Source organism: Rhinolophus sinicus, linkage group LG17 (assembly GCF_036562045.2).
Source record: "Rhinolophus sinicus isolate RSC01 linkage group LG17, ASM3656204v1, whole genome shotgun sequence".
Taxonomy (NCBI): domain Eukaryota; kingdom Metazoa; phylum Chordata; class Mammalia; order Chiroptera; family Rhinolophidae; genus Rhinolophus; species Rhinolophus sinicus.
Genome location: NC_133766.1, coordinates 9,691,218 through 9,911,168, shown reverse-complemented (window position 1 = coordinate 9,911,168; position 219,951 = coordinate 9,691,218). Strand labels below are relative to the sequence as shown.

The window sequence follows — 219,951 nt, the reverse complement described above, 5'->3', positions numbered from 1 at the left end:
TTCAAGTATTTGGAGATTTCCTGTTACATTATTGATTTTTACTTTGATTCCATTGTGGTCAGCTGCCTTCTCTCCACCTTTCCTGTTCTGACTAGAACCTCCAGTGAATTCTGAATAATGGGAAACAGGAGACATCTTTATCTTGTTCTTGATCTTAGGTGACAACATTCTCTTTCCCCACGAAGTGTGATGTTAGCTGTGGGTTTTCCATAAGATGTCCTTTTTCAGGTTGAGGAAGATCCCGTCACTCCTAGTTTATTCAGTGTTTTTATAATAAAAGGGTGCTGGATTCTGTCAAGTGCTTTCTGCATCTATTGATGTGATCAAGTGTTATAGCCTTTTTTTCTATTCAGATAATGTATTATATTCTTTGACTTTTGGATGCTAAAACCACCTTGCATTCATAGGCTAAATCTCACTTGGTCCTGGTATAGAATCGTTTTCATATGTTGCTGGGTTTAGTTTGCTAATACTTTGCGGATAAGTTTTGTGTTTATATTAGGGATATTTGTTTGTAGTTTTCTTTTCTTGCATGGCTTTGTCTGATTTTGGTATCAGGGTAATACTGACCTCATAGAATGAACTGGGAAATGTTCCCTCCTCTTCTGTTGTTTGAAAGAGCTTGTGAAGAATTGGTGTTAACTCGTCTTGAAACAGTGTAATTCATCAGCTATCTGGGGCTGGGCTGTTCTTGGTGAGTTTTTAAATTACCAAATCAATCTCTTTACTTGCTGTAGGTGTAGTCAGATTTTTCTATTTCTTCTTGAGTCAGTTTCAGTAGTTTGCGTCTTTCTACGAATTTGTCCATTTCATCTAGGTTATCTAATTTGTTGGTGTACAATTATTTACAATATTCCTTTATCGTGCATTTTATTTCTGTATAGTTGGTAGTGATTACCTCTCTTTCATTCTTGAGTTTAGTAATTTGTGTCTTCTTTTCTTGGTCAGTCTAGCTAAAGGTTTGACGATTCTGTTAATCTTTTTCAAGAGCAGTTTTGGTTTTATTGATTCTCTACTGGTTTTCTATTTTCTGTTGCACTTATTTCCACCCTAATCTTTATTATTTCCTTCCTTCTTCCTACTTTAGATTTAGTTTGTTCTTTTTTCTAGTTTTCTAAGGTGGAAGTTTAGGTAATTGATTTGAGATCTTTGTTCTTTTTTAACATAGATATTTACAGGTATAAATTTTTCCTTAAACACTGTTTTGGCTGCATTTTGTAAGTTTTGGTGTGTTGTGTCATTTTCATTCATCTCAAATTTTCTTATTTTCTGTGTGATTTCTTTCTTGACCCATTGGTTATTTGGGAGTGTGTGGTTTAGTATATTACTATTTGTGAATTTCTCAAATTTATTTCTGTCAAATTATTATCTAATTTTATTCCATTCTAGCAAGTGAACATGCTTTCTGTGATGTCAAACCTTTAGAATTCACTGAGGCTTATTTTATGACCTAACTTGTGGTCTATCCTAGAGAACGTTTCATGTGCTGTTGTTGGGTGGAGTGTTCTATATATCTATACATCATACATCATACATCTATAGATGCATGAGGTGTGATCAAACAATATAGTGAATATTTAAATAAAAAATTTTATTATAGTAAAAGACACATTGCTATTAATCCCCCTGAAAATACTCCCCTTCACTTCAAACACATTTATTCCATCATTCTTGCCACTTTCTGAAGCAGTTCTGGAAATCTTTCCTGAGTGTCTTTAGTTGTGATGTAGTGGCTGCCTCGATGCCCTGAATTGATTCAAAACATTTTCCTTTCATGGTCATTTTGACTTTGGGGAAGAGCCAGAAGTTGCATGGTGCCACATCCAATGAATAAGGTGGATGAGGACACACTGTGATGTTCTTATTTGACAGAAATTGCCATACCAGAAGTGATGTGTGACACGGAGCATTGTCATGATGGAGGATGATTTATGGCAAATGGTGACTGGACTTGGAGCGGAGCTGCACCCTCCACAACTACACTAAAGGACGACGACTTGGAGCTGATGGGCCCTGGAGAAACACACTGTTACCCAACATTCCCCAATAAAATTAAAATATGTATATATTTAAAAACAAAACAAAACTGGGCTATTTAAAACAAACAAACAAAAAACCACACACTTTCTCTCAATTGTAGTTCACACCCGACTGACTGCACGGAAAAACTTGAAACTTGTCACACACTGTTACTAAGGTTCGATGCACCGCTATCCGAGTTGAAGAGCCCTGCGTTTCTGTTGGAATGTCACACTCGGCAGCAGCATTCACCGTATTTTGTGATCACAATGGAAAGATTCCATGTCACACATCGTATATGGTAATTTCTGTCAAATAAAAACATTACGGTGTGTCCTCATCCACCTTAGTCACTGGATCTAGCACCCTGTGACCTCTTGCTCTTCCCCAGAGTAAAAAACGACCGTGAAAGGAAAACGTTTTGAATCAATTCAGGATATTTGTAGAAGGTTTTTGTAGATACGCTTTACCACAGAAGCGAACTTCCTCTCATTCTAGTATTCATAGCATTTTGCCCATGAAGAGGTGGGGTCTCTTCCTTCACCCCCTTGACTCTGGCTGTCCTTGGGACTTAGGAACGGAATATGGTGGAATATGGTGCAAGTAACATTGTATAAGTTCCAAAGCCTAAGCCTCAAGAGGCCTTGCAACATCTGCCCTTGTCTTTTTGGAGCCCTGAGGCCACCATGGTGTAAAGAAACCTAGGATGAAAGACCATGTGGAGTAGAGTATCACTATTGCCACACACACTGGTCATTAGAAGTAAGTCACTGAATCCAGCCCACACCCAAGTACAAGTGCTGCCCCACTTCCAGTCACCCTACCCCATAGCATATGATCCGAACCCAAAGCAGGGATGGTTTAGCAGCATCCATACCTTTGGTGAACCATGGACTCCAACTTTTGATCTCTAACCAGGATTACCAGAGGCCCCCCCACCCCCGAGTGGTCCCAAATGTAAGGCTCATATCTTCAGATTTCTATCCTCTCTTGGGGCTTCAAGCAAGAAATTCCTCATTAACTTGTGAGCTCTTTGATGTTTTAAAGAAGATTTTAAACATATTTTAGTTAAAAAACAAAACAAAACGAAAATCAAACAAATAAAAAAAATCTTTAACCAATGCTTTTAGTTATCTTCAGCTTATGCTTCAGGAGGATGGGTCTGAATTACTTAATCTGCCATTATCAGAAGCAGACGTTCCCCAGTTGCATGTGCTCAGGCATTGTTTTAATCTGGGAGGACTTACTTTGCATGACAACCGCCTTTTTGTTAAAAGTATATAGGACTGCATCAGGAAAAAAAACAATTACCCATATCCCTGCTTTCTCAGATACATCTAGTAAAGTAAGTTGTAAAGTCAATAATATTTGTCTATTGACTTTCGATTATAAAACCAAAACACCATTTAGACAGAGACCACATCACTTAACAGGAGATGATACTCACACCTCTATCTAGTCTCCTTGGCCAATGGAATCATCTCCTCCCTTATGTTCCTCATTCTTCCAAAGGAGTTTCGGTGTTGTCAGTATAATTGGGAAAAAAATTCTTTTTGTCTAAAGACAAGTCCTTCTGGTGGAAGCTTCCTGAGATATCAAAAAGGATGGTTTAATTTCTTCCATATGGCCAACTCTGTTATCTGACATTCATGTACTAACTAGAGCTAGGATTAAAGTTGTTCTTTTTAAAGATGTCAAGTGCTGTTTAATCAGTGATTAAGACCACAGATTTCTCTAGAGGGGGACCAGATTACAAAGCCTAGATCAGTGGTTTTCTCTTATACCAGTCTACAATCCTTTATCCACAATTTCAAATTCAAAATTCTCCAAAAGTCGGTTTCTTTCTGTGGCACTGGTTTCCACTTTGTATCAAATGCAAAGAAACGATGTTACCAGGGGGCCTTTTCCTTCCCAGAAACTCGCTGAGGCAAGATTCCAAGTGCTGCTTTGACCCACCAAAGCCACATCAGATACCAGACGTAAAAGCAGTCTGGTTGTGACATCTGTCAGCCCACGATCACCAGGATTGTCTGAGATGACTTTGCCTACTTCGGTTGGAGTTGGGGCTCTCCTCTAGTACGGTCCCATGTTCCCCAAAAGAGGAAATCTATTCCCTTTCCTAGGTATACAAGGGTTACAGAGGCTTAGCCTTGATTCTCTGCTACTGTTTTTTAATCATTGTATGGATGCCAGCACATGGCAATAATGGCTTCCCTAATGGCAGTCAGTGCCTGCAAGTGGGAAGAGAAATGGCCCTGTGTGATACGAAAGGAGACTGGGATGTAAGGATGGTGAAAAAGGGCTCTTTGCAATATCCCACCTATCTTCCTTCTTGGTTACCAATCTTAAGCACTGTCCTCATTTCAGCCAGGGCTGATGGGAGGCCAGGCCCCAAAGGTAGGAAGCTGATGCTCACATCTCCTAATGGAGCTTGACAGCAGCAGGATTGAAAGCACACATCCAGCACCCAGAGAGCAGTGCAGGAAACCCTATGCATCCTCTCTACGTCCGTTCTCCTGCTATCAGCTCTTTCTTTTAGACAGCTGAACCATGAGATACATCTTTTCATAGAAACAGGTTTAAAAAAAAAAAAGAACAGTGATGAAAGGGCTTTGGAGTGGGAAAAGAGGACAGAAAGTCAACTTTGCTGTGAGATTTTTAGGGGCCAAGAGCTGGGCTTATCTGTAGAACAAATTGTTTTGGGGAATTAGCGAGATCGGTGTGTTAAGGACAAAATGACAGTCACATTAATACTATTATGCTAGGGAGATTCACTTGTAAAACCAGGCCAACTCTCAAAGCAACTACTGATTTCCTGTCAGGGCACATGATAACTGTTACAGGCAAGTAAAGGCCTTCTCAGACTGGCCCAGCCTGTGACTCTGCTCCCCTGACAACCTCAGCACAGTACCTCCTGGGTCTATATTTTCGCTTTGGCACTGAGTCATTGCCTCACCCTGTTATTGAATGGTTTCATCTGGGTATCCCTTGCCTTCCCAGTGAAATTCAAGATCCTTGCGGGTAAAGCAATATTGAAACGAATTCAAAAATATTTACGGAATGTCTATACTCTATACTCAGCCGAAGGGAATTCAAAGAAGTTTAAGGGGCTCACAATTAAAGTTGGAAAAATAAGACACACACAAAACAACTGGATGTCAATGCAAGACAATGACTGATCGAAGCTACAAATACCTGGCATTATAGAATGAACACAAACAAAAATTGCTTTGGGAAGAGACTGTGCTAGAGAGACAACAATGCGAAGCTTTAAGAAGCAACAACTCCAAGAGACGAAGCTTCCGGATGCTGTCTTTCAGCTGGCAGGAGGAGAAACAGAAGGGTTCATTCTGACTCTGTCTCCTTAAAGGCGAGAAAGAATGTTGTTCTCTTCCCAGAACAACAATTACCCAGCTGGGTACAAACAGATGCATTTACTGAGAATCTGGGATTAACCGATTCTTCAACAAGACTTACACACTGCGCCCATACCCAGGTTTTGAAATAAATACGGATCTCCTGCCTGGGAAGTGAGCTGGTGCCTTGAGGAAGGGACCATGGTGACGCACAGAGGGGAGGGACGCCGTTAGCCCTCTTTCTCTTCCACTCAGATGGTTTGCCTTGGTGGAGGGTTATCTAAGTTGCTTTGTCATTTTATCCCTGTGGATAGTCTTTGGCCATTGAAGTGATCATAAATAGTGACAACTGGGGGAATGGGTCCATGTGGCAGACATTTAGCAAACAAAAGACCAAAAGCACACAAACCACACACCTGCCAACACCATCCCTACCCAACGGTCACAGGAAAATGTGGAAATGCCGGAAAACTTGTCTAGAAACAGCAAATTCCCTGGGGTTCTCACATCTGTTCTGGGATCGAGCTGAAGGTGAGACAGAGCAGCAGAGAGAAAAGAGAAAAGAGCACTTAACTGCCTGAAATCTGGCCCTTGCCAGCACCCTCCACAGCACTCTTTCAGGCAGAAAGGAGCTGTCCTCTAACCCCATCCAATCAACCCCAAATGCACTCTCACTGGCTACTTCAAACACAAAGCCCTTTCACTTACAATTCCTGGAAAAGTAACTTTGTCTACAGAGGCCAGCGACAGAATCATCCATAACAGTGGGCGACTCGCAGAGTCCCTGCACATTCCCAGGACGCAAATAAGACGATCACAGATTGAAAACATTTTTAGGAAAAAATGAACTTCAAATAGATATAGAAAGGACGAGGGATGGGAAATGTAATATGTAAAGTGCTGGGCTCAGCACGATTTCATTTAACCTGGGCTGCATTTCAGTGGCTGTCCCATTTCTCTGCCCACTCAGCAAACCTCTAGAGTGAGCTCACATTAACTCCACTATCTCACTTCCCATTCATTCTTCGGCCCATTGTACTGCAGCTCCTATCCCCACCCTCCACAGTCGAGGTCACCAATCACCTTCATGCTGGGAAATCCAGTGGACAGGTCACTATATCTTGCTCCATACTTAACCTTTCGGCAGCATCTGACAGAGCTGACCCTGGTCTCCTTGAGAGCCCCAAAGGCTGGTCCTTCTCGGACAGTTTTACTTTTTTATAGGATTTATCACCAGCCACCTCTATTGTGTATCTCTCCACACTAGAATGTAAGCTCATGGAGGACAGAGACTCTGTTTTGTTCACTGCTCCATCCCCAGGACCTACAACAGTGCCTGGCAGCACCACTGCCTCTGGGAATAGAAACTAGAAGATGAAAGGAAATGTGTGGGAGGGAGACTGTTTTCGGTGGAGGCTTTGGAAATTTTGCACAATGTGTATATTATTAGCTATAAAAATTCCCCAAACATTGGATTTTACAGTATGGGAAGTTAAAGAATCTTGAGAGATCATTCATCCCTCTCCCCTACCTCTTACAGGGCCAAACCAAACTGCCCAACATATTGTTTCAGAGAAAGAGGAATGGAGACAGATGGCAAGTGATTTTTGCAGGTCACCTTGATGGTTAATTGTGGTTTTCTTGTCATCTCACTCAAACCCAGCTCTGTTAGCATTTGTTTTATTAGACATTGTTAGTAGCCATTCATGAATCTGAGAAAACGTTATACTTGGGAAGACCGGCATATTCATCAACCCTGTAGTCCTGGGATAAATTACAGTGGGATTCCTTGATGTTGATTGTCCTTGGAAATTGGGAGCCCATTCAGGTTTTATTAAATCTGGCCCTGGTTTCTAGCCACAGATGCAAAGTTCATCCATAATTAAGCAGATGAGAACTTTGCAGGGAAGAAAGGTGATTCAGGAGCCCAAGATAGATTCAAGATGGTATATGTCCCTCTCTCTCTGCCAAAATGTCAGACATGGCCTCTGCAGGTCTGGACCAAATGGTGGGAGCCATCATTGAAGTAAGGGGATCATAAATCACAGAAACAGATTGAGGCACTCTGCAGGGTTCTTGTCATGAGTCATTCTTCTTTTTCTGGGACCCACTGTGTTTGGGACAACCCTAGAGAGTTCGTGTTCTAATACTTGCCAAGGCTGAGGCTATGAACAACAGATTTACATACAGAATGCCATTCAGTGATGAAGGAGAGTTCTAATTTTCACTAGAATTCATGTTAACTTTTGGATTAAATAATATCAATCCTTATCTAAATTCTTTTTATTCCAAACATACTCCAAGTATTATTACCAAAGCTACTACTGCAAATCCCAAAGCTACTATTAGGAAAAGCTATTCATTCCTAAAGATTTAAGGGGCTCAGACAGAAGTTGACATGAAGAAGGGAAAATAAATTACACTTATTGAGTACCTCCTCTACCACACCTGATGCAGTTGAGACTTTGGTATGAATTTGGGAAAAGAAGGATCAGTGACCAACATACTTTGTAAATATTCTTCATGAAACATGGACGGGGGTGGATAGCAATTGCTCGGAGAGTATAGAACAGAAATCTTGGTCTAGAACCCAAATGACTTACAATGAGAGGCATCTCGATTTCCTGATTTCTAATGTTGTCCTCTAATAACTGGGCAGGCCTCAGCATTCAAACTAGAAATAATCCTAGGTTCAGTCTTATCCACACTTTAGGGGCAGAGTGGGGATGGGGCATAGAAATTCTCATGATCCCATCACAGATGCACTAAACCAGAAAACTTAAAGGTGGGCCTGTTGTCTGTACCATCTAATAGCTCCACAAGTTGAGTCTGAGCCATGTCTCTGGTTAAGAGCCATCACTGTACAGCACTGTCTGTCCTAAGCCTCCTCTGAGACTGTGACATCAACCACTCCCTGCTGGACAGAAGCTTTGCTCCTATCAAAAGAATGTTTTTCATTAGTTTTTTTTTTTTACTGAGATATAACTCATGCCGTAAAATTTACCCTTTTAAAGTATACAATTCAGTAATTTGTAGCTTATTCATAAAGTTGTGAAACCATTGCCATTACCTAATTCCAGAATAGTTTCAGCAACCCACAAAGAAACTCCATACCCAATAGCAGCTACTCCCCGGTCTCCCCTCGCCACCAGGTGATGGCAATCACTAACTAACTTTCTGTCTCTATGGATGTGCCTATTCTAGAAATTTCATATAAAAGGACTCTTACAGTATGTGGCCTTTTGTGTCTGGCTTGTTTCACTTACCGTAATGTTTTCCAAGGTTCGTCTATGTCATAGCATGAATCAGTACTTCATTCCCTTTTATGGCTGAAAAATGTTCCACGGTATGGACGGATCACATTTTGTTTATCTGTTCACCAGTTGTCATGATCCATTTGGATTGTTTCCACTTTTTTTTTTTCCATTATGAATAATGTTTCTATGAACATTCATGTCCAACTTTTTGTAAGGACATAACTTTTCATTTCTCTTGGAGAAATAGCTAGGAATGGAATTGCTAGGTCATATGGTAATTTTGTGTTGAGCCTGACTGATTTCCAAAGCAGCTGCATCATTTTATATTCTTACCAGAAATGTATGGGCATTCCAATTTCTCCACATCCTCACCAACACTTGTTATTGTCTGTCATTTTTATTATAGCCATGGTAGTGTGAAGTATTACACTGTGATTTTTGCTTTGCATTTTCCTGATTGCTAATGATGTTCAGCTCCTTTTAATGTGCTTATTGACCATTTGTTTGTCTCCTTTGGAGAAACGTGCATTATTAAGATCCTCTGCCCATTTTAACTGGGCAATTTGTCTTTTTATTCAGTTGCAAGAGTTCTTTATATACTCGTATTCTAGATACAGTACCTTATTTGCAAAAATTCTCCCCAATTCATTGGGCTGTCTTCTCACTTTCCTGATACATCCTTTGAAGCACAGAAATTATTAATTTTGATGAAATCCGATGTATCTATCTTTTTCTTTTGCTGCCTCTGTTTTTGGTGTTATATCCAAGAAATCATGACTAAATCCAAGATCACCAAGATTTATGCCTATTTTCTTTTAAGATTTTTACAGTTACAGCTCTTAAATTAGGTCTTTGATCCATTTTCAGTTACTTTTGTATATGATGCAAGGAAGGGTCCAATTTCATTCTTTTCATGTGGCTATCCGCTTGTCCTGGCACCATTTGTTGAAAAAATGGTCCTTTCTCCATGAAACATCTCGGTACTCTTGTCAAAAATCAATTGACTAAAAATGTATGGGTTTATTACTTGACTGTCAAATTCTATCCCATTGATTTGTATGTCTATCCTTATGCAAGTACCACACCGTTTTGATTACTGTAGCTTTATAGTAAGTTTTGAAAACTGAAAGTGTGAATCCTCTAACCTTGTTCTCTTTTTTCCCCCCAAGGTTGTTTTGGCTTGGGAATTAACATGAATGTTAGGAGCAGCTTATCAATTTCTACAAAAAGCCAGCTGGATTTTGATAAGGGTTGTACCGATCACTTCAGGAGTATTGACATCTTAGTATAGTTAGGTCCTCCAATACATGAATATAGAATATCTTTTCATTTATTTAGGTCTTCTTTAATTTCTTTCAGCAGCATTTTGCAGTTTTTAGTATATGGGTCATGGACTTCTTCTGTTGTATTTACTCCTAAATGTTTTATTCTTTTTAATATCTTTGTAAATGGAATTGTTTTAATTTCATTTTTAGATTGTTCATCACTAGAATAAAGGAATACAACTGATTTTTGCCTATGGATCTTATATCTTGAAGCCTTGCTGAATTTCTTAGTTCTAATAGGTTTCTCGTGTGTGTGTGTGTGTGTGTGTGTGTGTGTGTGAGGATTTTTCATTTATACAAGATCATGTTGTCTACAAATACAGATTTTCTTTCTCTTTTCCAAGAGAAATACCTTTATTTATTCTAGTTGTCTGGCTGTCCTCATTTGAACCTGTGGTATAATACTGAATAGAAATGGCACAAGTGTACATCCTTGTCCTGTTCCTCGTCTTTTGGGGAAAAGCTTTCAATCTTTTACCACTAAGTACAATGTTAGCAGTGGGATTTTCATCAAGGCCCTTTATCAGTTGAGGAAGTCCCTTCTATTTCTAGTTTGTCGAATGTTTTCATAAGGAAAGGGTGTTGGATTTTGTCAAATGCTTTTCTGCATATCTATTGAGATGTTCATGTGGTTTCTTTATATATTTTTGAGTTATTGTCTTAGTGGTTGTCATAGGGATTACAATTAACCCCTTCAATTATCACAATATAGTTCAGATTAATACCACCTTTCAATTCAATTTCAATAATGTGATGTTTAATTTTATGTATCAACTTGACTTGGCCATGTGATGCCCTGATATTTGGTCAAACATTATTCTGGGGTCTCTTTAAAGGCATGTGATGAAATTAACATTTAAATGGGTAGACTGAGTAAAGCAGATTGCCCTCCCAGATGTAGGTGGGCCTCATTCAATCAGTTGATGGCCTGAATAGAACAACATGAGTGCCCCTCTCTCTGGTAATAGAGAATTCCTCCAGCCTGACTGCCTTCAAACTGGGACATCAACTTTTTCTCACTTTCAGACTTGAGCTGAAACATTGGCTCTTTCTGGGTTTTGAGCCTGCTAGCCTCCAGACATGAACTATACCATTGGCTCTCCTGGGTCTTCATCTTGCTGACTCACTCTGCAGACCTTGAGATCTGTCAGACTCCATAATCAGATAAACCAACTCCACATAATAAACAAACAAGCAAACAAATATCCTATTGGCTCTGTTTCTCTAGAGAAACCTAATATGAATAGTGTAGAAAAACTGCACCTATACAGCACCATTCCCCCCTCTGTGTCTGTTTTCATATAAATTACATCTTGATACATTACATATTCATCAATACAAATTTGTAATTATTGCTTTATACATCTGTCTTTTAAATCAGAAGAAAAACAGTTATAAACAAAAAATATATTTTTAGCATCTTATATATTTATCTATGTAGTTACCATACTAGTGCTCTTTATTTCTTCATTTGGATTTGACTTACTATCTAATGTCCTTTCATTTCAGCCTGAAGGACTCACTATATTATTTCTTACAGAGGAAGTCTGATATAACAAATTCTCTTAGTTTTTTATTTATTTTGGCATGTCTTAATTTCTCATTCATTGAAGGATATTTTTGCTGGTACAGAATCCTTGGTTGACAGTCTTTTTCTTTCAGTACTTTGAACATGTCATCTCACTGCCTCTCGCCTTGATAGTTTCTGATGAGAAACAAAACATATTTTTTACCATCATATATCTTTACCTGTGTAATTACCATTACTGGTGCTCTTTATTTCTTCATTTGGATTTGAGTTACTATCTAATGTCCTTTCATTTCAGCCTGAAGGACTCACTATATTATTTCTTACAGAGGAAGTCTGATACAACAAATTCTTTTAGGTTTTTATTTATTTTGAAATGTCGTAATTTCTCATTCATTGAAGGATATTTTTGCTGGTACAGAATTCTTGGTTGACAGTCTTTTTCTTTCAGTACTTTGAATATGGCATCTCACTGCCTTCTGGACTTGATAGTTTCTGATGAGAAATCAGCTGTTACTTTTTTTAAGGACTCGTTGTATGCAATGAATTAATTCTCTCTTGTTACTTTCAATATTCTTTGTCTTTGGATAGTGTGATTATGATGTGTCTAGGTGTGGATGTATTTGATCTTATTCTATGAGAGTCTAATTGGTTTTGTTTTGTTTCCAATTTGGGATATTTTTGACCATTATTTCTTCAAATATTCCTCGTAGAGCCTATTCCTCAGGTTAAAATGGGTCCTTTCACATAAGTGTTAGAGGTGTTTTTGTGCCTTTGGTTCCAAAGGCAAGTGAAAGAAAAACAAAAATAAATAAATGGGACTACATCAAACTAAAAAAGCTTTTGCACAGCAAAGGAAACCATCAACAAAACAAAAAGGCAACTGAATGGGAGAATGTATTTGCAAATGGTATTTCTGATAAGGGGCTAATAACCAAAATATATCAAGAACTCATGCAACTCAACAACAAAAAAACAAACAACCCAATTATAAAATTGTCAGTGGATCTGAGTGGATATTTTTCCAAGGAAGATATATAGATGGCCAACAGGCACATGAAAAGATGTTCAACATCACTAATTATTAGGGAAATGCAAATGAAAACCACAATGAGATATCACCTCACACTTGCCAGAATGGCTATTATAAAAAAAATAAGACATAACAAATTTGGAGACGATGTAGAGAAGAGGGAACCCTCATAATACTGTTGATGGGATTGTAAATTGGTGCAGCCACTATTGAAAACAGTATGGAGGTTCCTCAAAAAATTAAAACTAGTGCTATCATATGATCCAGCAATTCCTCTTCTGGGTATATACCTAAAGAATATAACACTAATTCGAAAAGATTTATGTACCCTTATGTTCATTGCAGCATTATTTACAATAGCCAAAATATAGCCCAATTGTCTGGATATATGAATGGATAAAGGACACACACACACACACACACACACACACACACACACCACCCTTGGAAAACTACTCAGCCATAAAAAAATGAAATATTGCCACGTGAGACAACATGGATGAATCTTGAGGGTATTATACTAAGTGAACCTTGGGACATGATCTACCAAACCAATCAAAAATAGTGCTTTTGCTTTGGTACTCAAAGTGTAACTTTTTTCCAGTAAAATTATTTTTTAAAAATTTTATAATGTGAATCTTACTTATTCCCAGAGTCTCACTTCATCAAGGTAATAGGAAAGGATAAATAAACCTTGCCAAAATAAGTTTAAAATACTTCCTCATAGGACATTATTACCAAGAAACAGAAAAGCATTATATTAAGCCACAGATAAAGGACTGATGGGAAAATCTTCTAGTTGTTGAAGCAAGTACATAGAGATGAGAGATTCTCTCCCCTTTTTAAAATACATTTTTTTAAAAGGAAGATTTAGTTGGGGGAATAGATTTCACTATAAGATAACAATAGTTTCTAAGAGCAATAGGTTAAGTTTAAACTGGGTACTTAAATCCTGACTCTCAAATGTGGAACAAGGGTCAGTGCCACTTAGCCAAGGGCCTGGATGTGTTGTGATGGGGGAGGGGAACTTTGAGGCCAGCCATGGGGTACAGTGAACAAAGGTCAGAGAGAGAAGAGCTGAAAATGAAAATCAGAGAATGACGAGGATCAGTATGGCTTACTCCCAATTTTGTTGCGCCAATCCTGCCTTACAAAATCTGCCAGGTCTAGGATTTCCCTCTAGAACCCTGGACTGTCATCTAAGGCATCCAGAGACATCTGGTCATGGAAGGAAGGGAGGGAGGGAGGGAGGGAGGGAGGGAGGGAGGATGAGTTCTTGTACTGGTATTTAGTTGATCCCAAGGCCTACTTCTTTTGACCCCATCTATGCCTGGACAGTTGTACCAGGGACTGTCTTCTTTCAGTAAAGGATGAACTGTTTTAGTAAATTTAATACCATGGAAACAGGAAGTTACACAGCCTGTGTCAAACAGGCCGATTACAAATGCTCATTGAATTAGAAAATGACAGCCCTCTCATTTAGTGACTAGTACATGCTGAAGGTTCATCTAGAATGAAGGGGGAAAGGGAGGAAAAAACCTTCTGCCACCAAAAATACTTCTTTCTCCATCTTTTAGTTTCTGCCCTTAGCCATGTTACAACTATACCTCTGTAAACCGCCCTTGATTTTTCTAGTTAGCTATTGTATATTAAGATTGTAATTTCTCAAATCAGTAATTCAGGGACATAATAGTGCAGAAATAAGGGGGGTCAAAAATCTATGCAAAGCTATTGAGTAAACATTATTCCGATTTTTTGTTTTTTCTTCTGGAACCTCGTAGGGGAAAATGATTTCCAGCAGCAAACCTGCCTCTCGGCGCCCTGTATGCATTCACACATCCTCCCACTCCCACTCCACCTTCCTGTTGGCGTCATTTGAGACTGACGCCAACAGGCTTCCTGCACTTGCTTTAATTTATCTCTGCTGAGCTACTGCATTGGGGTCACGGGGAGGTTACAGCAGATGTTCTTCTCACTGCTCCTGCTTAATATTCACTTTGATTTTTCTCTTGGGGGTTACCACAGTAGGAACAAAACCGGAGGGGGCAGGGGAGATGATAAGATATAAAGGGGACTTGGAAGCTGTAGAGTTTTCTTTGGAAAGGGGCAAATGTGGCCAGTCGGGTCCAATTCTCTTTCATTTTATCAGACAGGCAGGAAGGAACCTGAACCTCACTATAAGGTCTTTCTAGGTAGGAATTACCTTGTTTATTCTCATATCCTTGGGATTTTGTATAGGGCTTGGCACAGAGAAAATACAGTTTTTTTGTTAGAGAGCAACACTGAGAGTGGAGATGTGGTAACTGCCCGGGCAGAGAGGCATGGACAATCTCCCAGGACAGAAGGACGTAAGTGCACTCCTCACCTCGGCCAACAATCTCCTCTCTGGACTGTACACTCTAAGTTCCTTCAAATATGTGTCACAAGTTGAAATGGAGGGGACAGAGTGCAATGGAAAGGAACAGTCTTTTGAAATCTGTCCTTCATTCAACACATTTTTATCAGGTTCCTATGTGCTATTGTTTTAGCCTGTCAGGATACAGTAAAGGACAAAACAGATTAAAAGACCTGCCTTGTGGAGTTGGTATTCTGGTTGTTGGAGACATATGAAAAACAGTGAAAAGTTACCGCACAGCTTAGAAGTTAGGTGCTATGGAAAAAAGTAGAGGGGGGGGGGTAAGGGGGATCAAGGTCACTAGTCATTTTCAAAATGGCCATGGGGGAAGATGTGCATCCTGGAGGGAGGACAGCCGAGCCAAAGCCCAAAGGTGGGAGCTACCTGGTTATGCCGAAGGAAAGCAAGGTCAGTGTGGGGAGGTGGAGTGAGCAAAGGGGGAGACTGTGGGAGCTGAGGTCAGAGAGATAACGGGCACACCCTGTGTGAGGCCTTGTGGGTAGGTGGCAGATTTAGCAAACAACAATATGGATTTCCAGTTATTAATCAATGTGAATTTCAGATAAACAATGTTTTTAAAGTATAACTGTGTCCCAGGTATTGCGTGAGGCATACTTATCCTAAAGAATGACTTGCTGTTTATCTGAAATCCAAACTGAACTGGGCATCTTGCATTTTATCTAGCAACACCACTTAAGGGCCATTATATGGACTCTGAGGAAAACTGGGAGCCTTTGGAGGGTCCTGAACAGAGGAGGGATTCCCTGTGACTCGGCTTAAACGGTTCTCTCTGGCTGCTTTGTGGAGAAGGCTGTGAAGGAGCAATGCAGGGAGCAGGGAAACCAGACGAGCTTGTTGAAGAAACCCAAGCTAAACACCAGGATTCAGGCCAGGCGGCAGGAGAGAGGTGATGAGAAGGGACCAGATTCCAGATACATTTTGAAGGGATAGCCAATAGGGTGCGCTGGCTGAGTGTCAGGTAGGAGACAGAGAGCCAAGTCCGCGATAACTCCAAGGATTTGGGCCTGCGTCGTGACATGCAGGGAGTTGTAATCAAATGGGTTACCGATGACTCTATAGGTGGTGTGGTTTGAGGTGCAGATGGGGCAAAGGTCATGAATTCCATTTTGGACCTGCTTAGTGTGAAATGTCATTCGGATAGGCGTGCAGAGGTCAAGTAGGCATTTGAGTATGGAGTTCAGGAGAGAGGCCTGGGCTGGACAAATAAATGTGGGACTCTTCAGCAGGCAGATGGCAATGAAAGCCAGGAGACTGGAGGAATGGATAAGATAATAACTGCTGCCCTCCAGAGGTCAGGAAAAAGAGAAGGAGCCAGAAAAGGAGATGCAAAGGACCGACCAACAAGTAGGAGGGAACTCTAGAGAATGTGATGTCCCTGAAGGCGGGAAAGAGTGTCGGATGCTACTGAAAGGTCCGACGAGATGAGAACTGAGGCCTATGGGATTCAGTCACTGGAGACCTCAACAGGAGCACTTCTGGTAGAATGGTGTGGGTGGAACTGGAGTGGGCTCAGGAGGGCAGAGAAGAAGTATAATGGGAGACAAAACAGACAGCCCTTTGGAGGAATCAGACATACTTAGCTCCTGCCACTTACTAGACGGGGCTTTGGGTAAATTCATTTTCTCAGCCTCAAGTGTCTCCTCTTGTAAAAAAGGACTAGTAATAGGGGTGCTGTAAGAATTAAATAAAACATGTAAAGGGTACAGCACATAATAAGTACTTAGTAAATTGATATGATTAACACTATTATAACACAATATTAATTTGTCACAGTGTTGGGGAGATACTTAACCTATCTGTGCCTCAATTTCCTTATCTGTGAAATGGGAGTAATAATAGTACCTACCCCATAGTGCTGTTGGAAGGGTTAAATGAGATAATCTACATAAAGCCCTTGGAACAAGCCGCTTGTGGTACATTATCTAAACTCAATAAAGCTCTTATTATCCAAACAATTTTGTAAATACAGGTCCACCTCTTTTGTAAATGCAGTGCTGCCCAGAAGTGCATAGTGCACCGACTTTATAAAATAACTTCCCATCTTAGCTACTATCCTTGTGTTAATGTGATTTAAACTCATTAACTTTTGACAGCAGCTGTCTCTGCTGCTTTGCGATGTGTAAAGCCCGATGCAAGTGATGGTTATTATAACTGACTCAAGATCTTGTCATGAGCTAAACCCACTCCCTGAACCACAGAAGTTGCCTGTCTTCACTTGAAAGTGAAGTCACAAGGGTTAACAGTTGTTTTCCGTCTCCCCAGAGAACCTGGAGAGCGTATAGTCTTATAACACAGATGCAGAACTGCAGGCATTCTTAATCATTTTGGGGAATCTCAGGTTGCCAAAGCCCTCCCCCCAGAAAATACACACACACACACACACACACACACACACACACACACAATTTAACACCGTGATAAGAAAATCCTTCTAAAGACTCAAAATGTGCTTAAATTGTAAGAATTTTGCATTTTTTCTAAGTCAGAAATTTGTAAAGGAAATAAAAGATATATCTGCTTGGAAAATTCCAAAATAAAGATGGAAAGGTTATTTTTTTCTTTTCCTTAGAACTTTTTCAGTGGAGCAAGATAGAAATAGTAGTTGTAGCTCCCAAACATGCTTCTTAGGGGAGTGTTGGTGTTTCCCCACCGCCTTCAGGTAATAAAGGCCGACATACAGTGTTCAAGTCTAAGTTCTGTAAAAAGGGAAACCTCTGTGGCAGTTTCCTGTGGGATCAAATTAGGAGAAACTTTGGACTGTGGTAAGATCATCTCCTACGAGAATTATTCTGAGACCCTTACTTCCCAAAGAGTTCACTTATGTCACTTGTCTTTTCAAGTAAAGAGAGGTTGGATGAAGTGAACTATAAGCCCCACTTCCAACTCTGAAACTCTACAGTGCTACGCAGCAAAGTGTTGCAAGGAAAGGATTTTTAGCACCAGGCTTGGCCCCTGAACTCCTGTCCTAGATCGCCACCTAGCAGTGAGGAGGAAGCAAAATCGAATCGCTGCAGAGTTAAAAAAAAAAAAAGAAAGAAATCCAGCTTTGGTGAAATATTCCCTCCACCCAATGTACTCTAGGCAGTAAGGCAGGTAGAGAAATCCTGGGTTCATAACCCCCAAGTTAAAATTCTCACGAGGTTTTCACACACCACTTTCACTCTTACTCTCCTGTTTCAGCCCCTGCTCCTGGAAGCTCAGCTCTCTAGCCTTCAAGGAAAACCTGGGCAGTGTGACCAACCAACCCTCAGCTGATGCCCTTTGTGACCCTAGAGCCCCCTCGCACTCCAAAGACTGCAGGGAGGCCCATTTTGTTAGGTTTCATAGCCGAGGTTCCAAACGCATCCTGCCAAATCAAGATAACCTGATTACTGTTTGAGTCCATAAACAGTTAAAGAAGTCACCACTGGCTCCGCTGTTGGGCATGTTGTTTCAACACTCCCCGTGTTGCCATAATATTTGGTCATTATTGGGAGAGGGGAAAAGCCACGATTTAGGCATATACTGTCCACATGACATCTTCACAATATTTAGTGGGAAAATGGCACCATGGGAGACGAATGAACATGGGATTTAGATATTAGATAATCAAATTGAGTTTGGGGAAAATGAGGAGATGCTAATCAGTGGGGTTAAAGGCTGAATAATGCAGGACGAGTAAGTCTTGAGATCTGTTGTACAACATTAAGCCTATAGCTAACAATGCTGTATTGTGTTCAGAAGGCAGATCTCACGTTCAGTGCTCATGCCACAATTAAATGAAAATGAAATTTAAAAACCAGTTGCAGGAGTCTATCACTACCCTGTTTCATTTATTTAAAATAAAAATGACTAACACAACAGTTCTCAACTTCTTATTCCCACGCCAGTGTTTCGAGGCATAAGATGCTCCAGTGTGTCAGAGGGGCCCACAGTGTCAGAGTTGCATGGAAGGACGAGTGGGGTGGAGTGGACTCTCTCAGAACGAGGCAAAGAACTAGGAAATGGCGGGCAGGAGGGGGCAGCATCAGTAGTTTGAAAAAGTTCTCCTGTCACCGGGTAGCATGCTCCTCTCACCCCTTCCTTACTATTCTAAAGTTCAAAATCTACAGTGAGAAAGGTCAGGACGTTTGTGTGTCGGGGTGGAGGGGGTTCTTGTGGTTGGGACCACCTTCCTGCACAGTAGCTCCCCGCCCTGGCTGCTCACTGAAACACGTGGGACAATGGGGTCAGCCCCCCTGGAGGATGATGTAGTCCCCATTTGGGAAAGCTCCTCCTGATGGTTAACCTACAAGGCCAAGCTTGCACACAGTTTGTGAATCTAAAAAGTTTAGCAAATACAAAACTTCCATCAATCGCAGCAAAAGTTGTTGAAATACACACTGTCTACCTGATCATAAGCAGTAGCCCCATTGCCTAGAACATAAGACGTACAGAGGATGCTATCACTTCATTATAACGAAGGGTTCCACCCCTTTACTCTCAACTTGCTTAACTGTCCTACTCCTGATCAGTACAGGAATGATGTGACTTTTAAAATTCATTAAACAAAGGACAAACCATTAGCTCTGGCCTGTATCATGTATGTTTGCTTAAGTTTCATCCTGCTAAGCCAAGGGGAAAACAGGTATCATCCAATAAGAGGAAAGTATCATGAAAAAGAAATATGGAACATTCTGTGGGGATATACTTTGCCTAACAATATCCTAAATGGCGCACACAGAGTCTTATTTAACTGACAGGTATTTTCATATACGTGGTATAAGAAGAGATTTTCCATCAGAACCTGGGTAACAACACTACAGTAAGAGGATGCTTTATCAAGAAGTTATTCTTCTAGTTAAGTCCAGTGGAATGACAGATTAAGGACAAGTTTGTAGCAAACACCTCCTAAATGGAGTTTGTGATCCATGTGGAAATAATCTGCTTTAGGCAGAAGAGCTACTGCAGCAAAGCTTTGAATGTGGCATCAGGAAATCAAGTAAGCATAACTGCTTACTTACAGAGCACTGAATTACAGCCACAGATGGGACTAGGTTTGGTATTCAGTGTGTGGAATGGTCTCAAGAGAATTTAAGAAACTGGGAGATGTTTTAAAAGTGTTTGACATGTTGCTATAAACAAGAGAAAGTAAACAAGTCTTTGCAATGTGGCTTTCAGGTACTTAAGAAGTGGCTCCAGTGTGAATGAATTTCCAATTTCATGGGATAAATGTATTTATCTACAATATGGCAAAGATTTACAAAGGCCAAAGTACTTTAAGAATACAGAAGTCGTGGACTAAAAACGAAGACAAATATTTTAGTCAAGAAGAATATCAAATCTCTATTTCCACAACTACACAAATTTTGTATTTTACTCAACTAAGTTCTTTGGGTCACATATTTAAGTGAAATTATCATTCCTGCAGAATCACCGCAACAAAAACTAATTATAAAAAAAACACCTAAACATTTTTAACAAAATAAATGCCAACTTCATAAATATTTAAACAAATCAAACAAAATGCTGTTACACACTCCAAAGAATAGGCTAATCATAATTCCTTGATTCCAGTAACTTTCCATTAGTTCTACAACAAAAGTTGAGAGAGCAGAGATTCATAAATTTGGTTTCCTCATCAAAACATCTGAATTGCACATCAAGAAGTAATAATCAAGTAAACACTGTTTCTTATAACCATTTTTCCATAAATTAAAAAACATTTTAAATAATTTTAAAAGAAATACGAAGTTTATACCAAACAGAAATAGCTAAAAACATTTCTTGAAAACTACGCTTATAATCAAGAAAATTTAGCTGTGAATAAATTCTCTACTCAGTTTTGGGGTAGATCAAACAATGTTATGTGAAAAGTGGAACAAAAGGGAATTATGATTCTAAATATCACAGCAGTCTTTGACTAAGAAATTAAAACAATTTGTCTACATGGTTAAACAGCAGAGTTTAAAATATTCTGGTTCCAATAGGCCAATGACACCAAAACTTACCAGGCTGACTGGGGACCGAGACAAAAGACACCTACACTGTTAGGAATAGGGCTAAGTTCAAAGAAAACACAGGTTTAGTTGATACACGCCTTGGTTGGCATGTTGGCAAACGTCAAGATCTGAATGGGCTTTTAGGAAATGAAATCTTGTAAATAAGTCTTAGGGATGGCTCCTGCAAAATTATGAATAATGCTGTCGTGGCACTGGATGTATAAATAAGATGAATTTAAGTCAGAGAAGACATTAAAAGTTTGTTAGAAAAGTCTGCTACACCGTATAAAAATTAATAGGACGCTTCAGAAAGACTGCTCTATAAGATGTTGGTTTCTCAGCCCTTATAATGCCTCCCTTTCAGATTTTTTTGGTAGAGCTGGCCCACTGTTATCTAAGCTATTATCCATGTTCAGGAATACGAGATCTTAGTAAATCTATCCCTCTCCTCTCCCAAACCAGGGGTTTGCTCAGCTACCAGAACCACCAGTCTTTTGGACATATTTACCAAACTATGTCTTCTGACATCAAATCATTTAAACTACACAAGAGAGTTGCAATATTTTCCTGTGGAAAGGGCACCGAGCTAGGAGTCAGCAGATAAGGGCATGTAAGCTGTGTGACTGTAGGCAAGTCAGTCCTTCTAGGCTTCAAATTTCCTCATCTAAGGTCCCTTCTAGATCAAATTTCTGTAATTCTAAGTCTTTAAGTTAAACATAGTCTGACTGAAGGCAGAAGCCTCTAGTTATACCCACGCTTGAAATAGACAACTGGCATCTCAAATGCGTGAGTTAGGGGGAAGAGGCATGGCTGACTGTAGTTGGAATGGCCCCTCATCCCCATGGTGTGTTTTTAGGAAGAGCGGTATTAGCTACAAGCCACTGGACTTAAAAACCTGAGGGCCTATTAGTAAAACCACTCCCTCTTCCATCCCTAAAGAGTTTATAACCAGGGTTTTCCTGTATGTCCTCACCCCCATTCCCTCTCACACACCTCAGGCTCCCACCTCCCAGTCAACATTTCTTGGGGACCTCCATTACTTCTAATAGATCCTTAGCACCAAATACGTGGGAACGGGGGCTGTTTCAAGTATAGATGTCAACCCATCTTTTAACAATAAAAAACAATTAATTTAACCCTAAACCACAGAGCATCTATGTATCTTTTGAACATTTCTTATTGCTGTTCCTGCCCATATACCGAAAACTATTTACTAATTTTCAAATGAACTACTAAATTTGTTTGATGCTTTGCACCATTTTAGTTAACTACCAAACAAAGCCCATCTAAAAGGTAGGTAAACAAATGGACAGATTGGTTGTCCTAGTCAAAGCCAAGTGGTCGAAATACACAAGCCTCTCAACAGTCCATTCTATACTCTGCTAACTCAAATAGGACGTTAACTATTAATTACTAAATAGGCTTATTTCTAAGTGTGTTGACACTTATCAGTGTGAGATGGCTCTGTCTAAATGATTCTCTATCTGGCCATTTGCAAATGGATAGGATTCTGAAAGGGCCTTCACAAAAATCTCCCCATGTAATTGCCAAAGTGTAAAATCAGTCGCTGTCAGGTTACCCAGCATTGGCAGAGTTCCTCCTGGTAGCTGAGTACTATTACAGAGAGGGTTACAGTCTGACCTACTAAATATGTAAATGTTGCTTCTACCTGATTCACCTTGTCCCAAACCCAATGACTGCCCAGCTGGAGAGGTGAAGTATATTACTCAAACGTGGTTTCTTCTTTAAAGGAAGAATTTTGAAAAGCATCATTCCAACAAATTATGGGTAATTACCTAAACATACATGATTTCCTCCACATCACAGGTGAGTATCACAAGTACTATTTAACTGTCATATTTAACTGTTTATTGACCCTCCACATAACTCTTCAACAGTTTTCCCCAATAAAAATACCTGATATAAAATCATAAAAATCCAAATGGGAGCTTGTTCTTTCTGTTGGGTCAACTATCAGTAATGTTTCTAGATTACCTGTTGTTTTTATTTTTTGTCAGTTGGTATACCATCATTATTCTAGGTATACTGGAATTAAAGGCGAATCTAGATTTTTAAATTTTATTTCATTACACGTTTTCTCTAAGGATTTTAAACCAAAAACTATCAGCATTTAGAGACTCTGGGTTTAACTTTGTTTTACGATTACTTACTTCTAAGAAAGAAGTTTCAGCCAGTAAGATTCTAAATTTAAATGTACTTTTATATTTACTCTCATCTCACTCCCTTCCTCAGTGTGCATTTTGCCGGTTAAGTAACTGAGAAGGAAAGAGGAGAGATTCCTTATTGTAGAAAGAGAGAAAGGGAGGAGAGGCTTAGCTCTGCCACTGGCTGCCAAAACAGGAGGTCTTAGAAGAGGGCCTGGAAAGGTGAGAACCTAGTTACACGCTGCCAGCCTGTAATTCACACCTCTTTCTCTGAATCTACTTCTAAGACACGCTTCTGTATTGGATTTTTTAATTTTGGGGAGAAGTCTGGTATTTTACCACAAATTAATATCACACATTCTTTAATTTCACCTTTTGTTCTTTTCTTTTCTCTCGATGGTTTATGCTATGAGTTTAATAGAATGTCATATAGTATTTCACACAATTGAATTTCAGAGAACATCATGTTATATAAAATGCTTAAACAATACTACCGTTGAGGAACTGCCACGTTAAGGTCCCTGCAAACTGTGATGACCACAGAGATGGCTCAGCTAAGTTTCAACAATCAGTCTGTATAATTTTGTTACTAGTCTCCAAGGAATTGGCTATACTGAAAAACAGCTTAATTTTTTAAAATGTAAATATATTTGTATTACCAAAGCTTCGGGTGTGGATTTTCTTATAGATCCTACTACTTCAAAGAAATAATGACGGTAAGGATCGAAGCCCTGAATTCTCTCTCTGATACAGAAGATTTAAAATGGATAGAAAAAGCAGTCTTAAAATTCAGACATGCTTTTTCTGGAGACAGGGATATGAGATGATTTTTTTCTTACTAAATATGGATCACAAAACATTAGTTTTTCAGTTTTCATTTATCAGTCATGATATATTCAAGAAAACCATTTATAGAAACATAAAAACAAAAAATAAAAACTCCATTAAACTACTATATTAAACAAAAGTAAACTACATAGAATAAGAAACATAAATAAAAATTAAAAATTAACAATAAATGCCAATACTTACACAACAAAGTAGACTGTTAGCACAATAAAAGTACCATACAGTCATACAGAAAGACAAAGGTTTCAGCTACCAAAATACTGTTTTGTCTCAATACCTCCTCCTTGTGTTGGCCTGGGAAATCAGCAGGCCCTAAGCAGTGGGTTTATTCTCTCCTCCCTTCCTCCCTCACGCTTCCATCCGTTTCACACTGGGGTACCAGTGCAGGAAGCTCCTGGATGTGGCTAACCGGGCAGCAGCTCCTAAGGCAGCAGTGGCTGTACTTCGAGGAATGTAGAATTTCTGAGAAATCTGGTGCTCAGGAGACAAAATCAAAGAGAGCTGGTCCATGGCTCCATGACTCTTATCTTTGAACACTGTAATAGCATGGCTACTAGAAAAATCTTCATTCTTTAGGCTCTTTGGAGAGCTTTCCACTGAAAAAGAAAGAAAGCACAGGTCTTTTCAAGGGGTTCTCACACTCACTGCCTTCTCTCTCCTATTCTAGAGCTTTACTAACATGTGTTGCAATCATCTTCTGTTAGGCGGTGACAATTACCAAGAGCAAATCAGAGAGGATGCGGCTTGGAAACCAATCAACAAATGGAAAGGAACCGAGGATGGGGAATCATGCCTTGAGATAAAATAAAATCTTGTCTAGATGGAGGCAAAAATGAGGGAAAAAATGCACTCTGAATAAGGAAGGGAAGCTTTCTTTCTAGGATATCACAAATTGGATATAATTCCAATTCCAGGGAAGAGTCCTTAATCTCCCCCATTTCCTTCCAGCAGTGAGCAAAACAGTGTCCCATGGACATATTCTATTGCCAAAGTGGTTCCAATTCCAAGTCTGTACCAGTGTAAAAACAAAACTGACCAAGACTGGTTGCTATGAAGTTCCAAAAGCCAGTTATCAGCCATAAAATGAATTCTTCAGGAATTCATTTCAACTTAGAAGAATGAGCCTTTCAAATGAAATAAATTGCTGGGAACTCACATGTCCCGGAGACCCGAACAGCCAAAGAAGAGAAAGCTAGACATGCTCACATGTGTATGCCAGACCAGTTCTACTAAAAGTAGCTGGTCTAGGAAGTGCTTATTACCTGCCTATAACGAAGGAAGGAGCTTTTGCCAGCATACCGCTTCCTTCAAGAAAGTCCTGCTTCAGGAAAAATAATCTCGGTGAGCTGAACAATGTGCTATTGTATTGTCCACCATCATAAACGCTTCACACACTGGCATTGGTCTTGCTGACTTCATTTTGAAAAGCACTGCTCTAGACCTTAAAAACACATTTATGACGAACTATGTTCAAGGAAGATTTGACAGAGTATTCTAAAGAGTAAAACTCTAACCATGTAACTAAAATGCCCACTAGAAAAGAAAAGATATGGTGAATTCTAATGCAATAATACGGTTTTACCTGATGTCTTTGGTGAACTCAGATTTTAAAAGATATAAAAATATGAAAGCAGGGATACATGATCAAAGAATTTAAAAGAGCAGCAAAGCTTCTGCTTCTAGACATGATATTAATTCAACAAGGATTGAAAAACAATCTTTCCTACTTTAAACAATTGGAGACCTGGGTGAAATATATGAAACAGCAGCTTTCAGACACTGAACCACAAGCGAGCAGGACTGAGATCCCTGAGAGAAGGGAAAAACCGAAGTGAGCCCTACAAGTACCTTAGCTCACTGTCAGGAGATAATTTCCAGGCTGCATGCAGCATAGGAGGAAGAATCCAAACTGAGCCTGGAGGTCTTGGTGGGTTGAGACAACAGAGTCTATAATTTTGGGGGGAAAAGTACCAGAGAAGAGAAGAGCTGCAGAGAGAGAAACAGCTGGAGATCTGCAGAGAGGTCCTTTAAGTCTTAGGCTGAGTAGTGATCCAACTCGTGCATGAGTCAGGAAACCACCAAGGCTAGGGGAAAACTATCAGACAGGAGCGGGCAGAACAATCACTGCAGCTTATACGGGGGCAAAACAGTTTGTGTTCCCACCAGCCATACTGTAGGGATATCCTAACACACAGGACATCCAGTCCCAACAATACCCTCAGAAAGGTACTGCCTAAATAGTCAGACCAACAGTGTAAAGCCTTCTCTAGACCAGCCTAATGAAGCCTAAAAGAAACACAGAAAGAATCCAACCAATTCCAGGTAATTTCACTGCATTCCCTCCACCTCAAATAAATAAATAAAAAGGTAGATATATAGATACAAAGGAAAGAAGACAGGGAGGGAGGGAGAAAGGGGAAAAAAAGACCCAAGTCAACAATCTAAAATTCATAGTGTCTTGCCATCCAATAAAAAATTTACCAGATATCAAAGCAGCAGAAAAATATGACCTGTTATCAGGAGAAAAATCAATCAATAGAAGCTGATTTCAAAATACTACAGCTGACAGAATGCAGAAATGATACACTGCTAGAATCACAAGACATTAAAATATCTCTTATCTGAATACTCCAGCCAGGTTCTCAAGAAGGCAGAAGAACAATATGACTATGATGGGGAGAAAAATGGAAGCTATAGAAAAGATCCAAACCAAACCTCTAGAGATGAAACATCGTTTCTGAGATGAAAAATACACTGGATGGGAAAAGAACATCTTACACACTGAACAAGAAAACGTTAGTACACTTGGAGACATAATAGTAGGAACAATCCAATAGCAAACAAAGAATGCGAAAAAGAACACTGTCAATGAGCTGTGGAACAACAGCAAATGGTCTAGCACATGTGTAATGTGCAGCTGGAGTCAAAACCCGGGAGAGAGGGACTGAGAAAACATTTAAAGAAATGATGATTGAATTCTTTTTGAGGGTTGGACATTTATTCCTAACACAGAGCCTATGCAAGACATCTCCAGAGCAGGGTCCGAGTGGGCCCTAGCACCTCAGCTGCTCTACCTTCCAGGCCCTGCCTGCTGCCTTCCCAGCCCCCGGTGTTTGCTTGGGCAGGCAGCAGGAAGCATCGCAGACAGGCCCAGGCACAGGGTTAGATGAAACTCTTCTACTGGAATGATGGCAAGTTGGCCAGCGGCTAGTCTGTTGCTTCCCCTCCTGGGAGGTTCTGCCTCCACTGCAGTTAAGGCCACCAGGATGAAAGCAGGGTCAGGGCTGGGACCCACTGGAGCCTTGGGAAGCACAAGGTGGGGTCAGTGGGATTGGGAGAGGAGAGATTGGGAAGGGCCTGATTAGAATAGAAACTGATGATTTTTCTAAAGTTAACGGAAACTACAAACTCACAGACCCGAGAAGCTCAATTAACCCCAGGCAGAAGAAATACGATGAGAACCACACCAAGGCACCTTCTAATCTGATTGCTGAAAACCAGTGAGTGATATGAGAGAAAATCTTAAAAGCAGCCGGAGAAAATAATACGTTCCAGTAGCCCCCTTATCCACAAGGGATATGTCCCAAGATCCCCAGTGGATGCCTGACACCCCAGATAGTGATGGATACTGTATGTACTATTTGTTCATACATACATAGTTTAATTTATAAATTAGGCATGGTAAGAGATTAACAACAATAACTAATAATAAAGTAGAACAATTATAACAATATACAGTAATAAAAGTTATGTGAATGTGGTCTCTCTCTCTCTCTCAACATAACTGATCTGATAACCCAGACGGCTACCAAGTGACTAACAGGTGGCTAATGTATAAAGCGTGGAGATGGGGGACAAAGGGATGATTCACGTTCTTGGCGGGATGGAGCAGATGGCAAGGGATTTCATCATGCTACTCAGAAGGGCCTGCAATTTAAAACTTATGAAATATTTCTGGAATTTTCCATTTAGTATCTTCAGGCATGGTTGACCACGGGTAACTGAAATCACAGAAAGTGAAACCATGAATAAGGAGGAACTGCTGTACAGAGGAACAAAAATAAGAACGGATTTCTTGTCAGAAACACTGACAGAGTGACATGTTTTAATGCACTGAAAAAATCTGTCAAGCTATAACTCTACGTCCATAAAAACAACCTTAAAGGAATAAAAAGACAATAATGGCTTTTTCTAATGTACAAAAGCTGAGAGAATACACCAGGAGCAAACCGGCAATACAAGAAATGTTAAAGTTCTGCAAGAAAAAAAGAAAATAGTACTACATGACAAGCTGGACTGACAATAGGCATTGGCAAACTACAGCCTACCACCTGTTTTGCAAGTGGAGTTTTATTGGAAAAGAGCTATGCTTATGCATTTGTGTACTGGCTATGGCTACTCTGGTGCTACATGGTGAGGATTTGCAACATAGTCTGTTTGGATTGCAAAGCTGAAAATATTTACTTTCTGGCTCTTTGCAGAAAAGCTCTTGCTGTAAAAGTCAGGCTTCCTGATTTCCACAATGAAATAAAGAACACTGAAAATGACAAACACATGAGGAAACAAAAAAGAATTGTCTCATTTTTACTTTCTTTAAAAGAAAACTGACTTTGTAGCAAAAACAATAAGAATGGATTTTGAGATTTACAACATATGAAGGAGTAAAAACTATAACAATAGCTCAAAGGCTGGGAAGGGGAAAATGGAAGTATGCTGTTTAAGGTTTTCGTACTATACATGTGATAATTTGAAGTTAGTAATTTAAATATATAGACTATAAATCCTAAAGCAAACATTCAAAGAACAAAAACAAAACAACAGAGTAAATAAAAAGTCCAGAAATAGACCGTCACATATACAGCCTACTGAGTTTTGAGAAAGATATCAGGCAGTTTAATGTAAAAAGAATATTCTTTCCAATAAATGGTGCTGGAACAACTGAATATTTATGTGCAATCAAAATAAACATTGACCTTTATATCACATCATATACAAAAATTAATGAATTGGATCACAGGCCTAAATGTAAGAATTAAAACTATAGAACTTTTATAAGACAAAATCTTACTTGGGTTAGGAAAGATTTCTACAGGGCACACACAAAGCTCAAACTATAAAGAAAATCAACAAATCTGACTTCATCACTCTTCCAAAGACGCTATTAAGGAAAAGGTAAACCATGAACTGGTCACACACACACACACACACACACACACACACCCCACCCCCCTGACAAAAGATTTGTGTCCACAACAAAAATGTTTTACAAGTCAATTAAAAGAAGATAGTCCAATAAAAATGAGCAAAACTTAAACAGGCAATTTGTTAATGAAGTTATACAGATGGCACATGAGCACATGAAAAGAAGGTCAACACCACTGGCACATTAGGAAACGTAAATTAAAACCACAATAAGATACCACTACACACCCAACTAAAATAGCAAGATCGAAAGAATTGACGATACGTGTTGGCAAGGATGTGGAGCAATCAGAACTTTCATTACACTGCTGGTGTAAATACAAAATGGTACAGTCAATTTTATTGTGTTGATTTTTAAGAAATACTAACACTGGAAAAAATAAAAGTTATACAGGAAAGGAAAAGTTGTCATAACACACTACATGGCTGTGAATGGCATTTACAGAGTCATAATATTGAATGGTGATCTAAAAGTTTGATATAACCGTGTTTTCCTGAAAATAAGACCTAGCCAGACAATCAGCTCTAATGCGTCTTTTGGAGGAAAAAAATTAATGCGTCTTTTGGAGCAAACTTATATAAGACCGGGTATCATATCATATATCATATCATACCCGGTCTTATAGTATAGTAAAATATTTTACTATACTATAAGACCGGGTCTAATATTAATTTTTGTTCCAAAAGACGCATTTGAGCTGATTGTCCAGCTAGGTATTATTTTTGGGGAAACACGAAACTATGCTAGTGAGATAGTGGAGGGGTACAAAAAGGATATGTTTGTATGTGGTGGGGTGAAGGGATGAAAGAGAACTAAACCATCATCTTTCATAGTGGGAAGTACATGCACACATACTTAAAATCGAAAAATCAGGAAATAACAATATAAGCATGTTGTTTAATGAATGAAATAGAGGTAAATTCCGAAAGAGCAGATAAAAGATGAAAATGGATGCTCTGTGAAATAAGAAATGCAGAGGAAAGGGTTAAGGGGAAATCTAAGCCATGTGTACATAAACATTTGATTAAAAAAATAAAATACATATGTTCTCCCAAAAAATTGTCAACATTTTCCTTATGGGTTCTCCTAATTTTGTTTCTCAATACTAGTTTCTAATCACTGCACAATTCTTGAAAGACTGTCCAAAGCTATGGGATAGTAACTAACACATCAACACCGGATAATGCCCTTTCTTGTGAGCAAGGCTATGCTGTTTCAACTTTGGTATTGGTGACTGTTAGAGGATTTGTAATTCATCTGTGGAAGATGCTCTGTTGGCAGTGAAAACAGTAGGGTTTAAAGAACTATTTTATTCCAGTCCCCTTCACTTATGGATTAATCATAATACATGAATCACATTTTCAAAAAACTATTTTCCTTCTCTTCCTACCTCATTTTCTTCCTTCAGATCCTTTAGCTTTGGGGTGAACCACTTTGAATCTTCTTTACAGCTCTTATCTTGGGTTTTCAAAGAATTGAATTCAGAATCCTTTAATGGCTCCTCTGACACAGATTTACGGTGAATGAAAGTCTTTTCATCATTAATATCTTGCTAGTAAATATGAGAGATAAATTATTTTATTTCTTACACTAATGCTGCTTCCAAAATCTACGTGCCTATAATATTCTGGGGGAATTTTTCACTATGGTTCACACAAATGCTACATTATTTTCTAACTATCCGTGACGCTAGGTCTTCCCAACCTGCTAAACTAGATCAGGCCAACATTCATCCAGCATATATTATGAAATGTGTACAGGGTAGTTTTAAATATGATTTAAATATGAGTACAACAGCTCTCAGCTCTAAAGGAACTCAAATATAGCAGGAAAATACACAATTGAATAATCACAGTACAACCTTCAGCATAGAGCCTTCAGAAAGATGGGACCAAAATATTATCGGGGAGGGAGAATGTCTGAGAAAATGTAATGAAAAAGATAACAAAAACTGTTAGAATGCTTGAAGGAAGAGTAGGAATTACAGGGACGAGGTGTACAGAGGTTGGTGTATGTGTGTGTGTCTCTGTGTGTAGCCTATGTAAGTCCAGGTATATTAAAATACCGGTTGGATGGAATAGGGGAGTTTTAAGCCTTATCTCTTTTGCAGAAAAGATAATCTTCTTTCATTTTCAGGACTGAACTATGATTATTTGAAAACATCAACAGAGTGATGATAGGACATTTAAAAAATTTTAAAGGTTGAATTTGATTTACTATGTAAGAATCAGGAAATACAATTGTTCTAATCAAGTAATAATGACTAAGAAAAAATTCAGGCTTCCAAAAGCATTATAGGCCAAACAAGTCCAATTAATTTTAAGGTAAACTAGAAATCTAAAATCCTTATATTTCTTAAACATGCAGCAGTAAACATTCATACATATTTTTCAGAACAGGTTAATTTCCCAGTAGTCAAAAACGGCCTTTTCTTTACATATTTTCAAGTAATTGGGAAATGCCTACTAAAAAAATAAGATCCATATAAACCAAAAACAACAAAAGAACAAGACAAACAAATGAGAAACAGAAACTCAGACACAGACAATAGTTTAGTGGTTATCAGAGGGTAAGGGGGGTGGTGGGTGGAAGATGAGGGTAAGGGGATCAAATATATGGTGATGGAAGGAGAACTGACTTTGGGTGGTGAACACACAATGGGATTTATAGATGATGTAATACAGAATTGTACACCTGAAATCTATGTAATTTTACTAACACCCCAATAAATTTAAATAAAAATAAAAAAAATAAGATCCTATCTACAATTTTAAAAGTCAGATATATAAACACACTTAAAATATTTTCACATTTTATTCAAAGAAAATAAAAAGCCTTATCATGTCCCAAAAAACCCACTATTTTGGCTCTCAGATTGCACACACCCTATATTCTTAGACCAGTACTTGACGTCATGAAGAATATAAGACTCACAGGGTATGTTTATTTGTTCATTTGTTGAAAAATCACTGAAGTTCTTATAGGTGCTTCATTTTCTTATATCTAAAGTGGGGGTATGAAAGTACCAACCTGGAAAAGTGGTTGTGAAGATAAATTAACTAGTATAAGTGAGTGCCTGCCATATAGTATGAGTTCAATAAACGTTGCTGCTCTTATTAGTTTTTATTCTTACTACTGAAACTATAATATTTTTATTGTGGGTGGAAGTTGCCAAAAGGTTTATAGAGAAAGAAAAAAATGAGAACATCTGAAGAAGAATCTGAGGAGTGTCAAGGGAAGAAGAAGAGCATTTGGATTAGTTAAGTGACATCACAACTGCACCAACGCAGCAGTGGAATTTAGTGTATAAGAATTTGTATTGGAGGAAGCATGACTAAAGCAAAGGTTTAAACCAGCAAATAATGAGACAAGGGAGAATTGTTAAGATCATTGTGCAAAGTTTCCAACCTTTCCTAGATTTGGAAAGCCTCAGTATCCTCACCATAAAATAAGGATAATTATAGTAATTATGTCACAGAAATTTTATGAAGATTAAACACTATATCATACTTAATGTGCTATTTATAGTGTTTGGCATATAGTAAGTACTAATTAAATGTTAACGATAATAAAAAGAATTATAATATTTGAAAAAAACCTCTTACCAGGGTATATAAATCACTCTCTTTTAATTGTGGTCTTATCTCTCGGTCTTCATTAAAATAGTGCTGGTGGGAAGGACAACCCAGTTCTGTCAAGACAACATCATCTGGCCCTGCACTGGATTTAGTGTATAAAGCTAAAGGGTTGAGTTCTTTGAAACCCTAGGATTCAAAAAAGAAAGAAGGGTTTAATTATTCAGAGAAAAAGTGAAAAAGTTAGCACTTCGTAATTTTCAAATGTTGTGGAAATGTATTATCTTCTAAATTTCATAGTTAAAAAAAAATTCCACGTTGAAAGTTTTTCCTAGTCACAAAAATTTTCAATATTAACATTAACCGTGATATAGACATCACTATCAATAATTGTAAAATAAGAGAGCGAGTGTGTTCTTCTTCTCTAAGAACACCTGAGAGAATTAAATACTTCGGGGTAAACCTTCAATCAATTATTTAAAATAAAAGTATTCACATTATAAAGGATAATAAGCCAAATGTAGTTTTTTGTGGTCATTTGTAAATTAAGAGAGTGCTCTGCATTAAGAAGGCAGGAATCTCACAGATGCCTCTAAGATTAAAGAATAAAACAAATAACCTTCTGTATTAAATTCTCTTATACCTGGAAGTGTTGTGGTTACATAAAATACATTACAAAATACATCCAGACTGCTCCACCTTAGAAGGGACATTTTCTCGGCATACAATAGCATGGCCTTCTGTTCTCAAGACATGATGGAAATAGATGTCTTCATTTGAGGATGTATCACACAGAAAAATGTTAAGGATTCCATCTATATATTCATCCACTACTCCCACTAATGGCTTCAAACCACACAACTTCTGAAACTGCAAAATAGCTCTGGATGTCCAATGTTCCTGAAATAAAATCCAGATAATAAATTCAAACATGAATGATAGTAACCAAATACCCAAATGAATTCCTGATGGACTAGAGATTTTAGTAGAAAAATAAAACCTTTAAAATACACATTGGAGGATATTTATAATTTGGGGATGAGAAAAGTCAGAATAAAGGGAAAATGATAAAAAATGTGATTATGGGGGGATATTACTACTTACATGGTGAAAAACTTTCATTTTCCAGAAATGGTTGAGTTAGATTACTGGACCAATCCTCTCACACAAATAATTAAAATTCTAGATAAAATACTTTCAAAATGTGTCCAAAATGCATCAAAGAACTGATAAGAGAGTAACAAATTATCAAGCCAAAATTAAAGGGAAAGTGGGGGTTATTTTTGCCTCGAGGGTATCTGCTAATCCAGGCAAATTTGAACTTTGGTCAAAGGGAACAGAAAACAAAACCAGTATCCACCAACGGCAGGGAGCGGGGAGGAGAACCCTCCTTCATTAACTTGAGTTGCTATAGGGGTACACACTCAGGATACAGGGGAATGAGGCGGGGGGAGAAACTAGCCTTCATATGGATGTGCTGCTCAAGTTTCACATCACCTGGGTGGTCCACAAATCCTCAAGGGGTTCATTTAAATGAACAAGGTTCCAGACTGGTAATATTCCTAGATACCTGGCAGAGTGAATGTAAATCTCTCTAGGGTAGGTAATCTCAGCCTGTATTATTCAACTATTCTTACAAATAATTTTTCAAAGACCATGGGCAGTAGATAGGCAAAGATAAAAAACACACAAAGACGCAACAAATCACAAAAAAGAACGAGGAGAAACAACCTAACTGAAACAAAGCCCTCAAAAACTTTAGCTATTTGAATTTCTAGACCAATTATAAAACAACTAAACTTATTTGCTTAAAGTAAAAACAAACAAAAAACAAATTTATTTGAAAGCCTCTACATAGATCAGCAATCTGTAACAATTGATCTAACAGAATTAAAAAACCAAGAAAACTTTTGGAATGTAAAACCACAATAATCAAAATTAAAAACCTAATAGGTTGATTCAATAGCAGATTAAGTAGAGTTGAAGAATAAATTTGTAAAGTGGAAGATGATTTGGAAAAAATTATCCACAATGCAGCATGGAAAGACAGAAATATGAAAAATACAGAAGAGGTGTTAAAAGATATGGAAGATAAATCAAGAAGGTTTAACATACTTTTAATTGAAAAGATAATGGCTGAGAATTTACCAGATTTAATGAAAAGTAACAAGGCACAAATAAAAGAAATCCCATGAACCGTAAAGTAGGATAAATAAGAATAAATCCACATATAAACATACTAAAACTGAAGAACACAAGCAACAAATAGGAAATCTTAAAAACAGCTACAAAAAGGACACTGCCTACAAAGGAACATCCATTAGACTGACAGCTGACTTCTCAAATGTTCTAGGGAAACTAGAAACCAGTGCAATGATATTTCAAGGGGCTAAAGGTACTAACTACCAACCTAGAATTCTGTACCTAGTGAATATATCTTTCAAGAATAAATGCAAAATGATATTTTCAGGTAAATATCAGCAAACTCTCATAAAATGCAATCCTAAACGATATAGTTCAAATAGAAGGAAAATATTCCCAAAGGGTTTGAGAGGTAAGAATGAAGAACTAAGAAACTGAGAAATACAGTAACAAAATCTAAATGGATATTATTATTTTATATGGTCAATTTCCTAAGGGGTCAAAAACTATAGCATCAATTACACAACCGAAGTAGATCAGAAGAGGAGGTTAAAGAAGTTAAAGTGTTCTAACGTCCTTGCATTGTTACACACATATATATTTCCTGATCACTAAAATAATATAATGTGTTAATTAGTGGAATGATTAAAAAGTCTCTTCAAAAGAGGGCATGCAAGGTGAGAAAAAGAAAGACTAGGTAAGCTAGTGATTTTTCACCAGGGCCACCGGGTTCTCCCCAGGGCTTGCAAAGTTTAGTAGTCATCTAATAACCTGGGCAGATTATACACACTGATTCTTGAATTCACGCATTCTGTGGCTCCCTCGCTTCAAGTATTTTCCCCTAACTTCTAGCAGTTCTGCCAGTCCCAAACAATTTCCTCTATCTCTTCAAACCAGCAGAACTGCAGATTGGGAGTGACGTCAGGAAAGAAGCTAAAAATCCCTCATTTTACCTATTGGAGTTTGACTTCCAAGGGTACATTTCTGCTTTTCTGCCTCCTATGGATTTTGTCTATGGGAGTTAGGTTAGTCCCACCGTACTATGCTATTGCTACTCTGCCACTACCAAATGCATTAGCTATTTTTAAAACCATAAAAAAGATAGAAATAAAGTGAAACAGATTCATTTAGTTCAAAATAAAAACATTTACTGAGCACCTACCAAAGCACCAAGCATTGATCTAGGCACTGGAGATACAGTGGTGAACGAGACAATGTCCCTGATCTCAGGAGCTTACATTTTTGTGTTATTATGTGAACAAATCATTAAGATAATACCAGATAGTGTTATGAATGATGGTATAATAAAGTGACAATGAATGACTGACTGAAGTGGAAGGGTGCACTTTAGTCACCTGGTCAAGGAAGTCTTTCTTGGGGAAATAACATTTGGGCTTAAAACTGAATGAAATACACGCACGCACAAACACACACATTCAAGGGCTGCAGAGCACAGCCCAGGGAATATTGTCAATAGTACTGTAACAGCTATATATGATGTCAGAGTGGCAGTAGACTTGGAGGTGGGTTATCACCTAGTGAGGGTATAAATGTCTAATCATTATGTTGGTTTGTAAACCTGAAACTAATATAAAAAATAAAAAATAAAAAAAACTGAATGACAACAATGAGCCAACGTGAGAATTCTTTGCATAAACTATTCCATTGATCAGAATGGGCAAATGCCCTAAGGCCAGAAGCAGTTTAAGAAGGAAATAAGAAAACAAAACAGAGAACCAATATTGGAAGCGACCTGGCTGATATGAGAGTAATAATGGCTACCAGTGAGTCACAACTTTAGCCCTGAGCTTCCTGTTGGAAGTAGTAAAAAGGAAACCTAGTCAGGGATAAAATGTACCCTAGAAAACAATCCTGAACACTGACTTGCACAAAAACCATACTCAGCAAGAATTCCTTATAATACTGAAAAATCAGAAGTAGGTTAAATAAATATAGGCATAAACAGGCTATGATGCACATTTAGCTAAGAGATTGCTATGAATCTATTAAAATTGAGAACTATGATAACACAAATATATTTATACTAGAATGATGAGTGAAAAAGCAAGATATGAAATAACAGGATTACTATTTCATGTAAACCTTCAAAATCCTACAAAAACCCTCACCCCTAACAACCAATAAGCTAAACTCAAAGAAACACACATGGAACTTCTAAATTTAATGTGTTTGAGTGGTAAAATTATAGGTAATGTTTTTTCTTTTTCTTTCCTCTTTACTGTGTTTTTCAGATTTAAAATTTTTTTAGGGAAAAAGAATCCATGTATATGTAAGCAACTGAGACGTTATGTAGGTTAAAGGGACAAATATGGTATAATAAAAGTGTATGGCATGTATAACTAAGGGTTCTGAGGGGAAAAAACGTGAAATTGGGTGCATACCTACATAAACAAATGTAATTAGATGGATGAAAACGCCGCCTGCTTCTTCCCTCTCCAATCATCTCCCACATGATGTTACTAGAGAATTCTTTAAAACACATATATTGACTGTGGTAGTACCCTATGTGCAACCTTTGTTCCCCAGCATCAAAAGGACAGTGTCTCGATTCCTGAACATGGATACAGAGCTCCGCCTCAGGTCTCTCTGACAACATTTGCTGGACACCAACTCCAGCTCATCCCATATGACATAGCCAAACAAAACCACTTCAAACTTCTCAAATTTGAGATGTTTTATGCTACTCTCACTTTGTCTGAAATGACTTCTCTTTTTTGTCCAGTTATAGTCCTAATCCTGTATTTCCCCGAAAATAAGACCTAGCTGGAACATCAGCTCTAATGTGTCTTTTGGAGGAAAAATTATATTATATTATATTATACTATACTATACTATACTATACTATACTATACTATACTATACTATACTATACTATACCATATAAGACCTGGTCTTATATTACATTATATTATATAAGACCTGGTCTTATATTAAAGTAAGAATGGGTCTGACATTAATTTTTGCTCCAAAAGACGCATTAGAGCTGATAGTCCAGCTAAATCTTATTTTAGGGAAAACACGGTCTTCCTTCAAAGTTCCACTCTAATGCCACCTCTGTTATGGGGCCTTCCCTGATTACCCTGAAAAGAGACGAGCATTATTTCTTTTGCACCTCTACCATTCACTGTAAAAATCTCTATAGCAAATATGACACAGTACAACTATTTTTGTCTCCATGTCTGCCTTCCATACTATCTACATTGATTTCTTTAAGGGCTCATCCATGCTTTTTTTTGTATCCTGAGAACCTCGTACTGTTCCTGGCATTAAATATTTGCTGATTAAGGGGAAAACAAGCAAATTTACCTCTACTGGTCTCACCCACGCCAAAGAACAAGGGATAGCCTGAGCTGGAAGCTTTGTGTAGCAGCACCTGCAACAGATCATCAAATAGATGAATATTTAATCATATTTTTAAACTGCATGTTATGGAATTTCTAATCCATTTCTTGATTTTAGCTATTCATACCATTTCAGAAGTTTTATTCATGCATTTTTAAATTAATGTCTTACACTTTAGAGCAATCTAAGAAATAAAATTGTAAAACATAGTAGTTTTTGAAAACCATGCAATTAAAATATCGGCAGGAGCTGTTTAAGCTTGCTATATAAATGCAGCTCTTAGCACGGCCCAAAGAAACCTTTTCTTAATAAGAGACTGAAATTTAGTTTCCTGGTCCATTCAGATTCATGGTCATGTGAAAGAGAAAAGAGATTATACTACAACTGTGAAACTAAATGACCGTTTGCCAAGTCCACACTAAGAAGAAAGAGGGACGGAAAGGAAGGAAGGACAGAGGGAGGACGGCGAGAGAAAAGGAAGAGAGATCCTAACTCCATAGTGTTTCAGCATTATAACTCAAAACTCATGTTTTTCTTATTAAATTTAACTCACTTGAGGAACCTGAGGGAGGACTTCTGAACAGTTCCTATATTTCCGAAGTCTGGGTAGAACACTTCAACTTCCTGTTTCCCAAGGACTCGATGAATAATGACCCGATACCACCACTTATCCTCCGAAATCCTTACACAACAGAGATGTCCGGGTTGGACAAAATAGTCTGGCATGGTGTATCGATCAGAAACCAGTTGATTAGAGTAACAGCGCCTGTGGAATTCCACAATATGGAAATGCATAGGGGAAGAAAAATTAAAGATCAGTTTTATTGATGTATCAAGAGCAGGAAAGTCTTGGCAAAAAGCAAAGAAAAATATCCTCACTTTTTCTGATTTGTTAATGCATATTAATACCAATCAGTTTTATTTTCCTTTTTCTTATCCAAACCTTCTCTCCAGCAACAAATGTCTTCAAATAGAAACGTATACACTCATTTTATCTCACATTCTCTGAACAGAATGTAATCCAACTTCATTCCCCAGCACTTCCTAAAATGGACGTTTTAAAGACATCAATGGCCTATTAATTCCCAAACCCAATAGCCTTTCTCCTCAGCTTTCAATATATTTTCTCTCTCTGCAGCATGATTAAATCACTACCTGTCAAGTTATGGTAGACGATCAAAGAATATTCACAATTTTCTGAAATGGCTATTAAAATACTCCTTTCCCAGCTATGTATCTGGGTGAGGCCAGATGTATCCCAAAACAATGTGTATCGTAAGAGACTAAAGACAGAAGCAGATATTAAAATCCAACTTTCTTCTATTAAGCCAGATATTAGAGATCTACAAAAATGTAAAAACAATGCCACTCTTCTAATACCCAGAAAATAGTTATTTTTCATAAAAATGTGTTATTTGTGTTCATACAGATAGACGTATCATTTTTTAACAAAAGACATTTTTAAAGTTTTGCATTTTTAATTTCTATATGACAAATACCAATAAACAATAGCTCTCTTGGGTCCTTAATTTTTAAGAGCCCTGAGGCCAAAATGTTTGCAAACTGCTCATTTAGAATGAGATACCTGAAAAATACATGGAAAACAACAGACTCCTACCGCATTTCAATCATCATGTCTTCAAGTAGCTCTGAGGAATCTCTGCTATAGGTTCGGATGTAGAACTGACTAGGAGAGATGACATACTCCACAAAGACCCCCACGAGGGTGCTGGTGTCTAACGGCGGCAGTCTGCGTAACTGCTTGTCCCGCACAGCATCTGGTGGCACATCATGACTTGCCATCGCCAGGCTCAGCTGTGACTTGTCAATTTCGACTTGCTACAAGTTAGAAAAGAAATCAAAGAAACCACTATAAGCCTTTGGGTGACACTTCAAACTCTATGACGACATTTCTCAAAGTATACTTCGTGAGTGGCCTTTATCAGAGTCACCTGGGAAACGATGAAAATGAAGATTCTTAGGCTTTAGCCCAGACTTACTAATTCAGAATACCTGGGAGTGGGGCTCACGATTATGCATTTAAAAAATTCCCTGGTGATCCTTACCTGCATTAAAATATGAAAACTACTGCTTTATGACATTAGGTAAAGCGTTAAAAGTGTTTTACACAACTGCCCTATACAAAATTAAAAACATGATACTTCGAACATTCAAGCTGAACTAAGATTCTCATCCTACACAACCCTACCAACAAAAGTAACTTGAAACAATGGATTTCATTTCAGACTAGTCTTCCAATCAAAAATAGGGTTTTTCAAACACTCATTCTAAAATATATTATTTTCCTCTAGGCCTGCCTATTGTCCTCTAGAAAACATAGCAGGCTCTCCTAACAAAACATTTTCCTTCCATGAAAAACATGAAAAGAAGCAGGTATAGAGAGTAGAAAGAAAGAAGGGTAAGCAATTAATTTATTAATCACAACAAAATAATAGGAGATGAGAACACAAAAATGAAGACTTGTGTGTGGAGATGGAATGAAGGAGAAAAATAAAAGCAACCTGTAATGTAGGACAGGGGTGGGGGCAATTTGCAGTAGCTGTTGAGGCATACAGCTAAAACAAAGCTCCAACATTCTTTCCTCTAAAGCCCTCTTGGGTTTTCAAGCCTACATTTTGAAAAACACGGGCAGAGAATCAGCGATGTCATCTTGAGAGAACTGTCAGATCTTTAAAGCCATCTAAAACTTTAAAATGAGACTTGAGGGAAAGCAAGCTATATAAAAGATTGAAAACCAGGATAAATGCTGTATAAGATGACTACAGACCAAAGCTCTGGTCTCTTCCAAGAAATCATACATCTAGAAATAAGACCTTTCTAAAACAGAGTTTTGGTTTAAGGAAACATTCATTCGGTTCCTTTCCCACGATGCCAAATCCCCAGTGCACAAGTCTTTAAACCTTACTCACCAGCTGCAAAGGCCTTACCACCAGATTAGGCTTCTTGCGAATCTTCTGTTCCGGCCCTTTATGGTTTTCAGAAGAGCAATTCCATGTGGTCTCTTTGATAGCAGCAGTAGACAGTGAATTTCTAGGGGGACTGGACACATAACTTTTGGCTTCTATTTTCTTCTCTGATTGAACTAAACATGAATTTCCGACTGATGAAACAGCTCCATCTGAAATGACCAACAGAGTAGCCTAAGTCTATCTATTAAAATAATTTGTATAACTTTGACTAAGCACACTCTATGTGCCAGGCACTGGGCAGACAATGATAAATCAGAGATAGGAACCTGTCTTTGCAGACCTTTCAGTATGGAGACACATAAGAGAAGTTCTAGATGGGAACAAATTTTAAATTAATTACGTTGCGGGAGAGGGTAAATCTGGTAAGGCTTCTAAAACTTTGGTGAAAGGTTTACTTTTCAACATTCTGTTTTCAATTTATTTCTTGTTCACTCTAGCAGTGAACATTCGTTGTTGCTAATGTACCATGTATGAAGTCCATAATCCGATGCCTTAATTTTTAGGGAATTCTCATATCAATCACGTTTTGTTCAACTTTACATGTGTATGATGTGAATCACAAGAATGTGGCACATGAAAACAGATCCCAGATACATCTAAAACCATAGTGGCTCCTAAAAAATAAATTAATAAGTGCACAAAGTGGTAGGTACAAGACTGTTTATCACAGTATTGTTTTCATATTGATAAAAAATGGATACAATCTACATGTCCATCAACAGAAGATGAAATGAATTACAACAGTCACATAAAAGAATTATATGTAGTTTAAAAAGATGAAATAAACCCATATATGCTGATACTGAAAAATATCTATAATACATAAAATACAAAAAGCAAAGACACATACAATACTATTTTGTGTAAGAAAATCTTACATATGATACATAACTATATTATACAGAAGAGGTCTACAAATGGGCCCACTAAAACTACTACCACCTCTGCATTGTTGGAATTGTTTAAACAAGCAAATATTACTTTTGTAATTTTTTTAAAAACTAGCTATGCTTATATATACATTGAAAAAAGAATGGAAGGCTGTATGAAAATTATAACAGCATTTTCGGCGGGACAAAATGATGGGAAATGTTCACTTTCAACTTTCTTTTCATCTGTGCTGTTTGAACTTTTTAGAGTGAATATGAGTTATTTTAATCAGAAAAATCAACAAAGATACATTTGTGCTTTGGAAAAAGTAGCTGTCTATCATAACCACTTGTAGAAAGTTATAAAAAAACAAGTACAATATTGTACTATACGTTGGCAAGACATTGCCACTGAGGGGACTGAGGAAACATTCCATGGGATGTCTCTGTATTAGTTCTTAACAACTGCACTGAATCTACAATAATCTCAATAAAAATTTCAAAAGAAACCAAAACAACAACAACAACAAAAAACTAAGCCACAAAAAAACAAAACAAACAAAAATCAAGTTCCCTAAGTGCAATGTGATATCCTGGAGTGGATCCAGAAACAGAAAATTTTGGGAAAACTGGTAAAATTGGAATAAAATCTGGAGTTTAGTTAACAGTAACGTATCAATGTTCATTTCTTAGTTTTGATAAATATGTCATGGTAATGTAAGATGTTAATATTAGAAGAAACTGGATGAAGAATATATGGAACTCTGTACTATCTTAGCAACTTTTCCATAAACCTAAAATTATCCCCAAATAAAAAGTTTATTTTAAAAAAATACAAGTGCTGGGTCCCAATGCATACCCATTTATTCTGAAGCTCTATTTCTAAACAGCTTTTGATATACAGCCACAGTTAAGAACCATCGAACTACCTAGTGCTTCCCCATCGTATCACCATTTCAGAAAACTGATTTCTTCAGAATCATCCCAAAATCTGGACAATGAAGAAAGTAAATTTTAAAAAGTCAGATGGTCTTTATTAATAATACAGGCTAGCCTTATTATAACAAATATCACCAGAAAGAAGGTCATAGTACCTGTATACTTCTTTGCACATTGCATAACATTTTCAAGGCTAATGTGTGATCTGTTTGGTTGATGTTGCTATCATAAAGAACCTTACATAACCAGTGCTTTCTTTTTCCCTGTCCTTACAGGGACAACTGAAAACCAGGTTTGCATCATATTGTATTAATAATCCAACTCACCAGTTGGTAGAGGCTTCATATCAGCATCAAACACCAGTAAGTCTTGTTCTCCTTCCCTGAACTCAACATAGAGAATGTCACTAAGAGCTCCAACAAGTTCAGTCACATTTAAGAAGCCCAATTTTTTTAGTGAAAGTTGCTCTTTAAAAATTACCTGTCACAAAAAACCCAACAGGAATAATATGAATCAACAATGTTAGGTAACAGGAATATAATATATACAGATACCATTGGACGGTGCTTTAGTTTGGACTTAGCCAAGATAAATTTGCAAGGATCAGTGAACTTGGGTATTACAGTAAAGGCTTGCTTCCAGGCAAGTATACTATTAGGTGTGTGCAAAAGTAATCGCGGTTTTTGCAATTGTTTTTAACCTTTTAAACTGCAATTACTTTTGCACCAACCTAATACAAACCAAGAGACCTATGATCCCACAAAACTTCTAGGACAACTTCAAGTTCCTTTCAGAGCATGTGGTAAATTGAAGTGAAAATTAGGAGACCTTTTACCTCTCATTTTTAACAATGTCTGTATCTTTCCTAAGTTTTCTTCTCTTTCTTCTACTATGAGTTAATATTTATTGAACAATTGCTATGTGGCAGGCACTGTTCTAAGTACTTCAAGTCATTTCAACTTCACAAAACTATGAAATTAGGTACTATTATTCTGACTTTACATATCTATAAAATAGCACAGAGGTGATGTATCTTAACCATTATGCTACAGTAGCTTACAAAATCCATGTTTATATCTACAAATGTATGATAGTTTTTATAGCATGGTAGTTGAGAGTTAGGATTCTGAAGCCAAGCTGCCCTGGGTTCAAATTTTGGCTCCACCCCATTACTAGCTATCTGACCCTTAGGCAAGTTACCTCTCTGTGCCTCAGTTTATTGTGAAAATCAATTTAATTACTATATGAAAGGCACTCAGAATAGAGTCTGGAACAGAGCTGGCGTATGTATAAGTCTTACCATTTTAAAAAATTAGATATATGGCAATATCTGAATTAACATTCTGCAACTTCAATTTTTTTCACTAAACATGATGGTTGCAAAAATGATCCATGTTTCAGAACAAATCTAGTTCATTTATTTTATCTACTACTTATTAATCCATTGTATAAACATCAATCCAAATTTATTTACCTATTCTCTTAGTGATGACCAGTTAATTTGTTTCCAGTTTTTTACTATGCTACCATGTGCACATGTCTCAGGTACGTCTCATGTGCACATGTGTACGAGTTTCTCTGAAGGGCACGTGTAGAAGTGGAACTGCTGGATCAGTGGGAGTACCTCTCTTCACATTCACTTGATACTGCCAAAACACTCCCCAAAGGGGTTTTGTCCCACAAGCAGTGTATGAGGTATTGTGCATCTCCACATGCCCACTGACAATTGGTAATGTCAGACATTAAAAATAAATTAACTTTTATTCTAATAATAATATAACAATAAGTGGTAAAAATATCCTTCCTATACATAAGGAAGTATTTATTAAGGACCATATTCTTAACTCTTTTAGTAAAGAAAAGGACACCAAAATGCAAAACAGTATGCTTAAGTTCTAGAGCACAAACTTGGAGGGTTCAAGGAGTAGCAACAAAATTTCTATCTATCACGAAAAATATAAGCCATATAAAAACATGGTCGATGAAAAAGAAAACACTCACCTCAAACTCTCCAAGCAGTTTAGAAATAAGCAAACCCTCTGGAAACTTGGACACAACCTAATAAACAGAAAATGAAATGCAATATAAATAGACACCATTGGAATGCTGGATGATAAAATAACAAAATCAGACAGCATATACTAAATAGTAACAAAGGTAAAAAAATATCATTATTATTGAGTGAATGAATTAAAGTCACAATATTTTTTAATCAGTTTCCAGTTTTAAAAAAGATTGCCACAATAAAAAAGCAGTGACTTCTAACATTTCCAGAGTTGAGAAATCATTCTTGCATAAAGAGAAAGTATCTATAGATAGTAGCCATTGTTGTCCATATGCACATAAAAATACCTATATTTAATATAAAATAGGTCATTATTTCTATAACCAGTTTTTAAAATTCATACCCTACCTTTCCATGTCCATAAATTTGGAGCAACATATTTACTGGCTAGAGTTTTCAAAATATTCAATATACTTAAATTTATTTACTCAATCCTCTATTTATTGCTGTCTCCTATTTTTCATCATCACAAATATTCCAGCAATTATCCTCATACTTGTATCTGCATACCTATCCAATTATTTTTTAGGGTAAATTCCTAGAAGTGGACTTATTCTATCCTAATAAAGTATAAAAACCTTTGTGTTTTCCTACATCTCTCCAGGTAGTGTATATTTTACTAAAAATTCTAATTCAAGCTTCAGAAAAACATAAAGTAAAAATTATCCAAAATTTTGTGACCAGAGATAGTTGTTGCTGCATTTTAGAAAACATTTTTTCAGAAACAAATTTATGCACACACATATTTACATTATTCATGATTTTACATTGAAGGACAATAGCAAATGTGCTATTCTATAAAATCTGTTTTTAAAGACCAATCAAGGAGCTACTTCCATGCAAATTAACTGAGATATACATAAACTTTCTTACAAGCCACATGATATTCCCTATTTTGGGTAGATAATTTAATTAACCAATCTTTTATCAATGAACGCTTAATTTTTCTCTAACATATTGCTACCATAAAAAAGTCATATTGAACAAATGTCCAAAAAGGAAGACAGGGCATGAATGCACCAAGGTTTTTGCATTTCTCCCAGTAAAACCACAACAGCTGAAATGGAATAATATAAGGCAGTAAGAGTCATAATGGCACTCTGATTATTCAAATCACAATTAACAGCTCCCACCAAAAATTTAAGTGTACATACCTTTTGGCTCAATACATAATAACCAGAGAGCTTTTACAAATTAATAAGGAGAACAATAAATTAAGCCAAGGACATAAACAGGCAATTCACATAAGAAATATAAATGGCTTATACTAAGCATATGAAAAGATGCTCAGTGTAAAAATCAAGAGGTATAAATTAAAACCTGGATGATTTTAATTTGGATAGTAACATTTCTCTGTCGGTGGGAATGTAAATTTGTTCAAACCTTTTAGAGGGCAATTTAGTAATATTTATCAAAACTTAAATATTTAATACCTTTGGCAATTTCACTTCTAGATAAATGTTCAAGGACATTAACTGCACCATTTTTTAAATAGCCATGGCTAGAAATAACCCAAATGTTAATCAATAATGAATCTCATAAGTGAAATATTGTACATCAACACAATGGGATACCATACACTATTTAGAATATTTGACATACATATCTAAGACTGGTATTAGAAAGATCTTGAACTGTTTGTAATAATTTATTGGGGTGGGGGGAAGAAAAAAGGGAAAAGAGAGCATTAATGGAGAACTTGCATTTTCTAAATAATTTTAAAAACATTAAAAAATTTTAGGAGTAATTTAGGGTTTTTTTCCTGATCTTAAAAGAATAACCACTTGATTTGCAGTATATTTGAAAAGAGCAGGTATAACTATAATTATAAAAGAAATACCTGTAGACAAATTAAACTGAATAACAAATGAAATCTAAATGTATAATCAATTATTCTTATCCATTTCCCCAAACAGAAAATACTTACAAATTTTATCTTATGTTTTAGTTCTGGATTGATAGTCCCTCCAGGTCCAATTTGTGCAATAACTGATTTGAAGGTGTTCTCCAACTATGAAAAAAGAAAGTTCAAGTTACAAAAAAAAAAAGATAAATCTGGAAAAAAAATAACCGCATGAAATAAATCAATACAACAATTTAAGAAAAATAAATCTGAACAATATCTAAAGAAAACATCTATCAAAAGAAATGTATTTCGATCAAATGGATAAAATACTGTTAAGAGGCACTGTAACATTTCTTACCATATAAAATACATTTAGAGTAGATGAAATCTTTCTAAAACAAAACACTGAAATTTTCCAGAATAATTAACATTCTCTATAACATTTATATTCTAGAGTCTTCAAATACTCAATTCTATACTCTTACCCAGAAAGGATTTTTGATACTAATTTTCTTCTGTTTATAAAAGTATTCGATGTTTATTAAACACATACTTAGTGACTGCCTAATGCAGGGAAGGAAGAGACAGGATGATGGAAGGTGGCTGGGAGGTGGGAATGAGTGTGAGCCTGGGCACTGGTGGAATGACTGTCTGGCCCTAAAGGGCGGGAAGGAGAAGCTCGTCAGTTGTAGTAAAAGGAAAGAACCAGTAAGGATCCAGAAAAGCTCTGATTGGGATGTCAGTAGGTAGAGAGAGTTACCATCTGATGGCTTCAGTATTCTGAATTCAGAAGCAAGGCCTATTCCTAAGAATAGAAGAAAAGGGGAGGGAGCTCACTCAGTTGAGAAAGTGGAAAAACAAAGTTGAGGAAATAATAGATGGTTATCTAAACTCAACAGGTAGGGAGTAAAGATAGGAGAGGCCTCAGTTAAGATAGTAGGGAGCTGAGGATTTTAGTAGAGAGAAGTCAATGGCACAGGGACGGCCCAGTAAGGTAGAAAGATGATGCACAGCATTCCTATTGAGAAAATAAGCTGGAAGCAAGAGGTTATGAGCAGAGAGTACATGGAGCACATCCAGATAGCCAAGCTCCAGTGAACAGCCACGGCAGTGGAGGCCTAAAGTGGAGACAGATCATGGAGTTATGTTTAAAGAAGTACATCTAAAAAGACATACATTAGAAAAGACACAAGGACATAAAGAAAAAACACAAATTACCTAAAATCCTATCACACAGCCACAATCATTATCAGTCTTTTTCCTTCTACACTCTTTATTTTGCAATCATTCTTCTTAATGTCACTCGGCCTGTCACTGCTTACAAACTGTGACCTTTTAGGTCCGTTTCTTCATCTGAAAAATGAAGATAATCTCAATATGTCACAAAGTTGACAGGAAAATGGGATAGGAGGAAGCTTAGAGTCCTGTGATTATATCACTAGCTTTCACAAAAGACCTCAGCCTTATGTGCTTTTTCTTTTCTATCCGCCATGAGATAATTCCCTAAAGCTCTTCCAGTGAACAATAAGAGAATCTAAAGATAACTGATTCTTCACATCCCAACAGACTCCTACCATTTTAAGACTCAGTACAACAATTTATTAAATTATCACTGTGCTAGGTGTTTCAGGGGACAAAAAAGGGTCACTGTTGACAGCATCATTCCTCTCAAGCCACTTACAATTAAGTAGGGAAATGAGATAAATGTACAGACAGCTATAACCTAAGGCTGACTCTAAGCACCATTAAAGAGGTACAAAAGTGCAGAAGGATAAATCACATTACGTTATAAACATACGGAAGGCTTCCTTTTAGAAGGACCGTGAAGGATGGGGAGAATACTGCAGAGAGGTGGTAGAGAGGGCAACGAAGAGCTCTTCATGAACAAAGGAAAAAGAATACCTGAACGCATCAGGGAAGACTAGTGGAAGAGGAAACTGGAAAAGGAAGACTGAAGTCATACTACAGAATACTTTAAACACCAAACTAAGGAGGTTTTTTTGGTTATGTAAACAAAAAACGATACCAGAGATTTTTAGCAAGGGAGAGACATTATCAGAATTTTAATCTGGCAGAAAATTAGATTGGAGAGATAGAAAACCAGTTAGTTAGGAGACCACTGCAACTCTCTGGGCAAGAGTTTTAACTAGGATGCTAAGAGAGTAAGAAAAGAAAGAGGGGCTAATACAATGGTGGACTCCACAGAAATTAAGAAATAATACAACGGAGAAAGAGGAATTGCTGATTCTACAGGGGTGAATAATAAGAGACCAAGGAAACAGCCTCACAAGTTTCATACAAAAAGCTAACGGACCTTGGAACATAGAGGTAGGTTTTTGCTGATTTTTAATCAATTCCAAGAGTTTGGGAAACTGGGAGGTAAAGGGCAGGACGGTGAATACAAACGTGATTTGTCTCTATGAAGTATGGCTTGTAACAGGTCAGCAAACTACTGCTATTGGTCAAATCTGGCCTATCATCTGTCTTCGTACAGCCCATGAGCTAAGAATGGTTTTGACATTTTTAAATGGTTGAGGGAAAAATAAACAATATTTTGTGACATGTGAAAATGATATGAAATTCAAATTTCAGTATCCACCAATAAAGTTTTATTGGAACATGGCCACATGCAGCCACACACACTCATTTACATATTTCCAAGGTTGCTTTAACACTACAAGGCCAGAGTTCAGTAATTACAATAGAGACCCTTAGGCCCTTGAAGCCTCAACTATGTACTATATGGCCTTTTAGAGAAAATATTTGCCAAGTCTGGGCTTATGATGTCAAAATGATGGGCTCTTAGCTAGGAACAGAATGCTTCTCAAGAAGATGACCAAAAAAAAAAAAAAAAAAAAAAGAATTTTTTTTTTGCCTCAAGCTAAACGACTAAATTAAGCTGACTTTAAACTGAATAGAGGGAGGGAGAATTCTTAAAGCCAGGTAATCATGGGGAAAGCTATAATTAGAGGGTAGAAATTATAAAATGTGTGTGTCGTGGGGGAGTAAGAGTAGGAGGTGATCAGTGATTCACATGAGGAAAGTAATCAGAGTCCCTGATTTCAAGAACACCAAACACAAAGAAAGGACAATAAATCAAGTGAACAAAAGATTATATTAGGTTGGTGCAAAAGTAACTGCAGCTTAAAAGGTTAAAAATAACTGCAAAAATGGCGATTACTTTTGCACCAACCTAGTAATACAGGGACATATATAAAGATGGAAAGTGCCCCCCTCAAAGAAGCCATATTCAGATGGGAGTCTATAGGGCCAGAGAAGAGGGAGAGAACAGCTATGAATCGGAGATGTACTCCTTAGAAAAATGGATAAAAACATGAATAGGCAATTGATAAAAATGACCACTAAACAGCCAATGAAAACAAAGTTTAACCTCTAATAACTAGACTAGACAGTAATAGTCAGACATAGTTATTTGTCTATCAAATTGGAAAATTATTATTACAATAATGCCCATTTATTCATTCAACAAATATGTATTGAACACATACTATGTGCTTCATACTGTAGAAAGAGCTGGATATACAGGGGTAAATAAACTGAATATGGTCACCGCCCCCATGGAACTGGCAGTCTAGTGTGGGGAGAGAAACAGGAAACAATCATGTAAATAAATATATAATTACAATTATGATAAATGTTATGAGAAAACCCACAGAGTGTCATGAAAGGATAACACGCCTGACGGTGTCTGGAAAGCAATGGGAGACCTAGCTTAGACTGGGATTGGTAAGGAAGAGAAGGTCAGGGGAGGGTTTTCTGAAGAAGTGTCCATTTATACTGAGTACTGGCAAAGGAACAGGAAGGAAACACTCACACACATCTTATGTGAGTGTTAACTGAAACAACTGTTAGGGAGGACAACCTAACTACATGTACGATAGCCATGAAAGCACACATTCTTTTTGATGCAGTGATTCCTGTTCTAGAAATTTAGCCTGTAGAGTAATGGAGATACATGCAAATTTGAGCAAGACTGTCATTATAAGGTTATTTTTATCAGCAAAAACTAGAAACAGCCTATATGCCTAACCATTAAAAATGCTACATTACAATATTTAACAACGTGGTATGTTCACAATGTAAAATGATGGGTTAAAAAAAAGCAGGTCACAAACCTGGACCAGAATTATTCTAATTTTTTTTCAAAAAAAGTCAAATTTTCTGGGCAACTAAAGTATAGGTGATTCTGATTTTCCTCTGTGCTTTTCTGTATTTCAAATCTTTGCAATCAATCTGTATTACTTTTGTAATAAAAAGATTTTAAAGACATATACACCTAGGTGATATTCAGAAACAAAAGGTAGAAGCATTTTGGAAAGAAGATGCATGAGGCTAAAAGCAGAAAGAAACAGAAGTTACATTGTAGAGGAATGTACTGCAGACCATTTGGCCATATGGTAAAACAATACATTTTTTATAAAGATCACAAAACTGGCACAGACACACATGCAGAAGCAATACTAGGTATCTCATTTGACTAAAAGCTAGGCAACATGGAATGACTTGCCATACTAAAGATTTCATCCAAATTCATGGGAAAAGAACAGCTAATCTAAGTTGGCCAGAGGACACAACTTCCAGAGAATTGCATTAATGAACGCACTGAACTGCTCCTTCCGACAGTAATTGTTTAACATGTCCAGTCACTTGTCCAGGACATTTTCTTAAAAAGATTGCTGAGCCAGATCATCAAGTAACATAAAATACTTTCTTTTTTTTACATGCAATACCAAAGCCTCTCATCCATGTAAAAACTATCAATTATTTGGGTGCAGATTAAAAGTTAGGTGGCAACTAAGACCCAGCCCCTGATTTTTCATTCACTTAAGAGTAGATCTTTTATAATTCCAGGTCTACCTACTTTAAGTCTCATGCTGAATATTACAGTAAAGTTTTCTAATGTATAAGACTGGGGGTAGGGTAGGATGGATTACTAGATGGTGCCAAGGCTAGAAAGCCTAGAAATGCCAGATTCTTGTTCCTTGACCAAACACTCTTATAGGCACTGCAGGAAAGTAATTCCATTGTTAGCTGTGATCTAAGACTACACACTAATGCAGAGAAGTCTGATGAGCTGGGCTGGGCAGAGCATCTGAGGCTTCATTCACTGAAAAATATAGCTAATCTATAATCACCCATTCACATTTTCATTCCTCATCTAAACTTCCTCTCAAGAGGTCAAGATAAATGCGTATGAGTAAAAAGATTATTCATATATTGCAAAACGGGCTTTAAATTGTTCTAAACCATTTGCTTTGTGAATCAAAGCATGGCAATTGGGCAATGGTAAGATACTAATAACCAAGCTTGATTGTTTCTCTTGCAGGTGAAAAATGAAGAAACACTAATCCTCATTTTACAAAGGAACACGACTTTTTTTTCTTTTTTTTTCTTTTTTTGACTTTTTTTTACTTTTTTCCCCCTTTTTAACAGCATGTTTTTCTAATGACAAAATAACATGTTCACTGTGGAAAAACATAAAGATGATCAAAAAGAAAATAAAAGTCCGTAAATTTACAATTTAAATATTTTTATATGTTTATTTATTCTTTTCCTATGCACATAAAGAAACATATAAACTTGCAGAGTTTTGAGGGAACACCTAGCAAATGGACAGATACATAATTCTGAAGAAATGGAAAAGTTGTACTTTTTATAAATAGGATTATGTAGGATCTGCTAATTATGTAGTCTGTCCTGGTAGGGAATTAAAATATGTAGTTTAGGAACTAGAGCCCACTCCTAGAACAAAATTTAAATAGTTCTGATGGCAAAAAAATTGAACTGGAAGTGAAATGCCAGGAGCAAAGGTCCTAAACTTTGCATTTGTTACTGGCTGGTTCAGATAGTTCAAAGCAGAGCCTTCCCACTCAATTTTATAGAGTTTTAAATCGCCGAAAAAGAAATACGCACTATCACTCTTTAATTTTTTTTTTGAATTTTCAGTCAGTACAATAAATTTAGGAAATGGAAATAAGAACATTACACACTGGAAAAAAACAAAGCAAAATTATTTACAAATATTATCGTGGTCTATCTGGAAAACTTATGAGAAAGCTATTAAAACAAACAAGTTCTATAAGGTAACCAGTTTCAAAACAATATTTTAAAAAATCAATTTCTTTCCTCATAAGCCATAAGCAGTTAGAATCCCATTCTCAATAACAAGAAAAGTGTCACACTACACAATCCCTAAGAGTACACTTATAAGAAATGTGCAAAACTCTAATGAAGAAAACTGTATCTGCATCGAAGGACATAATACTGAATAAATAGAAAGCTGCATACATTATTGAATGAATACATTTAATGTAACATGTGAAGTCTTCACATTTTCAAAAATGTAATTCTCAGAGCAATCTTACTGAAATTTCAGAGCTCACAAAAATAATTTTTCTAATTTAGAGTAGAAAAGTCTGGAAAGAGACTCATTACGGGAGACTTGCCTTAAAAAACATTAAGATGAATTTAAAAGTACCAAAATTAAAACAGCGTAGGACTGGCACAGAGACTCACACACCTCAAAATTATAATCCAACTAAAACTTGATCCATACCTGGTGCCTTATACAAAAATTAACTCAAATGAATAATAGACCTAAAAACAAAAATCTTAAAACTTCCAGAAGAAAACACAGAACATGTTGTGACTTTGGATTAAGCAAAGATCTATTATATAGGCAACACTCAAAAGAAAAATATAAATAAATTAGATTTCATCAAAATTAAAGACTTCTCCACAAAAAGACAGATTAAGGAAATGAAGGAAGAGACAAGCATAGACCAGGAGAATATATCTGCAAAACATGTTTCTGATAAAGGACTTCTGTCCAGAATATATAAATAATTCTTCCAACTCAATACAAAGACAACTCAAGTTTTAAGAATGAGCAAAAGATATGAATAGACACTTCAAAGAAGATCTACAAATGGAAACTATGCTCATGAAAAGATGCCCAACATAATTCATATCAGATAAATTTTAATTAAAACCATAATGAGATAACCACTACATACCCACTGAAATGGCTAATATTTTTAAAATTGACAATATCAAATGTTAACAAAGATGCAACTGGAACTCTCATCTGTAGCTCATGATAAAGTAAAATTCTACAGCCACTCTGGAAAAGTTTGGCAAGTTTTTACCAAGTGAAACATGCACTTAAGTGCATGACCTAGCAATCCTACTCCGAGGTATTTACCCAAGAGAAATGAAGTCCATCTTCATACAAGGTGTATGCAGATGTTCATAGCAGCTTTATTTATAACACCCCAAACAGGAAAATGACCCAAATAAGATCTAACGGGGAATGGATAACAAATTGAGGTATAGCGATATAGTGGAATGATATTCAATGATATTCAAGTGAAAAGAACAAATTACTGATACATGCAGGATAAATCTCAAAAGCATCATGCAAAGTTAAAGAAGATAGATACAAAAGGCTAGATGTTATTTAATTCCATTTATATGCGACTCCTCGAAAGTCAAAATTATAGTTCTAGGAAGCAGTGGTTGTCTGTGGCTGTAGTTAGGGAAAAAGATCGACTACAAAGTGGCATGAAGAAACTTTTGGGGGATGATAGAAATGTTCTGTTTCATGACTTTGATGGTGATTACATGACTAGATACATTTGTCAAAACTCAAACTGTTCACTTAAAATGGGTAATTTGTACTATATTATGTTACTAAAGCTAATTTTTTAAAGTTACAGCAATAAGGCCCTTTTATATTAGGAGTTTAATTTCCATGTGCTTATTCTGATCTCAATTTAGGTTGTTATCTTGCTGACTTAACCAGGCCTTTGTTGGTTACATTCTAGCAGTTTTTATTCAAAGTCCTTCAGCATTATAGTCACAGAAAAATACCAGGATTCTAGTGTTCAGGCCCAGCCATTCAGGTGAAGCTATTCATGAGTTAAGTTGTAAATATGCTTCAGTAACTTTGGTGAGAAAGCTAGGCCTACACATAAAGATTTGGGAGTCATCTGCAGAAAATAGTAGAAACCATGGAGTTGAGAAAATTGTACTCTTTTCTCACTGCCACCTGTTACTTCTTACTAATCCTCACGTCGATAGAAAATGCTTAAGTTAAATCTGAAATCAGAGAATGACTTGAATTTTAAAGGGTCAGCTCTTCCACCAGATCTAAGTAATAACCACTGAATTTAAACACCTTTTCATTGTATTTATATCTCCAAACTCCAGTATCTCACCTGGTTTAACTTTTCAGTGTGATTCAGCCTTGAAGTCTCCACTACATTTAACTTAGAAGTCTTTTCCATGTTTAATATTTGCTTCGGTGCTTCCATGTTTGTAGTGGGTTGTGAAAAGCGTGCCTTTGCTACCGGAGAGCCTGGGGGATATGACCCTTCTTGTTTCATTCTAAAACGCTGGGTAAAAAATTTTCCTTTTGTGAATAAAAGGAGAGAAAAATTGTCACTAGAAATTTCTAGTTTATTTCCTGGTGATTATACATAGAGGCTACTGTGACCTAACTGCCCTCAGCTTAGAACTAAAAATTAAGGAAAGTAACCTTACATTTTCAGTATTAAGCCAATAAAATTTACATATAATGGAAGTGATTAGTCATCTATAGAAGAAAACCAAGAAAGAGATCACAAGTGTGTTACTGAAAAAATTGGGACTATCTAAAACTCCACTTAAGGTCACCTGAATATAATTAGAGAAAGGCAGGATTCAACACACAAAAATCTAAAAAGCTGTATCCTGTTTAGGAGACCAAAAAGTCTCTAAGTAAGGAGTCTGTTTAGAATTACGCTTCTCAAACTGGATAACCGCCTAGCAGTATGTGTGTGTAAGGGGGTAGGACGGGGCGGGGGGATGAAAAGCTATAGAATAAAAGATATCATTCAAGAGTATAGTTTTTTTCCTCCAAGATTTGCAGGGAGGGAAATACCACTGGAAAGGTGTATTCTATTATACAACATGAAAGACGTATCACTTGACCTCACCCCTTTCTTTATCCTAAGATCAAGATCACCAAAAAAACCCAATTACTTCCAAGATATTCTGATGATAGGAAGAAGGGGCCATGGATTGGGAACATGAAACTCTTGTAAGTTTAATAGCATTAGTCTCCCTAAGTTTGAGCACCTGAAGAACACTGATCGCATTGAGGGTTAGAACCTAAACACTCAGTGGCCCCCCTGGCCTTCCCTGACCAGAGCATGTAACCCCCCTGGCACATCCTCTTACAATTACATTACCCACCACTGTTTAAATACTGGTTTGTAAACTCATGACATTTTCATGGTTCACCTACATTAATCTAAATACAGATTTTGGAGAAAAGGAAAATCACTGAAATAGGCACAGAATCCCCCAAATTGGCTCAGTGTATAGCTTCTATACTATTGAGGGTCTAGGGAAACACTATACATACAAATGATCACATTGGTCTTCTGAATCTCTGGGAAGGACAGTGATTGGGGAGGAAAAGCACTGGATGAGCAGTAATACCAGTAAGAGCTGGGTATCTAATCCTGGCTGTACCACTTTTCCAACCATGTGACTTTGGAAAAGTCATTCCGCTTCCTGAGCTTTTGTAGCCTTATCTATCAGACGAGAGTCACTCAGCCTTCTTGTCTATGGTATGACAATGAGAACCCAGGGTAAAATGCTATACAAATAAGGCGGTTATCATTACACTACATAAATAACGCAGTGCCTGCTGTGGTATCAAAGATCAGTGATGGCAAAAATCAGATGGTAAATGCTACTAACCAGTATTATTTTTAAAACTTTTCATTTTTCATGTTATATCTTCTTTACATAAACACATAGAACTAATGTTCATTTACAGGGCTCTAGAGAGAGCTGATCTTGTTTTTATAGCAGCTACTACTTACTGTGAGCTTACTAAATGCCAAGCACTTACAGACCTCATCTCATTTAATCCTCCAGCACAACTCCAAGAAGCAAGTATTATTATTTCCATTCTAGAGATGAGGAAACTAATGCTCATCAGACACTTTAAGTAATTTGCCTGGGATCACTCAGCTAGTGAGTTATAGAGCAAGGATTCAACTTCAACAAATTGGTGACGCGTAGCCTCTCCACGCCTCTGTATGAGTCACAACTGCTCCAAAATTTGCTCATCCACAATACAGTTACCAATGCTAACATGCTTACCTGCTGGCCATCCTCTCTGCTTTTCCTCTGATACGCTCTTCTTTAGCATCAACAAAGAACCTGCTCTGGTCTGCTCTACAGAAATGACATCTGAAGCAGCATTCAGCACTTCAAACATAGATAGGAACCCATACTGCATGTACTGGAATGAGCGTCCAAATCGCTTGGCAAATGCCTTTTCAAAATCAGAAAGGAGAACAGGAGATAACGCCAGGAGGTCCTTCAACTCACTCTTCACAACAGCTGGAAGAATAGGGGGCACCCTTCCTCGGTAAGGTACTCGCCGAAGAGAGCTTGGCCCAGAGCAAACAATGGCCCTGCCTTTCTGCACAGAGTTTTGAATCTTATGGCTGCTCCTCTGTCTTGCAACTAAACTTGCTATTCCTTTGGTGTATTCATCTGGAATGGCTAAAGGGATATAAAAAAAAGAAATCATATTTAGGTGAAAACTTACCCCCTTCTTCATCCTTTGCATCTGTGTTACATGGACTTTTTTTTTTTGTTTTTTTTGTAACTCTCCAAGGAGCTGTGTATCTAGACAACATGGTAAATATGAACGCTTGGTTCTTTCATTTTTTGCATTTTGGACAACAGCTTACTAGCTCCTCTACCAGAGGATGAAGATAGATAAAACCTAATATATTATCATTACTGCTAATGGACTCCTGAAAGGTTTGAGACTCTTGAGATAAACAACAAACTTCCCTGCAATTTTTTTTGTGCTTTATGAAATTTAAAAAATTATTTTATAATTAAAAAGTCCCACTGTTACACTTCTCCCAAGTGAAGGTGCAATAACCTGAAATCACAAGCAAAACGCAGTGTTTGTGAATGCACATTTTCTGGGGAAAGGTTTCTTAGTTTTGCTAAAGCTCTAACTTTGCCCACAACCTCAAAGGCGGCCTATGACTGCCCCCTCCCCTGCAAAAAATTAAAATGCCCTGCCTAACATGCAGGATGCTTGCTAAAACAACTCTTTGATAAGTGATTCTTTTTACAGACCTTCAAACCTTAACTTACCTTTTAGTATTACAGTGCCATCCCCACTGGGGCAGACGCTTACAACATCAGGCATGTCCAACATCAGCTCCATAGTGGAGCGATACCCAAGGATCCGGAGTGGTAAGTGGTTGCCAACCATCAAAAGGTACTCCTTTTCCAGCTGCTGTGGGGTCAAACCATCTTTGGCGGAAATGAGAAGTGACATTATTTCCTTCCTCAGGCATTCCTGTATGCGCTCTTGTTCAGACATTGCCCCTACAGGATTCAAGGCAGAAACACTGCTCATGAGGAAAAGCAAGCAAAACCAAGATGGGGGGGGAGAGGGGGGATTCTCAACGACCAATAGTGGAATATAAACAACTGAGATGGGAGTTGTCAAGGTGGTAAGGCACAGCAGTATTATAAGGGTCCTCTGAATCTTGGGTTTCGCAAAGCTGCCACACAATTCCAACTCTAAATCTCAACCTGTGTTGATTAACTTACGTGTGTCTGCAGAAATCACTGCCACTGGCTGTTGTGTGAGAAGTCCAAGTTCTAAAGCGTTAACTCGGGTTTACTTGGGGTCTTACTAATCTATCTACTCAGAATGGACTCTGGAAACCAGGACTGGGAATGAAGCAAACGCAAAATGGTCTTCCCCCATGCACGGAGGCCGCTCCAGGTAAAGACACTCGCCCCAGCATACTTTCTCCAGCCTCAACAGACGGGAGGCTCCCCACTTGCTCCTACCGAAGTCCTCTTAGCTCACCCCCTCTCCACCTGGCCGGGATGAGAAGTCCCTTTCCCCGCCCCCAACGTCGTACGGCCCCTGGCGGTGTGGGGAGCTGTCTTTCCACCTGCCCCGGGGACAGCCCACGACCTGGCGTGACAGAGGCCAGCGGGAGGAGTACAGGTGAAGCGCCCCTTTGTGGCCGGCCCTGTGTGGCCGCCCCTCACCCGTCTGGCCCCGGCGCCCGTGCTGCCGTTGCGACCCTGTTGTGTCAAAAGCGTTCTCCCTAAGGGTGCAGCTGAGGAAGAGCCAGTGGTGGAGGCAGCCCGCGCGCCTGCGCACCGGTGCCCGACGGCCGATGGCGTGCGCAACAGCGCCGCGTTCCAGCCAGAAGGCGCGCGGCCCTCGGGACCGTTGGGCAGGGCTGGCCGCTCGGGGGTCGTCTAGGGTCCTTGCAAGTTGCGGGGTCGCTTGGCCGGGCTCCCAGGCAGCATTGGCTGCCTTCTGGGATCGCCAGCGCATACCTCCTTCGACGTGGGTGGAACGCAGGAGGTGGGACTGCAGCGCGAGAACCTCTCCGACCACCTCCCAGGCAGGGGGCAGTCCCGCGCTAGGCGCTAGGGATGGGCAGCTGGAAGAAAGGTTCTTAACTTGGGTGTGCCCTGTGCCTATGAATCACCTGTGGAGCTTATTTAAGGGGGGGGGGGGAAGATGCCCACATCTGATCAGCAGAGATTCTGATTCAGTAGGTCTAGGTCTATTAGGGGAAATTACAGGCATTCTGATACTTGGTGGAGAATCACTGCAGAGCTAGAGGAATGGATAGGGCGAGGAGGGCTTCCTGAATGAGTAGAGAACATTGCAGGTGCCACTGGAGATAAAAGAGCGGGAAACTAAAGACATGGATATATTTGGGGAAATAAATTGGGGATGTATTTATTGGATGGGTGGGACCAGCAAGATTTAAGATTTATAAGGTCCTCAAAAAACAGAAAGCTGTAGTTTAGGAGGTATGGACTAGGAAGGCACAGCACACAAAGTGCTACCTTAATGTACAATCTAATTAAAGGGACAAGACAAACCAAAAGAAAACCAAGGAATTTTAACCAGAAGGAAACCTGGTCTGAAATCCCATGCCATAGTAAATCCAAAAAAAGCTCTAGGAAACAAAATGTTCCACCAATGAGCCAGGAATATTGACTAATCCCTGAAAGACAGAAAATAGAAAAGATTTATGAGCTGGTATACTTGCATATAGCAGAATGGACAGGGCTAAATAGCAAATGAACAAAAAGGGAAATGAGGGGACACAAAGAATGGATCCAGACATTCCAATATCTGAATGACAGGTGTTATAGAAATAACAGAAAGAATGGTGGTGAGGGTTTGGGGTTTAAAAAGAAGAAAATGTTCCCGATTTGAATAAAAACACAAATTTTCAGATTAAAAGGGCCCACTAAATTCTTAGACTAACTAATGAAAAAGATCCCATCCTAGATAAAACCTAAGAGAAAGGGAATCAAGAGATTTTATATAGAAATAGGTTACCTATAAAGCAATGGAAATTGGGTTGCTATTGGATTTCACAATGGGGCAATATCTTCAAAGCTGAAGCTGAAATACTTTACCATCCAATTCGACATTCAAATGGGAGAAAAGACATGTTCAGACATGCAAGGATTCGGAAAGTTTATCGTTCCACTAACTAGAGAATAACTCCTGCATGAACAGTGAACTGAAAAACCACATTATCCCAGATTCTCATCCCCAATTATCTGAGATAATAGGTAACACATATTTAGCTCTTACTACATGTTCTTTATATAATCTAATTTTCCTTCCCCGTTACTCTGATAAATGTCCAATTATGAACCCCGGTTAAGAGTGAAGAAACTGATAGAGACAAACAAGGATATGACCAAAAGTGATGGACGATAAAAACACCACTTATGACTGAAAAAGTTACTGGTGTGTAGTATGAAAAGATTTTTAGAAAGATATTCTGGAGCAAAATCCCAGATCAGTAACTGTAAATCGAGTGTCAGGGGTTGCTTCAGTAAGGTGACCCCATTTGGAAGTGTAGCTACAATTGGAATCCTCACTTACTTGGGTTTACAGTGATGCACTGTCATTCTCCAAGACTGGCAGTCTTTTGTGGTGACTACCCTGGGAAGTGAGTGGGAATGAGGTGGGAACCATCATACACATATCTTTCATATCTTTGATGGTGACACTCATCTCTGCAATTCTCTAGGTATATGTTGATGCTTTTAATGTACTATTTTAGCCCTCCACTTGGCATTTTCTACCAGAATAGCCCTTACTGAATGCGTGAACGAGCCAATGTAGGAATTCTGTCAGTTGCTAAGATGAATTATTGCAGCAATTCACTTGGCAAATAAGGTACATGACCAGGGGATTAATTTACGGTTCCACTAGCCCTGCCCAAAGGTGAACTTGGGCCAGAATTCATTTATCACCTAATGTCTATAAGCTCAGAATGTTGATGGCAAACCATATTTTGGGTCCCAGAAATTACTGACAGTCACTGAAAAGTTTGGGTACTTTTTTTTTTCCAGAGCAGTTATCCATAAAGAATCGCAGGCCTTTGGGGAAAGGCTAGGACAAAGGTTTGCAGTACTTAGTACAGTGGATCTCGCTCATGAGATGCCTCTGTTCCCCAGACCTAGAATTGTGTTTTGTTGTTTTTTTTTATTTTTGTTGTTACACAAATCAAAGACTTAGTGGGCTTGTTGAATTCATTCCTTGGGACCCTACAATTAATTAACTACAACCACAGAGCTCTGTGAGTCAAGACTAACGTGTTTTCCACCCTGCTGCTTATTATGGTAACCAGAGCCCACTTTTCTTCTGGTAATTAACTGTCTCCACCTGGTCTCCTCCCAGCCCCGTTTCCATCTGGGAGTGTATCTCAATTGCAGCTGCTTCTACCAGCATTCTTGCCTTACAAAACAGCCAGTAAGGAGCTAGTTATGTTTTGTTTTAAAAAAAAAAATAGAAAAAGAAAAAAGCTCCTGGAGCGTTAATATATGCCTCATGACAAAAATCAGAGACTCTTGAAAAACATAGCGAGGGAATAATGCGTGAGTTAGAAGCTCCTGACAGAACCAATACAGCATTCCTGCCTCCCAAAGTTTTTTAACATTATGTCCAATTGGAGACATTTGATGTCACTGTTCAATTCTGTTTCCCATAGCAATTACTCCAAGCTTTTGCCATTCCTCTTGCACTTCTTACCCACACCTGCCTTACCACTAGAAAATGACTCTGCTCTGACTCCCAGAGAAAATGGAGGTTCTCATAAATGAACCCCCTCAATTTCCAGCCCAGGCCTCTAAACTATCCTCCTTCACATCTATCCTCCTGGTCTCAAAGGATGAGGGGCCATTCATTCTACCCATCCATCCTCCTGAGTCTATTCCCCAACTCCTGTAGGACCATGACCTTGACCTTTGGTTATTATTACACAGTCCTGTATATTCAACATCTCTTTACAGACTCCTTTCCTATAAAATTATGCTCTAGTCCTTTTTATCTTACACACACAACACAGAGAGAAAGAGACACAGAGAAACAAACTATTTTGATCTACACCCCTCCCTAGCCATTCCTTCATGGCCAAATCCTTGAATAAACAATCCACATTCATTTTTCCCCCACTTTTTCATCTATCATTCAAAACTCAATCCAAAGCAACCAGCGTGCTACTCTGGACATCTTTCTTAAGTTACTTTTACCAAAAACATCAATGACAAAATCTTCTAATTGACAAATCTTAAGGACTTTTCAGTCTTTTCATCTTAGATCATCTCTGCTGTTTACTGTTTGTGTTCCCTCCCTTCCTGAAAATCTCTCCTCTGTGGATTACTATGATGCTGCAGTACTGGGCTTGGCTCCTAGCTTTCTGCTATTTCTTATTTCTGTTATTCCATTAAATGTTCATGTACCGCAGGGCCTGTTCTTGGCCCTTACTCCTTCTTACTCTTTTCCCCCCTCTTCCTGAGTGGCCTTTTGCACTCATGGTTTCAGCTTTGGCTTCCAAAAGGCATGTTCATTCATGCAACAAATACCGGTATCTTTGAACTCCTACTATGTGCCAGGCACTGTTCTAGAAGATGGGACTACATCAATGAGCAAAACAAAGTTCCTGTTCTCCTGGACCTTACCAAGGACAAGCAAAAAGCAGATAAACATGTAATACATAAAGTTAAGTAAGGATAAGTGCTCTTAAGGAAAATAAACCAGGGTAAGGGCGTGAGAAGGGGCTGCTTTAAATGGAATATGTAGAAAACACTTTTGTTTAACCTCTATGGCAGTGGTTCTCAACGTGTGGTGCCAGAGCAGCAGCATAACCTGGAAATTTATTAGAAATGCCAATTCCCAGGCCCTACCCCAGACCTGCTGAATTAGAAACTGGGGGGATGTGTGTTTTAATAAGCCCTCCAGATGATTCTGATACATGCTAAAGTGAAAACCACTGCTCTAGAGCAGTTTCCCACCACATGTGCCATGCATGAATAGATTTACGGTGTAGTATCTAATACCCATTTTCTCAGCTCACAGGGGCAACTGGAGCGTTGGGAAAAAGGGAGGTGCTTGGAGCCCGCCAGCCCAAAGTAGCCTCCACCCAGACTTTTCAGAAGGCAACCAAGTGGGTGGGGTTAGCTGGCCTGCCCACGGGCCTGCAGGTAGCAAGGTAAGAGCCATTCTACACTCACTGATGCGTTCAAGATGCCCGGTGCTGCCAAAGACTTATTTCCATCTCAGGACAGACCCTGTGGATCCACGGAGGAAGTTCTCAGTCCAGACGCACAGGTAGGCTGCACCGCGCAAAGTGAGGCCCACCGGAAGCTGGGCTGTGGGCGGGGCCGGCGAGATTGGCTGGGCGTGGCTCCTGGCCTTAATGGCAGCTTCCACTGCAACTGCACTGGTACTGCTCTTACTAATAACGCACATGCTGGACTTCCTAAAGTATCATCATTATTTTTTAAACACTTGTTATGAAAAAGTTTGGATTTAAAATCCATTGGCATCAGCACAAGTACCAAATTACATTTGTTGATGAAAGAAAAGATAGTCGATTCATTAAACCCAACTGTTGTAAATTTTTAAGTAATTGTAAAAATGGCTTTAAAAACTTTGTAGTCATTTCACAATGTATTTAAAATCATCATGTTGTATAGATGCAATTTTTATTTATCAAACTATACTTCAATAAAGCTAGAAAATAACTACATGAATAAAAACTTTTAAAACTGTGTGAACATGTTTCCCGTTGATAATAAAAAAAAGTTTGAAGAGCTTATCTTAAAAAGTCTTGATTATGTATTTCATATACACATTTCAAACAAAATTTATTTTTGTGAAAGCTCAGGATTTTTTTTCTCACTTAAAGTGTAATTTTTAAAAATTGAGTTATGCTTGACATGTAAAATTAGTTTCATACGTATATTATTCTATATTTGTATATATTACAAAATGATCACAATAAATCTAGTTAACATTCATCCCAATACATAATTACAAAAATGTTTTTTTCTTGTAATGAGGACTTTTAAAATCTACTCTCTTAGCAATTTTCGAATATGCTGTACAAATGTGTAAGGTCAATATAGTTAGGGGAAGTGGCTCTGCCAGAGATGCCTGCAGTTATAACCAAATGTTCAACCTATAAAGGTGGAAACCTCCATCTTTCTCAAGTTTTCTAGTCCCTCACTACCCCTCATCCAGAACCCTACGTGGTGAGCAAATTCTGTTGATTGTCTCTACCTCAGAAATTTCCTAAATCCAGGCCATGTCCACTGCCAAAGCCTCAAATCCACTTTCATCAGCATTACTTTCCTAGACCACTGCTGCATCCTCCTGGTTGGTCTCTCTGCCACCTACAAATTGAGAAAGTCAAATTTAATGAAGTCAAATTTAAAAAGTCAAATTAAGTTCCTGCAGTTTCTTCCAGCTCTAAAATGATAAGATTTGCAATTTGATCTAGTGACAATGAATTCCAGCTTTTCCAGTAAATAATTCACATAAATCAAATAGTCACTCCTTCATTTATCTGTATGGATATAAAATTCCCAAACACTAAATAAGTGTAATAATTTAGAAAGCCTTGAAATCTTTCATGACCTTTTGTCTTGGAAACAAATTCAAAAGTCAACAACTTTACTTGGTCCTCCCATTCTTCTGCCCTAACCCTGTTTGCACAGATGTTAGTCTTGTAACAAATCCAAACAAGGAGTAAAGTATTAAGATTTTTAAAATGTGTACATATAATATTTTCAACAAAGGGACGACCAACACTTTCAATTAAATAGGAATCTAAAAGAAAACAGCAACATCATGCTACGAGTAGCTGAGGCCAGCCAGTTAGAGACTCATACTGCTACCTCAGCACTCCCCACCTGCTCCACCTTTCAGAGATGCTATGTTGACCTTTTTACTATGGAATGTGATGCACTTTCTCAGATATTGTCATTGTCATTCATAATCCCAACAGACCTGTGTTATAAGCAGGCACTTGTATTGACTGCTGTTATATATGGATATAGAAATGAAGCAACAATTATGTAACTTGTCAGTGGTCCCACCGCATAAGGAAACTGGGAACGAGCACTCAACTGGGGCCCCAGCACCAAGCAGAGTCTTTCCTCATCAGTTTTTCTCCGACAAGAAATCCCTCTATCTTATTGGGAGACAGAGAATATATTTGAGAATATGATTTTTTCAGATATCCTGCCAATTCATGGAGTACAAATGGGAAATTTTAGTTTAAGAGTTTAGTTCAGGACTCTAGATCAAATTAATTCATAACAGAATCAAAGGCTGAGAACAAATAAGTGCCACAAATAGTTTCATGCTTTTCTAAACAGGAAAATCTTTGCAGGATGATAAACTGGCTATATTTAATAGCAACTATTAATTTGAGTGAATTCCAAATAATTATGACACTTTTCCCTCTAGGGGCCAAATACAGCTTCAGAATTTTTCTTATTGTATTGCCTTAGGCGGGAACTATTAATTTAGGCAGGTAACGTTTCCTTGAGAGGAAACATTTGTCCTCCCTTAGGTAACTCATGCAATAAGCAGGTTTAGAGAGTAAAAATCAACTCTATTTAAATTACTTTATTACTAATCTTTTAATTACTTTATTCTCAGTGGCCTGGCTTGGAATATATGGAAGAATGTAGTGGAACGGTTTTTCCAGACCCACTGGAGTTACTTTAGGTCCTCATTCTTTACTAAGATTTTTGAGAGGAAAAAAGCTATCGCTCTGTGAACTCAATAACTATTGAAAAATAAAAATAAGTGAACATTCTATCATGTGATCTGAGCTATTTGAATAGAATCATAAATCTTGAGTTTGAAGGTTTATCTAGCCCAATCTCCCATTCAGTGAGAAATAAATTATTAATAGATAGTAAGAGAGAAATCTATTCATTGTTTCAAGTTCCTCAGCATAGACTGGGATGGCACCCCCAGTTTGCTGCTGGATGGAGGAAGCACTGCAGCGAACCTTGAAAAAGCAAAACCCCGCCTTCATCAAGAAAGGATAGGAACAGGGCCTAATCAAAGACAAAAGTGTCCCTTCCCTAAAAACAGAAGTTAAATCAGATCCCTTCCCTTCTATGATCCTTCAAGAAGCATTACATTATCAACAGCCTTAAGCATTAGTAAACATAATAAATTCATAAAAACAAAGATAAATGAGAGAGAGAGAGAGAGAGAGAGAGGGGAAAGGTCTAAAAGAGTTTTCCTTTTCTCCTTTTAAAATGTAAATCCTCCTAGGAGTAGGCAGCCAACACCATCACTATGTAAAGCATTAACAGAAAGAGTAGAGCCAGGATATAAAACAAATTAGGGGGAGAGAAGAAAGGCACCCTTTTGAAGACTTCCAGGGCGGGGTGGGTGGGCTTAGGGAGAAGTTTCTAATTTCACCTTAAAGTTGCCCTAATGCGACCACCTCGGTTCCCTTAAGCTCTCTAGCACTAGGCGAGGACCACTAACCCTGTTTCCCTCTGCGTTTACACTTCATAAAGCAGAGTGCCACTAGAGCCATCTGTGGCGGTATTTCAGGTAATTGAATCTTCCTTACAGCTCAGATCTGTCTATAGAACACAATTTAAACGCTGTGACCTGGCACAGGGGGCACCCAGTGTTGGGGTTGGCGGGCCCTGTCTACAGCTCCTCTGAGAAGCAGCTGTCCCGCGTCCCCAGGAGCAGAGCCACCGCCCGGCGACCCGCCCCGGTCCCGCCCCCCGCTCCAGCCCACCGTCATTAGGGTCCCTTCCCGGACGCCCCCGACATTCCCGCCGGCGACTTTGCAGAGACCAGGCTCCCGGGCTCTGGCGTTCTGAGGATGGAGAAGCGGGCTCGGAGCTCCTCCAGAGAGTCCCACGGGAGAGGGGGCGGGTCCCCCCACAAGGAGAACAAGAGGGCCAAGGCCGAGAGAGGCGCGGGAGGACGCGGGCGGCGGACTGCGGGGCGCGAGCAGCCGGACCTCGGGCGGGCAGGGAGCCCCGGGGAGACCCGAGCGCCCGCCGCCACCGTAGTGGACGTGGATGAGGTCCGGGGCTCCGGCGAGGAGGGCACCGAGGTGGTGGCGCTGCTAGAGAGCGAGCGGCCCGAGGAAGGTACAGCTGGCAGGTTTGGGATTCGGGAGGGGGCGAAAGCTTTCCAAGTGATACCCAAGATGTCAGATGAAAGTGGAATGAGTCACAGCGCTGAGAGCCACCAGGGCCAGAGCTTCCTGCTGGACGAACCCCCCCCCCCGTGGTGGCTACCAAATTGCATCAGAAGAAAGACAAAACATTATCAACTAAATACCGTTGATCTCAGGGGCCAGCTGTGGGTGGAAGGTGGGAGGTAGTGTGGTCCAGGATGGGGACCAGGCCACATGGCAGAGGAACTATGCAGCCGGTGTTTGAAGCCATGGAAGAGTCTATGGCACCTAATTTAATAAAGACATGCATGAGCTGGGGGCTCTCAGGCAACTATGATGCTTACTCTTCTCTCCTCACCCCACCCCAGTCTTACCTGAGAGCATTTTAAACTTTCTTTGGGATGATCTTTGTTTCTTTCCTGTTTTGTTTTGTTTTGTTTGTTTCTTTGTTGTTGTTGTTGTTTTCTCTCTCTCTCTCTCCTAAAAGTAAAAGCAGCAGAGCCAAGTAGAGAGAGAGACCGGAGTCTAAATCTCAGCTCAGCTACTAGCTGGTCTTGTGGTCTCAGGCAGGGCTTTAACCCTCTATGTGCCGGAGGTAACACCAGTACCTAGCTCAGAGAATAGAAGTAGATAAGGCATCCAAAACATTGAGCACAGAGCCTGGAGCAAAGAACATACTCAACTATAATATAACAGGATCCTGGCAAAACCAAAGAAAGGAAAATTAGGCCAGAGGAGGGAATCACAGGGAAAGGTGTCTCTTTGGCTTCTGCAGGTGAAGCAACCGTTAGGAACAAATTTATCTGGTTCCAATCCTTCCTATAAGAATGGAAGAAAAAACTCATTACACCTTACGTGTAGGATGAAGGAGGTATAAAGGAAAGTAAATAAGGAATAGTTGCATTATATTAGTTTCAGCTGGCTATGAATTTTTAACATTTCCTGGTTACCAGCAATGCAGTATATGCTGGAGCACTGAACGCTATGATTTGAGAAAGATTCGTGCAGTCAGGGTATAGTTTGTATGGACCATGTTAATACTGTTTCTTTTTTTGGCCCACTGATGTCCTTTCATCAGTCAGAAACTTCCAGTCATTAAACGGTTGGTAGGTTCAATGCTATAGTAATGCTGAGATTAGAGGCTTGCAAGAGTGTGCTTCAGACCACATCGGTGGGGAGGCAAAGAAGGGAGCCCCCATTTATGGAGAATCTACAATGTGTCAATCACACATTAGGTGTTTTGCTGAGTATTATCATTCTCATATCACAGAGGAGGAAAAATGCTGAGCAATTAAGTAATTCCCCCAAGACCTGCAGCTAAGAAAGTGGAGAAGCCAGGATTCCAGAGAAAGACAGTCTGACTGAAAAGCTCATCTTTGCGTGGTGCTGCTCCCAGCACTGCCACCAACCAGCTGTGGCCTTGAGCAAGCAGCTTCCCCTGTGTGGGCTTCCCTCAGTCTCTCCAGCTATCAGGTGACTAGAGCCTGGGACCCCAAGCAATGGATGAGAAGTCCCACTGAGGAAGAGATGGCCTTGCTGGGCCCTTGTCTGGGAGGTTTCTGTGGCTCCCGGGGGGGAAGGTGAGCAAGAGGCAGTAATGGCCCTCCTCTTCCTCACTTAGCACCACCCTCCCCCGCCTTAAGACTTGGGAGAAACAAAAAGGAGCTTAACTTGACCAAAATGCTGGGATTCTTGGATTCTTGTCCTGTCTAAAGGCTCTTCTTGCTTTAACATTTAATGGTTCACTATTCACTTAAATCAAACAAGTCAGATATTCAAGGAACTCATTCCAAGAGAAGAATATTTTGTGAGCAAAGCTCCAAGTTAGGTTTTGGGTATAGATGTTAGTTTTCTGTTCACACTCCTAACTACTGGATGAAGGAATTTTGAGGCCTTTCTTCACTTTTAAAATGTAATTTTGTCTGTATGTGCATTTATTTGTTTTTACTTGCCATGGTTACCACTGCCAAGTGAAATATATTTATAAAATAATTAAACATAACAATAACACTGTGATTGCCCTTAAGGAAGAACATTGTAAAAACTAATGATGTTGATGGAGCAGCATTTCCCAAAGTACGTTACATGAGAAATAAATTCCATGGGATGTGAATTACCCTGGAGAAAACATTGCCTGGTCAAATGTCTGGGACATAGTATGCAAACTGACTTTCCAAGGAGCCTGCTCCAGCTTCCAGAGGTCTACAAGCCCTTCCCACAGACACTATCACAGCCCTGTGAACTGACTGCTCTGATATCCAGTTCACTCTAATATTTCCATCAAAGTCTACAAACAGCTCTCACCCGAATATGAAGGGCTGGACCAACAAGTGCTAGTCAGCGAGTACGGTGAAGTTCCAGCCTAATTTTTCTTTTTCTTTTTTCTTTTTTAAGGTGCCAAGTCTTCTGGTTTAGGAGCCTGTGAGTGGCTTCTTGTCCTCACATGCCTGCTCTTCATCATCGTGACCTTCCCTTTTTCTGTCTGGTTCTGCATAAAGGTGAGATTCCATGAGGACCCAGTAAGTCCTTTCCTGGGGCCGCTCATCGACCACAACATGTCCGCTTTTTCTCTGTGTTCTGGTACGTGCTGTCTGCTCTGCATGGAATGCCCTCCCCACTCACCGACCAGGACAGCCCTTCCTCCTTTAACCTTGTTCAGAGGTAACTGTGAAGACTCCCCTGACTCCCCCAGACTGTCATTCCCTACCTATACTCTCGTCACTGTACTTTCACATGTACGCTAGCACTGAGCACATGTGTAATATTGGCTGACATCCGAGCTCTCCCATTAGACTGAAAGCCCCTTCAGGACAGGGGCTACATCTAGGTCATCCATACTCTGTGACACAAAGACAGGCCCACAAGAGATCATGATGTCCACTTCTGACACTTGCAGGAAATTTCTCAGGCAGCCTCCACAGACCATGAATTACAGTTATCTTTGGCTCTCAGGTGGCTACACTTGCCTGTCCCTGAAGTAAATGAAGACCTGTGTTAATTTGGGAAGCATATGCCAAGACAGAATTAGAAGTGCAAGGGATTTGTTGGGAGGTGATGTCTGTGAAAGACTAAGGGGAGAGAGAACAGCAGCAGGTAGGGAAAGCCTTCAGAAAATGACGCAGGTCTGACAGCTGTGCTATAAGAAGAGGAAGGAAGGATTGGACAGAAACAGCCTCAGACTACGAAAGTCTTGGCTGGCCTAAAAGAGCACGCCAGAACAAAGCTTGCTTCATAGAGGAGTCTCACGATGGGCAGAAATGGCCAGGCCCTGGTACCCCTGCCATTTTTAGTCACTGGCTGGAGCTGCCAGGCAAGAGTATGCCCTTGGCTGGAACACTACAGAAACTGCTGGGGCCTTGCTGATTTTACTCCTTACACAAGCTCTTCCTCTCCTCGCCTCCTCCTTTTCCCCCTCCATCTCCTATACTCCCTCATTTTCCTCATCCTCTCCCTCGCCCTCCTCCTCTTCCTTCATGAAAGGGTGTTGGATTTTGTCAAATGCCTTTTTTGAATCTGTTGAGATGATCATGTGGTATTTGCCCTGTATTCTATCGATAGGTTGTCTTACATTCACTGAATTTTGGATATTAAACCAACTATGTGTTCCTAGCATAAGTCCCATTTGGTTACGGTGTATAATTTTTTTAACATGACTGGATTCAGGTTGCTGGTAGTTTGTTGAGGATTTCTGCCTCTATTCATAAGAGATTGATCTGTAGATTTCTTGCGATGTCTCTCGCTTATTTTGGTATGAGGGTAACACTGGCCGCAGAGAATGAGTTGGAAAGATTTCCCTCTTCTTCTATTTTTGGGGGGAGAATATGTGAGTAACTGGTTTTACTTTTTCTTTAAATGTTTGGTAGAATTCACCAGTGAAGCCATCTGGTCCTGTAGTTTTCTTAGTGTGAAAATTTTAAACTACTAGTTCAATCTTTTACTACTAGGTCTTTTTAGTTTTTCTTTTTCTTCTTGAGTCAGTTTTGGTAGTTCGTGTCTCTATAGGATTTTGTTCATTTCATCCAAGTTATCTAATTTGTTGGTGTTCTAGTTCATAGTTTTTTCTCTTATAGGATTTTTTTATTTCCATAAAGACAATAGTGATGTCCCTGTAATCATTCCTCTTTGATTTCTGGTTTTGGCAATTTGAGTCTTCTCTCTTTTTTTCTTGGTCGGTCTAGCAAAGTATTTGTCAATTTTGTTGCTCTTTTCAAAGAACCAACTTTTGGTTCCATTGGTTTTTCTCTATTAGTTTTCTATTTTATATTGTATTTAATTCCAATCTAATCTTTATTATCTTCCTTCTGCTTGCTTTAGGTTTACTTTGCTTTTCTATTTCCAGTGTCCTAAGGTAGGAAATTAGGATATTATTTTGAGATATTTCTTGCAGTTTGAAACAAAATATAAGTGGTATTAAAATATACTCCCTCTTTCTGTTAAATTGCTAAAAATTAATACACATAAAAGCTAATGATGCAGAAGTCACAGAAAAATATAAAATTGAACGTGACTTTTTAATCAAAATTCTGCCTATGGGCTCAAAAATTAACATGGCCAATATACTTTTTCATTGCTTTCTGAAATTCTACACTTACTAAATGTAGAGTTTGAAAACCTAAGTATTAAGTTTTTTCCTGGTTCTCAAAACAAAAGATTTCTGATACCTAGGATCACTCTCATGCAAAGGCCTTTGGAAAACTTTCTTTTTCTTTCTTGGAGTGATTCAAAAGTATTAAATTTCCTTTTAGGTTGTACAGGAATATGAGAGAGTAATTATATTCCGATTGGGACATCTGCTCCCTGGAAGAGCCAAAGGCCCTGGTAAGAATCACTTCTTTTAACCCCCTGTAGACTTGCCAATTTCTTTAATTTATGCATATTTTTAATTTGGATCTCAGATTACATGAAGTAACTTGATTCATGATATCTTCATTTTCCAATCTGTTACTTATAACACAGCTTATTAAGAAATTCTTCAGAAAGCGTTACTACCAAGTTACAGTGATCGAGAGAGGATGGGTGCAGAAAGCCAAATTCCAGGGCCAGGCTGGCTGGAATAGCAAAAGTAGGCTTAGACACTGGTTTTACCGTGTCTCCCCAAATATAAGACCTCGCCAGACCATCAGCTCTAATGCGTCTTTTGGAGCAAAAATTAGTATAAGACCCTGTCTTATTTTACTGTAATATAAGACCCGGTCTTATAACATAATATAATATAATGTAATATAATACCTGGTATGATATAATATAATATAAATATAATAATGGGTATAATATGATGTAATATAATACCAGGTCTTACATTAATTTTTGCTCCAAAAGACGCATTAGAGCTGATGGTCCAGCAAGGTCTTATTTTTGGGGAGACACGGTAGTAGGATGTGTATGGCCAGAGTCCTGTGAATTCTCAGAGACAAGCTGACCAACCTATGGGAGACAGGCAAAGTTCAGCATTAAAGTAACAAATTGCTCTTTAGTTGGTGGAATTTAAGAAATACAGATTGAGCACCTCCTGTGTTTCAGATTCTGTATATAACTACCAGGGAAATGAAGATGGATGAATGAGACATGTTTTCCAATATCCAGGAACTTCAAGTCTAGTGGAGTTGATGTCCAGAAGTCCAAGCTGACAATGGGCACAGAGAGAAGTACGGTTAGTTGGAAAAGTTGAGTAGTTGGGGTTTGGAGATCTAAGGTAGCCAGGTAGGCATAAGAAGGAACAAAGACCCACTGTGCATATACCGGAAAGGGCCTAAGTTCCAAGCCAGGTCTACAGAAGAGGGTATAGAACAGAGACCAGAGTAGAAGATACAAATCAGAATTTGAAGATTTTAACCAACAGACCCTATAGTTCCAGGACAGGGACTGTCTTGTTCTGGTTCTAGTTTTTGGCTAGAAAGGACTAGAAGCTGGGCTGCTCCTCAGAGAGATCCTGGGCTCTGTGAGGTGCTACTGCATCCAACAAAGCTTTGGCTCTTGCAGGAGTCCACAGTGTTCAATGCGATCTCAGAAAGATCTCAGTGTAAAATATTTATTGCACATTCACCCTGTACATTACATTGGGTGGGTAAGGAACAACTAATCAACCAGAAAAAGCTATGTGATATTGCTATTCTGAGTACCTCTGAGGCTCACCTTTTAAGAAATAACACATGGAGGTTGTTGGCTCTAAAGTTTGTCACCTTGGCACATGCATGGATTCAAAAATAACTTAACAGAGCACCTAAAAGGCACTAATGTGCTAAAGTTAACAATAGTGCATAAGACACTCTTGTTAGGGAGTTCAGATCTCATCAAGGAGACAGACATGTAACCCAAGATGCAGAGGTCAGCACCATGACCATTTATAGTAAAATAAGACGGGGTCTTATATTAATTTTTGCTCCAAAAGATGCATTAGGGCTGATGGTCCAGCTAGGTCTTATTTTCAGGGAAACACAGCACATTTTGCTGGAAATAATCTCTGCTTATGCCTGTTGTCCTGGAGTAAGTTATAACAGTGCTCTCCTTTCATCCTCAAAAGTGTCCCAGATTGAATAACAAATTATATGGTAACCTTAGCAACAACAAACACATTATAGGGGTGGTGGTGGGATTCCCCACTGGCCTGTGTGTAGTTGTAGGCTAAGAAAAGCAATGCAATGTGCAACCTGACCCCAAAAAGGTGATCCCCAAATAGTCTCCATGCTAGCCATTCACCTGTCACTTCCCCCTTCCCCTCTTCTAGGCCTTTTCTTCTTTTTGCCCTGCCTGGATACCTACCACAAGGTTGACCTTCGTCTCCAAACCTTGGAGATACCCTTTCATGAGGTAAGCCAAATGATGGATTTTGCTTTCTCTCTACATTTCACATGGCTGAGCTACAAATTCTGGTCCTGGGCAAAATGACTATTTAAGATCAAAAGTAGAAAAAGGGAAACAGAGATATGGACTACTTCAAAATAAAAAACTGTGTGTCAAAGGACACAACAGAATGAATAGGCAACCATGAAAAGGAAGAAAACATTTGCAAATCATATGTCTGATAAGGGGTTAATATCCAGAATATATAAAGAAATCTTACAGCTCAACAACAAGAAAGCAAAAAACCAATTAAAAATGGGAAAAGGAGTCTGTGATGGTTAATTTTATGTATCAACTTGGCTAAGTTATGGTACCCAGATATTTGGTCAAAAGCATCCAGATGTTGCTGTGAAAGTATTTGTTCGATAAGATTAATATTTAAATTAGTAGACTTTGAGTAAAGCAGATTATCCTCCATAATGTGGTTCAGCCTCATCTAATTCATTGAAGGTCTGAAGAAAAAGAATAACCTCACCTTTGAGGAGGAGGGAATTCTGTCAAGAGACTGCTCTCAGACTGGCTGCAACATCATCTCTTCCTTAGGTCTTCAGCTTGCTTACCAACCCTAAGATTTTGGACTTGTCAGCCTTTATAACTGTATAAACCAATTCCTTAAAATCTCAATCTCTCTCTCTCTCTCTCTCTCTCTATTTCTCTCTCTCTCTCTCTCTCTCTCTCTCTTTCCTCCCCCCACCCCTCCACACACACACATACTAAAGATTCTATTTCTCTAGAGAGACCTGACTCATACAGACTTGAATAATATTTCTCCAAGAAAGATATACAAATGGGCAACAAACACATGAAAAGATATTCAATATCACTAATCATTAGAGAAATGCAAATCAAAACCACAATAAGATACCATCTCACACCTATTACTATAGCTATCAAAAAGGAAAATAACAAGCGCTGACAAGGATGTGGAGAAATTGGAACCCTTGTATATCGTTAATGGGCATGTAAAATGGTGTAGCTGCTGTAGAAAACGTTCTAACGATTCCTCAAAAAGATTAAAAATGGAATTACCATTTGATCCAGCAATTCCATTTCTGGCTATGTGCCCCAAGGAAATGAGAGCAAAATTTTGAATGGATCTTTGTATACCGATGTTTATAGCAATATTATTCACAACCGCCAAAAGGTGAAAGCAACCCAAGTGTCCATCAATGGCTGAATAAACAAAATATGGTATATATAATTCAGCCTTGAAAAAAAAGGAAATTCAAATATATGCTACATCATGGATAAACCTTAAGAACATTAAGCTAAGTGAAATAAACCAGTCACAAAAAGACAAATAACGTATGAATCACTTATATGAAGCACCTAGAGTAGTCATATTCTAGGTACTTCAGAGACAGAAAGTAAAATGGTGGTTATAGGGGTTGAGGGGAGGAATGGGGAGTTGTTGTTTAATTGGTTTCACTTTTGCAAGATAAAAACAATGTGAATGTACTTAACACTACTGAACTATACACTTAAAAATGGTTAAGATAGTAGGCTTGATGATATGTGTATTTTACCACAAAAAATTGAAAGAAATAACACCTAGATTTTTTTTATTAGTAATTTAGATTTATAAGTTTTTCCTAAATTGTCCCCCACTTTCAGTTTGAAGTTCTTTCTCATTTTTTCTTTTGGTAAATAGAAATGTAAATTGAAATTATATGTATTTTAAAAGGCTTATTTTAGATAATAAAAAGGGAGAAATTAAACTTACCCCTAATCCTATTACATGTGGATAGGTGTCGATATTTTGTAGTGTATCCTTTCAGACTTTTCTATGTATGTGGTTCTATTTACAGACAGGAATATATATCAAACCACACATTCTATGTTGTAGCATGCCTTTTGTCATCTAATAATTTTTGTGATCATCTTTTCATATATTAGCTGTTTCTACCCCTTTGTTTTAAATGGACATAGAGCATCCATTGTATGGATGTACCACAATTTACAATTCCCTATTGTTGATATTATTTCCAATTTCTTATTACAATAAGCAATACTGTGAATAATATCCTTGCAGTTAAATCCTTAAAATATGTCTTTGTGATAAGTGTCTAAAAATGGAACAGTTGAGAACACCCATCTTTTAGGGCTTTTGCTGTGCATCACCAATCTGCCCCCTAGCGATCAATACATTCGAGTGCTGGTTTCCCAAACCAAACTTCTCTTTTAGCAGTTTTTTTTTTTTTTTTTGGGGGGGGGGGACAGAGGGAGAGCATCAGTTTAAAAAAGACCTGATAAACAATGAACTGAGTTGTTTCACATAAGAAAATTATTCCTGATTTTTTTTTTACAAAAGGATTTACAACAGGATTCCTTTAAATTGTGAGTTCTTTAGTATATTTAATAAAAACTCCATAATCTACAAAAACATGCCTATTTTGAATAAAGGGTAGGCCAACTGCTCTTTTTCCTTTTCTTGCTATAATCTTACTCCAATAAAATTCCCCTGGAACACATTGAGCTCTTCTGTCCCAGCAGGAGAAAGGAGCCAGAGAATCAGGCCTGTCACCCAGACTTTCTTTCCGCCCAGGTTGTGACCAAAGACCTGTTTGTAATGGAGGTGGATGCCATCTGCTACTACCGAATGGAGAACGCCTCTCTTCTCCTAAGCAATCTTGCCCACGTGTCCAAAGCTGTACAGTTCCTCGTACAAACCACCATGAAGCGTCTGCTAGCACACCGCTCCCTCACTGAAATTCTTCTAGAGAGGAAGAATATTGCCCAAGAAGTAAAGGTACTTCGAGTGTGTCGAGAGATCTCTTTATCTTTGATTCATTTCTTCACTGGCCATTTATTGCATCTTCCGTGTGCCAGACACTGGCTGTTGAAGGTGCCACCCCTTAAGGAGCTGGGAGCTAAGTAAAGAGTTGCCAATTGGCCCTGAGTCAATCATAGTCACCAGTCTGGTGCAGGTTAGTCAGTTATTGGCATAGTTTTTGCTCTCTACCCTACTCCAGCAGCTTTAGACTCATTGTCAAGTGTCCACATAGCACAAAGTGGTGGTGGGAGCTGGTGGGGGCGTGGGGACTGGACAGGAGGGGTTGGTGGCATGCAAAGATGATAAGGAATGGTTCCTGGGAGCTTACAGACTAGCTGGGGAAACGAACTTAAATAATGATAAGTTCAAGTAAGGCTTTCAGATAAAACGATGTCACATCTAGATTTGATTGATTTGGAATCAGGGGAGGGAGAGAATTGCCAGAACGGCCTCACGACCAGCCTCATCTAACCCACAGGCGGCAAGCTCAGCAATCTCGCCCGCGGCCAGGGTAGGAGTCTTGCATTCTTACCAAGACAAGTTGGCAAAGGTATTAGGAAGAGAGGCAAGAACAAAGCAGAATTGCACACAGCTGGCCAGTCCACTGGTAGTTACCACCAGTGACAGAGGCTGCCACTGGGGCTATGGGGCACCCACGCCCAGAACTGAGTTAGAAGGTCGTGAATCATGACTAGCTTATTGGGGGACCTCCAACAGGAGGGCCTAAGGATCAAAGGCACTGATAGCGATTGTGCTTGATGGGGCCTGAGCAGACACTAATGTGAGAAAATGAAGTAGCCAAATGTCTGTGAGTTGTCTGACTTGTTGCTGATAAAAGAGGGATGAGCATCCTGGTAGAAAAAGGAAGAATTCAGGAAATAAGAGAAGCTAAAAAGAGAAAAAGTCATAAGAGAGACACGGGACAATTGCTGCTCTGGAATTTAAGAACCACCCGTGTGTTTCCCCTCTGTCCCCCCTTCAGCCTTTCTACCTGTTCATCCCTCACCTCTAAAGGATGAAAGATAAGGTCCAGACTCTCGACATTCAAGTTTGCCTTGTTACGTTGGATTATAATTTATGAATTTATACCTTTGTCCTCCCAGATTATGAACTCATAATGGCAGGGGTCATATTTTGTTCATCTCTTTGTCCTCAGTGCCTGGCACAGGGTTTGTCACATAGCAACCAGATAATGTTTTTTGTGAGAGTGATGAAATGACCCAGCTGTTGCAGCCTCACCTCTCGCTGTCCTTCCCCGAGTAGCTAACACTGCAGCCTACTTAGCGTTCTTCCAGCTTCCATGACTCATCTTAGGTTGTATCCTTGCATGGACTACTTCCCTTTTCCCCACAGGCAAAATCCTAGTTTTTCTTTAAGATGCCACCTCCTCTGTGACATCTTTTGCAACATTCCTTCCTCTTACCAGCCCCCAAACCAGCTAGTCTTCTCAGGGTTCTCCATGAACTAGGTTACTACGCGTATTTATCTAGCCACTAAGAAACTATCAGAAATAATTAAAAAGGAAAAAAATATAGGCCCACAGGTGGAGCTCAATGCCTTGCCTCTTTTTTCTAGAACCCACAGTTAATTTTCTTCCACCTCCCAGACTGGGACGTAGAAATGGGTGCCACCAACAGGAAGGACGTGAAAGTACCTGTACATGAAAGCCATTTGGGAGACAGACTAGAGACTCTGGTTCTCTACCAGATGAATTTTAAAACAGATATACCATCTGTATTATACCAAATATACCATCTGTATTATTTCCTATTGCTTCTATAACAAATTACCACAAACTTGGTGGCCTAAAACAACACCAATTTAATCTCTTACAGTTTTGAAGGCCAGAAGTCCAAAATTTTCCATTTCTCTGGGCCAAAGGTGTCAGCAGTCTGGTTCCCTCCAGAGGTCCTGGAAGGAGAATCCATTTCCTTGCCTTTTTTTTTTTAGCTTCTAGCGGCCTCATGCATGCCTTAGCTCGCGGCCCCTTCCTCCATTTTCAAAGTAGCACATCACTCCAATCTCTGCTTCCATCATCCCATTACCTTCTCATCTGTAGTCAGGTCTCCCTCGGCTTTCCTCTTATAAGGACACTGATGAGAACCACTGGAGGTTGCCACTGACATCTCAATTCTTCCTCCATAGGTCGCCTTGGATTCAGTGACCTGTATTTGGGGAATCAAAGTGGAGAGAACAGAAATGTGGGTAGGAAATTAACTGGGAAGAATAATATGATGAATGGAAATATTTTGGTTTCATTTATGATTATTTTATCTGAGAAGTTATTTTTATTGCATGAGTATGAGTAAAGCCATATTAGCATAAATCTGGAAAAAAGAGAAAAACATACCTATTATCTCATAGCATTAACACAACTACTGCAACATTTGGGCAAATTATTTTCACATTTTCTATGGATTAAAAAAATGTTTTGAGATAAAATTCACATAACATAAAATTCACCATTTTAACCATTTTAAAGTTAAAATGGGTTTAACTTAAAATGGGTAAAACTCAATTTAGTGGGTTTTAGTATATTCACACAGTGGTGCAACCATCACTACCATCTAATTTTAGAGCATTTTCATCACTCTTAAAAGAAAAGAAAACCCACACCCATTAAGCAACAACACTTTACTTTCCCCCTGAACCCTGAGCCGCTGACAACCAATAATCTATTCTCTGAATCTCTGGATTTGCCCATTCTGGACATTTTATATAAATGCAATCATACAACATGTGGCCTTTGTGTCTGGCTTCTTTCACATTATATTTTCAAGGTTCAGCTGCACTGTAGCATGTCAGTACTTCCTTCCTTTTTTCTTTTTTGTATACATTTTTTCTTTTTTAAGGGGGGCACAGCTCACAGTGGCCCATGAGGGGATCGAACTGGCAACCTTAATGTTATCAGCACCATGCTCTAACCAACTGAGCTAACCAGCCACCCCAGTACTTCATTCCTTTTTATGGTCGACTATTATTCCATTGTATAGCCATACCGTTTTGTTTATCTACTCATCAATGGATGGAAATTAGGCTGTTTCCGCTTTGGGGCTATTATGAATGATGCTGCAATGAACATTCACGTGCAAGTTTTTGCGTGAATATATTTGCAATTCCCTTGGGTATACACCCAGTGAAATTACTGGGTTATGTGGTCACTCTAGATTTAACTTTCTGAGGAACCTCCAACTTGTTTTCTATCTATGTATTTTTCATACTTATATTCAGGGTAAAAGTACAATTTTGTATCTTTTATGCAATACATTAAGTATTGTTCTTATTTGGTCAATTCTACCCTTTTCAAAATCAACTCTCTTGTATACACTTAGATGATTTCCCTTATTTTTATTATTAATAGTGTGGCTCTTTAAGGTTTTTTTTCATTATTCAAATTTAATTGCTGGGATTTTGATTAAGCTTTAAGTGAGAAAAAAATGATCATAATCCATGGACACAAAATTTGTTTTACTTGGCAAGAGAAAACCATAGCTCTGCTGTAGCATCAGTGAGGAAAATCACGTGCATTAGAGGCACTGGCCCTTGAGACACTCTCCCTGCCCACTGTCTACCCTGAGGTCTAGGGATGGCACACTCTGTTAAGCAGAATTTGCTATGCATCGTGAAACCGCAGTAGGGAAGGTGGTAAGTCCGCATGAAAGCCCCTGACTGCTAAAAGCACTGTCGCACACCAGCCTGGCCATGTTCTTTCTTTTTCAGTAAGGATGTGAGGCTGCCGGCTGGGCTTCAGCACTCACTGGCTGTGGAAGCCGAAGCACAGAGACAGGCCAGAGTGCGGGTGAGCCAGCCCTGAGCAGGCCGTCCTCCCATCGGGGCTGTTCTTTGAGGAGCATCGGAGAATCCAAAAGGCCTGCTCCTACTTTCTCACTCTCTCAGAACCATTCATCCAGGCGCTGGGAGAACCTGGCTTGTGCCACCCCTACCCTTGTCAACCACCTCTGTTAAAATCACTCTCTTGAAGTGTGTTAGTAGCCTCTTGATGCCAACACCTCTTTCCCTATCACACCCTCTCTCTGAGGCTACTGGTAACGGTGACCATCTCCTCCCTCTTGAGTCTTGCCTTCACTCTCTCTCCCTAAAGGCATCTCCCCACACTTCATCTCTCTTCTCTTGTGCTGGCATCTTTCCTGGGAAATACCAGTCACCTGTCACCTCTAGGCTAATGACACCCAGACCTGTCTTCCTAGCTCTGCGCAAGCTCTGCAGCTACAACCATAATCAGGGCCCAGTTCCCTCACTCCCAGAGTCAAGAGAAGGCTGTGCCACCCAGAGCCCCTGCTCAGGCATGCCACTGAGAAGCAAACCTGTGGCTGCCAGCAGTTCCTGAGGATTGAGGTGTGGGTGGGGGTTGGGGGTTGGGAAGAGGAAAATGAGGACTGAAGGGGAGGCAGATTTCTTTTAAATAACAGAAAGTACATGAAGAAAAACCCTGAACCACATAAAGGGTCGCCAAGGGAGGGGAGGTGGGGGAGGAAAGGGAGGAAAGCAGTCCTCTGGGTAGAGTTGCGTCTCGTCCTTTTTGGCCACTTTACGGTGGCATTTAGGTGGTGAGATTGGTGCTTTTTCTTCTGAAATGTTTACCCATTCATTTTGCCTGAGTTGGGAGTCACCCTTTCAGGATTCCATGCCTTTGTCTGGAACGCGGGCCAACCTTTTCTCTAAATGGCAAAATCCTACTAATCTTGCAAGGCCCACTAGACCTAATTAATAACGCCCCTAACATTTCACTGTACTTGCCAGGGCCCTTCATAAAGTCTGCCCTGAATTACAACTAATAGTATAATCTCTGCCCTAGAGCGAGAGCCTTGAAAATGAAGACAGCCTGTTCTGTGCTGAGCAGCACCTGCACATAGGAGACGCTCAGTGCTTGTTGAGTCACCCTGAATAGTGATTCAAACCTTCATGGGACAATGAAGAAAAATCATGTTGCTTCTCTTCTCATCTGTTCGCTAGATGATCACGGCAGAAGGGGAGAAGGCCGCCTCCGAGTCCCTGAGGATGGCAGCTGAGATTCTATCGGGCACTCCAGCTGCAGTTCAGCTTCGATATCTCCACACTCTTCAATCCTTGTCCACTGAGAAAGCTTCCACGGTGGTTTTACCTTTGCCATTTGACCTGCTAAACTGCCTGTCTTCCCCAAGCAACAGAACTCAAGGAAGCATCCCTTTCCCAAATCCTGCCAAACCTGTTGAGCCACGGAATCCTAAAAAGAAAGACTCTCCCATGTTATAGGAGGAGCCAAGGGTAACGTGACTGTAAAGGGGCCCCACCATATAACAGCCACCTCCCTGAGCCAGGCACTCTGAGCTTACTCCTTCCCTTCCTTTGGTTGCCGTACAGAATGCCCTTGGAATGTATGAAGACACAGTGCAGCCATCGACACGAGAAGACAGTGAAACCATACAATGACAGAAAAGCCATGTAACAAGTTGAAGTAGATCATCTAATCAGAGTAATTACGGGAAAGAGCTTTGGCCAATATTCTACTTCTGAAGATGTAGTTCAAATGTCCTTTTGGCCGTATGCCCTCTGGCCCCTTTGCGGCTACATGTCTCACCATTGTGCTCATCACTTCTCAAAGGCACCTCTTAGTTATTCCCCAACCCCCACCACATTTGACCTTGTACACTTCACCCCATATTCCATATTCCTCACACCTAATCCTGATATTTGTACCACAAGTGACACTCAAACGTTCCTGAGTGAATGCAAGTAAAAGGATGTACTTGGGCTGGATATAAAATTTACACGTAATTAAATAATTTTAAAGGACCCCCTTTTTATGGAGACTCCTTTTTAAAATACAGAAATAAAAGGACAAAAACATTTATCTAATACACGTTGCTTAACATTTGAGGAAGCATCACTCTAAATATGCAGCTGATGTGTTTTCAGTATAGAATTGACCAGCTTGCTTATTTTTCAAATAGTAATAGCATTATGTGACCCATACATGCCCTGAAGTATTCTCTTGTACAGATATTCCTTAATGTGAATTCATTTCTATACTTTGTCTTATTTTCCATTAAGTTGCCTTATACCATTAGAAATATATATAAATATATAAAAATATACATAAAATATATATATATATATATACATAAAAATTAGCTAAGTAAATAAGAAAGCAGACTGAGACATACAGTGAATTCTCTACAAATTTTTTTAAAAATCACTAACATTATTAACATTACAAAAATATGACTAATACCATCATGTTAGTAAAATTCTACTTACAATAGGAATTTCCATGTTGCTGAAACAAAAAGAAAAATGATGGTAATTTCCCCTAGTGCTATTTGGTGATTTCTTTCTCCTTCAAACTACCTCTTTACTCTTCATGTTATCTGAAAATAACCCTGCTGAACATTATTTCAGAGAGAAAATGTATTCTGAGCTCCTAACAATGGACCAAGGAACCTTTGTAGCATTTTGTCTGTCGGAGACAGGCTGTTTTCTCATTTTTTTTAAGTAAAAGTAACAAGGCCCAAGACGAAGGGTGCTTTGCCTCCCCTGTTATCTCTCAATCACTTCAATAGTCCTTCCCTCTGCCATCCCTCCTGCCCTCTAAAAACGGAACAAAAACTCCCTAGCAGTATAATACAGCCGTACGTAAGATGCCAGTCTTAGGGTCATCTCTATCATGTCTCCAGGCCACCTCCCCACCTATATCCACAGCTGGGAAAACCACACATTCTAGCCCAACTTTGCTATGTCCTACAACTTGAACCAAGCAATGCATCTTCCCAAGATTATACAGGGCTATTAGATGGTTTCAAAACCTACATATCCATACAACTATGCCAAACGGATTTACTGACATAACAATCTGCTTATAAGATCACTATATATTGAGATAACTTTTGATTTGGCTTCAAAGGGCTATTTCATCCAGTTCTGGAAAACATTTCCGTATCTTGTTACAGGGACGTCTCCCCAGTCCTTACTCCCAAGGACCACACTTGGTTGTGTGTGTGTGTGTGTGTGTGTGTGTGTGTGTGTGTGTGCGGCACTGGAGGAGGGGGCAGGGCAGTGCTAAAAACCAAGGATTGAGTAGCAGTCTCTCCTGGAGGCAATGGGAGATTCTGCAGCCAAAGGAGCAGGCAAAGCTCTCACCAATGCAGTAGTGCCAACACACAAAGTGTGGAATCCAAAAGTCAGTCAAATACACAAATAAGCCAAAGGCAGGTAATGGAATCTGCCAGAGCCAGGAGCATGGTGCCAGAGAGAGGAAAGCAAGCACTTACGAGGCAGCAACAGACAGCACGAGAGTTGGGGGGAACTCCTGGGTGATTTCCTAGAATGTCTATTAGGTTTTACAGTTTGCTTTTGTGGACCAGCCAGGGCATGGTCATAGATGGTCCAGCCCATTTATAGGATCAGTGGCAATTAGGGCATCCCTGAAGTGGCAAGACTTCTGCATCACCACTGTGTTGGCCCACATCTATCCCAGTGTACTGAGTATTGGAGTTAAGAAGTCATCAAGGGTTGTTGGCCACTTTTCACCCCATATAAATGGCTCCTGATCTCAGGCTGGCAGGTGTTGGCATGAGTAATGGAGGAGGAGGTAGGGTCATGCTGGTTCAGGCATCATCAGAACCAGAAACAGAACAATGAGAAGTGAATCTCAAGATAATAATGTAATATTGGCTTTTATGACCTTTACTAATAATTGTGTATAGCATGGTTCTTTTGGTCAAAGGCAGATTTTGCCTCTGTACCTGGGGAGCACCGATGGTTTCTCCCACCAGTTGGTCTGCTCTGATGCCCAGCTCTAGTCAACATTTAAATTTCTCATTAGCTTGCCAGAGGGCACTTCTGGGTCTGTTTGAATGGTCTGTGGCATCTTAGGTGTTAAACAGTTGTTGGGGTGGGAGGACTTGATGGGAGGGAAATAATGGGGATAAGTTGCCAGGAAACTGTGTTCTAGATGAAAGGGTACAGTGAATAGTCAAAGGCAAATTCCTCAGAGACAAGCTAGGTGAGCTGATGGCGGTGTTGTCTGCAAGGTCCCGGCAGCACAAGTCTTCTCTCAAGACCCAGCTGCTGCATTCTGGTGGTTTTTGACCTTGAAATGATGGGTGATGGAGCTCGGCCATTCGGACTCCCCTACATCTGAGAGGCTCAGCAGACCATACTGCCAGTGCCAGTGCCTCTGCATTCCACGTCCTTGGGGACTATGTCTGGATGGCTACGGACGCTCCTCCTCATTAGATTGCTCCTGGCTGCACAATGTTCTTTGGGAGAGTCTATTGGTACCAGGAGGTTTCCAATGCCCTCTAGAGCTGTGGCTTGTGTGTCAATGTGTTTGCTCCTCTGCTTCTGTGAGAAAAACCTTGTTGGTAGGTAGCACATTTACTCGGAATTCCAGAAGTGGGAAAATGGCATTCTAGAGCCTTGGGACCTGCAAGTAGAATTCCCAGCAGTCTTTGAAAGTGAAATGCAAACTGTAGGCTACCCAGGTCATGGCTGAGTCATTGATCTCCAGCCAAGAAAGGCCAAGAGTAAGAAGAAAGCCCAGGGCCGGCCCGGTGGCTCAGGCGGTTAGAGCTCCATGCTCCTAACTCTGAAGGCTGCCAGTTCGATTCCCACATGGGCCAGTGGGCTCTCAACCACAAGGTTGCCAGTTCAATCCCTCGAGTCCCGCAAGGGGTGGTGGGCTCTGCCCCCTGCAACTAAGATTGAACACAGCACCTTGAGCTGAGCTGCCGCTGAGCTCCCGGATGGCTCAGTTGGTTGGAGCGCATCCTCTCAACCACAAGGTTGCCGGTTCGACTCCCGCAAGGAATAGTGGGCTGCGCCCCGTGCAACTAGCAACGGCAACTGGACCTAGAGCTGAGCTGCGCTCTCCACAACTAAGACTGAAAGGACAACAACTTGAAGCTGAACAGCACCCTCCACAACTAAGATTGAAAGGACAACAACTTGATTTGGAAAAAGTCCTGGAAGTACACACTGTTCCCCAATAAAGTCCTGTTCCCCTTCCCCAATAAAATCTTTAAAAAAAAGAAAAAAAAAGAAGAAGAAGAAAGCCCAGTTGATTTGTGCCAGAAAGTACCTGTGTCAAGTCAGTGTAGGACCAGATCTCTTGGGAAAGAATCACATGGTGCCCACATGCGTGGCGTAGGTGTGGGTGTGGGCTGAAGAGCCAGGCCTGGTGGATGACAGCTTGCTCATCGAACTTCCTAAGGTCCCTGAAGTGAGAAATTAACAAAAAATTATTCTGAAAAACTAATAAAAAAGTATTCTGAAGCCCCACCAAAAAGCCCCCACATTTGCTAGAATCATCCAAGAATCTATTTTGGGAAAGCAAAAGGGTAGGGCTGGCTATGCCCCAGCAGGTGTTAACCGTAAGCGTGAGCCACTAGCCTCAGCTTTGGCTTTCAGTTGGGCCATGAGCATAGCTAACTGTCTAAAGAATTTCATGTTTTCTTTCCCCAGAGTTAAAGAGTCATCTAGTAGACTTAGCATTTTTGAAACCCATCTCACACTCACTTTGATGCTGGCCAGGGATTTGGCTTAAATAAGGCTGGGGCTGTGGAGTCAGGGGTTGGGGGAGTGTCTGAGGCTGAAGAAACAGCCAAAGGTCTAAAATTTTAGGAGATCACTCCAAAGGAAATCAAACATGTGGAGCCAAAGAGGGTGCAGAAATCTCACCACATGTGTTTGGAGCCAGACAGATAAGAGCAGATGCAAGTGACCCAGGAGAAGTGAGGCAGGAAGGGACTCTTGCTAAGTGACTGCCCAGAACTTGCATTTATCATTTGCAACTTACTTTTGCAGGTTAATCCATCTTTAGTGCCTGGAAAGAACCAAGGTCATGAAGAGAGCAGACAAAGGAGGCAATAAAAGCAGAAAATTAGAATTCTGGATGGCTCTTCAGCAACACTGGTCGCTGTGCAGGAAACCATTTGAGCAATGACCTGGTAGTACACGGCCATTGTCGGACAATCTAGGCATGGGTCCAGCAAGCTGGAGGCTCTGACACTAATCAGCTTTGTGATCGTGGGGAGTTTTATAACCATTTAGGGCCTCAGTTTCATCTTCTGAGAAATGGGCATAACAGTGCCCCCCCACTCCCACCCAACCACCTACTTTGTAGGGTTATTGTAAAGAACAGGTAAAACATAAGAATGCCTGAAATCATAACAAATCTGAAAATGCTGCAGAAACCTAAGAGCATTATCAGGATCCTCTCAAAATGAAAAAATAATGTTTTTTATTTGCTATTCTTCTCTGCAGAGATCAAAGTCTTCAAAAAGCATTATTTTCTTGACAGAAACAGACACTTTTCACCAATCTGTTAGGAAATCAACTGAAGAGGCTAGCAAAGTTTTGCACATGCTATTTTTAATCTGGGAAATAAACTAATGCATTGATTCCCTACAGCCAGCACTGTGACTTTTAAAGAAAGTGTTCTTAGGTTGTATGCCATGGCATTTCTAATAGCTGTTACAAAGGGAGTCTCTCCAGTTGAGCCACGTCAGCTCAATAGCACAGAGATAGCTGGGGTGAGTTCAGGTAGGAGAGCCACATTGATCCCCAGCGTCCTATGGATGCTGCTTGTGTTTGATTTTACTGTTGGATTTAGTCCCGGCTCTGGATTTGGTGGTGCGTTGTACCTCTGAAAAGACAAAAATAATTAGAGTGTTGTAGTAACACTATCTCATATGTACTAAAGACTTTTTACTTTACAAAGCATTTTCAAAATTCTGTTCTTCTTGAGTAAGTGCTAAGCTACAAACAGATTCTGTGCCAAAAATTTGACTCTAAATTGGTTACTGGGATTCAAAATGCATTTTTCCAACGTTCAAGTATAGTCTGTTAATTGTCTGAGTTCTGGGTCCTGGAAAAGGGGGATATGTGGTCAAGGAGCAAAAAGCAAGAGGAAGAACATTTCCTCCTTCCATCTTGTACATACTCCACACTTGGTGAAAAAAAATTCAAAGAGAGCCAGCATCCAGAAGCCTCCCAGATCCACCCCTGCACTCTGGCTCTGTCTTCTGGTCCGTCTCTCCAGTCTCCTGTACAAGGAGACTACACAAGCTCCACCCTTGGGATGGACCCAGGAGGCCTTCCGCATCAAGCCTGCTCTCCCTGGCTGCTCCAGGACATCAAACTTCTCAATTTGCATCCTCTGACTGGCTGCTGCTGCTTCCATCCCACATTTGGTCACCCTGTTCACACCCTGGGCTTGCTTTTAAGTTATCTCCCCACTCCTAATCGTGGGCCTCCCTGAGATCACATTCACCGTTGAAAAACAACCCTCTCGATTCCTTTCTTCATTCACAGCTCAGAGCACAATGACTGGCTAATTATGAAAAACAGTGATCTAAAACAAAAAATAAATATCTCTCCCTACTCTGTCCAGATCTTCGTTTTACTCAGCATCCACAAGACTCCTTTTACCGTACATAATTTTCCATTCCTTCACTGCACAACTCTGAGGAGAAAAGGGATCTCACTGCACACTCGTACAAATATGGCACTGTGTATCGCTCCAGTGGTGTCTACATTCTCTCAAAGGAGCTGCCTGCTAACCCTAAGGAATGTCTAACTTATGGATTTTCCAGAGAAAATGTTGCGGTCACCTGCATGGCATGGGGACTGCCTTGCTTAGGAGCCAATCCCCCTGAGTTCTGCAAAGCTTCTCTTCCTCTACTTTTGAGACCCCTGGCAATGACTTTGATGGGTGTCTGAAAGGCAGGGAAAGGTGATGTTTGTGCAGGTTATTTTTTGCAGGTTGAGGATTAACTGTACGTAGTTATCCTCTACCTGTACCTATTAAAATTTTTTGTTCTGGATTTAACCTAATCTCCAATACTTTTATGGAAAGGGACAAAACTAAAGTCACTCATTCTATATTGAGGTAAATAACCTCTCCAGATTAACACGTAGGCCCTTTGTATGATTTGTATATGATTTTTCTGTAGTCAGGAAAAAGTCTAGTTTTCAAATTATCAGGATAAAATTTTATATGAGAAGACAAAATGTTTTTAATTCATGACAATTATTGCACATATAGTCAGACCTAAAGCTAAAGGACTGTCACACTAGGAATAATTAACATTTTACCAGTTCAGAGTTAACAGGAGAGCAAACGGGCCCAGACTTTTCCCCAAAACTGTTGACACACCATTCCTGGGGCCAGAGACTACGAGAGACTGGCTAACTTACTGCTTTGTTGGGGGTATAGGTGGAAAGAGGGGTGACAGCGAAAAATAGAAAGTAGGTATCTTCCCAGTACTACCCTTTGTACCAGGAGTTGTCCTAGGAACAGACCACAGGTTGAAGGTAAAAGCAAAAATCAAAAAATAGCCTCCAATGTTGGGGATATTGAGAACTGCTTGAGGGCAAATTATAGCACTAATTAGAGATAAGAAAAATGAAGATTTAAATGCTTTTTCCTGTAGGATAAAGGAGATTATTTTCATCATAGAAAATCCAACAAGTGTCAAGAAAATAGACAAAATTCCATGATTGGAGAGATTATTTCTATTTTGTCCTATTATATACAATGACACACTGAACATCTTTGTGCATTAATTTTTTTTCTGTATTTAGGATTATTTCCTCAGATGAGATTCTCAAGAGTAGAATTATTAGATCAAAGTATATGCCTGTTTTTAAGGCATATCCATACATACCCTTGAGTTATTTTCTGAAAGTGTTTTTATCTGTCTGTCTACCCACAAGTAGTATCTGTAAAACTAACTACTTTGCCCCTTCTGATCAGCACTGTACTGTTTTAAAAAATCTGTGCTATTTTTATAAGTAAAAATTGTATTTCATGTTAGTATGCTAGTCTATAATTGTTAACCATTTGGTTTTCTTTTTTGTGAGTTGTCTGAATAAGATAGATACATAGTTAAATGTATGTGCTCCTATGAGAAGTACAAACTAGTAGATCCACACTAAATTTATTGATACTTTTCTAAAATATTTGTGACCCAAACAAGCTTTTTTTTTTTTTTCCACAAATACAACCTAAATAAAGGAAAATGAGAAAGCAATTCTCACCTTTATTTAGAGATTTTGAGGAACCTTTTACTGGCTTGATTTCTTCTTCTTCTCCTTTTTCTTCATCATCTTCTTTTTCTTCTTCTTTTTCTCTTTCTCCTTCATTTTCTTCTCTTCCTCCTCCTTCAGGAGTCTTTGCTCTAGATTTCATCGTTTCCTCCAGTTCTTTCTCCAGTTCTTTATTTCTTATAAGAGTATAATGAAATTTCTCATTGACGTCATCAAACTTCTCCTCTGCTATTCTGGCTCTACTTTCAACCTCTCTGATGTGGACAAAGTACAGGGAAACACAACAAAATGGAAAGGTTTGAAAAAGTGTCTTTCATACATAAAAACTCACCTAAAAAGGCAGTGGTATTCAATGAATTTATCTAATGGTGAAGGGTATGGATAAGGGAGGTAGCAACATCAATAATTAACCAAGAACTGGGGGCGCTGGGAGCTACTCTGGATGGTAATATCAGAGAACAAATCACATGCTATGATTTGAGAATACAACATATTTATCATTTCTTAGTGAAATCTGACTTTTGGGTATTTGAAATTCTCCATCAATATCCAAGAAACTCCTTTTCAGTAGTTAATGTTGGCTTCTCTTCATTGATGTGATCCAACAAAGTAAATCCAATCGTGTCCTTCCTTTTTTTTTTTTTTAATCCTGAGCACAAGATTTTTTTTAAAATCCTGAGCACAAGATTTTTTTTAAATCATGAGCACAAGATTTTTTTAAATCCAGAAACACACAGTCTTTCTTTTTTCATTCCCTTCTTTTCCAGTACCTGTTTAAACCAGATTTTACAATCGAGAAACCCAGTTTGCAGAAACTCATAGACACAGACAATAGTTTAGTGGTTACCAGAGGGTAACGGGGGTGGGGAGGTGGGAAATGAGGGTAAGGGGGTTCAAATATATGGTGATGGAAGGAGAATTGACTCTGGGTGGTGAACACACAATGGGATTTATAGATGATGTAATACAGAATTGTATACCTGAAATCTATGTAATTTTACTAACAATTGTCACCCCAATAAATTTAAAAAATAAATTTAAAAAAAGAAAAGAAAGAAATCCAGTTTGAGATGCACTTCTTAATTACTACAGCACATTATATATCTATATGGCTATGGTTCTCTCTCGACATTCTCGGCCATCTTAACTATATTGCCCCTCCTACTTTTGGGGTTAGGTAACATTCTTCCTTGCACACAGTAGTTTCTCCCTGTTCCATTTATTTCTATAGTTCATCCCTTAGAAACATACTGAACTGGATCACTCTTAACACTGCACTCCACCCCACATATTATACATATATACTTTGACTTCCTCCATCTCCACTGTGGGTAAGGACAAACATTCCTACTAGAGCAGAGTAGTTCTCTGACTGTAGCAGAAAATTTGGAGATACCTATCTCACTAGTGAGAATAAAGGAAGCAAGAGAACCAAAGGTCAGCCAAGAAGTGTGAATGTCTCAGCCAAACCTCCTGGCCACAACCTTTGTCTTCTTGCTGTCATGGTGGTGCCTCATACTTACATTAACTTCTCCTGCATGTGTTCGATGACAGCCATTGCTTCCAGATACTTTGGGGCCAATTCACCCTGATTAGCTGATTCTCTCTAACAAAGGAAATACAAGCTATGAGTGAACCGGAAGTCCCCACAGTGAATACTCAACTTCAGGATGTTCTGGACCAAGGCTTCCAGAATATTTATTTCTACTATCCATTGGTATATAGTAGGTGACTAAGGCCACTCTTGACACCAAAACAGAATAGGGATTGCCTATAGCCAAGTAACATACCAGCTTCCAAATTATTCATGCTATAGTTGGACATGAGTAGATTTGATTAGAGTTACTGTAAAGAAGAAGCAGGGGAAGCAGTAGCAACAAAAAGAAATAGGGAAAGAAGGTTGAAAAAAATAAAGAGAAGGGTAAACATGTTTCCCTAATAAAATTAAAGATCAAGGAAATTATCTATATTGATCTTATTAATAATTTACTTCACTAAGCATATAACGTTGCAAAATCCAGTAAGATTTTTCAGTTCCGTAGGGAATTTCATAAATATCAAGGCAGTGAAAATATGAAAGAAAAAAAAAAAGACCTCTATCATGGTCCTAGAACTTTCTCTGGAGGAATTTTAAATGTTTTCCTGCTGAGTTTCCATAGCCACTGTCTAAAGTTTTCCAATTGCCCAATAATTCTTGTAGTTGGAGATTATGTGCTCAATAGAATCTGTTGAATTCATATATTTAAAAATTGGTCAAATATTGACCAAGGTATTGTTAAATTAAGTAAAGAGATAAGATGCTGATTTTAAAATGAGGTTTACAGAAGAGAATGAGAAGTGTTTGTTGTTGTGCTGTTGGAATGAGAGTTTTCCAGGGATGATACTGGGAGAAAAAAAAAAATTAGGAAAATATATTACTTAGAAGCCCCTGGTCCTCTTGAAGGGGATCAAAGTTATGTTATTTCCATATCATTTTTACATAATGTTAAATTTCCTAGATTTTTCTCTAGTTTTGAAGTTCCTATTTGAGTTTCAGATACATACCCAGGAAGAAAATATATCTGTTCCAAACAGAGGTTTAGAATGAATATTTTCATCTTCTCCAATGAATCGAACGAGTTTTTCCTTCTCTGTAGATGTTGAAGGTTTCTAGGGCACAGAAATACCAAGGACCTGTTAGCGGGCTGGTGTATGGTACAGCGGCATGACAAGTTGCCTGGTGCCATGTCTGAAGCTTTCATTTTCCATTTGCTTTAATCATTGAAGACTTACAGCAAATACTGTGTGACAAATTAGTGTGGATGGGGAAGTAGGGACAAGGGGAGATAACTTTGAGAAAAACAAGAGGATTTCTTCTAGACCTCAGGAACTCACACTACAGTAGGAGAGATAGGCAATAAAGTAATGATGGTATACATGACCACCGTTAGCATAGAGGTGTGTTTCAAGAGCTGTGTGCACCCAGAAAAGGGCCCTCCCTTCTGCCTAGACACTCAGGGAAATTTCTACAGAGAATATGATATTTGAAGGGTAACTAGGAGCTTGTAAAATAGAGAGGAAAGGGCCTGATCCAAGTCCCAGGAGGAGGAAAGGAGGCAATGCATTACAGATTTAAAAGGTATGACAGAATTTAGTGACCAAATAATGTTTTCCACTTATTTTGTGCCTTCTGTATGCCAAGCACTGTACCAGAAATAAAACAGAAAATGCTGGTCAAAGAGGCTTAGGTGTTGTATACTATTCTTATTCAGTTGCCTTGCATATACAGTGAGTAGAGGACCTAGGTCAGAGCGTGGGGCCATGCCAACATTTAAACTATTCTCAGAAAAGAAACATCAGGGATGTAAATTAAGACAGTATGGAGCGTGTTAGGTGATCGCAATGAGTTCTGAAAGCCAAAGGCAGTAGAAGAGCATGGGCTCTTCTGCCAGATCTATCTGGCAGAACGTTAATTCTGCTACTTATAGTTATACGATATTGGGTAAGGCAGGCAACTTTTCTGATCTTCAGTTTTCTTATCTCTAAATCTTGAAGTTGTGTTGTGTAGACAAGAGATAGCATGCAAAGCATAGAGCTCACGGTAGCACTCATTTATTGGTAGGTTTCACTGTATTTTTGTTATTATTATAAGGGCTCCAGGAAGGGATTTTATTACTACTAATGCCCCAGCAGGTGTGAACACAAGGTAAGGGAAACAGAGATGTGGAAATGGGCCTGGGAGCAGGGGAAAGGCAGCTTAGAACAGGCGTGGAAGACATGGGAACGTAGAGTTTACACTACTATAATATTTGAAAAATCTGGCAATGAAGGGATATAGAAACAGCACCAGGGTGAGAGGTTGTTTACAGTTAATAGGAGTACAGTTATGAATGAATTTAATGAAAAAATGGCTGGATTTAGAAAGGAAAAAGGACACCCTTTCCTTGGAAAATTAAGAGATAAGTGTGTCTTCAGATGTGGTTACATGTGTATGAAGAAAGGCATTTTGTTGAAGTTGAAGAATTTATTCTATTTTCAATAGCCTATATATAAATTCTTTAAAAATATAAAGGGAAAGAAAAAATAATACTAAATAATCTTACTTCTGCTTTCTCTTCTTCCTGTTTCTTCTCAAGTTTCTCATTCTCCTTACTTTCTTCTTCATCTTCTTTAACAGGTGTATCTATTTCAGGGTCAACTAATTCTTTCACAACGTCCTGTGACATAAAACAATATTATAATTACAGTTTAGTGTATGTAAATATTTTAGTACTATATTAGCAAATATTTGAAAATATTTAATGGGCATAATCCTGCAACTCAGCCCTGTGCTAATGATAAGGATACAAAGGTTAGTAAGACTGGGCCCTGCCCTTAAAAAGCTTACAATTTAATGATTTAATGGACAAGATAATGCTATGGATACATATAGTCACAGAATAGAAATACCTATTCTAGATCTGGTAGTGGATGGGGTGAAAAGGAAGGAGGGGCAGGAAGGTTTCCTGAAGGAGGTAATGAGTTTTTTCTTGAAGGGAGAGTAAGAGAAAAAAGATAACACAAGGGAGAGGATACTGTACTCACATGATTGGCTCTGAGAACAGAATTACTATACTTCAACAGGACAGAAACTTTATCCTGAAAGCAATGAGATAGCAATACCGTGTTTCCCCGAAAATAAAACCTAGCTGGACAATCGGCTCTAATGCGTCTTTTGGAGCAAAAATTAATATAAGAACCGGTCTTACTTTATTATAATACAAGACTAGGTCTTTATAATATAATGTGATGTGATGTGATGTGATGTGATGTGATGTGATGTGATGTGATGTGATGTGATGTGATATAATAATATAATATAATACCGGGTCTTATATTAATTTTTGCTCCAAAAGACGCATTAGAGCTGATTGTCCATCTAGGTCTTATTTTCTGGGAAACAGGGTAAATTGATAGATCTGTTTTACATTTTAAACAATCACTCTAGCAACAGAAGAGTAGATTTAAAGAGGAGGAAGGAAGGGAGAGTGGAAGGGAAGGAGAGAGAGAGAGAGAGGAAAAGGGGAAGAAGAAAAACAAGAGGAGAAAATAAACAACATAGGGTTGCAGGAATGAAGAGGATGCGGATTCAAGAGCTATTTAGGCGATAACTCTCAGTGATTGATTGGATGGATATGGGTGGCTAGGGAAAGAGAGCATCTGGAATGACACTTGGTTTATGGTTTAGGGTATTACATACATGATAATGCCGTTCACAGATGATAAACCAAGTTGAACAAGGAGGTTGGGGAAGACAGATGAGTTCAGATTAGGCTGTATGAATTTGAGGTGCCACTAAGATATCCAAGGGGAAATATCCTGTAAGTAGCAGGATATATGGATCTAAAGTTTAGATGGAGGGATTTGGGCTAAAGATAGAGATTTAATAGTTACATGTATTTAGTTAAAGGAAAGAAAATGAATTACATCACCAAATAAGAACTTGTTAACTAGAGGATAAGACCATAGAACAGGAACCTAGTCACATAAGGTGCTAGACAAGAAAAAGAAACCTGCAAAGGAGGCCTCAGAAGCATGAAAAGGCCTCAGGAAAGTTAAAAGAGAAGACACAAGGAGGCAACAGTGTTGAATACCTCAAAGAAGTATACACAAATACTGCCTAAAGACTATCCTTCAGATGTTTACTATGGCAATGTTTATAAAACAAAAGCTAGAAATAAGCTCAATGCCCACAGTAGGAAAATGTGTAGATAAATTATGGTATAATACATACAACAAAATACTTAAAGCAATTTTAAATTATGCTGTAGAAATATGCACATGGTGTGGAAAAATATTCACAATATATTAGGATTTTTTCCAAAATGAAAATACTTTTTTTTCTGATAACACATTATTGCTGTAAATAGTTGAACAATACAGAGAAATTAAGCATCTCAACTCTCAGAGGTAACAACATCTATCAGTGTGCTGAATATTTTTCTAGATTGCTTTATACATAAACATTTTAATATAAATGAGATTATTGTTACATTCTATAATCTGCTATTCTCAATTATATATCATAGATGATTTTTATTCCACTACATAAACATCTACTTTATCTGCACAGAATTCCATTATATACATGTACCATAATTTGTTAAACTAATTCTCTATTGATCAACATTTATATTGTTTCGAAGATTTTGCTATTATAAATAATGCTATAATTAATATCCTTATACAGATATAGCATATATTAGAATCATCAGATAGACTACAAAGTTATAGTGAACCTGTTTAAAGAAATAAGAGATTGAAAATATGAGCAAAGAGGGAAAAATTACAAAAATGATCAGACTTGAAAAATAACTAAACAGAACTTCAACAACTAAATTTTAAAACTAAACAGAAAGGTATACTAGCAGGTTAAACTTAGCTGTACAGCAAATTAGTGAACTGGAAGGTATTAGTGAACCACCAGAAGAAATTATCAAGGATGATAGAGAGGCAAAGAGACAGAAAACATGAAAAGATAAGAGACATGGGGGACAGATTCTAATATACATTCATTCAGAGTTCCAGAATGAAAAAACAGAGTGAATATAATAGAGACAATATTTGAAGTGATGATGACAGAATTTTCTAGGTCTAATTAAACATACCAAGCCAAAGATTCAGGAAACCAAGAGAATCTCAAGCAAAATTTAAAAAGAAAAAAAAATCCACATCTACATGCATCAGAGTGAAACTGCAAAATGCTGAAGACAAAGAAAAAGATATTAAAAGTAGCCAGAGAGAAGAGATGGATTAACTTCAAAAGAACTGATAGCTAAATTCTCAATTGTCATTTTGGTAACGATGAAATTCAGAAAACAGTGGAAACAGTGTCATCAATACGCTGAGAGAAAATATCATCCTAGGATTATATACCCAGTAAAAAATTTTTAAAAAGAAGGGTAAAATAAAGACATTTTCAGACAAACAAAAATTGAGTTTGCCTCCACAAAGTAGATCCTCATTAAAGAAAATTCTAAAGGTTAAGGCAGAAGGAAAGTGACCCCAGGTGGAAGCTCTGAGATATCTAGAGGAACAATAAAGAAACAATAAATCAACTCCAATGCCAACACATTTCGTACTAAGGGCATTCCTGCTAAAGTCAGAAACAAGAAAAGAATGCTTGCTACCTCCACTACTATTTACCATTGAACTGAAAGAATTATTCAATGCAATTAGATTTAAAAAAATCAATTAGAGGCATCATAATTGGAAAAAAAAAGGTAAAACTACCTCTATTTGTAGATGACTTGATTAAATATCTAGAGACCCCAAAAGAATCAACTGATAGTATAGTAAAAACAATAACATAGCATATAAAATTATACCAAAATCAATAAAATATATACAAATAGTTACCAGTTAGAAGATATAATGGAAAAGAAGAACCCATTTAAAATAGCAAAAAATAAAATACTCAGACCTTACAAAATACCTTACAAAAATATGCAAAATGAGCAAACTATAAAACATTATTGAAAAGCATAAAAGTAGACATCCTATATCCTATATTCTTGGGTAGGACAACTCAACATCAAAAACATGTCTATGCTCTCTAAGTTAATATATAAATTTAATATTATCCCTGTTTTTAACAAAAATCATAGTTTTAGAGCTAGATTACAAAGTTATATAGAAGAATAAATAAGCAAGAACAAGATGAAACACCTGAAAAAGATGAGTGAGAACAGGCCCTACCAGATGAAAATGGATAAAGCCTCAATAATTAAAACATTGTGGTAATCACCCATGAAGAGGCAATGTATCAATATAAAATATTAGAAAATCCAGAAGTAGACTTAGTTGAATATGGCTATTTTCAAGTGTTGGAAATATTATAATGTGCAGACAAATATAAACAAAGCCTGTTCGTATCAACCCAAAAGACTGAGCTAGGACCAGTAGGTAGAGGAGCTACAAGTAGACATATTTCACTTATTCCAATAGTTCTTCTAATAGTCACTGCTCACCAAAAATAAATGGGCTATCTCTGAAAGGAGTTGTCACTTGATATTCACAGTCATAATGACCAAGTATGGGGGTTTATACTAAGATTCATGCACCAGATGGTTGGTTGAATTCAATCACCTTTAAAATCCTTTCTGTCTTTAAGTCTTTATGATTCTGTATAGTTCCTGAATTTTTTCCTAGATCTGATGTGTAGCCAAGATCATGTCTGTGGAACTTCATTAAGTTTCTAAAACTATACAGTAACTTAAAGATTTATAAGGGGGATCAAATATATGGTGATGGAAGGAGAACTGACTCTGGGTGGTGAACACACAATGGGATTTATAGATGATGTAATACAGAATTGTACACCTGAAATCTATGTAATTTACTAACAATTGTCACCCCAATATATTTAAAAAATAAATTAAAAATAAATAAAAAATAAATAAAAATACAAAAAAAAAAAAGATTTATAATGCTTATGAATTTGTTTAGTGGTTAATTCAAAATAATTCTGACCAAGATCTGGGCAGCAAAGAAAAATAATTAGCATCTGTTAAAGGTGTGTGACTTAGAAAGGTGGTGTTTCTTCAGTGTTTAAATGTAAAATAAAAGTCCCACAAATGTGTAGACAGAACCTTGCCCCTCAGATCCAGGAGCAGTGACATATATGCCATCAGATCATACCTGTATAGTTACTTTATAGCTCTGATAGCAATGCTGACTTCTTCAGAATTTACTGGAGGTGAAGTCCCTCAGAAACTAAATAAAAGTAAACATTTGTGACTGCCATTAAGTACATAATATTAATTGATTTGGGATCCTGGGTAAACAGGTGGTAGTTAAAACCACCACAGGATTAACACAGTAACATGTAGGGTGTAGAATGAGAAGTGAAAACAAGCCAGGGACAGAACAGTAACATTTAAGAGGCAGGAAGGTGGAAGACTAAAAGGAGAGTGACAAAGGAGTAAAGAAGTGGGAGTAAAGCCACGAAGTTTTGTCTCCTGAGGAGAAATTTTAAAAGGAGTGAATGGTTAACAGCATCAAATGCTACAGAGAAGTCAAGTTAAACTTGGAATTGGGGTTTCTTGGATCGGGCAATAAGGACTCACTGGTGACCTGATAGGAGTTTCAGAAGTCTAAGAAAAGTGATTATGATAGGAAAGAGAGAAAGTAGTAAAGGGACAATATCAAGGGACATATTTTTTAGGATGAGAGAAATGACCATGTTTATAGATGGTTTCTATGTTGATAAAATGGACCACTTGAGAGGAAGACATTAAAGGTACAAAAGGGAGAGGACAACGAGCTGGGATTAAGTGCTCAAAGGAAGAAAGGTTGGATGGAAAGACCGAGACTGCAGGGGAGGCGGAAGGGTGCGTGCAGAAGCAGGCAAGTCTGAGCGCATGCCTCAGAAGTGACAGAACGCTCCCCTCTGAAAGCCATCCTTTCCTTTGTGAAGGAGGAGGCACAATCATCTACCAAGAAAGTGAGGAGAGATGTTTGAGTGGATGATTCTCTCCCTTAGAAAGGAGAAGAGCTGCCAATGCTCTTGGTCTGAGCCAGAACTCTCTTCGGTAGAGCAACTGGATCAGGATTCAGAACATGGATTGGGAAAAGCCGCTGAACGCTTATCTACTGAAATACAGGAAGAACCTAAACAATGAGCAGTGCTAACACATGGCAAATACCTCTTCTTCTAATAGCTGCTCTTTTTCTTCATGTGTCAATAACTTTATTTTCCTGCCTTTGATCCCAGAAAGGAGGTGAGAGCATGTGGTGATCCACTCATAACATTCTCTCTGAGAAGAAATAAAAGATTACTAAGCAGAAAAAATCAGATTACACCAACACATTTATTCACGCATTCTTATTGGGGAGCAGCTAAATACAATTCCTCTAAATATAATCCCATTCACTTAACCTTGTATCACTTTACTTCAAAGATTTGCGCAGAAGTGATGTTGTATGACTATAAACCTAAAATGCTACCGTTGCTCACCGACATGGTTGCTATGGGACAAGGAGTGGTGAAATGCTATAAAATCAGACATGGAAAGTTTCTTGGGTTTACTATGGACAAATGGTCTCCCCCAACAAATGTTATGCAACTGACTAGGCCAACTGTGATTGCTTAACAACAATAAACATAGCAAACACTAACACGGCATTTAATTATATGCCAGACTGTTCTAAGTACTGTGCATATATTATTAACGCACTTGATCCTCAATATGAGATATGTACTATTAATTTTAAGGCATAATTAAAATAACATTATATTAATTTCTGGTATACAACATAATTATTTGATATTTATGTGATGAAATCTAAAAAGTCTGCTCATAACAAACCAAAAGTAAAGGGAAGACAGAGTTATTACCTTCATCTTATCCAGATCATAAAGTTCCTTAGCAGGATTTTTTCCTAAGTTACTGGCTATACTCAGAGCCATAGCTGTTACCATCCCTTTGCAACAACTGGAAAAAAAGAAGCACACACACACACACACACACACACACACACACACACACACACCATATAGCATGACCTATTATTGTTGTTTCCTCTAAGTATTTTAAATCCAGATATAATTGAAGTTTCCCATAATTGAGCTACTGACTCACCAAAGAATATCATTTGTCACTTTCTGAGTTTCTGACCCTTGCCCTCCATTCCTCTCACTTTTGACCACTGGTAACATTGAATGGAAATGTTACCACTGGTAACATTGAATGGAAATGAGGGGGGAAATTGGCTCGATTATAAAAGCTACTTCCCAGATTTGAAGTAATCAGTGAGAGTATGCTTACTAGTAAATATATCACACTTTTCCAGACTTCATCTTTATTTGGTGGGCATCCTCTAGCTTTACAGATACAAGGGTTTTTTTCAGTTTTTGTTTTTTAAAGAGATGTTCTGGTTGGTGTTTACTGAGACATATAAAAGCATATATCCAGCTTTGCATGGAATTACACAGGATAGTACAAGTTTCTTCGTAACTGTCCCCAGTATGTGCAAAAGTGCAAGATATATCTTACTTATACAAGCAAGTGGGTCTTTGCTTTTTTTTCTCTAATTCTTACTCCCACATGTGTACATACTTTCCACCTTGCCTGTGCTAACATTGTTCTCAAAAAAATTCTAAAGCCATTGGGAAAACACCAAATCTCATATTCCAACTGGGCAGTGCTGAAACTAGTTTAAAAACTGAACTAGTCATATTCCTCTCAAGGTTTTAAAACAACCCCTTATTGCGGCTATTTAAGTGCCCTTCTCTACTCTACTTGATGTCCCATTTAATCTTCAAAAGAGCAGTAATAAAATGATCAGATGGTTTTACCTGCTCAAATACCTGGAGTATTGGGACAACTTTTTTGCCAGTACAATTGCATCTAGCTCTAACTTTGCAACTCCTGTATCATGTTCCTCAGCACTTTCTTCCTCCTCCAACTTTGGGAGTGTGTCTTGGTCAGTAAAATCAGGTATCATTAAAATCAGCAAATTTACCATCCACCTGATCATAGATATATGTAATTCATCCACCTGTTGAAAAAATGATTATAATACACATTCCCCATGTTAAATAAATCAAACAGTAAAAACGACACCAAATTTAAAAATAGAAATGATCATTCATACCTGTGTCCAATTTTCAACAATACGATCTTTCCTAATGAAATCAAATCACTACTCAGCTAGTACAACTGTATTTTCTTTTGCTCATTATACTACATTAAACTACCTTCTTCCTCTTATTTAGTTTGGTCAAGGGAATTAAAGCCGCAGTTCCCAAATTGTACACCAAGGAATTTCAGGGCACCACAGGGAACTCTCAAGAATGCCATGGGATTTTTAAATTCTTGAGAAATATAACAATGATATGCAACACCAGCATGAACTTGGCATAGTTCACAGTTTCAACATTAGATGCACTATATCACTTTCAATGACATCAGACCTTTGCAAAGCTGGTTTTATTGGTGGTTGATAAAAACAAGTACTGTGTGAAAATCAAAGCGGAACAGGAAATGAGGGTGGCAACCTGCAATCTGATTTCAAAATTAGAGAAGTTGTACAATGTCCAAGTACATACATCCCATTAGTAAGTAATTTTGATTAAATGAGAATAAAAGGTTTTTTTCTTTCACTGTGTGTATGTAAAAATTTAAATTGATACATTAAATTTTACAAAGTTTTTTTTGAGCAAACAACAGTTCTAACTGGGTACTACCAAAACTGAAAACGGTTAGGGGTGCAGGCTAAGTCAGAGATTTTTATAGATAAGATGCTTGAAGCAAAGAAATTATTTAATTGCCTGTAACTTAAATGTTTGCCTTATTTAGAAAAATGCAGTTATTTGACTGTTATGATCGTTGTGCTTGGGTTTTGTTTTCTTAGGTTCAAGTACATTGACTTTGGCTTTGGTTTGTTTATATAGACTACCAAAGGCAGTGGAGGTACTTAGTGCAACGGCCTCCTTGTTTTAACTATTTTAACATGTATTCCATTCCCAAACAGTTACTAAGTTGTCAGGACATAAACATTTAGTAAATTGTTTGAACCTACCTACTTAAATAAACTGAACTGGGTGGTATTTCTTTTGGATGAGGAGCATGAAAACACTGGGACCCAAAGGGCACTGCAAACTGAGAAAGTCTGGGAACCTCAATATTAGGGCATTGAGGCTGGGTCCCAGAAATAAAATGCGATGTTTACGAAATGTAAACATCAAGCACACCATTCTCTTCAAATGCCCTACCCCCTTTAGCTGTGTGGTGAATTCTTAAATATTCTTCGAGGCTTAAATATGATCTACTCAGAAAACTTTTAAACTTCCACTGGCTTTAATTTGCTCCTTTTCCTGTCTCTTTGTACATTTCTCTGTTATAATTTTTTGCACACCTGTCTCCTCAATTAGCCTGCGAGTCTCTTTAAGGCATGGCCCATCATTTTATCCCTCAGTTCCACACATGGCATTTAGCAGGGAGTAAGTGCTTAATAAATGTTTGTTGAATGAATTAAAAAACTTGATAGTCTATCCAGTACTAAAACCTACACTTCCTGCCTCTAAAGGAAAAGTTAATGACCTAAAGCAATGTTGAAAAGTGCAACTTTTCCTGAGAAAGAGTTAAAAAGACTGCTATTCTCTTTCACAAGTCAAAGATATGTGTGCCCCTCCCCCATTGTACTATCTAAACTCATGCTGCTTCTTTAAATAAATTCCTAGGTGTTCTTTCATATACCAATAGCCTGGATTACATTGTCACTGAAAGAACTCATTTTTGATTACATAAAATATTAATCAATCATTGTACCATCCTTATACAATAAACAGAAATGTATGTTATCTTCATTTTGAAGTCATATTAAAGAGATTAAACAGTAGAATTATAATCCTGCAAGTTTCCTACACAGTTTAATTATATTATAATGTAGTGTTAAAATAGAGATATGTAAGAATTAGATAAAGGCTCTTTCTAAATAATCTTATGTTATAAAAATTGAATTTCATAATATAAAAAATTGAGTACATGATTCCATGGAGATAAATCCCCAATGGTAAACAGAGTATTTTGCCGAAGAAGGGGTTAACATAGCAGAACTATGAGATACCAGCAGTGCTGGAATGTTCCTCCTTCCTTCATTCAACAAATATTTATTAAGTCCCACTATGTGACAGGCACTCTGCTCTTCTTTTTAAAATTAATTTTGATTGTCTTCCAAATCATAGAAATTTCTCCCAACCCTGGATCCGTACTTTCAGTCTTAATATACTTGCTCCTCAATTCTTGGGGTCTATGTGTTTGCAACATGCTCGTAGACTGTGATATAATGCAATGCTTCCTAAGTCGTATTGCCATAAAACTGATGATCTCTGCCTTTCAAATTCCTAATTTAAGCAATATTAAAATGAATTAATTCATTTTACTAAACTTATAAGATCAAATATTTGTTATTAAGTTTACTTGTAATAAGATTTTTTCCTGTGTAAATTTAGATTATTATTAAGACCAGGAGGTGGGAGTAAATGTAGTAAACTAAGAAAGACATCCTTTGGAAATTATTTCATATTGTGCTGGTTAAGAAGTCCACAGGTTCAGTTCTTCAGAATTGCGGACCAATTCTATTTGTTCTAATTAATAATTACAGACCAATAGTATTGGGGCATCTTGTCTTTCTCCCCAGTAACATGTTTCTGTCGTCTCTGCAGCCAGTCAGAGGCACCAACATAAATCCTTAAAGTGGTCACATCCCAGGTTAATGTCAGTAAGGGAAAAAAATTCACTATACCGAGTAAAGACTAAAGATAACAATTAGAACTTTAAAAACTTTTGATCATCTCTGAAACTTCATTCCAGAGGCAAAGAAAACATGTTGCATTTAAAAATCCACTGATGTGCAGGAGACTTGGGAGGTCTGTCTGTGGCTTTTCCCTGAAATGCAGTGTGTGTGTGTGAGAGGCGCCCTGTAAATGATGGCTGGTAGACTCTGATTATGAATTTGGGCCCAATTAACCCCAAAGAGCCCTTTTTCGCAGGTATATTCCTTCTTGGGGTTACCAAGACCTAAACAGGATTCTCTTGGGCATTTTACTCATAGTATGGAAAGTCAAACCCTTCAGAAGATTTCTGTGATGCCTGAGGGTTCTGTCTTCAAAGAATAAAGCGCTGTGTACTTTCTAAAGTGCGTTCAGTTTATAGGTGACATCGCTATCCCACACACGTGGTCCCTGTTCTGCATCACATTGATTCAGATGTGAAATGTACTCCCTTCCTCAAAAGCAAGAAGATTCCCCCCACTTTCAGAAGGCGTGTACAGTAGCAGACTGCATGCAAATTTTGGAGGGGACAAACAGAGGGGGCAAAAGGAGGACCATACATCGTGCAGTTCATGTAACTTCATACGGAGCACTACGTTTCCTTGGTCTTAAATGTCCTTTAGCTACTGCATATGGGACTCTTCCCTGCCTGCTGTGCTCTATGTGGTCCCCAGCCTCACGGCATCTCACTGGCTCCACACTTGCCCCTTCCACCCTTTCAAAAAAGAAACAGAAAAAGGAAAAAAAAACTTTTTAAAAAAATTCATTGAAAACCACTTGAGTAATTATATTAAGTCCCCCTTTTGTCCTCCCAACCTTCTGCTTTAATTGCATAGGTAGAACCTGGTTTTTCCTGAAACAAAACTCCCAGCCAAGGCACAATTGACCTCACAAATCGCTACAAGTACATACATGGTGCTGAAGTTCAGAGTTACCATTGTTAATCTCATTGCCTATCTTCAAAAGCCATTGCTGAATCATGTTAAATATCTGTGCTTGGAGTACCCTGAAGGAAAAATTGAATAAAATAAAAATAAGTGACTTACTTAGAATATAAAAGTAACTACCAGCTAAATCGCGCGGACAACTGTTTGAGAACTCAGGGAAGGGTGGATGAAAGCCCTGAATTGTGTGGTATAATTGCTAACTCACTGACCTGGCCTTCCTACCGCCAAGAGCAAACGATGCACTTGGGACATGTAGCTCTTACCTGCAGTGTCAGTTCTCTATTGTAGTAACTCACATTCATACCCTTTGTATTCACTTCTAGACCAACGCGATAACAAAGTGAGAAGAATTAATTCTAAAGCTCTCAAGAGATCCACTTCCAGCATGACTGTGTGAGGAGCAAAGCTGACCTATTCCCCAGTGAAACTGGTGAGAATTATTTCTTAAAAAAACAAACAAACAAATAAACAACAAAAAACACACTGAAAGCCTACAGAAATAGTCCTAAGAACAAACAGTAACTTAAGCAACAGCTATTCAAGACAATCTATGCTGGTTCAATAAGCAAAGCAAGAGTCTATGGTATTTGAACCAACACTGCCCCACTCTTCCCTTCCCAGCTCAGTGAGACAGAAACTGCACTGGAGACCGCTGCAGTGAGGAACACAGGGCTCCCTCACCCTCCAGCTCCCAGGCAGATGGCCTTCTTCCTGGGAGGAGCAGGGCTTCAAGGTTTCTTAGCTAACCCCAGCTACCTGTTGTGGAGGCTAGGTACTGGGAAAACACAGTTGAGAAGTGGGGATTCTCTTCTTTGCCCACCAGAGAGCTACGGGAACTTACGAGCCAGAATCCTTGTCTATGTACTGTGGAACAGTACCGATAATGTTTAACAACACATCCAACTGAGATGCCATTTCATTAATTTTTTCATCAAGTCCTTCCCATTCTTCCAGAAGCATTTCAGGAGACTCCAAGACACTTTCCAACTTGAAAGAACAGAAGTCAAGAGAACTAGTCAAAATTGAAAGAATTTTAGCAGTACCTAGAAAAGTAAGAAAAGCATTGATTTTTGGAAGTATCTGTAAGTCTGTTATTTTAATAACAAATTATAAAATACTAACGGGCAGGCGCATATCTCTTTTCATCTTTTTATTATCCTACAACTTCTGCCTAGCAGAGAATCTTGTAAAGAGTAATTCCTAAATAAATGTTAAATGAATAAACACCGTGTAATTGTGGTTTTCTTTGATTGATGACTATTTCTTTGATGACAGCTTATACTTTTAAGTTTCTTGTCTACTCAGCTGAGAACCTAATGCATTAAACCCAGAAACTATGAACTACAGTTTTCTGTAAAAGGCATTAATTCACTCATTAATTCATTGAGTCATTCCATTAAGAAGAGATAATGACGATAAACAGCTTCGTCGTGATTATAGGATAGCTAATAACAGAAATGAGAATATAGTTCTTGAGTCGTTTTTTTAAGTCACTGTTCAGGAGTTAACGAAATTTATAGTAGTAATCTGAGCAAGGAAAGAGTCTGGATCCCAATCTTTGAATGATTCACTGTGAGATCATGACAAAATACCCTCTCTACACCTTTATCTTATCTCATTTGCAAAATAACAAAAATGCTCCCATCTCAGAGATATATAAAGAGAAACAATTAAAAAGCAAACTTTTTCTTATCCTTGATGAAAATATTTTCACTGCCTTCATCAGTAAACTTTGATCTCTTAGGCGTACTCAAAATTATCTGTTAATTTCATGATCATTTGTAGCCACGCAACAGCTTAACCTTTTGTTTCCTTCCAGCTGCCCCCATAGAAAGGAGAGTCTGTAAGACATCCTTTCAGGGACTTTGCTAAACCTTTGTGTTTGCACCCTATGCCTCCCTGTTTGGTCCCAGAAAGATGACTGGACAGTCAATGACGAGTAAGATTCCTCATGGAAGGAACAACTCAAGCCAGACGCAGTCGTGGGGACCAACAGGAGAACACACGGGGTTCACAGAGGTGGGCCCAGCCCCCACCTTCCTCAGGCTAAGGAAAGCCTCAGCCTCTGTGGCTGCATTCCTTCCCAAAACCTGCAAGGGAAGTGATTCAATGAGGTGCTCTCCATCTTTTCATATGAATATAGGTTTTGTCCCTTGGGGAAGTTGAGACTTACTGTCCAGCTGTCTGCAGGCAAGGGTGATTGACCTGAATGGTTTTCTATTAAGATATATGAGATTCATAGACCGTGGAATAAATAATGTTAATGCCTTATGTGAATATCAATAAAAGCCACCAGTCGGCTTGATTCTGGACTGCAGTCTTCCATGACTTCAAGGTCCCCTGGCCTTCTGAGATTTAACTGCATCAAGTCTCTGCTTCTTTCTTTTTTAAAATCTTAACCTAAAGCCACCCCTTTTTGTTCCCTCACTGCCCGTGTTGCGCCTGGACGCGACAATCATTCATCATTTTGACTCCTCATTATTGAAACCATTTACTAACTCATTTTTTCTCTGCCCACTATATATGTTCTCATGGGTAAGTATTGCCATTTTATCTGTAACTATATGACTGCTGTTACAGGTAACTAAGATTGTGTGTTCCCATCTAGAGTAGTTTTATGTTGAACAACAATACGAGTGGGTGCATCGGGGTTGCCTGGAACACTTTACTGGGAAGGATTCTTAAGTAACATGACACAGTGACTGAAAGCGCTTTTATGGACTTTTAATGTCTCTCATGGTTTTTGGGAGGGTGGATTTTCAATCTCTCTCACGGTAAACTGGGATATTTGGTCACCCTACTGGGAAAATAAAATTGAAGTTCAAAATCTGCTAAGGAGTAGAGTACCTGGCAAATGCACCAGGCTTTCATTTGGGACCCCTGAACCCCTGAAGGGCTACACCTTAGAAATAAGCATGGAGCAAAAATGGACCAGCCCTCACAAAACCTGAAGCCACATTTTATTTCAGCTCAGTCCCTGTTTGGATTAAAATTATCTGCTCCTGACCTAATAACCTGCCAGAAGAAAAAGTAAAATCATTTTTGTGAAATAAAGCATCATTCAGAGTCTTAAATTATCTCTAGAATTTTTCACACACAATGTCCAACATTAATCAGAAACAGTAGGGAATAGGAATTGACTCAAAACCAAGACAAAATACAGATAATAAAAAAAGACCTAGTACACCTGAAACTAAGATAATATTGTATGTCAACTGTAATTGGAAAAAAAAAGACCTATAGAAGAACTAGATATCCAATTATCAGACATGGACTTTAAAATTAACTGTAATTAAAATTTTAAAGTTATTAAATAACAAGATGGAGAATTTCAGCAGGGAATTAGAAACTCTAAAAGTTATTAAATTCCAGGACTGAAAAATACAATAATTGAAATTAAGAATTCAGTGGATGTTTAACAGCAGACTGAATATGTAAAGTACTGAAAGAAAATTGTTGCCAAATTAGAATTGTATACAACATAGATTTATCATTTAACAAAAAAAGGAAAATAAAAACTAAGAGAAATCATCTGTAGACCCAAACTATAGGAAACGCTAAAGAGAGCTATTCGGGGAAAAAGACAATTATGTCAGACAGACAAATGCAAATATAGGAGGGTAGTAATATAAGAACAAAAAGGTCCTATTTTCCAAATTCATACAAGGGAAAGACTGATTATTCTTTGACCATAGGTTCAAACCATGGACAAGCAATCACAAAAACAGTTTAAAACCCCTTCCAATCAATTAGGGACAGTTTTTCATGAATACCCATGCCTCTGACAATCAACTCATCCAAGTCATCTTCAAATCTCATTTATTTTCTTTTGACTGTCCTTCAGGCCCCAATTTTGTCATTTAAGCTGAAGACACATTTCCTTGCTGTTCAGTCATAATTTCATTTACTTTTCTATGCATAAATACATCTAATTTTACACAAATGCATGAATGTCATTGGATGATACACATTTATATTTCCTTTTTGGTCTAGTTTCCTCTCCAATCTTATCCTCCTTACCTCTCCCTGGCCCTGAGCCCAGACTAACTTTTACCAAGTCACCCATGTAGTAACTTGGTGTACCCTTTCTCCATTTTTTAATTCACGTCTGTGAGGTCGTTTTATATACATGTAATACATATAGACGTATATGCATGTATAACGTGGATAAACGTGGTTTCTTTAAAAATAACACAGATCATCTCAACATCACTGATTATTAGAGAAATGTAAATCAAAACCACAAATCAAAACCACACCTCACACCCATTAGTACGGCCACTATCAAAGATAGAAAATGGCAGATGTCGGCAAGGATGTGGAAAGATCAGAACCCTCATACACTGCTGGTGGGTATATAAAATGATACAGCCTCTTTGAAAATAGTGTGGCAGTCCTCAAAAACTGAAAGACAGAGTTACCACATGACGAGCAATACTATTTCTGAGTATATACCTAAAAGAAATGAAAACTTATGTCCACAGAGAAATACGTAAACAAATGTTTATATCAGCATTATTCATAACAGCCAAAAAGTGGAAACAACTCAAATGTCCATCAACATGTAAAATGATAAACAAAATGTGATACATACACACAATGGAATATTATTTGGCCATAAAAATGAATAAAGCACTGACTGATACGTGCTAAAACATAGATGAACCTTTAAAACATTATGTTAAGTGAAAGAAGTTAGTCACAAAAGATCACACATTATATGATTCTATTCATATTAAAGTCCAGAATAGGGAAATCTATAGAGACAGAAAGTAGATTTAAGACTTGGTCGGGAACAGAGGGGAAAAGGGTGATAGCTAAAAAGTACGGGGCTTTTTTTGATTAAAATATTCTAAAATTGAGTGTGGTGATGGTTGCACACATCTGTGAATATACTAAAAATCATCGAATTGTATATTCTAAGTAGGTGAATTGTATTGTATATGAATTATATCTCAATAAAGTGATGCTCAATGATTTACTTTGCTTGATTTCTAAAACTATATGCATGTATTATTGTGATTTTAAATATTAATTGTATTGATAATAATTACTATTAAAATCCTGTATGTCAAGCAACCTAGTTATCATTGTTTTTTCTTACCATTATCCCCAGTTATTCTTATTTCAAATTGTTCGTAGAGTCTTCGTATGATTTTCACAATTTCCTCCATGTGTTGTTGCTCTGGTGGCATCTCCCCCTCCATACTTTTATGGCGACAAAATATCCCAAACCCAGTATCTGTCCAGTTTTCCTGTAAGTGTTTAATAATCTTGAGAGAATCATATTTTGACAGCAGAAAATCCCCAGTACACTTGTCTTTGTCTTCACTGATTATCTAGAGAGTGAAAGGAAGGTAAGGAAATTAGTACATTATCCACTAATGATTTCATCAAAGTTGACCCAGATCTTTATTTCCCAGTGACTCTCAATTATTTTGGAGTTACATATCCTATTATTACCGTGTTTTCCCCAAAATAAGACCTAGCTGGACCATCAGCTCTAATGCATCTTTTGGAGCAAAAATTAATATAAGACCCGGTCTTATTTTAATATAATATAAGACCGGGTCTTATATAACAGAATACAATAGAATCGAATCAAATTGAATAAATATATAATATAATACCCAGTCGTATTTTAATATAAGGTCTTACATTAATAAGGCCAGGTCTTATATTAACTTTTGCTCCAAAAGACGCATTAAAGCTGATGGTCCAGGTAGGTCTTATTTTCGGGGAAACACGGTATTTGTTCATACCATTTCTTCATATGACATCATTTTATTTTCAAAATTAAAGTGAATTTAAATTAATTTGATACCCTATAATATAATCCATAGTTTACTAGGATTAAAATAATAATATTAAATCCTCTATGGGTAAAAAATTAGTGATAGGCAATTAAGTCCCAGAGAGCTGAGCACATTTAATTCTTACATGCTTTGATAAGGTTATAATACACCAGTTTACATGATCCCCACTAGAATGGGAAAGTCCCTAGAATGTAATGGTTGTTTTTTTATTCTTGTTTTATTTGTCTGTCGGACCTCAAGTCCAAGTCCTATACATATCAACAAACATTTGTGGAAAAAAATAAAGTACAACTTATATATAAAGTTTGCCATTATTTGTGACTCAGATTATGGAAACAAATAAGAGTGACCACTACAGAGAAGCAATGTAGCAGAGCAATTAAGGGTAGGGATTTTGGAGTTGGAGAGACCTGGACTCAAATCCTGACTCGGTCAGTTACCATTTATAGATAACTTAGGTAAGTTACTTAACATTTCTAAGCTCAATTTCCATATCTGTGAGACAGGGATTATAAAACCTGCATCATGTGGCTGCCAGGAAGAGTACGTAAGCTAACATATGGAAAGCACCTTCAGCCTGACAGAGTAAGTGCTTAATGAATGAATTATTATTATTCCTACTAAAGAAAGAAGCATGTTGTTTTTTTTTTTTTTAAGTTTATCTATGCAATGACAAAATTGCCAGATAAACAATAAAAAAAGTCACTAAATTAGCTATATTGTGTATAGGACAACAAGCATCTTCGATTCTGAGAATATTCAGCTCACGTCATTCCAAAAGAAAAGAAAATGGTTTCCTGGGATCTGGGTGAGATTTCATCAGGTCATGAGTTTGATATTCACTTTGGAGGAATTTCAGTATTTTATATATTTTTCCCTTGTCAAACTACTATAGCGTGATAGTAATTTGATTAATGAAGCCTATTTTCATAGCTTGAACACTTTTTAAAAGATGTTACTAATGAACAAAATGCGGTACATACATACAACGGAATATTATTCAGCCTTGAAAAGGAAGGAAATTCTGATACATGCTACAGCGTGGATGAGCCTTAAGGACATTACGCTGAAGGAAATAAGTCAGTCACAAAAGGACAAATTCTAAAAGATTCCACTTACATGAGGTATCTAGAGTAGTCAAATTTATGGAGACAGAAAGTAGAATGGTGTTTGCCAGGGATTGGGGAAAGAGGAAATGGGGAATTACTGTTTAATCGGTACAGAGTTTCAATTGGGGAAGATGAGAAAATTTGGAACATGGATGGTGGTGATGGCTGCACAATAGTGTGAATGTACTTAACGCCCAATGAACTGTATACTTAAAAATGATTAAAATGGTAAATTTTATGTTATGTATATTTTACAACAATTTTTAAAAAGATGTTAATAATTTTAAAAGTCCAATTTGTCCTTAAGAAAAGAGCCAGGTACAGGAGAGGCACAAATGTTACTTATGTCTGACAATTAGAGGAGAGAATCAGAACTACCCTCCTTACCACCCAAGTATCTTCTTCCAATTTTTTTTTCTGGCAGTCTAACTTTGACCCAAAAATCTAAAGTAGAACTGAAAATAAAATATTTAAGCATATTTTTAAAAGCCACTGTAGTCTTGCTGTTTTCCTCGTCTTTCATAAAACTTAGTATGGCATTTTGAAAAGATGAGATATAACTCTAGGTGAGAAGTGGAAAGTATTTTGATTTCCAAGTTGCTTATTAGAAAGTCTTACCTTTTGCCATTGCTTGAAGCCTGAAAGAACTGATTTGACTACATTTCCTTTATTAGGGGATAAAATGTCTTTTCTACTGAAAGAAAGGAAAAGAGCAAGAGCAGGGTATCAGAACAGGATATAAACAAAGAAAATCATGAATCCATACACTATGTAGCAATAGTATGTTTCCTTAACGATTTTTAATCATCTTTAATGATTTTCAAGCATGCCTTCCAGGTTCAGCCCCTCTCCCATAGGCATTCATCTTTAAAGTTATAAATATAAATTCATACTCTAATCAGGCCTGAGTAACCAAGTTACAGGGTCAGAGGCCATGACAGTATTAAAAGGGTGGTCTCTGGGTCTTTGGCATCCAAAATTAGACCATTATAATAATAATCCCTGTTGAATACAGCTGCCAAAACAACATATAAATAGAAAGGAAGCCTAATGAATAATTAAGGCTCAACATTTAGGTCAGAAGCCCCAACTTCTAGTAAGAAAGAGTTTCCTTTAATAACTCTGAAGTCTCAAGAAGAAAGATCTTGATAAAGAAGTTCCTGAAGAAAAAGGGAGAAGAGAACCACTGCCACCTGTGCTCCCCTCCCAGCTAAGAGTCAATAACCAGTAGAAACGGGAATGGCAGCAGCAACCAGCTTAGATGTATACCAACTTCAGCTTCCAGGACTTCCAAATCTATGAAATGGAAATCCCCTTACAGTATATGAAAAACTGAAACCATTTTCAATTTGACATGGAATGGTACCCAAATGTGTTGAGTCCAGCCTTCATTCAAAGTATAGATTCCCACTAACCGTGGATGTGATTTAGTCATCCATCCTAGACTTAACTACTTTATAGACAGCCTCTTCCATTGTCACACTTCCTAACACAGTATGAGAGCCACTCAAAACCAATCTCCTTAGAACTGCCACCCATTGGTTCCACTTCTCTGCACCTGCATACGCTACAGAATTTGGTATTCTGTATCCAGCTATTCAAGTTTGCCAAGAGTAAAGACATAATTTTGGCTTGATTTTAAAAAGAAAGAAAAGAAGAAAAAAAAAAGAAAGAATCGGACTGTAGATGGAAGTAGCAGCAGATGGGTAGAGGGATCAGGAGGGACTACGAAGACGATCAGCATGAGAAACAGCAAGACCATTCAAGCTCCTCGCAGGACTGCGCCCTTCTAAGGGCTGCTAGTTACCTCACCAAAATCAATGTTAGAGTAATTACAAGGTAAAAGAGAGAAGAAAACAGAGAGAGGAAGGATTGGACTGAGTCATCAGACATGACAGCAATCAGGAAAACAAGATTCTTGGAGACTCACTTGTTACTTTTGAAGAACTGCTGCCATTTGATAAGACCATCCTTAACAATTTGCAATTTCTCCCTTGTAGACTCTTCACTTTCTTCCACTTCCTCTTTAAATTTGTTCAATAAGTTTCTCCATTTGTGTGTCAACTTCTGCAACAATGTAAGGTCTGAAGTGTCCTGAATAAAATGCATGGAATCAAACCATTTTTTCAATTACTCAATATATAACAAATACTTATTAGCACACACTGGGCCATTATTAATATCGTAATACTGGAGACATCCATAGATGATGGATCAAAAAATGAAAGAGATATTCCTCTTTCAAAATATCATCAGTGACACTACTACACAGTCCCTTTGGTGGTGGATTTTCCATGGCACATGAACTATTAGAGACAAGATTTTTTTCCTTTGCAACATGAGCCCAATTTCCCCATAGCACTTTCATGGGAGGTAGTGTGGTACATTGGAAAGAACAGAAATTTCAAAGACAAACATTATCAAATGCTAATCCTAGCCATTTACTGGCTGTGTAACCTTGGGGAATGTTATTTAATCTATTCGAGATTACTTTTTCTTATCTATAAAATAAAGACCCTAATATATATCCCACAGATTTGTTACAAGAATTAAATGAAATGACTAGTCAAACCACTCTTAAACGGTTTGAGTCTAGAAATACTAAATGCTACTTCCCTCCTTTTCCACCTAGTGTGCCTACTGAATTTTCCCATAAAATTGCATAGAATGCATTAGTAACTCAGCTATGTCAATAAACACAGCTACTTAAAATATTTTTTAGTTTAAACACTAATAGAATGATAACTCTACAAATAATATTTGCAGTGTTGTTAACTTAGACAAATTGCTTTATTTAGGGTAGAAGACAGATATAACGAAGAGATGTTATTAGCCTTTCCTTAGATTTTTTTTCATCCCACCCACAATAAAGCACACATATAAAACTATATTTAAAATTTAATCTATAAATTTAGCAAAGACTTCTTATAGTCTCAGCCCTCAACAGTTGAGTCGCTTGTTCCATAACATAAGTGAACTGAGGTTTACCTTGCTTGACAGCAGTATGATGAAATGCTTAGCATATTTACACCAGCCTTTTTCATTGAGGTAAAGTCTTTTAGCCAATATGACTCTATTTCTTTCAATCACCTATTTGTTTAAAAAAAGTACTAAAATTAAGAACCTAAATCATTAACCAACCACTGTAATTTATTAAACCAAACAAATTTCACATCAATTTTTCATTGAATCATTAACTCAATCACAATTTGTTGTTTAAATCATGAGCTAGTCTGAATCACAAATTCTTATTTTCTACAACTACTGGACTGGAACCAAATTGAAGTATAATATATACCAATGGTAACCCCTTTACATTCTTAAAATTTATTGAGAACTTCAAAGGGCTTTTGTTTATACAATTATTTCTATTGATATTTATATTGAAAAATTAAAACTGAGGTTAATATATTAAATAACTTAATAATTTATTAATATATTCGATAATGTATTAATTCACTTAAACACAACATTCAAAATAAATCCACTGTATGTTAACACAAAGAGTACTTTTATAAAAAAATAACTATTTTCCAAAACAAAAAAGAATCAGTGAAAAGAGCACCACTGTCTTACAATTTTACAAATCTCTTTAATATCTGCCTTAATAGACTAGAGGTAGATCATATTTGCTTCTGCATTTAATTTGTTGCACTATCCCATATCACGTAGCTTCCAGAAAAATCCACTGTACACTCACATAAGAATGAGAGTGAAAAAGGCGAATAACATCTTAGTATTACACTGAAACTAATTCTGACCTCATGAAAAGGTCTCATGGACCCCCTGGAGGTCCATGGGCCAACTTTGAGAACCACTGATATACTGGATTAATTATATAGTCATTCAGTGAATGACTGTTGTTCTAGACTGTTTAAATACTTCTAGAAAGAGGAAACTCACTTGAACATGCCTAACTCCCAGATTTGTTCCTTATATATTTACTGTCATGATTATTTCCTCTGGACGTATCGATGCCCCTTTTAAAATTCTACATCAGGATGGAACATTGTGTCCTAGATGAGGTCTGACCATTCCAAAGGAAAGGGGGACAAAAATTTCAATCTGTTCAACATCATGTTTTGCTATTAATACTGTAAGTCCCAGATATGAGAATAGGAAACCAAACAGCAAACATTTTAGAAAAACAGAATATTGTGGGACTTTGCTATTTCCCTAAAGCATTACTATAATGGTGTACCAATTCATTTGTCATCTTGGGTACCAAGGTAATAGAACCAAAGTGAGGTATGCAGTGATCAAAAAGTAAGAACCACATTTCCTAGTTTACTATTAATATAAATTAAAGCTGAAATTTTTAACATGTTCACAAATAAAAGAAAAAGAATCTTGCTCACACTTCATAGGTTCTGGTGAGAAAAAGAGCCAGGTACCCAATAGTGTCGAAACAAAGAAATGTAACTTTCCCTTTCTAAGGCCCATAATATCTACATTATTCATCAGTTAAATATGCATTTTCATTTTTTAAATTTTTGTCTAGATTATTGAAATTTGTAAAATGAAACTTTATCCAGGCAAAAAAAGAAGTTTGAGTTATGTTTCCAGATGAACCAACCTTTAGGGCCAATTCGTATGCGGCTGAGCTCCAGACATCTCTTTCTGTCATTAACTGTTTAATATCATTCTCCATCCTTCCTCTTTGTAATGTATATAAGTCATGGTATTCTTCTACAATTCTAATAGAAAAATTAAGAAAAAAACTATATAGGACATTTTTTTAAAAAAAGAAGTTTGTTCTAAAAAACACAAGTTGTTACTTTATAATTCATTATAAGGTGATTCTGGCAAAATTGGTGGATATATTAGCAATACTACCATACAGTAGAAATAGAAAAAAATTCGTATTTCATTTATTAATCTTAGAAAAGTCTTAACGTAAAAAGTTTAACATATGGTTCCCTGCTCTAAATACATTTTTGTCATATTCTTCCACTAGAATTTTCACAACATAGTATTCCAGTGGTATGACAACATTGTATCTAATGAAAAATTCAGAGTACAATACAAGTAGTAGTAATATAGTAGTTTTATTCTTAAATATTTTTCCCTCACAGAATTAGGATTCTTTACTAAAGGCACAAAGTTCAATAATTGTGAACCACTATTATTTTTAAATTATAAATAATTAGTATAAGATTTAAAGAAATTCCCTACCAACAAACCAAAAGCTTAAGTATAATTAAGTACCTTTTTCTTAACTATTTTTTCTTCATGTTTACCAGAGCACACCTTTTCCTCCTAATTTACACTGAAGCTTCTCTCAGACTTAAAAGTCTTTCAGGGATTAAATACAAACACAGAAGTTGTTAAGTGACTGGAAGCGTTTGACAGACCTTTGGAAACACTTCTTCCTAAGGAATATTAACTTTGCTGAAAGAAATGAAGGCCAGTGATGCAGAATTCTTTAAATTTTGCTGAAAGCCAGGAATCACCAGCACCAGTTCCTGAAGCCGCCTCCTATTTGGAGGCCTCCACTGGTTTAAAGTGACTGAGAAGAAAGTCATCCCCCTAAGTGTCACAAAGGTGAATACAAATATAAAAATTCCATAAGCTGCAGCCTTAAGATTTGTGCTGTCTGAACTGTGTACTGTCTGAATTTGTGCTGTGTACTGTCTGAACATTAAACCTCGATTTTAAAAAGATTAATGACCCTTCTTTATAATAGCAAAATAAAGAATTCAGAAACAACCTCAATGTCCAACAACAAGAGATTAGCCAAATAAAATATATGCTGCAGTTCTCTGATGAAAATACCTTGCAGCTAATTAAAGAGCATGTTCTTAATATTTTGGTACATGGAAAAATTTTTCATGTTATAACATAACATGAGAAAACCCAAATGATAAAATTATATATTCAGTTTGATCTCATTTTTATAAAAAGTACATAGAAAAAGAAAAATATACCAAAGTATTAATAGTAATTAACTCTAAGAGAAAGAATTATGAATGGTCTTTATTTCCTTATATATGAGTTTCTGTATCTTCCAAATTATCAATGAAATTATCAACTATCACAAAAAAGTATTATTAAAAATTTCTAATCACAGAAAAGAACCACCCCGCTTCAGAACCATCATTTTTTACAGAAAAAGAGATTTCTTTCTCCCTTTCCTTCTCCTTCTCTCTGGTTTTAGATATTTTGTTCTTACAATAAACGTTGGCACAAAAGAAGTTCTAGTTTATTATTTAATTCATTCAGGCAGTATCCGTTTAGTGCCTACTATATACCAGGTCGTATTCAAAACTAAACAAAACACGAAACCCTTTGCCCTTATAAAGTTTATTCGGAAGAGATAATAAACAAATAAAAAAGTAAAAAAATATATTAAGTAGTGATAGTGCAATGGATAAAAATAAGCCACGGAAAGGCGATTGAGAGTATGCAGTGTGTTGCAACTCTAAATAGGGGGATCGGGAAAGACTTCACTGATAAGACATTTGAGCAAAGGTCTGAAGGAAGGAGGAAGGAGGCTACACAGCTATCTGGGAGAAGAGGATTCCAGGTCATCCGCAGTAAGAGGAGGGAAGACAGAATGAATGTATAAGCACAGATGTAGGTGGATGAGTAGATGTAGGGATACGAGCTTGAGTTCTCTTCTGTTTGTTTCTACTTTCTAGAAAGCAACATCATCAGCTCAGGAGGATGGAGAGGTAGTATCAGAGGTATGAGGAAAGAAGACAAAGTATTGAGCAGTTATTTACTAAGACAAGAAAACAGTAGTATATTCAATAGGCAAAATGATCAAGGTACTGCCTCTAATTCTAGTAAGAAATAAAATAGAATAAAAGTAAAAATCTATTTTTGAGTTTAGATTTTGTATACATTTGTGTTTTTCTTGACATTTAAAAATATAGTCACTCCAACAAGTTAAAAAAAAAAAGCAGAGGACTATGCTGGATTAAAAGGGACATAAAACAAGATGCAATGTGTGGTCCTAGATAGGATACTGGTTTGGACAACTAAATGCAAAATACATTTTGGGAATAACTAGGAAAATTTGAATATGACCTGGATAATTTATGAAGTGAAAATTTATTGAAATAGGTAGAGATTGCTGACTAAAAAAACTGGCTATGTAATAGTATATACAATACCATTTTGGTTTAAAAAATGCATGTGTTCAAATGTACATAGAAAAAAGATCCACAAGAATATACCCTAACATCTTTACAGCAGTAATCTATAGCTGGTGAGATTGTGATATTTTTTATTCATTTTTGCTTGTTTGCATTTTCTAATTTTCTTATAAGGTACATGTACTGCTTCTATGATAAAATTTTTTTAATTGACTAAATAAAAAAAAACACAAATGCAATTAGGTATATATTTTGACATTTACCCAAGAGCTTCTAGTAATCAGAATTCTAACAGAAAATGAAATAAAATAGAATTCAGCAAACTACAGCCTGCAGGTCAATTCTGGCCCACCACTTGTTTCTTATATAGCACAGGACCTAAAAATTTTACATTTTTAATTTTTTACAAAATTAATTTTACTTTTTCTAAAAATAGTTGCAAAAACAATAGAAGAATACTATTTCATTGACACATAAAAATGTTATAAATTCAAATAAAGTTTTATTGGAACAAAGACATGTTCTGGTATTGTCCTTCGCTGCTTTTGCACTACCATGGCACATGTTACAAAGGCAGAATTGACCAAGTAGTTGCATCAGAAACCGTATCTCACCATCTGACCCTTTACAGAAAAAGTTTGCTAATTCCTGAAAGAGAGTAAAAATTAAGACCATGGTAGTCACTAAAATCTAAAAAAGCAATTAGATCACACTACTAATTAGGAAAATGCAAACAAAAACCAGATACCTTTCCATACCCATCCAATTGATAAAAGACATGGGCAAAAGAGAATTCTCATACACTGATGAGAAAATATACTGGTACAACTACTTTGTGGAATATTTGGCAACATCTAGCAAGACAAGGCTATGCATATCCTATGACCCAGTAATTCCACTTTTAGGTACACCCCCAGAAATCTCTCACACAGAAGACATTTACAAGATGTGTATTACAACAGTGGCTGGACGAGTTAATATATGTAATGAACTTTATACTACTGTAATTAAAAAAAACCTTCAAATGCTTCTATAAAATGTTGTAATAAAGTGTGAAGCAAGTATGACATAATGGCTAATATTGGTAACTCACTTGGCATTCTTTTCAGCATCTAACAGAGCTTGTGCCAAATCCCTGTGGGCCTTCTCTGCTTCCTTGGTTAATTTATTATCATGTGCCCGAACCAAACACAGCTCCCTGAAATAAAGCAAAGGTATTTTATAGTCCTAGTTGAAGATTTCCAAAAAGTTTCTACCCAGGAAATCAGATTGGCACATAGGAATATTCTGTTATCATGTGTACATCTCTTCCTAGTTTTTTCACCTTACAAACCAAATCAATAAATCTAGTATACATTTGGATGGAATCTTGCCAACTTTGGCAGTGGAATCAGGCTGGCTAGAAAAGGCAGAAAGAAGAGGTGGGGGATCCTTTAGAATGAATGAAAGCAGAGGCTGACAGCTAAGGCCTCAGGCTGCTCTAGCTTTCCCTCTGACATGCCTACCCTGTCCTCTTCATTCTGGCTAGAATCACCTTGCTACAAGTTTAGATGATCACTAATCTTGATTACTATATAATGCTTATTATTTGAACATTAACATTTATAATTATGGCACTGCTTTGTAAACCTGATTAAGATAAACATATCCGTCTTGGAAGGAAGAGCAAGAGTGTTTCCCCCTTGAGTATACACAGAGCCCTAGTTTTGTATTAACCTGTGTAACCCACGTCTCTATATCTATATCTGCATCTATATCCAATCCTTTCTGCTCTCTTGCTAAACACGAAGAGAACAAAAGAGCCCTCACCTTTAACCATTCTACTTTCCCTGAATATTTTTTACTCTTTAGAGACATGACTTTTGTTTTGTCTTTAAGATAATCAGTTTTTACCTTTAAGATAATCAGTTTTACCTGGTCAGTTCCTCAATAACATTCTTAAAATTGTACAATTCTTCTAAAATGCGCTGGTCCATCACTCGCTGAGTTACCAAGTCTTTGTAGAAGTCAATCATCTGCCGGGCAATTTGGTCAAGCATTTGTACATACCGCTCTCTGCACAAGAAAGAAGGAAAATAAGACATCATGCAGAAGAAAAGGAAAAAGGAGCAAAAACACAGGAGAAAAAATAATGTTAAAGGAATAGTGAGCAGACACTCACAGCGATATATGGGGAAGAACAAGGTTGGAAAAGAAAGGGATCTAAGCTGTGTGTTCTTGCCATGCTGATACAAGTGAATGAATTGTGAAGAATTTTAATCAGAGTCATAATTATTTGGAATATAATATCTGAGATGTAAAACAAAATAAGGACTTTTTTTTCTTTTTCTAAATTACAAACCATATGAGGATAGGAACCATGATTCACATATTTACATATTTTAACCTCTAATGGAGTACCTTGAATACAATGGGATTTTTATAAATAGTTGAATTCATGAATAAAATCACTTTTCTCAAATTGACCAAAATGTAAAAAGACACCAACTGTTTAAAAATAAACAAAGACCTTAAATACAAAGAAGTCATTTCTTTTGCTTCTGAATAAAACCAAACAAACTCTTTGGAAATAATCAAAGATGATAAATTACAGATGCAATAACTGAGCAGTCTTCATTTATATTAAAAATGATCTAAGTATTATATCCTATCCCTGAGACCCTAGAATTAATAACATCTTTGAGTTGAAATGGTCATTTAGCTTAATCTCTCACACATGGACAGAAAGAATTATTCTGCCCTTATTTAAACACTTAAAGTAAAAAGGAGTTTATCAGCTCAATATGCAGCTCATACATCAGGAAATAACAATTTTTAAAACATCTTTACGACTGCCCCTCCTAACAATATGGAGGTAAAATACTCTCAAGAGCCTTCCTATTACAACTATATCCATGATAGAGCATACTTTTTGAAGCATTAATGGGCTCACAGGAAGAAATAGAAATCTCTAGGGATGAAAAACAAAAACAACAAACAAAATACAATAAGCTAAGAATGGAGTAGGAGGTGCAAACAGTATCCATTAGCCAAACCCAAGATCAGGGTTGCCCCAGTAAAAATACCAACAGTGGGTCCCAGAGATCGTAAGTCTCGGGCCACCTTTAAAGTGGGAGACCTGAGTGTAGAACTACTACTGCATCAAGCCAGGATTCCAGAAGGGAGAAAAAGCAAATCCTCTTTTCAGAAAGCATCTATGATTTATATCCTGAGGATTTAATGATTAAGATTAGACAAACATTAGCCACACAAGCAAAGACTGCAAATACTTATATAAATAAACCACCATGAATGAGACTCAGAAGAAACAAAAGTAGATTTAGATACTAATGGTCTTCATCTACTAGAATTATCAAATTTAGAATATAAAATTATACATGGAATGTTTGAGAAATAAAAGATAGAATCTAAAAAATAAGCAACAAAAAACTTATTAAATATGATGACACATATGGAAACAAACCAATAGAATTCTTAGGGAAAAAATGTAATTACTGAATTGTAAAACTCAACAGATGGGGTATAGCAGAATATATACAGCTAAAGAGGGTATTCGTGTCCTAAAAAAAATTATCCAGAATGCAGCACAGAGATAAGGAAATGGGAATTATGAAAAAGAGATTAAGAGGCAGAGCATTCCAGAAAGAGAAAACAGAGAGAATGGAGAACAGACATTCATCAAAGAGATCATCACTGATAATTTCCCAAAACTTATGAAGGACATTAATGTATAAATAGAATTCTGATATAGGTATAGGAACAGGAATTATAAAAAGAAATCCAGGGGAACTAAATTTATTCTCCTGCCTGAAATAACAACAATAATAACACTAAAAAGACATGGTATGTGAAACAACAATTTTCAAGATCCTGGATATTGGGCAATGAAAGAAAGTGACCCTTGAGAGACCAGAAATAAGGTAAGCCCTATGATTGCTCCAACTTGTTCACTTGAGAGAGTTTCCAGGCTATAGTACAAAGAGAGGTAAACCCAGAAGGACCCCAGTGGGTTCTCTAAGTTGAGGAGCTAGAACTAAGAGTTTAGAGAGAGATGAAAATGATTAGAGTTCAGAGGACAGGTACCAGAGAGAAAAATGCTGCACAGAGAGAGATCTCTGGAAGTCTGCAAAGGGTTCCCCTTAAGTATTCAACTAAATAATGATCAGGGCATAAATGTGAAGAAACTACCTGAGATCATGGAAAGAACCATCCAAAAGGATCAGAAGTAAGAGTGCCCAGCACTCACACATGACTTGAAATAGTTCCTGTTTCCACCCAGCCAGCCTGTAAAAGCTCATGATTCATGGGGAATTGGATATAGTTCAAAGAAAAGTCTTGCCTCAATAATATTCAGAATTAATTAGCCCTAAATTAAGCTCTGTTCTGGTCCTACCTAAAGGATCAAATCATTTTCAAGTAACTTAATTGTGTCCCAGGACAAAGCTCAAGAATCTTTTTAGGAACACGAAAACGTATAGCATTCAATTAGGTAAAATTCAGTGTCTGCCACCCAATCAAAATTACCAAGTACGTAAAGAAGAAAACACACATATGAGGAGAACAATCAATTAATCGAAACTGACCCAGAACTGGAATAAATGTTAGAATTAACGAACAAGGACATTACAAGTTTTCATTGACAGTTAAGTAGCGACATGGAAGGTATTTTTTAAAAGACCCAAATTGAGCTTCTAGTGATGAAAACTACAATGTCTGAGATGAAAACATCACTGGATAAGATTAAAGGCAGATTAGATACTGCAGAAGAAAAGATTAGTGAACTTGAACATATAGCAATAGAAACTATCCAAAATGAACAAGAAAAAACAAAAAACACAAGTAAAAATGTTCAAAGCATCAGGGATCTGTGGGACAATTTCAATATTAGTAGCCTGATATATGTGTAAATGGACTTCCCCAAAAAGGGAGCAGAGCAGAAAAATACTTGAAGGAAAAACTAGCCAAAAAACTTCCATATTTTATTTAAAATATATATAAACTCACAGATTCAAAAAGCTCAAGAAACATGATGGAAACTACACCAAAGCACATCACAATCTAATTGCTCAATAACAATGGTACAGTGCCCAGAACTTAATGAATTCCACAAAATAACGGTCAGGAAACATTTCAGCTATTTAAAATTCAAGTGAAAGTAACCAGTCTGAAAAGACTATATACTGTATGATCCCAACTGAATGACATTCTGGAAAAGAAAAAAGCATAGAGACAGTAAAAAAAAATTTTTTAAATTAAAATAAATCAGGGGTTACCGAGGAGGGTTATGGGAATGGAAATGGAGGAGGGAAGAATAAATAGGTAATGCATTCGAGGTTTTTAGGGCCATGAAATTATTCTGTATGATATTGTAATGGTGTAATACTGCATGACACCATATTTTGAAATCAACATTGATGAATTAGTGTGTTTTCCATCTGTAGTATACTTCACTAAGAAAACTTGAAAGAACTGGGGATGTTTAGCCTGGATAAGAGAACACATAAGAGGGAAGACAAAAACGGTCATTTTCACATATTTGAAGAGCTGTAAGGTGAAAGAAAGAATAGACTTACTTTGAGTATTTCCAGAGTACAATATTAGGATTAGTGGGTAGAAGTTATAGGAAGGTAGATTATATACACATTATCTCAATATATTACACAAAAGAGTAGATAGAATATGATCCCATTTACTAAATAGGCAAAACTAATCTAAGATGGAAAGAAGTCAGAATTTCTGGAGAAGTGGGGGAGGGCATTTACTGGGAGAGAGCATTAGGGAACTGTGTGGGGTGATGGTAATACTTTATTCTTTCTAAGGGGTTGGGTTATATAAGTGTATGGATTTGTCAAAAATCAACAAATGCAGGCGAGATTTTTGCATTTCAGTATAAGTAAATTTTACTCAAAAAGGAATATCTGGTTAATGATATACATGCTGAAATATTTAGAGGGAAATACACTGATGTCTGCAATTTACTTTGAAGAGCGTGAAATTAGTGGATGGATGGAAGAATGGCTAGATGGATAGACAAGCGATAAAGTAGAGCACATTCAGAGAGATCTAATAATTTGCCTGTGCTTCTATGGCAAGTAAGCTGCAAATACGTAATTTGAACCCAGTATTCTACTTCTATTATTCCTTTCAGCTTTTGGAAAGAACCAGTGTCATAAGAAGAATTATAGTAATAATAGTATTTATCATCATCATCTATAATACCTATATGTATTGAGCACCTAATTCTATGCTCTCATTTAAACCTCACCACAATCCTATGAAGTATCTTAATGCTTGACACAGAGTAGACAATATTACTGACTGATTAATGAACAGACTAAAATGTTCACAGTTGCTATTACCTTCGTTTACAGATGAGAAAACTAAGGCTCACACTATTTCCAACGTCACACACATATGATAAATTGAAATCTGATCAGTCTGTCTCCAGACTCTGTACTTTTTCTACTATTTCACATAGCACTTGACTCCCAATCATAAAAAAATATGTTGTCAAACATCCCAACAGAAATCACCTTAAGGAAGTTCCCAATTATTATATTTTTATTATAGAAAATATAATAGAAAAACAATTAGGCTTCTTATTATCAATAGAATAGAGATGTGTACTTTTGTGATTTTCTCAAAAACGGATATAAACATAATTCTAATATAAAATTCAAAAGGAAACTGGAACACTCCAGGAACAGCTTTAACCTGATTTTGGACAGTAGTTCTCCTCTATCTGCACAGTCCACACTGACTTGTCGAATAAGTTCATGAAATACTGTATTGTAAATGGTCTGTTCCTTCTTCAATATATGTAGTAGTTTGTGCATCTGGCAGAAGATAAGTAAGTTAATTAGCGTGTATTACAGTCTTGTCAGTAAAACCATTTTAAGAGTTAAGGTCTTTACATGTGAATGAGCTTTAGAGACACCTTGATTGATTTATTTCACTTACATTTTCCTTTATAAATATATATACAAAATGATATATTATTTTTAAAAATCTGTGTCTAATCATACATCTCTTTATATGATGCACCGAGAAGGCCACAGTATCTCTCCTATGGTATACCTGCCAAAATACTAAACCTGAATCAAATCGTGAGGACTCCTACAAATCAAACAAACCCAAACGGAGGAACATTCTATAGAATAACTCTTCTCTGTTCTTCCAAATATCAAGGTCAAAAAATGCAAAGAACTGTTTTATAGTTGTCTAAAGTAACATGACAAATAAAAGCACTGTGTGATCCTGGGATCCTGAAACAGAGGGGGAAATAGCTGTAAAAAGCCAATATAGGGATAATTGATAAATTTGAACATGGACTGTCACCAATGTCAAATTTCCTGATTTTGATAACTGTATTATAGATACGTAAAAGAATGTCCTCATCCATAGGAAGTATACCTGAAATGTTTGGTGGTAAAGAGGCATGATGTCGCCAGCTTGGTCTAAAATGGTTCAGAAAAAACTATATATAGAAAGATATGTAGAGAGGGAGAGAGAATGATAAAGCAAACAGAGCACAATGTAAACAATTGGTGAATCCGTGTAAAGGTTACATAAGAGTGCCTTACATTGAACTTATCTATAAGTTTTAAATTCTATAAAAATGAAAATTTACAAAACAAAAAAGAAATAGCCTTCATAAAGAAATAAATCTATATCTATGTAAGACTGAAAGAGCCCTTTCATTAAGCACAAAATAAAAATTATAAGTGATAAGAAAGCATGATTTAATTGGCCATGTTTTTTATTGGTACATAAAATAAGGGTCTTATAATCAATGGTGACTTGTTTTCAATGAAATACAATAATATGAATAATACAGTTGACTCTTGAACAACACAGAGGTTAGAAATGCAAACCCACCATGCAGTCAAAAATCCATGTGTAACTTTTAACTCCCCCAAAACGTAACTACTAATAGCCTACTGTCGACCGGCAGCCTTACCAAACATATAAACAGTCAGTTAACACAATTCTGTACGTTGTATGTATTATATACTGTATTCTTACAATAAAGTTAGCTAGAGAAAAGAAAATGTTATTAAGAAAATCATAAGGAAGCGAAAATACATTTAAAGTATTTATTGAAAAGCAACCATGTATAAATGGACTGTGTAGTTTAAACTGTGGTGTTCAAGAGTCAGTTGTACTACCTGAAGCTGAAGCTGAACAATAATGAATATTAACTACAAGTTTATGTGTGTGTGTGTGTGTGTGTGTGTGTGTGTACTTACAAGAAGCAGAGTACAGCATTAGGAATAGAGACAGTGGAAATGTAATGGCTGTGTGCGATGTCAGAGGGATAGTGGATGGGGGAAGGGGGGTTCACACAGTGTGAGGGATACAAATGATAAACGTCTAAGTATTACTTTGTCTTGTGCACCTGAAACTAATAAAAAAAAAAGTAAAAAAAAAAGTCAGTTGTACTAACAATTAATTATACAGTGATTACCACATGCCAAGCACTGTTCTCAGCCATTTACATTCGTTATGTCATTTTAATCTCCACAACAACCCTATGAGGTAAATATTATTATCATCTCTAATTTACAGAGGAAACTGAGGTACAAATGACTTGCCCAGGTTCACCAGCTAATAAATAGCAGGGCCAAGATGTCAATCCAGGCCTTCCACCACCCAGAGTGCATGCTCTTAACCACTAGGTTATAGTGATCTTGGCAGTTACCTTGGTAGGTCCTGTATATTCCTGATTTTCCACACCAGCCCTCTCTAGCATAGTATCCATCACATCGTTCAGCTTGACCACTTCTACTCTTTTATTAGGTTTCCTAAAAGATTAAGGTGGCAGACTTCTGTAATTAGTGTTATAATAGGTCATCCTCACTCACAAAAAGAATACAATATGCATAAAGAAAATGTATATACTATGGAATATTAATGGTATCTTAAAGCATTAGAATTGTAAGCACAGATCTAGTGGGATATCAGTAATATAGTCTTAAAAAAAAAAAAAGAAAAATGCAAATAGTATGATCCTCTCTTTTGTAAACAAAAATAATGCCCACTCCCAAAAAAATACTATTGTGTATGATTGTAAGAACATAGAAAAAATGTGGTGAGATAAACACCAAGCTGTCAATGTTAGTTACTTCACAATGTAAAAGAGGAAAAGGGACAAAAGAAAAAAACACAAAAAGACTGTGGCAAAATGGAGTAAAACTAATGGTTAAATGTAGAATACAAAAGTATTTTATATATGATCCAGCAATCCCACTTCTGAGCATTTATCCAAAGAACTGAAACCAAGATCTCAGAGATATTAGCACTCCCATGTCCATTGCAGCACTAGTCACAATATGTGGAAACATAGCTGTACATCGATGGATGAATGGATAAAGAAAATGTGGTATATACAGATACCGGAATATTATTCTGCCTTAAAAAAGAAAATTCTGCAATATGCAACAACACGGATGAACCAAAGGATGTCATGCTAAGTGAAATAAGACAGTTACCGAAGTACAAATACTGCATGATTCCACTTACATAAGGTATCTAGAACAGTCAAACTCATAGAATTATAGAGTAGAAAGGTGGTTTCCCGGGTCTGGTGGGAGAGGGAAATGGGAAATTGCTAATAAACAGGCAAAAAAGTTCCAGTTATGCAAGGTAAGCTCTACAGATCTGCTATTCAACATTGTACCTCTAGTTAACTGTATTATAGACTTAAAAATTTGTTAAGAGGGTAGATCTTATGTTAAGTGTTCTTACCACAATAAAATAAAATAAAAAGCAATGTAAAGAATTTTAAAACTATAAAAAATAGCATTTTATAGTACTTAAATATTATAAATATATAAAAATTGAATATGCAATTGGACAAATGAAAACACTGATTAGATGATAGAATTGTGGCAATTATTGTCTTGGGTTTCTGCTGTCATTTTAATTTTCATACACGTGTGTGTGTGTAATAAAGTACCAAGAAAAAGGAATATATATGTATATAGTTATTCTTTCTAAAAAACACTTTCAAAAATAAACTCTACTTACATGGATGGGAAGACCAACAGCCTGTTTTCACTATCTGTGAGGAGAGTAGTATATTTGCTGCAATCAATATGACAGGTAAATGTTATTATAAGAAAATTATCTGGCCTGTTTATTACTTATCACAACACGATAAACTTAAGACCTCATGGAATTGAGAAGCTTGAAGGCAACCAGAAAGGTCCACCATTTTGCACATAAAATGATACTTAAATAGCCTTAGACATCTACAGACACAGATGTAATGATATTTATCATATTTGAAACATGTTTTAGTAAAGGAGCTTTAACCACATTCCTTAATATGTCACAATATGAAAATTTCCTTGATTCGTTAAAAAGAGCTTTTTCAAAAGTGGAAGGATGTTCTAAGAACTCGTAAGTCAACTAAGTGACCAAATAGGTTATAAAATGAGTAAGAAGCAGAGATGAAACTAGAACATAATTTTCCTGACTCCCAGCCATATCTGTCCTCTGAAAGTACTTGTTTACACCTAAATGACTATCACAATAAAAACCACATAGTAATCCTTTAATTCATTATTATTTATATATCTTTTTTCTTCCCCTAGTTAATAAGCATTTCTTTTGGTCTCCAACTTACTCTTCAATAGTTTGTGTGTGTGTGTGTGTGTGTATTAAAGCAAATGAAGCACCTAGTGAGTCAGGATACAGGGTATATGGGAGTTCCTTGTTCTATTATGTAACTTATTTATAATTTTGAAATTATATAAAAATTAAAAGTTACCGCAAAAATGAGTTCCACTTAGCTCTCTTTGGCAAAATATTGTTCTGAAACCCACCGTCATAAGGAACTGCCATATAATATAATGTACTGGATATGGTAAAAAGAGTGACAGCCTTAGCCCAAAGTTCTAGTTTTTTAAACTATGAAACATTCAAGTGTTGTTTCGGAAAATAAAAGCAAGATCCCATTTTCAATCCCATAAACAGGAATCAAAGAAAACTAGGCATGAGTGCTAAGTCATAGAATCATGCACTATGAGAATCCAGTTTATGGGGCTATTTTCCATTGTCTCCATGGTAATTGCTCAGAACCATTCCCAAAGAGGCATAGTCAAGCATTCAGAATAAAGATCTTTTTTTTTTTCTAATTAAAATTAAACAGTAGGAAAAGACAGAGAACAATTTTATCACTGAAATCCCAAACTTTTTCAAGTAAGACTTTTTCATTAGTTTCTTAAATTAAAATTATCTTAAAAAATTGTATTAGGATGGTTGGCCACGTTTCCTCATTTCAGTGCAAATGTTGACTAGGAACATGAATGAACTGTGTCCATATTCCTCTATGTCTGGGAAGCAGGAAACAGTTCAACTTGTCAGATAATCAGTATATACTATAGTACTCACTCATCGTAACACTCCAAACCTGAAACTCCTATATTTGACACAATATGAAATTCTTCAGGAATCAAAGTATCAGTTAGTTTCTTTGGCTTAAAAAGAAAGAATAAGAATGAAAACATTAGTAGATGAAAAAAACTGAACTGCACAAATTCTAACTCCTGTCCCAAAGGGATACTATTTATTAAGAGATTTTGATGAGGAAAATGACTATGTTAGTAATATGAGACATGGCAAGTAGTAAAAAAACTTTTAGCAGAGCACACATTTAAAACAAACACCAGGAATTACAGAATAACCTTGGTTTTAGTATTAGTTACAGGTGTCCCATATACTATTCAGAAATCCACTGACTGACTTTAAAATTTAACAGGAGTTTAAAATGTACCTTAGCAACATCCCCCAAATAAGAATTCCACAACTTTAAACTGTAGATTTCTTAAAAAAAAAAAAAATCCAGTCTCCTATACTGTATTTTCTAGATTAAAGTGAATAACTGTCGTGTGAAAAATGGCTTAAGATATCTTTGATCTTTTCTCACTAAATACGCTTTTCTAGAAATAATTAAAAGTGCTGTGAAAACTGATAAGCAATGCAGGTTGTTGCTATCATACAACACTGCTTTATATTTCGAGGAATATTTTCTTTAAAAAGTAGAGAGGAGAGGAAATTATTAGTCAAATATTTTATTTACCTTACGCGGCACAATGACACCCTCACGTGACTCTACGGAATGGTCCGAATGTGGGGGACAAAGTGTACTCTCCCTTGTCTCTCCTTTAACATATTTAACATCATACAGAAAAGAAATATCCCTAAAAAAATAAAAATACATATTTACAAAATCAATTTTGTCTGGCTATTGGATAAGAGTGGGTAAAGTCCACACACATCCTTTGCGTGGGTAAAAAGAGGCACACAACTGGTCTCCCTTCCTCATACTTTACGAAGGCTGAGGCGTTAGAGACGACGTCCGCCACCATCTTTCCTTCTCCACTTCAGATTTCTCACTCACATCACAAATTCTTCCTTTCCTTCAATCTCGGGTTAAGATGTATTCTCTTCCTCAGTGTTATTTCCTCCACTTATGTCCTTGATTTCATCGTTGCCCACATCCTTGGGGACCTCATTCCATCAATCATAACCTCTGTGTAACCCCTTCTATTGGAACATTCCCCTTGGTCTATAACTCAGGTCTTTCCCCTGCTAAAAATCTTCCCTGACCATGCATTGTCATGTTACCATCATTTATCTACCGTGTTTCCTGGAAAATAAAACCTAGCTGGACCATCAGCTCTAACGCGTCTTTTGAAGCAAAAATTAATATAAGACCTGGTCTCATATAACACCAGGTATTATATTATATAAGACCCGGTATATTATATTATATTATATTATATTATATTATATTATATTATATTATATTATATTATATTATATTATATTATATTATATTATATTGACCCAGTCTTATATTAAAATAAGACCAAGTCTTATATTAATTTTTGCTCCAAAAGACGCATTAGAGCTGATGGTCCAGCTAGGTCTTATTTTCGGGGAAACACAGTATCTATCTATCTGCAGGTATCTATCTAATCTAATCTATCTACCTAATCTATTGATATATCTATCACCACCTACAGTTTTGTTAAACATTAGACTTCTCAAAATTCCCCTGCTATCTGACTTCCATCCCCATCTCTCTTCTGAAACCATTCTCCAGAAAGCTGATGGTAGCTTTCCACTGCCAAGTTATCAGTTCTTATCTTCCACTATTTCCCTGGAATATTTTCTAGGGATGGTTACCTCTGTAAAAACACTCTCCTTTCCTGTATCCTCTGTGTTGCTGGACTCTCCAGGGTTTTTTCATCCTAACTACTACTTCTTGCACTTCTATGACTTCCTCCCTACCCAATGGAAATGCTCACCATTCTGTCCGCGTCCCTGTTCTTTCCCTACACTTTCTCCCTTGGCAATGCCATCAAATCTCACCCGATCCTATCTACTACCTCTAGATACAACTGGATTCTTCTCCCTCCCTTCTAAGTTTTCACTCTCCTGTATTTACTAATTCTGTCAGCACCTCCCCCTCCTCATCAAAATCTCAGCATCCATAACTGATTCTTTCCCAGCCTTTGCCCTCAAGATCCACCTACTGCTGACACATTAATTTTACATCCACCCTCACATCATCCTAGTGGTCAGTCCTCTTGTCTCTTGCTGATATCAAATCACTATTCCAAGGGGTCATTACTTTTTATGTGGATTCTCAAGTCTCTGGTAGATTCCACATACTTCTGCCAGATTCATTTCCCTATAGCAGTTATAATCATGTCACTACACATAATTTTCAGAGGTCTCTGCCCCTCGCCCCAGGTTAATAGGTACAGCCATTATGGAAAACAGTATGCTGGTTCCTCAAAATAAAAAACAGAACTACCATATGTTCCAGCAACTCTACTTCTGGGCATATTGCATATCCAAAAGAAATGAAATCTAGATCTCAAAGTGAACTCCCAAGTTCACTGCAGCATTATTCACAATAGCCAAGACATAGACACAACCTAAATGTCTGTCAATGAATTAATGGATACAGAAAATGTGTGTGTGTGACCAGAATGTTTATTCAGCCTTACAAAAGGAAATCCTGCCATTTGTGACAATATGGGAGAACGTAGAGAACATTATGCTAAGTGAAATAAGCTAGAGAAACACAAATACCACGTGATCTAATATGTGAGCGAGAGAGAGTGGGGGAGGTGAGGGAAATGAGATGTTGGTCAAACAGTACAGTTTCAGTTATGCAAGATGAATGAGTTCTGGAGACCTAATGTACAGCATAGTGATGACAGTTAAAGCTGTCCTGTGCACTTGAAATTTGCTAAGAAAAAAAGTAGAACCAACACAACTGTCCCTCAGTAAAGGGATAGATAAACCAACTGTGATTTATCCATACAATGGAATATAATATATGGAATGAGATTTACATGAATCAACTTGATAAACCTGAAAAACAATGTTGAGTTTAAAAAGGAAACTGCAAAATCATACAATGCTCTGAAGCCATGTATGCAAAAACAATGGTAAATATTGTTTATGGCTACTGACATATGAAACAAAAGTATAAAAACATTCATTGGAACAATATATACTAGCCTCATGATGATGGCTACCTCTGAGAAGGGACAGAGAGAGGGGAAAGGAATGTGGGGTGGGGATCTAGAAGTATCTGTAATGTTTTATTTCTCTCACTAAAACTATCTGCAGGAAAATAACAAATTTGCTAAGAGAACAGATCTTAACCTTCTACACACACACACACACACACACACACACACACACACACACAGACACACACACACACGGCAACTATGTAGAGGTAATGGACTAGCTTGATTGTGGTGATCTTGTAACAATGTATACATTTATCAAAACATCAACCTGTACACCTTAAACATATACAATTTTTATGTGTTAGATATCTAAATGAAGTGTTTGGTTTTTTTTAAAGCTGCTTGCAGGACGATGTGACATCAGTTTCTATCACACCAATAACTGCTAAGTTGACCAATATAACTTTGTTAGCTAAAAACAATGAATACTTCACATATGTACATCCTTCTAAAGGAAAAGCTTAGTTTGGTTACTGTCATTCAAATTTTCTCAGAGTAATTTTAGGAGTGTTCTGTGTTTCTATTATTTAATGATTGGGTATTTTACTTTATTTTTAGGTGAAACAAGTTTTATTTATTTGTTGGAATATAATTTTTCATTAAAAATAGATATGTTTTATTTCTCTTAAACTCTTGTAGTAAACCACCTTCTTATACTTTTCTGGAGAATCTATTTTTATTTAAACCACCCCCTCCCAAAAAAAACACCTTTGATGCTTAGCCATAACATAAAAAATAAATTTTATTAGACTTTAAAAAACTCTTCAGCCCCTACATTACCAAACTGAGTTCATACTTCAATTTTTTCTCCAAAACAATGGTTATGTGCATAAACAAGTATGCATTTTATCTGAAGTTGTCAGGAAATGAGGTATTTCAGAGGTTACTGATTTTCCAAACAACTGAGGCATGCTTTTTAAGCAACATTAAGTCTTTCTGAAATGTATTTAAAACTTTGTGGCTTTCTTAAGCAGATTATATATAACAATGATATAGTCTTTTCTTGATAATTCAGGTAATGTTATGAAGCAAAGAGTTTCTTGAGGACTGTCTGGTTATGTTCCTGAAGACTAGCACAGGGCTCAACATACAGTTGGCCCTGATGTGTGCTGGATACCCTCTTTGGATTGGAGAGGTTGGGAAGTGCTTTCCCAGACATCCTTGTAGCGAGGATTCTAGCTGTGAATGAAGTTCCACACGTAGATGCACTTTTGCAAGATTTGGGAGGTAAAAGTGAGGCAAAAGCCATTTTCTTGCCATGCTTCAGCTGATTCTGTGAGCAACATCATGGAAAAGTGGTTTTCCTGAAGCAATATTCCAGAATCCATGCTCCAGCTACCCAAGTCGAGAGAGGCAGTGCAGTAACAGCAGCAGCAGCAGCAGCAGTGACAACTTCTTTATTTCAGTTTCTTGATCCTTGGATCACAACTAAGGAGGTATTTTTTTATTGTGATATAATTCACATACCATAAAATTCACCCTTTTAAAGAGTACAATTTGAAGTTTTTACTATATTAACAAGTTTTTAGTATATTCACAACTTATAAGTATTTAGTGTATTAACAAAGTTGTGTAACTTTCACCAGTACCTAATTCCAGAATATTTTCATCACACCAAAAAGAAACCCTTTACCCATTAGCAGCAATTTCACCACTCTCCTCACCCCCAACCCATTTGTCTCTACAAATTTGCCCATTCTGGACATTTCATATAAACAGAAACATACAATACATACCCTTTTTTGACTTTTCACTTAGCATAATATTTTCAAGGTTCATCAATGTTGTAGTATTGTGTTTCCCTGAAAATAAGACCTAGCTGGACAATCAGCTCTAATGCATCTTTTGGAGCAAAAAGGTCTTATAATAAAATAAAACCGGGTCTATAATATAATATAATATAATATAATATAATATAATATAATATAATATATAATACAGGGTCTTATATTAATTTTTGCTCCAAAGGACGCATTAGAGCTGACTATCCAACTAGGTCTTATTTTTGGGGAAACATGCTATGTACTAATATGTTATTCCTTTTTATGGCTGAGTAATATTCCATAGCATAAATATACCATATTTTGTTTACCCTTTCATCAGTTGATGGACAGACAGTTGAGTTGTTTCCGCTTTTTAGCTATATGAATAATGTTGCCATGAATATTCACGTCAAGTTTTTGTGTAGATAGATATTTTCAATTCTTTTGGGTATGTACCTAGGAGTAGAATTACTGGGTCATATAGTAACTCTCTGTTTAACTTTTTGAGGAAGGGCTAAACTGTTTTCCAAAGAGGCTGCTCCATTTTACATTCCCACGAGCAATGGATGACATTTCCAATTTCTCTACATCCTCCCAAACACGTGTTATTGTCCGATTCATTATTATGGCCATCCTAGTGGGTGTGAGATGCGACCTCATTGTGGTTTGATTTGCATTTCCTTATGGCTAATGAAGTTGAGCATCTTTTTGTGTGCTTATTGGCTATTTTTATCTTCTTTGGACAAATGTCTAATCAAGGAGACATACTTTTGAACTCTTGTGGCAGCCTTGGGGGCAGTAGCCTCAATGAGGAGTTAATTCCATCCTGTTGTGGGAGTTGTTCTCAAGTCATTGCTTCACACCTGCTCCTTTGGCCCTTCTAACAATTTTTATTTTTTTTCAGTAACAGTTGGCATCCCTTCCAACAATTTTTTCAATACTCAATTTCCTGCTTAAAATATCTAGAGTGTTTTATTTTCTACACTGAACTTTGACTGATGGAGCCATCAAAAATACTACTCAGAGGCTATTTGCTTGGTTGTTTTGTATTTTCCTGCTTTGCTCTGAATATTTAAGGCTCTGTTAAACAAGTTACCTCTTGTTATGAATACTAGTAGTCATGCATACATGTATTAATTTTGTACTGGTGCCAAAACCAATTACCACAAATTTAACAGCTTAAACAAACCCCGGATTTATTATCTTATAGTTCAGTAGGTCAGAAGTCCAACACAGGCCTCACTGGGATAAAATCAAGGTGCTGAAAGGGCTATCTATGTCCCTTTCTGGATGCTCTAGGGAAGGATTTGGTTTTCTGGTCATTTGAGTTGTTAACAAAATTCATTTCCTTGTGGTTCTAGGATTGAGATCCCTGCTTCCTTGATGGTTGTCAGCTGAGGGCCATTCCCAGTGGCCAATAGCAATTCTTAGCCTATTTCCTTTCCTCCTCCATCTTCAAAGCCAGCAATGGCAGGCTGAGTAGCTCTCATATTTTGAATCTGTCTTCCTTCTTCTGTCTCATCTTTGACCCATTCAACTGCTTTCCTTTCCACTTTTAAAGACTCAGGCAATTAATTTGGATGCATTCTGATTCTCTCTATCTCAAGGTCCTTAACCTTAATCACATTTCCTAAGTAAAGTTCCATGTCAAGTTCCGAGGATTACAGTGAGGACATTTGTCGGGGAGGCCATTATCCTGTCCAACACAATACAGATCTTAACTTTTTAAAAATTCCAATTCAGAAATCATTTGAAATTAAAACTTTAATGTCACATTAAAAGTTTATTGTCATAGTGAGATATAGCTAATTATTTTTTCAAAGTACTTCAAACATTTCATAATTACTAATTATTCCTATTAATAATTGTAACAATGATCTGAAGGCATAAAATAAAGTATACTTTATGACACTAAAGACGCACGACACAAAAGTCAATAGCCCATGTTTCTGCCACTTTTTCTAGCACAGAGATATAGTTGAGTAAGAACACCTTATATTTAAATGTGCTGTACAGTTTTACAAGTGCTCTTCCATCCATTATTTCACTTGTTCTTTCTATATCCTTGGGAGGTACACAAAATAGAGCAAGTCTAGTATTCCCTTCTTAAAAATGAGAAAATGGAACTCAGGAAGATGAGAAAACCTACCCAAGTATTAGTAAGTTTAAACATTTCTTTCAGATTAAGTGATATTTCAGTAAGAAGCATGCAGGGAGTAAATTGATAAATGGACCATACATAGAAAATAAGCAGGTCATATACTTCAGAGGAAAATGCTGACATTTAGAATATTTTTAGGAGTGATATAAAACCAACAAATAGTATTTGCTGACTTGATCTGAAACAGTGTAAAGGTTAAGGATTCACTTTGAGGAAAACCAAGGATTAAGCACTTGTTTTTCAAGGTTTTCCATATCTTGAAGCTATGCTACCTAGCTCTTCTCAGATATACAAATAAAAGAGGCACTAAAGTTATTCTGCCTGTCTGATCTTGTCCCTCTTACTAGGGAACAACAAGGAATAGGAGAGTAAGAGGACAAGTACACAAAGGCATGCGAAAAGAAAATTTAAACTAAAAGCAAGTTCAGCCAGCACCTATTGCCACCCTACTTACAATAAGCATACACAAAAAGGTGGCGCTGTACCCTCTTCAGATTATATTGTGATTCATCAAAGATATTGCAAGCTTGAAAATTTCTGATTCTATGATTTCTCCAATTCTGCCCATTCAGAAAATCATGAGAAAATGACTTTATTCATCTGCATCTACTCCCCACGACACCATCCCCCTCTTCCCCCCACAATCTATCTTCTTTACCTTCCAGCTCCAGTTAGGGAAACGGGGTGGTCAATCAGATATCTGAACTTATTCCTTCGAATAGGATGCTGCCAGACATGGTCAACAGAGCGCGGAAGGGTACCCTGGGAAAATGCAAAGACAGGAATACACAGCAGAGGGCGCACTCGTCAAATGAAATCTATTCTTAATCTTTCTGAGTATTTACATTACCGGCATTTTATTTTACAGAAAAAAGAGAAAGCAAACTTCCTACTCAATACTATGGAGAAAGACTGAAACTAGAAAAGTTCAATATAGTGAAAGAAAAATATCAAGACTAAGAGTAGTAGTGATCATTCAGGTGAATCGCATAAAAACAAGTTAATGGAAATACTCAAGCATTTCCTTGGAAACATTCGTGCAAATGATTTTAGCTTTCAATATAGGAAATTAATTTTTAAAAGTATTTTTCAGACAATCTGGAATATATAACATATGCTCAATAAATACTTAATGAACTGGACACCAAAAGATAAATGTTTCTAAGTACTTTCCATACGTATACACTCACCTTAGGGGTTTTAATTTTCTTAGGAGGTAGTAAGTTTTCAGGACAAGGGCCAGCACTGGCTGCACAGGTCAGAGAAAGAAGAACCTCTTCAGGAATGAACTCATTCTGAAGGGAAGGAGGAAGGGGTTTTGAACCATCCATCGTATATTTTTTCTCCTTTAGTTCAGGAAGAAGTCCTAAGGAAATAATGGAAAAGAAAAGCTTACTGTGGTTTTTTGAAGTTAGCTGGAGATTCCCAGGCTGCCTCACCAATCCTATTTGTTTCTAACAGAGGAAACACTGCTTCTGGTTGCCAAGAATAGTAACAGTATTTAAAACACTGAACATCATAGGAAGAAAGAAAAAGAAAAAGAGAGAGACAGAGAGACAGAGAGGGAGGAGAAAAAGAAAGGAAGGAAGGAAGGAAGGAAGGAAGGAAGGAAGGAAGGAAAAGAAATAAAGGAAAAGAAAGAAATTCATATTGCCTGCCCTACTCACTTACATCAGACACAGGTTCAAAAACTCAGGCACAAAGATGAACCTCCATTATTCAAAAATCAAAGTTAAAAATTAAATTCATTTCACTTGCTCAATTGAACTGTGACAGCCTTATAATGATGGGAATCTCCAGTTACCCTTTGATATGAAAATGACAAAAGCAACTTTCCTCATAACCGTGAAATCACATAGTAAACTTTTTTCTCTGTAAGATAAGAATAATTGCATTAAATTGGGACATTTACAGAGTGGAAGGGATATGCACTGCGTTGAAAGCAAAAGTAGAATTGGGATTGTTGGAAATGAAGAAAGTGGAATAATCTGAGCAAACTGGTTAACAACAGTACAAAGAGTGTTCTACTCATTCTACTCAGCTTGACAAGAGCAGAGAAGTTATAAAGGTAAGGAGGAGGGTTAATATAGGAAGTCTTCTACAAAGTCAGTCAAGGGGAATCAGGTTGTCACTCTTAGAACTCTCCACTAATCTATGCCCCTCAGAGTATGGTTTGTGTTAATTTCTATAAGGAGGTTATCAGCTTTGATCACCATCAAAGTTCACATTACCAAATCTCTATCTGTTGAAAGTTTGGGATGGAGTCAGCGTATCAGAGGAAATAGAAAAAGGGGGGAAAAAAAGAAAAAGATTAGGAAGGGCTTTAGCACAATCTCCCCTAAAAACAAGATGCAGGTGAGTTGGAGGAAACTCTAACGTGAGGGTAGGAATGAATCTGATTCTTATTCTAGTACAGATCTGCGTTGATCTGTATATGAATGAAAATCTTAAATAAGGAATTACTTTCATTTAGAATAATTACTACAACCTGATGCAAACTGGTTCCTCACCCGGCACCCAAGAAGTACTATTCAATACAGCTATTGGTATTTAAAATATGGTGAATTTCAACCAATATAAAATCATCAACGTGTGAAAAAATCTACAGTCCTTAGGTGGAGCAGGGAAACAGGACCGACTCAACACAATAAAAGGAATGGTTTTGGATTTTCTTGCAACAAGTGTACGAGAAAAACGAAGCTAAAAAACGAAGTCTCGGATTAAGGATCGTGATTTCTGTCTATGGCCATGGTTATTTATGTCTGCGGGGCCCTCGAAAAACTTTACCTGTCTTCTCCTTGAAGGCAGACACTTTTAATTTTGTGTCCTCAGGCGTTGCCGTGGCGGGCGTTTTCGGATGATACATAATAAACAATGCCTCCGACCACTCTCTTTAGCAACTTGAAATATCCCTCTAGAAAGCTAACCTAGAACCAAATCAGCGGCATACGGAACAGGGCTGCCACACTGACCTGCAGGCAAAAAAAAAAAAAAAAAAAAGCGAGAACGAGCGGGCGAGAGAGAGAGACCGTTAAGAGTCTGTGTTAAAATCGGAGTTGAGAATTCATCTAGCAGGGGTTTTCCGTCTTTCGGGAAGTTTCTGTGTCCCCCTCCGGTCCCCTGACGCGGCTAAGAAGCCAGTGGATGAGTCAGTCTGCGCCCAGCCCGGGAAGGACGAGCTGGGCCACCCACCGACTGCCGGCATCACCTGTCGGCTCGGTCCCCAAACCCCCCTCAGGTCGCGCCCTCGCGCACGCCAGCTCCACGGACTCGGGTCGGGCAGCGTTCGCACCCTCTCTGCCTCAGAAATGATGGGAAACGGACACTTGCAACCCGGATCCCTAAATTATGTTTCCCGCCAGACGTCTCGCCAACTCGCCTTTGCCCAGAACGTCTGCGTGTCGTCATAGCAACCCAGGACCCTGCGCCTTAGTCGCCCTCAATGGGGGCTGCCTTCGGCGGTGCCGGAGGAGGTGGAGGGAGACAGCTAAGAAACAATCCCCACAGTGCTAGGGGGATTCGATGTGCTTTAAATCTCAGCATAGGTTCGGCAGCGATAGAGAGTGAAAATGTTTAATCGGGCCGTTCTCACAGAACCCGAAACCGTATCGAGCGCGGAGCTTCCGCCCGCAGGCCGGACGCAGTGCGCAGGCGCGATCCCGGGTCGCATCCCCCTCCCCCAGGGATGCGCTCTCGGGCTCGCGACGAAAGGTTCCGCAGGATTGGGGCAAGCGTCCCTCGAGTGTTTTTTCCATCTCTCTATTCCACTTTTTCGTTGTTTTGCATACTTTTCTAAAACCCAAATTCAGGGGGAAATTGGGTAATCAAAAACTCTGGGTTGCCATCATTTGAGGCTTTACTGCGGATGGGGCCCCTGTCCTTGGCATCTTATCTTGATCAAGTCTTCCTCGGACATTAAGCACCGCCTGTGTAACACGCGGAATACATCCCTAGGTCGAGACACTTTTTGCCTGGGGGTAGGGGAGGAGATTGCACTTTAGACGGAGCCAGCCCAAGTGAAATTGTGGGGTTTTCTTGCTTGAAAACTTGTTCTCTGTAAAGAAGGTGATGGACGCATCCTCACGGAGAAGCTGAGGCCCCGCCCCTTACCGTTCCCAGGGATCATTTTGTGTAAGATGGAGCCTTAATTCCTAATAATGCCGGTGGAATCCCAGTGTCTAGATGCCTCTATTCTGAAAAATAAAATTCAGAAGCAAAGAAAACCTATCCTGTAAAATTGTCATATTCTTTAGTACCAAGTACAGTGCCTGGCACAAACACCTTCAATACGCGATGTTTAAAAATCAAGAAGACAGTTATATCGCTTCTACGTTGATAGACTTAAATCTCTTTTTTCTTTCTGGTTTCCTGGGTAATAGCAATGAGAAATATGGGCAAAATGTTGAAAATGAAAACGTCTCTAAGGCCCCTTTTCATTCTCCTAGTCAAACACCTTGGATGTCTGAGATTTTAGCCTTTAGCCCTGACTCCCATCACCCTCATTTTTCTCTAGATTTCCAGAATTAAAATACACATATTGTTCACCTTTAAGAATTAGCTACCACCAAAACAGGTGATGCAATGCAGGTAGAAGGTAATTTCCCCCCAAAGTTTGCCTTCCACTTTCCTCACTGGTGTGACTGTACATTATAGTTGGGAATCATAATCAAGATACTGAATTTCAGACGTCCCAAAACCCCAGCATCGATTTATATAGGTTTCTTAAGCCTGTAGGTACTACAAGAACAAAGTAACTCATCCTTCATATTCGTAACATCCTTCATATTCTTAACCTTCTCAATTCTTAGTTTTAAAACGTATATAAAGTAGTAAGCACAAGAATAGATGAGAACATAAGGACACTGTAGTAAGACCATTGCTACTGAAGAATACAATTGTTATGCTGTGGAAACCACTCTCCTAATTTTGAATTATACCAAGAGAACCCTAAAACGGAGCAAGATGTAGTATTGAGGTCTTTGATGGAAAATACCATAGCTGAATGCAAGATGAGCAGTTAGAACTTTTCCTTAATAGAAAATACCAGGACATAGTAAAAGTGACAGTCATAGTTATAAATGGGGCTAATTGTGCTGGTTGGTGTTGGCTGACTTCTGAGGCAGCTTAACACCCACACTGCAGTGGGATCCTCCAGGGCTTCAGGTGGACAGATCATTACATCACAAGAGAGACGGTAACGTGTTGACCAGTCATGCCCTCAACTGGGAAAAAAAACAGTGGGTGTGCTTTTGTATCAATCTTTTTACCAACTCATTTTCCAGGTGTGTGGGCAGGGATTCAACACGTCTGTGGACACAGAAGCACAGCATGCAAAAGCTCCCTGAAAGAGTCTGAGTGAGTGGGAAGTAGGCCAGAATTTTTTAATGTAACTAAAAAATGAAGGTTATCAATCAGAAATGTTTAAAAAGTGACACTGAGAAATCCACGCACTGCTCAGCCAAACACTTCCCAGGGGCAGCATAGCTTCTAGGATTGCTTCCACACAAACACATCACTAAAACTGAAATGATGCCTGATTGTCCTAATTTTAAGTCATTACTCAATTCATCTAAGTCCTCCTGAGTCCATGTGGCTGTGTCTACAGGAAGAAATATGCTCACAAGTGTCTCTTCAGTGCATAGCATAGTAACTGGCATTTGGTTGATGTAGTCTAGAATAAACTCATCTTTCTCATCAAATAGTAAGTTGGGCTTCCACAGAGAGCAAATTCTGTGACCATTACAACCTGAGTATGTCATACCATGTGCAATTTCTCATGGTATATTCATGAATTGGTATGCTCCTGTTTTATTAATCAGATTCATGAACCTTAATTTGGGTCCAAATGCAAGCTAAGCCTAAAAGGACAGGACCCTAAACTTTAGTAAATTCATCAAGGCAAATTGCCATACTGGGGCTTTGCTCCTAGTGGCAATGAAGTCACTTGGCCCAAGGGGCATGTCTAATTTCTGAAGTGATTTCCCCTTCCCACTCTTCTGGCACTGCAGAGGCAGGCAGATGGGTAGACCCAGACCACAGCAGGTAACCAGAGTTAAGTACTTCTTGGCCTTTACTATGATACAGTTGGCCCTCCATTACTGCAGGTTCCACATCTGCAGATTCAATCAACTGTGTACGGAAAATATTTGGAAAAAAATTACCTTGTTAATGACATGTATTAGGTAGTTAGATCTAGAATGTCTGTATTTCCTGGATATGTTGACTTCTTTCCTTATCATTATCCCCTAAACAATACAGTATAACCATTTACATTAGGTATTACAAGTAATCTAGAAATGGTTTAAATTATATAAGAAATTATATGCAAATATGACATTTTCTATAAGGGACTTGAGCATCTGTGGATTTGGTATCCACAGTGGGGGTGGGTGTCCTAGAACCAATCGCGGTCAGATACTGAGGGATGACTGTACATACTTCTATGGATAAAATGTTGCAGTGTCAAATCTTCCTCATAATAGGTTCCTATTTTGAGATTCTTTGGAGGGAAGCTGCTGCCTATCTTGCTTGTTTCCCCAAGTCTCATCTGAAAAAGCACACTTCATGGCCAACACATTTTCCATTTTTCATTAGAAATGTAAGTCCATTTCTACCTATTAGGTGAGGGTGGGTGGTGCATTTTTAGAAATACCTGTTCACAAGTTTTAAACAACCAAAGGCAAAAGGAATCAAGCAACAGATAATGACCAGTATAAAGAGAGGAGGCTCAAGAATCAGTGTCACTGCTTTTCTTGATGCAAATACAGTCCCAGCTGGGTCCTATCATTTTATTTTTGTAATCTGTAACATGGCTCCCCTTCCACTATCTTGGGTAAAAAAGTTGTTCTTTACCTTCTCTTTGGCTATATTCAGCACATAAAGATGCCTGATAGTAAATGAAAAGCATTTATGAACATGAAATACATAATTAATAGAGTTAACATTGAATAAATTTGAGACTAGGTTGAGACAACAGAGACTAGGTTTTTTTCCAAATATATTTATTTATCATAGTCTTCACATACGCAATATTTTGCTCTTTTTTTGTGTGTATGTGTATTTTTCAAAGTTTAAAACTTTTTAAGTTAATACGAATACAATGCATACTAAACAAAGTGATAATACCAATGATTAGACAAACAAGGGTTTGGAGGGAGGAGGGAAAAAGAATTCAGGAAAAGAGAAACGAATGAATTAGAAAAGACATCTTTCATTGTAGGAAAACCTTTAACAATTCTTCAGATTTCTGTGACCCTTCTGCTGCTCTCAGAACACTATGGATTTAACGCACCAGCTGGAAAGGTATGGAAGGAAGCTGCCACACGCGCTTATGGTAGAGCCTTAGCTGTGGCCTGAGCGCTCTTCCCACCCAAGAATTGGCACGTTTGCCCATGGGAATTCAAACTGCCTCCCTAAATGATTGGGTACACTAATTGCCTCATGTTTCAAAGTTATTTAAAACAGAGAAAGAACACCTACCACTTCATTAAGACAAAAGACCACCACAAAGCATGGGAGGTATCTGCTAGCTTAAAGGTTAGCACTCCCTTGGGAAGGGCATACTGACTGCAGAAATATGTAATGATGTAGAAATAAGGAAGAAAGTGTTTACAAAAAGGAGTACAGAGGCAGCCTCAGATTTTTTTAAAAAACTTATCACTTCTGAAATTAACCCTTTCTTTTGCTCAAATCCAAAGTAGCTATTAAAAACTCTTTATACTGTACAGGGAAATGAAAACATTATTAAGGATTTAGTAGATTATATAGATAGTAGAGTTTTCCTACTAACCTAAAATAGAGTGTCAACTTTATCATTATTTGTTGATTTCCAAACTGGGCATTAAATTTCAGGTGGGGAAGGGCGTGCATGGGCAAACCCAGCAAAGAGGGCTCCACTCTCCCTTTTTCAACCAGTGTAGCCATATTCTATCTCTTTTATAAACTCGGTTCCAACACTCTCTTACCTGATAGAAACTTTAATGATGTGAGAAACTAATCAAATATGTACTTACATAAGCTTCACAAATAACTTATATAAGCTTCACTAAAAACATCCCTCAAAACGTTTATGTCGCAGTTCCTTTAAGTTCCGAGCCATAAGCATTAAGCCTAGAGAGAAGATACGTGAAACAATGTCCAAGACAGATCTTTCTTTGATAGCATAAATATACCATACATACACATAAACTCCATTATATAAACTACATAAGCTACATGAAATTTTGCACAGGATTAGTAAGCAAGTCACTTAAAACTTTATTAACAAAAGTATGAACTAGCTTCCACTAAGAAATTTCTTCTGTCTTCTAAGGCTATTTAAGCATACTTTACACTGGAAGAAGTAAGGCCTCATTAGCTTCCTTTCTCTCCATAAATTTTAAGAAGTATCCACACCAGTTCTAAACACTGGACTTAAATACCTAGGTAAAAGCAGAAATATATTTCTTTTTAGAAGCTTGCCCCCCTAACCAAATGCTAAACAATAAATCGCAAAGTCTGTTTGTAGAGGTGGAAACATCAGTGAGCGCCTTTAAGAATCTTGTTAAATTTTTGTCAAGTCCATTATCGGAGGGCCGATTACATCAGTCAAGGTTGTAACCCTGATTCACATCATCCTGAGAGTCTCAAAAAAACCAGCATGTATTCTCGGGAGTTTGCAGCATTTGAAACATTCACATTCTTAAAGGATTCCAATGAGATCATAAGGATTTAGAATTCACGGAGGATTAAGAAAATAATGAGGCCCTATTTCTGCCAGGGCTAGTGCTTTGCAACAACCCTGTGAGGTAGTTATTACCTCATTTTACAGATGAGGAAAACTGTGGCTCTGATAAAGTAAGCAACTTTGCCCAAGGTCACATGGCTAGTAAGTTTGGGATTATCTTATTCAAAAGTCCATGTGTGTTCTTTTATAACTGCACCACTGGTTTTCAAACTGGTTGTTTTGGGGAAGAACATGGGTGTGGCAAACTTAAGAAGGGCTCCAGCCCCCCCCCCCCCCCGCCCCCGCATCTTAACCTGAAGCAGCTATATTTTATGTATTACATGCTGGGCTTAAGTGTAACAATTTATTTTTAATGGTTTAGGCTACTTGGTTATAATAGTTATATTAGTTTATCTTCATTATTTTTCCCTACGCAAAACAATGAACTTTACTCAAAATTACTTATGATCATACAAAACAAAGATATATTTTTGAATAAAAGACTTCACCAATTCATAAATTATGTATTTTTAAGCTACACAGCCCACATGACCAGTTTTTAAACACACAATGTTCTGTTTTCTTTAAAGACTTCAGGATTAAATTTTTCAGGCAAATATAATTTTAACATTATGAAAATTGCCTATATGAAATGAATTACTTCTATAATATAATCTGTTTGCAAATACAGAATATTTACACACTGTACTTTCTTAACCTGCCAATGTCATCCACTTTTACCTTGCACCAATTGAAAAAAGAAAACGTTTCTCCACTCCTTTTGCTTCCAAACGTTGTAGGTATCGACAGGTTAAAAACAGCCTCAGTTTTCTACTTAAAGTCTAACATGTGGCAAGCAACTTCACTAGGCAACTGCAAATTAATCCACCAAAACCAAGAAAACTCCATTTACCTTCATTATCCAGGATTGAGAATAAAAGCATTTAACTAATTTATGACAAAGTTAGAGATCTTAGTTATTGTCTTGGATAACACACCGAAAAGAGTTATCATTAAAATTTCTTAGGGAAGAAATTTTAAACTCATTACTTTTCAGAAGAACTATCATTTGGTAGCTAAACATAATTTTCACCCCTACTAGCAAAGGAGGGGGGAAAAAAATCAATAAATCTTTCTGAAACACATTAGTAAGAAGTTTTAGTTTTAATTTATTTGTGTAAAGATTTGCTAAAAGCAGCCAGCAATAAGATCATGGCTATCAAACTAGTTTGTTTCATAGAAAGTGGCTATTCCTTTCATTATTTTGGAAAATTTCTTAGGACAGTCTTGTCATTCTAAAGAGTCGACAGTTATTACACATATTATTTGTTGTCACTTAAAAATCTTGGGCAGAAAAAAATCACTAACAAACAAAAGGAAGATGACAGTTTTGTTTTGTTTTTGAAATAGCCTTCATCAGTCCAACAAATACAGTATTCAGAATCAGTACAAAGTGACAACGTTCTCCCGATGAGAGTACACAGTTACAGTAATTAACAGAAATACAGGCCTAGGAATTCCATTTGCTCACTTCATAACCAAGTCTTAGACCAATCTAGTTTTCTCAGCTCCCTCATATTTAAAATGGAGTTATAAATTCAAGTGGTTGACTCATGTTGATTTTTAATAAAAATGCCAGAAATCAGAAGCTATGTTAAAGCTGTCTTTTTACAATTAGAATACCACTATGCAGATAACTACTGAGTAGGAACATGTGGAACCTTTTCAAAAATAACCTCCTCTGAGGTGCACCTTTAGTCTGCTGAAGCTGGATTTGACGTTTGAAAACTGCCTAAATTCATTACCAAAGGTATGAGAAATAAAAGAGGTGACTAAACGGGCACTTGTGGTACAAATTAAGTGTGGCTATTAAGGAACCACTAACCTTCTTGAGAGACTCAAACTGACTTTAAAACAATTCAGAAAAGATTTCCGACAACTTTTTGGATAGCAGGAGGGTGATGAGAATACCAAGATAACCTCTCCAGTTGGCTGCTCCAAGCAACAATAATCTTTTGGGTAATTCCTAAGTCTCACTTCTTTGGGTGGAAAGTTGAACTCTTTACAAACATAATCACACCTCATAAATACAAACAATGTAATTCCTCCACACCACATTGTATTAGCAGTGGGATCTTATAACAAGGAAACATCACGTAATGGAGTCTATTTTCTTGAAAATGATCACATATTAATTTGTTTTGTCTAAAGTATACTACCATTCAAAGTATAATAATTGAGCAAATGCAGAAGCCAGCTTCTGGATCTTTAATAATCACTTTAATGTTAATGAAAATGATTAATACTATGTTACAGACTTACTAGTCTGCAAAGTAATTCAAGTCAGTATTTATTAGACAATAAAATAACTGTACCAAAGGAAGGATACTTCTAAATAACTTAAAAGAAGTTATTACCTTAAAGTTAAAAAAAGTTATTTTCCACATATAAGTTCCAGGATAAAATAATTCAAACACATGATTGACTCTGCAAGACTCTAAAAACTTTAAAAAAGTTTTTTTTAAATTACTTTGGAAGTTATAAGAGGAAATATTTTTGTGTCCCGTGCCTTCTTTCTCTTTCCCTTCCTACTTCTATTCCCTCAATATATATATTACGAATGCAAACTCAAAAATTCAAGGTGAAAGGTATAATTTTGCTTCACAGAAATCAAGACCTACACTGTATAATGAAAACAAGGTAAAAATTGAGTAGAACTGAATTTTTTGGAAAAAAAAAATACAAATGAGGATATATAAAAAGATTGTCTTTGGAAAATATTTTCCATTAAAAACAGCAAAACATTCCATAATATTTCTTTTCTTTCCCAAATGTATGATTAATTAGTATACACTCCAACAGTGTGCATGAGAAAAATTTCTAAGCCAGAGGTATTTAAATTATTTCTTCATAAGTGTTTTGGCTAATTCAGGGATCGAGAAAACATGTTCAGTCTCTAATTAAATAAAGTCAAGAAACAAAACCGATATAATTTCTGAGGCATAGCCAATATGACCCAGCAAAAATTTGTCATTATGTTAGCTATAAGTCTCCCTTCCCAAAAAGGACAAAAAGTACTGCTTAAGTATACAAGATTCCAATAAACTTTCAACAACTCGTCTTCAGGTGACTTAGGAACAGAGTGAATCATCTGTAAAGTGTGGAGTGGTCCAAGTAACACAGATAACTTCAGTAACAGCTGGAAACAGATGCTGGCCCCAAATTGGGCAGAATACCCAGTCTTCAGTGTCAAAGGAGGAAACAAAGTACAAACTTCTAAAACACGTAACGGCAAGTCCAGGAACGTGGCCGGATATAATCTAGAAGTGTGGGCTTCAATGAAAAAAAGGAAAAACAGAAGAGTAGTTTACTTGTGTGCACTGTGAGCGTGAAGTATGGGGGGAGAAAAGGGGTGTTAATGTAACATATTGTACACCTCTAAAATGCCTCCCAGCATTTCAGTAACCTCTAAGCTATAAGCAGCTCAATAATTCAAAATATGTTCACTATTTTTATCTATAGCATAGATTTATTTGATTAAGGAGCTTTACATGAAGCTTTTAAAGTCTAGTAAATTCTACACAATTGCATGGACTTCTGACCAAATTTCAAACAGGCATTACTTCTTTCTGTTATCTTGTATTTTATTTCAGCACAGCCCTACTTTTACTTGCCTAAACTCTAAATGGTGGTAGGTTAAGGATGATAAAATATATACACAAATTACTATAATACAAGGTTTTGTACAAAAGTTTAGAAATAGGAAATACACTGGCTCAAGAATTTGAAAGGTGTCATTGAAAACGTTGCATCCAAATTGGATTTTAGTAAAATAAAATCTGACAGGTGGAATCTGAGTGTAAAGAGCAGAGTGACCAGAGACAGAGCTCAGAGTCCAGAGCAGTTAGTTCAAAGGCACAAAGGGGATTAATAGGAAATAAGGAGGCAGCCTTAGGGCAACATAACAAAAGCAGAGTAGACAGTAGGAGAAGCTTTGGCAGAGAAACTGATTATTTTGATTGTGGACATCTTCAGTTATAAGTGCCTATGAGAAATACTGATATATAAAGAAGGCATCCCCTAAATATTTGGGAGTTATCCATATGCAGCTAAAAGCTAATGCTCTAAAAATGACATTCTTACATAATTATGAAAAATAAAACAACAAAAAGAATCAAGGGAAATGGGATCCTAGGCAAGAATGTACATTTTTTTCAAATAATTAATTACTTTGGAAAAGAAGCAGTAAAAAAATGCATGTTTCAGTTGGGGTAGGTACACATGCCATTGGGAAAACCCTGGAGAACACCTACATTTTTCGGACACAGGAAGAAAATTAGGAACTAAAGAAAAGGCACTAAAAGCAAAAGAGAAGAAAGAAGAAGAACGAAGAAAGAAAGAAGAAATCCAAAAAGTAGGACAGTTCAAAGTAAAACCAAAGAAAAGAACATTTTCAAGGCTAGTGCAGTGAGATCAGAATAAGCTAATGCTTTTACTCCATGTTGCACTCCGCTTAACATTAATTCATCATAATCTCCACTACTCTCTTTCCCCTTAACACTGCCCTCCAGCCCTCACAGGGGACAAGCAGGTCGCTTTTCCACTCCAGCCTGACTGGTGACTCACATTTTTCAGAGGACAGTGCTGCCTTGCATACCACTCTTGAGAATAAAAGCACAGGAGGACTCCGTTGCCCGCAAAAAGGGAAGTCCACATCATAACGTTCCAAATTGGCCTTTTCCGACTATCATTGACAATGAAGTTGAAAGCCACTAAAGTCAGGAAGAAAACCAAAAGTATATATAGCGAAACATAATTTATCAGGAGATGAGCAGCCTCAGATATCCGCTGTAATCATTTAATTATGACAATGAGCACCAACTCTGTGTATATGTGTTTTATTCTGGCCACTCTTCCTATAAATAAAAATGAAGTTCCAGGGTTGAAGTTTATTAATCAGTGACCACTTGGCAATCAGATAATATTCAGAACAGGTGAAAACATGTTTCACGGAATCATTCATATTCTGACTTGTCCCTCTCCCCCCGACCCAAAAAAGGGTTAGTTTTCTTCATCAGCTGACAGAGTTGAAAGATGGGGAAATTGTTTTTATAGTTTTTATGAGCTGCCAAATCAGGGTTATCAAGTCTTCAAGAAGTTATTGAGTTCATTTCCCTACTTTGAAGTGTAAGCATCTTGAAACAAAGCTGTGTATAATTACTCAAAGTGAATGTTCTTACCATCTAATAAGCAAATATTGCCTTGAGATGTATTACTACTTATGATCTAGTTCTCTGCATTGACTTTATACTTGATTTTCTAAATTTCTCTTTTAACATCTCACTCCATCCTCATGGCATGCCAAGATACTTACTTCCAAAAAACATGAAGAGCACGAAGAGCACTGGATAGAAAAAGCTCAGGCAAACAGCCAGCACATACTCGTGCACTACAGCAGACACAGCAAAGACAGCTAACATGGCAGCCGATCTGAATCTCTTAGTGAAAAACTAGGGTAAAAGGAAAGTATCATAAAGTAATTTTAACAAAGTCAGTAGTTAAGCATGAACTATACACATAAGACTTAAAATTACCACATGCTAAGGCACCTGTTTAATTATATTTATATATGATTTCCCAATCTACTCCTTGAGTTAATCAAATATATTATAATTATTTCAAAAAAATATCTGTTCTTAAAATTCCTTATTTTACTAAAATGAGGCATTTTCAAAACCACTGATGTTGAAAGATCTGGGTATATTTCCAAAAACATTAATAACTTATACTTGTAAGTCACTATGGTTCACAAAACATAGCTTTCGTGTGTAAACAGATACATCAAATCTCAACCTTTTGAGTAACACCGTGGTAGATAGGGCATTCTCTCCACTTTTATAGGTAAGAAAACTGAGATTTAGAAGGAAGAGACTTGCCTTGTACTACACTTACAAATGAAAGAACACTCAAATACAGTGTATTTGCACCACAACAAGGAGTCATTAAGCCAAACAGTGCCCTTATTTAACGATTCAAGTCTGCAAGCTAGAGATAACCAGTGTTAATCAACCATAAGACTCAAGATTACACTTCATCCGTCTAAATACATTCTGCTCTAAAGACTGTCTCGAAGACCTACATGTCACCAAGTGGAGAGATATAAATCCAAACATAGGTGTTTTTCCACTTTAAACAAACAAACAAAAACAAAAATGAAAAAAGTTAGAGGGAGATAATTTGTTGGCAGTGAGATTGATAAGAAATGATCCATTATTGGATTACTGGTGAATCATTGCAATGTCTCAACGCTTCCATGCATTCTTACTTTGCGATTATATAAATAAAACCTAGAGCACAAACATGGTATTAGCCTGGTTGCGGCACATACTGGTCTCTAAGCACTATTCAAAGCAGAAGGTTTCTTCGACATAAATGGCTCATAAGAGAATTGAAGACGACTAAGTTAACTTCTTCTAGCTACACAATAACAATACGTTCTGGAACAGAATCTCCATTTCTTGAACAACATCACCAAAACCTTGCTCCTCACCCAGAGGAAGTCCTGGTAAGCATAGTAATATAGCCAGTCATGAACAACCACGTTCCAGGTCCTGTAATAGTTGGAGTATGATGTGGAGTTCCACCAATCCTGAGGAAAAAAAGTAGTTATAAAACTACACACATATAACACCCACATACACATGTACGTTACACACATACACCAAGAGCCAAAGCAAAAGTCCCTGAATATTCGCAAAGAATATACACACATAACATGATACCCAGAGTGTGTTATGATAAACTCTTAGTCCATACACTGAAGTCAGAAAACTCTCAAAAGGTATTTTGGTTATCCGTGTGCAATATGATATCAATTCTAGTTCTATATATGATCAACTCCCTAGGTTCATTTTGTCTCATTATCAAACAAGTTGTAGTGGAAGACACAGAACACACAGAATCATTAAATCTAGTGTTCCTCTAAATAGCAACCCACTAATTCCCCTTACCTTGCTAGGACACAGTGAGAGAATTCTAAGGTCACACAGACTTGGACAGCATGCTAACGCTAGGGAGATAGCTGTGTGCATGTATCAAACAGAACATAAGCTGTGCAAGGAGTGAGGTGGCCGCTACCTTGAAATCCTGGTGCTCCTTTACATATTTACCTTGCTCTCTACTTTAGATCAGACCGATGGAATCAGACATCTAAAATTTTCAACCTATGTTCACTATTTCTTTGAGAAAGGAGTGGTAGGGTTGGAGTGTTGCCAAAATCACAACAAACAAACAAACAAAACTCTAGACTCTGGCTCCAGTCTAGAACTTAACTCCAACTTTGGAGGTATAAGAATACTATTTTGAGCAGAATTAATATTTTTCAAAAATAAAGGAGGGAAAAGTTATTTTCTTCATGAACTGTCTAACAATCTTAAATGGAGTAATTTGCTGAGATCATTCCTGCAGCACCAGACAGCCAATTTCAAATGAACGAACAGTCAGCATACTCTCATAATGCTTTCTGGACACATGTTTTCTTTCTGTAATCACCAAAACAGGACCCAGTAAAAATCAGATGTTAGATGAAGGAAGCAGATATTAGAGGTAGACGATAAGGCTTTGCTAGTTATATTGATAGCAGAATTTCAGACTTAATATTGGTAAAACTTGTGGAAAAAATTATTGCACAATGTTTATGTTAAAAAGCTAGTAGCCAACAATGCTCAAATACTTGACAAGGAAGACATAAATAAAACGTGAGACAGTAAGTCCAAGTATACATTACCTTATAAAACATCCTGTCACCAAAGCGTAACATCTCAGCAAAGGCATTTAGCCAACAGTGCAAAAAGGCAAAAAAAGTAAGTAACAGTACCAGCACACCTGAAAATAAACAATATTAAGAGTCTTTCCAAATAGCTCACATACCAAGCAGTTAATTACATGTCATCATCAGTTTAGCCAGAATTATTTCGTAAAAAATAAAAATTATTCCAGCTTACCCATTCCAGAGATAACAACGTTCTTTTAAAAGTTAATTATTTTAATTTTATAAACCAATAACTTCCTTCCAAATGGGTTTTACAGATGACAAATGACCCAGTCTGTTTTTAACAGAAATGCCCAGATGTATGCCTTAACTTGGTACCCAAGGCCCTTTAAAATCTGGACCTCATGCATTCCTCTAAACCAGTTGTTTAAAACTGGAGGAGATTTTGCCCTTCCCCACCCCCACCCCGACCCCAGGAGACATTTGGCAATTCTGGAGACATTTTTGGTTTTCGCAGCTCAAGGGATGGGGATTGTGCTACGGGTATCTTGTTGTTAGAGGCCAGGATGTCGCTAAATACCCTAAAACGCACAAGACAGTCCCCCCAGAACAAAGAATTATCCAGCCCCAAATATCAATAGTGATAAGGTTAACTTATCTCCAACTCTATTCTCCCAGTGTTGCAAACATCATCCATAACTGGACTTTTCTAAAGTCCGTTCTAAAATAACTCCATGCCTTTGCATCTGTCCCACTACCTGAAAGCACTTTTCTACCACTTCTCTGCCAGGCAAATACCTATCTATTTTCAATACTCAATGTTAAATGGCATCTCCAACATGATACAAAGTTCATCAGCACTTTCTTCATCCTCCTTATATAGTATATATTACACTACACTGTAAAATGTCCATTTACATGTCCACCCCTTTCATTTCTTTATGTATTCAAAAAATATGTATAGAATATCTACAATGTATTACACAATATGGAAGAGACTGTGAATGGCTGATTGGCTATAAGATACAATCCTTGATCTCAAGGAATTTGTAGCCTAGTGAGGAAGACACACAAGTATGTAACATATATCCTATTAGAGGGACAGATAAAAGAGTTTACTGAAGTAAATCTTGGGGTGCAATCATGGAGGGTTACTAGAAGAACTCTGGGAGAGAGAGAAAGTTAAAGAGAAGGTGATGATGAAAATCCTCACCAACATTTAATGGTTACAGAAGAAAGAAAAAGCAAGTAAAAGAAACTAGAAATATAATTAAATTGCAAATTTCCAAAGAGTAAAGAGTATGTATGTCTTGTTCATTGCTATGTCCTCAGCACCTGGCATACAACAGGTACTCATGTATCTCTGGGAAAAAAAAAAAAATAAGTGGAATAAAGTAAGTTAGGAGATTGAGGAATGGCCAGAAAGACAGGAGAATAAGAAAGAGTGGCGAGGGAGATTTCAAAATGTGGTCGACGGCATGCAATGCTTCACAGAGCTCAAACAAAACAAGGGCTAGAGCATCTACTGGATTTAGAATCAGGAAATTACTAATGATTTTAATAAAGGCCATTCCAGCGGCATAGGTGGAATAGGAGCAAGATTATGGGAAAACAAAGCATAAATATGCACTATCCACAGTCAGAGAAACCAAACTTGAGTATAAGTCAGAAGACCAATGGGAAGATTGGCCTGAGACTGAAATATACTTCATTTATGAGACAGATGGAAAGAGGTCAAAATGGGTATGGATGTGTGGAGTTAATAGTGAAAAGCAGGTAAATCAAAGGCGCTCATACATAATAGCTTTCTATTGTCCTTGCAACTTTATGAATGACTACATTAACTAGTCCCCATGTTACCTGGCAAGATGGAGTTAAAAACACATAGGACCAGAACACGTGCACTGAAGGGTTCCTGTTTGATATTCCGAAACAAGGGGGCACAGAGCCTTTCAAAGATGTAGTACATGTAAAATAAGCAACCAAAAATCTGGAACACAACAAAGATATAATTATAATCATGATGGCTTGATAAGGAAATATGGTGGTGTTTTTCCTTTCAAAGCACATATATTACACTGAACACTAGCATATAAAATTGCCAAGCTGTAACCCTTCAGATACTACTCATACCTAGTTTCTACTATACCTTTTCCCAACCCTTTACCAAATGGCACTTCTGAAAGATCAGACCTCTTAGAATTTGCTTTTCCTGCTACATGAAACCCACAGCAAAATAATTTATTTCATAAATGGGTATTTGATTGAGACAAGAATTTCAAAATAGGATCTTTTGGGATGTGTGCTTCTGATAAAGGGGTTGGAGAAGTTTGGGGAGTGGGTCAGACCACACCCACACACATATATAACCAGGAGGGGAGGGGAAAATAAATGTAGATGCTTACTGAAGTAACCAAATGGAATTACTTAAATTAAAATAAATTATTTTACTGAAGAAAATTACTTTTGATGTTGACAAAACAAACACTGTTTACTGTACTGGGAATAATTTAAAGACTCCAGAAAGAGTTCTAGAGCTCCCAACAGACCTGGCTTCACCAACTCTTTAATTAGATTAAATGATTATAATAAATTCAAATCCCTACCTCCCACTAATCAACAAACCTTAGGCAGTTAAAAAAAATTTACCTGTGCAAACTGCATAGCAACATAACCCCATCTTATAGTGGGAGTCCTAAAAAGGAAGCAACAAAATAAGTTTTCTAACTAACATAAATAATTGAACTTCAATACAGATCCTCACAATATTTTCCCACACAGAACATCATTTTTGGCATATGAAATACTTGCATAATTCTGTCAAGAATGACTGAGAGCAAATCAGATTGCTAGCTCCACCATTTGGGGCTCACCAGGCCGGTGAGAAAATGAAAACTCATTCTTTTTTCTCTGTAGCCCTACATGCACTGGCCCCTGCCTACCTATCCCCCCTCACCTATGCCACACTTCTGGTACTCACCACATTGCTACTTCATAGAGCCATTACCTGGGATAGTTGTCACGGTAGATGAGGGTAGGAGCAAACAAGAAGTACAAGTACTGGTTAACTGTAGGTACGGGGACAGTGCCTGGAAAAGGACAACTATGCTTAGGTCAGAAGCTCTTCAACTTCTCTTAGCAAAACTAAAGGGCAATAAGGAAGCACAGAAGAGGGAAGAATAAAACGATCTCTCCTTAGTTCATGTTGTTTCTTCCTGATCTCCCAAAATGATGACTTATTCTTGTATTCGTACACCAATCCCTCTACACGAAGTCATTCCTGTGACTTATAGAGAACTTCTAGAGCTTTAAGCAGCAATTCAAAAACAGTAATAAGTACACATGGGTGTACTGAGTCTATTAACAGTCTATAAAAATTACACAAAGTTACAAGAGTCTAATGATCAATGTTTTTGAATTGTACGTATAAAAGCAAAACAGGAACAATCACAAAAATAGTGAGATAGTCTTCCAAATCAATATGGATCCTATATATTTCAACTCAAACATGTCTGCAAAATGTAATATGCCATCCCAATAAACACCAAAGGTTGAAATACCCTAGGAATAATCCTTTGACATAAGGGAATTACATACTTGATTTCTCCTTAGCTGACTTTAGTACCCGAGGCACATTCTCTCTGACAAATGAATGGGCCTTCATTACAAAACGAATCTACAAAAGGAGGGGGAAGAAAAAGATGAATTTTCTATCATTGTCTTATCTCACATAAGCAACCCCAGAACCACACTAGATTATAGTCACATAAAGAATGTTTTAATTTCACATATACCAACTCAAATTCACTTTTATGCAATAAAGCCAACGAAAAACAAACTCTAAAGAAGGACATGTTATTGCTCAAATTATTTTGCGTTTAACAGTACTATTACAGGTATAGGACAAATTAAGAAATTAAGAGTCTATACAAAGAAAGTCTCCTGAAACGGTCCTTTCCATTAGTCAAACGGAGCAATACAGGTTAGAACATTCTGAAAGGTGTATAAACAAAATTCTGTTCTTTAGATGGGAAGAATTATATGACAAACAATGGATCTGACAGCTCACAAGTGAGGTTTTTAATTATAGTATAGGTGACTACTACAAAAAGTGTTCAAGAACAAAATTTGAATTAATCCAGAACAGTTCAATATGGTTTATTTCAATTATTAAGAATCAGAGAATACTGACGCTGGAACAAATTTTAAGAGCTGTGGGGATCTAGCTTAACACTTTCATTTTATATATAATAGCACAAAGAACCAGATATGAACATTTATCCAACTAATACAACTAGTAATAACAGCACGTCGGTACAATATTATTGTTGTTATAATAATAACATTAGTAGTAACAGTACTATTAGTACTAGTATTATTTTAACTGAGCATAGGATTGAATCAGGCAATACTCAAAACTTTACCTGTTCAAATACAACAATGCACCGGGAAGCTGGTGCCAGTGTATATGCTAACACAACATATGTTGGTCCAAAACCAAGAACTCCAATCTGGAAGACCATGAAAAGTAAGCCATGGAGGAGAGAATGGATCACAGGATGAGAACTCTTGCTGTAGCCTCTGGCCCAATGTTGAAAGAGGAAATAGGGAAGTGAGAGTGTGCTCAGGAACATGGCACACCATGTCCATAAAGCAATAGGAAGTTTGCCAAAAGCATAAGACATGACACTGAACTCCAGCACCAGCCTGGGGAGAAAACGCACAGAGAAAGAACACAGAAGTAAAATTATAATATGCACTGATTCATATCATTCACAACTTTCAGGCCCAAAACCCTCAACTTTAGGAAACACAACAACATTAATACATTGAAACCATGGATGTTAATAGTTGTGCTAGATAGAGAACTGCTTCTAAACCTCTGCTTCAAAACATATTTCGACAATACATTTTCTAAAAGCCCCAAGATAATATGGTCTTTGAACCGAAGATACCTGAGATAACCCAAAATAATAAGACTTTGAACTTTTCGAAGATTAGATTCTCACATTAATACATTTTAAGCTCTAAAATATTCTATGGCAAAGTTAATAAAGTATTCAAATAGCAACAAATAGCAATCACTGTTATGTACAAAAGATGATTTTTCAGAAGGAAATAGATACAATTAAAAAACCTATTAATATATACTATTGTATCACTATCTCAAAATTTAATTTTCTAATAAAGCAATAATTCAATGTATAATTACCACACTGTCATTTTTAAAGTTACAACTTGATTTTTATATTAAAAAGAAATATCACATTTTTCAAACACTAAATTCCAATAAGCTACTTAATTTTGGAAACAACCGGAAATGCATGCCATAGTAGAAAAACTGATAAATCATATATACAAAATTCTTCCATTTAGGAAAATTACCTAAAAACTACTAATTATGGTCTATAAAAATAGACCAGTTGAAAAATAAAAGTAATGGAACTTCTAATCTTTTTAGTTGAACTTTTCAGGAGAAAGGAATCTCTACCTCAAATCAGCTGCTTTGGGATTTCCTGAAGCAAATTTAACTAAATCACCCATTATCAAAATTTAAATACAGTGAAAATTTCCAACACCCCATGCATCAACTAGCCAAAGATCCCTTTTCTTGTCTTACCTTCCTTCATCAATGTAATCTACTACAAGTGTGCTGAGGATAAAAAGAATGAGGAGGGCAATGAACATGTGATAAATTGTTCTGATGTGGTCCACTTCGAACAGCTCACTGTAGTTTAAACAAATAAAATAATAATCTATATTTAATTGTAAAACACCATATGTTAAAGACTTTACTTTAAAGCAGTTCAGAAGATATTTCCTTCACTCTCTAAAAATACCTCAAATAGTAATCACAGAATATTAAACCTGAAGTAGAGACAGTAAAAGACACGACCAAGGTAAAAAAAGGTAAAAACTAATGGAAGAGCTTAGGATAAGCTCTTTCGGATAAAATGATATTGCCTCCTAGAAAACAGCATGCATATCAAACACTTCAAAGAAATGGTGTAAATTCCTGAAAACCTCCAAGAGCCATGGTTTTCTAAGGTAGGCAAATGGCCGTTCGCTAAAAACAGGGAACACAGAAACTATTTCAAATGCTAAAAAGATTTTAAAAAATCCTTTTCTTAATATTCTACTCCCTCCACTTAACTTAAATACGTACTATATTACTATCTATTTCCAAGATGTTAAGATTCACACATAAGCATTTCTGTAACGTCAATGATAACCAAGTATAACCCGTACAAGTCGGTAAGTTGAACCATTTACAAATATTTCACTTTCTCTCCTCCTTGATCTTTTTATTTGACTAAGACTGCAGCATAACTTCAAGGAATTTGATGACAGATTATCGTTCTTATTTCTAACACCTCCTTTGAAACTAGATTGAAGAACCTCCTTTGAAACTAGATCAGAAAGAAGGAGCAAGAGACAGCCAAGTATCAAAACTAATGATTTACATGAACACAGAACAAACTCATTAAGCACTCATAGATTAAGCAGTGATTCTAAAAACCAGTTGTTGTTGTTTTTTCTTAATTCAAACTAATAATTACCAAAAGCAACTAAAAAATACTCACTCTAAAAGAGATTGCCTGATAACAAAAATCTTTCCATGTTCTGGAGGTGCTCTGAAATCTCTGGGAAAAGCAAAAAAGAACCAAAAAACAAAATATAAATACGTCAAGTATAATATTATAAGAAATTTAAACCTAGGGATAAGAGAAAGAACATCACAAACTACAGCATGTAACATTAATTAACGGCCTTCTTACTATGATGCAGGTACTGCGATAAAGATTTTAGAGGTGTCATCTCATTTACGCCTTCTGAACAATGCTGTGAGGCAGGTGCACGCCTATCTGGTTAGGCAGGAAGAAATATTATACACACCCGACTAAAGTGGCACTAGTTCTGGCATCACACCCAGACAACCACTCCTTCTCCTAAGCATCCATCCCTAAGGTCTCAGACAGGCCTCCGGCCATACTTACTCGGGTTCACATCCTGTTACTGGTCTGTCCTCCGAAACTGCCCTGGGATTCATGATGCCCTCCCTAATGTCAAAGGACTTCCAACAATCCTGAAAGGCTGCCTCCAGTTACTGAAAGCTCACATTGTAACATCTAGCATGATCATCTTCTTTAAGGCTCTTTGCAGTACCGCCAGCGCGTCTATCAACTACGACTGGGTAAAAGTGTCCTCCAGAACAGGAGAGCCTGACAGACCACAGAGGCCTAAAACCAAGACGCACAAAATGGCAAATTAGCTCACACTGGACTTTGATAGCCTCCATTGTTCTGGATGACTGACCAATTGGAAAAACATACACTAACTGCACTGCACTTTATCACAAGTGTTGTGTAGACGATAATAGTGAGGCAGGACAATGACGTGGTGAAGAGCATGGACTCTAGAACCAGATCCTGGGATCAAATCCCTGCTCTGTGATCTGGGACGACATTTAACTGCTCTGTGCTTCAGTTTCCTAATCTATAATATACAGATAGTTACAGAATCTACCTCATAGGGTCACTGTCTGGTTTAGAGGTAAAGCACTCAAGTGTCACCATAGTCTTAAATGAGGTCTGCACATTTGTCATAAACCACATTTAAGATGAAGGAACCCCTCCCCCCAGCCCCTCCTTCCAGTGATTGAATCATCTGCCCAAGAAAACATGGAGCTAAAGAAGGGGCTAGGGTATAAATTCAGACATTTTTGCGGCCCACATTCTGACCTCTGGGTTATACTAGAATAGATGTTTGCATTAAAAGAAACTAATACTCATACTTACTTAGCTCTGTGCTTCTTTTCTCCTTCAAGAACAGAAAAGGATGTGAGCGCACACCCACCATTGTCTAATGATGCTGATTTTTCAATGAGATTGGTCACAAAATCATCAAAGTGAGTGCCAACTTCCTTCATAAAAAATGGCTTCAATTCCTAGGATTTTACAACAAATAATGGAAGGCGTGAGAAACTAACACATGCTTATGGGTTATTCACATTTTTCTAAAGGGGTCTCTTGAACAGAGCTGGATCAAAGAAATCTATGTTAAGTGAGTTCACAGGAGTGAAAACAGAAAAATGATTTCTAGAGCTGACCTGTAATTTCAGAAGTGGCTACTTAAAAAGCAACATGATTATGTCTTTTAAAAAAGTTATACCATTTTAAACATAAATCAAGATATCAAATAATTACCCACTAAATGAACACCTACAAATAATATACAAAACCAAAATAACAGAAATGTTAAAAATGACAATATTTTTTTCTCTTCAAGTTTTTCTCTGGAAAACAACAAAAAGTTAAAAGGCAGTATTATATAATTTTAAGTCTCTTTCTTCTCAAGCAACCTCTACACCCAAGTACCCACTGTTTATATTTTAGATCATGCCATCTCTATATATAACCAACAGTTGCACGATAATGTTTATTCCTACCTCCATAGCTATACATTTATCTAATACTAACACATATTTTCATAACAAAATTGTTATACATTTTGGTCCCAGGCTATTTCTAACATCCAGTTTTTTAAAAGTATGAAGCAAAAAAAACTCAATTCTTCAGATTATAATAGGCCACCTAGTGTGGATGCTCAAACTGTAAATTTGGGTATTTTTAAATTGGCAGGACTCATCTACACAAAAGAAAATAATGTGTTACTTTCTAATTCTTCCCTGAAAAAAAGTGTTCTTTCCGCTAAGTCAATTATTTAGGTTAAGTCTAAAATATTTGAAGTAGCATTTTTCTAGGTTCTGTTATACTAAGAGTTTGTTCCTGTCCCTTCAAAGTAAAGCCAAAAATTATCAATGTATCTAATGGAATTACATGAAGGCTTTGCAAACTGCTGTCTCCCACAGTTCCCAAATGCCTTTTGGGTCCTGGGCAGTGAGAATACACTCAGGTCCCACATTTCACAAGACAGCTGATGTAAATGGAAAATATACAAGACACACACATATAAACAATACATAGAAGAGTGTCAACTGAGCAATATAACCATCAATGAAGACTCAAAAAGCATATAATAGTTTAGCAAGCGAAGAAACAAGGATGAGATGACTGGAAATGTCTTTTTCAAGCTGGGAGTTGAGATGAAACCTCAAAGGACCAGGAGGACTTAATTTTAAGTGAAAAGTGACGGAAGGAGACAATGTGATAAAAAGTAGAAAGATAGGAAAGTATCAGCCAAAACAGAAAATGTGAATGACTTTAAGGACAAGATATAGAAGAAGATCTATGTTTCCTGGGAGAAAGAATAGTTTTTATAAAATTATTTTTTCACATTCAGGTTATCTAATAGTATTTTATTTTAGCTCCTTTTGTTTATTCCATTTCATTTATATGGCACCTTTATTTTGAATTTTTTTCCTTCTACAATTTATTATTTATTTTTTATTAAATTTATTGGGGTGACAATGGTTAATAAAATTTCATAGGTCTCAAGCGTACAATCCTATAATATGTCATCTATATATCACATTGTATACTCACCACCCAGAGTCCAGTGGCTCAGTCAGTGCCTGGTGCTTATATGACAGTGCAAGGCGGAGCATTTTGAAATTTTTGAATTGGGTGCTTCCCCAACCAAAAACAAAACAAACCCCCGCAGAAAAGTTACATGACGAAAAAAGGTTCTTTTCTCATTTAATGTCTAGAATTGGACTAATTAATAAAGATTTTTTTTTTCCAGCTACAAAAATGACGTCCCAGGTAGAAATAAACTATAAACTAAAAGAGAAGGGAAATCCTTCCTTCATTCTAAGTGTAGGTACGGTTTGGGTGCTGTTCTAGGTGCCGGAGACACACCATGAACAAAACCAAGTCCCTGTGCTGGTGGATTTTAGATGCCAGTGGGAGTAAGCAGGACAGACAGTGCCAGAGGGTGTTACGCAAAGAAATACAGCCGAGGGATAGGGCGGTGGTGCTATTTTTCAGAGAGATCAGGGAAAGCTTCAAAGATAAGATGCCATTTGTAACGAAGGATAAGAGGGCAAAAGTTAGTGGATAGCTGTGGGGAAAGTACCAGGAAGAAAGAAGCAGGAGTGTAAAACACCCTGAGGCAGGAACACCCTTGGCGTGTTTGAGAAAAGAGCAAGAAGTAGGACTTCACAGCTGGAACCAAAGTGTGATAAGAATTGAGGTCAGAAAAGAAGGGGGGAGGGCAGGAGGAGGCTAAACCATATAAGGTCTTAACACTTTACCCCAGACTTATATCAATCAGTCCACTGAAATTTTACTCAACAGTGAAAAACAAGCCTGGAATCTTGAGATGTGGCAAAGGGAGTCCAGCTATTTCTTTTAAAAAGCTAGGATTCCTCGCACGGTGGAACCAGTCTCCTTCCCAGTGAAGTGCTGGGTTAAATAGACCACAATGAATGCTACACAAAGGTCAGCAAAAGCTGCTGACATCAGGTCCTACTTCACCCAACTCAAGCGGAAAGTCGTCAACGTCTTGTGGTACAAGGTCTTGTGCCTTACTCACTACTCGCCCACAGATGAGCCTTTGCCATACATTCCAAAGACCTTGAAGCTCTAGTCACTCAGAAAGACGACCTGCAGCAATCTCCTCACCCTCACCCTCCTTATGCATCACACCCTTTTCCTTTCCCCTGCTTCCTAGTCCCTTCTCTCCATACTCCAGACCTCCTACCTTTTCTTCTTTTTCCATCATCCCATACATAAGGGGGTCCCTAGTTATCCCAACCTGCTATGTGATCTCAGGGACCACACAGATTTGGATAACAAGGAGTATCTCTATTACAAAACACCTATGGTGATGAATGATACACACAACCCTGCTCTTACTGAGCTCACCCTCTATCGATGAGCAAGGACGTAAATTATTAATGGTATAGTGACTACCACAAAGAAAGAACAGTTCAGAGTGATAGGAAAATGAAGAAAGAAGAAAGTAAAAGAATAACAGCCACAGGCTTATCTCAATAGTGTGAGCGCTGGTGCATAAGGTGGTAGTAGGTGTTAAGTCTCCTTATTACTTTCTTTCCAATCCCCCTCTCCTACCGGTGAGTCCAACCTCTGACACCTCAGACAATGCAGCACACTTCTTGGGAATGCTGAGCTAAAAAAAGGCCCTTATTTTAATGGGATGAAGTCATGTCTCTCCCCCCACCCCCCGCAATACAATTTACATGAGTAGTATGGAAATCCACACTTGAGCAAGTATAATACCAAGAGAAAAGGTGTCTTCAGTGCTGATAATAAAGCAGAGGAAGAAATATGAGCTACCATTCAGGCAGACCTGAGTTCTAATTCTACCCCCACCACCTGTATGTGGCCTCAGGCAAACTACGTCACTTTTCTGCGCAGTTCCTTCCACGCCAAATTGAGACGAGTAACATCAAACTTGCGAAACTGTTGTGTGAACTTAAGTTTTTTAAAAGCCCAGACAAAGACAAATAAACAAACAAACAACAACAAAAAACCCTGCAGAAACGCACAGCCCAGTACTGGACACAGATATTTGTAGCTCCCACTGCTCCCCACGCAAATCAGAGCTAACTTATGAAGAAACAAATATGACAATGTATAGTAAAGCTGCCCTTGAAACCAATTCGACTATTTAGTGCCATTACTATCAAAGGTAACAATTGAAACGCACCACCTTCCTATACATAGCGTTCTACTAACTAAGTGTCTAATGTCCATTTCTTAAAGCCCTTTCCTCTTTCTCTGAGGAATTCAAGTTGATAGAAGCAGCTGCTTCTGGGAGGAAAAACTCTGCCGTGGACACAATTACATTCCCCAGGCCTCCTTCCATGTATCCAAGTACTGAGGAAAATAAAGAGTGACTGCTTGTTACTGCCACTCCCTTTGTAAGAGGAATATAGAAAAACTGTCTCCTTCAGTAACATGAAACTGGCCTCAGTCAGAACTTCAAAACATGATCACAACAAATCTGAGTAATGTCTGATAACAGTAACCTGAAAAGGAAGTTGAAGGTCACAGGCTTTCTAATTTGCTTCTCTTCCCCATCCATCTCTATCAATGTTCATTACACCCAGCCCATGGGCTATGGCTCTCCCAGCATGACGACAGATGGACAGAAGCACAACGGAAGGAAAACGGTAGGCAATTCACTAGAAACTAGAAAAGCAGGTGCTTAGATAATCTATGAAACAGAATCGCTATATTTCAGAGCTCAAAGAAATCTTATTTTTAAAATAAGCAGCCAAAGTACACAACCTCTAAGATAATAAGAACAGGAACCACTGAAGCAGAGCCCTGGCTGGAACACTAAGTAAAGGCACACACGAGGGATCAGACATGAAGCGAGAGAAGCAAACAGGGACCAGGGACTAGATCTTGGAGGAGCTGGAAGTCATTTTAAGAGTTTTTATTTTATCCTAAGGGCACCTGGAAGCCAATGATGTTTTAAGCACAAGGTGATAAACATGTTCCGATCCGCATTTTGGAAAGAAAACTCTTCTGAAACGGCTTTCAAGCGGAGGTTACTTTGGACTGAATCTTAAAATAAGAAAAGAGCAGGGTCATTTACGGATAGGTAAAATAACCCTTTCAAAGGCACAGAGGCATGAAAAAATTAAAACGTAGGCTGAGAGAAAAGAAACTGCACAGTAAAAATGTATACTCTGGATACAGAGTATAGAAAATTATACTCTGACTCCACAGGTCATATTGCTAGTCCATGAATTACTTTGTTTTTCTGATTCACTACCTGGCTTTGCAGAGAACCTTTTAACCTTGCAGTGGCATGGAACCAGAAACCTGACCTTTCAGGGCAAAACAGGTAATACAATAGAACAGGTCATACAGTGTTTGGGTCTTAAACTAAATTGTCTCCTCAAGAGAGGTCTCCCCCTAGCAATCACGCTCAAGTTACGGCATCTTATTCTTTTCCTTCATGGCACCTAAAACAATTTAAAATTCTACATATTTCTATTTTGGGGTGTCGTAACGTCTGTGTCCCTAACCTGACTTTAAACACCATGCCTTGTTGTTACCCAGTGTACATCCCGTCTCTGCAAAGCAACTGGGAAGACTATACAGGTGTTAAACATATTTCCAAATAGCTTTTGAAACCAACCCTTGGCACTGAAACACTCCTACCACCGCTGGCTTTATTCAGTGACTATTGTGCAGCAGCCCTGATTTTTTTCTAGAAGCTATGAAAAGAAAGGTACTAAAAATCATTATTGTTGTTATTGCTGGCAGTGGCTATTATTTACTGAATGACTCTTATATGCTAGATACTGTCTTAGAGGCTTTTACATACTATTTCTTGTCTTAAAACAATCTTTGAAGTAGGCAATAATTGCTATTTTACATACCTTTCTATGTTTGGTAAGTGATAAGATCATAAAGAACAATAAACTGACTGATACATCTACATAGTTAGGTGAAACGAGGAAAGGTATAAGGGGAACTATCACAGTGACATAACCAAAAGAAGATCTGACCGGCTCAGAAGCAGGAAAAGTAAAACGGACAGTTGTAGGTGAGACTGTTAGTTGTCAACCTAGCATCCTCACCCATTCCTACTTCCTTAGCATCCCTGATATCTGACCACATGATTGCCCAGAACAAAGAAATTTCCCAGTCTCCCTTTGCATCTGGTGAGCCCATGTGACTAAATTCTTGCCAATAAGATATAAGCAGAATTGGTTGGACAAAACCGCCAGAATAAAAGATAGCTGGTGCCTGTTTCTCTCCCCGTTTCTCTCCCTACATCAGCTCTGCTCCTCAAACCTCAGCTGAAATGGCTGGAGCTATTTGGACAATGAGAAGGAGGATCACAACCTCCGAACGGTGAGGCAGGGAGGTAGGAAGAACCAGGTTCCCTGAGGACCACGGACTCACCACACCAGCTCTGGACCTCCCACCTCTAGATGATTTAACGTGACAGGGAAATACACTTCTATTTTGTTTAAGCCACTGTGATACGTGTTTATTTTGTGTTACTATTACAGCACATCTTAACCTCAACTTATATAATAATCAAAGAATTTCTGGGGAGAAAATACTTAAGACATCTCTCCAGCAGACTGCCAATAAATCAAATAGACCAACACTATCCAAAAACTTTTGTAGACGAGGTTACTTGAACGGGTGACAAACCACGAGGAGAAGTACTCATATGAAGACAGACCATCTGCGTCTTACTCATTACAGTTTGCTCATTTCATTTAATGGTTGGGCAATAAATAGCATAAGGTATTGATATGAAAAAACAATACTTGAAATGCTATACGAAGCAAACAAAACATGCTGCAATAAATTTGTATTTTTAAGAAGTAGAACTAGGAAGTAATTTTTCATCCGTTAAATTTTCACATTATATCTACCATTTCCTCTATAAAATTGTGTCCATTAATAAAAGTCCTACAAATACTGATAGTAAAGATACTCCCTTTCCTCAACATATTCACTTTTCTCCGGAAACGGTGTGTCCTCAAAGGTGAAGACAGGCATCCATGTCCAAGCGAGGGCTGTCCCCACAAGGCCCTGTCCTTCTCATCAAAATCCAATTCTCTCTCTCAGAAATCTGAAGCTCTGAGCTTAGAAAGAGCGACTGGAAACCTCATTAAAATTGAAAAATTCAGAAACATTTGAACTCTTGCTGCTCACATCCTTTCCCTTTCCAAAGCTTGAGTGTTCCACCTCTCCCAGGATTCTATGAAATACATGAATATCTTTCAAATATTTCCTTTTATGTTTAAATGAGCCAAAGTAGGTTTCTGTTATTTGCAACCGAAAGGAAAAAAATGAACACAATGTTAAAACAAAGCTAATTTCTCTATTAAGGCAGTAGGGACCTAATCATTTGTATCTCCTTGGACTGTCCGAAGGTCTTTTAAGTCTTGTTGCAACACAATTCCAAGGATTTCACAAGGTCATGGCTCAGTGTTACACAAGGTTGTATGACCCCACAAGCACCAGATATTTCCCTTAATTAAGTCCTTAAAACTTTTTTATGACAGCATTTAGACCATTAGTGACCTTAAAGAGCCAATCAGTTCAACCCACTAATTTCAACCCATTAATGTCATAACCTGTCATTCCTCTTCCCTTCAGACTAACGAGCTTGCTCAGTACTTGACAGCCTTTCAAAACTTTCCTTAATATGAACTCCTCTATTTATGTATGTAAATTTTCAGAGTTCTTTGTAGGTTGCCAGATTTAGCAAATAAAAATATAGGTCAGCAGTTAAATTTGAATTTGATAAACAATAAATAACTTTTTTAGTCTAAGTATGTCTTGAATATTGCATGATGCCTAAAAAAGCATTTGTTGTTCATCTGAAATTCAAATTTAACTAGGCCCACTGTATTTTATCTGACAACTCCAGTTCTGTGGAGCTTAAAGAGTTGCCCAATAAGATCTACAGACGACTGATTCCCTTTACAACAGGAAATAGTGAATTAGGAGCAAAAATTTAAATTGCCTACACAGTTATGACACTGACTGCTAGAGCTGAAGGGGATTTTGGAGACAGCTCGTCCAGGGTTCCCACTTTAAAGATAAAGGGGCGATTCCAATGAAGATGAATGACAAGTGGGTTGGAGCACGACACCAAATTACAAATGACTAGAAAGATTCCTGATTTTCATTTGTTTTAAAAATTACTTCTAAACCCACAAGAGAAAAGAACAAGTAAATTTCATGGCTCCAAACAATATTCACATACTTATCGTTTCGATAGTCATTTCACATGTCAACCAATAACTTAAGTAAGATTCTGTATATAAGCCACCTAGCCCATAATAGGCCTTCTAAATGTAGTTCCCATCTCCTCCCTGCTCCCCTGTTTACTCAGTCTAAAATGCTAAAACATTATAATCACTTCCTTTCTGGTCTCAGCATCTCCCAAACTCTATAAATTATCCTCAGCTTTGATACCAAGATTTAGATATATAGACAGAAGATCTCATATTAAAGAAAGGTGTGAAGAAGATTATTAGGTACCGAGCATTCTCAATACAGCTCCCTCAAAACCATTCCAGTTAATAAACACTGCAAGATGTTCAATCTCATTAGATATAAAATCGCCAATTGAAATATTCCTACTTCAAATTACCTATAAAAGTTCACCAAAAGGATTTTGATACAGAGTATGTACTAAGGGTATAAACCAAGCACTCAGAAGTACGAAGTAGGGAGGACATCACTTCAAGTTGGGGTAGTTAGGAAACTGTAGAAGTGGCAATATTTGTGCTAGAATTTGAAAGATATACAGTATTCTGATTGGTAAAGGTAGGAAGTTAGGAAAATTTCAAGCAGTAAGAGTTTCATGAACAAGGGCATGAAGGTAGAGAAAAAAATCCTTTACAACCTAGCCCCAGTTTTCCAGTTCTTTTTTTTCCTATCATGCAGATCAAATGTCATTTCCAAGACACAGTATACGTTTCCGACCTCCATACCTCTGCTCAAGCCATGCCCCTCCCTTAGTACAAGTCTAGCCAACACTGCAACCTTCCTACCACTTGCACCATACAGAGTAAGAAATAATACCAGCTAAACCAATGTCTACCTGTCCCTCAGCCTCTTTTCCCTTACTTCATTGATTTCTTTCTCCCTCCTTCGCCTCCTCCTAACTGACCAAACTAAACAATAATTGTATTCATTGATTACTACATAAAGCAGGTAAGTAGAAAATTCTCTTTAAAAACAAAGTTTCCATTTAAATCCTTGAAACATCCCCTCCATCCCCCTCTGCTTCTTTCTCTCCCCACCTTTCCTTCCCACTCTGCAAGCCCTTTCCTCTTCAGATCTGTGATTCTGCATTAAAAAAAAAAGTTCCCCTCCCACTTTAGATTTTTAAAGTAAATAGCAGTGGTAGCAGAGATGGACTGCCCTTTCACCTATTTGAAACTTTCTGCACAAATGAACACAATAAGGGCTTTGTGCTTTTGCTGGGAAGGGGAGAAGGAGCAAAAGAGAAATAGAAGGGGAACTTGAAAAGGAATGGAAAATAAAACCAGGCGTCCAATTTGTCTATAGAGGAATAAGTCGGAAATAATCTAATAAGCCATAAAAACCAAATGTCCTTATTTTTATTTTAATCACTAAATCTTCAAGAATGGGCCCTTAAAAACAGCACATGTAACTGTATGTTAAATATTTTTCTTTTCTTAGCCAAAATTGTAAATTACTCCTCAGACAATGAAAATTACCTAATAATCAAGTCTTTAAACACTTATAATGTATCAACAAATCACTAATTGGAAAAGACATCCACCAGAACTGACCTTGATCATTCTAGTTTTACAGGCTTACATTGGTGACCTAAGGAAATCAGGAAAAATACAATGCAACACACGACTGAAACAGCACACAAATCACACCAACCAGCTTAAAACTGGTTCTGCTGCCTTAAGGCAGATCAGGGAATAATACAATCCTTGAGTTACTTTACAGAGGCAGCACTGAACGTGCCACCTCTGTCCTCAAGCTGCACCAGGAACCAAAGTCTCACCCCTCCCCCAGAACCAAAGGACGGGACATGGCTGGAACTTGAACATGGCAAAGGGTCCGCTGTCCGGGAAGTCCAGTGCTGAAGCCCCTTACCATAAACGGCCAAGTTCCAAGGTCCTCCAGTGAAAACTTGCCCAGCCAGCACTTGCAGCACACCTGTTCCCCCTAACTCCTTATGAGACAGGTTAGTTAGCATGTTGTGAGGTGGACAGGGAGGTCCTGGAGAAATAAACAAAGGCAGCCATCTCCTGAAACTCCAGGCTCTGAAATGTCTCCTTCATTCCAGGACAAAAATATGAGAATGCACCTTGAGGTTAATAAATTATCCTATAAATCCCTTTTGGCCTGACACAGGAGCAGATCTGATAGATAGGGATGGGTTCGTTAATCCCTTTAGGGTGGGCAAACGGGACAAACCTGACAGAGGAATTCCATTAGAAGGAGCAAGCCCCCTTCTCCAAGCAGGCAAGAGAAGGTATGAAAGTAAGAACTTCTGCCTCAGTCACTGGGCACCCCAGTTGGGACCCCCTCTCATTCTGAGAGCTGCGACTCTTTCCTCATTACTTTTCATAAACTATCCTCTTTTACTTTTACAACTCCTCGCCTCTCCTTGGTCCATGCTTCCATTCGTTGGTTTCACGAGACAGGATCCCGGCACAAAGAAAATATCCTACATCACTTACAACCCTCTGATGGTGAGACATTGGGGAGGTCGGGTTTTCAGCAATACAGCTTCCCATTCTCCTTGCTTATTAGCACTCTACAAATAAAGCCCCTCTAACTTCTCCACTACAAAACTCAGTGTTCAGCGTTTGTCACTGCTGTGCGTGGGAAGGGGGGCACACACAAACTCTCTTCCTGTTTGGTTACATAATTAACGAGGAATCTAGACTCAGTTTCAAGCATAGTAAATATACCTTTTGAATACCAGCTTATAAAGCAATACAATAAGCTGTTACATTGTAGAAATCACCAATATATCAACAGAATAAATTTGGGAGGAATCTTTCATGTCAAGCAAATAGATACTTGTACTAAGATACGTATACTGAAATGTCTAGTGATAGCATCGTCCCAGGACTCAAAAAAGGCTGTATCTCCAACAAATGAGATGAAAGTGAAAATGGTAAGCCCCAGGATTGGAAGAGAAACTGAAAAACTAGCTCTGATCATTCCAAAGACACAAATACCAAAATGAGTGTAAATAATCTTGCATGTACTGTTTTATGAGTTGTGATTTGTAAGGTATTTGGTCTTCATTCACAGTTCCTGGCCCACAGCTCCCAAAACCCTTGGAACTTCCTCCATGTTAAGGGTGAAAAAGCTGTCTTTTGTTATGTTCATGAGGTGACTTTTGGACCACACCCAAGGGTGGCTGCCAGGAGAACCAACCATGCGTTAGAGGTTTGGAACAGTAAGTCCCAACCCCCACCCCCACCCCCATAAAAACCTCAGAAGCCAAATTGTTGGTCCTCCAAGTTACAGAACCAGAATGCTTCTACCTGCCAGGCCCCAAGCTCCCTAAGGATAGAAACCTTTGTTCAGGACACTGAACTATGTATCTGTCTCTGGCAGTTGATTTGTATCCTTTGTAATAGTAAGTCGGTAATCTAATGAGTAAACGGATTTTCCTGAGTTCTGTGAGCTATTCTGGCAAATTAATCGGACCGAAGGAGGGGGTTGTGGGAACCTCTGATTTACGGCCCGTGGGTCAGAAGTTAAGGTGACAACCTAGACTTGCGATTGGCATCCCGAGTTGGAAGGGGTTGATGGAACTTCCCTCCAATGTGTAGCCAGATGGGCAGAAGCACAGGTAACCTGGGCTTGCTTCTAAAGGGGAGGGCAGTCTTGTGGGACTGAGCCCTTTACCTGTGAAATCTGGTTGTATCTCTGGGTACGTAGTATTAGAATCGAATTGAATTCTTAGACACCGTTGCCCGCATCCAAGATTTGCTTGTTGGAGTGGAGGGAACCCATGCCCCCATGTTGGAACTGGGTTCAGGAACCCCATTCAAATATGAATACAAAAATATCTAAACTTGTTATTTTATATAAACGCCTATGTGCATGCACGCACACAAGACTAAATAAAAGCAGGGTTATTTCATCTACATTATTGGATATTTATATATTCACGTTGGCCAATAAATTTTGGAAGTAATCTCATTTAGGAAAAAGGGAGGCTGCCTTGGATTTGAAGTCAAGATACATTCAGGCACACACAATATTAGACTGTGAATTTAAAAAGATTGTTCTTTGTCCTCCAGAATTTCCTGAGGGCACTGCTGCATTCCGACGTGTAGAACTGTTTGCCCGGCTTGAAATGGCTCCACCTTGTTGTTCGAGCTCCTGTTTATTTCTTCTACAGCCCATACAGGGAAACTACTGGATTCAGAGTCAACGTTTACCGGAAACCTATTATTTACTGTGAACCCTGATAGATACTTTCACAAAACACTTGCACAGACGTTCATGTAGACTTCAATTGGATCATGGTTCTCTGAAACCAGTTTCATGGTAAATGTCAGACAATGAAAGTGAAAGGTGGGGGAGAAGAGAAAAGGGCAGCCTGGTTCTTGTGTAGGATGACAAGGTGACAAACCTTACTTTCCTGTTCCACAGATGGACTATGTCAACTGAGAAGAAAGATAAATAATTCTTTAAGCAATGTAGCATTAAGAATTTTACTAAACAAAACTCTTACCCTAAAGCTGTACATTTTTGTTTCTGGAAGAGAGAGTTACTTACCTCTGCCTCTGCTGTCAACTGTATCTTCTTTGCTATCAACTGTTTTATGTCTACCCGACCTAAGGAAAAAAAATGTAACTTTTAACTTGATGGATATAGCTACCTACAAAGCACTATTTAAATAATGAAGCTGAAAAATAAACAGGCAAAAAAGAATGACTATGTAAACTAAGGTACAACCACAAAACATGGCAGCTCCTAAATATGAAGCATGGGGAAGATAAATGGAAGGAAATTTATACATAAGAATCCTAAGTAGGAAAAACAAAACTATTGTACTCGTATGTGCACACAGTAATTACAACTATATTAACCACATGGTGCTGTAAGATCCAATTCTGACCACACGGGAAAGTAGACTGTCTAGATTAGATCCTGCAACTGTGACTACTAAAATACACAAGCAACACTTAAAAAGTAGATAAACTGAACTTCATTAAAATTAAAAACAAAAAACTTTTTTTGCTGCAAAAGACATGACACCATCAAGAAAGTAAAAAGACACGCCACAGAATTGGAAAAAAAAAAATTGCAAATCTGATCAGGAACTTGTATCCAGAATATATAAAGAACTCTTACAAATCAATAATTAAAAGACAAACAATCCAATTTAAATACAGGCAAAGTATTGTAACGGGGTGGAATGCTTTTGCTTCTCTCCCATCTGACTCTTACCATAAATCCAAGCCTGTATTTCTCCCAGGGCCTTCAGGTAAATAGTTCTTTTTGTAGGTATGCTAATTGACTAGAGGAATTCTGTAAAACAGCCTCCTGAATAGATGGGAAAAGATGCACGAAGCAATGACTGTTTATCAGAGATTTACAGGAATCTCAGGACAGAACTCTGATGAGTGGACTCGGAGGGGAGGTCAAGAATATCAAGAAACACCTGGGAAGAAAGAGATGTGGAGATTTCCCACTCTTCCTTGTATTCCACCTGCTGGCCTTACCCAGTCTCCCTTCCCTTGACATAAAAGAAGTCTGAATTCTGTGTTCTCTTAATATGGATTTGAAGCACCATTAGGTCTCCCCATCTTTTCAGTTGGCACCTTCTCGACCAATAAACCTTTCTTTATTTCACACCCTGATGTTTTGAGTTTTGGCTTTTTCGAAGCATCGGGCACACGGGCTTGAACGTGGAACAGTTTCCGAACAAACATTTTCCAAGAAAGATATACAAATGGACAATACTACATGAAAAGATGTTCAACATCACTGGTCATCTGGGAAATGCAAATCAAAAGCACAATTAAATACCTTTCCCACTCACTAGGATGGCTATAATTAAAAACACATAAAGTCGACTAATTGAGATATGAATCATTAATGACTTGAAGATCTTTTCTTCATGACTTAAAAAATTAGATTTTAGATATTAAAATATTTATGAGAATTTGTTGCTCTGTGTGACTCCCATATGCATTGCACGAGCATATATATGGTGATTTATTACTCTCACAGATTTGTAGACAATTCCGTATTTTCACACTGAATCATGGTACAATTAAAATTTAAGTAAGCAGTTGAATTAATTAATGTCTTCCCTTGTAGTAAAATATGGGTATGGTTCATTTTGAATGCAGTTTTCATTTATTCATAAATAAATTTGTCTTCACACATAATATCTTAGCTAGACTTTAGCTTTTGATGTATTTATTAAAAATTTTTAAAGTTTTTCTCTGGCAAAACATTTACACCTTCAGCAACAGTTTTAATATAATTGAAAAATTAAGTGCTAATGCATAAGGTAATGCCCACCCTGTTAAACTTGGTACCCATTAACAGCTGCTTACGCCGTTCATTTTGCTTGCTAAAATAGTCTTTAGCTATTACAACTTCTTGTTAAGGTTAGATTTGTCTTTGAGTTACAGTTTTATTGGAATCCATCTAAGTTTAATGCAACCATAGCAATCTTGACATGGTACCTCTTTCATTTTTATATGTTTTTCAAAGCACATTTTCAAATACTATAGTATCTTTTTCCAGAAAAAAAGAATTTTATAATCTGATAGTAAATTTCCTTATTTTACCTTTTCAGATGAAAGGTCAAGTTATCTATTATACTATATGGAAACCAATAAATATCAGACAAAACAACAAACTCTCATAAACACATATTTTAATACCTTTAAAATCCATTTTTTTAAGTCATGAAAAAAGATTCTCAAGTCATTAATTCATGCAATATCTTAGTCAACGTTATGTGTTTTTTATTATAGCCATCCTAGTAAGTGGGAAGTGATATTTCATTGTGGTTTTGATTTGCATTTCACTAATGACCACTGATGTCGAGTAGAATGCTGAAACATGATGCAGAAGACTACAACTAGTTTGTTGTCTTCGTCTTTGCAAAAAGTTATGAGGACGTAACCTTGGATCCTTTTAAGTAGTATATTTTTCACGAGAATTTATATTTTCTCATCTGTTCTCTTTAGTAATATTTCCTGGAGTATTTTTATTTCAGTATCAACAACTGCTATTGTATATTTTGCCTGAAGGAAAGCGTGAAGGGCACTCAAATTTAGAAGACACAATTTCCCAGAAATATTTACTTTGCCACAATGAACACTGGGGCATATTTGAGCTAATTTAAATTTAATAAAACCCCTCCTAATTCTAAAAGTAATCTTCATTATAGAAAATTTAAAATATAAAAATTTTTAAAAATTTAAAACTGCCCCACCAAAAGGCAAACAAAATCACCTATTACCCTATGATGTTCAAGTGACTAACATTAATATTTTGGAAAGTATCATTTGTCCTTTTACTTTGGCAAATATACATATTATAAAAAAGGACTCATTGTGCATACTGTTTCATAATCTGGTTTTTTCACTTAATACATTATGAACATCTTCCCATGTCATTACATATTATTCCACATCAATTTTATTGGCCCACTATTCTGTTTTTAGGGCTGAAATATAGTTTATTTAATACTCTATTGAACATTTAGACTATATCTTTTCATAATACTTCGCTTGGACAAAAAGCTATGCAGAATAAGAAGGTCCAAAATGCACCTAATCAGAGATCTACAAAGATAGAGAAAATCTGAAGTGATAACGGCTGAGAACATTCCAGAAAGACACCAATCCTCAAATAAAGTCAAAGCATCCCAAGCAGGATAAATAAAATCTACACTTAGATATACCATAGTGAAACTGTGTCACACAGAAATTTATTTAAAAAACAAAAACAAACCTCTTAAAAACAGAAAGAAAATATCACCTACAAAAGAACTGAAATTATGCTGGGTCCCTGACTTATCAACACCAACAACAGAAGCCAGTAGCTAGTGGAAAAATATCTTCAATCACCGATAGTAGTGGAGTTGATGACTGGGGAGGAGGCTAGAGGTCATTACCATAAAGAGCCTATGTAAACCATAACAAAGGCTTTGAGGAAACTAAGAATCTTATGCAGGAAAATAACTGATCTTATAGTGGAAAGCCCACTCTCTCTGGCAGGAGAGAATGAGAAGAACCCCATAAGAGAAATACAGTAAATCTGTACAAGAAATGATGTTACAAACCGAAACAATGGCAATGAGATGGATAGGACAGGAGAAATTTTGAAGATATTCACAAATTAGTAACTGATTAAGTAAGAAATATGAGGGTGAGATATTCATCTGATTTTCCTATGAATTATGAGAATACACTTTTTTCTTTAGTTCTCTACTATCTTTGATCAGACCATGGTTTCATAATTAAGCTATTTCATAAATAAATGAACCCAGAAGCTTCTTCCCTTCAACTAATTCAATTACCATGGGGGGATGGGAAAGGAGACATTGTAAAAGATTAATGCTCACTATTTGTGCGTCACTTCCAAAAGATTTCTGTGTCTCCATAAATAACTGACTTTCCTGAGTCAGGGACTAGGAAATTGGGAGAGTTTTTGCCCACACTTACAACTCAAGCCCCTGAAGGGCCCACTCAAAATGACTTTAAAGTGAAAGGAAAATAATATTAAAAAGCCAATTCAATTTATTTTCTTGCACCTTAAAAATTAACTTCATTCAATATTCAAAAGAAAAGCTTTACTTTCTTGCTACTTGAAAATTAAAAAATTAAATCTCATAAAAGCCCAAGAGTAACACCCTAACAACATTAAGATTTAAAGAACTACTTAGACATCCAACCACATCACTCAAGGTTTCTAAATTTCTAAAATACTGACCCTGAAACTGATAAGCCAGGATTGAGGGTCATTCAAATTCTGAAACATCTGCTAATATCACTAACTGAAAACATTAATATCACTAACTGTTAACTGATCAGTAACTGATAATATCTTAATAGTAGACCCAAGGATAAATCCTTTAAGGAAAGCTACTCTAGATTTTTTCCCTCGAATCCCCACGAAATCAGGCTTGCAACATTTATCTTCAGGAAGACTACCTAACACTTGTAAACGCTACTCCATTTAACTGAATATTTAAATTTTACTTCTTGGAGTATCAAAAATCTCATTTTAACTAGTTTTGATGAAAATTTTTCTAAAATTACGTCTTCCCATCTTTTAAAAAAAGATTACGTACCATACCACACATAATCTTTATGTCAATCAAAAGTGATAATGTATTGATTGCCCTGTGCTATTATTGTAATACCTTTAGTAAAACGAGAGCAAGCAGGCTTCTCCCAAACAGCTCCAAGGAGGAGCTGTGCCTTTCCCCTTCGGCTGCTGCATCATGGCTTCTCACCAGATCTGCTTCCTGTAAAAATCTTACGCTTATACTACTATACATACCACGCCTACTGCCTGTTACTCAGATGGAAAACACAAAAAGCTAAGCTCATTAAATGGGTAACTCATTTCTTCACTCAATTATATACTTATTCATTAAATAAAAACCACTGAGGACCCAATATATACAGGGCACTAGGCATGTATTCCAAACACTTCTGTTAGGATCTCAGGAGAAATACACACAAATAACAGCACGCAGAAGGGCTGTGGCTGTGGGAGTGCAGGGAGCTTTTGCAAAGGAGGTTGGTATTTGAGCTGAGCCTCAAATGATAAAGAAAAATCATGGTGGGCCGGTCCGGTGGCTCAGGAGGTTAGAGCTCTATGCTCCTAACTCCGAAGGCAGCCGGTTCGATTCCCACATGGGCCAGTGGGCTCTCAACCACAAGGTTGCCAGTTCAATTCCTCGAGTCCCGCAAGGGATGGTGGGCAGCACCCCCTGCAAGTAGCAATGGCAACTGGACCTGGAGCTGAGTTGCGCCCTCCACAACTAAGACTGAATGGACAACAACTTGAAGCTGAACGGCACCCTCCACAACTAAGATTGAAAGGACAACAACTTGACTTGGGGAAAAAAAAAAGTCCTGGAAGTGCACACTGTTCCCCAATAATGTCCTGTTCCCCTCCCCCAGTGAAAAAAAATCTTTAAAAAAAAAAAGAAAAAGAAAAATCATGGTGAGCAGGTGCTAGAAAGATTATTTCAGGCAAAGGAATTATTAGCATGAAGACCTGTAAGGACTTGGGTTTTCTGGGACTTGAACCCGGGTCAAATGCTTCGAGGTGCCAAGCTCCCTTTGCTTTATGACACTATTTAATAGGCTTTTGCCTAAGGGCAGCTTTAATCTGCTTACTTTCTAAGTTACCAGTTACTTTCTAGATTAGTCAGTGCTGTCCAATAGAAATATAATGCGAACCACATGTCATTGTAAATTTTCTAGGAGCCACATTAAAAAGTAAAAAGAAACAGGTGCAAATGAGTCTTTGAAATGTGATACGTATTCACAATGAGTGTTATCTGAATTCAGACTAGCCACATTGTAAGTGTGCAACTGGACCACATGGGCCAGTCCAGTTCCAGTGACTGCCGCACTGAATGGTGTACTTCTAAATCAGGGCAGCACCTTTTTTCTGTAACGGGCCAGATAGTAAGTATTTTAGGCTTTGTAGCCCATATGGTCCCAAAGCACTACAAACATAAATGAGTGAACGTCACTGTTTGCCAAATCCTGCTCAAGATGACTGAATTTACTGTAAATCTGGCTGACAAAACTGATGTTAAAATGTACACACTATTTTTTATCATCTAACGTAACTGGTGAACATGTTGGTTCTCTGGCTTCCCCTTGCCAGAGACTGACTTAAGAATTGGCATGAGTATCAACAAGAGTAGCGGCAGCAAAAAGATGACCCACTCAAGCTGGTTTACTGAGAAGAGTTTAAAGAGGGCATTTTTATAAGTGTGTGGGCAGAGTTTAACAAAGGACAGTGGTGGAATTCTAGTGCTAAAAACAAACCTCAGGAAAGCTGTTACCACCCTTAGTCCTGAAAGGCAAAGGAGGGAAATGGTTAAGAAAACCCAAAGAGAACTCAACTCCTTAGACAAAAGTGCTGGCTACCCAGCACAGAGAGAACCCAAGCTCACCTTACTCTTTGCTCTTGGATCTCCTGCCGTACTCCTGCCCCATGACCAAATCCTTCCAGAAACCAGAAGGCACGGGGGCCTATTGATATAGTCCATCCAGTCAGCCTCCCAGGGCGCAAAGTAGGGTAGAAAAGAGCAGAGAGGCAAAAGGAAGATTGCTATGTAACTTGTAATCTAATTCCGGCCAATGAGAGAGGAGCAATCTGCTGGGGAATTTCTAGGAAAGACTTCATTGCTCTAAAGAGAAACGCAGAGAAACAGTTTCTCTTCTTCTGATAGAAAATTGTTCTTTTGCTTTACCAGTTTTCTTACCCAGCCTAGAGTTACTAACCCTCTGTCATTATTTCTATCCTTCCCTCATCACCATCAGTTTCCTGGGCCCGCCTTGCCACATCCCAGGTACTGCCTGCTATCTGCTTTTTGATTTCTAGTTGCCATGCACTGAGCAATGGGCCCACTATAAACTGACGCTGTCACGTCTTAACCAGGCCTGCAATAAAAAATGAAATCTTTTGGTAGGGCATCCGATGGACGCTTGTCTTATTAGGGAGACCACTTTATGGGCGGTGTAGATGCCTGACCACTGTGCTGTACACTTGAAGCCGAAGCTGAATAATACTGAACGTCAGCTATAATGTAATATAATACAGTATGTCACAGGATGTGGATTACAGAATAAGGAACAGAGTCAGTGGAATTGTCACAACTATATACCATGTCAGAGGCGTAGTAGATAGGGGGAAGGGTATCTAACTATTACATTGTTTTGTACACCTGAAACTCATAAAGAAAAAATGAAATATTTGTCTTTGCTTCTTGACGAATTTCTGTGACATTCCTCACAAACATAATTCCAAACATTTTCCACCTTCTCCTTCTTTAAGTTCCAGCCCTACTAAGCAACCTTCAGTTGATCGCTTTGAGTACTAACTCCTTAAGTGTCTTCTTTCTTAATTTTCACTATCTTTAATCCTCTTTTTAACTGTTCCTGTGTCAGAGGAAGGGGTAGCTCATCTCTTTTTCAAGACCAACCCTTTAAACTACTGCCTTGTTCCTTCCTATATTCTTTAAGAAACTGTTCAAATAGTTCTCAAGACACTGAGCCATTTATATTGTCCACATTAACATTCAGAGCCAACCTATTCTTTAACATTTTTTTCTGAAATTATGACCTGGGTGTCATTACTGATATTCAAACTTAAATCTGTGGTCTTACCAACATTTACCTTTCAAGTGTTATAAATTTAACGTTTTAGAAACAAATATTTAACTGAACACCAAACCTATGACTTCACAGAATTTATTGCTTAGGATTAATATTTTTAAGAGATTTTCTTTAAATCACATAATAAAAAATGTTACAGTGACAATGTCAAAATTACAAGTAACTGAAATTTTGAAACAACGCTTTAAAACAAACAGGTCTTTCTAATGAGCCTTACGACCCAACCATGCTCTTTTTTTCCCTTTAATATAAAATGTCCTAGAAAAGTAGTTACCGATTCTTATCTGTGCCTTCTCACTAGCAATCCACTCCCAATCATTTCTGCAACTCTTCTCTTTCTTGGATCATTATGAAGTCCAAATTTTGAAAGCCTCATCCTCGTTAAACTTGCTACAAATATCGACATTTATGAAGTATTTATCATACGTCATCTCACTTGTTCTTTATAACAATCCAGTGAGATAAGCAAGATAGTTATATACAAATATAATAGTAACTGAGGGCTGAACAAATACTAGGGGTATTCTACCCCCTAGTTGTGCAACATGCATCATAAAAAATTTAAAAAGAAAAAGAATCATGGCCCAAACGTCGACTTAGATGATTAAGGTGTACTAAGCAGTGGCTAATAACCACTTTTTCAAGTTTCAGTTCTTTTAACAAACATATTCTTTGTCTCCTTGTAGCAAGTACAGAATTAGCTAATGCCTAGGCACTGACTAACAGATTTTTATTGTCTAGAAGTTCAAACTCATTTTAAAATCCTCATCAGTTTCTAAAAAGACTCTCATTGACTATGCCTTAGAAGACCGTTATCCCTGCCTCGCCTTGTCCAGAGATGTAAGTAATCTAAAAGTCATGTGAAAGTCCCCTTTATGTCCATGAGATGGCTGGGTTTAGAAGCATTCCTAGGAAGAATAATATTTATTCATCTTCAAAGCAAAAAGGGAGATAAAGCAGTATAATCTATCACCTTTTATTGCTCCACTGACTTCAAAAGCCTTTCAAAGTTCTCAACGAATAACGTGTCTGCACGACCATAAAGAAATGGAATCTGAACTAGAAACAAGAGTCAGTACACAGATATTCATACGAAAAGGGAGACTTAATAAATATGTCGAAATATATGGTGTAAGAAGGTGGTCATTTTTTTGCATGTATCTGTCCAGTTTTCCAAACATCATTTATTGGATAGACTGTCTTTACCCTCCCATTGTATATTCTTGCCCCATTTGTCATAGATTAACTGATCGTATAGGCATGCAGCAATTTTTTTAAAGACACCAAAATATCTTGAACTAGTGGACGAGGAAATAGCCCCATAAGGCTTGGCATGAGGACAAGCAATTGAGATTTTTAAAGGAATATTATGAGTAATCTACAAAAGCAATACACGGAAATACCAATCACAACTGATCTACAACTTTGTGAAAGCTATTATGGAAACAGATTTCTATCCTATAATCAAAATAATTACAAGAACAAGATTACTCGATCAGAGTTAACTTTGGTTTATTGTTCTTTTATCACCACACCTGTTACAACTGTGTGGGTTGCCTATATGTGCAGTAAGAATTAGCTTTATTATCATTAAACTTTTACATCATATGATCTTATTTTAAAATCAAAAGAGCTAATTTTTGATAGAAATATTAGGAGATCGTGTACATAATAATTCTCAGTTGATGTATTACATAGCAGGGCACTGTAAAGCTATCTTAGGATCTGTGACAGAAGAGTTGCCAGCACCATCAACGAGAAGACAAAATAATACCTCAATGAATCTAGTGCTATAGACTTGCACACAGTGCTGTTACATTTGCTCTCCTTAATTTTGCAAGAGGAAATCTAAGCACTGGCAGGTTTAAGTCATCCACTTATGTAGGTCGTCAGTCAACGACCCCATCCACAGTAAAGCTGCAAGCCCTACCTTCTGACTGCCTCCTGGTCTTCCCGATTTTGTCTCCCCGTCCGTGAAAACAAACCACAAATCCATCTGTATTACCTGCCCCCCCACCCCAACAATCCTCTCTGCAAGCAAACAAAACCCAACACACATAACACTCGACTGTCTTAACTCCATGCCTTTGCAACCAATAACTTTCCTCTGGCTTGAATGCCCTCTCCCAGTTTCTTCTTCAAAGGCCAAACGTAAATTCTACCTCTATGGACACTTCCTTCCATTCTAAAGCATGGTGATCCCTCACCCTGTTGCTCTCCCATACTGTTTATTTACTGTAAATACTTAACTCCTATTTATAACATAGGACTGTTTTTTTGTTTTAGTATGTTATTCATCTGAACTACTAGCAAACCTAGTACCCTGCAATACATATATAGCTATACAGGTATCTATATCTATATATCAAAGGCGCTTACCTACCTTCAGCTGGAAGGTAGGAAACCTAACTTTAATTTCAGGTGCATGTGTTGCATGTAAGGTCATAATTAAATGACCACTAAGACCAATTCTTATTCTAAGAGCCTAGACTTCCAAGATTTAATTTTTGATAAAGTTATTATCAAATGTTCTTGATAGAACAAAGACTAAAAGAATGCAAGCTCTTCCCCCAAACACTTTATCTCTACAAATTTTTTGCAACTAAACCTTTAAAAACACTGTCATAAAGTGGACTGTATAACATTTTCCTTATTAGGACACTGTTACAATTTATTATATTCTTGCTCAAGGTTTTGGCAACATATAGAGAAAAAAACCCAGGAAAACGATCTTGTTAGAAGCAAAACATATTATAGCCCTCTTTTTCTTTCAAAATGGTCAAGTTATGCCTAATGTCCCATTACTTAAAAATGAATGTACTCAAAATGATTTTTAGCAATTCTGCTAAAACACAAATTTACCTCAAATGCATAACACCCCAGAATAAAATAATCATTGACAATATTTTGTTGACACGCTTAGAACTTGAAAGCTTTTCAGGCTGATTTTTTAAGCATGATTTTGTTATTTTTTTTAATTTTTAGAAGCTGTCAAAGAAAGTGTCAGCTAATATCTTTCATTTCTTTTGATTAATCTTCCTGTAATGAACTAAAATATTCAAACTTACTCTTTTGACTTTAAAAGCTATAAAAAGTATTAATTAATATTCAATAACTTTATTTCTGCTGGTACTAATGTCTCATTGTATGAAGCATTTTTCAAGTGGAATTTTTCATCTCTCAAAATGCCATCTAGTGTACTTAAAAGGTCACATCACCCATGACTGAAAAATGTTTGAAGTAATAGACAATACAGGGAGTGCAATATTTCCAGAGGGCAATTTGGCAATACCTACCCAAATAATCTTAAAAATATGCATTCCCTTTGACCTAAAAACAATGTCGAGGAATGAATCCAAGGAAAAATCACAAAAACTTGAACTTTTGCTTATCTGCCTTTTCTAAAATAAACATGATTTGCTTTTATCTAAGTGGAAAAAAATGAACTCTCAACCTACTCAGTTGATCAAAGCTCTACGTGGACTGGCAAGTTTTATGATTAGTTGCATATACTGGATGAAGGGGCAAGATTACAGAATAATATTAATTTTTTTCATATTTTTGCCAAGGGACTTTCAAAATTTGTTACTAAAGGTATGTTGTTCTCTATGTATCGATCTCAACATTGAAATTGAATAGAACTACAGTAAACTGAGTTAATATTCATAAAACACTTAAAACAGGGCCTGGCACATGATAAACTTATGTTAGTGGTTATTATTATTATACTAATTAATTAGCTATCAAATGAACAAAGAGGTAAAGTAAAAGGTATTCAAGAGTAGATATAACCTGTAAATCATGAGTAAGGTAAGGAACTTCCTCAACCTGGTAAAGGGCACCTACCCAAAACCCACAGCTAACATAACTGTTATTTGCAGGTGGCATGATCATATATATAAAATACCAGTATAAAACCCACACAAAAACTATTAGAGCTAAAAACTAAGTTCAGCAAAGTTGCAGGACACAGTATCAATATACAAAAACCAGCAGCATTTCTATACAATAGCAACAATCAGAAAAAGAAATTAAGAAAACAATTCCATTTACAATAGCATCAAAGGGAACAAAATACTTAGGAATAAATTCAACAAGAAAGTGTCAAACCTTACATTCTGAAAACTACAAAACATTATTGAAAAAATTAAAGACGACTTAAATAAACAGAAAGACATCCCATGTTCATGGATTGATAGATTTAACTGTTAAAATGGTGTATTAGTTTTGGTCATTTGGTAACAAATGACCAAAAACATGGTGGCTTAAGACAACAGAAATTTATTCTCTTACAGTTCTGGAGGCTGAGCTGAAATCAAGGCGTTACATAGAGCAAGGCCACACTCCCTCTGGAGGCTCTAAGTAGAATCTGGTCCTTGCTCTTCAGCTTCCAGCTGCCAGCATTCCTTGGCTTATGAACATAACACATGTCTTCAAGGCCAGTATCCACAAATCTCTCTCTCTGCTCCATCTCCATATCATCTTCTCTGTGTGTGGTCAAATCTCCTCTGCCTCCCACTCATGATATATGTGACTGCATTCAAGGCTCACATGGATATTCAAGATAACCTCATGTCAAGATTCCCAACTTAATTATATCTGCAAAGACACCCCACCCCCACCCCATCTCTCCTGGTCTTGCCACATAAAGAAGCATTCACAGGTTCCAAGTTTTAGAACTCTTTGGGGGAGGAGGCATTTTTCCAGCCTACCACAGATGGCAGTACTACAAAAACCAATGTGGATATCCACATGCAAAAAAATTAACTCAAAATGGATTACTGACCTAAATGTAAGACCCAAAACTGTAAAACTCCTATAAGAAAAAGAGAACAGAATAGGAGAAAACCTTTATGACACGGGGCTTGGCAATGGTTACCTGGATATGACACCAAAAACATGGCAACAAACACAAAAAATGACAAATGGGATCCTTCCAAACTTAAAACTTGTATGCATCAAACGATACAATTAACAGAGTAAAAAGGCAACCTACAGAATGGGGGATAATATTTGTAAATCATATATCTAATAAAGAGTTAATTTCCAGAATATAAGCCCTACAACTCAACTCAAGAACTCCTACAACTCGGGCTTTTTTTTTTTTTTTAAGGTGTGTTCACTTTTTTTTAATATTGGGGAATATTGGGGAATAGTGTGTTTCTCCAGGGCCCATCAGCTCCAAGTAGTTGTCCTTCAATCTAACTGTGGAGGGTGCAGTTCAGCTCCAAGTCCAGTCGCCGTTTTCAATCTTTAGTTGCAGGGGGTGCAGCCCACCATTCCATGCAGGAATTGAACCAGCAACCTTGTTGTCGAGAGCTCATGCTCTAACCAACTGAGCCATCTGGCCACCCCAACTCAGTCTTCTTAATGTCTCTCAATGACCTTCCTCCCCACTGAAGCTTCAAGGTGATCCTCAGCTCACAATGTTACATGTACCTCATTTTCCCTTTGTCCTGGAACCTCTCATGTATGTGGGGTCGCTGAATCTCTTATGTATGTGGGGTCCCCATAGGTACGTATGTATTAAATTTGGTTATTTTCTCTTGTTAAAATAAAAAGAACTCCTACAAGCCAACAACAACAATAAAAACCAATTCACTTAACTAAAAAATGTCCAAAGGACATGAATAGACATTTCTCAAAAAAAAAGATTCACAAATGGTCAACAGGCATATGAAAAGATGCTCAACATCACTAACTATTAGAGGAATGCAAATCAAAACCACAGTGAAGTATCACCCAACACTCCTTAGGATGGCTACTATTTTAAAAAACAAAATAAAATAAAACAAAGTAACAAGTATTGGCGAGGACGTGGTGAAACGGGAACACTTACGCACCACTGAGATTGTAAAACGGTGCAGCCATTATGGAAAACAGGATGCCAGTTCCTCAAAAAATTAAAAGCAGAACCATCACACAATCTAGCAACCCACTTCTGGGCATATATCCAAAAGAACAAGAAGCAGAGTCTCAGATATTTGTATACCTATGTTCGTAGCAGCAGCATTATTCACAACAGCCAAGAAGTGGAAGCAACTCAAAAGTCCATCAATGGCTGAATGGGTAAGGATTAGTAGTTGCCAGGGTGGGAGAATGGGAGCACGGAGAGTGACTGTTAAAATGGCATGGGGTTCCTTTTTGGGGTGATAAAAATGTGCTGTAATTAAACAACAATGAGAATTTGTTAAGCACAATGGTTTCTGGTGCTTGGCGTGACTGACGCCATCTTAGGAAGCAAGTTACTCTCAGTGACTGCCAGTTTACCCAGGGAGGGATTAGCCTTTATCACGTGAAAGGAATGTAAAGTATATCAATAAAAAAATTGGGAGGAATGGAAGGAAAAAAGAAAGAGAAAGAGAAGGGGCCAAGTGGGGGAGAAGAGAGGTAGGAAAGAAGGAGCAAGAGGAGAAAAGAAAATGAGAAAAATAAAGAAAAAGAACTTAGACCAAGCTCTACTCAAATCACATTGCCACATTTAAGACAACTGGTAAATGGCAGTACTAATACTTGGTCTAGATAAGACTTTCTGTTTTAGTTTTTCCTGTTAAGTTATACACAGGGTCCTTATTTCTATTTACTCCTAGAATGAACCATTCCACAACATATTATGAGATGCAAATTAGAAAGAAAAAGCAGAAATGACACATACACTGTCATGAAAAGAGATAGTAAGGAAGAAATAAGACTTAAAATCTGAATAGGGCTGGTCCGATGGTAGTGGGTTATCAGAACTTATTAACGCTAGTGTCACTAAAGTTGGTATACAACCCCCCACTGCTAAATTTGACTGGCTTTTTAACGTTGGGGCCGGCCCGGTGGCTCAGGCAGTTAGAGCTCCGTGCTCCTAACTCTGAAGGCTGCCGGTTCGATTCCCACATGGGCCAGTGGGCTCTCAACCACAAGGTTGCCAGTTCAATTCCTCGAGTCCCGCAAGGGATGGTGGGCTCTGCCCCCTGCAACTAAGATTGAACACGGCACCTTGAGCTGAGCTGCCTCCCGGATGGCTCAGTTGTTGGTTGGAGCGCGGGCTCTCAACCACAAGGTTGCCAGTTCAATTCCTCGACTCCCACAAGTGATGGTGGGCAGCGCCCCCTGCAACTAAAAAAAAAATTGAACACGGCACCTTGAGCTGAGCTGCCGCTGAGCTCCCGGATGGCTCAGTTGGTTGGAGCCTGTCCTCTCAACCACAAGGTTGCCGGTTCGACTCTCGCAAGGGATGGTGGGCTGTGCCCCCTGCAACTAGCAACAGCAACTGGACCTGGAGCTGAGCTGTGCCCTCCACAACTAAGACTGAAAGGACAACAACTTGAAGCTGAACAGAACCCTCCACAACTAAGATTGAAAGGACAACAATTTGACCATTGTTCCCCAATAAAATCCTGTTCCCCTTCCCCAATAAAATCTTTAAAAAAAAAAAAAAAAAAAATCTGAATAGGCATATTAATGACAAAAACACAGAAGGATAACTATCGAGAGTGTAAAGGTAAATGCTACAATCCAATATCATGTATCAAAATAAGTATTTTAAAATAATATCCTTTGACCCTGCAATACTCTTTCAGACATTTGACAAATATGTAAAGATATTCATTACCATTTGTTTATAGCAGAAAAAAAGAAACAGCTTAAATATTCATCACAGAAACAAGTAAACAGTATATGACATATAAAATACAATAATTTGTAGCCACTCATCTGTTGCTTGATAATGGGAAAATGTCTGCAATGTGTTGGAAGACCCCAGTTACTTAACAGTATATAAAATGTTCTAATTGTATAAAATGTTACTTAATTATGGAAATGAAATGTCTCTGGAAGGGCATACATTCATTTCTCAGTGACAGAATTTTGAGTCATTTCTGCTTTTTTTTATCCTTTTCTGTATATTCTGAATTATTTGAACACTTTATTGCATGTGCATCATAGAATAAGAAAAACATATTAGCACATATTACTTTTAAAATCACGTAATAATATTATTTTCAATTCAGACAAAAAGTTATCTTCAGAACTGGTATTATTTCAACAAATGCCACAAAATACAAGAAAGCTAATTAATCATAATTTCACTGGGTAAACTAATGATACGTTTCTGAAAATGTGAACTAAATACTGTAACATCTATAATGGTCACTATTAATTCAACAACCCCATGGTTGGAGTGACCATATAATTTATCAAACAAACTGGGACCCTTCTGAGAAAGCAAGGATACACTGCAAGAATCGCACTGGACACAGGTGAAAACTGACACTAACCTGAGCAAATCAGGACATAAAGTCATCCTACCCAGCGGTTACTAGAATTAGGAACCACAACATAGAAATTCAAGAACAACGTAAACTGAGTAGAATAAAAAAGTCCTTGTCGCTGCGACATATCAAAGTGACATATCACAAGGTGGTTCTAGTTAAGTCTCAGAGTTCTTGACAGCAGTGGTTCTCATCAGTGTTATCAAGCAACCGTTTCCAAACTTAACATTCCTGGACCCTCCCCCTGAGATTCTGATTCAGCAGATCCATAATGGGGTCCAAGCAGTTTTTGTTCGCTGGATGATTACTATTCATTTGACAGATGATTCTCATGCATACACTTGGATGTTATGTGTCCACTGGGATAAGGGAAGCCCCGAGAGCTGGTGACACATTATTTCTGGGTGTTTCCAGAGAGATAAGCATTTGAGTCAGCAGACTGAGTGAAGACCACCCTCTCCAACACCGGAGGGCCTGAACAGCACGAAAGGCGAAGGAAGGGCGAGGAAGCTCTCTTGCTTGAATTGCCTGGGACACTGGTGCTCCTGCTTCTCGGGCCTTCAGGCTGGGACATGTACCATCAGCCCTGAATCTCAGGATTTCGGAAGTAAGGTTTAGACTGGATCCCACCTCGGGCTCCCCTGGGCCTCCAGCTTGCAGACAGCACATCGTGGGACTTCTCAGCCTCCATCGGAGCCAATCCGTCATAAGACACCTTTCTATAGATCTACATATAGCCTACCGGTTCTGTTTCTCTGGAAGACCCTGATTAATATACACCCCAACTGAAAACTGCCACAAAGATCGGTGTCTCAAACCGTAACCCACATATGAATTATCTGGGAATGTTATTAAAATGAAAATGTATTCAATAATGTAAGGTGGAACATTTCTAATAAGCTACCAGGGGTCCTGGTTGGTGCGTTACACTAATTGGGATGGGTCCAAGGCCACATCTTTCCCGTCTGCTTAGTCCCCAAAGTGAACAAATACTTAAGTGAAGAAACACATTCTATGGTCAGATCAGCATTACTTACATTAAATCAAGGAGGAGGTTATACTTCTTGATTAAAGCTAAAAAAACTCAATTTTTATTATCTGTACTAAAAACTGGAATGATTAAAACTTAATGAACGAAGACAATATGGAGTACTGAAAATATGTAGAAATTAGAGTAATTTAAACACTTGTTCAAAATTGGAACATAAAGAGAAAATCATATCTGGTGACAGAAAGTTTCAGTAAAAAGCAATTTTCCTGTCTCCAAGACAGATAAAATGGATTATATCACACAGTCCCTAAATCATAGAAGGGGAATGTTTCTACCCAATGTTGGGTCAAATTTCACATTTATATTACACTGAAACTAGCCCATATGCAACACAAATGTTTCATAAATAGCTAATCAATAAACTTCATTATGCAAACTTAAGCAGCAACATTTATATTCCTGGTGGTATCCACCTCGATACAATTACATTTAAGAAGGAAAAGCAAAAGTATGTTTCTCTAGAAGTCTCAGGATGCCACACAACTTCTCATAAAGTTCCATCCCTATTTGTTAACCAAACAAGCCTCAAATTTCAAATCCTTGTTAAAATAACACCTATACAAATGTCACCGGAAAAATAAACAGCCTGATGTAATAGGTGACATCAACTGGAGCTGTGTTTACAGGTCTATCAATCTTAAGCATAAGCCATGACCTTAACAAGCAACATCAAACTCTTCTTTATATTCATGTGTTGAATAGACTTGGATGTAAGTATAAAACTCCCTAATCTCCTTCTCCCAAGATGTATAGCCTGGTACGGAACTAGGTTAGGTATGCTGCGTATTACTCTCATTATGCTCATTACATCTAGTAAGAAAGTAATTAGCAGCACTTACTTGTAATAATCTAATTATTTTAATTACGGAGGCAGTGTTTCTCGTACACTTGACTTGGAGCTCCATGAGGACAAATACATCTGTACTGATCACTGCTGTAAGCCTCAGCACCGAGCAGGGCATCAATAACTATTGGTAGGTTAGGTGGTTGAAGGAATGAATAAATGGATGAATGTTCTAGAACATAGTAGAAACCCCCAAAATGTTCGCAGATGTAATTAACAAGAAAGGGCTTACTTTCTAATGTCTTCATTACCAGATATATAAAACTTGATGTGATGAATCCTGAATTAAAGTATACATTGCAAACTCCACTTACGTCAATAAAGTTCACCTCCGTGAGATGTATACCAGTGTCACCAATAGGATCTAAGGTAGTTGTGAATGACACTTACACCAGTGTTCTTTTCTTGTCTCTTTATCAATATAGTTTTGTCTTCTGTATCTTTACAATGCCTACCAGCATATCCATTTAAAATAAAGAGTGCCTAAGAGATGGAATCCCTGTTGTAGAGCACTGAATTTGTTCTCTATTTCATTAATTCACCTCAAAAAAAAAAAAAAAAAAAAGAAAAGAAAAGAAATTAAAAGCCTCACCATTACTGGGTGCTTCTAGGGACTCCTTTGTAGGGTTTCCCTGGTCTTCTTCTTCTTCAGGCTTTTCACTGGACTTTGACAGCCGATTTCTCAGAGACATCTCTTTACCCACCATTGTGTTCTCTACGAAAGAAGATGTAAAAAGTTTTGAACAAAGTAACTGGTTGAGGAAAATTTCACCATATCAACATATTTAGGAGGTGAAAAATGACGATACATACTCTTCCTTTTATTTGACTTTGGTTTTATGTAAGCATTTTCTGAGTACAAGACACTGTAAACAAAAATTTGAAGAAATTAATCCCTATAAAGTAACTGGCTAGTTTCAAAGGCCCTAATTTACACATAGCCCCCATTCTTAAAGAACAATTTAGCTGAACCCACAAGGCATAAGTATATGAAAAATTAAGAATTCAATAACAAGAGATAAAGACTAATATCAAGTCAATGGTAAAAACAATAAATATCTGAAGTTCAGAGACAGAAAAGAGCATTAAAAGATGTAAAGGTTTCACAGAAAAGGCATTTGGACCGAGTCTGGAATGAGCACTCCATGAGTGAGAAAGGGTTAAAACAAGGTCCACGGACCTTGTTCAGGGACCACAACTGATCAGACTGCTTTACTAGAGGACAAAAAACAAGCATTTGTAGACTATCTACTAAGTTCAAGGACTCTACTGGGTGCTTTCATTTTTTTCTCATCTAATCTTCCTAACAACTCTGCAAAAACATGTTATTATTCCTGGTTCGCAGATGAGAAAAAAATAAGGCTCAAAGTAGTTCCTGTCCAGCCCTCTACTCACACACCAGGAACATAACTCATACCTGTTGTGGAACAAACTGGGTTTATTAGGAATACATCCCGTGGGAAACTGGGGGGGAGTCTTAATAAGAGAGCATTAGAAATGACTTATTTAGGATTTGAGACTTGGGTAGGTGGTTTTTGGGGAATGTCCAAAACAGCAGAGGTTCACTCTGGCTTGGGTGCTGTCAGAAAGCAGGGACAATTCTGTGATTGGTTATATCAACAACTCGCTATTGGAGGCCAACTGGAGGAGGGCTGGAGCTACAACTGAAAAAGAGCAACCAGCACTCACATTAGACTGGGGAGGGGGATGCTGGGAATTTTGTGACTTGGACAATGTTCACCTTTTGTCTTGATCCATTTTGACCAGAGAATGGCCTTGTCTGATGTTGATAGTCAATGAAATCATTTGTGTTCAACAGAAGAACGGCAAGAAGACCTAGCTGGTAAGTGCCACCTCGCTCGCAGCAACGAGCTGATGTACCAGCACAGCTCTAGGATGCTTTCCCAGCACAGTAACTTGCCTGAGATCACACAGCTAATGACAGGGCCACATGTGAACCTGGGTGCGATCCAAACTACAAACACCACTGACTATCTGAATTTTTTGTTAGGTTGGTAACAGAGAAATGTGATGGAAGAAAAGGCTAGAAAGAAGAGCTGGAGTCAAATTGGACCTAAGAAATCAGGACTTTTTTTCAGCCAGGCAGTGGTGAACCATTTTAAACACCAAGAAATATGATCAAGGCCAAATATCAATGTCAAGACAGAACAAGGTTTACTCCAAAGCAGTGTTTTGCTACATAAAAAGTTTTCATCAGTCTGAAGCAAAGGATGAAGTACTTATTACATTATTTTTAAAGCTACGTATTTTTAATTCTAAGATTAAAGTCTCTGCAAACTTTTAGGTTGAAATGTCCTTTTCTGTATGAAATGTAGCACATGGTGAGTTTGTTTTCTTAAATATCACTGCTTGGCAAAGTAAAAATCTGACAAATCTAGATCAGTTCCCTTCTAATTTTTTTCTGAAACTGAATAAATGAAACAATTCTGGAAGAGTAGATGAATATATCAAGTGGATATATCTTAATAAGATCCTATTAAGAGGAACCTAGGAAAGACATCAGGGCAACTGATAAATTTGAAAGTCACTTGTGTGAAAATAACAGAGGAAGCCAGAAGCATCTCATCCTCCAAAAGAAACAGTTCGAGAAGTGAGATCAGACAACTAAATTCTGAGGGCTGCCCTCAAAGTAGGACATCAAGGAGCAGAAAAGAAATCAGGGAAGACAACAACAGAGCCAGAAAAATGCAAAAAGAACCAAGATGTTTCCAAAAGGAAGGAATTATAGAGGGGATAATGTGGATTAAAAATAGGGACTCTACTTTTAAGTGCGTATGTGCTTTACATGTATTATGTATTTTAATCTCAATATAATCTTTAAGGTAGGTACTACTATTTTATTCCCCAAATATTGTCTTTGGTCACCATGTCTTCCCATATACTCTCCAGTCTCTAGAAAGCCAGTTCTCCTCTGCCCTTCCTTTATCTAGCGACCCCTACTCACCTTTCACAGTCACAGCAGTGGCAGCAGAAGAAACAGCAGCTCTGATTTAGTGAGCAGCTATTACTTACCTACCAGGCACTGTGCTGCTAAGTCCTTTACATTTTCTTATGAAACTTTTACAAACTTAGGAGGTAGGTGTTATCCTCATTTTACAGATGAGAAAAATACCCCAAATTGTCTGATTCTTCAACAGCAGAACTGGGATTCAAAACCAGAACTACCAGATTCCACAGCCTACTTTGTAATCACCAGACTGCGTGACGCAAGTCCCCTGCTGAGGTTTCTTTGACCACCATCTCTTACCCGCCATTCCTATCACACTACTATACTCAGAAAGCAATTCTCTGCCTCTTGTACTAGCATGTTTCTCAAAGAGAGCGACTACATGGTTTTTTCTCTTTGAATCCCCCCAATCTAATAGGGAGTCTCTGGAACACGATAGGCATGCATTAGTGCCGACAGTGGATGTATCAGTTAATACCACAACCAATTATTCTAAGTAATAGGATATGGTGCTCGAAACTTCGAGAATCAAGAGGAAACTATATGCTGGGAGGAGGCCACTGAGCATCATCTTTACTGTGAACAGCTTCAGACATCCTACTCAACAGTAAGCTCTACAACAACAGTTCTGAATTGCGGGTGGGGGGGTCCCCAAGACTCCTAAGGGTATACAAAAACTACTTCAAATATCTCAATAACTGAAAGAAACAATCATACATTTGTCATACAAAGCAAACAATACAGGCTAATGAAAACTGTGTTACTTTGCTTTCGGCTGAGACTGTATCAACTCGGTGAGAAATCCGTTATCTCAAGCTGATTAAAATTACTTATTAAGAGGTGATAAAATACTTAATAAATCAAGTTTGACAGACAAATAAATGATGCTTAACGAGGCAAAAAATAAACAAATAAATTTTAAGCCTGGGTACCCTTTAGAAAAATGGAAAAAAAAAATTTTTAAAGTCCTTGGTGATGAGATCAGGATCCATCAAACTCATCTAGACAATAAAGCCTTGCTTTGAAAGCTGAAATATAGCCACTGAGTTTGCACAATTACACTGACACAACCTGGATACTAGCTAGGTGAACGACTTCAGCTGTCGCAAAGACAAAAATTCAAATTGTAATTAAGGCTCCATGTTTCTAAGTGCTTACATGATCATTGCCCTTAGATGTGAGGTGTACCAGTGTTTTCTTGCTCCCATTAAACAGGACCTGGAGGGGGCACTGTCCTTCTTGTTTCCTATTCCTTCTAGGTCACTCTTTGTCTTTCCCTTCCCTTCCGTAAATACCCGAAATAACCAGATTATCACAACTGATAGCCGGCCTGTGGCACGTAGTGCTATCTTGCTGGTCACGCCCTTCATCCCCTCACTCCCCCATCTCCTTTTACCTCAGCATCCATGTATATCCATCCATCCCTACCCAGGTCTGCAGCCTCCTTGAGTTCCTCCTGTCTGCAACAAACTGTTTTTATGTCCCAGTCACATGTTCCCCTAGATTCTACTGTTACCAATAACGGCACCACGTCCGTAATTCTGATTGCCAGCATGTAACTCCCTGAACACCACCAGCTCACTTACTCGGATGCCTCCACACCAATTCTTTGATACCCTTCTCTCCCCACCAGGCCCACGCTTCCTCGAGCTCCAGGCTCACATCCAAAGGCCTGCTTGACCCCTTCCCGTAGATGGCTTACGGGCATCTCAAACTTAACATGACCCAAACTGAACTACTGAAGTGCCCTCCAATTCTACCCTTCTTACTGTCGTCCCCATCTCAGTTAATGGGACTCACAGTCACTCTTTGCCCAGACTTGAACAAACAAAAACTAAAACAAAACGAGGAGTCACCCCTGATTCTTCACTTCCCTTATCTAATCCAAAGACACGTCCATTTTACTCTGCCATCAAAATATATATCCAATTCTAACCTTTTCCCACCATGTCCACCCCCTTCGCCATTATCTCAGCCAGCGCCACCTCTCACCGCAGTAACCTTCTAACTGGCCTCTCTTCATCTTCTCCCTTCCGGTCTATTTTTTAACACAGCATTCAGTAACCCTTTTAAAAGGTTAAGTCAGAGTAAGTCACCCCCACTGCGCAAAACCCTTCAAACATTGCATTTTGTTCTAAGTCCTCGCCATCACCTAGTAAGTCCTCCAAGATCTGCCACTCACCTCCCCGTCCCCCTCCCTGGCACCCTCAACCTCCTACCACAATTCTCTCACTTGCTCTCCTCTACTTACTCCGGCCTTTTGCTATCTCTCTAACTAGTCACGCTCATTCCCGCTTAGAGGTCTCTGCTATTTCTTCTGTCTGGAACATCTACCCCAGATACCCTCTAGGCTTTCTTCTTCCCTTCAAGCTCTCTACTCAAATGTCCCATCCTCGTGTCCCATCCCGTCTTCCCTAACTAAAGTAAACATTCGCACACCCTGTTACTCTTATTCCTGACCCTGCTTTATTCTTCTTCAAAGCACTTACTGCCCGATACATTACAGCGCTTACTGTCTATCCCCCGCAAGACTGGAATCCCCAGGAAAAGCAGAATTTTGTCTTGTTCACCATTTTACCTAAGTATCTAGAACCGTGCCTGGAATACAGGGCGCACTACTATTCATTTGTTAAATGAGTTGATAAATGGTTACCAAGCATTTTCACATGCATTAAGGAAATAAAACAAGTAGATACTAGCGACGGTTGTTTGCGAAACAAATATTAATAGGCTAGTATGAGAGTTGGAACTCATGTTCACTTTTCTTTCTAGTTTTACTTATTAATATTAAAAGATAAATATAAAACAGTTAATAAGGAAATTTACCTAGATTGGGATTTCAGTTGTATATACACAAAAATGATCTGTCCTAGAGCTTAGGACTTTTCATCAACACCTACCACACAGGACCCAATTCTAAATGTAGATTGTCTAAGAAACTCTGAAAAACAATTTGCTGACAAGTGCCATGCCCTTTACTCCACTGGAAAACCTGTCAAATTGGAGAAACTATTCTGCTGAAACAATTCAAATAATTAGAATAAACATTATTAGAATTGTTAGGACGTTCCCTTGGTGCATAATTACAATTTTCTGTCCTCTCTGATAAGACGTTTGTGTACAGTACCTCCTTTAATGCTAACAATAACCTTATGTTGGGGTAACCCTGTTGCCATTTTCAAACAGAAAAAAGTAGTGACTACCAGAAGTGTAACTATACTAGATGAGAGTAAAGAAAGAAAACTTCAAAGTAGGTGTCAACATTAAAAAGAGAGCAAGCAGAGGTTTTTTTAGTGCAGGATCAAAGGAGTTCTGTTTCTTGAGTCCATCAATACATCCCGTATCAAAGAAAATCTTAGCTGAAATTCATGCTCTGATGACCGTGGCATGTCTAAAAAAGGCTTTGGTAGTTTAAACATAGAAGGCAAGAAGGCAATGTGCACTGAAATTGGTTTTTAAGTTCTGACACTTAAATGGTATGTGCTAATTAAAGGTACGTTAAGCATCTCTTTCTATAACGATGTTAGGTAAATGTGTTGTAATAATACAAATGTGTTGCATTGTTGTAATAATACAAATGTGTTGTAAAAATGTGTCTACCTCATTACATTGTTCACATATACACACAAGGTGTCAAGAGAAGGGATAACTACTTAGAGAAGTTAAACAAGTACTCACGGAGGCGGCGACATCAGAGCCAGAGTTCAAAGAAGCAACAGAGTTTGTTAGGCATCAAGACAGGGTGGGAGGAAGAGACTACACTATGGAAAACATGACCAAGTACAGACCTTGGTGGATGGATTCATTATTTCAAACATTTTATTGAGGTCTAAAATGTATCAGGCGCTGGGGTACACAGATGACTACAATAGTCTGTTCTCTCAAGAAGTGAAAATCTAGTGGGCGAAAGACATACAAACGTAATTGTAACACCTAATGGTATTACAAAACTGTATCTGAGACGTCATAGAGTATGAAGGGAATACAGGCCTGGTGGCCAACTCAGTTTAGGGGCAACCAGTGAAGGTTTCTTGAAGTAGGTAAAATCTAGGTTAAATCTTAAAGGAAAAGAAGGAACAGGCTGTGCACAGGCTAAGTGGAAGGGTAAGAACAAAAGGTCAAGAGCCCGGAGGAGCCATTCTAAGGAGTATGGACCTTCACACAGAAACAAGGAGCTAATAGAGATTTTTAAACAGGAGGTGACTTGATATTTGTCTTTAGTAAGACAACTCACGGGACAACATGGAGGACGAGCTAGAGAAAGCAGAGGTTGGCAGGGAGAACACTGAGCTCACACGAAGAATGATAAAGGCCTGAAGTAAGGCTCAAATGACGTGAGTTTACGAAGTGAACTAATGATTTCAATAAAGAGATAGGGATAACTTTACCAACATTATGTGGGAGCGTCAGTGAGATGTCCAGGTGGCCACAGCCAGACGACAGTTGGAAATGAAGATCCCAAGTGAGTTTTCTAACTCAGCTAAGGCTATGCATTAAATTAAGTAATTACAGGAGAAGAGAAAGGAGTAGATAAGTTCAATATGGTGTGTGTGGGTCAGCCAAGTGATGATGACCCATAGGCAGATGAATGTACAGGTCCGGACTGAAAATGGAGATCTGGGATTCATTGGTGTACAGGCACAGGCAGGAAATCTCCCAGGGAGAGACCATAAAGCAGAAAGAGGTCACCTAGGGAATAATAAAACTAATATTTACCTAGTACTTACTATGGCTCTTTTAATCCTCACAACCACCTATGCAATACCTACGTACTATTATCCCATTTTACAGGTGGTTAAGTAATTTTCCCAAGATTACAAGACAAAGAACAATAGAAAGCAAGGCTTAGGATCGATTAGAGGAGAACCAGGAACAAGAAATGTTCGAAACCAACTTAGATGATTCCAGAGGTAATCTATGGTCAGTATCACTGAAAATTTAAATAGGACCAAAAAAATGAAGGAAAGAAAAAGGAAGGTGGGACATGGGATATTTAATAATTTGGGGATATTAATAGCCACAATTTACTTCTACAGTTAGTTTCGGGAACAAGGACAAAGAAATATATTGGATTGTTGCGAAATGAGTCGAGGAAGTGAAAACACTGATCATAAGACTAGTTAGTCTAGGAGGTCCAGCAATAAAGACACCAGACACTAGTGTTTACTAAGTAACATTTGCAGTGCTGTGCACCCGGGTTCAATGCATCCCATATTTCATTTACCATTTCCATTTTAAAAGACGCAAAGGATTTGGAAATGCTGTGAAACTTACTCAAATCAAAGTCACACAGCAGGTAAGTGGCAGTGGAAACATTTACACCCAAGGTAACAAAGCTAACATAACTATTTTAGAGTACAACACACTGATTAAACTCTTATTTCTTAAGAATCTAATCTATGCATTGGTTTTGTAATGTTCAGTGTATAATAGTCTAACTGGCCTTAAGAAAGTGTTAAGAAACAGATTTCAACCGAATAAATTTGGAGATCTAATTGGCTTTATTATGTGATTTTGTGAAATGGGCAAGCATCCCATCTAGCAACCAGAGGGCTTTCCGATGAGTTCTACGAAATGGAAGGTTTTCATAGGCAGAAAAAATGGTGGGACTAGGAAGTTAAAAAGAGTGGATTACTTCAGGCAGGGTCACCTTCCCCGAGGGGAAGGCACAGGGTTCTTATCAGGCAGATTGATTAAGATTATGTTTCTTTTTCTTTTTTTTTTTAAGTGGTGAAAGAGTAGTTTATTAGAAGAGATAGTACACTTCAACTAAATAGAAGTGGATGGGAACAGTAGAGAATGGCTCAAGGGCCCAAGATGGCATTATTAGGAGAAGTATACTCCAAATGGTTTGGAGCTGGCTGAGCAAAAGAAGAGGTTGAAACTGCAATTAGATCAGGTATTAAGTCTAGGTTTGGTATCAGGACCTTTTAACATGAATGACACCATTCTGGGCCTGTGGTTTTCTGTTTAACAAAAGCAAAACAAAAACAATTGGTTTGAGACATAAATGAACCATGTTGAAAGACGTGTCAACTGCAGTCTGCCTACAGCGTTCTTACTAATAAAACTTTCAAAAGAACCTATAAATCTGTAAAACAAATAAATATTGAGCGCCTACTCTCTCGGTGAACTTTGGTAAACCACTCCCAGGTTCACTAGGGGAAAAGAAACAATTGCAGATAAATTTACAATCAATCCAAAACAAAATTTCTCCCTCTTCCTTCTAACCAAAGGTTTGCCCTAATACAGCCCTACAACATTTACATATCAAAGAATTAGGTCATTAAGTCAATTAGTCAAACTACAAAACACAGGTAAATTCTCATTTACATCTGGATGGTCAATGCACTCATTTATCCTGTGTGATAAATTCCAAAAATAAATGAATTAAAACCTTTTTCCATTTCCTTCCCAATGGAAACAGGTACTCTTCCCTAGTTAATATCTCCCATTCAAAAGCTCCTTCCTCTGTCCTCCAACTCAGTTCATTCTGTACCTGTGCCAGGTGCTGGGCCAGACTTTGAGAATTAAGACATAAATAAGATGGACTAGCCCAGCTGTCAAGAAATTTACATGCTAGTAGAGGAAACAATTAAAGCATCTAAGTAACTAATGCATCTCCTTCAATTGATGATTAACTGCTGCTAATGAAAACTGAGTGTGCTAGGAGAGTTTCACTGGGATAGGATGGGTTTCCTGAAGAAGTGAGTGATATTTGGTATTGATAATCGAGAAATGCACAGAAGTTGGAGGAAGGGACAGAAGGGCACCTAAGAGGTGGAGGAAACCCCTAAAGATAAGGAGATAGTAAAAAGAAAGAGGCTTTCCTAGAACAACAACAACAACCAAAAAAAAAAGCCAGTGTGGCCAGTGAGCCCAGAGAGCTAGGCATCAACTGACCCCAAATGAACTGGAGATGGGAAGTGTGGCAAGAGTACTTTGGTCTTTACCCTATGAGAAGATGGAATCTTTGAGAGTTCTAAGTGTGTGACCCATTGAGACACAGGCATTTTTAAATGATTACTCTTGAAAGTATCAGAGCTCCTTCCAAAATTCATTCTCATGCCTAGACAACACACTTACAAGTCATTCACCCACACCAACCAACTTAAAGGGAAAAAAAATGCTTCAAGTTGAATTGTAGCTCAAGGGAAAGGCACTCTGTGGGGGGAAAAAGTAGTTTAAGCAGATGGCAGCCATTTAAATATTAAGAAGTGACCAGTGACCTTAATCTATATATAGATATGGAGACTAGAGTTTATAGCTGTTTCTCCCTTAGAAATAACTTCTAAACATACATTTAAACTGCATAGCTATTGACACTTAAGAACGACAGAAAATTCAATACATCCTAATATTTAAAAATCAATATGCGCTTGACGAAAGGCTCTGATGCCCAGACAAGCAGATTTCGATCTTGAAGTGTCATCCATCCTTTCGCACACGTTTTTTCCTAAATCAATTAGAAGCTGGGTGCAGTTTTGGTTTCGCTGTTTTAAGGCATGTAATGTCTTCTAAGTCATAATTTTCTTTACTGCCGGTGGGAGAGATGCCACCGGATTCGGGGGACACCAAACCAACGTCCAACCAAGGTTTAAAAGGCTGCCAGCCATCCGGGAGCCCGATGGTAACTTTCCCGCCCTCTCCATCCCCTAAACTCCCGAGGACTCGCAGAGCCTCCCCTCCCCCGAGTCCGGGCCGCCTCCTCCGCCCCCCGGCCCAGGACAAGGCCAGGCCCTCCGGGCCGGAGTTGCAGCCATCACCTCTATCCCCTTCTTCTCCGGCTGAGGCGGGTGGACCCAGACGGGAAGTGAGGAGGGGATCCGGGGCATGGGCATTACCTGCGGCCGCAGCCCGGCAGCTGGAACCTCGGCAAGGAGGGCACAGCCGGGAAGCCGTCACAGGGAGGCCAGTAGGAAGGTCGGCTCCGGGTAGCTCTCCAGGTTCCCAAGGCCGGCAACGCAGCCAGCCCCGCCGCAGACGAAGATAAAGCACCCGACTCCGGGGCCCCACCGCCCCCAGCCTCGCGGCCCGCTACGCAGCGTCACGCGCACGGCCCTCGTGGGCTCAGGATTTCATTGGTGGCCCTGGAGGCCACCAGGCTCCGCCCAACGCCCACGGCCGCCCCGCCCCTTTCCGGGCGCGCGGGTACGCGGTGCGAGAGCCCCCAGCTGGCCCTGTTGCCCTACCAGGGGCACTACGCGCTAGCAGGTCGTAACACCGGCGACAGCAGCTTGCTTTCCATTTCTGCCCAGCGAGTCATTGTGTGGCAGAAATGGGACCGAGACAACTTCCTGCAGGTCCAAAAACGGCACCCTGCGTGGTAGCAAGGGACTAGCGAGTCTGGTGCCTCTTCTAGAGCTTCACAGAAGCCGCTTCTAAAACAGGATCATTGCAGTTTGAACTGCCCCTCGAGGAACAAAACAGAAGCACTAGTCAGAAGTGTGTGTCATGGGATGCTTTCAGGCTCTGCACACTGTACTTGACTATGTCTTCAAGCAAGATACGAACTAGATCAGGACACAGTAAGATATGTGAGGTAAAGAGGCAAGTAATTAAAAGGGGGACTTCATAATCAAAGAAAAAAATGAAAATGCAAAGAGATTTAGGACATAGATTAGCTAGAACAATTAATCGCTTAGGTTTTACGAAAGCAAAAGTGTAGGTAAAGTTAGGTGAAAAGGGAACGAATGAGGGCAGCAGAGACGGAAGGGCCACACTCGCAGCTTGCAAACCAGGACAAGCTAAGCTAGCCTGCCTAATCACTCGGACCCTACTCCAACCAGGTTAAGATGGCCACCCATTACCCGGTGGTCTGTCCTAAACAAATGGCTCAGGTTCACCTGAACTGACTACTCTCTGTGGACATTTTAACAAAGAGGATGGACAAGTACCCTCTCCCTGCCCACTCCACCCCAAGGCAGAGCAGCATTCATTGGAATCCAGTATTGGCGGCCACTGGCAACCCACCCAGTTTGCCTCTTTTACAACTGTGATTGATTGCTGCTTCCGCCAACAGGATGACAATAGGATGTGGTAGTTCCCAGTGCCTGTGGTGCATTCCCTCTCCCTGCCCACTAGTTAAAGAGCTGTAGGAACACAGGGACTCGTTTCCGCTGAGACTGTGCTGGCCACCTTATATATACACCAAGAAGACTCTTGTCTTTTCCTTTGTTCCATTTATTCGTTCAAAAAACAGTGATTGTGTTTTGTTCTTGGTGCTAGGGATACAGCAGTGAATACAACAGAAGAAGCCCCTGCACTTAGAAGCTTATGTTTCTAGTGAAGACGATGAAGAAACAAGTAAGTAAGATCATTGCAGGTCATGATAAATGCTGAAATGAAAACAAAACAGTGTGGTCCAGGAAGGACTCTGTGAGGAGGTGATCCACGCTAAGAGGTAGATGAGGAGAAGGAGTCAGCCATGCCAACTGTGGGAAGAAGAGCATTCTGGCCAGAGGACAATGGGTGTGCAAGTGCTGATGCTGAACTAGTTTAGCTTGTTCGAGGAACAGAAGGCCAGGAGGTTTGAAGCACCGTGTGAAGGTAGGAGATTGAGGTTGGACAGTTAAGCAGGAGCTTCATTGTGTTGTTTAAATTTTCGTTTTGTTAAGTTTTGTCTTGTTTTATTTTTAAATCAACCTATTTTGTGGAGAATGACTTAGAGGGGAGCGGAAATGGAACCAGGGAGAAGCCAATGATAGGAAGCTATTGGACAAGCCTGATGGTGCTGGATTAGGGTAGTTGCTATGGAAATAAAGGTGAAGGATTTCAGGATATTTCCTGAGGTGCAGGTGTGAAGGTAGTCAACAAGATGACTCCCGGGTTGTTTACTTAAGTGAATGGGAGGGTTTTACTTCAGGCGGAAGACCGTTTAATATAATTGGAGGGACCCTGAAATCCTCTGCCCAAACTCTAAGCCTCTCCCACCACTGGCCCGAAAATCTCACATCACTCAATCCTTGGGAACAAGGCTTGGTTAAATTCGAATTTTGGCTTCATCATGTTCCAAAAAATACATGTACAAAACTTATACCGTGTTTTCCCAAAAACAAGACCAGGTCTTATATTAAGGTTTGCTCCAAAAGACACATTAGGGCTTATGTTCAGGGGATGTCATCCTGAAAAATCATGCTAGGGCTTATTTTCCGGTTAGGTCTTATTTTGGGGGAAACACAGTACTAGTTGTAGGAATATAAAGTTGAATAAGAACAACTATCTATTGGGGAGATAGATAATAACTAAGCCATTTCAAGACAATAAGATAACTGTTATAATGAAAAGAGGTACTAAAATTGCCTAACTAACAGGGTCATTGTAAGGATTAAATGAGTTAATAATGCCTACGACAGTCCAAGTACAGACACTGGCATATAAAAGTACTCGATACTATTAACAGTTATTTTACACTTTTCTACGTGAAAGTTCATCATTACAGTTGATGTTATTATCCTCTGGATACAGTAGGACCAGATGGAATGAATATCATAGGAGAGGGAAAGCTGAAATGGAGGAAGGCTCACTGATTCCAGCTCTCTAGACCAGTAGGAGGAAGAGTTGAATTGGCAGGCAAGAGAGGAGGGACAAGCAAAGGTAAAACACGGTTAAAAGCCAACAAGACAAAAGGGAGCCAGACTACGTAGCAGATAGGCAGGTACTTGAGTATTGTTGAAGTGGAGGGCACTTACTGAGAAGTGGCAAGATGTACAGCTGGTGTCAGGGCTTGAGAAGTTTGTAGGCCAGGCTGAGACATCCTGACTCAGACTTGCATAGACAACGGGGAGCAGGAAGCTTGGTAAGTAGGGCAGAGTCATGATTCAGGAGTCTGTACTGGAGGGGCATGCAGTGGAGATGGAGAGGTCAATCAGAAGGGCATTAGAGTAATATAGGTGAGAGATGACAAGGGCCTGAACTAGGGCAGAGGCAAGTGGGATGAGAAGAAGGGGCAGTATTTGAGAAATATTTAAGGAGACAATTGATGGACAGTGTCTGGATGTAGAGGTTAAGACTGTATGCAGGATTTCTGGCTTAGCAAGCTGGGTGGATAGAATAAATGCTGACTGAAGGTAAGGAAATGCATTTGAGGTAAGAAAATGAGGTAAGGAAAAGCTTCACTTGGGTTAAAATTTAAGCTGAACTAGTTCACCTCCTCCTGAGACCTAAAAGAACTGAACAAGAAGCAGTCAAGTTTTGTTTTGGTTCTACAATAAAATAGCTTCAACATGTTTTTTTTCTCATTATGGCAATAATGCATACTTATTGCAGAAAATAAAATCGAATACAGAAAAGCACAAAGATAAAAGCCATCTAATGTCCCACCGCCCAGAGACGATGTGGGGGAAGGCAAAGAACAATGGCCTGAGCTTGGGAACTGAGCTCTTTTGCAGGAAATCACTGAGTTCCATAGGGAGGGAGCCAGAAAGGGAAACTGAACAGGAACCACACCAGGTTTTAAGACACAAACATCTCAGTTCTGGGAATGGTCACATCTCCATTAATGATACAAAACAAGCAATAAACCTTTATTCCATCTCAAGTGTGGATAATTTCTCCATTGGCACTCAGGCTTAGTGAAAACATAAACTCATGTGGAGTCAAGGTTTTGGGACTAAGAGAAGGACAGCGAAGCAAGAGTGTAAATCAGGACCTTCATTGGTATATCCCTGAAAACTTGGAGAGCTGGAATCCTGTCTTGTTTATGTATTCTGGAAGCACCCAGTGCATTACGTATGAGCCACCTGGTAAATGTATTGAATGAACTAACGAAGCCAACTGAAGGCATAAGTCCCTAGATTGTGGGCAGATCCCAAACAAAACAGAAATCAGACATCACTCCTTCTCTTATGGCCTTAGTTACCTCACAGGGAGTGTCATCATTTGTTCTACAAACAGAATTTTTTATAGACAAGGCAGAGAGCCGTCTATCCCAGGTAAGTAGACTGCTGACTCGACTCTATAGATTCTCTCTAGCTCTAAATAGCAAATTGCATTTTAGGCACTGCAATAGATGTAATAACAGTTAAGGGATATACACACCTGAGGAAACACCCTCAAGAGTTCCTGAATCACCACAGATTTTTTTTTAATCTCACTGGAATTAAGTTATAAATCTAAAGAAGATTCTTATCAGTTAAGATGATATGGTCTTAGAAAACCATTAAAGAAATAACTCAAAATATATATAGTCAATAAAATCATTAAAGGAATTTAATGTGCTGTCTACAGGAGATATAATTTAGACGCAAAGATACACATAGGTTGAAATTAAGAGAATGGGAAAAGATATATCATGCAAAAAGCAACCATAAGAAAACCGAATGGCTCTATTATTATCAGACAAAATAGATTGTAAGGCAAAAATGTTTAAATGGTGAAACCACTGTGCAAAACAGTTTGGCAAGCAAACACGGAGTTACCAAATGACCTGGCAATTCCACTCATAGGAAAATATACCCAAGAAAAATGAAAACATATGTCTGCACAAAAACTTGTACAAGAATATTCATAGCAGCATTATTCATAATGGCCAAAAAAGTGGAAACAACCTAAATGTTCATCAACTAATAACTGAATGGACGAATAAAGTGTGCTAGATCCATGTTATTCAGCCATAAAAAGAACTGATAAACGCCACAACTTCAATGAAACTTGAAAATATTCTGACAAGGGGGGGGACAGGCTGTCACAAAAGACCACATATTATATAATTCCAACATTACGAAATGTCCAGGATAGGTAAATCCACAGAGACAGAAAGTAGATTGGTGGTTCCCTAGACCTGGGAGAAAGGGGGAAACTGAGAATGACTGCTAATAGATACAGAGTTTCTTTTTGAGGGTGATGAAAGTGTTCTAAAATTCATTGTGATGGTTGCACAATTCTGTGAATATACTAAAAACCATTCCATTAAATTGTACCTTAAATGGGAGAATTGTACGGTATGTGCATTATATCTCAGGGAAGTCACTTTGGAAAACAGGCAAAATTATTATAGAAGTTCTGAATGGTGGTTACCACTTCCCAAGTTATAAATTGAGAGAAAGCATGAGGGAGCCTGCTGGTGTGTTCGAAATGTTCAATGTCTTGATCTAGGTGGTGATTACATAGGCATACACAAATGTAAGTATTCTTCAAACTATATAGTTAAGATTTGTGTACTTTACCATATATAATAACTCATACAAAAAGAAAAACATTTTTAAAAAAGTGTCAGCTCTATTCAAATAATTTTGACTTAAAACATTGATATTTATTAATTTTAACTTGTTCATTTAATTTTCATAAACAAGACTTTATATGTAAAATAACTTCTAAAACATATATTAAAATAATTTTTATTTTACATTTTGGCATTTACTTTCTTAATGAAAATATATTCAACACACTCTATTTTCATACACTTTAAATTCTACTACATTTTTTGTGCTAATACTCTAGATAATTACAATAGATAGAACACAAATAAAGGAAAATCTCAAAGATAACATGATTAATGATTTTGTTGAAATATTGGCAAGACAAAAGTTATGGCATAAATATATGATGATATATGAATTACATTTTATGCCTCATCATTAGCTCATCAGCCCAAAATCTAGACACATGCAATAATACCTAAATTGTCATTTTTGACTTTCACTTCTCTTTCAGTCATATAAAAACTATAGCTTTACATGTAGTTCCGCATTTGGTTGTGACAAAGTTTCATTTGTTGAAGTCAGAGGATGTGCTTTTATTTGATAGCCTGTGTTAACTTGAGTTATAACTTTTAAAGACTTAAACATAAGGCATGTGACCTCAATTTTTTTTTGTCCTAAATCACATAAATGTTACTGGTGAGCCTACACACAGCATGTGTTGCTGCCTTGTTTACAGTTATATGCTTTTTAACACCTACTTTAACTTACCACGTACACACACACAAACACACACACTTGTACGTACACAAAAATTCTGTATTGCTTCAGTAGAAAAGAGATGGTCTTACTCATTCTTGATTCCCCATGTTGTCTCTATCACCATAACTGTAGGCACCAAAAAATAGGTTTTGACTTTAATTAACTAAACCACATATGTAGGAAATGGGAGGTACACCTGAAGAGACTTCTCTAGATATGGTGAATTAAGAAATCCCAAAACAGGCAGGTATGACAGGTATGAAGAGTCAAGTCTTTTGCCCTCAGGACATATAAAGCATAAGCAATAGAGAACAACCTTACTCAATCTGCTTCACTAATGTGCATCCTTTGGCACAATTAACAATTCACATAGGTGAGAGGTTCACCGACTCAGAGTTGAGCTGGCCAATGTGTGGTAATGAGACATATGTCTTCTTGGTATGTTGTCTTAAAAGAGCTAGGAAGACATTAAACTTTATACTTAGGGATAAAAAGCTACTCTCTAGACCTATATAAGATCCTGTATCCTATATGCAATAATCTAGTAGTCCACCTTTTATTTCAACTGTAATCCAACTGTAGACATTACCAGTAATGGGGTGACCGGTTAGCTCAGTTTGTTAGAGCATGGTGCTAATAACTCCAAGGTTGCCGGTTCCATCCCTGCCTGGGCCACTGAGAGCTGTGCCCTCCAAGTAATAGCCGTTGTGGTTTTAGCAATACAATGAATAGCCATCTATTAGGAATTTAACTAAGATTCCCTAATAGGTTATAGGGGGTGAATAAGTTTTAAATAACAAAAATAAGATTAAGCAACCATTAATTTCATCCAACAGTTATCAACTAGAAACAGTGACCCTCACTGGCTGAGTTCATACTATTGCAAAGTCAATGTGAAACAGTGGACTCAGATCTTCAAATTTCAGGTCATAAGGCAGACTTGCACAAACATTCATGGATTGTCTCTCGTCTGTGGGAACACAGAATGTAGGTCAAAACCGACTGGTTCTGAGCAAGAACAAGTTGTCTTGTCACTTTCTCCATCTTACCAAGTAAATTTTGTGACTTGAAAGGTTTATATTGGAGATATGGCAGGATCAAAAACATGGAGGTCAGAAAACACAGGTTGTGTTTAGGAAATAATGAGTAATCGAGTTGGCTAGGAGACCTAGTGCTTCTCAAACTTTTCTGCCAAAATATCTCCTTACAGAGAAAGAATAAACTTGAATGCCTCACTCGCCAAGAAATTTAGGCATTTGTCCCATGTCCTCATGCAATGTCTTTGAAAGCTCATGTTTTTTTCTTTAAAATGAATGCAAATTTTGCGTATCTGTCTATCATATCAATGGTATCATATAAAAACAATGTTTTAAAGATCTATTGTCAGAGCAGAAAACAATAGACTTTCTTGGAAAAATAGGTTCCTACTAGTTTTACTCCGTCATACATACATATGATAAAGCCTTTTCTATAAATGCATATTTTTCAAATTTTGTGAGAATTATAATGAGTATGAGTATTTGCAATATATGCATATATTTTAAAGATTAATAATAAACTGAACACTAAGTAACTACCACTCCACTTAAGAAACAGGACATTCTACAGCCTTAAAACTCCCAGTGTGCCCCTCCCAGATTGCTTCTCCTTCTGCTTCCTGAAACGACTATCTTAATTTTATATTAATAATTCCTTTGTTTTTCTCTATAACTTTCTACTTTACCACAAATGTAGATATTCCTAAATAATATTAAGTAGCTTTGCTTTTTGTGACCTTGACATAAATAATATGTGTATTCTACACTTGGCTTTTTCAGTTCCGCATTGCATGTCAATACATGAGCACAAAGTTCATTCATTTTCACTTATGGAGAGTATATTTGTATATTTATCCATTCTAGTGTTGCTAGACATTTTTATTGCTTTCAGTTTTTTTGTAATTACAAACTCTTGTGTCACCAGATTCACATGGGGAAGAATATTCCTAGGGTTAAATATCCAGGAGAGAAATTGGGAGTCATAAGATAAATGCATCTTCAATTTTATTATAATAAATAGTGCCTATGGCAGATAGCATTTTCTAAAGTGGCGACAAAAATATTGTCTAGCCACATGCTCTTTTTACAATGTGACTTTGACACACCTCCCATTGAGAGGTGGAGTCTATGTCCCCTTCCTCTGTGAGTGGGTGAGTTTTTGTAACTGTTTCAATCAATAAAGTATGGCAGAAGTTATTACTCTGTGTGACTTATAAGGCTAGTTCATAAAGAGCCATGCATCTTCTACTGTAACTCAAACACTTTCATGTATTTCGTGGCTGTTTGTGTTTTTTCTTTCATAACATCAAGGCTGTTGCTTTTATTTCTATTGCATTTTCTTTGTAGGATTTAAAATGTTATAAGTACTAATACTTTGTCAGTGACATACATTGCAAATGTCTCCTCTAGGTTGTTTCTTGCCCTTTTCACTCCTTTTATTCTGTATTTTGATGACAGAAAGTAGCAATATTTTCCTTTATGGTTTGAGCTTTTTCTGTCTTAAATTCTTTCATCATGAGATCATAGAGACAAGGTCTCCTTTAATTTTATTTTAGAAGTTTTACAAGTTTTGTTTCTCAGTTTGAAGTCTTTAGTCATCCATTTGGAACTTATTTTTGTTTGATATGAGATAATTCTTTTTAATAGGTCTATTGAGCATCTTTTCTTAACTGAAAGCTCTGTGGTATCAAGTGCCCATAGCAGAGTCTATTTCTGTACTTTCTTATCAGTTCCATTGGTTTGTCAGCAGTATTGTCAACACCACATTGTTTCAATTATTACAAGTGAAGGATAAGATCTTTTTATCTAGTAGGGAATGACCCTCTTGCCTGATTTTTCTTATTCGTGAATAGGCTAGGTCTCCCTATTTATTTAGTCTTCCTTAATGTCTTTCAATAAACTTTTATAAATTTCTCCAAGATCTTGTCAGATTTTTGCCAGATTTATCTTGAATATTTTACACTTTTTGTTGCTACAATCAGGCTATCATTTTAAAATCATAAATCTTACTAATTGCTCTTATTAACTAGTTCACAGATTATTTTTCAGTTTTTCACGTAGAACATTTTACTATCGCCAAAGAATTACAGAGTCATATTTTGCTTTCAAATTCTTATATATTTTATTCCTTGCCTTGCCTTATTACGCCAGCTAACGCCTATAATACAATGGTGAGTAAGACAGGGGAGAGTGGACATTTCTGTCTTGTTTTTGATTATAAAAGGAATACTTTTAATGTTTCACCATTAAACATGATGTTCAGGGTAAGTATTTTGAAGCTTTTATCAGAGTTAGCAGTACTGTTGTATTACTAAATTACTGGGAACATTTTTTTTTCTGTATATATCTGGGTAATTATATGGTTATTGTTATATGGTGCCTAGCTTCCAAGATGGCCCAAATGATTCTCACCTCCCGGTATTCATACCCTTATGTAGTTCCTTCCACATTATATCAGAGATGATCTGCGTAATCAATAGAAAATGGCAGAAGTGATGACATGTCTTTTGATTAGGTCATGAAAGATATTGTAACACACGTTTAGACATATAGATTAATGGAATAGAATTGAGAGTCCAGAAATAAACTCTACATTTATGGGCAATTGGTTTCAAGAAGGGTGCCAAGTCATTTAAATGGGGAAATAATAGTCTTTTTCAACAAATGATGTAGAGACAACTGGACGCCTACATGTAAAAGAATGAAGTTGAACATCTACCTCACACCATGTACAAAAAACAACTCAAAATGGGTCAAAACATAAATATAAAAGCTAAATCTATAAAACTCTTAGGGAAAACAAAAAACAAAAAACATAGGTGTAAATCTCTGTGATCTCACATTAGGCAATGGTTTCTTAGATAGGACACCAAAAGCACAGCAACAATAGAAAAATAGATGAATTATACTTTATCAGAAGGTAGCAGTACCCAGGATTTATAAAGAACACTTAATTCAACAATTAAAGGGCAAAAAAACCCAATTTTAAAATGGGCTAGGGATTTGACATTGAGTAGACATTTCTCCAAAGACCAAATAACCGATAGCACATGAAAAAATGCCCAATATCATTAGTCATTATGGTAATGCAAATCAAAACCATGATGATACACGATTTCATACTCACTATGGAGTCTATAATAAAAAAGACAAATAACAAGTGTTGGCAAAGATGTACTGAAATTGAAATCCTCCTACGTTGTTAGTAGGAATGTAAAATGGTGTAGCCCCTTTGAAAAACTGTTTGGCAATTCCTCAAAAAGTTGAACATAGAGTTACCCTCTGTATGCTTATATTCCTTGAAAAGTCTCTGAGGCCCACGGTTAAAGTGCGTTCTTCCAGAGACTGTTTTTCTGCCAGGTGCTTCTGCCAGGTAGAGCAGTACCAATCTAAGACCACTTTAAACTATATTTTTACCTCAAGTCTTTTGTTTATTTTGTTTTTTGTTGGGAAATTTCAAAGAAGTCATAGTTTCCCTCCAACAAATCTTTGGTTGAGACAGACTAGATCCTTTTGTGTGGTATTTCTCTTTTCATACTTTACATGCTGAAGTAAAGTATCGTTGGTGGGAGGAAGGCAGCGGATTCCCAGATCCATGTACAGGTTGCTATTCAATCTTCCACCGTGAGGGGACAAGTCTTAAGTTTTCTCCCCTGCTTACCAATTAAGCCCATTAAAACTTAAGCTTTAGGCCACCCTTGTAGACAGATGGCCCCAAAGCAAATGCCAACATCTGATCGCATTGCTGATGTCAAGTTTTCCTTCCAGTTCAGCCATACATTTTAATGATATGTTTGTGTGTGTGTGTGTGTGTGTTTCACCATTTTTAGGCACTCTATACTAGGAGGATTTCTCTGAACATCTAATCTGCCATAATGCCTGAAATGAAAAAAATCTGACAAAGTATATTTGTGCAGAAGCTCACACTCCCAATCCCACCCCCACTTAAAAAAAAATCTTTAAATAAACACTAGTCTCTGGGAAAATGCACCATGTTCATTCTGTGACTTCTTTTACTCCCTAGACATCCTTGCATCAGTCATGGTTTAAGGAGCACAGTAAAAGAATAAGGATAAAATTAGAAATTCAAGTTGAGGTCACATTTAAACAGTCTTAAATGCAAAAGTAGGAATCTTTGGATTTCTAAAGTGTCACTTTTGTGATTTAATAGATTGAACTTCCATGGCAGACATACTTCCAACTGGCAATTATTATTTATTAAAAATAGGGTTCCTTCATTCCACCTATTAAGTGGTTCATATGTGTCTGACACTGGTTTCATGCTGGGTGGAGTACAAGAAATCATGAAAGAAAAATTTTACCCTTAAGTAATTTATAAGCAAATCTGGGAAACATTTCTTGTATGCAAATAATTACCATGTAAACCAAAAATATGGCAAGTGCCCAATAAATGGTGAGAGTTCAGAGTAGTTGAAAGTAGGGAGCAGTACTTCCAGCTTGGGGGTTGAGGGGGGAGAGTGACCAACTGTCCTGGTTTGCCAGGGACTGAGGGGCTTCCTGGGACACAGACCCTTTAGTGAGAAAACCAGTATAGTCCTGGGCAAGCAGGAGAGTTGGTCACCTTAATAAAGGCAAGGATGTAAAGACAATCAGAGAAGGATTCACAGAGGACAGGAGATGGAAGTTGTAAAGGACCTTGTAGAGTTAGTTGGATTGGATTAGCTACCTTCATTAATATCTATAACATAAATACAACTTAACTCCCTTCCCCACTCTTACCAATAGCAGTCCTAGCAATTCTGTGGTGATTCTGTTCTTGGGAGTGAGTATCTTCTTTCGATTGTCATATGGATTGAAATCTTTTAGTCAACCACTCGCTGGCTTTTCTGCTTTGTTTACACCTGCATATCCTACATAGTTTTCTAATTCCCAGTTGCTTTACTTCCCTTCAATGCTGTGTTAAATGAACGTTCTTTGTAATGCCTCCTCCTCTCTAAATGTATTAAGCTATGGAGTCTTTATTTGTGGCAATTACATCCTTAGGTCAACAATTAGAAGGAAGGCTGCTTAGAAACATAAAATGAATCTTCATTTGAATAGAGTCTCATAAGCAACAGTTCGCTTTAAACTAGAGAGGAGAGAAGGTATTCGCCTATGTGGAATATACTGGACACCAGTTTGTATGCACAAACTGTAATGTGTATACAAACCCCCACCCACCTCCCCTTGTCTTGTTAAAAATGCAGATTCTGACTAGTAGGGCTGGGAGGGTCTGAGATTCTACATTTCTAACAAGATCCCAGCTGATTCTATTGCTACTGATCCTAGGACCATATTTTGAGTAGCAAGGCTCTGTCTGCCTCTTGTACTGTCCCAAATTTCCCTCTACTCCCTAAAACACTTTGACTTTGCCTGCTCAGTCTGAAATTCCACCAATTACACCCATTTCCCGGAACCAGTTGCAGATTGAATCACAACTTGATGTGAACTCTGTCAATCAGAGTTAACCTCTTCGTACCTGCTGAATTAGGAACTTTTAAAAATGGATTCTATTTTTGTGGGTAAGAATTTTAAAATGAGGCACTGTATTAAAGGGCGAACACAAAGGTGGGGCATGAGGAGGTTAAGAAGAGAGGTGGGAGTTGAGCAGCTGCAGAGTATTATGAAAGCAGAGACACCTGGGGTCAAGGCCATATGCAACATTAGGAAGTAGGAGGAGGTGAAGAAAGAAGGGTCAGAGGCTACCTATTGACAACACTCATTTTAAAAACCTTACATGGGGGCAGCCTGAGGAACCACATCCTCATATGTTCCTTACTTCTTATAGAAAGGTAATATGACACCTGTACAGGTCAGGAAAGATTCACTGGTTTTTCTTACTTTGCTTGTGCAGTTGTGAAGTACGAGAAATTGGTTTGCTAAAAATGCACGTGCTCATTGGGACCATAGGAAATGTCTTTACATAACTATTAAAGTTTCCAAATAGGATTTAGAACTAAAGGTTTGACAGGTGACTGACAACACAGAATGGTAGCTGTTACATGAGTCAGAGATCACTCCATCTTTTCATCCTATGGATGAAGAAACTGAAAACAAGCAGGTTTTATTGGATTGTTCAACTTCATCCACGTCGTTAATGAAATAGCCTGACTTGAATACAAGGCTTAACTCTTGACTCTTATAAACAAGTGCTTTCTATAATATTATATTCTAGTATTATAGTATTATACTGAAAACCAGGTTAACGTTTCCAAAATGACTTCATATTTTAATTTCCATAAGTTCTTTTTTAACTCATTTTTGTGCCTAATGATCTTGTACTTAACCGTTCAACTAATTTTGACTAATTTCCATGGTTTTTAAACTTTTTTATTTGTCCTTTATTTACTATCTTCCTCTCTCCCTCCCTCCCTCCTTTCTCTCCTTCCTTCCTTGTTTACAAATCCTTGTGTCAAGGGCTCCATTTTTGTGTGTGTGGGTGAATCATTTTCATTTTGAGGAGACCCATACAATTTATTATCTATAAGGCCCAAACCAAGATAAATCCATTTATTTTCTAATCATATTCCAAGTGTCACCAAGAGCCTTCCTTTTGATAAAACAATAAAACCTACTCTCCTACCCTGAAATCCCTCCACCTACTGTACACGTACTCCAGGTCTGGATTTGGATAGCCAAAGGCAGATGTGGAAAAAACATTAGAGCCAAATGTGATAAATCTGTGAGTCCTGACCTCTGCCTTTACCCTACTTGCCAGTTTAGCCTACTTGGCCACAACAAACCTTAAAGCATCTGGGAGGTAAATATTGAATAAATGAAAGGTAATATTATTTCACCATGCAGGTCGTAAAACAGTGAAATTTATCAGCCCAAGTGGCACAGACTAACATGTTACCTTCCCGGAATCTATCTTCCCCCTTATCAACAATGTATTATGATATCAGCCTCCAATGTGAATTTTAACTCAACTTATTGCATTTTCTAAAGCGATTTGGGTCTTATATACCTCAGTGCTACTCTAAGCAGGAGTATAAAAACGAGAGGCCTCCAGTCTTCCACTGCTGGTGATCGTAGAGGGCAAGAGAGCATTGTTTTAGTAGAGAAGCTTTTCAGAACCGCTGCAATCACACTGGGTAGAAAATAGACTATTCTGGCATTACAATTATAGTGTCACAGAAATCTTAGAAAGACTTGTCATTTCATGGAAGATTTGTCACTCTTTTCTCTCTTTGATTAGATTTCTCCCTTTGATTAGCTTCAGAATAGTGCTTATAGTGCTGAGAGTGCAATCCCCAGGGATCCTACACTTTAGACACAGAATTCAAATGGCAAAGAAAAGCGCAGCATTCTTGCCAACTTCTAGGTAAACGTTCAGTTTTGCTTTCCAGGTACAATAAAATGGTTCAAGTTGGCTCAGAACCAGCATAAACCGTAGAGTCTATGCTGATTAAAGAAATTGGATATATTATAAAGAATTTTCTTGAACAACTTAAAATAAAATTTATTTCATGGTACTCTTAGAGAGTTATTAAGAGAATTAGAATCCTATAATTAGGGTCTTATAATGTTCTTGTAGTTGAAGTTAGGAAAGGAAGCTGCTCACAAAACAGAGTTCAAGCTAGTCTGGATGAGTCACTAATGTTTCCCATGATGGCAAATAAAATCACAAAACCACAGAGTGAACTACCTATTAATAGTACAAACTTAGGGGGCTGGGGGGTGGTAGATGAGGGTAAAAGGGATCAAATATATGGTGATGGAAGGAGAACTGACTCTGGGGGGTGAACACACAATGTGATTTATAGATGATGTAATACAGAATTGTATACCTGACATCTATGTAACTTTACTAACAATTGTCACCCCAATAAACTTTAATTTAAAAAAAAATCTACAGCAAAAAAAAAAAGTACAAACTTACATTTCGTAGATGATGAAATTAATTCTTATGTTCTTGCATACTTATGTCCTGCCATTAATAAAATAAAGAAGGGGGAAGGGAATCTACAGAAACCATAAGAAAAAGGAGTCAGAACCCAGAGAAATATTCCAGTTATTGTATCCCATGCTTATTATATCCCTACAATCCTTTTCATCCTACAAATTTCCAGATAATTTTATAACCATTTAACGCAAAGACTGTTTTCATTCTTTTCAGGAATTTAGCTTCAGCTGAATAAAGACATCTAAAAACTGAATTTGCTACACAGAACTCAGTAGTTCCTCACTATAGCTTAAGGAGAATATAAGTAAAGAAAAGAATCATATGCATTTATAGGTGCTGGTGTTTTGAGTTACTAGGGCAAAAAGGGTTTAATGAATGAGCTTGAGCTCCCAACAGTGCTTTGTACAAAATAGGCACTCGGTGAAGATTTAATTCAATGAGAAATGAAGAAAGCATTGTACAGGGTGCAGAGCTAGATATGGTATGACAAGGTTTTTATAAAAGTATATGTAACCAGAGACTCTACTTCCCTGGTCCCCAAGCTCGGGGTTTACTCAGGCCCGAATTTTCTGTGGATAGTGAATCCCTGTAGTCTACGACTCGGGGTATCCAGGTAACCAGTGCACAGAATTTCTTGCTGCCATCATGAGGTGGCATGCTGACAACAAAATGGTGGCTGGCCTGTTCAGAGCGCTGGGCTGACCTCCTGTTCTGGCTTCTGACAAGGCACTGGCAAATGTTCTTTTGTAACAATTGCCTCCATCCACGTGCACTGCTGCTTTATGGACCGTTAGCTACCCATGGACCCAGAATCAGGATGCGCTCAGGTATTTGCCACCTTGTGGATCCAAAGTTCTGGATAATTTTTCCATTTTCCTCATTGAGAACCTGGCAGGTGACTTTTGAATTTAGCTCCAAACAGAAAGATACGTGGACTTTCAAGTCTGAATATCTAGGAAAGCCTTCTTCATCCTCAGAGTTATCACCATCCCCTAAACCTCTGGGCCCCACAGAAGGGAAGAAACAGCTCCTTGTTTATATTTATGGGCCCTCTTTCCCATACTTTCCTTGGTTCCTGCCATGAGGTTCAAAGAATGGATACTAATTACCTTTTAGGCAGCCAAGCAGGAGAGGATCTAGCTTGGATGTGGCCAGCCCTGAAACTGACTATTTTCTACTATTGTGTGAGCATCCCAGCCTCTGCCTTCACTCCAGCTGGGATCCTTTTCTACCAATGAAGGGAGGGAAAGCTGGTATCAGCCTGGGGATCTTCCTTTCTCTGAGTTCACCCTTGTTTCCGGAAAACTCCAAAACATGCCTTAGTTTTCATGGTTTTCCTTTGTGCAATCCTCGATATACATAGGTACCCATCTTTTTCAGAGCAAATGAAAGCATGACCATAGCTGGACAGGTCCTTCCTTCCGGCCTTGAGAGTCTTTGATGATTATTCCCAAAGAAAGTTCTGAGCTGTAATTGACATAGCCAACTGGTTGCTAAGACCATCTGGCGGGTCTTGATGGCTCTTTCAAAAGGATTAGGTCTTTCTTCCTCTTTCAGAGTTAGCTTCCTTAATTCTAGAAATCTTGGAGGCAGTTTTCACAGCTTTAGCTTACATCTCTGCCTTTCATTAAGAGCAGTGTCTCCGATGACTTGATATTTCTATGGCATCCATTGGGGATAAGTTTTTGAGGCAAAGCCTCTAAATGTGTATGATGTCTTGTTTTTTTAATTTGGGGATTCTCATTTCTCTGGAGTCTAGTCTTAAAATTTTTGATTAGAGAGGT

General features: G+C 37.9%; 4 protein-coding genes and 1 long non-coding RNA gene across 7 annotated transcripts; 1 reads left to right on the top strand and 4 right to left on the bottom strand.

Annotated features, from left to right (window-relative positions):
- Positions 1-16,394: 16,394 nt before the first annotated feature.
- Positions 16,395-59,284, bottom strand: TDRD5 (tudor domain containing 5). The gene is made up of 18 exons (XM_074322444.1): positions 59,018-59,284; positions 58,100-58,336; positions 57,080-57,487; positions 55,141-55,334; positions 46,982-47,065; positions 44,991-45,047; positions 43,316-43,469; positions 41,140-41,330; positions 39,810-40,030; positions 38,745-38,957; positions 38,156-38,222; positions 33,386-33,586; positions 32,717-32,875; positions 30,502-30,663; positions 26,983-27,209; positions 25,767-25,855; positions 24,261-24,504; positions 16,395-16,605 (listed from the first exon to the last, which is right to left on the bottom strand). Exons 2-18 carry the CDS (start codon positions 58,329-58,331, stop codon positions 16,395-16,397), a joined length of 3,114 nt encoding a protein of 1,037 aa, XP_074178545.1. The 5' UTR covers positions 58,332-58,336; positions 59,018-59,284.
- Positions 59,285-63,573: 4,289 nt separating this feature from the next.
- LOC141569349 (uncharacterized) lies at positions 63,574-68,034 on the bottom strand. Its single transcript, XR_012492889.1, has 3 exons — positions 67,845-68,034; positions 64,581-64,693; positions 63,574-63,777 (listed from the first exon to the last, which is right to left on the bottom strand). It is a non-coding gene; the product is annotated as an uncharacterized LOC141569349 (long non-coding RNA).
- Positions 67,004-82,877, top strand: NPHS2 (NPHS2 stomatin family member, podocin). Of its 3 annotated transcripts, none has more exons than XM_019731800.2 (8): positions 67,004-67,441; positions 69,865-69,968; positions 72,216-72,288; positions 74,195-74,277; positions 76,856-77,059; positions 79,229-79,284; positions 80,804-80,882; positions 81,900-82,047. In XM_019731800.2, exons 1-8 carry the CDS (start codon positions 67,168-67,170, stop codon positions 81,990-81,992), a joined length of 966 nt encoding a protein of 321 aa, XP_019587359.2. In that variant the 5' UTR covers positions 67,004-67,167; the 3' UTR covers positions 81,993-82,047. The 3 variants fall into 3 exon arrangements, with proteins under 3 accessions (XP_019587359.2, XP_074178344.1, XP_019587276.2); XM_019731717.2 differs by lacking the exon at positions 81,900-82,047 and adding an exon at positions 82,058-82,877 and having other exon boundaries at positions 67,087-67,441; XM_074322243.1 differs by lacking the exons at positions 79,229-79,284; positions 80,804-80,882; positions 81,900-82,047 and adding an exon at positions 82,058-82,877 and having other exon boundaries at positions 67,073-67,441.
- A 4,556-nt stretch (positions 82,878-87,433) lies between these two features.
- On the bottom strand, positions 87,434-141,503 carry AXDND1 (axonemal dynein light chain domain containing 1). The gene is made up of 25 exons (XM_074322234.1): positions 140,677-141,503; positions 139,080-139,255; positions 138,548-138,651; positions 131,487-131,607; positions 130,799-130,884; positions 129,431-129,487; positions 128,103-128,205; positions 126,116-126,237; positions 121,316-121,456; positions 120,495-120,599; positions 116,878-116,998; positions 115,290-115,391; positions 114,232-114,395; positions 112,920-112,995; positions 110,481-110,715; positions 106,218-106,419; positions 105,342-105,435; positions 101,451-101,653; positions 100,491-100,587; positions 99,799-99,909; positions 94,216-94,329; positions 92,678-92,782; positions 91,657-91,739; positions 90,125-90,387; positions 87,434-87,728 (listed from the first exon to the last, which is right to left on the bottom strand). Exons 1-25 carry the CDS (start codon positions 140,753-140,755, stop codon positions 87,655-87,657), a joined length of 3,138 nt encoding a protein of 1,045 aa, XP_074178335.1. The 5' UTR covers positions 140,756-141,503; the 3' UTR covers positions 87,434-87,654.
- A 6,239-nt stretch (positions 141,504-147,742) lies between these two features.
- SOAT1 (sterol O-acyltransferase 1) lies at positions 147,743-203,380 on the bottom strand. Its single transcript, XM_019731472.2, has 16 exons — positions 203,168-203,380; positions 192,948-193,070; positions 174,581-174,639; positions 162,164-162,312; positions 160,949-161,008; positions 159,985-160,092; positions 158,789-159,071; positions 157,962-158,040; positions 157,372-157,453; positions 157,014-157,059; positions 156,225-156,354; positions 154,380-154,477; positions 153,144-153,242; positions 151,968-152,103; positions 151,220-151,365; positions 147,743-149,926 (listed from the first exon to the last, which is right to left on the bottom strand). The coding sequence occupies exons 2-16, from the start codon at positions 193,060-193,062 to the stop codon at positions 149,870-149,872; spliced, it is 1,647 nt and encodes a 548-aa protein (XP_019587031.2). The 5' UTR covers positions 193,063-193,070; positions 203,168-203,380; the 3' UTR covers positions 147,743-149,869.
- Between the last annotated feature and the right edge of the window lie 16,571 nt (positions 203,381-219,951).

Excerpts from the sequence above, each read along its gene's own strand:
- TDRD5 (XM_074322444.1), bottom strand. The coding sequence starts at position 58,331 with ATGTCTGAACAAGAGCGCATACAGGAATGCCTGAGGAAGGAAATAATG. Across the intron at positions 40,031-41,139 it reads GCAAGAAGCCTAATCTGGTG|CAAGTCGAAATTGACAAGTC; the intron begins GTAAGGCCTTTG and ends TCTAACTTGTAG. Across the intron at positions 32,876-33,385 it reads GAGAAAATGTCCCTTCTAAG|GGTTTCAAAGAACTCAACCC; the intron begins GTGGAGCAGTCT and ends TTTGAATCCTAG.
- NPHS2 (XM_019731717.2), top strand. The coding sequence starts at position 67,168 with ATGGAGAAGCGGGCTCGGAGCTCCTCCAGAGAGTCCCACGGGAGAGGG. Across the intron at positions 72,289-74,194 it reads TGGAAGAGCCAAAGGCCCTG|GCCTTTTCTTCTTTTTGCCC; the intron begins GTAAGAATCACT and ends CCCCTCTTCTAG. Across the intron at positions 79,285-80,803 it reads AAAGTGGAGAGAACAGAAAT|TAAGGATGTGAGGCTGCCGG; the intron begins GTGGGTAGGAAA and ends TTTCTTTTTCAG.
- AXDND1 (XM_074322234.1), bottom strand. The coding sequence starts at position 140,755 with ATGTATCATCCGAAAACGCCCGCCACGGCAACGCCTGAGGACACAAAA. Across the intron at positions 128,206-129,430 it reads CTGTTGGTCTTCCCATCCAT|GAAACCTAATAAAAGAGTAG; the intron begins GTAAGTAGAGTT and ends TTAATCTTTTAG. Across the intron at positions 99,910-100,490 it reads ATGATCTGGATAAGATGAAG|AGAGAATGTTATGAGTGGAT; the intron begins GTAATAACTCTG and ends ATTTCTTCTCAG.
- SOAT1 (XM_019731472.2), bottom strand. The coding sequence starts at position 193,062 with ATGGTGGGTAAAGAGATGTCTCTGAGAAATCGGCTGTCAAAGTCCAGT. Across the intron at positions 159,072-159,984 it reads GATTACATTGATGAAGGAAG|GCTGGTGCTGGAGTTCAGTG; the intron begins GTAAGACAAGAA and ends TTTTCTCCCCAG. Across the intron at positions 151,366-151,967 it reads GCTCTTCATGTTTTTTGGAA|TGGCTTTCAACTTCATTGTC; the intron begins GTAAGTATCTTG and ends TCCTGACTTTAG.